This window comes from Argiope bruennichi, chromosome 9 (genome assembly GCF_947563725.1).
Source record: "Argiope bruennichi chromosome 9, qqArgBrue1.1, whole genome shotgun sequence".
Lineage (NCBI taxonomy): Eukaryota > Metazoa > Arthropoda > Arachnida > Araneae > Araneidae > Argiope > Argiope bruennichi.
In genome coordinates, this window is record NC_079159.1 from 55,972,415 (window position 1) to 56,260,772 (window position 288,358).

Sequence of the window (288,358 nt, forward strand, 5' to 3'; positions counted from 1 at the left end):
TAAGCACATGAATAATGAATGAATGAAATAATAAATTAAGTGTGATGAAATAATAATGAACGTGAAGGAAGTGATCATGTTAGGGAGGAAATGAAATAAATTTGAAATATTTATTTTCTACAAAAATATATGTGCAAGAAAAGTTTGCTATAAATCTTTAAGATAATCATGTTAATTCAATAATTTTCCATTATTTAATCCAAACATGGTTTATATGTAAAGCATATCCATTCTAAGCATATCCATACCGGAGAACTGTGCTCCCCGGCAGCTAAACCGTTAGCAATATCGGTTTATATATATATTTAATAGAAAAATTTGTCTAAGTGAAGTGAAAAGCTGTATTTTATGTAGTTTGATTCAATAAATGTTCTGATGAATTACGAATTTTAAATTTTTGTACCTTTTTCCTCTTAGATTTATATGCATAATACCAAAGATCTTGCGTCATCGTACGTTTGGAAAATCTTAAATTGCACTTATTTCTTCAAGACATAAAACCACAATTTCAGTTTCCATATTTATCGTTAAAGGAGCCGACTTGTAATGTAGCCAAATCTTAATTTATTTGTGGAAAATAGACCTTAATAAGCAAACTCTAAAGATTCTTCTGTATTTTTTTTTTCAGATCGTGGTGTTCTTTATTTCAAATATGAATAAGTAATTAACATAATTTACTTAAAGTTCCAAATTTCCCAACAGAAAGAAATAAGTAAATTCTTCGCAATCGATGACGAATATTTCTGATTTTTATTTTCACATCTAGTATGAACAAGCAGTGACACATTCATATCAGATACAGAAAAAAAATTCAGGAATAGTCATTTTTGGTTCTTAAAAACTATATTTTTTTCCCTTCCTGTTGAAAAATTCGAGATGATATAAAATTTTGTTTTAATCACTTTCACGCATTATATAGTTCAAAATATAAAGTAAAATAAGGTTTACACTCAACCAGCTACAATCTGTCCAGTAAAACCACGCATGCGCAGAAACTGTACAATAGCAAGTACTTGCTATTAACTGCTCTTTCAGCACATGCGCAATCAATGTGTGACCTACTGGAATCTTATAAGTGGCTGAGGATAAACCCACCTTAATATTCTTAATTGGTGTTATTGTGAAATAAATATAATTTTTTCAAATATTCAAAATATTCCAATGTTTTTATAAAATAAAAAATAATCATATAATACAAAAAAAATTAAATAAAATTGAAATTCGGAATATAATTAAAATATTTTAGGAAGAAAATTCCAAAATATTAAGTTACGCGATAACATTCTTAAGGTTTTCTCAAGAAAATGACACCATTTCGGTATATCTTTTCAAGTGCAGAATTTTCCTAAAAGAGTTTTCAACCACCATCTACCAGTCAGCATAATGATCTTATTAAGGAATTTTTCCACTTTCTGATGTCCCTATTTAATGGTTCCAGCTGTTTCGGAAATGACACAACCCGCTTGTCCCACTTTAAACCAGGAAAGTTCCTGTCCGGTTCCTATCTATTCATTAAAAGTTGCATTTCGGCTGGTTAAGCAGGTATTTCCATTTATTACAATTTTTTTTCGATTAAAGACTTAACTGACAGCTGCATTCAATAGAATTAATTTGTTTTTAGTGACATTCGAGGCGGATTGATAAGACATTGAACTAAATCAATGAAAAGAATTCGATTAAATAATTCTCACTGTAGAAAAAAAGGCAGTTATTTAATCCGGTATTCTGGTTTTTACTCAGTCTATTTTTAATCAGTTTTTAATCGTCTGTTCAAAGATTTTTTTTCCTTAAATGAAAAGTTCTTTATGCAGTTACAATCGAATTTCATACCAAATAAAAACTAGGTGTAAAGCTATTTCAAAAAATGCCAGAATCATTTTACGCTTGTTAATATCATCAAAGCTAATTTCTAGGAAAGGATCTAGAATTACGAAACAAAACAAAATAAAATAGTTCATGGATAGGGAGTTTTTTTTAAAAGATATTCTTTTTTAATTGCATTTAATTCGAACTTTAATAGAGATATTTACGTTATCTCTTACATATTTTTTTTAATTTTTATTTCTATGCTTGTTTCTTTTCTTATCAATTATTTTTTTTCCTTCAAAACAGCGAATTTTACTATAAATACAGTATTGTCTGCTTTTTTCCACTTTTCAAAGAACTAAAGAAAGAGTGATTTAAATAGCGGGAAAATTTAAATAACAGGAAATCGTTTATATATATATACGTTTCACAAATGCGCATTATTATTGTTATAGATCATTTTGCCCTAGAAATTTTACTTATCCATTGACTAGAAGAAGGATAGTTAAGTATTAAGGACTAGTTGCCATTGGCGACCAAATGATTCACTTAGATCACTGATAGCTAACATTTTCGATTAGACGTTTTATATAACTTGGGCTTAATAGATACAATAGTAAAATAATTTAAAGCTCTTCATTTTGATAGTCGTATGACACATATTATTTTAGAAGCCTGACTCCTTTCTATTCATTATAGCATGCATTTTCCTGACCTTCGATCATCTCGCCATAAATTTGAGCTTTAATTTGAAAAGAAAGTGATTAAATTTTAATTAATACAAAAAGTTTTTGCTGAAACCGAATGCATTTTTTTAAAAATATGACTAAAGAAGATAGAATCTTTAACATTGAAATCTTATGTGTACTACAGAATATGTTTTTACAATTTACGCAATAATTCAGATGATTCTTCAGTCAAAATTTCTCTGATTTTACATAAAATTCAGTTTACTACATAAAGAAAGATTTTTTTAATGTAACTTATTAGCTAATAATATAGCTTATCGAGAGTCTATATAAAAATTTAAAATTCGTAATTCCTCAGAACATTTATTGATTCTAACTATATAAAATATAATTCTTTACATCATGTAAACATGTTTTCCTGTGAAATATGTGCATGTATTCTATTACTTTCGATTTATAAATTAGCTATTGGATTCCGATTAGAGTGGATATCCTGTATATATGTATATTTGCTATATACTATCCTGTATATACTATATTTGTTTATGCAATACAGAATTATTGAATTAATAATGTAGTTAAAATGATTGAATTAATACTATTTTCTTTAAGATAATCAATGGAGTGGACTGATATCTAGCTTTTTTATAAGATGGTAACATTTAATTTCTCATAATTCATTTAGTTTTAGTTCGTAATCGAATGGGTCTTTCTGTTTATTTAAAATTTTAGTGTCTGAAGAATATTTTACTGAATATAACTCATAGGACAGGAAGTCCGTGTAAATACATAAAATTCATAATTCTTCATATTTTCATATTAGATGTATAAAACTAATACTATGTGTGTTTGTGTGTGTATATATATATATATAATGATATCTCTTAATCTAATCTAAATGCTAATGAATTTTCTAATTTTTATCTTAAATTAGCCCATATTAACTTCATTCTAAAATATTCTCTTATTTCCGGATCCAGTTTCCCATTTTTTATTTAATTAATTCAACACGAGCTTTATAAAACTGCTTACTTCAGTATTTTCTCACGCTCCGAGTGAAGGGATAAAAATCGTTAATCCTTACAACATTCTTTCGAAGATACCATTCAAGATTCCCTATTTGAAATCGACACGTGTGAAAGAAATCCCTATCGAAATCTCATATTAAAACTACTGAAGGGAAGAATTTTATTCTCTTTTACTCCTGTGTCGCGATGTAGACTGACGTATTTCTTACTATTTATTCTTTGTGCGTAAATTATGCCTCCAGTGGTAAAATGAATCGAAGCTTTAAAATTTAATTTTTAAATTAAAAAAAATAGCATCATTGAGAAGATTATTTCTTGAAAGTAAAGATGAAACAAAACTCATTTTTACATTGCAATAAGTTATCGCGGGGAAAATGTTAAATTTACGTTTAATTTTTATTTAATAAAAAGTTGAAAAAATTGTTTGGAGGTGCATATTTTTACTCTTCAAAATATATAAGGGCTAAGTTTGGTAACTTGTGAGTTGCGAACCTACAGATCACCAACACAAGCACATACACAAACATATATTACAATGAATAAGAGTTAAGATGAAATACATAGTTGGTCAATAAAGTTTAAAATATTTTCTGAAAATTTATTAAAAATGGAGAATTTTAAAGACAAAACAAAAGCATAATTGAAAACATATATTTTTTTTTTAAATGATGAAATGAAATTTAAGCCAATTTCTTGAAGTAATATTTTTGGAAGCCGTCGCTGAAAAAAATGAATACATTTAATTTAATTTTAAGGAATTAAATTAAATACCAACACTGTCGTCAGTGTTGGTATATAATACGTTCTGACGTAACATTAAAACCGCAAATTACATCCAAATGTCCTCCCCTCTTCCGCCTTCCGCGTTTTCCTACAAACTTCATTTTCCCTCACTGTCCTAATCGCTACATCTCATGTAGCACGCAATGCAAAATTCGACATGTCAACTTAACTCTATACACCTCAAAACATGTTTGGTCTTGAAAGTATGTCTTAAGAAGTGAATAGAGAGAAGATAAGTATTATAGCGACAAGAAGTTCGTGAAAATATTAGGGGTCTTCTCGATTGAATATTGCGGAGAGTTCTTCCGTAGTATTCTTTCCGCACAAGAAGAAAGCAAGGGAATCCTTGCTTTAATAACATTCTAGTATAATTTACTTAAATTCATTTGTTTCATATTTATTTGAATGGATTTATTCCTGTAATTGATAATTCACTCATTTCCTGATATGCTACAATTTTGAAATTCCGCACACTTATAAATTGTAATGATGATGCAATATTTTAAATATTCCTAGATCTTAATTTTCATTTAAACCATTTATTTCGTTAAATTTAAGATTCTATGCGCGCGACGTCACCTAGCAGAACTTTTTTTTAAGAAATTCCTCTCGGCAAGTTGGAAGGCAAAGATAGAGTCCTTTTCATCTAAGTTAATTTTGCATGAATCTAATTTCATGCAAAATTACGAATTGGAAGTCACTTTTCAGCTCCTGACGTCTAAGATATTGCAGGTGATCTTGATGAAACGTTTATTTGGCTAATTTGATTTATTTTTACATCTTCAATATAAAGGAAGTTATAGCAAAATGAAAATTTCAACCTCCCACCATTTCCACCTCCTATGAGCTAGATGAGCTATTTACGAACTCATTCGAGGTTCCTACATCTATAACAACATATTTTAAGCCGGTTAAAATCCAAACGAAATTTCTATTATATATATAAAGTCGTGTCATAAGAGCATTGCAATGGGTAATCTTCCTATATGAATCCACCTAATAAGGATTTTAAGGTTCCATAATGTACATATTAATAAACTATAAATAAAAAAGTAATTAAAATAATAAGTACACTTTTTGTATATTAATAAAGGCATTTTCTAAGAATAACTTTCATCAGACTTATTAATTGAGCTTCTGTGTAATTATTTAATGCATATATTATATTAATTAATCGTGGTCACAAAAGTAAATAAAAAGTATAATCTAATAAATGATCATTCGATTTTGTGGGAATCATCGAAAATGCTGAAAGAAAACTGGGGTGTAAACATTTTAGAGCTCAACTTTTGGGCTGAGAATTTTATTTTCCTACTAAGAAATAATTGGATTTTTTTAATCGAATATAGTAACAAAAAGAGCATAAAAGTGAATAAGTCAATAAGCTCAGGAAATATTTGGCTATTAAGTAATCTTAATCAATTTGATAATAATGAACCGTTTCTAGCTTGAAATTCTTTTTAATTATCTCATTGCCTATATGAATTAAAAATTCAAAGAAGTTAACATCATGAGCAAAAATTGAAACATGTAAAAGCGTAACCTTTAAATTTTTGTAATTACTTTGCAAATGTTCCTTTTTCATGTCATCTACATTCGACAAAAGATATTCTTTATTCATTATAGTATTGATGAATTAAATCAACAGTAAAACTTTTTAATTAAATTACAACTCTTAATAGTATTCATTAAATATACAATTATTACTGATTTTAAAACATAGGTTATTAAACATATCTAATTATTCACCACCCAAGACACAAAAATAATCCCTATTTTATATGGTGAAACAAATTTTTAAATATTCTTACTATAAATTATTTACTATTCATAATTGAAAATATATTATTCTTTCCCATTATTTTTAGTCGAAAGTTGAATGTTTCTTAGAATATCTGTTTAATATCACAGTCCTATAATACAATTCTTATTTCATCAAACATATCTGAAAGTCTTCATATTTGCAAAACTATTTAGAAATTAATTGATAATTCAATCATTTTGAACAAGCAGCAAATACAGAAAGGAATCAAGTATAGTAAAGCAACTATATCAGCAAGGCAAGAAAGGCAGCAAATCAAAATACTGAGATGTAAGTTCCACTTACAATTTAACATCGAAAATACAAGATACTTTTCATTGTATCTAAATATGCGCCATTCTAAGCAATCCAAATCTCTTCATTGGAAATGCCTTCATTAGGTAAATGAATTTAAAATTATGAAGTTTTGAAGGGGTTTTTTCTCAGCTTTATTTTTATTTTAATTAAAAATATGTTGACGTTTGTTTGCAAATAAATAAATAAAAATTTAAAAAGAATTGAGATGCATAATTTTCACTAGACGTCAGAAACACAACTCGTTTTTAATATTTTTCTCAAACAAATATTATCTGGAGTAATCTTTATTAATAATATACAAAATCAGTTGATAATGCCATTCACAACTTAATAAATTTAGATAAAAATTGCATAAATCTTTTACCTTGAAACAATAAACTTGAATGTATTAAAAAACAAATAAATAGTTTCCAATAATTAACATAACACAAAGAATACATAAAAAAAAGTCTTTTGAATTTTTCAATACAAATCACAAAAAACATTTTTAGAAATAAATTACTGTTTCGTTTACATTTATTATGCTATTGCAAACGATTTATTCAATTATTTATTCTCTATAAATTTGTTCAGCTACGTTGGCTTTATTATTAGTTTTACCAATGAAAAAAATTTGTGAATTCTATATTCGATAAACGTCAGAAAAGAACCATAGTAATATATTCCCTATCTTGAATATATTATTAGTACTTTATTTTAGCCTTTTTTTAATCGCATGAAGTTTATATAATTTATATCTTTTATTACGCGTGAGAATTTTTCTCAGATATTTACAATGATTGCGGATCAGATTGTAACTGAATTACTTCGACAAATTCTACATGCGGTAAGTAAAATTTTCGACATGATTTTGATGCATTTTATTTATATATAAATGTAAATTAGTCTAAAACCATACGAAGCATGTTCAATGTCAATTTTTTGAATTCGAAAGATAATAATGCAAAGTTTGAAAGTTAAAGTTAATATTTTTAGTTAATTGTTTACTTTTATTATGTTATTGCAAACGATTTATCCAGATCTTTATTTTAAGCTTTTTATTATTATTTATTTGTTTATTTGTTACTCTATGTTGACTTCATTATACATTTTATCACTATATAAAATTGCTAGTTTCATGTTCGATAAATGTCAAAAATGAAATTTAATAATTGACATCATGCACTAAATTTCTGAATAGTATTATATTTTTTAAATCATATATCATTTATATCTTTTAACTGACGAATGAGAAATTTTCAGCATATATTTATTTGGAATGGAAATCATAATAGAGTATAACTTTGACAGAGTGTATGAAAGATAAGTAAAATTTTTGACAATATATAAAATGAATCAAATTCAATTTTTAAATCCTTAGAAACAATATCCATTATCTCTCTGTTTTTGGAATCTAAAAGTAAATAAAAAAAATTATGCAAATATTTCTTAATAAATTCGTCTGTAAATATAATTATGTGTGCATATAAACAATATATTAATATCACGAAATATAAAGAATTTATATGAACACAACGCTTCAGACTATATTTGCCATCTCCCTGTCATTAATATAGAGAAGGCATATGTTGCTTACATATATGAATATGTTACCTACACTGTATTCTGTGGAATGTTAGATAAATAACAAAATCCTATATATTGTTTCTGAAACCAGCAGCCCTTTTTTCATTCTTAATACTAAACTAATAGCGATGAATAAATTATCTTTGGATAGGGTTTTACTAAATTTAATAACAGAATATTCATTTTGAGTTTAAAAAATATTGCTTATTTAAAAACTTAAATTAAAAGAAAAATTCTCAGATTCACCATCTTAATAAAAATCTGACGAAACGTAATAAAAACACTGAGGAAAATTAAATTATTCAATATTTAGGTAATAGGGGAGATGCTATAATAATAGATATCAGCACAATTTGGATAGCATCCAAGGCGTTTAGAAATCATTATATTATTTTAATTCAATATGCCTTATTATATAATTTTACGTCTGTTTTACTCGAAATTTTCTGTTATTAATTTATTTCGATATTCTATGAAAGTTCTTTAGATAATATAAAGCTATTAATTCATAAGAAGAGCTCAGTTCAATGAGTGCGTTTCTATATGTTGAATAAATGTTTTAATTAAATTTAAGTTTATAATTTTAAAGCATATTTTAATTTAGAAATTTCCTTATTTATTTGTGACAGTATGCAGAGTGCTCCAAAAAGTGGGATAAATGTTTATTTCTTTAACTTATATGTATACTTCCATTTGTAAAGTTACATGAAATAGAATATCCAAATGCATGGAAATACTTTGGCTTCTGTAGAGAATAAAAATAAAAAGTTACAAAAATTAAATTTTTATGCTGCCCCCCATAGCGAAAAAGTGTCGATGAGTGAAATGTTTTTTACACTCATCTACAAGGACACAAAGTTTCATGCTTCTGTCTGTAAAATGTTTTCTGTTATTGAAAGGTTATACCTTTGGCTTTTGTTGTAATGAGTCATTCACAGTAATTTTCAGTGAAAATATACACATTACTAAAGATTGATTATATGCAGTCTAGTTCTTCACTTGTGACATAAATACATTTTTTTAAAATTATCTACAAAAAGGTGTACTGGTAAAAGCAACTTATTTCTTAACTCAGACAAAATGTCAATGAGAATTAACTGAATATAATCATAGCCATTTATTATATTATTGTGCAAAATGTGACAAAAAACAATATTCTAAAAAGACCACACAACATATTTATAGAAAATGTCTCCTGTTGATAATAATGGAATTTTACTGTTCCAAAAGAGATCGTTTTGAAGATTAAAGTTTTCATTTCGACTAAAGAGACATTCATCTATACAATTTTCTTTCCTGAGAAAAGAAGGATGTAATTTTACCTAAAGTAGGATCTAATTGTAAAATTCTGGATTTACATTTCATGGATGCTGCCTGGATGCCAATTATTAAGTTGAAATATTCTATACTTTGTAGTTTTCGGAATGTTGAGCTCTGAACCGGCTATTCATGTTTCAGCATGAGGTAACTTGAAAAATAAGCTAAAATGTCGATTTCTGTATCATTAGTATAGTGCTTCATTTCCCGGTGCATGTCCAAAGACATAACAGTTTGCAACCATGAGAAAGTCACAAAGCTCACCACATCTCTCAAGACAATCGATCACCTACAATCATAAACAACAGTCAGCACAGATAAAGAAGCAATGGCAGTACAGAACAAGCACATCTTCACCGCTGCAGCGGTTGAAAATAGACATTGAAAGAGAGTGGAGACAAATTGTCTAAGATTTATTGTTATATAAAGAGTTTGTAAATACTGTCGTGTAAAATTCTTTTTATTAGAAGCATTGGAGGGATCATAATTGTTTTGTTGTCACGAGGATAAGGTAAAGAGAGAATTTATTGTTAATGATGAATTTAAAATTTTACTTGAATGTAATGATAATATAACTAAAAACTATTCAAAAGACATTCTTCAATATAATAATGCTTCAATGTTGGCCTCTGTCAAGTAAATTCAATACATGCTGCCAAACCTGGAGCACTTTTTTAATTCGCGAACAAATGTATCAAATTTTCAGAGGTTACAGGTCATAAATCCATGATACGCTGGAATATTTTCAATGGATTCTGAAGAGGTTTTAAAGCAGCAAATTGGAAATGTTGTACCCTGTGACTCAGAAATTATAAACATGGTGCAGATGCTGTTAATATATCATAAATTTTATGCAGAAATATCCAATTTATTGAATATTACAAAATGAAAACTCCAATTGTAAAATTAAATTCAGAGCAGAAAAGGCTTCTAATTTAAAGAAGTATATAAAAACTTATTTATTCATTGCAATTAGATACCGCTCTATAGAGGTAGCGAAATTATTATTTTGCATCAATTACCAAAAATAACAAAAACAAAACAAATATGACTGCATTTTAACATCAAATATTCTATGAAATGAGGTACTGTAAATTATGAGTATGTTCACATCAAGAATCTATATTTGTTAATTTGTGTATATACTTTGCTGAGGATTAAGTTTCAGCAATTCAACAAAAGACTAGATGATTTTGGACAAGAGGACTAAATATGATAACGTTTGGCACATATTTACTGATCTGCTTTGTTTTCATATTTTACATCCATGTACATCGGAATATTGGTATAGTTTACCCGATGTATCTACAAAAAGAGTTTTTATAGGTAAGGTTTTTAGATTAGAGTATAAGAGTTCAAAACAGACTTTTTTTTTCATAAGAGAATAAATTCTTTCACTTGTCATTTTACACATCTTACACACTTGTCATTTAAAAAAAAAGATATAACTGAATGAGTTATATCTTTTTTTTTCATATCTCGTTGAAAAGGTACCTGTAAAAAATTTTATACTTTCTCAGTCTATCTATCTTCTATCCTTCTTAATTTGCTTCTTCCATCTAATCTATTATTTATTTACCAACTTGGCGTTTCAAGTCTTAGAAAAGCATGGCTAGTCATTTTCATCCCTTCTTTTCATTAACAGTCCTCATCTCCGTGGATTTGAAATACTCCACAGTTTGATACAGGAATTGAACTTCTGTAGTGCTATCAGTAGTGTGTCCAATAAAGGAGAAATCCTAAAAATAAAACGCATCAAATTTCTCAATGTATTCAGTAAAATATGAATTTTACTTCTACAGAATTTCCAATTGTGAATTCATTAATCTGTAAAACCAACTTCGGAATATGCTCTATTCAATATAACTAATACTTTATGGTTCTCTTTGAATAATTCAAGATTTTCGAGTACCATTAGTCTGAAAGCATGTATTTTTAAGGATATACCAAACTTAAAATAGTGTCAAGAAAACTCTATACAACATCCATACATACATCATATTTTGAAGTTTGCTTAAAAATTATTTGAAATTTATAAAATTTTAGAAAAGCTATATAGCATGGAGAAGCTAGAGATATTCATTTTTCAGTCGCAAGAAACGGAAGTATTCATTCGACAACATGTCATAAGTTTATGAGCATGTAAGACCGAGTCCGTAAGAGTTTAAGACCGAGATAGAAATATTATAAACTGAGTAATTTGTAATTCATTGAAACTTCAGTATTTAAATTCCTCATGTATAAAATAGCAACACAGAAACAAGTATTTTGCGACTGATTACAAATTAGCGTTATGAGTTTAATTTTTTCTTTATGCTTATCCTGATGTTAAAATTTGTGTTCTTTGCAACATAATATCATCATTTTACCCCACGCGTATGTATTTTATGTATATATACTATAATACATATATATATATTATAATAATATATTTTTCAAACTGTTAAATTGTTTTTTTTAATTTAAAGTTGCTTTATCAAACTTAATTATTATGTACAAATAAAACTCTTAAAAACGAATTTTCGACCTTTACCAGCACGATCATTTTGTATAAAATATATTGAGTCGTTTTTCGTATTCTATATGACAAACACAATAAAAGTAATATAGTTTACACATTTATATCCTTTTTCACATTCTGCTTATAATCAATTAATAACTTTCTATAAAACAACATGTTCAAAACTCATTTTGAAAGCCGCTACAAAATGGCATCATCTTGAAACCTAGGCAAAAATGGTTGAAAGGTTAACAGAGCTGTGAGATACAGAGCAATATTATTTATTCAATCGAACTTGAAGAGATAGAAGCTACATCCCCACCCGAGTTCCATTTTCTTCTGATAGCTCGTACAATGGAAGCGTTATACCACTTTTATTTTTATACGGTTGCCAAGGTCGTGTAGAAGTCATAATAATTTTACGATACGTTTGTTGTCACATGTTCAGCACGAAATGCGTAACAGCCGCGCAATCTTAATATGCATTGTTTCATTTTACATTATGACGAAATTTTTGTGTAATTGTTAAACATTTTTAATGAAAAAGAATAAATAATAACGTCGCTTTCTTTATGTAAAAAAATACGTTGCATCATCACTGTGTCGAAGGGATATTCCATTAATGATATTTTAAATATTGATAGATTTATTTTTATTAATCGCAAGAGAAATGCTAGATTACGCAGTCATAATGCTCGTTTTAATGACTTATTTTGATGAAAATTTTGGCATACATGGCATTTTTCATTGCACATTTTCGAAATTATCTAAATTTAGAATCAGCAATTTATTGTCGATGTCATGGAGAGTTTTATTTCAGATACAATTACAGTTTTGAAAAATGAAATCCAAACTTTCAAATTCAAACTTTTATAACAATATTGTAATTTATTAATGCATGAAAGAAAAAAATGTTATTTTTATTTTTTTCGATACGCAACATATTGTCAGGAAGCTACTAAAAATGACCAATTTAACAATAAAAGAAAAACGAATTAAAGTGGTATGTTTCTAATTTGTTATTTTAATAACAGAAAAAAAATGCTTATCAGTATACAAAGGTACACTTTAATCGTTACTCATTAACCAATTTCCAAACTGTTAAAATTAGACATGTTATTGAAATTGGGAAAATTCTTAAATGACACAACAAATAATTAAGTTCTTTGAGTTAGTAAGTAATTTTCGGAAAAATTATGAAGTCTAAATTTTTATATAGATCTCCATTTCTAATAACCGTATTTAGTAATATATCCTTTCCAGATTAACATCCTAAACAAAAAGTTCCCTCTTTTCTGCGCATAAAACAGGAAACCATCAATAGCCTCTTGCAGAAATAATCATGTGAACTGAAATTAAATGAAATCTACCTAAACAGTGATATGTTTTAGTTGTGCAGAGTTTCTTTACTCGTTCAATTTTAGTCGTAGAAGAATGGAATTTTTTAATGGTAATGTGTCAAGAAAACTTTGTTAATCTTCTAGACGGTGCATCTATATGAGAGATATACTAGAGAAGAATTTTGTTTTACCTCTTTTTACAACGTATGCATATCTTTTGACTATTCCTGTAGCTTCTTTCGATGAACTTTTAGCTAAAATTTGGGATTTGTAGCATTAATAGAGATTTATGAATCTGTTATTGATATTGGTGCGACTGTTGAGGTCAGTTTTTGCTACGTCGGCGTCCTGGCATAGGGGTAGCGCGTCTCCCCCGTGACCTGGGCTTCCTGTGTTCGAGTCCCGGTTCGGGCATGGTTGTTCTTTTATCTGTGAGATGTGTGAATGTGCCCTACTGTAAAAATCGGTTGTGCAAGCGAATGTGATGCGTGAGTAGCTAAGACGTACTCTTGGCCCTAGTTGGCGCTATTAAAACAAGAGACGCTTCCTTGGCATAAAATCGCTGACTTCGTCAGCGAGCTTGTCCATGGCAAGTGCCATTATAAGCAAGAATAGTCTTTGCTGTATCATCTTTTCTTTGTTATTCTAATAAAATAATGTAAATGCAAACTCTAGCTACATTATTCATTCAACAAACAATCAGAAAGTTATTAGAAGGAAATATCTATGATTGCTAGTAAATGCTCATATGAAAGATCACATTAAGCGAAGAGCGCTTGGCTTTTTTACAAAGTCAACTAAATTGGAAAGTATTAGAAAGAAAAGCAGGCCTTGGGTTTAAATAAGTGAACAATATTAACTGTTGTAGTTAGGTAAAAAAAGATGCAAACCAGCCATATGGCAAGTTCACTAGAATCACAAGATATTGCTGTGAGAGTTTCTAGAAATTTATATATTTGAAATATTTTAGCATATTTTCTCCGATTTCGAAGATGCCATGAAGTGAATAGGAAATTGACTTTTTGCATTTTATAATTAAATTTATTTATTTTTATTTATTTATTTATTTGTTATTTTTATATTGTGCTTATATTTTTGTATGTTAATATTTCAAAACCAATGCTGGCCATTTCATTTATTTTATTTTCAAATCATTTAATCATTCCTTGATCATGTTATAATATGCTTATGTTTTAGGATTATATTGTTTCTATTCCTTTAAATAAAAAAAAATGTTTAAAACAATTGCATTTATTAATTTTTATCTAACTGCAATCTAATATTAATAATTAAATTCTTAAAATTTTTATTTCATCATAGTGTATCTGAAAAACACGCGCGATGGTTAGATGTGATTATTAATTCCATTGTATTTGTATAAAATAAAATTCCATTGTGATTATATAAAACTTTAGTTATAATTTTGTTCAGAACTACACTTAATTATCTAAATAACATGAATTATAATTTTTTTATATAGAATATTTTCTTATTTGGAAGTTTTTGCTTATGCCTAACGTTTTAGAAATTAGCCATTGAAAACCAAAATTAGTATCGCCCCTTGTATATATATAAATATTGTATATATTTTTGGCTTTATATCGATTTTAAAAAAAGGAGTTTTCAGAATTAAAATTCTGAAAATGGAATGAAATCCATTTCTGAAATAGGACAATAATTGGCCTGCTGAGATCGAATTCTAATTAAGTACTGCACATGTAAGTCATTAGAAGGTGTTATAACTTGTTAAATATGTCTGGAAAAATTCGGAAGATTTCTCTAAAATGTTGATGAAATATGAAGGGTGCTTGACATTTTTAATGTGATATAAATGCACTGAATAATGCATTTTAATGTGATAAGAAACCCTTGAATATTAATTAATTAGTTGTAATTAATTCTTCAAGGGTTCATCGAGTGTAAACCTCACTCGAATAGCAAACGAACACATTCTTACAAAGTAAATGTAAACAATGCTTTCATTAATATTTTATACGCGTTTTTATAATAACAAGATATTATTTCAAGAACTACACTAAAATAATTGAGAGTTGACATTCGAAACTGAAACTTGCGTGTTGAACTAACTAGTCGAAATCGTGTTACGTGAGTAGATGAAATGTAGGGAAAACGGTCACACTCGTACGTGCTTTACCGAATCGTTTTGACGCTAGAAATGTCTTTGACACTTTTTGTGGGATTTTTTTAAAGTTACTATCAAAAATGAAATGAGAATATAGTGTAATACCGCAATCGGAAATTTTAGAAATGCATATACTGTAGTCTAACCGCAGGAATCACGAGTGTTTCAATTTAAAACTTTATTTCATCATCTCTAAACCTCGACTGAAAAAATGAATTGTTATTTAAAAAGAACGATATAGAATTTAATGAACGGAAAACGAAACGAACTTTATTTTAAATACTCTGCAAATATAAACATTAGAAGGCCGAAAGGATAAAGCCTAATAATCGAAACTTTCTGAGCTTCGCTTTGTGACTTGTATTTGATAATTCAGAATGATTACATTTTTTAAGTGTGTTCAGACACTCTTAATAATTTTAATGCCTCCTATTTACGCGCGTTTAGATTAGACGCCAAACAGAATAGCACGTGGAATATACAGTTACTTGAGGTTATTTTCTACCAATTTTCATACTTCAAGCATACAAGGGCATTTTAGTTCTAACAAAAGGGTTTTTTTGTATTTCTTCTCTCTTTGGGTGATAACTAGAGAAAGGTTTCGCAGCAAAATTTGAATTACTCGATATTTTAAATAAAAATTATGTGTATATATATATATATATATATATATATATATATATATATATATATATATATATATATATATATATATATATATATATATATATATATATATATATATATATATATATATACATAATTTTTATATTTCTAAACAATTAGTGTAAAAATTACCTAAAATAGGGATAATTCTTGCTGCTTTTTATAGTGTACTTTATGATAACAAACTCGATGTGGGGAAGTGTTTGATTTTTTATTGATAATCTAAATTGAAATAAACAACATAAATTATATATATATATATATATATATATATATATATATATATATATATATATATATATATATATATATATATATATATATATATATATATATATATATATATATATATATATATATATATATATATATATATATATATATATATATATATATATATATATATAAATAAAATTTATGTTGTTTATTTCAATTTAGATTATCAATTTAGGACTTTAAATTATTGGTATGAACCGGATTGCATAAACTTAAGCATCCTTAGTCTTGGCATTGGAGAAATTTAACTGCCTTTAAGATGAAAAGAATGAATTTCCTAACTGAATTTGGTTTCTTTTGAAACAAATTGCTTCGAGTTATCAAAAACGGCCCCTTGTTTTCTAAAACTCTGTCTTGAAGAAAGGTATGAAGGAAAGCGTTTAGGGTCTAGAGAGAATTCCAGATACTTATGAGCTCGTAGTTTTCTTTTTTACACTCTGGATAATTTCACAGCAAGTATAAACATTGTTCCCTTTATTAATAAATATTAAAAAAGGCAAAAAAGATTTAATGGTAGCATTATGTAAAAATAATCAGCTTAAAAATTTCCAGAAGATGTGTGTGTGTGTGTGTTTTTAATTCTTTTAATATTTTAATGAACCTTTTTATATTGGAGTTTTTGTTAATTTGATGGTCCTTTTTTTATGTCTGCCACTCTACTGAGAATATATTGTTTTTAAAATATGGTAATAAAAAAGTAATATAAAAAATTTTTAAGTCAATTCCTACTTAGATCAACAAAGAAAATTTGTATTTTAGTTACTTTTTATTAAATAATTACAATTAATATAAATATGTATTTACATATGACAGAATCACAATATTAAGTGGCAAAAGAGAAAGCGAATTTCTTTGCAATTGTCCATTTTCCTTTCTATATATGGTATTGGACTATCATTTTTGTTTATAACTATTTATTCGCTTTCTATTTGCTTTCGTTTCTAATTTATGAAGCTTGTGGTGGACTATAATTTCTCATTCTATCTCTTGTAATGTTTCATTATTACAAGGAACCTTTCCAGTGTGTTTCGAGCAGTCCAGTTCTTCAATTAATAGTCTATCTAATGATTTCACACGACTCAAGGCGACATATGCTTGACCTGCTGCGAAGAGTTTTCATCCTAGATATATTACTGCATAATCTACAGTGCTACCTTGCATCTTATGTACTGTTGATGCCCATGATAGTATTAATGTAGCATTCTTGATTCAGTAGTACCGTAGCTGCGTTTGGGGGTGAATTGCTCTGAGATTAGCTCCCATATAAAACTAAAATTAATTAATTAAATTTAATTAATGAATTAATATTTGAAAAAATTGTATTAACATCAAGTGTTATCCACTACAAGTTTAAAAAAATGTATTTGAACTTGAGTGGATGAATAAAAAGTATTTTATTAACAATTGAAAATTTGAACAAGATATATAAATATATAGAGAGTGAGTATGAACTAATTGTAGGAATTGAAAAATGACAACCGCTAAGGTTTACCCAAGTATGGATACTTTTATTAACCACATTATAGCGACTAATCATTAAAAAAGATCGCAGTTTGCCAAGGACATGCTGTTTATATACAAGTGACGAAGTATGTATCATTTTTAAAATCAAGATAAATTTCCTTTTACTCCAATTAATGGTATAATAGAAATATTTAAATGCACAACTGATAAGATCTTAATTCCAATATTGTTTGAAAAAAACAGATGATTTTTTCTCACCAAAATATATGAAAAATCAAGCTATGAACATATAACTGAAAGAAGAATGATTGTAAACGATAGATAATTTCTAAAGATATGTTTAAGATGTAGAGTTCTGATATGTTTAAGATGTAGATTTTTCTGTTCTTGATGACTGATACAAATTTTTAGCACTTTTTTAGAAACTTCAAATCTTTTCAATAATATAAACTTTGTATCAAGATTAGATCTATGTATTACTTTTTATAATTTTTGTACTTTGGTATTATTTATTTTATAATAAACACTGAAAATTGTGCTATCGCAATAAAAGCATTACCTATGGTTGCTTCAATATTTAATAGTTCATTTTTATTTTATCGTATGCGAAATATAGAAGAAGCATTGTAATCGTCATAAAATTCAAACTCAATATTTTGTTGAATCTCTTCTTTTCAGAACTCCAAATATACATTTTTTTTTAAAATTTTTATTTATACCTCTCTGTCAGTCGGTGTATCTATGTACCCGGTAACTCATAAACATTTTGAGATAGGCAGATGAAATTCTGTGCGTGGTTATTACCAAAATTATAGATTTCTATCAAATTTTGACAAAATCCATTCAAAGGAATGTCTTACTGGCTGTTTGGCAAATAAACTCTTTAACTACAAAGCGCAAAGAGCTACGTAAATAAGATTTGGTATACAGATTTAACAGCTAATATATTGATTCGTATCAAGTTTGAATACAAATTTGTCAAGTGTTTACTATCTATTTTTGCATGCATATAAACACAATAACTCAAAAACTCCATGACTTAAATTGTTAAAATTCGATATAACTGTAGTTCGTGTTAAATTTTGGTGCGAATGAATCTTCAAAAAGGAGTCCAAATCGCACATTCTGAAGAAAGATTCAGTAAAGCTGTTAGATTCATGCCAAATATGTGTATTTTGTAACTATCGTTCAAAGTCTTATTCAAGGTTCACAATTTTATGCGGGGAGAGGGGGGGGAGGAATTAAATTTATAGTAATGTGAGAATGTTTCGTGGAGACCGTTCAAGCTGATTTCTTTCTAAACAATTTGGAAACAGTAACTCAGATGATAAGTAATATACTTTTGCCTTCTGGGACTTTTCTTTTTTGCTTTAATTATCCACACTCTGCATAAAAATGATTATTTACGATTTGTCTTGGAATTTCTTTCATAACCTTTAATTAAGCTGAAATATGTATAACATCATTCATTCTATTGGCTAGTAATCTAGACTCTACTGGCTTTTTTCATGTAAATTTTAAATATTATAATTAGAGTGAAATCATAAGACACAAATATTTTATCTTACGTTTTCATAAGAGAGTGACAAAACTTCATGTTCATCATTGCGCACTACAAAGCTGGGAAAAAATCAATAACTTCTAAAAAAATATGAATTTTACTTTATATTGTTAAGATTATAAAACAAACTTTGATTTCAATTTTTTCTACTTATTTCAGCAATAAATTGCTTACATTTTACTGTGTTTAATTTTAGTACAGTGTTCTCATTTGTTTGTAAATTTCAAAAAAAAGCTCGTTTCAAAAGCGTACATTCTTACCCTGCAAAGCATTATATTATTGTTATTATTAAGCTTGGTAGCTCCAAAGGCAAACGTTTTGTTCTGTAGAGCGTCAACACGCACACTTATTCATTATTTTAAGAGTAGAAACAATATAGCATTGACTGTATTTATCATTTTCGTTTGTTTATGATGAATATTAGGAAAAACATGATATTCTGTTAATATCTGTCTGTTCTGCTCTGTTTAGTGATTAGTTGGTTTGATGAAAATATTGGTTATATTTAATTTTATTGAATAGCTTAAAAGTAATTTCCTGTCGTCCATAGTTCTATCAAATTGTTAGAGAAAATTCAAGTTATTTTAATAGTCCTATATATATTTTCCGTTCATCGAATACATAATTTTATCGAATGGAGAGAGCATAGCTCTATTAAAAATGCAATTGTCCGATTAATCTTTTTTCTTACTCTCACAATATTGCAAATTTACTTTTTATTTATCTTGGAAACAATACAACTATTAAATAGAAATCTTCTTCTATAGTTTTCAACAATGTAGAAAATTCAACAATTAAATTTTTTATGAAACAATGAAAGAGTTTTGGATTTCAAGACAACAATGCAAAGTATTCTTGAAAATTGGTTAAAGAAATATTTTTAAAAATATCCCAAAAAAATCAGGAAAAATTGGAATCATTAAAAAGAAAAATTAAGAATTAATAATAATTAATATTAAAAATTAAATGAAGAATTAATTAATTGATTAAGAATTAATAAAAATTAAGAATAAAAATTAAAGATTGTTTTAAATTTTGAAACAGTATAAAAACCCTTTTTATGCAAAAATATATTTCGAAGTTATCGCGGGAAAAAACCTCAAAATTCAACTTTCTTAATTATTTAAAATTTTAATTAATATTACAAAAAAAATCCCCCCGGTATTCACTTTTCTCCTCTCTAAGGTATATATGTGTTAAATTTGGCCGCTTCGTATAAAACACTCTAGCCTGTAAAGCGCACACAGAAATACAGAAACATAAAATTGCCTTTATTATAAATAATGTACTACAAATGCATTTTCTTTAATGGGAGATGAATGCATTTGTAGCCGATATATTTATAAATACCTAGGAATTTCAAAATCACATGCATGAAATTACTTTGTATCAAGACTAATTGAAATCAAGGTAAAGTCGATTAATTTTATATCCAAATAATCAAACTCTATGGTAAAATAGTTTATAGTTAGTAATGTCCTTCTTCACGGTCAACACAAAACAGCGAGCTAATTCATTTGATGACCTTACTAGCAGTAGTGTACTTACGTAAAGGAATGCCCAAGGCAAAAATCAAACGTAAACCCTTCCCTACCTTTTTTTTTCGAACGCGATTTTTCTTATTTCTGAATTTTACAACGTAGAGTGAAATATTAAAAGCACAATTAAGCTGAAATAATATTATGCAAAATATTTTGGAATTGACAGAACTGACATGATTTATATATATTATAAATAACTTCATAATGATCATTATATATGTACAGCCTTTGAATATAAAATGTATCATAATAATCCTTCAAAAAATGCTTGGAAAAATAAATTTCACAAAATACGTTCGAAAGTTTAATGCTAAACTTACACAGTAAGTTTTCTCTTTTTCTAATTTTGCTCATTCAAGTAAATGCCAAATAAAAATATAAAAGTTGTTAGTGTGGAACTTTTAATGCATTATTGATTTATAAATTAAAAAATATTTTTAATTTTTCCATACTTTTTGAAAATATAAAATGTACAAAAATCTCTTAATCCATCGAAAAAGGAAATATATACGAATAATAATGAAAGAGTTGTGTGTATATATATATATATATATATATTTGCTCTTAGGCTTTATTATTAAAAAGTGCTTATAATTTCGTTGAAGTTAGTTTATACACAAAAAAAATGAATTTCAGTCTTTTTTTTTTTTTTTTTTTGTAACACTGTAGCGCTGAGGTATGAAAGTACATGCTTTTGCTAGCAAAAAATTATTTCGCAGTTTGCGCTTGATATTGTTTTTATCAAAAATATCAACAAAGCTGCCTCATATAATTTAAATGTAAGAAAATAAAGTTAAGATTGTGTGCATATAGGAGGGGAGGTAAAATTATTCGATTCATGTTTGGTATTACATCTTCATCATCTTAAATCATATTATTGGTTTTTATTGCTTATAATTTCTAAGAAAATTTTTTTAAATAAAAAGTATTTGTTTGGTTTATCGCATTTGAAAGCATTTATCAGACTTCAGACGATTCATCATTTAGAATATTGTTGATCTTCTTTTCTGATTAATAGAGGATTCATAAATGAAATTAAGTTTAGCTTTCGGACTTATTTATTTCCAGTTTGGCACTGCGATTTTTTCCAGTCTTTTATTAGCGCTCCTGTTAAAAAAAGAAAGCTGGAAAATTTAGTTTTATTTTGCTTCCTTTCTATTCATTATTTTATCTTGAAATATATATCTCTGTTATATTAATCATAAATACATTTTCTAATATTCATGATTCGATTTTCAGGAATACAGTTTCCGATAAGTTATTTTATTGCCCAAATATTTGAAAAACGTCTCTTTCCTGAAACTCAAATGTTACTCTTATTGAAAGATTTATACAGTCTCTTGTTATATTGTGGTCGATTGTTCGTTGATTTCGCGAGAATCTGAAAGCAAAACTACAGCAGACTCCCAAGTATCCTGCCTAATGTGGCGGAAGGGTAAGCCGGATAACAAGAAAAGCCGGATAGGCCGGAGTACTACGAACTCATTTCTTTGCCCATTAATGCTAGAAGACAAAGTTTTTATACCAATAATCACTATTATATTACAATTTTTCTCACTTATTATTGAGTACCAAGTTCTCCATTTATCTCAAGCCACGTAAAATGTGAACGTGGCCTTGGCCCGGTGAATCATAAAAGTAGTTGCCGGTAACGCATCGAGTTAAAATAGAAGGCTCGATACTGGCAGTTTATATACGTTTATATACTGTACAGCCCGTTTCATGAATTTATAATCGAAAAAGTAAGTTAATGGATATAAACTAATCATATTTTAACATGAATTCTGTACTGCCTATCTTGAATGCAGGAAATCGTAGACCCAATTACAGTAGAACTCTGCTCTTTTACTGTCACAACTTATGCTTTGTACACAACATGTAGGAGGATCGTAGAGTCGCCCGCTTCCAATAACTTTGCAATGCTGCCAATACAACGCCTTGCCTTACTCATTTAATTACAATAAAAGAAAACTGGGCCGGATAATACGGAAGAAGGAAAATCGCGTACCGGATACCGGGGAGTGTAGTAGTATATTTCTTTTCACATAAATCCAAAAGATTTAAAATCGATACGCCTTGCTCTTGGTGCAAAAAAAATTAATAATAAATATAACAAAGTTATCCAATATTAGTCTCATTATATTTTATTCTATTTGGCATTTAAAATAATTATAAGCTTTAAGCATAATCTAATAACCGTAAACATTTTATAAGTCTTTATTTCCAATGTGGAAAGCCTGTTGCCTTTGAAAACTTTTAATTTTTAAAAACAATCTTAAGAATAAATATTTATTAGAAACATAATTTTATTTCATATACAAAAAATTAATTCCTTAATTTTGACCTCCCCTAGCAATTGCGCCTAGGGTACGCATGTTGCGCCCTATCTGTCCCGTCCTAATCACACCATTGCTTATTAGCAATATGGTTTTTAAAAAAATGAATTCATATTTTAAAATATGGAGGAAAAATTAATTTAATGAATAATATTTTAAATTTTTACTTGAATTAATATTTCTAAGGTAAAATCTACACTGGATACATAGTAGTTCTCATGAAATCTTACTCTGGGACCATGCGGTTGTATTTATGTGCATGATAACAAATAGATGCTTTTCCACGTGATTCCAAACTCAAAACAACCAGCGTCGCCCCCTTAGCAAAGTGTACAATAACCATTAGACGCTCCAAACACGTGATGTCTGTAGTATTTTGAGCAGAGAGGCATTGGTGTGCGCATGACTTTAATTGCCCGGGGTATTTTGGGGCAGATCACATGCTAAAACGGTACTCTGACTTTCCTAGATATATACTTCCGATCATGAGCTATAAAGGAGTGACTATTTTCGCTCTATTCTATTTCTAATCATTAAAAATATCACGAACAAAACAACAAAGGATCATAAAATTTTCAATGCGAAATCCTTGCAGCATTTAATGCGATATTAATTCTAACATAAAAAGATTTTTTTTTCTCTTTTTCTAGCTTTTTTCAATCATTTTATTTTTGAAAGGATGATACATGCTGTGAATTAGTTTGTTTTTAGTTTGACATTGTTTAGTTTTCCAATTAATTTTTTACCACATAATATGCATTTAAATGTTATTGCATTAAATTAAAAAAAACTTAATAAACAATTATAAAAGTATATTTTTATCAATTTTGATAAAATTATATGTGAAACTGAGAAAGGAAGAGGAAATACTAAATTCATTTCCCTTAAAGACTAGAATTTTTTAATAACATTTAAGCTATTGTAAGTATTTGGAATATTATCTAAATACGTATATCCAAAATTATATTGCTATTTTCCCTACAATTATGATTGTACACAAATATGTATAATAAATGTAAATGTGGTTTGTCCATGCTTATTGCTTAACTTCCCAACCTACCCCTTCAACCTCATTGGGAGGGGGTATATGATATGATAACCTTCCATCCCTGTCCGTTTAAAAATTTCGGTTTGTGAGGGTTGGGGTTTTGTGTCAAAAGAGGGCACCGATGTATTTATTATGGAAATTCGGTGAACCAGCTGGCAATGGAGTAGTTTCGAAGTGCCCGAGACTTTCCAGAATGTTCCTGGATGTTATAGATAAACCCAGAATGTTCTTTAATATTCCAGATAGAATATTCTAAAACGCCCCAGAAACTTCGAGAATACTCAAAAAAGTTCCATAGATGAAATACTATTGTACAAAGAATATAACCTTTTGGGTTTGGCTTTACAATATCTGTATTTAAAGGTTCATTTTTTAACTAACGTTTGAAAAGAACTAGTTGACATTTTTCCAAGAGACACGAAGGTCATTCCGGTAAATTTAAAATAAATATTAGTACTGCATGATCAATTCTGTTCTTATCAGTGGAGGATTTAAGTAATTTGTGGTTCTAGGAAGTGCACATTATGAGTTTCCTCTATTAATTGATTGATTTTAGTATATTTATAAAAATGCGCTTATTTTTATTAGTTTATTATGATTTCAGTTATTATAATACGTTCACATTTCTACGCACTATTATTTAACCATGGCTCAGCGTTCATAAATACTATAAAAATGAAGCGAGTGTAATGAAATTGATAAGAACCTGCCCAAGTGTCGTTAATATTCTACCTTTGGTCCTCTTCAGCGCTTCTGCCCTAGGCATCTGACTGTCTAATCCTAAATCTGCCACTGTCTTTGTCGCTATAACCTTATCCAACTGGTGTAAAACTCTTTTAGTCTCTTGAAATGTGTGTTAGTAAAAATATTCTAAAGAATAATGAAGATACGTTCTCAATTTTATACGAGTTATAAAACTTTAAATCTATTTACCTTCTCGAAAAACAAAGTATTCAAAGAGAAAATACTGTGAACGACATAAAATTCCAAAAAAAGAATTTGGCAGATTTTCACATTCTAGACCATCTGAGTACGAAAAAGGCATTTTTGGAATTATGTCTACCTGTCTGAGAACGTGATATCACAAAAATGTTTTGAGATAGTTGGATTAAATATGGAATGTGACCTTTGAATCGAATTAGTAGATATCTATCAAATTTTGATTGAAATCTATTCAAAAGAAGCCCGTCTGTTCGGTAGTCTGAGTACCAATAAGCATGATAACTACAAAACATGAATAGCTAAAAGAATAAAATTGTATACACATTTCGTATTTAAATGTAGATTCATATCAAATTTTGCATTATATCCAACAAGAAGTTTATTATTTGTCGGTTCTGCATGCGGTTTGCAATTATAATGAGTGTAATAACTCACTCACTGACTCAAGCAGATGAAACTTGAGACACAGTTTTACAATCTATAGTATAGATTTTTATTAAATTTTGAATCAAATCTGATAAAGGTTTGACTTTTGTCAATACGCACATTCCCACGCATAAAGATAATTAAAAACGCGACGACATAGATAAATGAAACTTGTTTCTAGAATTGTAGTTATGCGTCAAATTTTTGAAGCAATACGGTAAAAACAAAAAAAAAGCACACGTGGGGTTCCTGGCTTTTCCCATTGTCGAAAATTTCGCGCAGGAGAATTATACATTTATTAGGGGTACGCGAGAAAGCCTCCAGAAGACCACACTTGCTGGATACTTTCTAGTGATCATGATATAACTCAGAATTGAGTTTAAACATCGAACTTCTAAAAGTCCTTAATGGTCAGGTAATTATGTTGCGCCTGAAAGATTGGAATATTTTGATTTTCACACTGATTCGATAGAAATTCTTTCTTGTGTATGAGCATGGTTGACATAGAAGCCAAAGTTTTTATGTTTATTTTTGCAGATCTTTCATTCTTGATGAAACATAACTTTTCTTTTCTTTAACATCAACTTTTTCAATATAATGCTGCCGGTAAAAATTTTGATTTACAGACTTTTAAAGATCAATTAGCTGGAATATTTCTTCAGACAAAAGTCATTCTTAAATGATTTTACATTTAATTGGCTGCGTTGATTTGCAGTTTAAAATCTCATTTTGAAGAGTTTGAAAGATACTTGGGTATCGGAAATGGACCTTGTAATTTTCAAAAATACTCACGCGTCTCGGACAGGAAATTCATCTTACCTCAGTTTGTTGACATTTCACTTGAAATTTAGGTGCAATAATCATACGTTAGTTTTATGTTTCAGTTTCACAAAAATAAATTATCAGCATGAGAGTATTTTGCCCGGTGGCGCGTCTAAGTAGTATATAATCGACATATATCCTAGAGCAGACGTTTCTGACTGTTGTACATCTACTCCTGTGAGTATACTGAAGTAATGTTGATAATAGCAGATGGCATAAGAGGGTAAAATAAAAAAAAGTATCCAATTTTTTTACTCAAATTTTCGTGAAAATTAAAAGCTATGCAAATCTAGAGGTTTCCAGAAAAGGGAAAACAAAGGAAGGTATAAGGCTAAATGTTAAAACAGTAAAATATTTAATACCTTTCACGAACGTAGAATTTTCTCAAAGAACGTATTCCTCTGATGCATGTGTTAATAACAAATAAAACAGTAAGTTTGAAATAGTTATGAATATTACTTTCATTCGAACCCAATTTTTATAAACGTTAGCTCCATAAAATAATTTGGACTGCATTGAAATTGTTTACCATTTCAACAATTGATTATTGTGATGAATAATTATTCTTCTCTCTCTTATCAGTGCGAAATTATTTCATTTATTGGGACGCACCTTTACAAAAAAAAAATGAAATAAAAAGTAAAATCAAAAATAAATCCAACAAGTGTTTTTCAGTTACTTCAAGTTGTTTGAAAAAAGTCGTGTTAAATTTAAATTAAACAAGACTTCAACATTATAAATAAAAACTTTCTTGCATCGAGAATGAATAAAATGGCAGAACATTTACGATATAGCATTTACGAATAAAAGGATTAATTAAGGTACGCCGATTTTAAAAAGGGAGAGAACCTTTAGCATAGAACTTGAGTCTCAAGATTCATTTTTACCGAAGATCATCGTTCTTGGGGACCTGATGCCGAATAAATGAGTCGTCATTGGTCAGGTGGCTTTGCGCTCTTGTGGTGTTTGAGTTTTAAGAGTTGGCTACCAGCTCAAGTATCGTTTTCATCATCTACCCAATTGAACGTAATCAAATCCATTCCAAAGTAACTCTCATGCAGCTTCAAAAGGTTTTTGGTAACAGATTCAGTAATTTATTTAGTGTTTCTTTTTTATTTTAATCTTGTCAAATATTTAATTCAGTACTTTGAATAACAATTGATATTTACTACAACTTTTTTAGATTTTTAATCATAAATTTTAAAAACACTGCCAATTTTTAGTTTACTTTAAATCTTAATCTTATTTTCCATTTATTCAACGTGAAAAAATTATTAAATAAAAGAATGCTCGATTTCATTTTCATCCATCATAAGCAAATCAATCAAAGGGATAAAAGTATGAAGAAAAATATGAAGTTGCATAAACAAACTGATTTGCTAAAGACTGTTATTGTTTTGGATATCAAACAAAGTTCTTCTTTCCGAAGATCTTTCAGAAAAAAACAGATTATCCAATAACATGTCAATCATTGACGCTGAATAATATGATCGATTAATAAATGAACATAAGATAATCAGAATTATTTTTCATAAACTAATTATGAATTCATGATACAAATCTGAGCAGTTTGAAATAGGAAGGTTGAGATTTTAGTAACTGAGAGAGATAAAGTAGAGCACCTGAATGGAAATCAATCAAATGCTTTTTTATTCTTATTAATGTTTTGTAATTAGATTCAGTAAATGTTCCATGCTGCCCTCATTAGATAATTCTTGGGACATTAAGGAATCTTCTCTGTGTTTGAGAAATTTCTTAAGAGCATGTCTTAGGTTGTAGTCAAATTATTCAAGAAAGAAAACTTTTACATTTGTAAGTGTATACATTTATTTTCATTGAATATTTTTCGTATATTATAGACAAAAAACAAATCGGTGAGATGCACATTATGTTCAAGCTGCGCGGCTGTGTACATGTTGACGATTGTACTTGGTGTCTACATTAGAAAAAAGGAATAGTAGCCATTGTTGCTACATCCCAACCTCATGCTTTCAAGTTTAAGGCTGCACTCCCCTTTAAAGTCATTTTAAAATTCTCTTCACCACCCACCCTATATGAACCTATATACTCCCTAAACTTTTTAACGTACTTCATATCGAATGCATTATTTAACTGCATGTCATTGGCAAACAATAATTAACAAAATAACGCCTGATGTTTGGCGAATATTTTCGACGATTCATCGCTGCGATGCAATTAATACACAGGTAAAAAAAAAACCCGAATGTGCCTATTCGACACATTTTCTCCGATCGATTTAAATCAAAATTTGACACAAAACTACAAATGCAGTTACAAAATCATATTTTCATACATTTAAATCATTAGCTTTTTGGGTTATAGTATTTGCATGCTGATAAAAGTATAGACCGATAGACGATCAACTCCTTCAGAGAATTTGGTTGAAATTTGAAACATATCTACATTTTAGATATAAAATCTATTCGCCAAATTTTATCCACTTTGCTCTTTTTTTGTTTTGTTGTTATTGTGTTGACTTGTATTACGATAGCAGAATAGACAAAACTCCTCTGAATGGATTCAATAGAAATCTATAAGTTTGTATATATACCAAATTTCATTTATCTAGCTAAATGCGGTTTTTAGTTATCGTGCTCACGGATGGGCTTAATTCCAAAAATGCCTATCATGGTGGCCTGAAATGTGAAGATTTGTTAAAAGCTTGCATTTAAATTTTTTGACACTTACAATATTTTCTCTCTGTAAACTGCATATACGAGAAAGTAAAAATCAATCTAATAAACTAATATATCTAATAAACAATCTATAAACTAATCAGTTACAGTCAGTAAGAACCAATCTAATATAGGTAAAATTATTCACCCATAAAATAACTAATTACAAACAATAATAATTAAACAAATCTAGCGATATTTGTTTCAAGCAAAATAGAAATTTAAGCAATTCATTTATAGTACGCTTAACACTGAATACAGTTAAATTTACCTATTTACAGCTCTGATAAAATTAAAAAAAAGAAATCTGACATAATTTATTTGCCTACTAATACTAATATAACTTCTTATATTAGACCTTTTTATTGGGAGATACTTCATTATTGCTGATGAAACAAAAAAAAATCACATAAAAAAGCTACAAACAACCAAAAATACATCCTCTCTTGGAATATTTCAAATTGCATATCGCCTTAGAGCGATAATAACCTCAAAGAAAGTTTTTTTCTTTTGTTCTTATAGTTTGAAAGGATTATTTTTAAGCAACATTTTAATTTTGATACCAACCATTAATCATTTTGGGACAAATGATTTTTTTACAGCTCATGATTAGGATACTGAGATATATAATACTTAAATGATGAACCCTTTGCATATTTCAGAGACCTAATTTAGAAATGAAGAATCTATTACAAGTCTGGAAGTTTAACTATTTTCGAAACATACAGAGGTGTTTTAGGTCATGCAAGAGATTTTACTTTTCTTTAAATCGACTCGCGGCGATTTTTGATTTAATATTTTTCATTTGTGTTTTATTTCAACGGAAACAAAAAATAAGAGCATTAATTAGAATTCGACCGTGATAAGGCAATATGTTACAAAAACAAATTTAAAAAATAATTCATTGTGCATTTAATGCACATTAAAAATATTTCATTATACATTCTCTATCATTAAATGCATTACATTTTTAATGATTGCGAGTGCAAATAAACGCTATCCTAGATAATGATTGCTATTTTTCTTGCAAAGCACATGAAGAATTAATTTTATGCATAATGTATTTAATGATTGCGAGTGCAAATAAATACTATCCTAGATAATGATATCTTTTTTTTTTGTGAAGTACATGAAGAATTAATTTTAAAATTTTAAATTAGAAAGTTTTTATCAGAATGTAGAAAATGTACTTTTAAGCTTTAAAAAATATGCTTTCTTCATGAAGTTGTTTAAAAACATTATTATAAGTGATTCAGGAAATAAACCACCATATTTGAAAGAGTTAATAAGCATTTGATGTAAGGATGAAAAACGCTAAAAATTTCGATATGAAATTATTTCAAACAGAAATTAAAATGAATTGTTCAGAAGTAAATTTAAATTCTGAGAGGAAATAAAAGCAATGTTATATTCAGGATTACTAACATTCACTGTAGATGAAGTTGAAAAATGTTCGCTTCAAACATGATTTCACCTTGAGAAAAATGGAACTGCTGCAGGGATGTATGATATTTGGCAGAATTATAAATTCATAATTGTTTTAGATATAAAACAATAAATTATATAAAATAGACCAATTTCTAAAAATCAAACTTTGGCGTGTATGTGTGTTTACCATAAAATCTTATAACACATTTATTTGTCTTTAAATTTTATATGATTGATATATTATAACATCATAATTGCAGAATACTCATAATTGCAGAATACTCATAATTGCAGAATGAGGGTCACACCTGAATTTACGTCTACCTGAAATATTTGTATTACCTGAACTACGACAAATACTTCAAGCTTCATCAGCTGGACTCTCGATTTAGACCCTGGACTTCCTTTTCCGAAGCTAAGAGCTTACCACTATGCTACCAGTCCACTGATCTACAATGGTAGGAGAAAGAATGGAGTACGAGATAAGTTGCCTTTTGCCATCTAAGCAATAAAATAAAATTTACATATATCTGAATAATTAGCATTTCTAAACTCGAAAATGAATCACAAATAGAAGAATTTTAAGAAATCCTAATCTGAAGATTTTTGTATTGAAGTCTTTAGATTAATGAAACTTCAAGGTGGATTTGTTGATAACTTTACTCATTGCAAATCAAAATGATATCATAAGTAAGTTGAAAAAGTAACATTCTCACATAAGCTAAGCAAGTAATTGCATATAAAATTTTTCATCTTTATTTTAAGTTAACAGTTCAGCAACGGCTCTCGTCAGTCAATATTTAATAACAGTATAGGATAGGGAAATTTCTATAATTTTCCATTAAAATATTGACACTTTTTTATAGTTTGAGATATTAATATATTATTAAAATTTCCATTATTCTAGTACCAGAATTTTTACTTCTTTAATTACTTAGACAGATACTTCAAAAATGACGGACAAAAGCGAATTATATTAGTTCCAAATTCAATCGGAAATCTTTTGAACATTAGTTTTTGTTAAATAAGAAAATTGGCCGCGGAATGAATGTTGATGAGAAAATTACGCAATTTCAATGAAGCAAATAATTAACATCACAGTGGGAAGTTCGTTATTCGTAAATCCGCAAAGGTACGTGGGAAGACAAAATTATTGTCTCGCTATTTTGCATTCTGAAGGCACACTATGTAATCCATGTTAGTGCATTAAATTGTAATAAATAGTAATTACTTTGATACATCAATTGTCTTTCCTTTTTCCATTCCAATAAAGATTAAGCTATTTAATAGTATTTTTAAAACTTAATTCTTTTGCTTATTAATTAGATTTTTGAATTGTTATATGATGTCCTTCTTTCTACAAAGCCTTATACATTAAACTTTTATTCCAACGTGTTTTTCAACAGTTTTCAATAATATTAATTTATGTCTGCTTTTTTAATTAATTTATATTTGCTTTTAAATATTTTACTCTTTTATAAAAAAATAATCATATGCAAGCGATACATAAATAAACAAGCTTTTTCTCATTTTCTAATGTGTTTTTTTTAATCTAGTTTACTAGATACTTGTGTTGAAAGCTCTAGGAAATAAAATTACTGAAAATAATTAAAATGAATTAGTATATCCAATACTGAAGAAATAAACCTAGCTTTCCTTGAATATTTAGTTGAATCGTGATAAACGTGAAATAATTCAATTTGGTCATGGTCTAAACCATAAACAGGCGTATGTCGATTAACCTTCTAAAATCTCCTGATGTGCCAGTTAGAAATAGAATTTTTTAAAACTTTTGAAAACTCTTTTCATTTAAAAAATGTTGAATAAAATTTGAGAAATTCCATTTTTGGACAATTGGGTATGAATTAAATAATTTAAAAGAAGTATTCTATGTATAAATATTTAGAAAACACAAATTAAATTGAGTAGCTTCTATTCAACCATTCAAAAATAGCAAATGAAAAAAAAAAAAAAGAAAGATTTTTCTTATGCTTCCACAAAATGATGCCACTTAAAATGCTTGGTCGAAAAGGATTTTTTAATGCTTTGCAAAACCACATGCGACGTGCATATCCGGAATCAAAAAGTATCCAGAAATATTTTTTCAGAAGATGAAATTTTATTGTTTTCTGATTTTGTATTTAGTGTTTCCCTAAAGACATTCAAAAGCTTCTATCAATAAAAAAAATTATAAAACCATTTAAAATTTCTTTTTTTTTTAAATGTTTTTTGTTTATCATAGTTTAATTCTTGTTCAAACTGTTTCATTTACATATTTTTTATACTAACCGCGATAAATAGGCATAAAATATGCATTTTACAATTTCATTAGACAGAATATCAATAAGTAAATAGCAAAAATGCATATAATATCTAAATAAGAGTGGAGTTTTTTTAAAATGTTAATATATAAAATTATTTTACTGAGAATTTACTTACATAATAGAACTGGGGACAGATATTTTGACATCATGATTTTTTCAGCATTAGATTATTAATTCTAGTAAAACAAAATAGAATTATTTATGACATTAAACCAATTTTCCAACTGGAAGTGCATGACTATGTCTGCAGGTTTGAAAATTAGCTATTTGCCTAGGATTAAAATGCACATTTTGCATATCAGCAATATTTTACTTAAAAGTAAGACATTTCATTTTCGGCGAAAATCTTTATTTTGAATTATTAGTTATTTTTTTCTTTGGATTTCTTTCATATATAGGGTGGCCATAAAATAACTTTCCCTATTTGGAGGCATCTGCAGCTAAAACGAGGAACGAAATGAAACCACATTTCATATGCAGACTGTGAAAGGCATTGAAAGATGAATTCTGCTGAAAAAAATTTGGTACTAAAAGGTGCCTATAAAAGAAATATTATCGCTGCTGTCGAGTCGAACGAGGAAATTGCATACCGTACCGGATTATGTAAAATTTCTACATAATCTACAGTAAATTTCTAGCGTAGTGCCATGCATTCCTTGTAAAAAGAGAAGGGCAAATTCGTTCTTGATTGTTTTTCGTAAATGACTGTTAATGTGTTCTTAATATGGACCCTGCCTTACCTCAGCATACTTTACTGACATAACTGTTATACACTAGATAATGTAATATCTTGGCTGCTGTAAAGCAAACCTGCATGTCTTGAAACAGAACAAAAACTGGGCTGTTATGAACGTCGAAACTAACACAGTTTACACGCAGCAGTGGAGAACATCATACACTTTATGCAATATGTTGTACACAGGGAAGGTCAGAAAATCTAGAATGATGTACGGCGTCCAGGGGATTTTAATATTGATGAATAAAAGATTATTTTCAGTGAGTTTCATGAATTCATTCATAACTATACTCCCACAGAGCCAGTAAATCCCCTATCAGCAATTTTTGGAACTGATGTTTTTTTTTTTTTAAATTTGTTTTCCTATGGCTTCTACAGTTTGTAAATGAAATATGGTCTCATTTCGTTCATTCGTTTTAGCTGCAGATGCCGCCAAACAGGGAAAGTTATTTTATAGCCACCCTGTATTATTATTATTATATGTTGGCATTCTTTGATGCACCCTACATAGATTGGCACTTACTGAATAACTCTAAATCACCTGTTTATTAACAAAATAAATCTAAAGGTCGGGCAAGATGAATCTCTTGCGACACTTCCTATTTACATTTCATGAAATCAATCCCAAAAATGTGGAAAATAATTTTAAAAAAACACCACTTTGACTCGTCACATTTGTGAAAAGAATCCTGGTGAATAGTACAGGGGACAAATTGAGTTTTAAAAGAAGTATGACAAGGAAGAAGTCTCCCCATGCGTCAACATTGTAACTTCCTTCAACTCCGGTTCCTTATCATTAATCTGGCAGGCACGGGCAATCGATCACGTCTAATCCTTCTCTCAAGTGTCCCTGAATGAAAAGGAAAGGAGTGACCACCAACTGCCCTTCTCCATTCAGGTTTGGGCTCGCACACAAATCCGCAAAGGAACTGCTAAATAACTGATAGGGACTTCATTTTAAGTTCACTAAGATGGCAATTGAGTGAAAGTTAACTTTTGAAAGGAAACCAATAGTTATTGCTATCATTTTCTTTCTAGGTTGGGTTTGTTTGTTCATTTTTCTAGCAATTTTTTCAAAGGTCTTAAAATATTTTTTGCGGTTATTGCACTTTTAATTACGTATATAGAGATTTTAAATAAAAATCATTTCTGCATGTTAAGATTTGGATTTCATTTTAAATTTTTTACACATTTTTTTTATCTACAAATTGATCAGTAAAAAAAATCTGCAGTGGTAATAGTAAAACTCCAATAGCTTTTACTTCAATGCCGAGTAAATAAGTGGGTTTACACTCGGCCAGTTCTAAGACGGCCAGTAGGCAGCGTATGTGTAGAAAGACTGTAAAATGCTGTTCGGCCCATGGCAAGTACCTGTCCCGACGGGACAACAACAGGCATTGCATTTTCTTCTTATTACGCCCGAGTTTGTAGAGTTTGATGGGGATTGGGGGTTGGAGAGGGGGCCGTGGAAAAAATTATCACTTATCATAGATTAATTAAAACATTTTTTTGCTCTTTGTTCTTTCTGATGTGTGGTTGGGAGTGTGTGTGTGTGTGTGTGTGTGTGCGCGCGCGCCCGCGCGTGTGTTGTGTTTCCATTTTATTTGCCATTTTTTTGTCTATAATTTTCCAAATTTAGGTATGTTGACTTTTTTTTACCATGTTTCTTTGTGTAAATATCCATCATTTTAGTACGATACACAGTGAAAAAAAATTCAGATAAGCCAAAACGGTAATTTATAGCTAAGCATGGAATACCTGAATCTATTTTTTGAAATTGTGCAAACATAAATCAGTCCTTTTCTGAGAATGCTTGTCTTGCTGGCCATTTTACAACTGGCGGAGTGAAACCCCACCTTATATTTTTGATGATCTTTATCTTTTGGTAAACTAGAATTTTTTTTTTCTCGTCGGATCATATAATGTCACTTGCGAAGTATAAAAAATTAATGAAAAATGGAATTTTATATCCAAAAGAAATATTTTGCAGGACCCTAACTTTTACCTTTGTAGATACTGATTATTAATGTATAGCGAACACCATATTATTGAACAAGAAAAAAAGTCATTTGTGTTTATTTAAACTTATTAATGCTTGTTTTATGTGCACAGCATTTCTTACAAAAGGTACAAACTTCATAAAATTAATCTATCGTAATTTCAATTATTATAGCATGGTACATATTCATGGACGAAATAAAAATAAATCAGTTGTCAAAACATTATTAAATAACGAATTTAATGTTAATTTTTTGGATGCAAAACATACCCTACATTTATTCCCTACACATGAAAAATTGAGCAATTTTAAGTCATTTTAATGATACACGAAGTATTCATAAACATTTTAGATTATTACTGGTTTTTGTTAGAAAAAAATTACAAATTATCTTCCTTTATGTTTAAATAAAAGGCAGAAGTAGATCAAAAATAATTTAGCATAATAAATTTTAATATGAATGTTGAAATGAATAATTTTCTTGGAAAATAAAGTTTTGTAAGAATTTTCTTTTGATAAGCAAAAATATTTTATTACAAAATTTCTAATGAAGTTCATTTCTAAATTATTACCTTTTTCATTTGATACTTACAGAGAAGATTAAAGATTATGAATTGCTTTTAAAATATTTGGAACTGTTTTGAGTTGACCTCAATTAAATTAACAATTGTAATTTTTCAATTATTCTGTTTACGAATTAAAATGCTGTTATTATATTCTCTTGAAAATAATTTTAAACTTTAAAGAACGAATACAAAAATTAAACCTATATTTATTTTCAAACTTTAAGTTCAGAATAATATTGATTTTTTTTCTATAATTATGTTGATTTTGATAAACTGTATTTAGATACAATCTTAATTTAACTCCTAACTATTTATTTTATAACTCCATTAAATACATGTTGCTGTTAAATGCTGCTTTTTTCCTACGTCAGTTTCATTCAAATCATTTTGTAGTTATTTAATTAAAAATATTTTATTATAAACTTTTGATTATGAAGCTGATTGCTTCTTAATGATATATATATATATATATATATATATATATATATATATATATATATATATATATATATATATATATATATATATATATATATATATATAAGTGTTCAAGTAATTACATATAATTATTCGGTCTTAAAAACTGATATTCACACTAGAAGCAGTGACGAATCAATATCTTCACTTGTTAAAAATTCTAAAATAACAGACATCAAAGATTTGTAAGAATAAATGTGTGTGCACATTTTTAGAGCTTTGTTCTGCTATTTTCATCTCACGTTTGTAGCATCTACATATCCTATATACGTGTCTTTATATAATAGAACCTTTCGTAATAAAAAAAATCGTTTATATAGATCATAAAGCTGTTAAAGTAAACAAAACAAAAAGGGAACAAACTCCACACCATACCACTTCATCTAAGAGTGCTATTATGGAGAGGTCGGATTCCTAGAATCTATCGTCAATGTTTAAAACCACATTCTTTGGCTGATATAAGCTGGAAGATTGAGAATCCATCCCATGCTAGATTCATCTCAGTCCATTTCCATCTTTCCACTCTGATAGGGGTCACACCGAATACGATTGTGCATGGGAGAGCATACTATGTATTCTAGCAAAATTTTCAGAAAAGTTGTAGTATATTCGTGAATGGCGGACAAACGAGTGGAGACACGTATAGGGCAAACGGACAAAAAAATAGAATGTTGTAGAGTGTCCACTATTGTGGCCTGGAGGACCGTGGAACACCATTTTCACATCCCAGCCCTCTTGGAATAGCTTTCGTAACCTAGATACAGCATTCTGTGTGGTTTCTATTTACTGGAATTCTTACCAACCAACTTTTATGGTGTGTAAACAATTTTTCTTGTGAGTCCTCCCTATAGCTACTCGTCAATGGCAATCTCAGGATTTCATACTAAAATACATCACAGAAACGAATCCTTTCATATTGTCTGATTATCCATTATTAGGGTTAAGAAAACATTAGATTTTTCTCTTATCAGTCACTTTATCTGCCAAGGGGAGGGGTTTATTTTAACTCGGAACACACATGTTACTTCAGAGGATGTACTGAGCTGAGAGATTTTAGTTCTAACGAATTCTTTTTTCTCATTATTTCAAATTTATGGATATGTTTTCGAATATACATTTAATATTGAAAAATATTATAAGAATATTCGAGTCCCAAATTTCTTTAAGAATCCTGTTTTAATTTCAATAAATAATTTAAGGCCCTTAACAAAATGGGATTTTTAAATTTTTTTTTTTTTATTGATTGAGGTTATTTTTTCTTTGCTATATTCTGCAAATTAATGATTGCATCCTTGAAATTTTAAATATAAATTCCATTTTCAATAATTTTCTGCATAATTCTATTTAAAGTCACCAAATAGATTCTGCATAGGATTCAAAACAATTCCTGACGATGTGTAGTCTTTGACCCTGCCTGTTATCATTTAATTTTGGAAAATGTTTGTTTATAGTATGGAAAAAATCTTTAATTCTCTTTTTTAAATTGTTTTTGATGACCCCTTATTCTTTTTAAATAATTATTGTTATTCTGATAACTAAAGAATGTTTGTACTGCTTAAAAAAGGTGGTCAAAAATTTTTCAGGATTTGTTAGACCTACCTAGAATTTATTTATTTTATTTTAATTCAATTGTTTTCTGTTAAAAATTATAGAAAAATATAAAAAAAATAATTCTGATATTTTTTTGAGTACTTTGAAATCAAGCACTGCGCTTCCGTATATATTGATTAGAAAGAAGGGATCGAAGGGGGAGCGTTTTCATCTCCATATTTAAGTATTCTTTATCTTTTTCAAAGGTTTTTACCTTGCTTTTTATAGCTGAAATGTTATATTTTAATCCTAAAAAATACGCGCAGCATAGTCAATAGCATAGTTTGGCGCAGCATAGTCAACCCCATGGCGCTTGTGCCATAAAATCCAACAAATCCAAATCCAAATCGAAAGAAGGAAAATAATGTAACATACACACTAGAGACTTAAATGTTTATTGTTTAATATTTAATAACTACATTAAGTTATGACATCGTATTAGTTATTTAAATTTCAAAATAAGTCCCTTTCTTGAAATCACTTTTTGAAAAATCAAATGTGATATGTATTCTAACGTTTTGAATTAATGATCCAAAAGAGACTTAATTAAAAATTAGCATCATAATTTGTTTTTTTCTGAATGATAAAAATGAGCAAAACTCCGATGTGATGTTGGTTTTGATACGCGTGTCTTTAATGTCGAGTCTTCTCGATATTGATTACTACGGCCTTCGAAAGAAACCTTTATTTTCAAGGAATGGAGTTCCAAGAATAGCCGATTTCAAGCTTTAAGAAATCGTTGTTTCCGTAATAATGATTGTGAGATCATTATGCGGAAGTTTATTCTGCTTCAAAAGATTGAGTTTTCAGTTTTCAATGCATTTGTAAAACTAAGTTTCGGGAAATTTGCAATAGGGTGTCAAGAATTTCGAATTTTAGCAAAATCTTTCTTTTGATGAAACATTTTACTTTCTTAGATTAGCTCTTCCGATTTATTTTCTTTATAATTCATAGCAATAAATGAGGAATATTTCAGAAAATTAATTTTTTAAGTAATGGAAAATGACGTTTATTTCATTTATATGTTCTCTCCACAGAATACCCTTTTTCGAATAAGAAATGGCATACTGTTCTATTTAAAATGAATAACTTATATCATTTATTGCTTTCCATCCATTTTCATGTAAAAATAATTTATAGGATTTGTAAGCCCTCCTTATAGTTATATAATTTATAACTATAATCTTATAATCTATTTTTGAATATTAGTTATCAATTTTTTAAAGATTCTTTTAGAAGTCGATCAATGCAGTGGTTCTCATGAATTATTTTCTTGAATTTATTACTTCTCCAGAACTCACAACACCCCCTCGTTCAAAAGTGTACATGGAACCAGAGAGGGTTATGATATAGGAAGGATATAAATTTTAAAAGGGATCGTAGATGAATCATTCAGCTCAAAGGAGAAAAAATGGTGGAGGTGAGGAGTAGAATATTCATTTCCTTAGAACTTTTTAAGTATTGAAAATAGAAAAATATCTAAATGGAATAAATAATTATCTCGTTATAAAAAATAAATTCCGTTTACTTTTATTTTACACTGCCGAAAATATGATAACCTTGTAGTAGTCTATACTTCGAGATTCGATTCTACGAAAGGCTCATCACGTATTCAAGTAATTGCACTCAACTTAGATAAATAGTCGTTGATAGTCGTTTCGTTGTGTACTTGTCTAAAGGATTTTTTTAACAATATAACCAAGATACACTTTTTGAATATTTAAATTACGTTTTTACGGATCTAAACTTAAATTAGGCTGCGGATCTAAACTTTGAGTCTGCTGAAGTCACCTGTGTTGTTATTGCTATGCCATTGGTTATGATCCTGCTTTGTTCGTGCGGATAACTGTGACGTCATTGATTATGATAGTTAGATCTTACTAAGGAAGTTAAAAAGAAGAGTCGTTGCGAGAATGGTTGGGGAATCCCGTGCACGTCCAGCACCATCTATTTGGTAAGCATTATGCTTAAGCATTTTTCTTGTGTGTGTGTGTGTGCTAGTAGTAGACAATAATTGTCTATGTCTGGCATTACTAATGTCTGGTGGCATTTTGGATTAAGCAATGTTTGTGCTTGTAGAAAATAATAACTGTCTATGTCTGGCATTACCAATGTCTAGTAAACATTTTCGATTAAGTATTGCTATATGATTCCGAGATATCTGTTTGGACCCCACTTCGCCTAGAAGTGTTTACAAGTGTTAAGACAACATGTAAACAGTCATGTTAAGCAAAAGAAGTATAGGTGACAGATGAAAGATCAACATTTAGGAGAACAAAGAGAACATTTAATTTTAAATATGAATGCACTGTGTTAAAGAATTATTTATAAGGGCCACATGTTATATCCTTCAAAACGCGTCTGATGCTCTACATACAATCATATTCTTTTAATCCAAACACCAAAGGCAGGATAGGATTCATATTTTAATATGTGTATTTTTATTTTTCTAGGAAAAAAAGTAGTACTGTTACATTTAAATAAGAATACAAAAAGAGTCGATTCTTGGTCAAAAGTCCGATCTTTCACAGAAAAAAAATTCTCAGGTTTAAATCTCTGCTTAAAAAAAATCTTTGGTGAATCCCCCTTGATAAAGTCTTTAACAGGGATTCATTATTTTTTTTATCTACATTTATCCATTTTTATTCACTTTTTTTTATCTACATTTATCCATTTTTATTCACTTTTTTTTATCTACATTTATCCATTTTTATTCACTTTTTTTATCTACATTTATCCATTTTTATTCACTTTTTTATCTACATTTATCCATTTTTATTCACTTTTTTTTATCTACATTTATCCATTTTTATTCAATTTTTTTTCCTATTTATTAAAGTACAGTAATTTTAAGACTTATTTAATGTTTCTATTTAAATTATTTTTAAATATTATTAATAATAATTGAGAAGCTCCTATGCAATTCTCGACCCTTCCTTTTTTTTCTTTCTTTCTGTAACACAGAAAAAAAAATATGGTTCAATATTTCATTGAAATACAACAGGAAGGTCCATTTTAAATATCTTATATAAAATTGAATATATAATATAACAGAATTCAAGTTATAATTTAAATTTATTTCTAAAACAATTTTACAAATAAATCTGAGAAAATTAAATAAAAAATAGCCTTTAGACATTTTTGCTTCATCCTTATCATTTACTGGATTCCGATTTTAGCCAATATATCAAATTTCAGATCAAAAGATTTCTACAATATTTTTCATTATGATGTATGAATAATTTATATACAGTATGACTTCTAAATTTTTTTTAGTTGAATCTCATTATAGGGTGCATAAAATGGCATGTAACCATAGAACAAGAATCTAAAAAAGTAAAAAGACATTCCAGCTCCTAATCCGAAACATCACAGAATGATAATATTTTAGGCTTGTTTCCTTTGTCTTGTCTTCGTCCAACTTCGTAGTTGCACCCTACGAGTAGCAATTTTTTTACACAGAGAAATTTACAGAAAGAATATGAATGTCAGCCTGAAAGTATTATCATGTTAATTAATACGAAAGTGGAAATTCTGATTGAAGTTAATAGAAAGCAAATTTTGTCATAATGTTTTCTATGAGTAACTCGTGACTGAAAAAACTGATGAACCAATAAAATTGATTTGAATTTAATTATAGCATTATTATGAAAAAGGAAAATAAGAATCATGTTTAAAAAATTTATTAAAGAAAAATTTCGCAGAAATAAAATTGATATTGAAAAGCTAAATTTCTTGAATTTTGGAGTCATGCAAAAAAATAGATTTTGAGTGATAATATATTCTGACGTTATTGAGGGAAAACGTTAATATTTCTATTAATTTTTAATTAATCAAACTTCGAATTAAATCTCTTACTTATCAAGAAATAACTACTTATTTGATATATCTAGGGCAAATTATTTGTTCTACGAAACATTTTTATTCATTTAATTATTTAATTTGATTTCACGCAATTCACAGAAAAGTAGCCTAGCTTAAAAACATTTTCATGTCAATATTCTGTTTTAAAGTTTTTAGAAATTTTTGGTGTTGTTTATGCTTCGGAATTTTTAGGAATTTTTGCAATTGTTTATGCTTCGGAATTTTTAGGAATTTTTGCTGTTGCTGAAATAAAAATAATAAATAATCTTAACTTCTTGTCTCTAATGATGTGTCTGACAAATGCATTGAGTTACTGAATTTTTAAATTTAAATCTGATTTTAAATAAAAATATTAATTACTTTAAAACATGATATTAAATCGAAAAAATTCAATATCTTGAGTGACCTTTCTGTTAATACAATTATTGAAATAACAATAAGTGTCCCAAATAGAATGTTCCGTTTCATTAGTAAGTTAAATAAATTCGTAACGCAGAATATTAAAATGGAGTCATCGCTTACTTCAATAAAAGAGAATAAATATGAATAAAATATTTTGTATGCAGCAGCATTCGGTTTTGCGAGAAGAAAGGCAATATATTCATGAAAGTAATACTTAAAAGAAATTAAGTGAAAAGGGAGAAGTTCATACCATTATCCTAATTTTTTATGGTAAATATGATACGATCTCCCACATAAAATTTTCTGTTGCCTATTGAGAACCAACAATAATTGCCTTCGTTTACAGATTTGTTCTGAAGCTCATTCATTTCCCAAAATAATTCTAGATTTTTCTTCTCGATAGGGTTTACTTCCATTGATATTTCTCAGCAACAAAACTTGGTAATTTTCTTGAATGACCTTCAGCCATCTTCCCCAATTTCTGTGAATTTGTATGTGTTACTTCATTTGAAAACTTATATTACAAATGCAGTTTTTATTTTGCATACTGATGCACCCAGTATTATCAAACCATTTTTAGAGAAGCTTTTCATGTATAGACTCTTATTGTTTGCCAATGGATTCTAAAACCGTACGCGCTTCTGCTCATGCGTTAGGATGGGTTTAATTCTACAAATAGGGGTGAGAGGAAATATAAAAGAGGGAATGTTTACATTCAACAGTAAAATAAATTATGGAAATGCGCACATCTTTCTGCGTCTTACCCCTTAGTGAGATAGAATCGTCGAAAAGTGTTCGTCTCAGGATACTGAAATAAACAGTAAATATTAGTAAAGAAAATTTTAAATGGAATGATTTATTTATTTGTGTTGTGATATAAGAATATATTCCATTCTGTATGATGTTTTGATCTATCTTCTTATTCGGACGAACTAAGGTATGATAGACGATACAAAATTATGAAATTTCATCTATATATACAGCGGTTTAAGAAAAAAAATACTTATTAAAAATGTGATAGAGCTGTATATTTCATTTCGTAAAATCTTTCTCACTTATTAAACTAAATCCTTGGCATAACAATTGCCAGATAATAAGGTAATTGTCTCATAACATACAAGTCCCATTTCCTTTTCAAAGTTCCGATGGACCTATCAACAGATAAAAGTAGAGAACAAATTACCAAAAGTTGCTTACAAACGCAATAGTTTTCTGACATAATTGCCGTGAATTGATTGGCATTTGTCATACCAAATGATCAGATTTCCGATCACCTCTTCGAAATCACTCTTACCATCAATAGTGTGAAATAGACTTTAACGTTCTTTAGAATCTTTTAGAATCTTCTTATTAGTCTGTAATTATTATTTTGAATCCCAGTTAATAATTAATTCAGAGAAGAATTGAAAATCCCTCGGTTCTAAATCGCGTTCTCGGCGAAAGGCGACAAATTTGCAAGATTATTGCAATAGAAAGCGAGTTGAAAGTAAATAAACGAGAAAAAAACGAAGGATACTAGAATTCCAAGCAACAAGCTGGCTGGCAAGTTTGATGAAACTGCGGCATTAAAGAATGAATGTTTAGATATTCCTGCTTCATAGTATTTCCCTAAACGAATATTCAAAGAATTTTCAAACTAATGAGGAGCTTCAAAGGAACGTTAAGACACATTTCACATCACTGGCGACAATTTCCGTCAAAGAGGGGAATGGAAAACTTGAAAATTGATATGACAATCTAAATCTTCAAAGCAATTGTGGCAAAAAGTAACTATATTTGAATATAATTGTTGGCAATAAATTCATCTTATCTATTCTTCTCTTGTCTCATGGCTCATCGGAGCTTGAAGAAAACCATCCTTGTAATATCAGTAGAAGGATATTCGGTTCTTTATAAAACAGAAACTTGTTGACGAAGTTTTCAGCTGAGACAAAAAAAAATCTTAATTAATTTATTCTTTATCAAGATACCAAACAATATCTTTTCATTGCCTTCACACTAAGCAATTAAAACAGTTTTAATTATGCCGTGTTCATAAAGTACTTTTTCGAAATGCGTTAAAATTTACGATGCATTTGATGTATAAACATTATCTTAAATAAAGGGAGCAATTTGAACAAACTCATTTCTTTTCAATATCACATTACTCAAATTTGAATGAATTACTATACAGTTTTAATTTCTTTTACTTTAGTAATTTACTTTCATTAGCCTTATAGAAATATTTACCCTTTATCAAAACTATAATCTCAATTTTTAGAAAATATGCTTGTCCAGCGTGGACTAGTAATCCTTTAACTGCTTTAATTTTTAATTTTGGATGCAATGCAAGTAATTCAGTTCTTCTAATAGCGTAACATAAAAAGTAACATCTTAAAATAAGTATTAAAACTTCTGACAACTTCTTCATGACTTTATCCTTTTAACTTGGAAACTCGAAAAAATAAAAATTTATAGATGCGATTCCAAATGATTATTCAGTGAAGTTCCTATATTAAAGTTTGTCTAAAAGTTTTGATACTTAAATTCTACTATTCTGTGAGCTGCTTTTCAAAATTGATGAGGTACATTCTTTATATGAAGACTGTTATAACAATGATGATCATAGCTTTGGGAAAATTTCTGCAGGTCCCCACCGATCACAGGCCCTAGAACTCACGATCACCCTCAACAATTTAAATGAGTATAACGCTTTGCCAATGTTATCTTATTAACACAATAACATAGACGTTGGAATAATTTTTAATGGATTTAAATTTACCAGGGATATATTGCAAGGTCAGTAAAAATCTTAGATAACTCCGTAGACGGATCATCTAGCAATGAAATGGGGGAAGTTGAAATTTTCAATTCCCTATATCTTCTTTACAATAAAAGATAGAAAAATAAATCTAATTAGGGTCTCATTTGAATGAAAAACTTTTGTATTAAAACTTTTTTTGATAGTTGCAATAATTTAAAGTTAGGATCTGAAAAGTGATTTTCAGACTCCTAATTTCAACTATTTTTAACATGATTTGTATTGCCACATTCAAATAAATAATTTTTAAAAAACTTTTTTTTTTAGAAGCTGCGTATATTTTAGTTCTTTTGAATAAAGCGCACGATTTATAATTACTGTGCAGTTAATATATCATGTGATTAAATAATTATTGCTCAATTAATAATACACGTAATTAAATAAATAAAAATTATTTGATTATAATTATTTATTTACATTTGACAATAAAGATCGTATTAACTATTTGCTGTGTAATAAATGTTCAATTATGCGATATCAAAAAATGTCATTACCTATGGTTGCTTCAATTTTCAATTCTGGTCTACGGCTCTTCGCTTTCTTTGTTTTAACCCAAGAATTAAAAGGAATTTTAAGATAAGCTTGAATGGTAAGGCATCTTTGCCTTTCAGGTTGATGAGAAGAAGTTATTTTTACGATTAAATATGTTTTGAAAATATCTTGTTTACACTTTTGATCCATACATTGTCTTAATTTCTTTATTACAAAACATTTATTGATATTTAAATCCTTGAAAGAATGTGAAAGATACTCAAGATACTTAAGCATAACTTTTTAACTTTTAAATTAGTGATTTCGACAAAATTGCCAATTGAAGTGTCAAAATTATTATAATTCGATGCACAAGACAGGCATTCTAATAGTGTACAATATTAATTTTATTGCTTCCATATCTAAGTCAGCTATGGAATTCTAAAATTTGGTCATTTATCATTATTATAAATGGATTATAATGCTATACTTACAATGAAATACAAAAAAATACTGTATTTCATTATATATATATATATATATATATATATATATATATATATATAATGAAAATACAGACAAAAATGTAAATAACACACAGGAGTTTTAATCGGTTTATCAGTTTAACATATTTCTTTTGCTGAAATTGATGTGAAGAGAGGAACTGAGACTGAGTCCGGAATTTCGTATCGGTAGCTAAAAACTGCTTTATTCACAAAAATAGCATCAAGACAGTAGCACCACATTTTGACATTGCATTTACACAATTTTTTTGTCATCAGCGATTAGGAACCACAATAGTATTTTGCAATCATTCAATGCCATTCACTCAAGAGAATAAATCAGAATAAAAACTCAATGACGCACATCAGTCAAATATATCATACAAAATACTTCGGTGATATTTACCATAAAAATATACATCATGAACTTTTATAGGTACAAGTGACAATCAAATACTACACAAAGGTAAAAAATTTACAGAAATCACAACTGTTTCAGACAATCCACTGAAACACTTCGAGGTGAAAAAATATGTGGGATGAACAAGTGCATTCAAATAAATATCAGAACAGGAATTAATAATAAGTATATGACGCCACAGGAAAAGGTTTTCTCCCAGCTTTTTTCCCCTAAATTCCGCAAATGTGTAAATAAATAGGTGTAAAAGCATTTATGTTTAATCGACGAAAATGGAATACTTTTTTTTAAAAAAAATGCATCAAGGTGGTTTCGAATGTTGCTGTTATTGTAATTAATAAAACACAAATTCTAGGTTCGACAGTTAAAACATATATTTACTTTTTAAAACATCAAATGTCTTCTTTGGTCTTTCCTCAGTATAATTAATTTGGCCATATATTGGAAAGATTAAACCATATATGCATATGGTTTAAACCTTTTTCATATATGGTTTATAAAAATCCATAAATAATTTTAATAGATTATTTTATCATTTCCCTGAATATTTGTTTCAGCTCTATCCACACAATACTGAATGAAGGACAGATTTTATAAAAACGATATTCATTAATGCATTCATTTATTTTTATAAATTCTTTATATACAAGCAAATTGCCAGAGTGGAAACTAATTTATTTTCGTAATTTTAGTGCAGTAATTTCATTAAAAAACTCTAATCCTTGACTTGTTTTTTTTACCCCCTACAATTATAATTTTTAAAATAGGTTTTCCAAAATATTAGTTAATTAGGGTGAAAGCATCAGGCTATTTAAATTCCAATAATATAAAAAAAATCGCCTGAAAAATTCTACATGCTCCCAAAAAATTCATTTACTAAGAAATATAAATCTGAATTCCAATTCCATTGCTAATAAATGAATGAATAACATAATTGAATTATTCGTTCAAGAACTCGGACATTTTTCGTTTGCAAAAAGGGGTCCAAATGTAAAAGCACTAAACAAATGAAGTAAAATAAATTCGAATATAAAACGTGTGAATAATTCTTTAAAATAAGTTCATACATTATTAAAGGAAATTTAAGTACGAGCAAAATTCTTATTTAATATGATCTTGAATATGTACAAAAGATTTTTTTTAAATCTGGGGCTGTTTCAGTATGTAATAAAATCTATGAATGAAGAAAAATTTTAAGTCAGATTATTTTTCTTTGCAATTTTTTAGCTTTATTTACTATAAAAAATGTATCCTCACATTTCTCCACCAATGATTTCTTCATTACACAAATGGAAAAAAATATCATATACAAGTTTAGCGAGTAAATGGATTGAAAGATATTTATTTCTTCCTACGTGCATGACAAAATAGCATCTTTACAGTATGCTACTGTAGAAAACTACAAACATACGAATAGCAAAATAATATACATTTAAATATATTTATGGAATGTAAATAAAAATTTAAGCAAATAAATATTCTGCCGTTAGAATTTAAAATGTAATTTTTTTTTTTAAATGGTAGCAAAAATAGCGATTTTTTTTTCAAATTATGCTTATTAATGTGATTGTAATAATTTCCATCCTATTTGTATACATACATTCTATAAAACGAATTATTTCATAAAACTATAATCCATTGAAAATGCGTTTAAAATTACATTTTGTATATCTTAAAATGAAATATAATATTTAGTATTTTAATAGATATATTAGACAATTGACAAAAGTATTTTCCATAGTTTCAAGTATCATATCAAGAAAGCAATTTTTTTTAAACAAAAATAAGCTTTTGAAAACCATTTACATAAAGTAAATGTAATATCTGAAAATGTTACAAATATGGAACTAATTTTTACATACAATTCGAAAATATTTATTCATAATATATTGAAACGCTGAGACTGAAGGAGGTTGAAAACCAGGAATAATATAATAAAATAAACTCATTTAATGAAAACTACTATTAAATTTTTTTAAATATTCTCATTTTGTATCATTTATTTATTGTTCTTATTTCGAGTTGAACATTTAAAATTTTGAACAAAATTATGTATCATAAAAAATACAATAAAATTACACTAAAAAGTAAAAAATTTCTCATAATTAAAATATGCTTAATACAAAAGCAGTTGTGTTTTGTAATTTTGAAAAAAGCACTACGACTTAAAAAATGCACATATCCAAAAAAATCTCTTTTGCAATTCAATTCAATTTACATTCAATTTATTAATGCATAAATTAGTATTTACCCCTATTTATATTTTGGAATGATGAACATCATCATAATTTTCATCGCGAACGTAGCCAAAGACTTCATGATTATCACTAAGTGCTGTACAAGCATTTCACAATTATTAAGTAAAATTAAGATTTAGCAACAAAAATACTCTCGATACTTCGATTTTGAAAGTGAAGAATATTCTTTATAAAATATATATTTATTTTCCTCGATTTAAAGAAAATAATTTAAAATCTCATAGTTACTTAACAGCGAATATATATGAAACAACTCACGGGTCTCACTGTAAACTTGTTCAAAAAAAGTCTTTGGTTTTTTTTTCTTCTTTAATTTGTTACACAATCAAATAATTCAAGTTTGATAAAAACATACATACACACGCATACACAATTGAATCATACACGAAACCAACGTATAAACGATCACAAAATATACCATAGGAATCAAATAATTGAGATTTAGATAATGCTCAGGACAAAGTACCGAGACTAAATGAAATGTAATGATTAATGTCAATGATAGGAATTACTCAGGGTACTTTACACTGGCACATACACGAAATAAAATGGCTATTCTATAATGGCGAGGTAAATATTGGCAAATATCAGAGAGAAATTCCATCAAAGAGACTGAAGGAAAATTAGAAGGAGCATCGATTCAAATACTTTACAGAGAAGCTTTCAAACCAGTACAATTTTTCGCTTCACGCTTCTCCTTTTTATTTTTTTAAAATCTCGAGCAAGGAAATAATACTGGCTTAAAGCAAATAAACTGCATTGCATGTTCACTCTCAAGCATTTTTATTTTCGGAAAAAGAGTTCGTACACTCAAAATATTTATTCTCTTTTGCAAAGAAAACTAGCTTATCTTAGGTAAATTACTTTTCTTTTTCACGGTTAGAATATATATGCAGGTGTTTTTATTCTTTCTTTCCATCCAACATTGTGAAAATGAAGAAGATGGACACTGCATACATACCAGATAGTATCATAAAATAAAGGCAGTCAACTACTATGAAATCATTAAAAGCAGACAATTTTCTAAATAACTGAAATTCGAAATGCACACGTGCTTTGCAAGTGAAGAAAAAAATTATTATTATTATTATTGGCAGGCTTTCTAACAATGGGAGCGATTCTAAATTAATTTCTCTTATGCTGGTATCGATGCCTTCAAGATCAAAATGATAAATCCACAATGATAAAAAATGAGTCTTTCTCCATATAATTCGAGCACACAAAATAGTCATCAACATTAAAAAAATAAATTAAAATAATAAATAAAAACATCACAGCCATAAAAGAGAAAGAGAGAGTTCCTTCAATTAATGTAGACTCTGTTCATGGTAGAAAGCGTCGATCGGCGTGGTCGCGGAGGACTTGGATGCCGTCCTCACCTGGATATCCTCAAATGTCTCAACCATCGCTCCTAGGGCGTCGGCATAGTCCCGAAATATGAGATAGTTGCGTAGCGCGCGTTGAGAAGCAGTACCCGTCCTGTACCTTTGATTCATGACGTCACGCAGTACGTCGGGGTCGAGTCGGACCCGCAGGAGGTAGGTGCTCATCTGGAGCTGGCACAGAACTTGAGTAAGGTGGTTCTCAGCCTCCCTACACAAAGCTAGGAAGTCACCACCATACAGGACTTCATCTGTTATCACTTGCTCCAAGGCGACACCGTAGTACTGCATGACTCTGAAGAAGTAGCGGCAAGCATCCTCCAACTGAAATGAGACAAGGGAATAGTTATCCTCTAGAAAAACACACTGAAATGTTCTTTAATTAGAAAGCCTTTCATACAGTGCTAAGTAGGTAGAATATGAAAGCCAAGTAAATATAGATCGCGGTAACTTTCTATGGCGAGTATAAATGCAGAAATAAATGTACATTTAGAAGAGCATGTAGCATTATTACGTGTGCATGACTCTCAGATTATCTGCACAGCTCACTAGGTTTATATGTGTTTGCAAATGACCATCAAAGAGGAGTTGCCAAAAAAAAACCCTACCGTTATCGAAACATTATTTATATTAGAAATAGTATTAATGCGACTTAACTGTGACTGCTAGTACTTCCTAACAAAGTTTAATTAAAAAGTCAGAATGTTTATTGTTTAAACACGCGTAGAAGTTATTTAAGCAACACGAAATATTGATTTGTAGTTAATTATGCAATCTAAATGCATTTGAATATTTTTAATGACCTTTTTTTATTATTATAGCAAGATTATAAAAAGCACAGTATGAAAAGCCTTTACAGGAAACATATTCGACCTTCTTTTTTTAACAGCTGCAAATATCAATAGCTTATTTCCAAGAAAGATTGTGTTGATCAGTTGTGTTGTGATCATGTTGATCTACTAGTGTTCACAAATGGAAGCAGTTATGCATTTGGAAACCAACACATTTTAGGGTGCCCGTTTTGAAACAATGCTATTTTTTAAAAAATATTACCGAAAAAAAGCAAATATTATTCAACGCTTTAAAGTATAATCCATGAAATTAATTCAATTTTAAGTTGTGCATTCTCAATCTAATAAATGATACTTGATTTTTGACTGAATAACTATCTCCACATTATCCTTTGTAGATATAGTTTGTAAGCATTCATCAGTTTTCATTCATTTATCTATTATGAAGTTCTTTAGGTTCAGCAAAGGGCAAATAATCTGATAAACTTCGGGGCCGTGGTGGCCCGCCGGTAAAACCTCAGCTTCGAGGATAAAAGATTCCGGATTCAAAATCTGATTTCTCCGAACCCCCCCCCCCCCACACACACACACACATACACGTAAGTTAACTTGTTGTACGTTAAATCTGTAAAGGGCCAAATGACTTCTAGGGGTATAGTGAAGAAGCTTGGAGAGAGGATTCCATCTCCGATGCCTTCATCATCTGATTGCGGTTTAAAATTACGACTTTCATCCTAAAATAGTCTTAGCGTTCCTTTCAAAATAGGATGTTGATATTACTTAACTAAAACGATATTTTGTTTTCTTCATTCACGAAATTAAAGATATGAAAAAGCAAAAAGTCTCTTTTACAATTGAACATAATGTTATAATAGAAAATAGTGGAGGGAACATTCTAAACAACAACGAAATGATAAAAAGAAATCGAAATTGCTATTAAAGGATAATGGCAAAGGAAAGAAAATAGCGCACTTTCATTCCCTTTTTCAATACATAAAATAAAAATCTTTAAGTTTTAATCTCGTGGAACTTTTCAAGAGTAGAGCGCACAAGACTAAAATATGTTTTGATTTTTCATTTCCCATCGCTATGACAAAGGTAATAGAATATCAATTTTCATTTGATCAAAAACATAATGTATCAAGTTTAATTAACGATTTGTACGAGTATTATTAGAACATTTCAGTAAATTCTAATTGTCTTTGGATGCAATTTAAGTTACTACAAGTATAATTTTATAAATAATGAGAGTACTCACTTCCATGTTTTTCAGTTCTGCCCGATTAATCTTTGGCAGCCAATTAAGGCGATGACTAGCTATCCCTTCAATGAAAGAGGCATCTTTAAATGTTTCAGCTACCTGTAAAGAAAATACAAAAGAAACTTAATAATCATTTCACTGATAACAATTGTTGAGCAACTCTTTACAAATATATAATAAATAAAAGTTAACAAAATGAAATTAAATATATATCAAAAGATTTGCAACAGTCAATTACATCAATTGCATAATATTCAAGTCTGTATGTTATATATTATTTCTTTCAGACTTTTATCAAATTTAAATTTGTTGACTAATTTATTACACAATGATGACCAGTCCACAACCATATTTTCAAACAAGATTGATTTCAGATCCAGCTATGAGATAAATCAGGCAAAAATGTTTTTCATGAATCAAAATAGATATTATTAACTTAAAATTATTTTACTATCCATTTTACTTCAAATATTTGGTATCTTTAAATTCACTTGTTTTATGATAATAAAAAAAATTATTAAAAGTTCTTAGCGATTCAAAAAACATTTAGTTACTTTGTTATGGTAACATTTGCAAAAGTCATAGAAAAATTCATTTCTTTTTTGAAATTTTATCACGAAGAGGAAACTCCAACACAAAAGTAACAACTTGGCATCTTAATTAAAGTGGAATGTTAAAATTCTTTCAGAGTAGTCAGTCACTATAAAGGCATCAAAAAAATTCTGTAAATTCAGAGTTTATGTAGCTTAAAAATCGCATTGTTATGGATGTCACGCGTAGAATTACCGCTATCCAGCAAGGAATCGGCGTTAAAGGAAAAAAGGCAATTTCCCCAAGTTCTGAAGAGTCAAAGGTCAAGTAGGTGGCAAAGATGCGACACCTCGAACGAGGTTTAGTTATCGCACATTTCTTCACCTATGAGTTACGGAAAAAGTGACAAGTAACACTGGCAAAGAACAGTTTTTTTCTTTCTCTGAAGAGGGACAGCAGGGGCTTGTTCAAATGAACTTGACGTTTCGCTTTTAGAAAGGACAATTTTAAGCTTAATAAAACTTTTGGAAGCCACAGAAACCTAAAGAATTCCTATTATACATAGATATCGCAACACCACGATAGAAAAGAAACTTTTCCATCGAGTTAAAGGATGAATTTTATAATATTTTAAACCAATCCATAAACATGAAATGTAGTTACTCATTGTAGCAACTCTGAAAGGACGGGGAAAAAAAGGCAGATGTTTCACCGAATATTTTCTTTTTATTTAATTCAGTATCATAGTAAAAATATATAGAATATACAATTTTTTTGGTTGTTTTGTTGTAAACCCTACTACTCAATGCCTCCCCCACCCCATTAAACTCGATATTGACGATCCTGATACAAAAATCCTGCATTAGATTATCCTACTTATAATAGAATGAATTTGAGTCGACTATTTCGATTTAAGTGTACCCCTACTTTTTATGTTTTGTTACAACGCAAACTGTTTATGACAGAAAAGATCGAACTTTTCTCTATAGGCTTTTCTTCTGAGTAAAAAAACACTCCATATTTTAGAGGTCAATTGTGTGTTTCATGATTTCCCGTAAAGTAGCCCGAGAAACAAAACATTCACTCGTGGAAGGAAAATGAATGACAACCTGTTCCGGCTTTCGAAACTGTGATTTATGTCGCTCCTGCGGAGAATGAGAAACTAGCATATAAAAAAAAATAAAGTGAGCAGCACTCTTCTCGTAAGTATACGCAGATAGAGACCACAAACAATGGAAAACATGAAACCCGGACGAAAATGCTCCAATGCTACAACAAGCCGGGAGAGGTTTTCCCTTCAGCAACTTACACCCACGCATTTAAAACAAATGACGCATCATCCTCAGGTAACAGACAGATCTGACTGAAGGAAGGCAAGAAAAAAAATAAAATAGGGACTGGCAGTAGTCAGACATGAACCGGTAATCTAAACCCTTAGGTGAACTCGCCGGGTCGCAGACTTCAGCACTATCGGAAGGAAAAAAGCGAGAGAGAAAAAGAGGTGTATTCATTCATATGAGGAAGGTTGAATAAAAAAATGGACAGTGAATTTTTGGGAGAGACCGGCCTCTCTGTTACATGCTGTTGACAAAACCCATCCACCCACGAGGTCACGTGTCATTTACAAGAGGCCGGTGCCTATGACGTCATGGTTCGGTGGAAACTCGGTGATTGAGTCAGTGGGTCGTTGGACATGACTCCGACTGGTCAATAGCCTTCCAAGCTGATATAGATACATAATTCGCGCTGATAAGGGTAGCAGTTCAAAGTAGAACGAAAAAGGGAGCTAAGCTATTACCTTCAGCAAATCTTCATATTCTACGCCCATGGCTAATTTCTGCAAATACAAATAAAAAGAGTGTAAATAAAGGCACTGATTCGGAGAACGTTTTTCAAGTTCTTTATATACATTTTAATAAGTGGCTGTTGCCAAATCATTTCGACACTTTTTCAAAACCATTCTCAAAGTTCGAATGTTTGGCATATACTTAATATTAGCATGTGATTATGGGCAAACAAATACAACTAAAACACAGTCGATTTTAGAAAGTAATGGGAAGAAATATTTCTAATTAAATTCTCGTCGTGATAAAATAGTTTTCAAGTTCAAATTTTATTCATCTGGACAATAGGTACTCTCCTCCTCTTTCATTTGAAAGATATATCTTTACTGATGCCAGAGAAAGAAATTAAAGAGTATCGAATTCAAGAATTTTCAAAGCACAGTATGAAAGCTTAATGCTAATAAAAAAAATGTCCACCTTAAAAGAATACATTAATAGTCTAAACCTTTTTCCGGCAATATTTTAAATTTTTTATGTTATAGTTTATTAATCTCATACATTTGGGCCTATTAATTTCATACACAGTTCTTGCTTTGAGGAAAGTAAGAAAAAATACAAAAAGACTGATAGCGATGTTTTTTTGGAATATTTCTTAAAACATTTAAGTTTTTAACCACACCAGAACATAATTTTTAAAATTTTACTATGATATGGCAAGTATTCCGAAATGGTTCAATAAAGGTTGCACCTTCACAATTATACCTTATTCTTCGATGCAAAATCTATCAATAAGCTCACTGGAATATAGTAGCTATAATTAGTTGAAACAAATCGTCTAAATTTGGTATAACGAAAAGTAGAATAATATAACATAATATGGGGAAATGGACGCGTACAACATCCAATGAGGCATAATAGCATGGATGAACTATAAATGATATAAAATAAAACTTAGTCACTCATTTCTATCCAAACTTTTTTAACGATTTATTAGAAATAAATAAAAAATTGCGCTAAATATTTTTTTTATTCGAAAAATAATGTTATTCGTAGAATGAAATAAAAGAATGTTTTATAAAATGACAAATAAAGTGACTAAAGAATTGTGAAAAAAAGAAAAGGCCAATATGCTTGTTTATTAGAGAAAATACGCCCTTGTAGAGAAAATGATAATTTCGAGTAAAATACAACATGTAATGTGAAGCCAAATATGAAGAATTAGGAATAAAATGCTTTTGCGCTCATTTTTGCTTCAGTTTCAAAGCTTTATTTATTTACCATTGCACGAGTTACGAGTTGTGTTAAACTTTCACCGGAAAGAGACTTGCGTGCTTATGGCAGCGTTTGTTCTGTGTTGATTCATGTTCTTCACAAGAGTATGGCCTTGACCTAACCACTTCAATTTTTTCAACGTTTTTGTTGTCATAAGTAGACGCAAGGTACAAGATAAAACAAGTTTCGCTTACAATTAAGGAAATTAAATTATGTTTAAAGAACAAGAAGACTACTCGGAACAATAAGACATACTGGTAAGCAAAATGACTTTTATCAATGCACTACTCTTTTGCTTTATAAAAAGTTACCTTTTCTTCTCCAGAAAAAGTTCGGTTACATCGAATCCGCCATTGGAGACCAGCTTTTTCTCTCAGAATTACTGAATTTTTAAGCTTTAGATATTAATGTGATTATTTTTTTAATTTCAATTGTTATTTGAGAAGACCGGGAAACAGTTTAATTAAGCAAGTCTATTGCAGAATATAATGCGTGCAAATTAAAAAGTTGTATGTATTATAATAAAGCGGAAGTAAGAATCCTACTTCGGAATTAATGTCCTAAGAGTGCATAGTTTGTAACGCTTAATTTTAAAGTTGGCAAAAGCACGCTATTCAATATTTTAATAGATAAGTTTGATCATTATAGCAATAAAAACATTGTTACAAATTGTGCATTAAATTAAGAAAATTATTAAAAATAAAGAAATAATTGTACAGAAATTGATATAATTAAAAAGGTAAATGTTTCAAATTTAAGATAATACGAAAATAATATTTTTGAGATAATAGTTTAGGAAGATATGTATCAATTTCGATGGGCAGGTCATAATGATCGATCGTCTATTTGGTGATGGTTAGGCCTATTTTAACTCTTGATTAAACCTTCTGTTTGACGCCTCTTTCTACCATGTTGATTTTTTTGATACCTTGATAATATTTATTCATAATGAAAGTTTTTATTCGGCTAATATATTAAAGAATACCAATATTTATAATATATATTAAAATCTACGGATGCAAATTTAATTCTTACACTCTAATTCTACCTTCCATCCATTCTACAGTTCTCTACTTCTACAGTTCTTCTAGTGACATAACACAAGGTTTTGGGTGTCATCTTTGTTCTTCTTAGAGATCCATAACCAGATTGCTGAACTGTCTTGATAAAACAATTTTAAGCATAAAACCAGCCAATTTCTTCCTCTTTTATATTGTGAAATGCATTTTAAAAGCAGGAAAGTTTATACAAAGAAAAAATATATCTAAGCAATTTCTTCTAATTCGAGAAATTCAGAAAAGAAAATTAGTTTTGTTTACAAATCCCGTTTTAAATCTGAATTCCCAAAATCAGACGATTTCACTCTATTGTTGTCTGTTCAGTCATCGTTCGCCCACGCCCCTGCTCTAGAAGAAGGGAAAGGGCAGAGAGGGAAGAGTACTCTAATGATGATAAGACGTATGAACATTATTTTAATAGCGTGCTCAAACGATCTTTTACGAAATTAAAGCAGAAGAAGAAAAAAAAAAAAAAAAACGTTTCCCACCTCTGATTTGACACCTACTCAGAACATCATTGCTCATCTCCGAAACCTACGCGCTTTTTTTACTCTGCATATGTCACTCGGTGGCTGAAAACCTTTTTCTTTTCATTTTTTTTTTACGTCCCCGTTACCCAAGATTATTGCCGATCGACTTGGTAATCAACAACCGCCCGTTAATCCGCACATTTCAAATGGAACAAAACAAACGAAATTCATTTTTAATTTCATCAGAAATTCCGCGTTGGCAAGAAAATAGCCGTTCGTTAAAAACGAATCTTACTTCTCAAGCACTATGTTTTTGTTTAATTTGCTTAATTGTTCACAATGAATGAAAATATGCAATATTTTTAAAGAATTGTGGGCAAGACTTTCAATATACAATAAAAATTTGCTTTACATCCAAAATAATATTTTTTTCCCACATTTTTTCTTGATTTTTGTTATGGAAAAATTTAACCATTTAAATAGATTTCATTAACAAACAATTTCATGCGTCACATAAATAACAACAGATAAAATAATTTCATATGTCACATAAATAATTACATTGATTGAAACAAAATTTTAATATATTAAAAAGAAAACAAAATGCAAGAAGTAACAAGAGAAACTGATGTTCTCATTTCAATTATAAATAATCATTTTATTCAACATCACGAAAATTCTAGTTTCAAAAACTTATTAAAAGGCGTCTTCGGTTCGTCACAGCCATGTCAAAGGAAGACAAACATGTCAGATTTATTTATAAATGTCGAAGTGAATCTGCAGTGGGCGGAAAATCCCAGGTAAGCGCGACAAGCACTACCTGTGCCATCCGGCCCAGCGTATACGCATCAAAAGTAATCGCCTCAAAGTGTCGGTGATAGAAGCAAAAGTTTATGTTTTCTTCCATTCCTGGTTTGGGCCATTTAATGCAAAACAAAGTTCCATAAATCTCCCGTGAACCCCACCCTTCGGCATAGAAAAAGTGGCCCACAATGGGAGCACAACTTTTGGAAATGTCGTCTCCCATCCACAAATCACAGTATCACTGTCAGTTCGTGAAACGCATCGCTTCCGAGAAGGGGAGGGAGCTCACACAACACGGGGCAGGAACTGTCCATTTAAATACTCTCAGTATTTTTTTTTTCGAATAAAAAAATATTAATTGTCAATGAAGGGGAACAACTGATGAACGAGATGATCAAACATCACGAAGCATAAAATATTTTATTATTTGATTAATACTATATGTATATTATCCTGCCTCCCCACCAATCATTTCTGGAATAATTTTCTCTATTGTTCCAATGAAAATGGAAACTATATTTTGCTGCGAATTTAATCTTTGAGAAATTTTAGAAGAATTTAGTTATTGTTGCATTTTTCTGTTTGTTTTCGCGTAAACTAAATTAAATAATAAAACACTTACGGAAGAATAGAAAAAAAAATTGATTTTTAATGCCGGAACTTAGCAGTGAAGAATCCTGAATGGACCGCAAGTGATAATGCACAGCAAACATAACGCCGTATATTTTTTAAACGATACAAATGAGAAAAAAATATCGCGATTATGCTTTCATTGTTTAAAATTCAATAATTTTTCTTATTTACAAAAAACAATAGCAACTATCTTTTTTTAAACAAAATACAACTTTTTCAAAAAAAATTTCAATACATTTATTTCAACATAAATTTATGAATAGCTTATAATGCTCAGCGTGCGAATGGAATCATTAAACAATCAGTCGAAATCAGGCATGAAAGTATCAATGTAAATAATACTAATAATATATGGAGAATGCACTATCACTTACAATTAAAAGGACAAAAGCTTATTTGAACTCCCTTTAAACTAAGCTTCTAAAAAATTTTAACACACTACCTCTAGAGTCACACATTTCATTGAGAAAAAATATCGTCCAAGTATGTTTATTCCAAAATCATATCTCAATAATCAATATACGTAAACATTTGAAAATCAACTTTCAGCTAAAAGGCAACGTCAGCTAGTAAGCTGGTACATAAATGCAATACTCAATAGGCAGTCCTTCAGGTAACGCGATTCGCACTCACGAGCGTCGCTATTTTAAAACAGAAAGAATTTCTGTTAAGTATCCCCCATTCGCACAAAGGACAATCCTCACAACCACCGAAGAGAGGGTTGAAAGGCCAAGCTGCGCGCCTAGGTGCGAGTTCACGGCTGGGCTGCTATGACACTTGTCAGGAATTTACGATCGTCTTTACATTCGTAATTTACATGCGTAATGTGGTAGTTGGAACGACTACGCAATCGGAACTAATAGCCGTCTAGGAATATAACAAAACTCCTTCGTTCCCCTCCCCATCCATTCCTTTCGGACTACTGCGTTTCTCTTTTCTTATCTTCCTTCCGAAAGTGCATTATTCATGGACGGAAACTAACTGTAACCAATTCAAACTCAAAACAGTCCTGGGATTTAATCTATTAATTACCAGCAGGTGAATAATATAGCATAGTGTGCTTCATTTTTATTTGTTTGTTTTTGTTGCTTTTTAATGAACGAGTTAGCTCATCAGAACTTTTGAGGAAAATTCAACGAATTCTCTTTTAAAGCGATAAGTATTTTATGTAATTTTTCAAGTGCTTCTACAAAATTGAGATTTTCTTAAATATATTCATACAAAATTATGTTAGTGTTTAACCGCTGTTTATCTAAAAAAGGTCCAAGGATTCTTAGTCAAAAAATCTTGACATAATATTAACAAAGTTACTTATGTAACAGATTGAGCATTCATGTACCACGGCAATCAAATATTCATTCTAGCTTTAAGTAGAAAATGCATACATTTAATTTAAAATCATGCGACAAATATCGTAAATACAGTTTCCAAGAACAAAAAAAAAATGATAATCTACAGATAATGCCACATTAAAAGAAAAATTAAAATGTTATTTGGCCAAAATTCATAATCGCATTGCACAATGAAAAAAAATGATCAAAAGTGAGAACTAACTACGTCAAATATTCATTTTTTTATTGTTATTATTTAAGCGCAACACTATTTTAAAAAAAAAAATTTTGAACTCTTTTATTTAATTTGTTTATTATTTTCATATAAGTATTTAATAGCTTTGTTTCATGTTTGTAAAGATGGAATTTTAAAATAGATTTTTTCATCATTTCCTAACATATTTGATTCTTGAAATTTTGCTTGTATATTTTTGAAGATAATAATAACTATTTCGGTATTTTCTGATCTTAACTATCATAATCAACTGATTTAATTAAGTTTATTTCGCATCAACGGCACGACCTTTTAAATAATTTGAGAAAAAAAATGATTTCTGGATTTGATAGTATTTATAATAATTAAATTTGATTATTTAAATGCAAATGATAGTTAAAATTAATTTGATTTCACACAAAAAGAACTTTTTAAACTGTATTTATTGCATACTAAATTCATGAAAAAGGTTTTTGAAAATTCCTTACTTCATAAATATAATTTGGATTTTGAGAGCCAACTGTATAAAAAAAAATCGGGAATCTTCCACGTAATTACAATTTTTTTCATTTTCGAACCATTTGAGAAATTATTAGATTATTTATTGCTTGAAACAGTACTTTACATCACCAAACTCTTTTGGTAATATTTACATTAATATTGGTCTATTTTTATTTCTTTCCAGAAATTATAGAATTTGAACTCTCAAATAAAAGAAGTTTTAATTCTAAGAATTCATTCAAAAGTCAAAGTCGATACCGCATAAAATCCATACAATTCAAACTCCACGGCAGACGTTGTCCGATATTAAATTACTCTACATTACGGTTTAAAAAAACATCAGTTTTGAATTAATTAAAAGTAGCAAATTCAAAAATGCACTCTAAAGCTTTCATTGTCATAATTCTGCTGATTATTAGATGGTGTTTATTTCACTAATTATAGAGCTCCAAGGTCAAGCACAGACGGAAAAAGGAGCAACTGCCAGTTTGTGTTGCTGTATACTTCAAGCCGAAAATTAGGATAGTGACTGCCACAATTAAACCTTTATTAATTTTAGAACATGTTTTTTTAATTAGTCAAAACTTCTTTTATTTTCCCATTGTGCTCGATGAACACTGTGAAGGAGACGACGAGCTAATAGTTCAGGTTGTAAACAATGACAGGAAGAAACTAAAACAACCGAGTGAGGCCAGTGACGTTAAAATTGCTCATAAGGATGGATTAAATCCTGCTGATGTATTGACACTGAGCAGCAAGAGGAAGTCTGCAATGCTCTTCATGAGATGACGTGACAGACTAGAAGATATCACTCTGCAGCATTTATTATATCCATTTTCTGTTTTAGAAATTTAGAAAAAAAAAACCCACTTTGTCATTATAGATACAACATAAAAATGCTTAGCTTAATCTTATTTTTAAGGTAGAACTAAAAGGTTAATGCAATTAGAAGATTAGGAATAATTAATTAAGATAGGTATTAAATATATGTATTAAATAATGTAATATGTATTAAATATGTAAATATGTATAAATATAGGTATTAAATATATTCCTTCTCCCCCCACCCTCCCTTTATTATCAAACAATTTTATTTGCACGGTATCCAAAATCTTCATGTATATTGGATAACTGAAATTGCAACTTCCTTTCAGTCGTGTTTTCTAGAATACTAACTAGATATTTTTTTCATGCAGGAAGAAAAAAATTACTCCTTTTAGGCGTGTGACGGCCGTGGTCCTCCGAGGTTTGGTATAGTTGAGGAGGAAGAGGGAAGGTCGGTGACGATTGAGTTTTGATGTGACATCACAAGACCGACTCTATTGTACTATTAAATAATAACGTTACGCTTGATGCAAGCAACACATCACCATTTCCCGGCGGTAAATACCCAAAAGTATTGGGTTTTTTTCACTTATCTCTCTTTTGTCCAATCTCCCCAATCCTAACCATGCAGTATGGAATGCATTGGATTCAAATTTTGTGCTCAAGCATTTTTCTGCCGTGAAACGAAGTATTTTGATCCCAGCTCAATACAGAGTAAATTTCGCAGAATTATTCTGAAAACTATGCCCAGATACAGAGCCTCGCTCTTTTAAAAAAACTTAAGAGTTATACTTACTTCTTACCAAATAGTTTTATTTTAGTTAACAAATAATATGGCGTATAGTAAATGAAGTTAGAGTTGCATATTACAGGAAATTAAATTTATTGATTAAAACCTTATTTCAATCGATGATCTGTTAAGACAAGTTAAATACTCGAACATTTTGTGCTCTGAATGTCGTGGCTTCCTTTTAAATATGACACTGAATACAATATAGTTGAGTCAATTCAACTTTTTATTCAACGTTTATTTTAGAATTACTAATCTAACAATGTAAAAGTTGCTGGATGAATACGTTGATATCAAAAATAGAAATGGGAAACTTATCAGAGTTGCGACTCGCTACAAACTTCAACTAAATTAAAATGAAAAATTATGACCTGTTTGCATAGCTAGATCGCCTGTCTCAAATTCAATTTCTAGGTCAAGAGCATCAATGTCCTTCAAGTCCAAAGTCATGAATTCAATAGAAAGTTCATTACGTATTATTTGTATTAAGAATTGACTTGATTGCTGTACCAAAACAAGTAATGCATGCATTTCTTTTCAATAAAAAGTACAAAATTGGGAATTAAAAGCTCGAATCTGATGGAATTCCTTGAGTTCAAATAGTCGCTTTTACGCGCAGACGTCTAGCAAAAAAAAATGATAATAAGTGGTCCACATCCTTCGAGTGCCCTCAGAAGTCCGGTCATCTGCACGCACAGACCTAAACTGTCAGCTATTTCTTTTTTCTGACAGCATGGATCGAACGCTCATTATTTTATATCATCTTTTTATTGTTATTTTTCTCCCTTTACTTTCATTCTCGAACCGAACGTAGAAGGAGGAAACATCATCTAAGTCAGGTGCATAGCTCCGGGCTAGGAATGACATCACAATTATTTCTCACATTAACCCTTAATGTACCACTATATCCATTTCGCCCCCCCCCGCCTTTATGTTCATTTTTGTCTGTGGGCTCTTTTTCTTCTTTCTTTCTCTTATACGTCATATTAAAGAAACACTACAGACACAAAAGCGGTACTCAATCATTTTAGATCTTTGCCACTGATATTTTTTAATTCATTTAAACACTTTCGCCTCTCATCACGAATGCGGAGGATTTTTATTATTGATTTATTTATTTACAGCAAATTTTCACAATGCTGGACTATTAAAACGAAACAGTAGCGGGTTTAGAATTCTGATATGAGAAAGTATAAATCTTTTGCCATTAAAACGCCAGTTATAATTATTAAAAAAATACAAAAGGTTCCTTTTTTATTTTTGTTTTCTGATGTGGTACGAAAAAAATGTAAAGAAAAATTGCTATTGTGTTTGCCCCCCCCCCCCATCACAGTCTTGCAGTTAATTCATCAACGGTCAAGTTATAAATGCAATATTCTACAGCGACGCCCTACTCAAATAGTTTTCAAAAAATATTTTTCAAGTCAGATTTTCAAAAAAAAATTAAATTATTTTTATCTTTGATAGTTGTATATTATTCTGAATTGCTGATGCATTACAATCTATCATAAAATATTTTTGAAATTTACCTAAACATTTGTCTATATAAATTTCGCCCATTGAAATTTACCTAAACATTTGTCTATATAGATTTCGTCTATTGAAATTTACCTAAACATTTGTCTATATAAATTTCGTCTATTGAAATTTACCTAAAACAATTGTTTATATGAAGAATATATTTTTAAAAAGATAGACTTCCGATTTACCAAATTTGTACTATGAATTTATAGTTTTAAAGGAGATAAAAAAAAAAAGTATTATTGCGCAGTAAGTTAACAGCTAAAACATTTATTCTTCGCCTATTTTTACAAAATTTAATACTAGCATATACATATTTATATATTATTTTAGGTATTTATTTGTTAAAAAATAAGCTTCGTTTAGAAAAAAAATGTAAATATGAAATCGTTTTCTACATTTGTAAATGAGTTCTTATTCAAGAACAACAATAACAATGGCACAATTTAAGAGGAAACGCCACGAATAAAATCAGATTCTGCATGGATAATTCCAAAGGTGATTACAAGGGGAATAAACATATTAATCAAATTTTGTATAGATATTCTCAAAACCAGTGAATAATCCTAGAACTGTTACATAAGAATGAAAGTCTAAATCAATCTCACAGAGAAGACTGAAAGAGAATTTACAGGAAAGTAAATGGTTGCTTTATTCCCATATCTTATGCTAATTCGCTTGAATAAAAAAAAAATAGGTCAACAAAATGGAAAGTTTCAGGTTTCTATTCAAAACACCTGTAAATGTTTAAAATGGTTTTCCTCGTTATTCATTGTTCAAATACAGTTAAGAAACGTTAAAATATTCTTTTCTGATGCGTTAACCCTCTGCAATATGGTATAAATAACTATTAACATAAAGGAACATTGTTTTTATATACGTTTTCCCACATTACTAACAATATGCCAATATTTTAAGTTATTTTACAAATGCACATCAACTTTATAATGTCAGACTGGCAGCCTTTTCTTAGTATGGGAGCGAATTAATGACATGTTGTACTTAACTAACTTTTTATTAATGTATTTGGCATTGTGTGGCGAAGTGCTTTATTCATCTAATTAGTCAGAAAAACCACCGTTTCAAATGGAAACAAAATATGAAGAAAAAAAATTCATTAAAGGACAGCTCCCTGGAGGATGACATCCTTATTCGAATCTAGGCTCATTCGAATGGGGATGTTATCCGTACAGCTCGGTTCCTCAGACTGCTGTTGCAAGCATCAGCACACTCTTCATCAACCCCCCTCGGATATGCGTTCCAATAAATCAATAAAATTCCAATAAATTTGTGACCATTATAAGGCATGGGACTAGTTCTTAATCAAGATCTTGTAGTAATAGCACTCATAAAGAAAGTTTTAAATGGATGGCTCGCTGCTGTGCAGAGCATTAATCGGTTCAGACGCACCCGATAAATAATGAAGGTTAGAAGAAGGAACACGATTCTTCTTGGGGAAAAATTTCAGCAAAAAAAAAAGTTTAAGTCAGATTACGTTAGTTATAGATCAGGAAATTGCAGAAGCGAAACTTTGCTTTTACAAAAATAACAGAAAACTATCAGATCATTGATGGTGCAACTAATTTGCAATTGTAATTCTGGCACCGAATAAAGCGAGCTATGCAGATTACTTAATCATACAACGTGGGGATGAAAATCGTGAAAGATTAGCTGATAAAAATGGGCGGATTTATTTTCCAGTCTGTGAGGCGTTAGAGCCAAGTATCTCAACAAGTAATATAGTATGTTGTGTATCGGCTTTCAGAAGTGGCGGAAAAGATAATTGTATTTCTCTTATAATACAAAAGACAGCTCAGACAGCATTTCAATGGACTGTTCTGAAAAGTTTTTATAAACTTATAGACCTTTTTTTTCTCATGAAATTATTCAATACATCAATTTTTAATCAATTTTTCACTAAAAAAAAGAGTTAAGGAAAGCTAAAACGAACGTTAAAATTCAACTCTAAAAATTGAACTTAAAGAGAAATATCGATCAGACAAGGGAAAACCCGATTTTAGGAAATCCTCTAAGTTGTGCGCAAAAATAATATCAATTCACTATAAGGAAAACCGACTTAAAAAGTTGAATAAAACAACAGCTTTAAGAAATTGGGCAACAGAATAACAGCAAAGGAGAAAATCAAGAACGAACCGATTCTCGTAAATGAAAAACAAGTAGAAAAACTATTAAGTTTTAATATATTTGTTAGAATAAAATATGACACTACTGCGCTCAATTAGGTAGTAAACTGAAATATAATGATCCCTCAATAAGCCTAATCAATTTGCCAAAATAGAATCATATTTTTTTAAAAAAATGTGGACATTTTGTTTTTTTGTTCATGGGACGAAGAGTAATGAGATATAAATAAAATCCCTGTTTCAGAGATTCGCATTAAAATAAAATCTGACAGAATGTATAGACAGCGTGCTGTCTGTCATAAGGGAAAAAAAGCGATATTTAACCTGAAATTTTCAAATAAAGTTCTAAGAATTCCTACTGAACAGAAGGGAGAAAAGATTTAAGCAAAATAATATTTTTAACAAATGAATTCACTTTTATTTTTCGCTATTAGTTCCTCAGTTCATTAAAATAGAAACTCCATGTGACAACATAACTGACGAAGTTTCACAAAATATATTTAAGTAATACCTTTTTAGTATAATATTTTGAAAGACTAAGCATTGAAGAATTAGCAGTTGATAATTCCTTTAGCTTACTTTTTACATTTTCTATTAGCGAATATGCTCAAACGGGATGGTGTGGACTTTTGGCTATCTTATTTCTACTGCATCGAACATAGTTGAAAATAATGGTGCGAAAAGAGAAGCGCTTCAGTTCTGACTTGGTTTTCAATTATTAATTTAAAAATTCAGCGAAGTAAAAGAAACATTTTTCTTAATTCTTATAAAATTGTGATAATAAAGGGGTTTTAAATAGATAATTAAACAATGCAGATATATATTATCTGATACAAATTTCTGGTTATAAATGAATATCAGTCTAACAAGTGTAGATTGGGTCGAATACAAAAAAAAAAAAAAAAAAAAAAAAAAAAAATGAATACAGAATAATGCTATCTTAGTTTCCACTGAAGGAGATCTTATTACATGTCTCGAATTCAAAACTGTTCACAACATTGTATATGTTTATATTTAAAGAAATTTGCTCAAAAAGTTAAAATTAAAATATCTGTATCTATCAAAACACAAGATTTTAAAAATTCTCAGTTAAAACTATACAGATTAAGAAAATGATTTTAATACTTAAAATAAACATAGCTAAGAAATTTTATTCTTAACTTTTCCAAGAAAATGAACAGCGTCAAGAAATTTTAAAGTTTTATTCAATGTTTAAAAGATATGAAGATAATTCAACAAAATACAAATCTGCAATTAGAGATTTTACAGATACAAAAACATTTAGAAATTTTGATAATTTATAAAATTATTTAAGAATTTCTTCACAAATTTTCCATTTAGGTATAGATATTTCAATGATTAAACGAAATTGGAAATAAAATATTATTCTAAAACTGATTGACGAATTGCATGCCTCACAATAAATATATATATTATTAATATGCAAGATTTAAAAAATATCAAAATATGTTTAAAATTAAAAATACAGAGCAAATAAAAGCAGCATTTATATTTTTAATCTTACATCTTCAAAAATTTAAATTGTACTTTCGATTCCTAAAAAAAATACAGATTGCAAACCATAATATTTACATAATGGCCAAAAGGAATTTTTTTTTCCATAAAAAATTTCAGACGGTATTCATAAGTGAACACAAAAGGAAGATATTCTTTATAAAGTAATTTTTTTAAGTTTATTTAATAGTAATCCTCTCAAAGACAGAAGATACAGAAAGAATTTCGACAAAACAGTGAAATATCTTCTTATGTTAAGAAATATAATGTTATTTATTCAAAAAAATATGCCAAAACATAAGGGAAGGGAAATTGCAACAGAAAGATATTGAAATATCTTGTTAACTATATCTAGTTTGTCAGGTAAAGAAAAATCCAGTATAAATATTTTCCATTAATATTATACACAACAAATTACTAGCAATCACCAAAAATTATACGTTATTTGTTGCTCAAGAGCCGGTATAAGTTTTTACACCAATTAAGTCTACAGCTTAAAAAACATTTTAACTGACAATTCAGTTAAGATTGTAAACATTGCATCAAATTTCAGTAGTAATTCTAAACTTGTATGTAAACAACCCTTAAGAAACGGGAATTCAAAATAACCGAGAACCGCCGCTATTTAAAAAAAAATAAAAAATTACAGGGAGGGGTTTAAAATTTTTTTAAGTGCAGATATTATATATTAATACAAAAAAAAAAATATTTTAAGAAAGTAATGCAAAATATATTTTAAGTTTTATACATTAAATACTTCAAAATTCATTGGAAGGGTGGAAAGATGAGTCATGGGTCTTAGAAGATTACAAATTGAGAGGTATGAGTGCCTCTAAGGATTCAAAAACCGAACGCAAGATCAGGTGTCAAAAATTACAGAATAAGCACTAAATAGATTGAGAGAGAGAGAGAGAGTACTCACGAAGGTGTTGAAGAGCTTCTGTGCTTGGTCGCGGGCCATCCTCGACCTCGTGGCCAGCCCCTTGGCGATTTCGAATGAGTCGACGAAAGGAGCACCGACCATGTCCGCCATCGGGTCGAACAAGTGTCCCGGTAAATCACAAGGATTGATCCATCTAGCCTCTGACATGTGTGTTGGCCGGCTGTCCACAGCCGCGAGGGCACTGAAGATGCAGAACACGAACAGCGACGGCACGTACGGGGAGTAGCCTTTCCCGACTCGAAACAGTCCTGCAACAAAACCACTGCAGTGAATGCGGGAAGAACGCTTGCTGGGCACGGATCTGCGATGGACATTGGTGATATAAGGCATCAGTGTTCGCGGATGATCGGAGCGAATTTCCTGCACCTGTCACTGTGTTATCTCTTTTTTTAATTAAAAGAAAAAAAAATATTTCGTGACCAAGTTCTTCGACGAAGCCACCAATCTTTCGAAAGTTTTCAGCTCATGAGGTTTCCGATATTAATTCCTATTGAATTCGAGACGAGCACAAACACGAACATGAAACAATCCTTTTTTTGTCGGCAAACCAACAAGAAAACAGAAGTAAAAATTCAAGCTATGCGATCAGCAGTCATTATAGTGGAGCGAGGCAGCAACCTGTAGAATGAATGTATCTTCCTGACAAATTGAGATTTGGCAAAAACCGCGAACCTTTTCTTTTTCGTTCACATCTGAACCGACTCAGCGCCGGTCGAGCCTGGTTTGACGACGGACGGAACTGCATGAACTACTGGGACAAGAGCGAACTACCGTATGCATCACTGGCATGGTTGCTCCGAACAACTTACTAGGCGAGGTCACTCGAGTGAGTGTGCGGTGTTTCGTTTTGTTTTCTTTTTGCTCTCGCTCTCTGAAATGATTCCCGAAAGAAAGTGACTGGCTGGGCGCGCTTTCCTGGAGATCGCTTTTCGAATGAAGAGGAGCTCGGACACGCGCCTCTTATATACTCCCATTCAAGAAAAGAGCGATTAGCGACGGAAAAAATGGGAGGAGCAAGTGGTTTCACCTTTTTGTAATTTTATTTTTCTCCCGCAGCCAATTGTTTTTCTTTTTGTGTTTGGTATTCCGGATTCGGGATAATGAAAACAGAGAAAGCACGTGGGTTTGCGAACAGAAGGGTTGCCAACTGCGCCAGACATAGGGTCCCATTGGGATCCGAAACGAGAAACCGCCAAATCGATTGCTTCGAATTTGACCATTTAAGCCTGATGTTGCAATAACTTTTAATTATATATGTGGAACTAGAAAACGCATAGCCATAAAAAAATTATTCCTTAACTCTATCCTAGCAAGAATTTTTTTTTTATTTGTAACCAATTTTTCAGAATAACTTCAATACATCAAATATCATTTCATCCATACATAAAGAAAGCAATGAAAAATTCATTTCTCACATTTCTAAATCAGGAAAAATAGTTTTAATTACATATTAATAATTTGAAAAGCCCATCCAAAATTTAAGTTCTTAAGCAAAATCTCTCTTGTTTTAAAATTCATTTCACACAAAGACAAAGACAAAAATTAAAAAGCTTTATATTTATTTATTTTCAATATTTCTTTCTTATGACATATTGTTTCTCATTACTTTTTTATTAGATTAACATTCTGCTTTCAGTACAGTACATGACATTAAGGAATTGGTCTTTTCATTGTGAAAAGAATCAAATGATTAAAGCGATGTTTGAACTGGAATAGTACATTCGCAATCCCATGTCATAACAACGCGGAGAGACTTTTTTTTGTCTGCTAATAAATATTATCAAAATAAGAAAAAACAATATCAAAATAAGAAAGAAATATGATCAAAATAAATAAGACATTATCAAAAAATGTCGTTGCAAATATGATCATCTTAGAATATTTAGAGAAATCAAAATTACTAAAATGTAACATCAAAGAAAACAGACTGCCCTTTTATGTAAATATTAATGTTTTTTAAATAAAAAATATTTTTAATAAGCATAAATTGTAACAAAACTTTCTATGTTTATTATTAGTTTTAATTTGGAATGATATTTCATTCTAAATATTTATGAAAAAAAAAATAGGAAAGAAAATGATAAAGATCTTTAAATTAAATTTTGCAGCTCCTTCATTTTTCCTCCTTTTCATTTCATTTCTTCTGGATATAAAACTCATATTTTACATTTCTTGAAATGCCATACAAAAATATTTCAGTCTATTCGACTGGATTAAATAATTATTTTATAACTCTTGGTGAATATGATTGATATAATAAGTTGAATTATTCCCAAAAGGTTCCTCACCTTCTTCCACACAAAATAATTTTGTGCCAAATCAGTCCAATAATTCTTTTAATAAATTATTTTTAGTTTTTATAATAATCAGCACATATCAGTTTCTTTCAATTAAAAAAAACATTATAAAAAAATAAAAATTTATTCTTTACTAATTTATTTTTAATCAAACACGAAAAACTGTATTGAAGAAAAATATTTTAAATATCTATTGATATTTATACACTTTAAAAAAAGTTGTAATGATTTAATAATAATAAGACTTATTCAAGATATTTTTCAGGTAGAATGTAAAAAACGACGAAGTTTATCCTCGCTGAGAGCAATAAACGCGCCAAATCTGGTAACCCATTTACACCTGAGATGTCAAGAGAACAGGTGACGTCATGATAGGAAGCAAATTTCGCTACTTGTTGATTGGCTCCTATGAATGACGTTTAAGAGCCGGCGCGTACTGAAGAAGGGTCGATAAGAAAGGCGCGCAATGTGAAGGTTCTCATTGGAGAAACTAACAGAGTTTATAGTAATGACGTCACGAGTGACCACTATCCATTCATGAACAGGCATCCCAAAAATGTAGAGTGGGTGAGCTGCCCTCTTTAAGAAAATCAACCAGCACTAAAAATTCAGAAAATTCCTTCATTAGATAAAATTTCTGATTTAAAATTCTCCATTTTTCGAGAATATTAATAAATCGGTTTTAAAAATCGTGGGCATAAAATTAATTTCTTTTTTAATACAATTTAACGACGAGTAATATAAAAGCAATGTTGTTTTTACCTTGAAGACTAACACTAATTTCTTTGGCAATATTATTTTCATGAAAATGAGGATCGATTAAAACGTTGTGCTTCAAAATATGTTCAAGATTTATTAATCTATTTTGAATTTAAATTAAACAATTATAATTATTTTAATTTGTTTATTCGATTCCGAATCCTTTCACTTCTTCATTATGCTATTTAAATGTGTATGCAGCTAATTATGCATATTTAACGAGAAAAGCCAATCTATCAAAATCGAAACAAATTCACCAAAATAATCTTAAGTTCCTAGAATACTTTTAGTTGTCGTTTTTTTTCCCTCAGCTTTTTCTCCACGGACAAGTTTAAGCTCCAATTTAATAATTTATTAAAAATGAAATAATAGTTATAAAATAGGGTTTTAATAATTGTTTTATCGAAATGATAAAAACAGTAAGAAATCCAAATCATTGGAAAATCAGAATAATTCTTCCTTTTAAAAAAATTGTTATTAACAACAGCTGACGATCCTTTGGCCTGAATAGACAAGAAACAGGGGAATAAAATATCTTTTCTGTAATAAATTAAACAGCAACACTTGCTACAAGTGTTAATAATTTTATTTTTCAGATGACTATATCCCTCCGAAAAATACCGAAATAGTTAATTAAAATAAAGATTTTCAAATAAGAGAATGTGAAGAAAGAAAGAATCTTTTGCTATTTTAAATATTTCAAGCAGTTCAAGCATACGGGAAATGGTTTGAAGAAAAGAAAGGGAGGAAAATTACAAAATATCAACGAAATGAAGTTTTAATTACATAAATCTACATATTAACTAGTAAAACTACTGGGTTATATACATACAGATAGAATACAGATGTGAGAAAAATATAATGCCTATGGTTTAAAAAGAAGTATTATTCATTTTAAAAGAATGAGAATGATAATCCTTAGTCTTATCAAAAGGTTACAAAAAGATAAGAATTAAAAAGTAAGTTTTATGTTATCTTTCATTCAGTCGAATTTTTTTATCATTTTTGTTATCATGTAGTTTTGTGTGTGCGTGCGTGCGTATGCATTGGCACTCTGTAGGAGAGACCATTTCATTTAGAACTACCAAATTTAGCACAGGTATAATTTGGAGGATGAGAATGAACATTTTGAAGCCAAAGTTGAACATTTTAATTAGAATTTAAATCCAAAATTAAGTGTTCTTCCGCATTTGCTACTTTACATATTATTGCACAAAATTTATTTTTATCCCCTCCCCCCTTTTAAAATGTAAAAAAAAAATATATATATCTTACAAGTTGTACCAATTAAACTATCGTATAAATTTTTCTTGGTTTTTTTTTAAAGACTTTTGAAAAAATATTGTTGATATATTTTTCAACATTAGATATTTTGTTGAACTCATATTCAAACCATTTTCATTGCTCCGCCAAATATTTAATCGTGTGATTTTCTTCGATTGTTAAAACCGACGGAAGAAGGATTTACGCACGGCAGCTATGTAGTTTACATGAGGAATAAAAAAATGACGTTATAACACCATAAAAATTGGATTATCTTATGTTAGAAATAATTCCATGTTACGATCTTGATAGTACTATAGTGTCATGGGACTTAACTATTAGGACAGTTTTATATATATAATAGGCAGAACAAACATGTAACTGTTAAAATACGGTTTTGATATATATTAATAGAACTTTATGCATAAGAAACCCAAATGAAAGTAAACACAATCAAATTTTCGGCATACCAGCTGAGTAGAATGAATATTTTAGCTACAAAACTATGATGTTATCAACAAAAACAATCTCACTGCAGAAAATGGAGGAACAATTGAAAGATATTAGGGATAAAATAATAAGGGTAAGTCAAAGGGGTAATTAGGATTAAAGTATTAATGCAGTATACAAAAATAAATAGATTTTGTTGGAGTTGGAAGGTAAAAGCGGTGACTGTCCTTTTTTTCTACAAAAGGAATCGAAATGAATTAAAATTGCTCAATCCTTTAACTGTTCATTAAGTTAGGTGATTCATAATTATAGAAAAATTAAAAAGGAAGCAAAAAGATACCTTTCCTTTCAATTATAAATTATTTTAGAAAGAGTCCATATACTAAGTGTCAAATTTCTTTTTGACTTTAACTAAGTGCAGAATCTTAGTTTTGAATACAAAGAAATTACAATCCCTATAAGAAAAAACAGCTAAAATAAAGTGATTAATATTAAATTTTAGTCTTAAAGTGCTGCATTTAAGAATTTTTTTTCTTGTATTAATAAACACATGGTATTGATAATTTAACCAAATACATAAAAAAATAATTTTAACTTATATTCCTAAACATAAAATTGGGAAAACAAATTTTGAAAAGAAAATCAGAAAATAATTATAATAAATAATTATAAAAAGTAATTTGGTTTTAAAAATTAATCTACGTGTTTTTTTTTGGCCGAAATTCATTAATAGGATGTATTAATGCAATCAAAAATAAATTATTTTTGATAAATTCAGGGAAAAAGTTAAATCTACGCATAATTAGCAATTTCACAACAAACTATTTTTAATATAATAATTGATTGTGATAAAATGTAGCATTAGATTATTTTCCTTCATACTTGTGAAAATAACTATAGTCCGAAGCCCGTATTTTAGAATAGATTTTGAGACGCAGAAAAACATCCAGTTGCAATAAAAAAAATGCTCCAAAGAAAAGTAACTACTTTTAACTGAGAAAGAATTGGAAATCCTTTTGTCATCCCCAATCCTTTATCGCGGTGATTGTTTCTACAATATAGGCAATGGGATTTTCACATTATGAAAGATATAACACATTGACAGAAAAAGGTGATATATCAGGCTTTTCCCCAAAACCGTCCGTTTTGATCAACTTTATTGTAACCACAAACATCAGACTGGTAACAACATGAATAAGTAACAACATTTGGTCATCAACAACCAGCATTTTCATTTTGAATGAAAACCGAAATATATTTTATGCATTTCATAACAACCACTGATCTTATTAAATTTGAATGAAAGATTATTTCAAAGCGTATGAATCATCTTGAGCATTCTCTCATTTAACGAACAACTCTGTGCAACAGAACATAAAGAACAGCAAGTGTTTCCTTATTGTATAAAGTATCACAAACTTCGTTTTTGCAAGGTCTTCCAACAGCTGCAGAACGACTACATTTGATGTGTTCTTTCCGTAGACAAAAGCTTGTGGTTTTGCGCTTGACTATGCGAAAGCTTACCGCAAACCTGCTGCTGCATTCATTCCGAAGTGTTCAGTGATGCGATACTTTCTCTTCAAAAAATCCGCTTTTGTTTGTGACATACTAGGCCAAAGTTAAAGTAAATAAACACATCATCAGAACTATATATTCTAATTATAAATTTATAAATAAATAGCACCATTAAATATCCTTGATCATTTCTGCTTTATCGATTTGAAATTCTTCGTTTCCTGTTGAAAAGTTCTTATCAATGGTCCAAATGCCGTTTCATTATATTGAGAAAATCGAAAAATTTAAGTAATATTCTTTGATTGAAATGTCCGTGTCAAGTTATGTGTAAGGTAGCAGAAATATTAAATTTATTAATTGTTAATTAAATCTGAATTTAAAAAGTGCAAATGTTTAATTATCAAAAAAAAAATCACAAACAATTCTTATGAATAATCATACATTCTGGGAAATTTTACTCATCTTTCAGAAGAAAAGAAATTTTCAAACATTGATGGAGTTGATTGATACATTTGGGATTGATGTGGTTGACACTGATACGTATTTTAATTGTTTTATACATGTCTTAAGTTATAAGTTAGCAATTCCTAACCTTTCACCAACTTGCAAATTATACATTCTGACAATATATGCGCATCGATTCTTCTCTTTTGAATGTTTGCTGTCCTTAATATATTCTGTTATTAACGTAATCACAAAATCGTAAAATTGAACCTTTGAAATTAAATTACTCCACATAAGCCATTTTCAAAAACAACAGTTTGGAATGGTATAGTTTTAATGAAAAAAATAATCACAAAATATTCTATGAAGATTTGCTTTCTAATGTCGTCGAATGAAATGATAACTGTAACAGATAAACCTGAACACCAATGTTGATAAAGATGTATAAAAAATACATCAAGACGAAATAAAATATTTGCTTTAAAATATAAAAATCTCTAAAAAATTTGTTATTTAAAAAAATTGCACATATTATTAATGTAAAGAAACACGCATTTAATATCTAACAATTTAGCAAACTGTTATACATTGCGAAATTATTTATATTTTAAAGAATCACTTGCATGACGACGATGGTCATTTAAATTACATTCCGGACTTCCAACTACTTCGGACTTTTCATTAAATATGCGTCTGAAGTCGAGACATTCGATCGTTATCTACCAAAGTTAAGGAAAAACAAGATTTGAAGATACTATATATTTAGTTCTCTTTCATTCTAATTAGCTTTACTGCCTCATTTTCAAACTGATTTGTAAGCATTCTGATAAGTAGACACTGTAACAATGAAAAAGATATCAAGTAACAGAACTCAGACGATTTGCGCAAAATGAAAGGAAAAAAAAGAAAGATTACATCAGTATTAAGCGATTTATGATTCAATTTCTATCACAGGATATAAAATGAAAAGAACCTCTCGACAAGGAGGAATTAATTACTCTTTATTACTTACAGTAATGGAATTTTCAAGCTAAAAAGTTATAAAAGAATATACATTTATTTTGTGAAAAGGCGATTAGGTTAATTGTATCAGATAATTTTGTTAGGAATTCGATTTCTTTTCAACATGCAAAATAATTATAGCAACATTTGAAAGTTAAGTTATTAGAGTGGCCATAAAAAAGAACTCGGATAACAGAGCATATAACAATGAATATATATACCCTAATATATTCAGTTTCGATCTGCCTTCTGAAAAAGTCCAATTTTAATTTTGATAAGTATAAAATAAGTGAAGATAATAAATTTTGGAAGTAATTAAAACGAATATCGGGGAACGAAGCTACAATCATGAGTAATTTTCAATCTCATTGAATTGCCCTCCGAACATTTTAATAGAAAGTAGTATTTTTAAATCGCTGGAAAGAATTCTCCGTTCATTTTAAATAAAATATAAATACTAACTTCCGTGGTTAAATCAAGCTTTTAAAATAATTCGTCATTAAAATCTCATAAAAATATGAAAAAGTACCACGGGCTAATCACTTCATAAGTATAACATCATATCAATTCATAGCAAATCCTTGGTGAGATTCGCTTCATCCTAGATACAGTTCAAGTAATAGAACTGTGACAATGAGTAATATTCACTAATATTTTTCATAGAATATATCACCGTAGCTCTTTGCTTGCAATATTCTAAAGCGCACTGGTCGAGCAAGATAATGAATCCATGCGACACGTTTATTGCTGCCAGATACAAAGAAATCTGCTCAGACGTGCGAAAGTTCTTGGAAGTTCAAATCCAATGACAGTGTCTTTGAGATAAAAATGAATTCGTTGTTCCAAAGGATGTTCCATGGGAATTCTTCGCCCAAGGTCCATCCAAACTAGGAACATATAATCACTCCAGTAGTGTAAACGCACTTCCGCATCCGCTGGGAAATTTTGGATATACCTAATCTTAAACTAGAAAAACCGTCAAGGTTTTGAGCAATAGTTTTTTACCTCCCTTTCACATTTAGTTACGACGTATATAGTTGTTGGAATATTACTCGAAAATGATCAACTTTGTTAGCAACATTATTTTCCACTAAGGTACTACGACATATCTAGCATATCTATTGTACAAAATACCAGATATAAAAATTTTCCATTTCCTGATATTAAGTATGTTCACATTTATTGTACATGTAAAAGTTTAATATTTTCGAAGTTTGAGATGTTTTTCCATAAATTAGTTAATCACAGCATCGTCCCATGAAAGTTTTATTGTGCGGAGTGTCATTTTTTTCCTAATATCATAGCTTTCTAAGTAAAATCCTGCCATAGAAGCACAGTTTAAAATAACCAATGCAATAATGTCTAGCAGATAACAAAAGTCCTACTGTGTTCTTTTACAGGTGTAGCTGGTGCGGTGCTGTAGGCTGTGATTTTCTATAGACTGAAATTTGGGTAAAGACTTTGCTAGTGCGATTATCGCACCTTCATTTTATGCAAATCACATTCGTCCAAGATTAAAAAAATAAATTTACTTTCCTTTTTCTAAATTGAAATTCCACTATCTCACAATTGGCAACACTAAATTTTACAGACAAGCCGAAAAACCATTTGCTTAACTATTCTTAAATACCTCTTTAATAATGGTCTTGCATCAAGATCATTATTAAATTATTATAGTGGGCATTATTATCACAAATACTCGTTGATCATAATAAAAGCAATTTATTGTGCACTATTAGATTTTAATAATTTGAACTTAATTCAACATAAAGAGCAGAAACTATATAATTGAGTTTATTCGGTTTCAAAAAGAGAATAAAATATCTCTACAAATAATTGTACGAATCTTGCAATTTTTAAACTGCTATGGGGTTGTATGAAAATTGTATTTTTTTTAAATGTTTTATGAAAAGTATACATGATAAAAACTACTTATTTAAACATCTGAAAGAATAAAATATATTTGATTGGATTAAAAAAATATTTGATTGGATTAAAATAAATTTTTTAAAATATCATATATTTAAAAAAAACTATATAGACAAGTCTATAAAAATAAAATGAATAATCAAAATAAAGCTCATCGAGCGATCTAAATTTTCTAAGGTTATTACTGAAATACTTCTATTTGCATTTAACATTTATGAAAGACAAAAAATTTAAAAACTTAAAATGAAATTTAAACTTAAATTAGATATTTAAAACTTCATATTAATATTTTTAAAATGCATCCTTTTCTTCGAAAAAAAAAATCACTAAACAAAAACTTACAATTGACGATTTTCAAACCAAGATTCTTGTTTAGCTCTACTCATTATATAAAAGAAAGAAATAAAATTTAATAAATAATAAGAGATACAAAAAATAATGAATTTCTATGTATAATATTAATAGCATTTTTTTTGTTAGATTTCAATATAATTTTTAGGTCATAAAAAAGTGTTCAAATATTTTTTTTTATTAGTTTTATTTAAATCAGTTCCACAAGCGTTCAGATTTTATTTTTAGATTTTGTTACTCATATTTTTTTAGACTCATGTTTTAGATTTTGTTACACTAAAGAATCGTATAACAAAATATTGTTACTTTAAAGGTTACAAATCAATTCCAATATTATTAAAGGTTATTTAATCAATTCTAATATTGCTTCTGTACAAAGGTACAGGAGCAATATTGGAAGTGATTAAAAGAATGCATTGACCTAACATTCATTGTAAAAATAGTTCCATAATATCAGTAAAGTCTAGTGTAGAGCATAATTAGTAATAATGGTTGGCTTTATGCTAGTCCTGGTGGCTCAAAGAATCAACAACAATAAAGAATAATCTCAAAAATTTGTGTTATATTTATCCTCTTAAATTGTTTCTCTGAATAAACTTTCGTGTAAAACAAAGACCGTTGGATATTTCGTGGAGTTTTTCATGTTGATCTCTGATTAATTACTGGGAAAACAATTTTCCGTGGAGGCGAGATTTAAGAAAGGAATTTCATTTACAATGCCTTTAATATCTCGCATCACGAAAAGGCAACCTAAAACAAAGTAAACCGCTTTGAATCCTAATACACGAACGATAGTCATCGATTGTCTGGATACAAAATTAAATGCTCGGTACCGCTATAGTTCTACGAATGAGATAAAATCAGAACAGATAGTTTCTCAAAAGTGAAAAGACCTTACAAGAAATAAAAAGTTACTAAAATTTAATATTTCGTTTCTCTCGCTTGAGCAAATTCAATGCTGTCAATACCTTCCGCCATCCCTGCCCACTGACGAAATCGATTACGTCAGATTAAGAAGAAAAAACAACTGCTACAGGAAAAGGATTTTCAAAAGCGAAGAAATAAGGAAATGGTCAGATGCTAAAGTAGTTACACCTTTATGGAACGTCAATTTTAAAAGCATTCCCACAAAGCCCTTTTTTTAACACCTTTACTTAGCCCCATACCTAGAATCGTGGGTATTCTCAATCAGTGGAAATGGAAAAGCATTTGATGAAAAAGTAAATCGTGTCTTATTGGGAAATTATTAGATCTACAGTTGAAGACATTAAGTTACAGAAAAACATGGGCTTGTTCTTTTATAAAACTTGTCTATATCATGAGCATATTTAATTATTTGACATTTTTGTTAGTAGACTTTTCCTCAGTAACTGAGAATCAACATGGTCAGTATTAACGTATTTGTATAACTTTGTACGTCGGCTGCTTTTTAAAGTTGTACATAATTAACTCAAATTGCAATAGAAAAAAGGCAAGCTTACTTTTGTCTCGAATTTAAAGATCGCATAGGAAGCTTATAATCAATTTTGTCCTTTTTTAGAACAGATAAACTAAATTTGATTCTTGTGCTACAAAACTCAAGAATTAATTAATCCATTCAAAACTTAGAAGTCAAAAGAAATGTTTTTAAATTTAGCTAAGTATCTAAAATAAAATAATATTTATCCAATACATTGACCATACAAATCAAATTTGCAGAAAATTAAATTTTCTCTCAATTAGAAAAATAAAATGTTTGGAAAAATGCTTTAAATGCGTTTTGATGAAGTTTGAAACAAATTATCTTATACAATGATAGAAAAAAAGGATTAAATAATTAAAAAGGTTGTATAATATTTTAAATTCTACTAAAAAGATTTATACATTCTAAAATCATAGTTATCAAAGACTGTAGCCGTCCTTTCAATAAAATTTTAAATGTCATGACATAATAAATCACAAAAAGTATGACTTTTGGTAATTATAAATTATGGATCAAACAGTCAATCATTGCTTTAATCTAAAGAATAAATGAAAGGTGTCTCTAAATTCTCTCTCAATGAGAAACTTAAATGCTCAATTCAGAGAATTTAAAAAGACTATATTTTGAAGTAGTTCTAAGATATTTTAAAGAAAATTCAGTATATCAAAGTTTTATATCAACCTAAACGTCATATTACATTTGATTTCTTGTGGAATTAGTCTTTTGCGAACTCAGAACAAAATCAATCATTTTCCATATAAAATACTGTTTAGCATGGAAAAATAACTTATAGCACAAGATCAATCTTGATGTTAAATACTTATAGGCGGATAGCATGTTTTCTGTGCACAAACTATATGTTAGAAGAAAATATTTAGACCATATAAATAACACCTAGACAAGATATTTTAATATAAAGGTTGTTTAAATATGTACAATATATGCAATACAAATAAATAATTTGATAAAATATATTATTCCTCAAAAGAGGAGTGAATTAAGAAAAAAGTTAAAAGCGGACATAAGTACATATCTCTGTTACAGAATGACCGTAAAATGACTTTCACAATTTGGAAATATCTGAAGCTAAGATATCGAATGAATTAAATTTCATATGCAGATTTTAGAAGAAATCAATAGCTTTTTAAATTCTATTTTAAACATAATTGCATCAGCAGTTTCTAATACAATATATTGGATGTATAATATACTGTAAAAGCTTTGAAAATATGGCATGTTGGTCAAGGAACTCTAATATTAATTAATTAAAGATTATTCCCTGAGAGTTTTATGCTGTATGTTATTCAATTTTGTATGTTTTGAAATGAACCATTATTATAAAGGCGGGAGTGGGAAATCAAAAAAAAAAAAATTGTTAAACTAATTTTACAAATTATAAAATAAAGCTTGTGAGGAAGCTTTCATCAAGTTAGGTGTTTTATAATTTTGCTCTGAGCCGAAACAACAATAATAATAATAAAAGAAAAAAGAAATTGAACTTCCGTAATTTCTATTTTAATTTCAAACATAAAAAAAAATGAGAGGATTCGTTGATGATAATTTTAGATCATAAATGAAATTTAAAGCAACTTGAAACATGAAATTATGGAAATGTCATAATCAACGTAAAGCGAAGTGAAAAAAGACAATTTATTGGCAAACTGAATATCACATTACTGCAGAATATCAAAGTAATAAATAAACGGCTTCGCCATTTCAAATAACCATTATCTTTGATAAAATACTTTTTTTTTATTAAACCGACCAATTTAATTAAAAAAATAAGGTGGATTGAATTCAAACTATTCAACCCGATAGCAACTGTTACATTGGCAGATTTTAATTAATATAACATAATAAAAGTAACACCTCGAAAAGCAGATGAACAAAAATGGCGCTTTTTATTGCGAAGACACTTGATTTGCAGGTGGCGATAGTGCCAAGTGGTACTTTCTTAATACATATAATCAGATATCAATCACTAAAGCGATGCCGAAAACTAAATTCCCATTCAAAAGCGACGATTCAGTCCCTACGTGAAATCACTACAAAAAGGTCTCGCGTGAACGTAATGCTAATAGAGACTCGTAAGGCAGAACAGGGATTTGTCAAAAAATTATGTAAATGTTAAGAAATAGTTATGTATGCGTTGCGAAGCGAAGACAGACGCCGCTCATAATAATGCATCAGGAGTTCGCAAGCAAAAAAGCACAATTGCTAGAAATGGCTTTTTCTAACGGATTTCGTTATTCAGTGAATGAAACGCGGCAAGAAATCAAAGAAAAGCGCGTAGTTTTACGATGAAAGCCGTGATATAAAAGTTTCTAAAAATACTTAATTAAATGTTGTCCTGATATGATATAAGGTACGTGTAACTGGATTTTAAGTACTTGTGATGAATAAATTTTCTTATATAAATAAAGATTTGGATAAAAAAATATGATTTTTAATGTGTTATTTTGAAACAAAACTGCCAGAAAAGTATAAAAAAGCAGATTTTAGTTTCTGTAGCGTTCGTTTATTAAAATTAAGTCAAATACAAAACGCAATAAAAAAAAATCCGCGCTTGAAACTAAGATAATAATCGGCGTTATCGTTTTAAATGCTGTAAAAGAAAAGTATTAAGATAAATTTATTCTACTTTAATTGCTGCTTTGCATTTTTGCAGATAATGTTTGAGAAAATTGAATTCAAAAGAATTAATGTCGAAGATGTTGTACAAGATGGTAATTTGAAAGCAATTCATAAAAAAAATCTCAGTAAAAATCTCTGCTCTGTAAAAGAATGTTTATGATGTTGTCAAGTATAAATGAGATTGGTATTTAAATATAGAAAAAAAAATTTAAAAAGAAAAATTTTAAAACAGTTTAACAACAAAAAAATATAAGATTTATAATCATTTCCCTAAAATCCTGTAAGATGGGCGCTAAACCAGCAACAAAAAGAAGTTTTAACCTCCTCTGAAGAATTCTTATCCTTCAAGACTTTTCTTATTCAGTCAAAGAGTTATATTGACACATATTTTTCTTCATTACAACAAGGACAACTTCCTGCAGATGTTTACCGGCAATACTGTTGCCGAAAATCGGAAACAGACACTTGTTTTACTTTCAAAACATGTCAAAAAGTAACTTTGGGAGAATATTTTGTAGCTCGCTAAAATTTTCAATTAATTATTTTATATAACTTGGTCTCTAAATAACTTCTCCAGCAAAATATTTATAAGCTTCAAATTTCGACAGTCCTATAACTCACTTTATTACAAAATTTATGTGCCGTTCTATTCATTATACTATGTATCTCAAATTTCCGATCGGTCCCCGTAAAATTTGTATTTTAAATTGACAAAGAAATGTTAAAATATCAATAAATATAAAAACGTTTTTGAGGAAACTAAACATGTTCTTTTTTTAAATATGACTACAGAAAATCAAATCTTTCAGCTTTGAAATCTTACGTGTATAACAGAATAATTTTATAATTTATGCATTATCTCAAAGAATCATTTTTTTTTAAATTCTCTCATAAAATTCAGCTTTTAATTTTATTTTCAAAAGGAATTAAATGATATTAGTAATATTTTATTTCATTTCAGCCGATATTTTTTTTTTTTTTTTGAAAATTTTGAAGCCTAAATTTTATTTGGTCCTTCGTTTGTATAACTCGCATTCAGTAAAATAATCTAGACAATCTATCAAACCTGATCTAGTTATAAAGTTTTGGATATTATTTTAGTAAAATCAAAAAATTCCATTAATTTTGGCCAATGTAACGTCTGGAAACTCCAGGCACTGACTGGCGTATCTTCTCCGGGACAATCAATGGAGTGGTCTAAAATTGCGCGTTTTTATAAGATGGTAATATTCTAATTTTTATAATTCACTAAGTTTTGTTGTTGTTTGTAATGGCACTTGCCATGGACAAGCTCGCTGACGAAGTCAGCGATTTCAAGCCAAAAGAGCGTCTCTTGTTTTAGTAGCGCCACTAGGGCTAAGAGTACGTCTTAGCTACTCACGCATCACATTCGCTTGCACAACCCCTTTTTACAGGGGGGGCACATTCACACATCTCACAGATAAAACAAATGAAGAACCACCATGCCCGAACCGGGACTCGAACCCACGACGCCCAGGTCACAGGGAAGACGCGCTGCCCTTATGCCAGGACACCGGCTCACTAAGTTTTAGTTAATAGCAATAGAGTGCAATTTTTTTTACTTAAAATATTAGCGCCTCAAGGATATTTCATTAAATATGACTCACAGAATAGAAGAATCTATTTACATTTATTGATTTAACATTTATTGATTCAAACTGCATAAAATATAACTATTTACTATATTTGGACGTTTTGTTTTATGTTTAGGCAACAGTTGATTAGACGGGAATATCCATTATACTTGATTTCAAACAAATATACCGGATATAACCATGATTCGGCAAAATTGCTTGACATTAAAGTCGTGATATTGTAATTGTCTTATTTAAGTTTTATTTTCTGTATGAACCTTTTTAAAGGAAACACTCTTACAATATCACTGCTCTTTCCGTTTTCAACAATGGTAGAAAATTAAGCGATTAAGTACTTAATGAAACAGTGAAAATGGTTGGATCTTCGGGGAACAATGTAATAAATCTATTGTTGAAAATCAGGCAAAAAAAAAAAAATTTGAAATTGCAGGTATTTAGGAAGAATTTGCATAATTTTTATTATTAAAAATGCAATTTTTTAGGCAATTAGATAAAATTATGTAAAAAAAAAATATTCTTTTAAAAATTGCCAAGCTTTAACAAAAATTCGTACGACTATTAAAATGATGTCTTTAAGAGACACTTTATATTTCAAAACTGTGTACAATTAAATTTACGGCAGTAATACTTTCAGAAGTTACCGCAGAAAAACACCGAAATTCAGTTTAAATTTTAATTAATTAAAATTTTAAAAACACACTCCGCGATGCACATTTCCAATTTTCAAAGTTATACATGTACGAAATTTGGAAAGTGTATAATTAATGAATGTACCTGCAGAACACCTACAGAAGACACACACTCATTCATCGTTATTATTAGTCGAGATATGCGTATTAAAGTTTAGAGAATGGCCGTTGGGTCCTAATTCTAGTGAAATTCACTATATATATTAAACTGTGTTTGTCTTAAATAAAATAGATTTTGAAAAGTCACAAACTTTTTTTTTCACATTTATTCTTTTAGAAAATATTTTCATATTTATTTCATTTCATATAGCCACATGCTGAAAATTACATTTTTCTAGGTTTAATTTGTTGTAAGAGTTAAATTAAATCGTTGAATTTTCATCAACAAGATGGCAACATATTGATGAAAGCTAATTTTTCCAATCGCCTAATTTGTTCAAGTAGATAAAGTGCAAATTTGTGCGAAATACATTGTTGGAAAATATAGTTAAAATATGTTTTAAAATTGATTAAAAATAAAAACTTATTTATAGGTTAAAAAATTCGTACCATTGAAAAGATAATTTTATCTAAAGATCCTTTTTGTACTGCTTTTCGCAAATCATTGGGGACAAACGCCATAATATCACTGGTTTTAAAATTACAACTCTGATTAAAGTTTCAAAGAAACATTCCCAGGTGCACATTTCCAATCTCCAAAAAAATACAAATACCATGTTTGATAGCTCTAGGTCAAATAGTCTGGCCTGTAGAGCGCCAATACACACATACACATGCAAACACAAGTACACATTCATCTTTATTATAAAAAGGAGTGCAAAGGAGCTGTGCCTCTGTGATATCCCTGGTATATATAAAAAGACAGTAGGAATCTTGCGATTTAAAGATTTTACCATTAATGTTTCTTCTCAAAATACTATGGACAGATAGCATAGACTGCATGAAAGCGATATCTAAATCACACAGACGATACCTTTCATTTATTTGAAAACATGCGATTAAATAGCATTGAAAATCATGTCTTCACTTTACGAATTCGTATCCTTAGGTATATTTTTATCTCTGGATTGTAGTACATTGCATGATGTTATAAACTTGCATTTTAAAAAACCAACGTATTATATCTTAAGTTGAGTATGTTATCGCTAAAGTCAATAAAAAGACTTATTCCCCAATAACATTTATAGCTGTACACTTTATATTTATTTTAAAAAAAGACATTGAAAATGAAATAACAAATAGGATAAAATAAAGCAAGTTATTATAATAAGTGAAATAAATTCATAATCTTGAGAAAGGAAAATAAATTTTAAAAAATTCAAACAAGACGAAATTACTTAAGTACATTTTTAGTTGAATTTATTAAGCATGCTTCAATAGAATTTTGTTTAAAATTTATAAGCAAGATTCATCATACATGCGATATTTGAATATGTGAACGAGACCCATTTAATTGCAGAAAAAGGTATTATAATTATTCTTTACATGTCTTAGTATTAAACTAATGAAAGAAAAATTTCGCAATTAATAAAATAATTCTTAGTAAAATCCACGGCAAATAAACATAAGATGATACCCGTCTGGATCAGCTCTATATCTGAATTAAGCCTTATAGACAATACAAATTTCTGGGTTCCTTATCCATAATTCTATTATATTGCTTTATATTATATAAATTAACGCACTTGCTATATAACCAGCTTATAATTTACAAATATTATAACAAATTGAAGTAATGCATTGTGATGAGAATCTCTCAAATTTTCGCAGTAAAAAAAACAAACAAAATTCCGAAATTTCGTAGATTTTTAAAAATAATTTTAAATAAAATATTAAAATTAATTTTTTAAGGAATCGTAAAAATTCAAATGCAAAAATGTTCAGGACCGTTCATTTACGAGCCACTTTGCAGCTGAAAAAAATTTAAATCACAATAATCTCCAAAAGAATTTTTTTAAAAATGAATACTTTTAAACATAACGCTCGAAAATTTAAGAGATACTTGATTCTAATTTGAATAGGTTCGAGCACAAACCCTTTAATAACCCCTTAATAAAAGAAAAAATTAAATAGCCTAACAAATACCACAAAAATATTTGAAAGACCTGCATAGCAGTTGCTTAGTCAGCATTCGTTATTACAATGCACAAAATACTGTTGTTCTTTACAATCATTTCTATGATTGTGGCTTAAATTGGAAATTAAATTTTTACAACTGCAATAGTAATACAAATACAATTCTTAATTTAGAGGCGCAGTATTAAATCACCTGTATATCAACTGAAGTATGACAATTTCATAACTGCTATTATACATAAAACGTAGAATTCAACAGTTTCACAAATATTGAATCAAAAATATTTCTAAATTTAGCAAAAGATTGTGTGTGTAAGATATTGTTGAATAAGCAAATTCCATTGATTGTACTAACTCCATTCATTCCTTTATTCAGATACGAAACACTCGCCAGTTTGAAATAAGAACCTTGTATCACTCAGAGTGTCAGCACCCTCCTCCCCTTCCCCTCCCGTCTCATCTGATAACATTCACACACCTTACTCCAGAAATGCTGTTTACACTCCGTATACGCTTTTCTCTCTTTCATCCGAGTAAGTGAAAAGGAGCTGCTCTTAAACGCGGCAATGATAAGACAAGAGTGATTGCCGCACAAGGACAGAGCCGACATCGCCAAACAGGAGAGGGTGGCTTCTTCTCTTTGATAAAGGTAAATCGCGGTTTTATCAGACAGCAGGATCTCAGTTCAGTATGTGTGGAATGTCTCTCTATTTTAGAACGGGTTGCCTGTTTTCCGGTTGCTACCGTAACAGAAATAAACGGACATTCCGATATCGTTACCGGAACACCTGCAGATGCCTTCTTTATTTGGGCCCCGAGGAACTTAAGACAACAATGGTACAAGACCAATCCATAGCAGACCCGTTTAAATGGCGATTATTCCGAAACGAGTTAGTGACTCATCGGTTCTTTGTTTGGAAGTCTTAGCCGATAGTGACCAGTTAAACTTCAAGCTTTTTTTTCTTTTTTTGTTTGCGCACAATACTTTCAGATTCAAGTTGTGAAATTGAATAAGTTAATTTAACACTATTAATGAGCATATCTTCTGAAAATGGCATGAAAATTCTAAATGTTATGCAATCTCAAAATGTCATTCCATAGCCTTTTGCTATATTTAGGAGGCGGGATAAACATCTGAAACGTCTCCTTTTATATCAAAGGCAGGTTAAAAATCGAGCTTTCTAAATAGTACATTAAAAAGAAATTAATCTTTTAATAATATTCAATGCTACGTGATGAATCAGTAAATGCAAAAGAATTAAAGTGTAATAGCCCAAAAGCGAGTGTATAAAATAAGAGCTAAACATATATTGAAAAAACTACTCCTCTTACTTTTATTACATCCTGTTGAATTGAAAGGACAAAAAGATGATCTATTATTTATTTTATTTTTTAGTTTCAAAGTATGTTCAACAGATTAAAGAAACTAATACTGAACTGAAAACGAAATAAAATGCAAAGGTGTCTGGTAATTTCTTCTTTTTTTGTGGATCTAAAGATAAAATAATGCACCAAGTATTTTAAGTACCTGACGTACTCTAGCGGGCTGTTCAATAACTACGCAATTAACCAACGATTTCTTAATACAGTAAATTGTTCCTTTACACTTATCGAAAGAAATTAGCCACCCACTTGCCGAGTCTGATAGATAGTCATCTCACAAAAGGGGAGAAAAGGGAAAATTTACCCAACCATTTAATATCCAAGTGAGAGTCTGAGTCGGCACGAGTCAAAATCAATTCTGAGTGTGTGTCATTACAATAAATTTATTCATGCTAGTTGTTCCCAAAACCTATACATGATCTTATCTGCCTGAACTATTTCACGCCTGCGTGCATACTGAAAGATGTCAGTGTCTCCAGTCACATCAGAGCGAGAATAGCTATATTATTTTGGCTTGCCTAGTGAAAGGGTTACGCACGAAGCAGCACGTAACGATGGCTGATAATCTAGCTCAACCCCTTAGGCACTACTGGGATGAAACAGTAGTGTTGAGAAATCTCCATTATTGACCACCACTAGTTATTTATAACAAGGAAACCATGTATTCTTCTTTTAAATAAAAATTCTTTAAAATTATAATGTTTTCACTAGCATTATCTTATATTCCTTATTGGGTTTCGAAGAAGATCTATATCTTTATTGCAGTTTTATTTTTATAACTCGAGTTAAAAATTATAGAGTGGAAAAATACATGGGTAATTCCTTAAAATTTACAATTATATGAAAATTCACAGAACTTGATCCAGATTTTCTATTCTATATCCATATGTTACGAATAAAATAAAAGCGAGATATTTTTTTACTGATAAATACTACTTCATAAAGTCTATTTCAACAAATAATGAAAGGAAATGTGTGATAAAAAAGATTTTATTAGTGAAATTTGGAAATATATTTTAGAAGAATAACATTTTTCAAATAGGGTAATTGGATTTGTGAATCAATCGAGTTATATTGGCAGAAACCAAATTATTAATCGTCATTCAATAAAGCAATTTTTTATAGAAACAAGATATAATAAAAGTGTTAACGTTACACTAATGATTATTATCAACTTCATAAATATTACTAAAATAATTTTAGAGTAAGTTTTCTTCTATATCTTGAGGGCCAATAGACTAATAAATGAAATAATATTTCCAAAAGATGTTAAGAAATTAAATGGATAATATCTGAATAAGTTATATCATAAAAAATAATCAGTTGCATTGTTTTCAGAGACATTTGTTTCACTAAAATTAGTGTACACAATTTATTCACATAATTTTATTTCTTTAATTTGCTTCTTCTTGGCCAAAAATGGCGAAATATTCGAAGCGATGCAGGTGGCTAGTTATGAAAAAGGAGAATCTCACTACGTTACTGATTGTTATCAACAATCATGTGACGTCATGACAAAACATGAAAACTTCACCACTGTTTTACACTTGGCATTTCTTACGTCATCTATTTTCTCTAACTAAAGTATTCAGAATGTTTGTTTTTTTAAAAAGTGGTAACGTTCGGAAAAGAAAGAAATCTAAAAACCTCTCAATCTAGGGTTGCAGTGAATTTGAAAGGATTATTTTGTTAAAAATTTATTAATAAATCTTATTTCTTTCATAATGAACTTTATTGTATAATAAACTAAGCGTCAACATCGAAATATAGCAGATCAGATTATCTGTTAAACGAGCAAAAATTGTTTAAACGGAGTCGATCTGTACGCTTACAAAAACGAGTTTGATAATTAAATTCAAAACACTGATCGATTTGAGCAGAGTTTGCTGAACTATTTATAAGTCAGAAATAACTATCAATTGAAATTTCATCTTTTCTGTATTGGAAAAAGCTTCTATGATAGAATTTTGAACATCATCTCTAGAATTACGTATGTCCTCAAATAGGACTATTCTTAATAGTTCTGCTTGTTTTTATTTATTAAATTGTCACATCTTATTATATTTATTTGTGTTGTATATTAAAAACAAACACTTTCAGGGGCAATTACAATTTTTAGAGACGATTACATAATTATGGTCAAGTGTTGGCTACAAATCCTCGGCTGACATCAATGTTCCACAAACCCCGATCAGTTTAACAAGCACATTGCATGAAGTTTTCTTGAAACGTGGAATGCAATCCCAAAAGGAGCCGCTTATTATAATATTTGAGTAGCAAAACCTTTCACACTGCGTCTTTCATTCTTTATTCGACTGGAAAATTATCTGCATACAAAGCTAACGACAAATAGGTATAGTCGGCTAGATAACGACGAATAAATTGCATTCCCTGATAAGCGATCTCTTTGAAAAGATTGGAATTCTTCAAATGTCTTGATTTTCAACAGTTCTCTGGGTACTCTAATAAGCATTCGTAACAGCAACAAATGTGCAAACAAAGAAAAGACATAGAAAACAAGAGACAAAAATGCAAGAAGCATGCATCTTAATAGATAATAAATTTATTTCATTTTTAGGATCTTTAGAAACGAAACATTTTTCTCTTTTCAAATGTGTTCTCGGGCCAAAATATATCTAAAATATTAACATACACTACATTTGTATCAGCAGGCCATAATTGTTTTAAAATGCCACCTGTCCGTTAGTTCATTGTATAATTTAAATTCAAATAACAGATCAGAATAAAGTATAGAAGGCTATACTATATTTATCCATGCGTGTGCATAAAATTATAACTATTTGTGATATTTCTTTATATAAAATAAAGGATGTTCACTACTATTCCAGCCTTTATCAAAATACGAAATTAAAATACATAACAGAATTTTCCTTGCTATTCAGTTGTTGGACTGGCTATGCAAAACGTACCATTACAGCATGCAGCCAGATTTCAAACCGGTGTTGAAATTTATATAAGCATATTTTGGTTGGAGCCGAATGCAGGTTCGAAGACCTTGCAGAGACATTTTACATTTTTAAATTGATTTTAATATCCATTCCGCGAAAGCATAATTATTTACAAGCAGAGACGCGGACAAGGCACGTCCGCCACAGCGCGTAACAAAAGCAGAAGTAAGGAAGGAAGGGCCCGAAACAAATGATTACTAGTTTTATATAACATAGGATTTTCGGCCACGTGGCGATTGAATACACGTGTTGACCTTTGAAAAGGACAACGGAGGGATCATTTTCACTTGATACGTAGAATTGATTGCACAGTAATTTTTACAAGCTCCAGTTAAATTAAAAGTGGAATGAGATCAGAAAATAAGAGAATGACTTTTACATGAGCTAAATTAGGCTAAAAATTTAGGAAATTAGTTAGGATTAAATTAGATATTAAAATATCATTACACACACACATACATATCATATATACTTTTGAGAAAGAGGTTAGCAATCTGAGAGGAAAGGTTTGATGTAGATACTTATAGGTATTAACTTATAAAATGAGTCATCAAATGTTCATATAACTTAGTTGGGCCAGGAGCAAAATTAAATATGTACATAAATTCGATATATTTTTTTTAATTTCGGGAAAGATTTGAAATTTGTTTAAAATGAGTTTTATGCAGAAGATAACATCTGGTAAAAATATATATCAATGAATGCAATTTTTTTTATTCGATCGTATTTATGGGGCAAAGAAAAAAATACTCGTATCCTAAAAATATTATTTTGTAATTTCGAATTGCTATGCGTAATGTTATTAAGAAAAGAAATGTGGAAATTAAATTTGAAATAATTTTTTTTCTGAATTATGTTTGAATGCGATTTCACCCGAGAACATCGAAAGCGAGGCATCTGAAATTGTAGAATAACGCATTTATAGTAAAACTGTTTTTCGTCCCGCTAATTTGGACAAAGTAAAAGTTTTATACTCATTTTTTGATATCCCTTTATTTTTTTACCGACAAAATCGAATTTTTTTAAGAAAAAAAAAAACATTGATTGAATTTTTTTATAGGGTATTCTCTCTTGTATAAAGTATACTTCGATTTTTCAATCTGTAAATTTCACCTTTTCTCTACTTGTATTAATTAAATTTCTTCGACAAATTAGCAATCATTTGAACTTAGAAAAATTGATATTTCATTTTTTTTTATCTCCCATCTAACCTACTCATATTGGTCATATGTTGGGTTTGAATAAATAACTGCCAATTTTTAAACATTTTCGCTTTACGATTAAATCGAATAATTTGATTAAAATGTTTCCAATATCCGATTTTTTTTCTTTATGAGCTATTCTCTTTTTGATTATTATTTATCTTTGTTTAAATTATCTACAATGAATAGAGAGTAATCGCAATTAAATTAAAGCGAAATCCTTTTTCATGGCATTGTAATTCCTTAAAGAGTTTTTCTTTCCATTAATGAATTTTGTTCCAAAGGTGAAAACATAATTACTAATCTAATTATTTAAAAAATATTAAGATCTGTTTTTTGTTTCGATTTTTATCAATTTCAGATAAAATCAAGAATAATTTTCACAAAAAGACGCTTTTATTGGTATAGACTTACATATGTGGCAAAAATAAAACGCTTGCGTACCTAGAATCAACAATGAATATTCCCGTTTTATATTTCTTTTACAGTGATCGAGGCTATGATTTTCCACTATATAGAATGCATAGTTGAACAATATTTTGGTGTTTTGAAATTTCTCTGAAAAGACAGAGGTAGTAGCGAAGAAATCACTGACGACATATCTAGGGGCATGAACTGTCATAGAAAATAATAATTATCGACATAAGACCAATGGTTGGGACTGGAGTGGGGGAGGGGATTGGTTCGTTACTTTGACCAATTATTTTAAGTATATAGATAACGGGTGAGAAGATAGAAATTCAAGACTGTTTATAAACTATTATTTCTAATTATATGTATATAAGCTAAATAGATGAAATTAAGTTTTTATGTTAATTTGTGATGAAATAAAGTGAAAACTATCACAGTAATAGAAACAGTAGTAACTGTCATGAACTTCGATTCAATGTAGATTTTAAAAACGCTGCTTAGAATCAAGTAATTTGAAGAAATCTTATGATTATTGAAGGAGTTAACATTTAAAAATTGGAAAATTTAACACAAAACAAACTTGAGATTATTTTCCCCCTTGCGTCATAAAAACCAATATTTTAGCGAAACTGATGTGATTACTTTGGTAACAAGAAGGAGAAAGAAAAAACAAAAGCCGAAATTGCAAAGAAAATCCAATTTTTTTTTCTGTTGTTTTGTCCCATTCACCAAGAAGGAAGGAGCGAGCGACGCGGAGGACTCGGTGATTCGCGTAGGCTATTACCATCGAAAAATTGTATTTCCTCGAAATCTTCACCTGAGCATTTTCATCGGAACCTTTTTCCGAGAAGTTCACAAATGAGGGCGTTGGTCCGCAGAACTTATACCTAAAAGTCGGTTTGAACCAACACTTCCTTTCCTTCGGAGGAATGTTTCCGATCTACGGAGAATCCAAGCCCACGACAATTATTGTTGTCAGACAGGCTTAAAATGTGGGTAAATGGTGCGACCTTCTCGCATCTGCATAATTGGATACGTTCGTGGAAAACAATAGGTCAAATTGTTGTCGGTTGTAGATTATGTTCAAGGAACGTACGTGTAAACTGCGGCGCGACATAATCACTACGGACTGCTTAAGAACTTCTGCTTTAATGCCTCCTTTTTTTAATATACTTTTTTTTATTCACAGTAGAAGGGAAAAAATTGATTTCTAGAAATAACCGGAGCTGTTAGAATGATTTGCTCGAAAAAAAAATCTTTTCGGATTTTAATTATAGAAATTGAAACACTCACATCTATTATTATCGTTGTTTTATAGAATGGACTTACATAATTACAAAATGTTTTTGAATTTTCAAAGTGCATTAACAAAATATACCAAGAAAGAAATCCCTTTGATAATCACCAGAAGGATCGATGATGGTTAAGACTTTTAAATTTAACAAGCACAAAAGTTTTTTTTTTTTTTTTAATTACTAAATGGAGTGATTGCGCCAAGATATACTGTAATGCGGCAATTTCAATTCGGATTTTGATTTCAACTCACAAAATATAATATTTTTTATTTTAAAGAAAATCATTGAATAAGAGGAGTTATACAACTTGCAGAGTGATATATGATAAAAATTAAAATTGTCATAACACAATGCTATGAGAAATGAATGACCCCTAACTACTTTACATGCATCCCAATGGCGACGAATTGAATGGTTTATTGAAGAAGATATCCGGCATATCACGCACATTTGTTATAGCAACGATGTTCATTAAAATGATTTCCAAAGTGAATGCAGCCGAGATGTGTGCATCGTAATTGGATGTCATTTATTTAAACTATTCTTCTCAAAATGCATTACATTCATCATTGTCAAAAAGCATTAAATACTTACACAATAAATGTTTAACCATTTCTGAAATGTACTTTTTAAATCAGAAGAAAAAGACTCCAAACACATATTTTAGAATCAATGAAAAATTTTAAGGAAACGGAAAGGAATGTTTTTGTTGAAAATTCTTATTAACAAAGTATTTTTTGTCTTGATTTGTAATAGATTGTTGCAGAAATGTTTCCTGATAATAATATTAATAGATTGAGCCAATTATATCCTATAAAAATGTTTCATTATAATATGTAATTAATACTTACAATCAAAAGATAACAAGACGTGAAAATAACAAATTTCATTTGACATTTTATCAAAACGGAACTTTTTTTTTAATTCAATAAATGGGACTTCTCATGAAATTATTCACTTTTATAACATTTTGACAGCGTACTGATAATTACAGAAACGAAAAAAAATTAAAGTAACTGCTATGAAAGAAAGTAAATTATAGGTTTTGAGCTTTTCTTACTGCAAAAAGAGCATCGGACACAAAAGAAAAAGTAAAAGAATGATTCGGAGATAAAGGCTTAAAAATAATTGCAGGGAAGCACAATTAAAAAAAATAACGGGAAGAAAATAAAAGGAACATTTCATTCCGAAACTGAATAGATAAGAAATTAACCAAATCTTCAAGATGGGAATTCATTATCTAAAGAAATGAGAAACACATGTAGCAGCGAAACCAAGTAACGATTATTTGGTTTAAAGTAGTCGAGGATTTTGCAAGAGGAAAAACAATCCAATAAGAAACAAATAAAAGAATCCGACATCCGTCTTTCCTCTCCAAAGAGGAAAGCCCTGGAAGATGAAATAAGAGATGTGTTCAGGGAGTGAATTTAGAAAACTAAGAGCACGGTGAATAACTGTTGAATGTAAAACATTGCATGACAGGCTGTCAAACAGCTTGTTTGTTCAAGTATACTTTGTAAGTAAAAGAAGCAGCATAGGTAGGAGTTTTGCTTTTTGTTATCCCCTCACGTTGCTTTTTTTTTTTTAATCCTCTTTTGAAAGGCAAAGATTATTTCCGTCGGCCTTTTATGAAAAGAATGAACAAAAACAAAATTTGTGCATTTTAATCGTAGAACATTATTATTTTGAGAGAGCGAATTCATTCTGATTGGGTACTTAAAATCCTTGTAGTTTTTCAATAATGAATAAGAAAAAAATGAATCTTATCAGCAGCCTAAATTAGAATGAAATATTTCATAAACAGTAAATTCAATAAATTAAGATTGTTTCATCTGTCCTTTTGATTTTATTGACGTTTTAATGGATATATCTTCCCACAAGTAGATTCTTCACACAACCTTTGCTTCTTCCATTTTACTATTTTCATTTGAACACATGTCATGATTATACATTTTCCAATAAACATCTCTTCCCACTCTGTGGCAGTCATTACCTTTGAACTTCTATTCCACTGACCATGATGCAGTATTAATGGTTTATTATTGATAAATACAGATAAAAGCTAACTAGGACAGCTTCCTTCCGATATGATGGGTTGATAGCAGCCTCACAGAAGTCCTACATCTACGTCACAATTGATCCGATAATCTTAACCGGCTCGGCCCTCTCAACAAATACACGATAGATCATTTCCAGTTTCATCAAGACAGCTATGAAATGTCAGTTCTTCATCCACACAGTGTAATTAGGCCTAATGGGGTGGAAGAGTAGAAAAACAGATCTTTTAGTTAGTGACAGGACAGAAAAGAATATCAACATCGTAGGTAGGATTCCGCCATTAGTACTTCCGGTTTTTCTAGAAGGTTACTGGCGCTGAGATTAGGCGTAGGTAGACAGTATGTATTTTTTTCCCCACAAATGCATTTTTATTCGCTGTCCACTCAGATAAATATTGGGCAAATACTGGGGATCTTTTAGTTAGATATCTTTTATCAACAAACCTTCAATGTCAAGTTCATTAACTGGGATTTTCTTAGCTTCGTTAAATTTTGTACGTGAACTGTAATATCACATAAAAAAATATTTAATTATTCAATGTAATCAAAAAAATCTGAGAAGATAAATTGAAAATTTAAATTACATAACTTTCCTGGCCATATGCTTTAGAAAAGTAAGCGCCAAAAACCACAAGTATGCGGTGTCTATAAAAAGGGAAGTTTTCATGGTTCGCTATCTATGGCCATTCGTTTAGCAGATCCCTAAGTAAGAAATTCCGTATATTGTCATAAGCTTGATGATAATTAAGATTATTGTATAACGCGTGATAACTTTTAGAAGCTTATATTTAGATACAAAAGGCCAGCAAATATAGGCAATAAAAAATAAAAGTCCTCATATATCACTATAACAAAAGGTATATTTCGCTGTGGGAGGGCCATACCTATGTAATAAATTTTCATAGATAAATCTTATTCAATAACAATCAAATCCCATCCTTTATTGCAAGTGCTTTTTCTTGGTCTAGTTAAGATAACAGAATTCTTATTGGGAACAAAGCCCATGCTTCATATGTCGCTCCGATCCTTTTAAACACGTTATAAACTTTTGTAAGGTAGATAGCATAATCCTTCAGACGTTACAGAATTCTCCCCCCCCCCCCCCCCGAATGGTTACTATTCTATTAAAAGGACAATTGGGCCGAACTGTTTACACAAACACAAAAGGAGGAGCAGAATATGTAGTTTTACAAGGGGGAAGTGAATGGAAAAAGCAGGGACAAACGGAACTCCACAATTATAGGGAATGGAGGATAGAGGGCGACCACATAGCAGGCAGTAGAGTATAATAAGGAAAGCGAACCAATTTTTCAGTAGAAATGGGAATTTTCAACTGCGTTAAAAGTTACCCTAATTGGAGGATAGATGATAATTTAGTTCTTTGCAAACAACTTACTTAAACTACTGGTGTGGGAATGTTAACGGTTAAGGACAAACACATTATCAGAGAAAAAAAATTGAATATCGTATAAAATTTTAAATTCATTGGAAAATAAATCTGACATTTAGAAAAATTTCAACATTTTCTTAACATATTTTGAAAAATATTTGAAAAACTTAGAAAATTAAAAAGAAAACAAACACGAAATTAAAAAAATAACATTAGGTTCGCAATTTACATTTGCAATGCTATGGCCAGAACATAAGTCAAAAATAAAGAACATCATTTTCACTTTTTTTCTACATCGAATGTAACAAATGCGACAGACTTTCGAAACTGCAAATACATGAAGAAAAAAAAAAATTATTCAATTTATGATATGTCATGATATCGGAAATTTTTATAGCAATTTATTAATCGAAATACGGAAGCTCCATGCCCTTTTGTTGATTTCAAAAGAGTCTAGAAACAATAGCTTACCACAGGCAATCTTTCTATCGCTAACTTGTACGATATATTAACTAATTTCGGATAATATAAATATATAATAATAAAAGATATATAATGATATAAAAAAAGAAAAAATATATAATGATTAATGAGATTAGGATTCATTAGATTTTAATAGGTAAAACATATTCAAAAACCTTATTTGTGAAATGAATTGTTGAAATATTCAGAGCGCTCAAACAAATATATTGAAAAAAAAAACGAAAAGAATATTTACATTAAGTCATTATATAGGTTTCAATTGAATCATCCCCTAGTCCAGAATCTGAATGAAAAAAAAAACTGTGTATGTTGGGAAAAAAATGTATTAAATAATGTGTATAGTATAATAATTTATAACATTAGCAACATTATTAATATTTAATAATGTTGGAAATAATGTGTCTCAATTTAATAGCAAATTTGAAATTTCAATCCCTTCTCTCCCCTCCTCTTGTAGTAGTATATATGAATTGCCAGAGTATTGTTCATAAAATCATTCCTTTAAGAATTACTATCGTAGAAAAAAGAAGATTTTTAAATATGATTTTATGTAAATACCTTTAATCTATTACATTAAGCAGAAATGTTGAAATGCAAACCATGAACAATATGATGTTAGATCACATTAGGATGTATATAAATATTTGTTTTCCCACGGCCTTTGTTAAAAGACAAACCATTTGGAAATTATATTTGCTTTTACCAACTCTTATCATTTTTATTTTATAAAATTATATTAATAAAGCTTTTCATTTTAATATTGTGAGATTATGCATTTTTACCTTACTTTTGAAAAGCAATATTAGAGCGGAGGATATCAAATTAAATAATTTCTTAGTACAAGGCTTTAAAATTTTCGAGAGCGGCAATTTCTTTCAAAGTAAGAGATAAATTTAAAACAAATAAACAAACATATGATTTATTACAGGCAGCTATTTTTAACCCTTTACTTTAGTTAAAACAGTAGAATTTTGAAAAACACTTGTTATAATTCTTAAATGAAATTTTCATTAATAATCATTGCATTATTTATCTAGTTTGAGCTCAAATTAAATCACTGCTGGAGATCTGTTATCAGAAACTGTGAATCCACGGGGGCGGGTATGGATAGTTTTATTCACCTATAGAATTTTTATAAATGGTATAAAGCCGTTGAAGAGTTTTGCCCTGTGCGAAGGAAAACTGTGCTGAAGATACGAGTTTCTCGGATCTAATCCGTTTTTAGGATGAAATCTAAAAAACGGTTGTTTAACTAATTGCTGTGTTTTAACGCTATTTCAGTTAATCTAAAACATCCAAATCAATTGCGAGGAGAAACGATAATCTTTTCCCCGTCTGAAGAACATTTACTAGCAGTCACCACCCCAATCGGTGAAAAAAAAAACGATTCTACGATTGGAATTAACGAATGGATAATTTATCGGCTCGTAGGACAATCGGTATTGCGTACAAAATACGCCCTGCGGTAGCAGTGCTGATACCAGGCCACCCAAACGATTGGAAAGGAACAGGAAAAAGAATAAATAAATAAATAATCCAATAAAGGGCAAGAGGGCAGCTTTCTTTTTCGGCGCGGCTCAAATAGACCGTTTGAAAAATGACACGAAGATGTGCAACATAATTCACAAGAGGTAGACAGGAGATGGGGGGACTGAAAATTTAGGGGTTTCGCCACCTACCTGATATTTGGAAAGGAACGCCCATTCAAACGCCGATATTCTAGCGATTGCGAGCCAAGATAATCACTAACTTTAAGAGGAAAAAAAAGACCTTTCTTATGAACAAAGAAAGGATGGGAAATGAGTTTCGTCAAATAGAACAGAAACATTGTTTCCGTTTAAAATGTTAAGCATTATTAAACGATTAAAGGATATATTTTTTTCGTTGAATTTATATATTTTAAGATTTAAAACATTGAGAAAATTTGTTTAAAGTAACTTAACAAAAATTTCGGAATGTCATATTTTCAATATGCTAGATTTATTGAATTACTTCTCTCATTATTTTTAATCTCCTCTTCATTCCCATATACATTCCTCCTTTCACTGATGGACAATATAATCAATAGATAGAAACTCTATTGCTAGTTATACAAGTAGTATGAAAGGAACTTAAATACAAAAAAATTTCTTTAATAGTCCTCTGCCACTTCAACAAGGAATAAAGGAAAACGATATTCGCACAAGCAATAAAGAGGAAGGAGGCAGTAGCCTCTGTCAACCAACATCTTGACACTCGAGTGCCGAAACCTACTTCAAGACAAAGTGATGCAATGTGTTAGAAGAATTGAAGTAGTCAAAATGAAATTAGCGGTTTTTCTCAGTTATTCCGTGAGGAAAGAGGTAAACTCGTTTCCCTGTAAGAGGTCAAGTTCTATTACAGCTCGTGCAAGAGAAAACGAACGCAATAACTCATGGATGCAAATCACACGATGGTCACGTCAGTGAAAGAAGCGTTTTATCAGACAATTCTCATTCAAGAAATTGCCGTTACTGTTTTTTTTTCCTCCTCTCTCTCTTATTTCTTATCGATATGGTTTAATAAACAAAATTATGCTGGATCTGCGATAAATACTTCCAGTGATAATGAAATATTTGAGAAATAAATGAATAACAAAATGACTTTTTTTTTAACAAACTTCATTAATAAAAGATATGAAATCATAGTATATTTTGTTTCGTACAATACTGAAATCTTGGAAACGTTTATAACTTAATAATCAATCATGCTTGAGATTTTTCATTTAACAACGAAAATAATTCACAAGTATTTATTAAAAAATATTATCTAAGAAACTGAATCACCAGTTTTGCATCAAAATTAATTCTAGTTTCGTATTAAAAAAGTAATGATTTTTCAGAAATGTTTTAGTATTAAGATTTTATAGTTTAAAATACTTCAATATGCTTTTAAAGAAAAGCAAAATGGAATAAAAGGAAAAGAATTTACAAAATTTTAAAGTTTTAGAACTTAGAGTGATTCCCTTGATCATATTTTATTGTTTTTATTTTAAAATGAAACATACAAAAATCAATTTCTATAACATCTGTCTGTTTTAATGTTGAAAATTTTTTTGGTTACTCATAAATTTCATATCGCAAATTAATTATCAAATTTTTTTAAAATACCATTTTTATAAGCATTCTATTTTTTTATATGGACAGATTTTTTCCAAATTTTTGAAGTTAGTTCATAGACATCCTATTTTGAAATTATATGAGGGATTTTTTGGGGCTTTCATTTACACATGATCACGCGATTAGATGATTAACATCGCAATGATACACGTTTCACTCTCTAAACTTTTACGTCCTTCTGACGTGAGAACGCTTGATACATAACAAAAGGTATAAGGTGCACCAGTTATATCAGGCTCATGTAGCTGGCGAATTTACGATGAAATTGAATCTTGAGTCAAAATTCCCCCATTTTGACACCAAGAATAATATCAGATAGCAACATTTCCAAATCAGTATAACTATTAAATAAGGATTCCTAACCGTATTTTGCATAGGTCAATGAAACTATTCATAGAAATGATTTTAAAGATAGGACAGAATTTATAGAAAGCTTTGAAGATAAACTTATCACATTTTAAAAACAGCGGTTGTCGCGAGGCTCAGTGAGCATCATATTCTCTTAATTGATTTGTATTCAATAACTCATAACTACATTAGATAATAAAATGTAACTTAGATGTAGGATGAATTAATTAATCAATGAGTTAATTAATCTACTCAATTAACCATTAAAAATACATCCGGTTTCTTTCCCATGAAGTAGTTACTTCTTCCTTATAAGATTCTATTGCAGCTATAATTTTTTTAGCACAGTTACTCCTTGTTATGAGTCGACTATTCACTTATTTTGAATTATCCTTTTATTTTAGCAGTTAGGGAATTACAGAGAAAAGAAAATCTCATTACTCCACAATTACCACTACTTTTGAGCTGGGTGGTTTATCTGAGAGCTATCCTTTCCCTTTCTTACCGAATATTCCTCACATTTCCAAACCAAAACTTCTCATATTACCTTGTTAATATGGATAAAGTTTTATATGGCTTTTGGGTGAACGGTGGCTTTGGTTTCTGAAAATCAAAATTAGTAAAGATAGGCAAATTTTCCAAAAATCGTATAATGAGAACCATTACAATAGTTAATAATCCTATAAGGATTCTAAAAATAATTTATGTATTTTTTTAAGCTTAAAATTCAAAGCAGTTAAAAATTAGATAAAAACGTATATTTAATATCTTAACATGCTATTTTTAATAGTTTATAGTTCTTAAAAGAAATCTTTTGATTCCAAGGAATTAGAAAGACCACACAAATAAACACACTTTTTTGTGCTCATTTAATATCATTGTATTTATTTGTTACATTATAGATTTACAAATGCAGCTATCTTTTCCCCAAATCAAAAATCATTTTGGATATGTCTGTATATATATAACTGTAGTTATTCATTGTCCTTTTTCCTGCTTCTTCAAGGTCATCGATTATGTTTCTTTTGGAGAGTTAAAAAAAACAAGAAAAAAAAATGCTCTAAACGCTTTTACTCCAGCACAGAGGGAAGACAGGCCCTAAATGGCATGGCTGTTTTAAGAATGTAGGAAAACAGAAAAAAGAAATGAAAAAAAAACCAACAATTTTATATCTAATATTTTCATGTTTTTTACAACACCATAGTAAATAACTCCTCGCCGTACTTTGTGAATTGATAAATAATGACGTTGGAGAACCAGAGGGATTGAAGACATTTTTAAGCGGTGAAATACAGTATATTTTACAGCCTAAACAATGGGAAGGTCGGTTACAAGAACAATTATCTCCTCACAGTGAAGCGAAACGATTTTCACATGGCAGATTCGGAAGAAAGATTTCTTAAGAACAACAATCACTTGAAGAAAGTATTTTTACCTATTTATCGTATATGCTTCGAACCAGCTACAGAGGAAATTAAATTGAACGAATCTGACTTAATATTTAGGTGCATGGTTGAAATGTTATTTTCATCCGAACAGAATTTTAACATCTGATCAAAAGAATAACCGTTTCCTTAATTGAAAACAGACAAATTTTGTTTCTACCTACAGCAATTATTGAATTACCTAAACGCAAGCTTATTGAATTAAGTGTAATGACTACGGAATTTTGTCCCTTTTTATGAATGCTTTTTCAGAAGCTTTCATAAAACCTTACAGATGGGACAAGCAGAAACTTCCAACCTTCCAAAAGCTTAGTTAATAAAATAAATTTCTTTTAGAAATTATACCGAATTGGAATGGTTCTCATGACGTTCGTTATGGAAAATTTCTGTACATCTCCGATCATGGTCTATAATCCCAAACCAATCTTCATTCAAAAGTTTACTATACAAACATGCGAGTAATGGCCTTGTCCTAGCTATCTTGTTGCTACGATAGCTAATTGATTTCGGACCCGAACTGGAGAGGATGGAAGGGTGAAAGTCTCAGACGACTTCATTGATAAATCATTCAGCTTAACAACGGGAAGAGAATAGTGGAAGGTCGAATTTTCCATTCCTTTATACCTCCTTCAGTATTGAAAGAAGAAAGATTATTCGAATACGATGAAGAATTTCCTATCTCAATGAACACTTTCCGTGTTAAAAGTTTTCCTATATCAACAATTTATAAAGTAAGAGTCATTAACTTTATTCTTAAATAAAAACAATGCGTTGTACGTTTAAGTTTTGTTGTTTTACTTCAATGAAAGTTCGGTGGCTCTGTGGATGAATCGCTGCTTCGAGACCGAAAGGTTACGGGCTCGAGAATCGATTTCCAAAAATGGTCAAACAGTCATATATACGAGTAGTATACCAGCATTTAACAAAAATAAAAATTAATCTGTCTTCCATTTTGCTGACAAGAATTTTTTTAAACATTCAATAAAGAAATATTTTAAAAATAATCAGAAATACCATTCATGAACCAGATTATAATATCACATAATCCCCACGAAAAAATTGTAGTTACAGTTTGCATAAAAATAACTCCAATGGTGAAACAAAAAATGTAAGCTCTTACAATTAAAATGTTTCACACCGATGGATTCAATGCGCACCAGATCTTACTGTACGTAGGTCTTTCGTTGTGTTGGTCTCGAACTCGCGACCTGATGTGGTTCCGAAACCGAGACATTAGAATTAAATCACTTCATTTCATTTCATTCTACAAGGGGGAAGCTAATGCAATTGTTAGTCATCCTCGAGAACTACAAATATGACTTTAAATTAAGGGACATTTCACAACCTACAGATAGCAGTTTTATTCATTTAAGAAAACATTAGAACGTGATAGTAGAAGGAATTATAGAATAACTTTACATAGGAAATCATCGGATATCGCTGTCTCTTCCGTTATCTGGAAGACACCTAATTATAGATGGTCGCCGGGAATATTAGTTATATTTCATTTAAATTAAATCGTTTTAAATAAAATTTCATGACAAGCATTAAGTAATAAAATCCATGACAAGCATTAAGACCGCGTTATTTTATTTGTTTTAAATGTTCTTTTCATTGCGTACATGAACCTTTCTAATGGAGATCAATCACATGAAATAACAAAGAGCTATTAAAACATTTATGTCCAATTCAATTTCTTTTAAATTTCATAGCATTACAACTTCACTTTTTATTCGTCTTCTAAAGTAAGCAGATATTACAAAATCCTATTTCTTTACCTTACAACAATGAAAGAAACTCACGCAATTAAATTTTTGATGAAACAATGAAAACGATTTGAATTTCGGGGCAGCAATGTAATTATTTATTGTTGGAAACCAAGCAACAAATATATTTAAAAAACTTGCCAAATTGGAAAGATTATTAAATCGGTGACATTGGAAAAACGCAGTTATTAAGCTTTCAAAGTTGTAAATTTTGGGGCAATAATGTTTTCAGAAGTTATTTCGGGAAAACGCCGAATATTAGTTTAATTTTTAATTAAAATTCTAATCATAATTTCAAAAAATATCACCAAAATTTTTTATCATTTTATTTGGGAACTTCAAAAAATTCTTACTTTTTCCGTGCGTTTTAACATTTTCATCAAAGACTACCGTCTAGCACCAAAAGGTTTCGACTTAGCAAGTTAAAATAAAAAAAAACAATAGCTTTCGTACAGTTTACTACCTCTTACAGTTCATGTCATCTTCTCTTAAATGTACTATATACAGAATCAGTGATACATATTGCTTCAATTTTTTCTACGAATTATATTTATGAATGAATGTAAAATGGTTTGCGTACTTAATCTATCCTTTCAAAACTAATAAAATAAATTTCAAAACATACCGACAAAAGAAATTTTTTTTAACTTACTGTATACAATCAGTTTCGACTTAACTTAATAATATAATTTGTTAAAAGCTATATAATATCAAATATTTCATACTTCAATTTCATCCATTTCTAAGTAAATTTTTATTTCTAAAGATTGTAAAACTTCAAGTGACATTAAACATATTTTCAGGATCTAGAACTTCATAGTTTAGATTATATAGTACAAATAGAAAGAAATGGAAGCTATTCGCAGTTTTAAAATACTACCAACAGTCATCATATATTAATAGCATTTTTTAGAATTCTGTCATATAAATAACAATTATACTAACATATTTACTTACCTACCAAATTTTGAATCATCTTTTGTCCATTGTTCTTACTTCAAAGATTTAAAAGATTAAAAATAAATTCTAAAATTATTTCGATTCCTTTCATTAAATTAATATAATAGCAGTAATTTATTTATAAATTTTACTTTCGATAGTGAATAAACAGATTCTCTGAGAATAGGAATAAAGTGAATATAAAAGGCATCCGAAAGAGCTCTTCCAATTTATTTGATTTTAAAACAATTTCTAATAAAAAATATTTTTTATGAGTGATTTCTGACTTAATGTTTTGAAAGAAAACTTTCACTAAAACAAATGAACACAATTCAGTTTAGTAAATGTGTTCATTATGCTTCCTGAAACGATTTTAGAGTGGAATTGTTATACATCTATCATTCGAATATGATGTACGAAATTTACGTCAGTCGCACATTTTCTTAAAGTACTTTGAGTTTGGACTTCAAGATATGAACTAAAAAAAAGGAATAATTAACGAAGTCTTCTGTGGGAAAATAACTGCGATTGCATTTGCCTCATTATCGATCTCAATTGTCAGGCGATTTTTTTTTACCGAATTTTTTATGAAATTTTTTGTAGATGTAACTGTCGCATTAGTTGCAAGAGACACCAAAGACTGTATTTAAGAAAAGAAAGGAATAGTAATCAGATTTCGTCATATTTTTTTGAATAATATTCAAGTATTGGAATTAAAAAAAAATGGATATGTCAGTATTCTAGGAATAACGACATATCCCAAGTATATTTTGTTTCGTAATATTAGTTCGTAAAATTCACTGCGATTATGCTCCTACCCTCCTACCCACGCATTCTGATCTGCAATCTAAATTTGCTTCATCACTTAAAGTTTCATACATGAAATGCTAAAAGGCTGTAAGTATATGGCATGGAACTGGGGTGATGGGGTGTCCTGTCAATAGAAACTTGGTCACATTCCTTATTTTAACCATTTTTCTGCTTATCGTAGTCACATATGAGAATAAAATCGAATTATAAGTAATACGTACTGAAAAAGGTTGTAAAGAAACTCTTCAATTATGTTTTATTGACACTTCCAAGATTATTATATTTCATACATAACAATTGAACTCTTGATCCTTAGCTACTTTAGTTATTAACCGAAAAACCTATAAACAAGGATGCCAGTCCGTGCAATCGTAGAGTATAATACATTTTCCCACCTTAAATGCACGCGTTAATAAATGCCTCTTATGAAAAAAAATATAAATAAAATAAATAAATAAAAGAAAAAAAGATGAATTCATTTTGATAGAAATATCTTTGCTGACGCAAATTTCTTCCGGCTTTCAGCAATCAGAAATAAGAAAGGTAGAAACGCAATTCACCTGACGCTATAGAAAGTGACAACATACCGATAAGAACGCATTTTTCCTGCTCGAATGAATCTTTGTGAAACGGAAACCAAAACGGATCTATTTCATATTAGATATTGACAACACAGATACCGGAATAGATAGTAATCAGTTCGGATATTTATATCCGAGTTGAAAAACATGATGTATCGAGAATCAAAAATACAATCGCTGCGAGTCATCAGAATGAATGTTTCAAAGACTTTAGTTTAATATCAATGGTTAATAAATACTATGCTCCATTTCCAATACGTTGGTTTTTTAAATTCCAATTAAAGAGTAAAAGTATCAATGCACTGAGTTAGTTTCATTATTTTATTAAAAAATTTTGATTTAGCAAATGATGGTTTAAAATTTCCAAATGGTTTCAGACGGTCTACGAGAATTTATCATATAACTTTAATGTGAATTCTCAGAGCAATGGTAAATTTATAATTATTAGGGGGAAACGCTTCATTTTAATTCCTTGTAGATGCCGAATTCAAAAACTTTAAACCATTTAAAGATATTAAAATTACGCGCAAATTGTATTACTCAAAAATCAGGTAAATTTTAAATTTTACTCACTGAAATATGCAAAATTACGAATATAATCGACACAATCGGCTCTTTTATTCTCCTTTCAGACGTAACCATTAATCATTTAAGTGTGTGCAAATGTGGCGTTTTATAAACCAACACGTTTTTCCTACAACTACCAAATTTCATTGGTATATTCCTTAAGGATAAAAAAGTGCATTTTAGAACGATTTTTTTTTTTTTTTTTGAAATTTTGATTTAAAAGTAAACTAGATTTTTGCATTATTTTCGCTATAACTTCTGAAAATATTATTACGCAAAAATGAATTTCACACCATCCCAAAATTTAAAGAATTATGATTTAATGTTACTAATTTCAAAGTCGCCCAAATTCTTCCCAAATGTTGGCAATTTTTTTAAAAATATTTTTATTTAAAATTTTCAACAAATTTTATCTTCTTTCATTATTGGAAACAAAATAAAGATTGTCCTTAGTATCTGTATAATTTACAAAATGAATAAAAAGGTAAAGTTGTAATATCGCGAAAGTTAGAAGATAATTCGGACATTTTCGTTTTCAATACCGAAATGATGCCATAAGATTGGTATGCATTAGAAAAGCTCATTTAACAAATCATGTATATATACTGAATAAATCATATATAAGATAATTAAAACACGGCTTTTATTTCTGACAATATGACAAAATCATGGACATGGTTATATCTAAACTGAAACGAAATATAACCAATTACCTCGACGAACTAACTGATCGACAGTGGTCATCAATATAGATAATAAATCTGAAAACAAACATGCATGAAAAAGGTCTTATGATAAAGAAACTGTAGTTAAAATAAAGAAAAGCAAGATTTTTTCCAATGAATTGATTATAAAAATTTCTTCTGTAGTTTTAGCTTAATTAAAATTAATAACCCATTTACTTTCGATAAAAATTATGTAAAGTCTCCTTAGATTATTTCAATTGCTCATTCGAAAATCACGCCTATCACAAATTAAAAACTTTTAATTTATTTAAAATAATAAAAGTTTAAATATTTTGATTTACTTTAATATTGAAATTCGTACGAGTTTTTCTTTAGATAATAATTAGAATATGTGAGTTACTAACAACTTAAAAAACTACTTGTAATAAAAGTAAAATTTTAATTCCATATTATTCATATAGCAAAATTACATAGGTAAATATTCATAGAAAATGGTGCTTTACTACATTTGAAGCGAAAACATCATTTTGAATACTTAGAATAAGAAAAATATTTTTCTTTTGAATGACTAGAGATTTAGAAACAGAGTAAATATACTTTCAGAAATTTACAATAATTTTAATTTCTGTTCTTTGTTGGAAGTATTCTTGAAAAGATGCTTATTAACAGATTACAACAAAAATTCTTTAGAAGTTATTAAATTCATACCAATCACTGAACATTCAATGAAATCAGTACACTACACTCATTAGTTCCTATTCCACCTTCCTTATTATTTTGGGAAATAAAAAAATATAGAATTTCCCTGATATTTTTGCTAATAATCTAAAAAGACATTTTTACTAAGTAACATTATATAAAATTTTACTCCCCAAAACGTTTTTCTTTTACTATTTCTAAAAAAGTTCCTTATTGCCATCATTCGATAGCTGTATTTTTTATTCAAAGCAGCAGCTTTTATGATAAAATATTTTTATGATTAGGAGTCAGCAGATTTTAATTTTGCATCATTGTAGAATATTTTTGCGATATTTTCAATATAAAGTAAAAAAAATTTAAAGAATTTGAGAATGTAAGGATTAATATTGTATTGAATCTTGGAAATCTATAACAATTTATATATAACCAAGAAAATTAAAAACCTATACATGATACATGTTCATTGAAAATCCGAGACGTTTCATAAAAACATCCTACATTCATTGATTTCATACGTTAAAAATCAGAACAGAAAAAAATCTTTGAAAATTTAGTGAAAAAAATTTAAGCAGAAAATTAGTTTTTTCTTTTTTTAAATCTATATTAAGCATTGGGTACTTCATAGTAAAGTTAACTTCTTTAATCAATGCACAGAAGCTTCAATGGCTATTTATTATATGCATTTTATATAAAATGTGGTCTTTCGAAAACAGGATCCATAATGAGCAGAATAATTGAATAAGTATTTAACATTCTTGTAAAACAAATTTCACTTTACCATTATCGCATTAATCTACAGCACAAAATGCTTCAATATCATATGAGGAGCTTTCTTCTCTTAACATAAATTTTGTATTAAATTGTATATTATGAACATGGTTCTTCACTTTGCATTTATATCTCTTCAAAACTGAAATCAGATACATAAGATTTTTAAAAAGTTATAACTAACAGATTTTAAATTTTCAACGCACGCAACACAGAGGTTTGAAAACAGGAACGCAAGAGGCGGAATTATTTTCTGAACGTTTCTGACAAAGCATAGTCAAAATATTAATTCAAATCAAAATGACTTGAAGCCTTTAACCATGTAAACTGAAAATAAATATTTGTAACTAGAACTCAGACTTCCATTCACCGTGAACTGTCCAAAAAATTATTTCGTATGTGAAACAACAACCAGTGGTATCAGATTAACATTCGAGGATGAATTACAGAATAAGTGAAATTTTTTCCTTTGAATAAAATTGCTGTAAATAAGGCGAAAAGTAGTACAAGTAGCAGCATTGCATAATATTATAATTGTAATTATGTCATTTTCAATTAAATACTTTTATTTTAAATAATTTTTATTTATCACGTCAAAATTATTTTGAAATTCAAGTAAGAAAGTGAGAACTTTATTAAAGCGTGAATATTTTTATGACAATATTTTCCATACAGATATTTAATTTTTCGAAGTTAATTAAAACTTAAATTTTACAAGAAAAGGAATTCCAAAATAAGATTTAACTGTATCGTTGATTTGCATAATAAACTTTTTGATATATTATTTTTTTAAAATAAAAACGGAATAATTACTAAAAAATAGCTATTGAATAAAATTTCTGATTAAAAGGCTATTATAAAAAATAAAATTAAAGCTTAGAAAAGTTCATACACAAATGGAATTCTTCAATGCTGTTTGTAAAGGTAAATTTTAATTTTCAAAATTTTATTTTTCGGCATAAAGAAAATAAAAACAACATGCATACACTTCGAAACGGTATCCAATAAATCAAGGTTACAGAAAGCAGTATAGGTTTTTGACACAATTCCCATGGCTAGGAAGCTCTTTGATGTTCATTCACAATTGACAACCAGTTCATTGCATCAACCACAAGAAAAAGCCGGACCTCCTCTCCATTCATTTTTACGATAATCAAGCCGCCCGATACGGAACTATCAGAACAGGAAGGGTCTGCCCAACTCTGTTGGGAGGTATGAAGAAAAAAATTCCTTTCCCCTTCATTCAGCCCCCAAAAGAAAGTAAATAAAAAACGCTCACATCCCCACCCATGCCTTAAACCAATTGCAGTGCGTAGCGGCCTGTAATTTGCTCGGAATTTCTCGTCCTCAAACTAACGAAGATGTCTACACGTCAACGATAATCACCAGCACTATCATTTAGAGATACCTTTTAAGACTGCCGACTAGTCCAGACATTATCCCGCCCTCCTAAACAAGTGCAGAACAAATAAGAGCGTGTTCAGGTTATTCCACTACAAAGGCCTCCTCCTCAATCTGTAATGGGTCTTCAATTGTTTCACCCACATTCAAGGCTTCTCTACTAATGCCACACACGAGAACATAGATTTTACGTTGCGAAAGCATATAATGGCGATGTATCTACCTGCCCAAAATCTACACTATTCATATTGTAAAGCATTGTATTATATTGTTATGACATTTATGGGAACATACTTTTAGCAAATCCGCTGAAGATCCTCCGAGCACATCTTTTTTAATTATTTTTATTTCCATACCTCATTCTATCACTGATATCATGTTTCAACACTTTGAAGAAATTCGGTTGGAAATTGTAAACATTATGTTTCGGAACAATTCAAAATTATCAGCTACATCGATGACATAATATTTGAAAAGTGTCAAAATGCAAATATACGATGCTCCCCATTTCATTTTGAATACAATATATTTTCATTTTTCTGTATGCTCTTTCTAGTCATTCAAGTGAACTTGAAAGTCACCGTTTTTATTTTCGTATATACGAAGAAAACAAAGAAGAAAAAATATTGTAATTGTCTAAAAATTCGAACTCGAGACTTTGATGGCTCTTTATAGTTCCAGACCTCACTAAATTCGAAAGCACAATTTTGGAATTACGTCCGTCTCTGTCTTTGAACAAGGCAACAAAAAAAGGCTTTGAACTAGACAGATGGTATTTGGTATGGAATACAACCCATTCATAGGAAGTCTGTCCGAGTATGTGAACAGAATAATTGCAAAACGTAAAGAGTTAGATAATTAACATTTGACATATAGCTTTAGCAATAAAAATGCAAATCCGTATCAAATTTGGAAGTAAATCACAAGGGGTTCACCGTCTGTCAGTTTTTATTTTCGCACGCATTTAAATGCAATATCTTTAAAGATGGCTTAAATAAATGAAATTTGGTATGCAATTTTGTGACTACAATTGTAGTTTATGTCAAAATTTTGTTTCCATCAGTTGGTAAAAAACGTCCAAAATGTACATATATTAATAGTATTATTCCTCGTATTATTTAGACTTTATCTCTGTGTGTTTGCCTACATATATTTGCATATATAATTTATGCTTTTGTATTTGTATTTTGAATATTTTATTTGATCATGTTTCTTCAATTGTTTTATATCATTTACTGTACGTTTCTGTTAATATGTGAGCAATTTTGTTTTATTTTTTGTTTGTATTTGTGTATTTTCTTGTTTCCCCCATTTTTTCTTTGCATTTAAGCTTTTGTTCTTATATTTGAAATTTATTCTGGCATCAATTGTGTATTGATTTACATATGTAAGCCTGGTGGTATACTTATTAGCACACAATGAGTTTATAAATCGAAAATTATATAAAAAAATGCATATTTTATTTCTGGGTACTTGCGTAGTATCGCCAAAAACAGCACACTAAATTCACGCTAAAGATCGGTTATTGTACGTAATTAATACACTATAAAATAATAATGCTATGAAATTAATACACACGAAGATTTTTTTTTCTTCGCTACACTATACACCACTCAAATTCTATGCGTAGGACTGAACATTAGTCTGAGCACTCTTGGCATTCACGGCTTTGTCCAGGTCCTACAATTTTACGCGGAGAAAAAAAAGGAGATATTACTTTTATTATAATGTATATTAGGAAATATTTTGGAGGTATCACTTCCACTTGTTTAAGTCATAAATTTTAAACCTATGAAATAGATATTAGAAAGGAAGATAATGAAAATAAATAGCCCTCTACTTTCTCGCATGCTTCATCAATGGTGCCTTTTGTGCTTAGTTTCATCATATATTGAAGAGAATCGAGAACTTACTTCTCGTTCGCACGCACAAGAATAGACACAGACTTCGCTTTGGCAGATTTCCAACAAAATTTCATAACCACCCACAGTTTTGAAATAATAATCACATTAAAAGTGCTTCATAATTTGTAATGTTTCTGAATCATCCCATTCACACAAATACGGATAATCAGGCTCACAGAAAATCAATGATTAGGTCGAAAGCGACGCCAAAAAATTTGGATTAGGTCGACAATTTGATAGAGGCTTGCTATTCTGATAATGGAATTTTAGATTTCATTTACCTGGCATTTTGCGTTTTTGCATTATAGCAAACGGTTGAAAAGCCAGATTAACCATTAATGGATTTTAACCAAAATTTGACAGAAATCTACAATTTTACATATAAAATTTTATTCGTACGGATTGTTCTTTTTTTATTTCTTTGTTCCCAGTTGTCGGATTCGTAAACAAACCTTAAAGCTGACAAATAAAATAATAAAAAAAACGCAGATGTTCATTAAAATTTCGAGGTCAAATTTTGACAATTACATTTTTTTTTCTTTATATATTTCTATACACTATAAAAAAATCTAAGAACTATTAGTAAAACAAACGTGCGAACATGTCTGGAATGTGAACATAAATCCGAAGTATCATTGTAAATTGTATCTTGTAATATTAATCTACTATTGATACAGTATCCCATAAAGATAAAATGCGCAATATCATTCGACAAAAATTTCGTTTTAGCTTACCAACATTGAAAGAACAGAATAAAAATTCCTTAATTTAATATTTCGTTTTCCAAAAAATTCACTTTGGATATATGCTATCAATTTATGACCTCCGTAATTCATACTTAAAATCTGTAAGTAAATCTCTAGTACACAAAAATTCATATACCAAATTGCAAAACAAAATACATTCTTTGGATATATTTTTATAAAATTTTTTTAGTATAATAAACCAGAATGTCACACCTATGTAGATATAAAGTGAAAAGGCTCTATGTCTTAAAAAATTCTGTTGAACAATAAAGTATTATAATACAAATATTTTGCCAGGACTGTTACTATATTGCATATCCACAAGTTTTTCAGATTTTTTTTTAAAATTTAAGAACAGATTCGGCAGTTTGATAATTATTTTTAATAAAGTAAATTAAAGTAATTGCAACGTGAATTTATATGAATGAATTGTGATGTTATTGAAATATAAGTATAGGATACTCAGATGCTTAATTAAAAAATACTTAAGGGATGATCATTTTTGTGAAAAAAATATAGTTTATATTTAGACCTTGGTATGGTTTTATAACTTCAAGAAATTAAAATACACAAAAATTTTATAAATAATAAAAATTTCTAAAATTTGGACTTTTAATGAAGTTATTTTTATCTCCTGTAGCCCATAACTTTTAGTATTCAAAATCACACACAAATACATTATATATAGGTTAAAATAAAGATAAACGTATCGTATTATTGAAGAACTTTAAAAGATGTCGTTATTTGCTATTAATTATTCCAAATGACTAATCACTTATCACTGGACTAAAATAAGCCTATCAAGTATCACGTAGAAGGGAAAAAAGGCAAGAAAGGTGTACAAACACAAACAAGTGTTGTGTTTTATGAAGACAATAATATATTACACAGAAAGGGTCATTACAGGAAATGTGAGTAACCGTCATTCGGGCCTTGAAAGTAAACTAATGTCTGAGACCTATTACGAGTGGAAGTTAGCACTATTCAAACTGTACGATAAATCTAGCGTTGTCTTTTGTCTATTATAACGTTCCAATAACTTGTCATTTTAACTCTTAAAGAGTAGAAAATTAATAGACATCGCTTCATTGGCGATGCATGCAACTGTTAACAGAATCCCGTCTTCGCCTCAACATCGAATTTGATTCTTCTCAAGTTACTCATTTGGAACCAAGTTGATATTTTATCTATTGATATTAAATCATTAGCCCACGATTATAACGATTATAATCTATTAGAAAGTTTTTACGCGTTTGCCGAATAGAATACTTATTGCACTAGCGGGGAGGAGAGAAGGAAATGTTGAATTGCGTGGTTATAAGTGTTAAATTTTTACCAGAAGATGATATCTTCTACATAGCAAAGATAATTCAGTTGGAATCCAATGGTAGATCTAATAATGGCTAAGGCTAATGGCTAGATTCTAATAAAAATAGCGTATATTGTTTTCTTTCCCTCTATGAGTGTGGGCATATGTTATATCTGCGAGCATCACAAGGCAGGCCAGCGAAGTAAAAGCTGCCAAATTTAGCAGACGAAGATGTTCATCAAGGGAAGATTTTTTTTTTCACATTTAATTAAAAACACTTTTTAGCTAAGCAAAAGTTTACAGTAAATTTCAAAGAGTTTTCTTTTCAATTATACAAATTTCATTTTTATACATTAAAGTAACGAATAATAGAAAAGCAAATGTATCGTCTGTCATCTGATGGTTAACAGTCTGTTGTTAAAACAAAGTGCCGCTTTTATCGACAAACTTATTAATGGGAATACTAATTGCAGTCAATCTTAGGTCTTATAATTTGATATATTTGATTTAGGTGTATAATTTGAAATTCATGATTCCCTTAATATTTTTAAACTTTAAATAGTAACAGACATTTAAATGGATGGAATTCATGGAACAGACATTTATATGGATTAAACAAAAACTTTCTTAAAACCACTAAAAGATAGCTACTAATATAATATATCGTGTTGCTTAATTTTTACTAACTAAGAAAATATTTAAAAGCAATATTTTTAATGCTGCCTACTTTAGCCTGAATTCTAAGTCGAACTATAGATTTCTCTCTAAGTAATGCTACAAACCACTGAACATGCGAAAGTATTGCACTTTCATATGTAATAATCAGACCAAATTTGCCAAAACTCTGACTTTGTGACTTATTGATAATCATGACGAAAGCTAGTCTCACTGACAATTGCGAGCTTTTCAACATAAATGACAAATCTTCGTCATTTTTTTTTTGAATCAATAGCAATACACGATATATTAAAAATGTTGCCTTTGTTATGACCAATCAGTACCTCAAAATGTAAAATGTAGTTCACAGTCTTTCTGACCGCCAACCGAGAAACATTACTGGACGCTCTATTACGTAAACGAAAAATTTTTTGTTACTCGAAAAACATAAATCAAAAACCTATTCTTTAGTGTTACCACAAACTGTACGCCTAAAAGTATAATTAATAAATATTGTCTTCAACTCATTTGTTACTAATTAAAGCTTTACTTTTCCTTCAATGTCACCATATCACCATCAAGTGTAATATAAATACTACGACTTTTTTTTTTAAATATCTCAAACAATATTCAAATGTCTTGGATCAAGTTCGCTATGTACCAATCATAAAAAGAATAAAACACAATGTTTGCATAATTTTTTTTTACATAATAAAGAGAAATAAAATTACATGTTGATTATTCTTGCAACAATAAGAAGTAAAGAAGCAATTTATGCATAAAATATTTTTATAAATTAAAAAGAAATTTCAAAAAATTGGACCACAACTAAACAGATATCGCAGAAAAAAAATTTCTTGAATATAAATAATGAAAAAATATGGACCAAATAATTTCTTGAATTATCTTAATTTTTTGAAAGAAATAGAGAACATTAATTTTAAAATTATGTTTAAAAAATTTTAAAAGCATCAAAACTTTGCTTACTTTTTAGTTAAATGTTTCAAAAAATTCTATTCAAATTGAAAATTTCCACCTGGGAAAATATATTTATGCCGTATTCATTAATTTTAGATTAAACTGTCTTGTAGAGTGTCAATAGATATAAAAACAATCACTTAAAAAATATTAAGGGTTAAAAACATTTATTGGAATTCATTCAAAAATATTTAAGGAAATTTTAAATATTATTTGTCATTTATATAAATAAAAGCATTATAACTGATAAAAATATTTCTTAGGAAATAAATATAAATCTAATAATAAAAGAGAATAAACGTCGTTAAAAATAAAACTGAATTTTGGTATTTTTAATGGTTAAAAATATTAAGGTACAAGAGTATCTTTTTTTTTTCTTTTTTTTTTTACATATTTTAGAATTTGAAACCTATCCATTTAATAATAAAACTTTAGTACTTACGCTCCTAATTTTCACTTCCTTTTTTACTTAATTTTAGGAAAAATTTAAAAATATTTTCTTAGAATTCACAAAAATGTTTTTCTTTATAATAAGAAAATTCAAACAAATTTTATAAAATTACTTAATCATGTTAATTGTTTTGTTCAGTTTTTTAATAACTGAAGTAATTTTTAATAGAAGTCGAACTCCTATTACATTAACTTAAACAATACATTGTCATTTTTCAGCAATCAGATTTTAAAATTGATATTTAGGTTTTTTTCAGGTCAAGTTCACTAATTAAATAGATTTTTATTTTGGTTGACAGACTTTGAACAAGTATATTATTTTTATCATACTAGCTTCAATTTGTCATTTTTTTATTATGTAACTGAAGAACAGTTGCTTTTGGATTTACTTTTTAATTACACATTTTTAGCCTTTCATTTACCCAATTAATATAACTCAAGTTTTGCTTTCTATTAGCTATCATAATAGAAAAAGCAAGAAAAATTATTTACACATTTTTAAAGACTTTAAATATTCACTTATTATTTTTAATGTATAATATTTTTATTATTTACCCTTTTTTTTTGTTATTTTTCTAAACTTTTACTCTATTAATTCGATAATGCGCAAATGTACTGTTATACTTAAAAGGTTGAGGAGTTTATTTTATCCCAAAAGTTAATTATATGGTGTTCCTACGAAATAAGTACTATGTGCAACTATGTATCTTTTACCATAGTTCGTACAAATATATAAACGCAGATTACTAGTCTATGAGAAATCTGAGACGGCATCTTATCGAAAGCCTTTCCGTATCAACGAAATGGAAAGTTTATAATGCGTGCGCGATACTGAATAATGTATTGAAAATAAAACATTTTATTCATTTTAAATACGTTTATGATACTTTTACTTTTTTTTCTTACATAATATCCTCTACTTGTTCTATGGGAAATTGCATAATACATTTATAAAATATTAAAAAATTCCGAAGCTTTTTGAGCATAATAACATTTTAAGCAATTATTAGTAATAATTCTGAAAATACGTTTAGAAATAAATGAATAATATTTTACATACTTCAATTAAATTATTAAATTATAATTTTCAATTATATTTATATTTTAAATTTATATTTTTCAATTTTTTAAAATAATAACAAAGAAGTTTAAATTATATTAAGAATTATTAAAAGTTTAGTAATCAGGAAAGATAATATTTCAAGCAAACAAGCTAATTACGATATTCAATAAAACAGATTTAAAATATTAAAAAAGATATACTATCATAGCTTAACAGCACAATAGAATGTTATTGCGAGTTTTTACTTCATAATTTTAAATAGACCATTCGTGCATTGTAAAAGAACTATTAATCATAAAATTTTCGATTGAAATTCAAATTTGTTAGATTTTAAACCTTGAATCTTTGTAAAAAATAAAGCTTCATGATATGAGATTATTTAACATCTGTTGATGAATGTCTTACTTGAAAATGTCTCAGAAAATGCTATATTTTAAAGCTAAGAAAATCTTGTTAGTACTCAAACTTTAAGAAACAAATATATAAAATAATTTTATGATTAATATACTGGACATTAAGCTAAGACAATTTCAGAAAGTATGCAAGATTTGTGATAAGAGCGGAAAAAGCTCCAGATTTTCCCCCAAATCAATAGCTTCAATGGAACATCCGAAAAATCACAGAATGCCTTATTTACTTCAGCTTCTTCTCATCGGTCGATGCATCTGACACACAGAGCAGTGGACCTCAAAGCAAGAGTGTACAATTACTTTTGCTTTTCTTTAAGGCTTAATGACCTTTAACAACCTCTTTGGGACAAACAGAGAGCACACGATAGCCAACCGGAAACGACTGCACTATCTTGCGATTGGGAGAGCAGATTTTCGTCGTCAGCGAAATTTCATTGAACTTATAATCCTCACAAATCGCTTTTCCTTTCGCTGATTACCGTCAGAAGGCGCCCTGCAAGTACAGAATCCCGGGTTCATTCGAAAAGGGCTCGTCTTACTCCTGCGTGACGCTTGGAACAAACTGAAAATGTAGAACATCATGTCGAGTTAGAAAAATGTCGTCTCGTACTGCTTGTTCCGATGCCTCAGAAGGAGAAAAGAAAAGGAGTTCACAAGTTTCACTCTTTGGCTTATCAGTCATTAGGTCTCTCATTCTATTCAGGATGAAGATGCCACTCCGAGTATCGGAAGGAAGATCTTGCACGCATTTAATGAATCTGAAGATAGAAATGCCACGATTCTGAAGGTCGTTGCCTTGCGAGAGCTCACAGCCTTGTTTATTTGCGTTTAAACAGTCATTTTTTTTTTTTTAGTCTGGACAAATATACCTACTAAATCTATTTCAATAAAAAAGGAATTTATCCCATCTTTTAGGTCACTGCGCAGAAATAAACCCATAACATTTCAAAACTTCTAATTCATTAATTCTGGATTATAATGCCTTCAAAGTAGAAACAAAATTTCATATTAATAAGCTTTTAGTTATTTCGATAGCGAAATGTAATGTATGTTGCATTATTTATTTGCTTAAAAATTAGATAGCAATATATTTATATGAAAATAAAACTTCTTTCTTCTAAAGATATAAATCTTTTAATCGTTCTCTAAAGATTTTTAGTTCGTTTCTTTGGCAAACAGCAATAAAAACACACATTTCATGATCTGCATACAACATTGCGTGCTTCAATGATTGTATAAAGTTTAATTTTTCAATGCTTTGCCGATGTTCTGAAATGCTTCCTTCTAGGATGCATTTATACCACTGGCAAAACCAGCTCAGTTTTTCTTTTCTTTTTTTCCAAAATATATGACAACATCAAATTGGAAGAATAAAATCTATTTATTTGAAAGCAGAATAATGTTACAAATGGAATTGATAAGAGATTGTTTGTTTTGATTAGTGTTAACCAATGAAAAAAAATTGCACTAAGTAAAATCACGTTTCTACATGCACTTCATGGTAATAAATCCAATCGCGCAAATGGGAAAAATTCTTAGCAAAACAGAAAATGAGTTTTTTTTATAAAAAAAATCTCTTGTACTGCACTAATGCATGTAATGTAAAAAGAAAGTGGACTTTAGATATATCTAGCCATAATACATATGATTTATTTTCATTGTATTACATAATTTTAATTAATTTTTGATTTAGCTTGAAACCCTGATAATTCTAAATGTTAAGAAATAATCAATTATTTCAATTTCACGATGAGCTGGTATATTTCTATACAAATTAACATTAAAACTGCTTTACATTCGTGCTTTAAAAACTACTTTACATAATATCTATCAGAAGTTATAAGAAAATCAGGAGGTATTCGCAGAGAAGCGAAATAAAATTCGGTGATGTTTTTATGCCTTAAACAGAATTTGATTTAAAATCCCCCAAAATTCTGCAAAGTCTATATCTCTAGCTTAAGAAATTAATAACTTCGGCGCAAATTAATTATTTTAAATAATTATATTTATTTTAAATAATTTAATTAGCCCTCACAATTATATAAAACAAAATAAGTAAGAGCTAAAAAAATTAGGTAATTGCATTAGCCGTTACCAACGGGAAACTGTAGAGTTTTAAGAAGTTGGAAATTCAATTTTAGCTAGATTGCAAATGTCCATGCTATAAAGTAGGGTCATTCTTAAAAATGTGCCTATGTTTCGGAATATCCATCAAGTTAATTAGTTTTTAAGTACAAAATTAGTTTTTATCCGTGTATATTTGGGTTCATATTTATAGTTTTTACTCACTAAAAATGCAGACTTAATTTTATTTAAAATACTTTTTATCAAAAAAAAATTTATAACTATAGAATTTATGCACAGTGAATTTCTAAGGAATAATTCATGTATTCTCGGAACTTTACCGTAAGTGGAAAAAAAAGACAGCTTTGTCCCCGAGACCGAAAAATTTATTTTAAAAAAACAATTTAATCGTTAAATCTTAATAAAATGCAGAAAGTGAACGATGAATTTGCTTTGAATTATAAAGTTAACTTCATTTTTTTATAGTTCTGAATACAACTTCGAAAAAAAAACAATGAAAAAACTTTAGAAAGAAAAATCTCAAAAAAAGCTAGGCCATTTCTATAAAAAAAACAGTGTAATAAAGGTGGGGGAGAGAGGAAAGTGCGGCCTACGAGGGTAGGGACGGCCAGAATATTTCAAGGATTCTCGACTACCCACCTCCCTCCCTCCCCGTAATCTTCTCTTAGTTTTGTCTTTCTAATAATCCGTTTGTGTGCGTGGGAAAAGGCTATTCAAAGGAAGCGACGCGCACAAGCCGATCATTCGATACTTATCAACACCAAATGAGACCTGATTTAGGATTTATCAAATGAAGGAAGAAAAAAAAATAGGATGATAAAAAAAATACGGGTTGATTGTTTTTCTGTCTTCAAATAGAAGATTTTGTTGGCTGGGTTATCGCTCGTTGGCTCAGAAACCTTATTTTTCTTTAATAAATGTTTTTGATTGGATGTATTTATTATTCGCACACTTTTCAATTCGAATGAAAGCTCTTAAACAAATAAATTTTAAAAAAATGTTAAACATGAGCTTTTTATTAGCGTTTTTAAATTTTAATAACATTTTATAAAATATATATTTAAAAAATTTTTGCTGACAATGTAATTTTTCTGGTGGATAATTAATATAAAGAATACAAAATTTAGGATATATATATTATGCATAATAAAAATGGCAGAATCATCACAAAATCGAACGTTTTTGTATTATCCTTTAACGTTCCTTAATTATCCAAAAACTAATCAGATACATTTTGTTGGTTCATATTCACTGCTTAAATTCATTAAAAAACATCACATTTACTATGATTACTAACCACAATTAGTTATCAGGATCTCAGGAATTTAATTTAAATTAAAACTCTCAAAATTGGTAATTAGGCCTCCATTCAATGAACTTCTACTTAACGCTTTTTCCACCGTAGATTTTGAATGATATTCATATATTAATTATTCCATTTATTAAAAAAAATAATTTCTAAAACGAAAAATTTCTAACGAAAATTTTCAGACTGTTGTTTTAAACATTCTTACTGTAAAATACACTCATGTCCAAAATTAAAGTCAGAAACATTAAATATTAGAACTGATGAACTATTCACTATGTTGCCAAGAAATTTGATACAGAGATATATTACAATGGAAGAAAAAATATAGCTACATAATACGGAAACGATTGTAATTGTGAATTAATAAACAGGGTATATCAAAAAATGTTAAATCATGAATCAGAGATAAAACATTTATCTGAGAAGTCTGTTTAACATGGAGTGTGACCATCGCGCATTGCTATGCAAGCCTCACAACAAGCTTTCTTATTGTTTATGAGGTGTCAATAAATGTTTGTAGAAACAAAGCCCATTCTTCGAAAAGAGCGGCTTTTAACTCCTTGGAGGTCTTGAAAGGGGGTGGGGGGGTACGCTATGCAATGGCTCTTCCTAGACCAACCCATACAAATTAATAGGATTATGATCCGGAGACCTCGAGGGCCAATCCATACGTTGAATATGTCGTCATGCGCTTCTTCAAGAAAATCATCAGCAATCTATGCTCTGTGTGGCAGTGCATTATCGTCCATAAAAATTATATCTAGAACAATAGTATACCAGAAAAACTTCACATAGGCTTCAAGGACTTCATCTTTATAGATGAATAACGACGATAGAGCCCGCATTGAAGACGTGCAATGATGTATTACTGCCCAACATTATGCCGCCTCAAACAAGAATTCCTTTGCTACCAAATACGTCGATTTCTTTTACGTAGAAGGGATGACTGCGAGTTCTTCGTTCCCTCTAGATGAAGATTCGATGAGAATCACTTTGTTTGGTGAATTTGGGCTCATCACTGAAAAGAACATTCCCTCATTCTTGTTGTGTCCAAGACTGATGTTTTCGGCCCTACAACAACCTGGATTTTTTGTTGGATGCAGTCAAAGGGTCAGACGCAAGTGGACGCCGGCCCTCTCTGCGAGACGTCTATATAGCGTTTGTTATTCTTATTCCAGATGATCACACGAGCACATCACGAGCAAGGTGAGGAGCCGTTGTTAGCCTATATCATCGTGCGTTTAATGCCAAGTAGCGATCCTGTGCAGATGCCATTGCTCTGTGGGGCCATGATCAGGCATCCTAATAATAGTGCCACTTGTTTGAAGTTGATTCCACAACCTGCATACAAATTTTGGTGCCACTTGTAACCATCAAGGCACCTCCCCTCGAGATTGACCAGATCAAGCCTGCCAACGACTTTCCATCTCATTTAAATGATTATGAGAACTCATTTTCACTGCAAACTGGTAACTTGTTTGTCTTGATGCAATATTCACAAAACTGTAGACAAAAATCTTAGGTGCTTAAAGATCTAATTTCTGTAGTTCTACAAGAACTAACGATACACAACTTTTTTTATTTTCTAAACCGAAGGTTGAAATTCTGTTACCCGTTCTTCAAAACAAATGAAATACAAATTCTATCAATTTTACTGGTAGAAATTCAGAATTATTTTGAAAAATATGTTTGTGGCTTTAATTTTCAATATAATAGACATCATTGAAAAGATTTTTTGAAGATATTTTTTGTTGAAATTTAAAATGATGTAAAAATTTGAGCTATACTATTTTCAAAAGTTGTAGCGGAAAATGCAAAAATTTCGCTAATTTTAATGAAATAAAATTTCAAAAAACCCGAGCCGAAATGTATGTTCTCGTCTTCCAAATTATATATGCATAAAGTTTGAAAGTTTTGTGCCAAACTGTCTAGCTGTCACATATATACATGTAGATATATCCACATTCATCTTTATTATAAACAATGCTTAAAATAGCTACAAGCATATTTTTTATCTTAAATTTCCGCATTTATTATTCTTTTTATACTCGTTTTTTTTTTGTTTGTTTGTTTCATTTGCTCGTTAAATATATCTTTATAACGCTTTCATTACATAAAAAAATTCTTTTTCGGGCCCATAAATTTTATTCCGTGTGATTAAGATTAAAGCATCAAAAGAAAATTTTTAATTGTTTACTGCCTTTTTAGACGAAATTGTTCTTAGACAGTACACTATAAATTGTTTATGAATAAATTTTAATATTTTTTCTTTGGAATTTGCTTTATTTGCTAAGATTCTTATTTATCCTATTTTTTTAATACTTTCGTAATTTTCTTTGTCGTCTCTTGATTGCCAAATATCCCAGTTAAAAGCTTAAAATCCGTGGTTGGAAGCCTTTTACAAGGGTAGTAAATTTTGATCTCCGTCGATTTAAATTACAGCATCAAAAGTAAATCAATTAAGCTTAATCATAATTGCTTCATTTTTTTTTACAGTATGCAGCAAATCTGGAAAGATTGACTAACAATCGCATAAGGGATAGGCAAGCATTAGTTGACAGAAGGCAGAACCCCTAGCTGCTATAACTTCAATTCGAATTATGCATTATCGAAATAAAAATAAATAATATTTATTAAAGTAGTATTTGTCAGAATATTTTATTTACAAACTGAAAATTAATATATGAAGTATTAGCATATGATTAATATATTAAAAAATATATAAGAAATTAGTATATGTAATTTTATGTCAAAATACGGTGCGTTATTTTTAAGAGGCATAATTTAAACTGAAATTAATCTAGTTTTATAAAGTACCAATTAATTTCACTCACAATTCTTGATAAAATTTAAGCTCATTTTAAATTCAAAATGTAAAAAATATTAGAAAAAAGAAATGTAAAAGACTGAACACATTTGCCGTATTTCTCATACTAAATTTTGGTTTAAAAGTATTCTCTGTAAACTTCGTTTTTATATATTTTTAATATCAATCTCATTATTTTAATGCAAATCCGTCTTTTTTATAAGACGTTTGTCAAACTGACTATTAGCATACTTAATCATTCGTTATTGAGAGAATTTCATTCATTTATATAAGTACGGACACATGATAGTTATAATTTAAAATATATATTAAATTCGTTATAAAGGGGTTTTTAAAAATTCATCTACTTTTTTTTATTATAATAACATAATGTAATTTTTTGTATTGCATAGAAAGGTTTGAATGATAAATAAGGAGATAATTTTATAATCTTTTATATGAAGAACTCTTCATTATAAAAAATAACATTATGATCTAAAAATGAAAAAGTTGTCTACTTTCTCCATTCAAAAAAGGCAACCATTTCAATCAGCGAGAGATATTTCGCCAAGCTCACTCTCCCTGAATGTCGTTTTTCATTTCCAAGTGTGCCAAAACTTACAAAACTGACAAATAGCGCATAAAGTCATTTTCTGAGGCTACATTCAATTACATGTAGACATAGGCAAACATCGGGATTAAGGGTTGTAGTAGCATACAATAGAAATAAGGTCGAAAATTGTTTTTTTTAGGGATGCAGATACTTATCGCTAGTTTTAGCGACAAGATGAAATTACAAGATTCGACTGAGATTGAACAAATTTATTCTGTGCTGCGGCGGCAAGGTTACAGACTGCATCGAGAACTCTCCCTCCGTCTTTTCTCTTTTTTTTTATTGTCTTTATTTTTTCCCCTTTTCTTCTTACTTTTAGGTTCTTTTCTTTTTTAATGTCTTTCATCTTGCGGCGGAAGTTTGGCTTTAGAATTTCGCGAGAAGAATTTTAATCAGACTTATTTCGTTCATAGTAGTGCGTTTCAAAATGGCAGTGGGACAAGGAACCGAAACTACCATTCAACTGCTTGTTAGTACAAATTTTTCATTAGAGTAAAAAGTGGACACGGAAGCATTAAATAGGGATAAATAATATCAGCTCTTAAATCTTAAAAGAAAAAAAAATACGCCTTACAAAATTCTAGATTACTAGATTTTTAAAGGCATATAAAAAATTATGGTATATTACAGCTGGTATACACAATGCTCAAAATGGAAAGTTCCCCTGAAGTTTCTGTCGACTCTCACTATTAAAATATATTAGTTATAGACCGATAAAATAATTAATAAATATATTGCCACCATCATTGTTATAAATAAACTGTTTTCTAGAGATAATTTTGCTTACAAATGAGTATGATACTATTATTTAATTAAGAATAAAAAAAATCTAATGTTAAAAATTTTATCAACAATATATTTTTTTTAAAAAATATACAGAAAAATTAAATTTTATATTAATTTTTGAACTTACAACAGTTATTATATTATAAATACTATATACTAGCAGCAGCTATAGATTCTTTTTTTCTCTTATACACTTTTATCATAAATAGAAATCAATTGTTTCGAAATAGAAAAATAAAATTTTCTCAACAACGTTGATAATACAACGAATTTTTCTTTATAAATATAAAAATATTTAAACGCCACAGAACTTAAAAAAAGTTTTCTGGAAACTAACATAATTTACATAAATCCGTGAAATACACTGTTGCGTGCAAAAGAAATCCTGAGAAATCAACTTTTACAAGTTTCAAAGAGCTTGACCTTGTTTACTTTCTAACATAAAAAATATTTAAATCAGAATATTTAATCCGTAATTAACGAAAATTATTTACAAAATTTTCGCTATTTCTTAAATATTTAATAATTTATAATATTATTAAATAATATTAATAAATAATATAATATATTTACTAATTTTTAAGCTGGATAAGTTGAAATTGATTAGTACTATTGAAAATAGATTTATAATATGCTTTTTATTTATATACTTAATGAGCATTCGTGTTTTCTGTTCTCTTCATTCAAGCTCGGTTATATCAATTTGTTATAAAATTAATTTAATTCATACGCTCGTCTTAATTCCATGTCAACTCTTTCAAACCACACCACTGCTATGATGAGAGAAAAAAAACGAAGCAGTTGCAGAAGAGTAAGCAATATTTATTACTTAAATAAGTACTTCACTAATAGGCATTTTTAACATCGGATTCTTCTTTAATTATGCCATACAGATATTGCATACGTTTTAGAAATAGATTCAAGTTCAAGGCAAAATATTTTTCGTTTTAACCGCAAACAAAAAATATTATTTTTGCATGCGGTTACTGCCTTGATTACCCTTTATCCAAAAATAAATAATAAACAAAATCCCGTATTTCTATCTTTAACGCGAGGACTGCTAGAATAATTTGCGATCCTAGCAACATGAAAAAGTCTCGAAAAAATTATTCTAAGAAACACCAACCTTTTCTAGAGGTAAATTTTATAAAAACGTGGAAAGTGCGGAAATAAAATCAAAAGATTAAAAAAAAAAAATATTCTTATAATTTTTGTTAATTTGCAAACACCCATTGCATTTACCGATTTGAAAACATTGTTAAAATTTAATTGAATTAAAATTATCCTTCAAATCTTCAAAACCCTATTTTCAGCTCGAAATTGCAAATGAGCAAATCAAAATAAATAATGTGTAAGAAAGGGTTAAATATGAAAATAATATAAATGTTTTATATAAAAGTAAATAGAAAAATTTCCCAAATTTTTGAACTCCTAAAATAAATATAAATTTGTACCTTGCAAATAAATTAAAAAGCATCGAAAAATAATTAATAGATTACAGAAAAAAAAAAATTTGAACACACTTAAAATACATAATCCGAAATGGCTGTGCTTCTGCAAATTATTTCTCTGTTTTAGATATCTGAAAACATTGAATTTTTCTGTGAAATCTTTGACTAATTATTGATGAAATGCTATGTATCTACTATTTCTATTACTTCAAAAATTAAACTCATCTGATTCCATTATAAAATATGCTAAACGGCCTTAAAGGTGCAAATTTTTTCGAAATTTATCTTACGTAATAAAAGGCGGAAATGTAATAAAGTACTAAAACAAATCATTCAGTCATTTTGCGGCTGTCGGAAAACGATCTTTTGACCTGTCATAGAGTTGTTATAATAATAAACTTGGATTTTTTTACAATTTTTTATTCTCATATTAACTATCATTTGCACCGTGTTGACGAAACAATTTTCTATACATTAATGTCAAAAAAAAAAAAATAGGAGGGGGATATTAATTCTACTTTCAAAAGTGCGCGTACAGTCGGCCACACACGTATTGCGGATCCTGCGCGACACCATTGACATGGCCACAATCCACCCACGACAACGGGCGAAAAGGGTCGTCCCATTAGCAACATTTTAACTCCGAAGTGAACAATGAAGAAACTCATTTAAGTGATTAAAAGCACGCACGCACATCGCTCTTGCGGTCGCTCGTAGTAGAAAACGTAATCCAGTGTGAAGGTGTGGTGGTCGGCTACGTCACAAAGTGGGTCGTCACTTATTCCATTGAGACGCCGAATGCTCCTGATCTGGTTCCACGAACGTTGTCCTTCAGGTGGCGTCACTCAAATGAAATATTGGTTGACATTGGATGGAGTAACGGGACAATAAGTTTTGCGGTTTCTGGACCGTCTTTCGCATTTACAACTATAAAACACATGGAAAAGAAAAGGAGAAAACAATCGAATTCGATGTATAATTCTGTACAACAAAATATATTCTTATTTATATTCTTTAATAGCTATAAATATATTGTGGTCGTCAGAAAATTTATATGATGTATTGGGAATTCAGTTATCTCAAGACCGTTAGTTTCGAAGTAAAGAATAAATATTTCTGTTAGTATTTAAAAAATACTATAAAACATTTCTCACAAATATTGTAATTTAATACATCGGATTTTTTTTTTTTTTTAATTTCGGTTGTAGAGAGAAATTTGAAAACTCATTTTAAATAGCTCAAACGAGTATGCAAAGTTGCAAAATTTAAAGAAAATTTTCACATAATTAAGATATAAAATTTATCATTTTGTCATATCATTTTATCATATCATTTATCAAAAACCTAAACTCAATTAGCATATGAACAATCCAAATTATTATGAAATATCAGGCTTAAGAATTATTTCCGTTATCATCTTTAACTCACAGAGAATCAATGAATCATTTTAATGAGTCAATTTTACTGAAACTATAATATTTCAGGTGACAGAAACATCCGAATAAAACTTTTAAAAAAAATAATAACTGTTGCAAGTTGTGAACATCGAACAAATTTCAATATTTTCAGGTAGGTAAATTTGCTAAAATAAACAATATGATAAATTTTATTAAAGAAAGAGGATGCATATTTTTAGAAATGAATAGATTCCAATAACTCAAATGAATTTAAAAAGGAATTATTTAGAAAACTTGTTTATTTAACTACACATCATAAAGGGAATAATTTTTACTGTGTTTCTAGAAATTTATCGCAATTACAAACATAAAATTTGACTCTCAGCGTTCTAAAAGTGATTCAATGCACGTTGCAGCCTTAATTTTAAAATCTAATACAAAAAAATTTAACAATTTGGGCTGTCCTGGATATTTATTGGTTCGCATTTGCTCATCTGTTCGTCAATGAAGAAGAAAAAAATTAAAGTGTGAATTATATATACCTTGAAAAGTGATAATGAATGGCAATATAAATAAAAATTAGAAGAAATGGAATTTTTTCTGCAATAGCTTCCGCAAAAAATTACAGTACAAAGGCTTTTACATCATCTTGAAATTCAAAAAGTAATCTTTTCAATGACACAATTTCTTACAATTTAATTGTTACAATTCTTAATTTTTTAAACATAAGCGTATTTTATAACAATGTATTTTTCTTCCAAAGTGAATCTGTAATCGTTTTCATTTTTATAACTCATTTCATCCTGATTTTTACTTTATCATAAAAGGTATAAGAAAATATTGCAATCGCCAAAAAATTTGAACCCGATATTTTGACGAATCTCGGCGTTTTCGACAATTCCCATTTTTAAAAACCTATTTTTGGCATTATGTCTCACTATCTGTGACAAAGACAAATCATAATTGCTTTGAGTTACATTGATGAAATTTGGTATATGGAGTTTGCACGAAATTTGTATATATTTGATCAGATTTTAAACGAAATCCTTCTAGAAAAAATGTCTGTCCAGTTGCGCAAACATAAATTAACACGAGAACTACAAAACGAAGAGAGTTAGATAAGTAAAATTGTCTACAAATTTTACATCTAAAGTGCAACCACCTATTAAATTTGGGTTCAAGGGACTTCACTTTCTGTTGTACTTTCACTAGCAAGTAATGTGATAACTCAAAAAACACAATGACTTTATTATATGAAATTTGATTGAGATTTGCAATTACAATTGTAGTTCTGGGACGAATTTTGATTTTCAACTGGTAGGAAACAAAGCGTTTTTCAAGTACTTATTGCTAAATACCAAGGATTAATCGCCAAAAACATTACAAGTAATGATGCGATAAATTCGACAAAAATGATAAATTCATGCCAAAAAAAATCAGTATTGAGTGTAATTATTGTTCTCCAATGCCTTCCCAAGGTTCACAATTTTATGCGGTGGGAGGGAAGAGGATAACACCTTTATTAGAGAGCATGTGAGAAAGTTTGGCGTAGACCTTCCCCATTAGGTTTATTTTATTTATTTGCATCGTTTTACATTTGCATAAAGTTGACAGATTCGATTTTTTTAATTTATTTTTTTATATTGAAAAGGTTTCTGTATAAAATATGCTTTTTTTTTTTCTTTTCAAAATTGAGATTTTGTTGTACTTGTAATTAAGATTTAACTTCAGGATCAAACAACACTATTTTTACGTATCGTTGATCTTATAACTGAACGGATACAAAAAAAAAAATGGTGCAATACATAAAACGGTGCAGGCCTCTAAAATAGTATAAACGATATCAAATTTTGAAATTTAATATTTTTTCTGAGGAAACCATTAAGGTCGCACTAACTCTTTTTTAAATTTTTAATAACTAATAATCCTTTTGATGAAAATGGTTGTCAAAAGTGACAAATTTTAAAATAAGAACAATTGAAAGATATATTTATTTTATTATCGAATAACTTTATAGGAATACATTTTCAAATTTAACTAATTCTTTTGATAAAGAGTTCAAAATTTTTTGATGCAGTTCTCTGAAAGCGGGGGGATTTTTTTTTCACATGCAAAATCACTAAATACTAAATTTTCCTGAAAAAGTAGCGTGGAATAGAAGGGAAAAATGCTTAAGTACATATAAACTAATATTGTGAACAGCTCGTTTCTTCTTTGAGTATTACCGAGCATAACGATACTAAATATAGATATCTATAGTTACGAAACATTCGTTGTACGAAGAGAAACAGTAAACATTTTTTCCATGATAAACTATACACTTAAAGAATATAGTTGACTGCCATTTGCAAGATTTTTAAGCTCATATGCTTAATGTTATTAAAAATTGACAAACGGAACCGGAAAAGAAATAAAATATATTCCTTTTACGTAATGTGACCTCCAAAGATTAAAAATGATCAATATAGAAATTTCAGCTGTTTTTCCCAGTTTATCTAGAATGTATACAAACTTCATAGAAATCGTGTTTATTTTTAAAGTCTCTTGATCCGCCCGAAATCATTTAAAACTTCATCAGCTTTCCTCGTTTAACTATTCTGGTTATAAAAGTTATTCTTATAACTCTTCAAGATAATTTTTTAGACAGCGATTAAAACAAAACCATTCAGTAGAACAAATTATAACCATTTTTAGGATGATTTGAATTAAAAATAAATAATATCTAGAGTATTAATTATTTTAAAAAATACGGGAAGATTTTTAAAAACTTTGATTCAGCTGAACTTCATTTTATTTCTACTGGTCGTCCCAAATATCCTGAAAATTATTTTAACATAATTTAAATTCTAATTTCATCGTTTGCAGCATGAAATTTAATTTTATTATCTTTTTTCTTAACTATCTACATTTTCAATAGTTTCGATTTACAACAATGCTCGGTATCATTGTTGTGAAAAAAAATAAGCAGGCTTTCTTTTGGTGGGGTTTAGCCACGGTTTATTTTTTTAGTTCTGATTGTTTTGATACGTTTGATATTCTGTAAGTAACTTACAATGTTTCTTCATTGAATTCTAATGAAAAATAAACAATGCAATTCAAAACATGCTTACTGATGTAATGATTTAGCTGTATACGTTTTATGATACAAAATGTTTCACTCTGAATTTTTTTTCTGATCATTCAACAGCACTAAAAGTGCTCAGAATTATTCTTCATAGAACCTATAAAATGAAAGAAATGCGAACTTTGTATTTATTTCAAAAACAGAAAAGCAAAGGGTTTCCTTTGAGTCATCTCTCCAAAATTAGTCATTTATGTTTCGTGAGGATTGTCTTTTCTCAACTATGCATAAATCATGTTGTTTTTATCTAAATTTCAAGGAATTTTCTTAGCAACAACTTTAACAAATTGTTTAAGATCCTAAGAATCATAAAGATATGTTGGAGTAACCGAAATATATATTTTAGAGACAAAAACATTTGAGTTATTTCTGACAGCTTGTTACTCATTTTATATCGTATTTCTTGGCATCGTTAGTCATTCTTAGTGTTATTTGAAACGTCATTTCTTGCGACTTTCACAGAAACTGGTAAATTTATGATTTCCGCGGTTCTTATCGGTCTTGATAGTAGTAAAGGTGTTTTCTTTTTTCTTCTTTTTTTGCCACAGACGGAAAAGAAATTTCTGCGACTTTTATCCGGAAGCGTTACAATCACTTCCGCACGGTTATTTTGGCTGAGGTATAAAAAATAATTCGAAATTAGGAGAAAAAAAAAGGAGAATGAATGTTTGCACACAAAAATTTTGTTTTCTTTTTAAAATGTAGGCAAAATGCGTTCTAAAAGAGTTCTCACAATGTAGAAAGGCTTATCTGAAATTCAGTAAAACAGATAACATAATCAAACCTAGCTTAACTAGCACCTTGTATGTATAACGAATGATTCGCCTACCGAGCAAAACAAAATGTAAAAATGTGATTCGCTTATTTCGCAGAACGAGTGGAGAAGAAATATACTGGATTGGCTTGTATCAAGTTTGTTTGAAGAGATTCCCTATGTCTAACATAGAAAATGTTTCAGCCGTATAACATTGTCAAACGTGATTTCGAGGTGTTTCGAAAGTGACCATGTATACGTGACAGATGTTGAACCAAGCTAAATGCCAAAGCTGAAAATCGACACTTTCTTGCTTTGCTGGGCACCGTAACGGGTAGTAGTAAGTATTATAAGAGAATTTTTATTTTAAAACGAGCTGCATCGAATAATAAGATAATCCGTAAGGTTTTATAATTCTCTGTTAAAATGTTAGTAATAAAAAATATTTATAATGCAAATTACTTGTTTATTATGGTTATATGTTACATATTGAATAAATTCAGAAAATTTAAAAATTATTCTGGCATTAATCTCTATTTCTGTTCAGCCACTTGTGACCACTTCGTTATAACCATAATGCCAACTAAAGCCCCCGTTGAAGCTGCAGAGAATCTGCGAGATCAAGTTGTATGTGCAGCGAATCAGCATAAAGGGTGAAGTTACACTTTTGAAAAGTAAACATCTGGTTATAACGTGGAATATACCTAAATTTTCAGAATACATAGAGGCAGAATATGTTAATTATACCTATCTATTTGACTTTTTCCCCCTCAATCTTTTGCCATACTAAAAGTTGGTCACTTCGACCAAAAGAAACTAATTACTTTCGGATTCTTAATTTGGGTCCGTTATGAGCACCATGTACATGTTATAGGTACATAGGCCTGAGAGTACTAAATGCTCAAAAACATTTTATAAAGTATAAGACGATCGCTAAAATCGAAATTGTCAAGAAAATTACGCAGATGATTTTTCTTCTGTTATTAAGTACATCCTAAAAGTAATCTAGAGTTCACATATGAAATAAAAGCCTGAGAAGGAGAAAACTGGAAAATTGTTTAACATCTTGTATTATTAAGACCATGGATTTAAAATTTACAATCTAATTGCAGGAACAAGTTACGAATCACCGTCATGAAATTTGTCAATACAATTCTCAATATTAATCATTCATTTTATTCTGTTGTTTGACAGAATAAACAGAATAAAATGTTAAAGTCAATATTAGAAATTCGAAAGAAAGAAACCATAAGTAATTCCCAATGTATCTTATTCAAATTTTCTGGCTACATATAAATAAATTAAAATACTTAATTATTATCACTGGGATTTCATTAATGTCAGTGATATTTTATTAATTAATTCATCTTCATTAATTCATCCACATGTTTCTTATGAACTTATTGATTCCGAAAATTGTTTAAAAGAAAAAAAAATAAAGTGTAAAATAATTTAAAATTCAAATAGAAAAAAAATCTAAACTATGATGAATCTCACTATTTTTGTTATAAAAATGCTTAATTTGATAATATGTTTGTTTTAAGAAAAGTAATAAATCACAATTTCAGATCTGAATTTAAAGCACAGTTCCATAAATTTAGATTTAAAAAAAAAACTATTATCCTATTTGAAATATATTGCATGCCAGACCCCATCCCCTCCAAAAAACAAAACAAAAAAAAAAACTAATAGAATATTATTTTGCCTCATTTATTTGCACAATATCATATCAAGAAATAAATTTACTTTTTTTTCTGTTTGGATTAAACAGAAATTTCTATTTGAAAACAATACATATTGAAAAGGACTATATAATTTATGCAGATGGGGAAAAAATTAACTAAACTGAATCAAATAATTTTTCTGCAAATATTCTCAAACAATCTTAGCCATTAAAACAAATTATATTGAATAAAAATGCTCTACATTTAATAAATTTAATTATTTAATGAATATTGATATAATTTGCGCTGCAAATCTTCAATACACATTCGTAACTCAAATGGCACATGCAATTGGCTTTAATTTTTTTAACTTTATTCACATTTTAACTTGCATGTAGTTAACGCACATCTGTTTTTTTTTTTTTTTTTTTTACAATTTAATTGCTTTTAGAGAATTTTTTTAAATACTGTGTATATGCTTTCAGAATTTATTTGTTTGAAGTAATTTAGTAAAATTACAAAAGAACTGGAAATAAAGATGAGAATTTAGTTTTTTATTTTACCATATGTAGAAATAAAATATTACAACAATAAAAAAATTTGACCATGATAAAGTGATAAATAAAATAAATGTCAGATTCCTTCACCCAGACTGAAAAATAAAATTACTAAAATAGAGCTCACGCATACGCAATGAATCTTAATTTATTTTCTATTCATACATATTGAATGATAATACTATGTACCCTTAATTATTATATCCAGTCTAATTCAAAAAGCTCCATTTCCCTTGAAGTTATCAAAATAACAATGTAAACATTCTTTAATTTCTGAAGAATATAATTAACTTTAAAAAAATTTTATTACTTCCTTCTTAATAAATTATTAGCCTTCTTCTTTAACAAAATAGTCTTATGTTCAACAATATGTTTGAAACATATTATACAGTAACCACAGTACCCAAGGCTTCGTCTGCGTTTATTTGTTCTATTTGTTTGCAAAGAAAGCAAAAAAAGAAAAAAAAATCCTTATGTCTAACAGTTCCTTAACACTTACATGAATTCTTATATACAATCTCTTAAGAGTTTTTAAGGTCCCCTTAAGGTTAAGGTTTCTAAGAGTTTAGCCCTTTATTAATAATAATTCATTATTATTCTGAAGAATTTAGAGACAAATAACAATTTTAATTCTTCTATTTGGCACATGGTAATGCAGTGAAAACTAATAAATTTATGAAGAAAAAATAATTTTATTCAGCGAATTCGAGCTAAAAAAAATAGCAAAAAGACGACATGTCAACTGAACATATTAAAATTGCCCGAAATATGAAACAAAATTAAGTCAGAAGTTAAAAAATTTGCAACAATTTTAAAATACAGTTCTTAGTTACTGTGTTGTTTGCAAAAATTTTGTTTTTACTTTACGTCTTAACGGTAAAAATTAAAATATCTGTAGAAAGCAACTTAACACTGACATGAATAGATATATGTGGATGATATATGTGATTAAACTGTAAAATATTTTAAACATTTCGACAAAAAAAATGGAACTAATAAAAATTGTTTATATTAATGTTGAAAAAATCATTAAAACCAGAGAAATATCGTAAAATTGACGTCACTGTAGAGTTTTATTATTTTTTAGGATAGTGTCACGTTATTTCTTAATCAGTGGTTTACGCAGAAGTTTTGGTGGATAAATGTAAAATCTTTCAACCCTCATTTTGAAACCTTTTAGAAAAATGTAAAAACTTCATATTATATCAGTTAAGCCTTCCAAGCGCTAAGTAACGCGTGTGTAAAATTTTGTTTGAATCTGAAGACGTGTAGAAGAATTATATGATATTGAAATGAATAGACTTCTAATATGTTTCTAATGAATAGACTTCTTTTATATGTTTAAATAAAAATCTGCTAAATGATGCTAACTTTATAAAATGTAAATCAATTAAATACTATAAGCAGACAAAAATATATTTCTTTATGCACGGTAGCGTTTCCTCTGAAATAAAAAATATATATATAAACGTGAAGTTAAAAGTAGAGCAATTGAATATCTTAATATATATAAATTATGTGTCACGTTGTTTGTCCGCGATGGTTTCCTAAACTACTTAACCGATTTTAATCAAATTTGCACACCGCGTGCAGTTTGATCTAACTTAAAAGATAGGATAGTCCTTTTTTGAATTTTTAATTAGAATTTTAATTATTAATTAAAAACTAACTTTCCCGCCAAAAAATCTTCTTTTTCCCCACCGCCAAATGAGTAAGGCTTCAGTTTTTTTTCCCCAGCAGTCATGAGCCTAGGCTTAAAATTTTTCGGCTGATTGTTTGAAACGATTCTATTTATTTTCTTAATGTTTGATGCATTTAAAATTAAACATTGTTAATTAACCAATCTTTCAGATTCATTCTTAAGTACTTTTGAGTTAAAATAAAACAGAATAAAGGAAATTAAAAATTTCTAATCTGCATAGCGTTACCCCAACTGGCGTAGAAAAACTCACGCATTTGCGTTCCGTAACTGGCTTTGAAAATTCACGCATGCGCATTGTGTTTTGATTGTTGACATGACAACCATTATCAACGGATGATTTAAATTATTTTTAGGTTAGTTGCATGTTTTTGTAATTAAATTGTATTTATGTTAGTTATATATTTTTTGTATGAGCTTATAGTTTTAAGTATATCGTTTTTTAAGTAGTTTTTTTTAACCTGTTTTCAACCGATTATTTTAAACGATTCGTTTTATTTTCTTAGTGTTTGATGCATTTAAAATTAAACATTGTTCATTAATCGTTCTGGTCATGATGAATCTGAGAATATTTTGTTGACAAATTCTTGAAATATTACATAAATTAGGAAAGATATTCTTTAGTGCCCATAAAGTTTAAACGCTCAGTGTCTGTTTTTAGTAATCATATTACAAAAAAATACTTTGTTTCAGTAAAAAATATTATTACATTAATTGCAGATTAATCCTTTCCACTTTAATTTATAGTATAAATTCTACGGGAACTAACAGAAAATTAGAGAGATACGTTTATAATATTAGGAGTGAATTATATATCAAAATTTGAAGTTTTAAAATATTTTGATGAAGAAGCTATTAAAGTAGGAATTGCATAAAAAACTTAATTATTAAAATTTTAACGAACATTAAGATTGGCGAACCGGCTGGTCACCAAAGGCGGCTAGTAGTACTATAAAATACAAGAAAATATACTTGACATGACTTGAGGATGAATTAAAAAACATTCAATAATATACTTCAGATTCGTTCGGAAGTGTATCGAAGCATGCTGGAAATTCATTCAAAATTTCCATTGAAAATGTTAATCGAATACTGGCTTCAGTGCATATATGAGAATCATCCAGAGTTTGGTTCTTCAAAGAAAATACTTTTACTTGCAAAGAATCCGGATTTAAATCCGACTTATTGTCTGACGGTTGCTGGCAGTATTTATTAGGGCAGTAAATCATTTGATGCATATGACTAATTGAAGAATGAAAGCAGTAATATTTAAATTTATTTTAATATAAACTACTTTAAATGAATTTGTTTTGTTGATAAAAATTAGAACATAAAATTCATTCACGATAAAGGTTCTCGTACTAATTATTAGTATCACTGTCACGGTTTCACCCACAGAATACAGCCCAATAAGAAGAAAATATTTATTTCATTTGTTTATATTTATACATAATAAAATTTAAAAAAATCCATGCATAATTTTTAAGAAGTTTCTACTACATTTCTACTTTTCTCTTCAGACTTAGGAACGATCAATCTGTCAATTCATACTATAGAATAATTTTCCAAAGGCAAGTACTCCAACTTCAGATCTAAATTTTTTAAAATTTTATTTTCGATTTTTGTTAATAGTCATAAAATAGAACTTGTATTCTTCAGTTGAACTTATAGACACCTGAAGTATCAAAAGACCTTTCGGAATCATATCGGTATATCTTTTAATTATAGGTTACCAGAAACTAATTAAATTCAAACTTATACAAAACTTGTCATCTCTTCGTCTAAAATAGATTAAAGCATTTAAATAAGTAAGTTTTAGGAGGAGATTTTTCGTATTTAAAAGGAAAAAAAATTAACTTTTTAATTTTTGCAATAAGCTTTTAATAACTGCAATAATTTCTCTTTGTATATATTTCGTATTCGATAAAATAAAAAAGATAAGAGATTTGGATCTTCAGTCTGGAACATCATGACATTACTCAACTACATCTGTATTATTTTTTAATTCTATTTTAATTAATAACGTGAAAAAAAAATTAATTTTAATATTCCCAAAATACATATGCATAAAATCGATGTACAAAACAATGAAACAATGAATAAATCAAATGCTTAAAAATATTTGGAGCAATTTATTAAAATTGCAAAGGAATATAAAACATTACATTAAAATAATATCTGTACCGCTGAAAACTTTATTTAAAATAATTTTAAAGTGGCATGAAAATGTATTTTGTGTGAAAATATCGATCAAAGTTATTGTTGTAGCAAATAAAAATTCCGATTGTTTTTACATTAGGAATCTAGTTAAAGTTTAAAAAAATTTTTTTTTTAGTGAGCATCTATTTTTGGAGTAATAACTACATGACCAAATTTCGTTGTTTTAAGTCCAATGTTTTACCTGTAAACGACTTTAGCATTAAACATGTAAAATTTATATATATTCAACCAATAAACATCACGTCCATTTTTTTTTTTTTTACATAATTTCCCGAGGTATCTGCAGCAAACAATTTTTGAATTTGTGAAAAAACGATGCTTTATTATAAAAGCCTACTCTAAATCTCTGAATTATTACTGTCACAATTTTGGAATCGTTTTTATAAAAATTGATATTTAAAATCTAAAATCTTGTTAATTTATCCTCTCAGAGTAATTTGTAAAATTTAAAACGGCAGTCCTTCAATTGTTTTATCAAAACAGCAATGAGTGTAATTTTTTTTTCTTGCCATATCGATTATGTGCGTACTTCCATTTATTCAACAGCTAAATAATTAGCAATATTTGATAATTAAATATTTGACAAATAATTAGCTCGTTGAACGTTAAGAAAAATTATATATGTCTGTATATTAAGAATTATATATGTCTGTTCATTATATTTAGCAACTATCCTAAAGAAACAGCATCACTTTTTCAGCTCATTTTCATTCTTAAAAAAAAAACGTAAAAACTCTGATATTAAAAAAACAAAAATGAAACAGTTAAAATCTTCTCAGTTTGAGTTAAACAAAGTACGAATAAATATGTTCACATTATGCAATAATCGTGTTGTAATTTTTCTAAATTGTTTTGTAGATCTTTTGAAAAGAAGGTACTTACATTCTAAAGATATAAAATTATATTAATCATAGCGTAGGTGAAAAATATTACAATTCAATAAAATCATCTTTGGAAGAGGATAACCCGTCTTTAAAGACTGAAAAAATACAATATTCAGAATTTGACAAAAAATAAGTCCTTTAGAGAAATAAGATAATTTCTTACATTAATTGTGGCCATATCAATAAAATAAATCATTCAATACAGCACATTGATAAATTTTAAAAAAATGCAGGAAATTATCTGTGAAATGTCCAAGTGAAAAAATAGTATCATTTCACCAAATAAAATTTCGCGTTGATAATGAATTGTAAATTATTCAGCTTTAAGAAACTAATATTTCAATCTTGAAGCATTTTTTTTTCACGGAATTTAAAATGCACTTATAAATATCCAAAAATGGTCTTTAATTTAATAAAAAATAATAATAAATTTGTTAAAAATAATAATAAATCTGAATTGCATATATGCATTTTTTATCTCACAATCATTCGTTATTAAAAATTGTCAGTCAAAGAATTAAAAGTACAGTTTTTATGACGATAAAGCATCGAAACGATTTCGGATTAATTAAAAAAGTTTAGTGAAAATATTTCATAGAATTCTCAAGAAAGACAAAAACGTTTTCGAAATTTCTTAAGAAAATGAAAAGAACAGACAAAAGTAAATCTTTGTCTTTGAGAAGAAAATCGTCAATTTGCTCAACTTCATTATTACAATAATGACCGGCACTTCATGGGTTCACGTCTATACGGAAGTAAAGGAGAGTACTGCAGATCCTTTGTAACATACACTTCAAACCATGTGACGTCACATCCACTTAATAGATCCCTTAGATGCGAAATCTCTGGGCAGAGACGTTATCTAGAGCACTCTGTAGTCCCACAAAGCGTTATTATGCCCAGTTCCTTCAATAAATTAATTATGTGATTATGACATGTTCTGTGATGTCTCACGGTGACGTCGGTGTCTTTGTTTTTTGTTATTTTTGGTGGCAACCGATTTCGATTTGATATCTTTTATAAATCAGATTGTTGCCTTTAGTAAAATTAGTCTCACATTAACGTCACGCAAGATACAGTATTGTCCTAGAAAGTTTTTCACCCCAATTTCTTTAGAATCCGAAGAGGAAAATACAAACAAGATATTGATACGAATTGTTGGTCTAAGATGACAAATGAAAACTACAGAAACAAAATTTAACAAATAAAAGTTAATCAAAGTGGAATTTGAATTTAAAACAAAAAATATTAGGACAAAATTAGTATCAATAAAAAGTAAAATATTAGTACTACACTATATATACTATTAAAATAAATTAGATACCACCTGATTTATCTAAAAAATTTTAATGCAAAAAATAACGTTAATAATAAAATAAATCTTTCATACGCAAATTTTATTATTTCAAAATAAGTATTCTTAACTAAATGTAATTAGAATTTCAAAATATTATAATATTCGATAAATCAAATATTTGAAGTAGTAATAATTTTGGAATTTAGATTTTTATTACATATTCCGAAAATTTCCACAATACGGTAAGGATCTGCAAAAAAATTTAAGCTTTAAAAGTTTGTAAAAGCAAATTTTATCCATATGAACCATTTCCATGCGCATAAAAGTAGCCATTTTTTCAATTTATCCATTTACTTGAGCTTTTAAGAAATGGTTCGAAAATCTCATCAAAATATAGTAAATGGAGAAATAATACAATTACATTCAAATGGATTTGAATATTTTCTATTAGCTTATATTTTCCAAAATATAAAATTTTTAGAATAACAAGGATTTGAATTTCGAAACAAACTTTTGTAGACCATCTAAAGCAATTTGAAAATAGTTTTAACACAAACAAGTTATAAATTTTACTACTTTAATTAAATTTTCTGATCGAGTTTGTTGTTTTTTTAACTTCAATACTGCTATCCATTACATGGAAACAATCTGCTTTGATCACAAACAGGCCGGATTTCTATTATCTGGTTATGCCAATTTATGGTTTAATTGTTTATTTGTGATAAACTTCCGAATCTTAATCATATCAAAGTATGAATAAGTTTTGAAAGTTATGCCTGCTAAATGCAAAATAAATTGGATAGTAAAGTGTCGTTTATACGTTTCTCATTTTTACGTCGTTTCATAACAATTGCAATTTATTCATAACCATTGTAATGATTAAGTACTTAGATCATATTATGCAAAGGAAGCAAAGCTCCAATTATACGTCATTTTCTCCCTTTCTAAAATTTTCTATCTCATGACAGTCATTGTTTTCACCTTCCTCTTAAAAGGATTACAAATTCATATTATCTTCATGATTTCGGTATCAGTTATTCCGCTTTCGTTAAAAAACATAATGTATTGCATAAAAAATTTTGGATATATTTTGTTTGTGAAAACATTCGTGAAAAGATACTTCGTGAATTTAATCCGAATCATTATGCAGGAATTAATACTGCAGAAAATGGTTATCACATACAGAAATTAAGTTTTTATATTAAGCATTTACAGATAAAATAAATATATATTCAATAGTTAAATAGGAAAGAATTAAAATACGTGCTTCTCACTTTTATGATAAATCATTGAAACTTTGATTCAACTATGTCATGATATAACCACTTTTTAAAAAAAGCTTTTCAAATTATTATCTTTTAATTATAGTATTTTGCATAAATCGTAATAAATTTGCTGTAATCAAAGTTGTTTACTGAAGTTTTGATTACAAATCTTTTCAATTAAGTGTCATTTTACATCAGTCACTTTAAAATATGTAAATAGAACTTCACTGTATACATTTTATTATTTTTACAAATTATATTCTTCAGTATGTTTTCCGACTGAATATTTTGAACATTGATATATCAAAAAAAAAGCATAGAATATAAAAATTACTTTTATGTCAGTGTTTTCGATTAAAAAGAGAAAGAATCAAAATCATTTAAATAATGTTAGTGATATATTAACGCTTCATTGTCAAATTTTGAGTTATATGCATGTTTAAAGATGACAATTTTATATGATTTTCATAAATTAATTTCAAACTTATAAATTTTAAATGAATTCTGAAGTAAATTTTCTCTATGAGTAAAACATTATCTGTTCAATAGAGAGACGTCGAAAAATGTCAATATAGCTTCTCATCAAATGCAACTTGTAGTTCTGAAAATGTGTTTAAGATGAAATTTAGGAAAAAAGTATTTTTAACAGGAAAATAATTTTGAGAGTAAAAATATTAGACTATTTAACAAAAAATAAATTAACAAATATCTTAAGCTGGGAGGCAATTGACTTTTAATCAGTTGATTACATAGAAATCTGATCTACAGCATTATTTTAATAATCAGTTTGGTATTCTAATCGAATGGGTAAAACTAGAACACCGCGACTGAAATATTTAGAAAGATGTATTCGTATATGATTATGAGCAAAAAAGATTTTATACTTTTTTTTTTTTTGCCAAAGAAATAAAATTAACAGAAGCATTTTTGATTATATCAAATATGATTGAGTACAATAAGTAATTTAGGATTATAATAATTATCAATTACTTTTCAAGTGCAATCCTGCATTTATATAAAATATTAAGAAATGTGAAGCTTGTATTTCAATTGCATGAAAACAACGTTATCAGCAAGATCATTTAACCTACTAAATTGTGTTCATATTAGCGGTCGGACACGTGTTTTTTCTAGGTTATTTTCTACTTCATCCGTGTCACATTGCTTATTTGCTAATCGTGGTGATTGTAATTTAAATTTAAGGAAAAGAGGTTAAATAATTTGATAATTATTTTACTTTTTATAAAAAATTTATTTTCTATTAGTCAGAATAATTAAATCATGGATTTCAATTCATTTATCAGTTAGGGAGCAAATCACTAATTAACCAATCATTATATTTTCATTATTGAAAAATGATTTAAAATTAAAGTATTAAAATTTATTTCACTCCTCGGTTAATCACCAACTTCAAGGTTAAATTGTTAATGTATGCTTGTTTAAATATTACGCATTTCCACACCCCTTGATGGATCCGAATTTTCATGTATTATGCTATGTTTATTGATAAATATTAGCAGCATTTGTTAAGCTATTAGTAAGTTACTATGTACTTTTAAAGAGGATAAAATTCTTTACCCAATAAAATTCATGTAACTACCATTACACTTAACACATCACACCGCCCTTTCTAGAGCTCATGGGACCCTTTTTCTGATTTGGTATAGATGTAGATGGATATTTTTTTAAAAATTACGCAGCAATCCGTCTGAAAGAAGCAAACAAATGACAAAATACGAATACGTATAATATAGCAAGAAATGATAGAAACTAGAATGAAAAATATCTGGTGTACAATAAAACTGGATGAATGAACATGATAACATACAGAAAATATAGAGGAATTATAAAAATTAGTTACTTAAGGGGGCTTATTAGGGATATATTATGAATAGAATGCGAGGTGTATTAAATGATACCCTAAAAATTGATAGGGCTAATCTAATTGGAACAATTCTCCATGATCAATTAGGAATCTAATTATATGTTCATGATTCTTTTTTGGAAGATGAATTATTAAGGAGTCTTTTGTACCAAAGACATTCTAGCGAAAATGAAGATTTTTGGAGGTGCCATGAAAGCGAAAAAAGGGTAGGATGTCGCAAAGTGAATGAGATCGCCGAATTCCCCACAAGAGCGATAGTCATCATCTAATAAATGGAAATAGTGAAGAAAAGAAGGGAATGCATCGCATCCTGTGACAAAGAGGATTTCTTCGCGAGTCCAGGAGAGTGGCTGAAATTTTACAATTTTGAGGATTTTATAAAGAGAACGGTCAGTGTTTTCACTATACCAAAGATTTTGTCATTTTCTTATAAATATTTCCTGGAGATGCTGTTTAAGATGGCACCAGGGTTTTGGAGCTTCCATTGAAACACATTCGGAAAACCATTACAAATAATAGTAAAAGAGACAAGGTTCACATTCTCCGTACTTTTCTTATCCCAAGCAATATGATATTTCATTTCAAGTCCTTAGATTGCTAGTACGTTTTGTCTTTGTAATAACGATTAATAAATGGAAAAATCCTTTAAGATTACAATGTCAACTTAAAAACTCCAGTCTTTTCCCATAGCCAATAAAATTATATGTTGCCTGTGCAACAGTTGAAAAACATTTGGTTGCACCAAATTACGGGACTAAAAATTTCGTTTTTTCGAAAACTATAAAGCAATAATTGATTAAGTCTCATTAATTAGGCTTGAAGTTTCTAGAATCATTTAAGATAAAGAAGGTAAGAACTCGAAGATTGTGCATCTGTTTTGATTTTTCTTTTATACATAAAAAACATATAAATGCAAACGGAGCTGCGACTGCAATGGCTAATTATCTTATCGCCGAGAACAAATCTTATATTACAGTTAGCAACATTTAAAATGAAGTCGATAATTAATACAGCATTTATTTTATGTATTAGCAATAAATAGAACATTGCGAAACAATATTTAAATTTTTTTTTCCAAACGAATATGGATTTCCAAAATAATTTAAGAAAACATAAATAAATGAAATGGCGGACAGAAAATCGTCAAAAGCAACAGGCCCAAAAGTATTAGTATCTTCATTTAATGTACCGCAATATTTTAAAAAATATTCCAACAAAGTCCTAAAGTAAACATTAACTGCATGCATTTCATAAAACCTTTTTCCAACAAAAAATTAAAACATATTTCTAAAATTTTTTGGAATCTTATTCGAAAAAGAAATAAATAATGTACGTTTTTCAAATCTTTTTCTATTACATCATTTGTTTAAAATGATGAAACTAGCTACTGATGCATACTTTATACTCGATTTAATTCTACACAATATGTTTCTAATAAAAAAAATCATTAAATATTTAAATATATTCTTATTTAATCAAATATATAAGAAAGCAAATGTTTGTATTTTTAATGTGTGCATAAATTGCATATTATTGCTTTCTGCTTGAATGATTCATAATAATCAACTTCATAAGAAATGAGAAATATAGAAGAATATAATAAAAATGTCGAAAATATTGTTGAATAATCAACGTTATAATTCGTTTGGTAGAAGAAAACTGAAATTTAGTGAAAATCAAAAAGAATTATTCATGATTATCAGCTAAAATAATAAAAAATAATTGCATCGAAATTTAACGTTGGAAAGATTTTGTTAAAAATAAACATTAAAAAAAATCAAAACTTACTCTTTTTTCCCCTCTCTTTCTTTTCAATGAACACAAGTTCTAGTTTTATTCTTCAAACTTTTCACCTTTTCACCCATTTTAGCCTATTCTTAAATAAATGCATTTACACTTCGCTTCAATTAGAATATTTTTAATTTCAATTCTTTTGAAAATAAATTGTATCGTTTGGCGTAATTGAAATGAGAATTCAGGGGAAAAAAAAACAAATCAGTCTTAGCGAATTTAAACATTAATTATATTCTATTAAAAATATTTTATATATTTAATCAATATTTAATTACAATAATTTAAATAATTACAATATTCTATATTATAATATCATTAGAATTATATTAATATCATTTTTTAGAAAAATTATAAAACTTCATTTTTAAAAATGGCAATCTCTTTTCATTTTATGTCGAATTCTTTTTTAAATAATTTAAGAAATAGAAAAACTCTTTGTCGGGAAAAATGGAACTTTTGGTATGTATTATAAAAAATTACATTACTCAATTATTTAAAGCTTATAAATTGGCTTTCGTGCTAATAATATACTGTTTATAAAAAAATTCCTATATATACAGTGGTGGCCAAAATTATGGACACTTTTGAAAATGTTTATGTTTTCTTTGTATACTTATAGAAAATAATGTTTTACAAAATTGAAACTCTTACATATCATTTTAAAGAGAATTTAATGTTGATTTCAATACAAAAAGCAAAATTCAAATATTTGCAATACAAAAAAATTAAGAAGCAATAATTATCGAGATATATTGGATGCTGATGACTGCAGTGAGTTATCAGTATATAATAGGATAGCCTTTATTTTTTTATTACAGCTTCACATCGATGTTTCATTGGGTTGCCGAAAGTTATACGCTCTTCTTTCGTTGTTACGTGATGCCAGGTAACAATTATAGCCTCAATTAGTTCACTTTTATTTGATAAACGCCTCATTCGTACAAGAGTTTTCAAACGGTGTCATAAATTCTCAATAGGATTGAGGTCATGAGTGTTCCTTGGCCATGATTGAGTTATATAACTCAATGCTATTTATACTAAACCACTCTTTGCTGCCTGGTAAGGAGACGAATCCTGATGAAAAATAAATGATGTGTTGTTGGGAAAGAGATCGCAGATGGAAGGGTATAAGGTTTGGTTTCAAACTAGTGTTTTTTCTTGCATTTAGTATTCTATCGATAACATGAAGGCGACTAATACCGTTTGCAGACATGCATGACCAAATCATAACATTAAATGAAAACTTAATAGTTCCTGAAGGCAGTCAGGATATAGTTATTTGCCTATTCTATGTTTTACATATTTTTGCCAGTCACCATCGAATAACAATATCTTTGTTTCATCACTCCATATAACTTGTGTCCATTGAACATCTGTTCAATTAATGAATTAATGTATTCCTTTGCCCACTGTAATCTTTTTATGAGTTTCTACAAATGGAGATAAGACTTCTTTAGAGGAATTATACCTCATAGTCCAACATTTAATGAACTTCTCCTGATTGTTATGAAACTGACAGAAACGCCAGCATCATTCAATCGATTTCTGATGGCCGCTGATGTCATTCTTCTATCTTGGTGACAGTCTTTTTATTCTTCTGTCATCAACATATGTGGTGCATCCTTTTCGGCCTTTTTCTGTTTCGTTTTTTTTATTGAATTTGTCTTATGATATCATAAACAAAATTTTCTGACTCCATGTGTAGTCATTGAACCACCCACCTCTCTTGCAATTTCAGCACAGGAGATACCACATTCTTGTAACATAATAATCTTAGTTCTCTTTCTAGGTGTCTAGTTTATTCTTTTATTTGATTGCATCGTTTCTTGACTAAATATTAGAAATATTTACAAAAATTCCTACTAAATATTAAAAAATGTAACAAAATTTCTTGCTTGTAATTTGATTACATAAAAAAACAGTCTTCCTTCTACAGAAAAAAGCGTAATAATGACTTGTTATAATTTTAAATAAGATGTCAGTTTCTGCTGGCAGTTATTAACATTTGATTGGTTTCCAGAACAAGAACAGTGATTGGTCAGGAAAGTTAGAAATTAAAATCCACTTCATCACTGTATTTGTTTTTCAGATTAAAGTAAGAATAACTTTTTTATATTACAAATATTTGAATTTTGCTTTTTGTATTGAAATCAGCATTATATTCTCTTTAAAATGATATGTAACACTTTGCATTTTGTGAAACGTAACATTGTAAATAAGCATAGAAAGTTAGAAAACAAAGAGTTTCAAAAGTGTCCATAATTTTGGCCATCGCTGTATAAATATTATATATTGCAAATTCAATATGGACATTATTATAAAGGAATAAATCTCGATTTCTATTTTAGATATAGAAATAAAAAAGCAGTGGGTGTGATACAATATATTATACAATATCACCGCATATATACTTTACATTTTGACTGAATTTCAAACTATTAAAGAATTAATTAAAAGAATTTTGACTAAAGAACTTTTTGAAATTTAAAAAAAATGTATATGTTTGATGATTTAGAAGTACAGCAAATACCAAAAATTATAAGATATTTAAAAAATTTATTATAAAGTGCTTTATAGTTGGAATCTAATTTGAAACAAAGCTTGAAAACTTTCCCGTAATCTAATCTTGATTTTGAATAAAAACTAACGTACCTTTATAAAACAGTTTTAAATTTCAGAAAATTCAGAAAAAGTACACTCCACAAAAATGTTTGGAATTTAATATATTTCTGGATATATTGATCAATAAAATAATATATTTTACTTTTACATTGTAATTGTGTGAATAATCTTACAGTAATTATAGTTCAGAATAGAGTGACTTTTACTTTTTTCTTTTATCTAGCAAGAATATTTTATTTACCTACTTAAAAATAGACCATAAGCATAGAGCAGTGCAATAAGTTCGAAAATGATTATTTTTCATTACAAAAATAGTAAATCCATTTCAATCATTACAATTAATTGAGTATAACTGTTTCATTTAAGGTTTATAATTTTATTAAAACGGCAAAAGTGAGGCGATAACAAGATATTCATCTCGTAAAGATGATTTGACATGATCTGAAATTTTACTTGAAAGAATTTGAGAATTCTCTTTTAAATTGCAGTAAAACTTACAAGAGAATTTAATAATAAAGTACCTTATTTCAATTTCACCAGACATTAAAACGACAATGATTGAAATCAACTGACTTTCATGAGAATTCCTAGGGGGAAAAGGACTTTATGAGTGATAAGAAAAGGCTCACACTTTAATTTCTATCTCTACTAATAATAAAGTGTGTGTATGTGTGCGTCCAATTGTCTGCCTATGTCTCTTTGTTGGCACTCTACAGACCACACTATTTGGTTTTGAGCTACGAAATTTGGTAGATATATACTTTGGAAGGTATAAATGTGCATCTCGAGGCGGATTTTTTTTTTGAAATTTTAATTAGAATTTTAGTTAATTAAACATTAAGCAATATTTTGGCGTTTTCTGGATAGCTTCGGAAGATATTATTGCTAAAAAAGTGAAATTTACCCTAATTCAAAATTTAAATATCTTTTTCATAATTTTAATTTTTTCAGTTTTTTTAATGTTTTATAAAACTGTTTCCTAATTTCCAACAATAGATTACACTATTCTCCTAAAATTCAAACCGTTTTCATTGTTTCATCAAATATTTTATCGCATAATTTCCTTCTATTATTGAAAACTAACAAAGAAGGCTTCTGTTTAATATGTGAAATTTAGAAAAGGTGTAAAAAAAAGAAAATTACAAATTTTAGATAAATGAGATATTTACATTTTTAGGATCGCTATGATGCTATGCTTTTATTAGAAATGTTCATATGCACAGTAAAAAAACAAGCAAACTTAACACCATTAAAATGATGTTAATAGCAGACAATTTGGCGGAATCATGGGGGTGAAGTTATATCTGAACGATTTATCTGAAATCATGTATAATCAATGTTTCCAGCGAATCAGTTGTTGGTCATCTCAGGTGGCTATTTAATAATAAAAACGAAACGAACATGTACTATATGTTTGCTCTCTCCACGGCAGACCGTTAAACCAAATGCTGTCAAATTTGGTGCAGACGTTCTTTGGATGGAGCAAATGTGCACCTTGAAATTTTAATTAGAATTTTACACTAAAATTTAAAATTATAAGAAATTTCGGCATTTTTTAACATAATTTTCGAAATTTTGTTTCCACAGAATCCTAAAATTAAATATATATATTTATATATGTTTTTAATGTTAATTATTTATAGTGCTATAAATTACTCTATTTTTTTAAATTAAACAAAAATTTACGTATAATTTGCAGCAATATCTTCGTTGTTAAAATGAAATCCAAATTTTTTATATTCTTTCCGATAATATTTAAATTACGTGTTTTTCATCTATTACTAAAAGCTAAGAAATGAGTTTTTGTATAGTCTATAAACAAAGCCCACTCATATATTAAGTACGTAAAAATATATCAAATACGCTAATTATTATACAATAAAACCTATTTATAAGGACATTGTAAGGACCTAGAAAATGTTGTAGATAAATAACTGTTGCAAACAATTTGAATATTTGCGCATGCAATGTTTATATATTTGTTAATATGCCGATTAATTTTATCATATTCATGCATTAATCTAATAAGTATTCACTGATATAAAATTTGCTTATTATAAACTTAAAATTATTTAAGATTTTATCAAAGAATTTTTTTTTAAAGTTTTAAAATTTAGCTAAGGTTTTTATCAACGATAAAAGTATGCAGATGAAGATCGTTGTAAAGAATTAAATCATCATTAATGGTCTTAGCAAATATGTGATTTTCATAATTTTTCAAAAATAAATTGGTTTGCTAACAGCCAAATTCTGCACTCTCTGCAGTGGAATCATTAGTCAACAATGTCGTTTATAGCATATACAAATCATTTTCAACTGCTGTTCACTTTATTTCTTAAATAACTTCAATATTTTTTTTTCCTTTTGCCCTTCAACTACCACTAATAAACTATTATGGACTAAAAAACCCCATACTTTTTTAGCAGCATCAATTTGCTTTAGTCCTTGAACAATTTCTGAAATAATTTGTAGTTTTTATTCAAATACAAATATTTTACAAAATAGATTCGAAACTTTAACACATCGAAATGAACTTCAGGGAGTAAATGGCCGTCTTTATAGGTAATTTTAAATAATAAATTCGGCAGGGGCTCGGTGACAGACACAACAAAATCTGTACACCCTTCAGTTTTTAACTACTTTTCCGCCATTTCTATTTGTTATTATCTGACATTCTCAATTATATGGGATATTGTTTTCAAAGAAAAAAAAATCGGACTATACCAGTTGTGTGAATAGCAAAATTATCATTAAATACAGATGCATCAAGAAAGTGGTTATCACTTTAGGCAGATTCAAAATATAAGGAACTCACGGGAAATATTCTTCCGTTAGAGGTGGCATCGTTAAATACAGATTTTACACTATTTTCTATTCTTTTATTTTTGATAAATAGTATATTCCGATACAACTAACCTATTGTTGGATATGTTCATAGAAATTGTGCTGTCTTAACCCTTATCGTAGCAAGATTGCTTTTTTGAAGAAAAGCAAAAAAATTTATTATTTATTTTTTATTATTATTAATTATATAAAAATTAGTATATTTTTATAAAGTTGTATGTATGGTATACTATACAAAATGAACATAAGGGTTAATTTATTAAATTGTATATTTTGTATGATGATTAAGAAACCAAAATTAGAAATTAGATTAAGTGGAAATTTTTTTTTCGGCATCGTAGGGATATTTATAATGGTAAAATGGAAGCAAAGCTACTAAAATAATGATACTTAAACTCCTATTTGAGTTTAAATTTTACAATACACTTTGTTGTACGAATTATGAATAATAACTAATGCATAAGAGATCTCATTGAAATTGAAAACAAATAATATTCCCAGTAGGATTACAAAGTCGACAAAGGTAGCAAGGGATAAATAAACCCATATCATATTGAAACAATGTCCTGTTTTCAAAAGAGAGCAAATTTTATACTTTTGGGTCAATTATTTTATATTGCAAGAGAAAGAATTGAGATCAATCGTAAAAATTTAGTACATTGAGTAATTATAGTGACGAACTATTCGGCGAAGAGTGTATTTCGATGTCATCATTAAAAATTTGGTATCTATCGATGGCAGAATTAATAATTTAAGAAATTATGTTTAGTTTAGGAAATTATTATTAAAATTATAAAATAAAAAACTATATAACTCAGATATTACAGTTATTATAATTATTGAATCTTCAGAATCGACTTAAAATTAGTTTGAAATTTAAATACCATAAAAAAATTTGATTCATATCAATAAAGATCCATAAAACATGGTTCCCAATAGTCCCCTGTGCTATTTCTGTAATTGATCAAAGATTCTAAAATCCCCATCCCATTTTATATACTTAAGCCGGATTGAAAGCACGTAAAGAAATGATTGCAATAAACAAAGTCCAACACTAAATAAATGAATTAATATCAAAGAAGCCCTAGATGAGAAGAAAAAGTAACTACTTCATTTAATTATATTTTGTAAAAAACCAGAGTTACACTTTTTATTCTCGCTTGCTATCACATAAAAATTCTATTAATATACTTTTGTTGCACATTCATTAATAGTTAAATGTGGTTGCAAATATTTATAGAGTTAAATTGCATACTCTATAAATATTTGCAACAGCATTTTAAGACTTTAAATAGACACCGTGAAGAAAACCGAATATTGTTGGGATAAAACATAGATTACATAAATAAATAGAAATATTTAAAAAGTCTTTTTTCATTTCTAGATGCAAAATTCATCCCCAAAAATCATTCAAAAGCTAAATTTAAATTTTAATAATTAATCTAATTTATGAATAAATATATTAGAAACTAAAAGAATGTATAATATCTTAATATCATTTTAATATTATTGTGATACAGTTATATAAATTAATATTTTGATAAATGTCACTGAAATCAATATTTAATTTTTTCCCCATACAACCAAGAAGTTTTTTATCACGCAATGTTATATATTTATAAAAATAATTTTGGCAATGAAAATATTTATTTAATGAATTGATGAAACAAAATTAATTTAATTTAAAAAAGAAAGCACTTATTTGTCTCAAAATGTAATAATCACAGGAACGATTCACAGATTTATTAACTTTATACCTTTGAAAAAAGGAATTAAATTTAATTATTTCCGACAAATTTAAATTTACTCTATATTTAAAATCTGTTGATACATATTATTATACGTTTCAGTATTGGATAGTAACATTTAAAAAAGAAATTAAGAAATGTTTTTAGACATTTTAAAAATGCGCCTATCAGTACATAATACAGAAATTTGCAGAGTAATATTATATAAGCATTCGTCAAAGTTATATAGCCATTTTATCCTTAGAACGTTTCGTCTAAAAAAATACGAGAAGAACGAGAAAAAGAAATTAGGTAAACTTCATTGTGATAGCTCTCTAAGCTACTTAATCACTCGTTGTTTTTAAAACTAAAAATGCTTTCATTGTATTACGCTTTGTATCAGTTAACGTTTTTCTCTCAGAGCAAATTTTTCTTCGTCCAATGATCGCAATATCAATTAACAGGTTGCGCAAAGACATTTAATACATATCAGTACCCTCCCCAATGAATAAAAAAATACGCATTTTACAAAAAATATTAGATGGTAGCTAAAAAGAAAGAAATCTGCCCATTTTATTGGAAAATACTCATTTCATGTGACAGCAACTCATGGCTAAAATATTTTGTTACAGTTACAGATCTGGTTTTGGAGCTTCCTCCTTCAGTTTAATAAGCTTGTTTTAGTTCTACAATTAAGCGACATAAACCATGCGTGTTCTACATTTATATCATAAAGACGGATACACCGTTTTAAGTATTAAAAGACGTAATTACGCTGTTACGAAATATCAAGTTATTACTGAGAGACAGAAATAGGAAAAGAGTTCAACAAAGGACGATGTGTAATATATTATTACATAAAAACATTTTATTGCGCAATCAAAGTCTGGCTCCTAATAGGATCAGACTAGTTAAAGAGGTCATTTTGGTTCATCTGACGAAGACCCTTCGAGTAAAGTGTTGACTAAGCATAAGAAGGAAATCGTTAATGTTGTACACTTTTCATTCGATCTTACCTTTGTTTTTTCATCCAAACTCTTTATTATAAACTTAAACACTCTGCTAATTACAGATGCTATTATAGTGTAAAAATCATTTTAAATTCACAACAAATAATCTTTATTTATGAGATTTCATATTATTCTTTTTACATTGATTTTCGAGATATATTTGTTATTTTTAAAATAATAAAAACTATTTTGCACATTGTTTATAGGCTCTAACAAGTCTGTTTTATTTTGGATAACGTAATTGAGCTCCTAATTTCATAATGAAAACATGTTTTTCTAGTTTAATCAAAACTGATAGCGGGGCAGTTCACGCAATTTTGAAATCTCGACAAAGGATCCATAATTCAATCACATGTTATATGAAAAATAATTTTTTCAATATTCTAATTTTAGCAAAGGTCTGGAAGGAATATGGAATAAAACAGTATAGAAATAGCCCAATGTTATTTCGTTTTCTCATATTATAATTATTTAATATTAATACATATTTCTAACCGCAATTTAAACAAAGAACATTTATCACTATTTCAATCATATTTTAATAATAAATAAATAAATTAGTTTTGCTTAATTTCAAATTTAATTATCATTCGAATGAAATCGAATGAATATAACATGCAGCTGAATGAATGCCCCAGACAATTATTTTTCTACGGTGTTATTCGGTCCAGCAATGACCAATATTTATTAATATTTTATCTGCGAAAACACAAAAAACTAGATAGCCGCATTAAGGCTCATTTACCGCAAATGAAAACAAGATCGCATCTAATCTAAATGCAGCAGTAGCGTTTATCAAAGTCACCTACTATATATAATTAATATGATAAAAGGGAGTTTTGAGACTATGAATAAAATTACCTGAACTCCTACGCGTTTGATAACGGTTGCGGGGGAGTCTGTCATGACGTCAAATCGGTCAAATGAACATACTCGGGGCTGGTGAAAGCTGTAAAGAATTAGGAAAGACGGGCGCGATCGAAAATTTGCAGCGCTCTCATAGAATCTGTTTACAGGTTTCCATTGGATGCCTCGCTATCACGTGACCCTGCGTCGCATTATGAAGGTGGGCAGCGAATAGTGATGCATTATTATATTTTTTTCTGGAAGGGATTACGATTTTTTCCAGCACCCACTATTGGATACGGGGAGATAAGCGGATATTCGGGAGCTCTCACGAAGATTATTTGGTCATTCCGGGAGATGATGAAGACTCGATAAATGTCCAGATAGAGCCTATGATGAAGAGCCCCTGTGTCAGCACGATTTAATAATATCAGATACCTTTAACCTGAAGGTCTCTGTTTAGATCCTGGAGAAAGTGATAGGCGAAGGAAAACCATATAATCTGCTTTGTTTTTGAAAATGTCTACTTCCTTCCCACTCCGAAGAAAAAATTTCTACTCTATTACATAATGAAAATAAAGATTTTAGCAGATATAAAAAATGAGAAGTTTTTTTAATAAGGTTAAATATTTTTTGCTCTTAAATTGTAATCATTTGATAGTTAGAATTGTCATTATTGTATTAAAGAAAAAGAATTTCCTGTCTGTAAACTAGAAGGCGAATATAAATTCCTTCTCATGCATGTTGTATACAGGACGAGTCTTTTAAAAAATCCGGTCTCAAACCCTTAATTCTCGGTCTCGAAACCAAGTCTCTATTATAAGGTCACAATGTCCTTGATGAATTATGAGAAATAAAATTTAAGCTTATATTGAGATGTTTTCATCCACGACTAAGATCGTCTAGTAATTTCGAAGGAGTGACAACTATTAAATAAACTTTTTATATAGTTCATTATTATGGGGAAATGTTTCGGCTAATTTGAATGATTTTCATATCTCCAATAATTAAAGGGTAATAGGAAAATGAAAATTTCAATCCCGCGCCATTTTATCCGCTTTGAATTAGATGACCCATCAACGAACTTGGTCGAAATTTTCATCCTTCTTTCGATATATGCTTCACCAATTCAAAGTCAATAAAAATTATTTTAATTATAGTGTTCACAAATTGTACAGACAAAGTATTATCTTCGTACAATAGCTAAGTAAAGACTTTTAATTCTAGGGATCATGATCGAACGAGGTTTGCAGAAACTTTGTCGAAGAACTAATGCAATAGATACACTTCTGAAAAGGAATCTAAAATATCTATATAAAATTTAGCCTCTCATTAATCCTATTTTCATATGGTTTTCTACTCAATGTTGCAGTTATTATTCTGAAAAAAAACTTTAGAATAATTAATTGGGGTAGTTCTTTCAAAATTAAAAAACTGATGCCAACAACGATAAAAATTAATTACTGCATATTCACAGATCTTAATATTGCTATTAAGAGGATTCGCCCTGGCAATAAACAACTTTACTAACTTATTTATAGTCTCGTTGTTTTACTTGCTTTCAACCCATTTATTTAAAAAATAAAATGATAAATGTAATGTGTATACGAAATGTTAAAGGATAAAAACTGATAAATGGAGTTCATTCAAATAACCTCCGCGTCATAAGACAAACGTGCATTATCTCACTGCATGTTGTCTAATCCTATGATGTGGCATTCAGTCTTTCTTTCCTGTTGCGAATTAAAATTCCAAATTTGCATTGGCTCAAACCATCTCACCTGCATCATGTAAACATGAGTTGATTCCATTGGATGCAACATGCATCGTAAATTTAATTACTTCAACAAATGCCTTATAAGCATAATAACTTTATTTTGTGTTGACAATTTACAAATTAAAATTATGTCATATTTCAGATGTTAATAATTCTTTCAAAAATGACATGGAATCTAAAGCATTTTTTTTTAATTGAACCAATTCGACAATTAAATTCCGAACCAAAATTCTCATCTGTTTAAAGAGTAGAGACAACTAAACAGTTGAAGTGCTAATTAAATATACAGTCTCCAGAGATATAAAACAAAGAACGATTGTTGTAATACTTCTGATTAGATATAGAGTAGCTTTGAATATCAAGAAAGTAATATATCATCATTTCAGCTTTCATTCCGAGTTCGAACGCTTTGCGGCAAGAAGCAAGAAACGGAGAAATAATAAATTGCGACAAAAACATAATAGGGAAGGGAGACGAATATTTTATTCAAGGCGGTGGTTATTGACCTTAAAGGAAAATGGCAATGGATGTCATCCCTTTAGGAGAGTCTCATTGAAAATTATTGCTGATTAAACGGTTGAATGACTGAAAATATTCATAAAAATTCATCTCAAGTTATTCGGCTTCTCATGTAATTCATAACATTTTATCTACAATACTCTGAAGATACATATATTACTTGAAAAATTGAATGGGGAAATGATTATTTAATATCTATTTAGCATTAGTTGACAAGATAAAGTCAATTCTTGCGTAATAATATTTTCTACAATAATTCGCTTATAAAATAGTTATGCTTTATGATAAAATTAATGATAATTCTACTTCTAAAACAAAATACATTCTTAAAAATAAATGAATGAATTTTAGGACAATCAATCTATTTAACACTAATTTTTAGACAGATTTTATTTTTCTTGTTAAATTTTTAATGTCGAACAATTTTGCAAATTCTGTAACTTTATGCATGACAGATACAACGTCTAAAGTTCACTATACAATTTTATAAAAAAAAAAAAAACGATGAAATTTTTTTATTCCATGTCCCAGTTATATCAAAATTATACAAAGACAAGATATCAATAATTTTGTGATAATTGATAATAGATGTGTTAATTTCCAAAGCATTAAGAAAAAATATGTAAATACTAAAATTATCAATTCCAAAAAAAATATTTAAGAAATATTTAAGAAATATTCATTATGTTATCACAACAATAAACGAAACCATTATCAAAATTGAAATGAATGAATTTGAAATATTCATTCATTCAAAATCATGATCCGATTCGAAATACAGAAAAAGCTTTGGAACATTACGCAAAAAAAGCAAGATTTAAGCGAAGTTTATTAATTATAAATATACTTCTTGTGTAATAGTAATGTTTCATACTATAACACAAGATATACTTCTTGTGTAATAGTAATGATACGGCTGAGTATTAATATAGAAATAAGTTGGAATCACAATGCTCATAAACAGTTATAATTTATAAACATAGCTTTAAAAAAATTAGATCTCAATTTTATTTATTAACAACTAATGTTAAATTACATGAAATATTTCAAGAAACGATTTCAATATTTTACAATGTTCGATAGTTATGTTCACAAATTATCGACAAATATTTTTAAAAAATATCATTCTTATTTAAGACAGTTTATCCTTTAATATTATGAATTTTATTACTATCCCAAAACATCTTTTAAATGAAGACTATTCTGTCATAAATAAAGAAAAACATAAGCAAATATTCTTGGAAAAAAACTCACTTCAAATAAAGCCAGAATTTTTTTAAAGATCTGCATATACAAAAAAAATCAAATCAAACATACCTACTTGTTACTATCTCGGAGTATGGAGATGTAATAGCAATCATCTGCTTGAAAACACGCTCCAGAATTCTGCCCGATTTCCTCGAGTTGTCGTTTTTTCTTTCACTTCTGCTTCCGTCTGCATTCAAACTGGATTACAGTATCGCTTTTGTTATCAAATTCTTATTGCAGCGTTCTATATCTTATTCATTGATATATATTTTCCCTCAATAAAAAATAAAAAAAAAGGTTCGTGGCATATCGTAAGACTCGGTCGCCTCAGAATGTTAGCAAATAGTGATTTCATTCCTTGGTATCGTCGGTGGAAAGGAAAACTTGTTTGCTTTGCAGATCCGTAAACATCCTTACAACACAAAAGACTACGAAAAATGAAAGCATGAAAAACAGGCAATTTTTCACAGTTCATTTGCTGTTTCTCTCAAACTATAATGATTAATTATATATACTTTTGTTACGAAAAAAAAATCAAATGTATCCTTTATCTAGAAGGTGATAAATTTTCTTAAGTGAGGTTATTTATCTTACTAGTTCTTCCACTCTGCTTTGTAAATATTTTAACCTCTCTTTCAAATTGACAAGATCCAGTCTTTTTTTATAATTGAACTTAAACAGTTCTGTACCTAGCTTTGATTAAGTACAATACTATTTTTTTTATGTAAAACAGTATAGTTTTACATGCTCATGATTCAGATACATTTTGTTCTTATTCATAGAGGGAGAGGAGTCGAAATTATGCATTTCATTCATAGTTAGTTCCTTTCATTTCCTTTTATGCAAAAATCGTTGTCTTGTTTGAACTCTAGTAACCTCGCGTTGATGCAGTAAACTCGTCAAATATGTTAGACAATATTTCTTCTTAATCTATTTACCATTTAATTTTTGAAATGTCATCTTTCATAGTGATTTTTAAATATTCATTGTTTACTTTCAATGTGCTTAAAATGTTTACTATGCGATATTAGAATCTTACAGTGTTATTAAAAGAAAATATCTACATGGTACCAGTCGTGCTTAACCTATGGAATCCAAGTATTGAAAGATATCATCAATGTATCCAAAAAAAGATTGACCTTCATCTGAAAGTCTCAAGAAACACAATTAAGAGGACACTCAATGAAGATCTTAAGATCAAGGTTCTGCATCGATGATGTCGGCATTTGTCATCTGCCGGCGTAAAAGAAAGAGATAACAGAAAAATGCCAATCCTTCATTAGGAAGTACTTAGGTAAGAAAACAATTCATTGTTTTATCATATCATAAAATTTAAAAGTAAAAGGCTTCTAGATGCAACTACTAGAATAATTGAATATATATACAGTGAAATATTTGGATTCCAACAAGAAAAAAAATTCATACTTCCAATATCAGCATCAACGGAAGAGAAAGTAAAATCTTAAATACGGATCCGATAGAAAAAAGACATCGTTTTTATGTTCATTAATTATAGATGTTCATTAATTTATATTTGTATGCATTTGGAAGATATTTTTAGATCTGTTAAGTGCAAGACTTGTTCGATTCAGATAATTTCAAGGCATTCGTTTCAATGGCTTCCTTGTGGAAGACAATTTATAATGAGTCTCCTCGATTTTCTGCTTGTCAATTTACAGCGGGCCTTTGAGGCTTTCACCAACTGACTTAAAATAAGGAAATTCAAAATTTCATAACTCGGTCGATTTTAGCCGAGGAAGAATGGAAACTTTTTTAAATCTAAAATGTTAGTATGAAAGACTTTCCAATATTATATATATTGAATCATTATAATTCAAGCCGCATAGGGGTAGCATGTTTTCCCCATGATCTGAGCGTACCGGATTCGAATCCCGGTTCGGGCATGGTTGTTCTTCATCTGTGTTCTATCTGTAAGGTGTGTGAATATGCCGCCCCCGTAAAAAGGGGTAGTGCAAGCGAATGTGTTTCATGAGCTAGAAGTCAGACTTCTGCCCTCGGGTGCTCAGGGATCTTTACCCTCAGAAGCTGCTGCAACCCCTTTCCGCGGTAACACGAACACGACATCATCATCATTATTATAATTCAAACAACAATAGCGTACAACATAATTTTTAGATCATTTAAAGAATTATTCCAACTGAAAGCGTAGGTACTATAAAATAACTTTCTATGTTGGGAATATGCAGCTAAACTAACGAATGAAAGAAATCAAATTTTATATACAGGCTATGGAAAGCTTAAAAATATAAATTTTGCAAAAAAAAAAAAAAAAATTCGCTGACAAGTTAGTATCTTATACATAAAAAATATATTTTTATCTTAAAAATTATGTATTGAAAATACAAACTTACTGTTAATTAATAAAATAATATTTGCTTTCAGTTTCATATACTCCATGCTATTCATTTCTGTGCGCGCATATTATTATTATTATTATTTTTATTTTTATCCTTCGGAAATAAACAAAATTTTGCGCTTGTCGCAATTATTTAAATTTTTTTAGCTTTACAGCTCCGAAAACATGTTAACTTCTGTCGTTGATTTTGTTAATATTTTTTTCTTGCTATTTTTTTCCCCAAAAAAAGGGCTTTTCAGAATTGATTTCCCTACATCTCAGACAGTCTGCTAATTTGGTTTCTTTTTGTTCTATTTTAGATACAGATGCATTCAAAGAGGGAAAGTTATTTTATGGCCACCTTGTATATGCTTATCTTTAACCTATTTCTTGGGTAATTGAAGTGAATGTCCCCTATATTAGGAGATTAATCTTTGTAGGATATTATGAATTAAAATTGTGCAGATTTTGCTAGCGTAATATTTTTGGTGCAGTTTAAAGGAGGAAACTTTAATATAATTAAGTTTAAACAAGAATTTCTGTTATGTTGAACTAGAGGAAACGGCGGTATGAAAAAAATGCGATAGAATGAAGATCAGGTTTTATGATTCCAGGTACAAGCTTCACGTGAAAGATAAAAACTGAAATCACATTATTTATCTTAATGATTAATACATACGACGTGAGAATCACTCAAAGCAAACTCGTAAATATATGGAATACAAAGTTTAAAATCCTAAATGGCTACAATATAAAAAAATTTTATAATTTTTTTTGAAAAAAAATGTAAATTTTATCTAGTCAAATATTATAAAAAAAACCGCACAAAGATTTAGAAACAAGGTTAGTGATCAATTACGCTAAAGTGTCCCCAAATAACATTTCTGTTACTTTTTTTTGTGGTGTTTAGGATGGAAATTAGCAGCGAGAATAAATGGAGTTGGTAAAATGTCGCAATTCATTTTTATCCTCATCCTTTAACCTGGATTTATAGATTGAACAAGGACAGGATTTAAGCTTACACAACCGAATAAGGTAGAAAACTTCTTGTGAACAAAATTCTGAAAGTGTACAAAAACTAAAGGCGACAGATTTCCACAAAATTGATTCCAATATCTATTATGAATCTTTCTTAAAGAAACAGAGCTCAGAAAGCTTGAAAATAATCTGTTATGATGCATTTCATTTATTTTTTTAAAATATAATTAAAACTGGATTCTGGTAATCTTTCAGTTAGTATAATTTATGTGCCTCGAATGACATAAACATGTGCAACTCCTAAAACTTAAATACCAAGTCACTGGGCTTGAGTGTTAACATTTCTTCTCCCTTCAGGAAAAGAAATTTTTACTGAGTTTTAATTCTTTCACTGGCAAGAAAGGTAGAAGCTAATTAAAATATAGTAGCATTTAAGTGCATTTTTCTTATGCGATAAGTAAAGAGCTGGAACTACTTACTTAAACAAAACTGGCGTAAATAGGAGCTTTGCTGTTAAAAGTTGAAAACTACCAATTACTCTGGCATTATAAGTATCACAGAGGTTGGAATATGTTACATTTATTGTGGAGATGTTTACAGGCAAAAAAAGTGAATTTCATGACGCTATTCTCCACATTTTCTTATAAGATTTCACATTTTAATTTTGTAATTTGTCATTCCCCTTAAATGAAATTCTCCGTATGATATTTATATTTGTTCCAAATTCTCTTGTATGAAAAAATTTTTATTCCAAGAACCTTTCATACTATGAAAACTGATTTTTCTGATCAAGTCACAAAAACATGGGAATCCTTGTTACCTTGAAATTGTAATATGCTACAACTTTTTCTAACAAAAAAAGGTGTCAATACCTAATTAGTTGACGATGTTTTCTTCACTACGAAAATATATCAAAAGTCTTTCTTCTCGCTTCCTCTAATCTTTGCGGTTCACATTTAAAACATTCAGATATTTTTGATCCGATTTCTGAAAAAAAAAAAAAAACCCTCGAGGCGGGGGGGGGGGGCGAGCAACTCAAAAAGAAAAAGAATAAATAGAAGGTGGATGAAAGAATAAGAAATCAAATGAGATCATTTGAGCATTTAGGGAGAGCGAAACTCGTTTTAACTGTCTCTTAAAGAAGATGAAAAGAATAATTGATTTCATCATCATCAAAAAAAAAAGAAAGAAAGAAAGAAAAAAAAGAAAAAGGTTAAAAATATATAACATCCCAGATAAGTGACATATTCTATGCCATTTAAATATTTAGCATAAAGAAATCCAATGAACCAGTCGCACAGCCGCAACCAATGGCCCCGATTTCGCCAATTTTTGTTTCATATGAATGCTAATGATTTCTAGATAGATCATCAAGGATCACCTGGTCACCTTCCGCTTCCATTTTTTTAAAGAAATTGAAAAAGCTATGCTTCATTATACATCAATTATTGGGAAATAAGAGTCATGTTCTATTTCCTGTTTGCCTGCACAGAATTTCCCTCTCACAAAAGCATCGTTCCGATTTCAAAAATTTTGGGTTCATATAAATGCTCATGACCTCCACTTACATCATCAATGGTCGTCTATCTCTTCTCTCCATTTCAAGAAATATTACAAAATAAAACTATGATAGATCTCTGAACCTCCAAAAACGGATCGATTTCGCCACTTTACGTCGCCAACAGGACATCTTAATTTTTTTTTTCTGTTGCTCGCTTTTTCCTTCTGTTCTTATTATCAGTTATCTGTCAGAAAGCTTTATTATAAATATTCAAATATAACTAAAAATAATATCCGTTTTCTTCTGCCTATATTAATGTACTTGTACTTTTGTTGTGATTAGATATAGTGCATTCAAATTTCATTGACATGACGGAATGATTCTTATTAATACAACCTACCTTCGGTGATCACACTAATGCTATTAATATAGACTTATCAAAAATTTTGATGAGATACTTTTGATGAGTACCAAAACCAAAGAGAAGAATTTCAATTTATGAATGTTTGATAATTGATAGAACATTTTGATTGATTCCTTATGCTTGAAAAGTGGCGAAATGATAGGCCGAAATCGTTCTAATTATTAATATTGATGCTAGAGCCGCTGTTTATTTTGCAGTATTTCTGTAAAAGAGAAAGCATGAGAACCCTTGATGACCTAATTATAGATCATAATCTTTTATATAAATTAAAAATTTTCAAAAGAATTCATTGAATTTAATTGGTATGACTAGGACTTCGTAAAAAATGTAGAAGACCATTGACGTTACCTAGGTATCATTAACTTACATATAAAATAAAAATTGGCGAAATTGGTTCATTGGTTGAGGCTGGGGAGCTGGTTCTTTGGAATTTCCAATTATTTTATTATAGATGTTTGGATGAATAGACGGTCGCCGAAAGCGAATAGGAATTTTTTTTTAAAAAATACATCTTTATTAGTAAATGTGAATTTATGAATACAGAGAATAACGCAAAGAAAAAAAAACTCCTTTCTAGGTGTTCACTATATCTTCATTTATATTTGAACTTCATAATATCGTACCTTTGAGGAAAAAAAAATGCCTCAATAAGGAAGATTGGAATTTTACAGAATAAGCGTTTGGAATTTGGCTATTTAAGTCTATTTTCAGTTAGTGCCAAACTGACTTTTAAATCCTCGTGCATTCGTTCAAATATATTAAAATAAAAAATACTCCAATGAATATTATTCCGCGCCATTATTCTGCATTCAGCATAAATATTCCTCTGTGAAATACTGATTATAAGAAGGATATAGTTATGGCTATATGTGTGTACATATTATGCGAGACAATCATCAATGAATGTCAGATTTACTCATCATCTCCAAATCACAAAGCTTAGACGTGAGATTTAAAAACAGTTAAGGCCTTGAATAGAGGATGCTTACTAAGGTGAAATGACAAGTTTTGATTATTCATTGAAAAACTAATCCAAATTGAAACGTTTCTGTGCAATGCAATCCGAGTATTTTATCATAATAGACTTGATTTTATACTGTCTTACAACTACAAAATTAACATCAGAACACCATAAATTTGCTTTCAATTTTTGTTCAATGTTAATAAATTTTTCAAAATTAATTTTAAACACATTTATTTCTAAAATCCTTTTTTTATTGTTCTTGGGAAATTCAAACCAATTCCGTTGTGTTGCCAAGTATTTCAAACATTTTTTTTTTTCAAATTTAAAATTGTATTCATCACACAAATTACCCGTTCATGATGACAAGAAATAAATATTTAGAACGTATTTGCATCTACCTTATTAAGTGTTAATAAAGGAATGATTTTTGGGAAATTCATTTTCTAACTGCTAAAATCATTCCCTGCATATTAAATGTTGGCATCATCTTCATCGCCCCATTTTTACTAATAATAAAAGATGTATGTGTGTGTGAGTGTATTCATACAATTAATATCTCACTTGGCATGATAAGTGTAATTTTATAATTTTAGAAAGCTTATTTGCTACAAAATATACATTTTTTTCCCTCAATTTGAGCAAATTTCCATGACCATAGGAAAATTTTTCTAAATACCTTGTTAAATATTTGTTAATCTAACAGACCATCAATTTTTATCCTTATTAATTCGACTTTAATATATTTGAAAATTTCAAGAAAAGAAGTGATCATCCATCAATTAGGATTCCAGACAAAGGGATAATTGTGGCCAACAGAAAATGCGAGAATGCTAATAAATTCAGTCCGATTCAATCATTGTTACATACACAAAAGGCATTGAAAAAGTGAGCTCTTTTATCATATTGTTGAAAAAATGAAAACAACTAAAGTGTTAGCGTTATTGTCAATAGCTCATGCCATTTATTGATGCCATTATAAAGTTAAATTATACCATTATAAAGTTAAAAATTTTGATTCTGTTTTTTTTTTTTTTTTTTTTTTTTTTTTTTTTTTGTAGATAAAGCTTGGTTTTATCAATGCGTATATATTAATAATCAAAACATAAAAAAAACGGAGAGAAGAAAATTCGAATGTATTTCGTAGCAGGTCTGCATATTCATCAAAAATTGCGTTTGTTATGCTACGTCATGGAAAAAAAATTATCAAACTCCTCACCCCCATTTTAACAAGCGTTAGACAAGTACAGACAGATATGCAACTGTGTGCACACATATCAAAATGCAATTCCTTCGATTACTTTAAAATAATATGTACTATTTTGCTGGGTTCAGCAATATGGAGTAACTTGACATACTTTTAATGAAATGCTGTATAACCTCACATCTTTCTTTCCTTAAAATGGGTGTTCTTAAGAAAATTCTTTAAAAAATTATTAAATTTGAAAAATAATTACATTTGAAATTGAATTTTAGCAATGTGGAGCAATTTGGTAGAAATTCTAAGAAAATATTGTAAAATCTCGCATCTTTCTTTTTTAGAATAAATGATCTTAGGAAAAATTTTAAAAAAATTATTAAATTTGGATAAGATCATTATGATTTCTCATAAGACTCCTTTTACGATTTCGACAATGTTTCGTTTATTTGAACATATTTTGAAATATAGTCTGCTCAGTTAGCACGATACTTCGATTATCTTTTCAAAAGAGGAATTTCAATAATTCACAATTTGAAGAGAAATATTTTACATTTGAAATTTATCTATAATTACTTAAAGATCTTAATATAAGCATTAATAAGCTTAAAATGCTAAATATCCTAATATAAGCATTAATAAGCTTAAAATGCTAAAGATCCTAATATAAGCATTAATAAGCTTAAAATGCTAAAGATCCTAATATAAGCCTTAAAATTACTAAGGATATTTATTATGATTTATCAGTTATTTTTATTAAACGTATTGTCAATGAAAAATTCTTTAAGGTTATTATCAGTTATCAAAACAATATGCGGAAAACCACAATTTCTTCTTTATCGAATCAGATCTTTGCATAAATCTAAAATAATTGATAGTTGCACATCTTGAAATCGGATCAATTACATTAGAGTTTGTCCATTCGATCTGAGAGAAAAGAAAGGACGCGGATTTTGGAAATGTATAGCATATCGAAAAACAATCTGTCACTTCGTCCCACAATGTAAGTTTCAGAATGCCAAACATGTTTTGACTTCTTCTCTCCAAATTAGAATGTGAAAGACAAATTATGATCATTCGGACTAACGGATTCCTCTCCTATATCATTAAGGTGTCATTTCATCTTTTTTTGCAATTGACGCCTACTCGATTTCATTTTTTTTCCAGTAATCCGAGACCTTATTCTAGGAAAATAATTCTAGTCGACATTAGGCGTGAGTTTTTCAAAACAACGATGCATACATCGAAAGGATTGTACGGGGTCATTTCACAACGATATAACCTCTTAATAAATCATGTTACTTGTAATGCATCACGCAATCATTATTTATCATGGTAAATTTGCATCTAGAATCTAAACTAATTAGACCTGAGTAGGCAAGTATAATACAGGCAATTTCAAAATAGCAGAAACTTTGAACTTCCCATTTTCGAAGGCAAACATCCAAATAATCCAACTTTTAATAACGCCATACAAATATTTCATTGAAATTCTATCTTTTGAAGATTTTATGTCTGTATAACTCTTCTAGAGAGCATCATTCATTCCCACATTTTTAAACTAATATGGATATTCTTAGTGAATAAAACTAATCAATTATTTTATGAATCACTTAAAAATTTTATCATTTAATTATTAGTACTTAATTATCTAATTATTTCATTTGATTATTAGCACTTAATCATTTAATTATTTCATTTGATTATTAGCACTTAATCATTTAATTATTTTATTTAATTACTAGAATTAAACATTTAATTATTTCGCTAATAACATTTTAAGCCTAATTCAGAGGAAGGAACAAAAATAATCTTTAACCATATTGTCATTAAATTAGATTACATCTACTGTAAACGGTTACTCATTACATTTAGAAAAGTAAATTAGTTTTTTTAGTTCGATATCACTGCGATCCAAGTATTTTTCTTTGCATATTAATCAGAGGACTTTTATTGTTATATTTTTCAAGCATTCCGTCAATATTCCCTTAAACAACTTAGTTGCTTGTGGAAAATGAAATCTTTAAAAATCTATTTCCTAGATGGATGACGGAAAATACCAGAACTATGAAATAAATTATGCAAAATGATTTCCTAATATAAAATTTTAACTTTTTAATACAATTTATTCTACATAGTAACGTTCTTTCAGACATCGACTTTATTTTAAATCTATCTTACCTTCAAAATACTTCATTTTTTTTTCTAATTCCCTTTTCTAATATTCAATCTGCTACTTATTTCGCTTCAATTATTATCTAGAAATAACGTGCTCTTTGAAGTTCTAATTCATTAAAAAAAGATTTCGTCCTTCAGAGATGTCTCCACTTAATGATTCCATTTACACAAAATTTCAAAACTTTTTTTTCGTGTGTATATGCAAAGAGAATCATTTTTATACTCTTTATTTTATCTTTCTTTCAATGAACTGACTGAACGCAAATTATGAAAATGTACGAGTCAAAAATGGCAGAAAATGAATAACGGTTTTATTCATTTTGTAAGATGTTAATAACTCGATTCTGCTCGTTCATGGCAGATTATACGAAGTTTAAATAGAAATTGAATATTTGCATGTCAGATAAGGCTATTCTATTCAATATTTACAAATGCATCTCATCAATCAATTCAATCGAATCTGTTCTTTGGTCTTTTTCCACTGCATACCATTTACCAATGCTTATTCTGAAATCTATTTTAAATGCATTTGTTGCTTAAGAAATTATTCTCTTTTTTGAAATTCATTTCAGTTAAAGTTACAGTTAAGTATTTTCAGCGTGGATTTCAAAAAAAAAGAAAAATCACCTGCATCTTAATTTTCCCGATCTGACTTTTGAATGATTAAAACTTTAAATCCCTTTAAAAACAGTTCTATCTACTATTTGTCCATGTAAAAGTAGGATTTATTTATCCAATAAGAAATGAACTGCGATCCCTTGGATGTATATTCCCATAAGAACTGAAAAGATTGATGTTCCACTTGCTCAATTCAAAACAGTCTTTTATAATTCAAATTGGTAATCTTGTGGGTAAACATAAGTGCCAATTACAATTGGTAATCAAATGGAATAGGCACCTACATTTGCATATTGGGCTACTTAGTGGACAAGAACTGAACCTTGCAAATACTTTAATCAGAGATGAACAAGTTACCAAAGTTTATTTAAGTCTCCAGCTGCTTATCCCGCGATTTCCGCGGGTTGGCAATCAGTCCATTTTCTATTGCATCCTGCGTTTTTCGCAGTTTAGAATGTTTATTTTTACGATTACAGATTTTTTTTATATCATGTTATCGTGTAACATATAGTACCAGTTCATTTTGTTTGAAAAATATTTGAACCTACTTGCAAACAATGTATCGTTAATCAAGTTATTAAAGATTTCACAAATTATCAGTTACATTTAAGTTACATTTTTGTTGATTTATTTTGAGATGCATATTATATAAATTTATTAAATTTGATAAGATTAAATTGAGAAAAATATTTCAGCCCCCCAAAAAATTAAATATTAAAATTAAATAACTGAAATAAAACTTTATATTTTAAAAAAAGTAGTTTCTTTTATTAAAACTATCTAACTTTAATTCATTATATAGCTTATTTACCTTTTCCATTACATTTTAAACTTGTATATTATTTGGCCTGTCTTTTAAAAATTACATAATATTTTATACTTGTATCTTCTAAAATTTCGTTAAACTTTAGAAGATACAAGTTACTTATTTTGATTTCGGATTAAATATTCTGATTTTACAGACGTATAAAATTACCTATTTCTATCAATATAATCAAATTTATGTACACATTTCAATCCATGTAAAGCAGACTGCATTGCATTTTGAAAATGATATATCCGATGATGCATGAAAGGGTTACATGAAAAAACTATATTCTTTTTAACAAAATATTATAATACTTTTATCGTCTATAATCCTGTCTACTTCAAGTTCTAAAATAACAAAATATTTTTATTTTCTGAAATTTTTAATGAAAATTTAAATACCACTTGAAGCAGACTATTTTAAACACCGCCGATAGCTGATTTTCTTCTAAAGTCCGAAATAATTGCCATATTAGCCCGAAAAATTTGTCTTCAAATACCGAAATACAAGAACGGTTTAAGGATCATATATATTCATATAGGATCATATATATTTGTTCACGAAATTTTTGCTTTCCTTGGCGCTGCTGAATTTGAGTAATGCAAGTATATTTTCTTTTTGTCATTATTTAATCCTACGCAAAAAAAGCAAAAAACATTTATTAACATTATGTAGTGACATAAAAGAGAAATTTAAAAAAAAATAGCGATAGAGATGTTTAAAGTCTAAAAGGATTACTAATAATTTTTTTTATTTCAAAACAATGTGCGCTGATTTTTTAAAAAATAAATATCGCTATAAAAAGAAAATTGATATCATTGAAAAGATAAAATTTTAAATTTTAAGATAATGTAAAATTATATTTTCTGGATTAATTTTCCCCAAATTTATTACGGAATACTTGCAAAATTGATTCTTTCTCATAGCCTAAAGCCATTGCTGCCGTTGAATATCGATTTCTCGCAAAAGTTTTATATTTCTTGACTCCGCCTAAGCGCACACGATTAGCGATTGACCTACTTTTGCTCTTGGACAATGTTAAATCATTATTTTAATGTCATTAAAAATGATGCCAACAGATAATATGTAAAAAAGAAAAATTATAAAAATAGATGTAAAGTAATTCAAAGTCTTAAGAGGACGGTGAATTCTGTTAGGTGAATTATTTACTTAGAGTTATGATTTTTTTATGTGGGGATTAAAATAGAAGTGCGTCAAATTTCTTGTAAAAAAAACTTTTTAAAATGAAATATTTTTAAAAAACTCAAAGATATAATTTTATAAGATTTCAAAATATTCCAGGCGATTCAATTTTTCTTTTTTCTTTTCTAAATCCAATATAGTATCCTATATAGGATTCAATTAGTATCCAATATATTTTTTAGAAAATTTTTATGCACACTTATTGAATTTTTATACGAATTTTATGCTTTTTAGAACTAAAATTGACTTCTGACTTCTCACTATCTAAAAAAATCTTGAAATATAAAATGTATACCCTATTTTCTTTTGATGTTTAACCCAAATTTTTATTATCAATTCTATTTAATTTCTTCAAAAATTAAAACACCTGAAACATCTGAAAGATATTTAAATTTAATTATATTATAATTTTGAGAAAAGAAAAATGTGCTTTTTTTCTCTATGACTTTGAAATATTCATTTTATTGAATAATATATTTTATAACATTATTTTAGTTGAATATAAATATATATTTAGGTGAGGAAACGATGAAAATAAAATTTCCCCTTTCTGTCCAGTTTTGCTTATTTCAAAGTCCACTGTCCCTTTAACGTTGCCCAATAAGGGAATACCTACAAATCTTATTTCAAGATCATCTGTGTTAAATTTTAAAACTAATAATTGGAAGAAAAAATGTAAAATGAAATGAAATGAAATTGATATCGTTAAAAAGGTAAAATTTATAATTCCATATGGAGCAATTTTTTTCTAAATAATTTCTGTTAAAAAAAAGCACAATGTTGGTAAATTTCTCATAGCCTGAAACGGATGTTGTCGACGTACATATGTTTCATTTGCTCGCAAGGTCCTTACTTTTCTTGTCTTTGTATAACTTACGGCAAATTTTAGACATTACGACTATTTTGAAGCAATCTGGGGGGGGAGGGGGAGGGATTATACATTAAAATAAAACAGAATTTTAAAACATAGTGGTAAAATAGTTCAAAGTTAACATTAATGTTAACGCTTTTAAATTAATAATTGAAAGAAAAATTGCTCACAAATGGAATTGATATCATTGAAATAGTAAAATTTTGAATTGAAAAAGTATTGAAATATTTTTGGTAAAATTATTTGCCTCAAAGATACTGCCGAAAAATGGCAAAATTTTGGTTAGTTTGTAATTAAGTGAATATTTAATGAGCTTCTGCACTTCAAAATTTTGTCTGTAATCTTTCTCTTATCTTAACAAATAAGTGTGAAAATTTTGGTTAAAATTGGCCCTGTTGTTTAAGAGGAGATATGGAATATGCATACATAACCACAGTGGCATTTATATTATGATGAATAATGATAACATTATTGCGAGATTCTAACAAAATTATTGTTCGTTCGATCACAAGGTAATAAAATTATAAAGTAAGTTAATTCGTCATATTTTAATGCATAATTTTATTACCTTATTTTATAATGCATAATTATGATTCATTATCTTATTTATCATTATGGCAACCTTTTCTTTATCCATCGCATATTTCCTCAAGCATTTTTAGTTATTTGTCAATGCTTACTCTATTTTCAAAAAATTCAAAATGTTTTTTCTTCATAAAGCATGTTAATTTAGAGTCTTTTACTGCATTTTCAAATATTGCAGCAAGAAAAATATCAGAATGAACTAATTATTTATAACTAAATTTGTTTTAGTATCAAAATATTCGACATTTTTTAATAAAGTTTCTAAATGCGCATACATTTAAATTTTTCAAAACTAATCTTACAAAGGTCATGATAAGAAGACGTGTTTAATAAGGGTAGATTATGATTGAGGAAATTCAGTTCATTGTTATACTCGTTATTTTAATGATAAATTGGGATATTTACTCTTATATATAATAAAAGATAATCAGCCCCCAACCTCAACCACTGGTCCGACTTCATCTCTTTGGTTTAAACGAAAGCTCGTGATCTCTAAGTATGTCATAAATGGCCACCCACTTTTCGTCACCATCCAATGTCGATAAAAGTTTCTATTTCAACGTACCCTCTCTGCGATTTAAAAAAAAAAAACACGAAAACGTTCCACACTTATTGCCCGATTTCGAAAATTATTTCATTTGAAAGTTCTCAATTTAATCAATGGCCGCATGCCCTTTGCCACAGCTCCTGCACCCCCCCCCCTTAAAAAAGAAGACTTTTTCGTGGCAATAGGTGCATTTTCCCCAATTTTATTTGTCAGTATGGTATATATTTACAATAATTGGGAAATTCGAAGTACCAGTTTCCCTCCTAACCACTGGTCTGATTTCGTCAATTTTTATTTCACATGAAAGTTCATGACATTTGGATAAAACTTGCCACCAGGTGATGAAAATTCGATCGCTTAAGATTTAAGATAATTTCAAATCAAATTTAAAATGCACAAATATTTTCATTAAAATACTGATCATTCTTATGGACAGAATAACCACTCATTCATAAATGATTCATTGTCAAAATTTAATTTTTTAACAGATAATTTATTTTAAAAATAAATTCAATGGAGATTCATAATTATAGTTACTTTCACCCTGAAATATCTTGTCTAAATGTTTTAATTCGCGTTTTTTTTTAATTTCCTCATTTATTTTTAATTATATATTAAGGAACAATTATAATTTATATAAAAATATTGGAAACTAAAATATTAAGATAGACTATACAATCAATAAATAGGGATTATGTGTGTTCACAAGCCCATCGTTTTTTTTTAAATATCTGTTAGGAAATTGCTTCAAATTTTGGACCACTTGCTTATGTATTTATGTTCCATGTTTAGGTCCAACTGATTTTGTAAATTAAAAACAAAATTTTATAATTAGATTAATACAAAAATTTAAAAAATTGACAATAGTAATCACAGTTATTATTGATAACCCACTTTCATTTTTTGGAGACAGTCTCATCCCGAACTCAATTTTCCAACCGGTAGCTTAAGCCTTGTAAGAATTATTCTGACCCAACCTTACCCAATCAAAACAACTGATCAAATCAACAAGTCACACATTTGACCTTGTTTTTATGTTGGTTTTCATAAGTGATTCACAAGTACCATCGACCCTTCCCCTTTATCGATTGTCAGAAATTGCCGGGTTAATCGGCATCCCTTAAATCCAGGGAATAGTCGCAGGATTATTATGTAGCATATGATGAAAAAATGCAGAAAATATAGAAATAAAAAAAAAAGAATAGTGTAGCTCAGATTTGCTGTTTCATTCATTTAAAAGTCAGTGTACTTATTCAAAGATATCTTTACATTTCAATGTTGTATTACGCATAGCCATGAGAAATACTTTTCAACACATCGTTGGTATAATTTTTTATCAAAATAGGATACTGTAAGATTTTTATCAAAATTGGATATTATATACAAATCTTATATTAAAGCAATGTGCTCTACTATTATTTCATTTTCACAGCTAGAATATCAATTACCATGTGGTATCGTGAGAAATATAGAAATCATACATTCTTCATTGTAATTATTGTTCTCATGAAATATTGTACATGATTACATTTTACAAAAAAATTTAATAAAAAAAGATCGTTTAGCTGTCTTGCTAGTTATTAAGATATTTTTTGGAAAATTTATTTTACAGTATTTCTCTGAAGTAAATGAGAAAACAAGTATTAAAAACAAAAGTTTTTAAATGAATTATTATTATGCGAAGTAAATAATCTATAAATGAAAAACGACACATCCTTGCATAACTGATGAAGGTTCAGAAAGACTATTTGGAAGTTTAAAAAAGGGGGGGGGGAATTTATCGGGAAGTGATATTAACAGAAATTATAAATATTAGGAAATATATATATTTATAAATATTAGGAAATGATATTTGCGTTAATTTATGAAGAATACGTATTTTACATATTATTAATGTCTGCAATACGTCACACAGAAATGGTAAAAGAAGAATGTCGACATCAATATAAAATGAACCTTGTTATCCCGAAGACAATAATGCCTTGTTTATTCAACTTTTCATACCTATAATAAAACGATCAAAACAGGCAGACTCAATTCAACTTTTTACTTCTTTAACTACTGACAGCTAATTTGATTTCCACCGACACGAACTGGAACAATCCTACTAGCGTTTCCCGTCCCTTTCTTTTTTTATTTTTATTATTATTTAATGTATCGTTAAAACGACCTTTTTCATTATTCTCTTTTTCTCCGCGCCCTTCTCATTGAGTCGGTATGCAACCTTGACCGCCGCTGACTCACAGCGCTGCGTGGTCAGCACACGTGACCCACCTGGTTACTGTGTCCGCTGGTGTTCTCCCTCGCCTCGTAACAGCATTCATACGTCTCGAATTAAATTGGTCATTGCCCACCGCGCACAAAAACACGTGGAATTGTAGACGATATTAAAGGGGTGACATCGTCCCGAAAAAGACTCATCCTCTCTCATTACTCGAAATATAGCATCTAGACTTTAAGATTTACAGACAAGGGTTAACATATAGATTTTGTATTAAAAGACGGAGTTCCATATATTTTTCTTACGACATAGAATTTGAGACGTAAGGTAGCTAATTATATTGCATCCGTATAACAGAAATAAGAATTAATGAGGTCATGTTCCTTCAAGCACATGGGACTTGGTTAGGTCTCATATTAAAGTAAAAATAGAAATTCAGTGTCCATAAGTATGAAGATTTCATGTGCAAAATTTTTCATGCTCAGGGATCTCGTATTTCTCTTTCCCCAACCTAAATGGAGATCGTACTTTCTGTATTATAATGATCCAAACCGCGTATAGCACTTCTTTCGCTGAATAAATCAATTTTTAATTAGACATATCATTCTTTTGAGAACCGTATCTTATTTTATGCGATGCTGAATTTAAAAATAAATATTTTGTTTTCTCAGATGTTCAATTTCAAACTGATTAATGGCTATTTTGGCTTCGAAATTCAATACCTGTAAGATGAATATGAAACGTGAATAGTATCTCACGTTACAGTTTTTTTATACCACACTAAAGCGTGGATCCCTAGTTTCGGATTTAATGTGCATAATATACTTTGCGAACTTTTCATGCAATCGGGTCTTGAATTAGATACTGTAACTACAATAACAGCAAAGGACAGGAAAAAATATTTTTTTTCAACAGCTCACGTGTTTTATTATGAAAGATTTCTGCATATATGACTGTCAAATGTTCATTGCCTTTCTCAAATTGATTTTTACTTTTAACCATATACGTGGGGCAATTTAGCCAAATACGGCTCAACGCCAAACTCAAATTATGAAAAAAAGTTCGAAATTCAAGTCTGACGATTTAGTTTTCGCGAACTTCGGTCCAGTCTTTCATTTAATATTTGATTTTTCAGCAAATTTTACTTTTCCATTTTTTAATAGATCATGTTTAATTAAACATATTTTATACAGTCATATTTCCAGATCGGTTTGATTTATTAGAATTAAGTCCCATTTTGAAGCTTTTAAACACTTTCAAAGCAAGACAGACATATTTAAAGATATGAGATCCATAGACAAGATGTATTTTCAGGAAGCGAATCTCAATTCTGAACATCAGATTTAAAAGTAGAATCGGCCACCACCAAATCACCGAGACCTTGTCAAATTTCTAGAACTTGAAGTGCAGTTTTTCGCAATTCTGCTTTTACTCAAAAGAATGGTATTTTAAAGAATTCACAAATTCCCATCAAAACAGCTTTCAAGAAAAAGATGCAGATGAAATTGTTTAAAAAAGGAGAAGACTTAATTTACGACTGAATTTTCGACGTTTGATTTCTGCTTAAAGAAATAGCGAAGTAGCAAAAATAAGAAACGACAATACTTATAATAGAATAATGTAAATGAAAAGAGCAAGAATTATCTCTGATTTATAGTTTACACAGTGGCTTTGAACATAAACTGAACAAACAAGTGAATGGCGCTGGATATGCTCATCGCATTGAATTCATCATTAGATAATGTTTCCACATCCTGGTTTGCTTTTAGAAAATATAATACGTGAATAAAATAATCGACATCAAAAGCACGCCGATGTCACGGAGCTATAATTGAAAACCAAACTGAGATGTGAACGATTAGGATTTAACTCAGCAGACCGGAACTGGCAACTTTTTCGTAATTCATGAAGATCTTCTCTTCGAATTAGTTATTTACTTTCAATCCAATTTTTTTAATAATATGCTTGGGCTCATAGAATTCTAAGCTGAAAATTACATATTTTGTCTCAGCGAATTCAATTATTTTTGATTAAAGTTCTGTAGAAACGCAGTCGTTACACAAAAATAGGCATTATCTGTTTGCTTCAGTAGCGCAAGTGCTAATTTGTGGTCAGGACAAGCTTCTTTTATTATTTTGCGTTAATCTGTAAAAACAATTCATTAAAGTGCTTTATTTGGATGCATTTCTAATAGTTAATGTGGATTGAAAATAATTGGGTTTCGGCATTTGAAACAATCTTTTGTCAAACATTGTATCTGTTTCCATCTATTTCATTGTAAGCCATATTACAAGAGACGACACGCCGAATGGAGCAACATATTCGCAACAACATTAACATTATTTCATTTTTTTTTTTTTTTTGTCCCTTCACACATTTTTCGGTTTTTTTTTTTTTAAACTTGATAACAATTATAGACTCACACACTCTTTGCACATAGCATAAACTGATATTCTTCAATAAAAATTATGCAAAACACTTTAAAGGGCAGACTGCGGAAAGTATAATAGAATCAAGAAGCAATTTAAGATGAATTAATAAAAACATCGCATATTGCTTAAAGTAATTAAATTTCTATGCGATATTAGTTGTTTTTAATGAAAGTTATTAAAAAATAATTTCCAATTGAAGTAAATGTATCAATAAATCGATTTTTTTAATATTAGACTATTTAATAATACAAGTCATTCTTGTAAAACCTAAGTAAAATGCCAAAGAAAATTTTAAGTGATTTCCAACGGATTTCAAAGGACAACATTTCTATGGAATATATAGATTGAATATCAACCTGAAGGGGGAAAAAAGCGAGAAAACTTCCAGGTTGATCAGCTAGAAACCACATTCTGCTATATAAAATGTCGATTTTTAATGAAAGTGAACATGTACTCAATCAGCCATCAATTGGCTGCATTCTTAAGAGCTTAGTTTATGATATGAGAAGAATTATTTTCCTATATAGACGGTATCAGTACACAATACTCGACAATTCTGAATGAAGCTTTTGATCTTTCATAACATTTCATTTCCCTTTGTCGTATAAATCCATGATCGGTGGTTGACTTCAGTTACTTATACTTTAGCAGCTCCTCCTTCCAATCTCATCCACGCTTCATTCTCAGGAGAACACATTATTTAGTAACCTGCTAGTGAAGAAAGAAAATTTCCTCTCTCTTCCAAAGAGCTGTAACAAAAATTTTCGAACACATCAGGAAAATCATTAAAAAAAATCAATCTAAAAGGGTGTTTCACTGTTTCTTGTTTAAAATTAAGGGGAAGTTTCAAATAATGATCTCAAAAAAATTTCAAAAATATGATGAAAATAGTATACCAAATGTAGGAAGTTCAGTGTTACGTTTTAAAAATTTTCGGTAATTATCTATTTCCTTTAAAAATTGTGCAAATTTCCATAAATTGCTTTAGATTTTCAAAACAAATTTGATTAGAATGATAATAGTTTGGTATATTCGATGATACGCCAATATTTTTCTATTATACTTCCGATAAATATGGGCTTATACGTGCGAAAAAGTGACAAGACAACTAGAATAAATCGTAAGGTATTGCCGCCAAAATCAAAATTTTCTCCGGCGATGTCTCACCAAATGAAGTAGCCCAATTAATCGTGCCAAAAAGACGCTTAACAATTTTTTAAAGTTTGGCCCAAGTTTGGTGAAAATTTGGCTTCATATACTTAAGTCCAAAAACAACTGAAAATACTATATAAAAATTTTTCAGCATTAAATTTTAAACTTCTGGCTTAGAGGTGCACTGAACCAATATTACCACATTCTGTCTGTTAAATTCCATAGCTTGATAAATATAGATAAGCAAACATTCTTAACAGGAAAGAAAATTAAAAACATTTAAACATCAAAACATTAAAACATAATTAAGATTACCCTAAAATATTCTTAATCTAAGCCGTTTAATTATTTGAGTCTCCAGTAAGATAAACTACATGACTACTTGATTACCACATATTTATCTGGTTTGACGCTTACAAATAACCAAATAACTAACCCCTCGAGACAATGAGAATAACAGATTTATCAATGTATGATTTTTAAAAAAAGAATCAGAATGTATGACAGCTACGCTGTAATACTCGTTAGAGAAATTATACTCTATTACTTCCTGTATTTATAACAAAATTGGAAGGTAATATTATATATATAAATTAAAACGCATACCTTTTTAAAGTAATCCGTAAAATCATAAAAATACCAAATGCGATTTCTTAGATTTCTTCTGCTTAATCATTTTAAGCATTTCTTTTTAAATTCAAAATAATATTTGTTTTAAACATTAAACTCAAAAGCGTAGAAATCTCACAGCTTATTTTTCGCAATTTCTGCTACAATTATGCGCGCCATATAATATCACAAGGTATATCCATCTTAAAGAGCATTAGATCCACACTCTGCGCAGATTTCCCTCACCATTTCGAAATAACTGCGCAGATGTTCATACAGCTCACGAAATGTGTGGTGAAACTTATTAAAATCGCACGACTACATACATTATATGCAAATATCTAAATGATAGGACAACCCTTCTGATTATTCCACGTCCAGTTTATAACGAATAAATTATTAAGATTCTCAAGAAAGAAAGGAAGGAAGGAAAATGAAATTAAAGGAAAACAACTTACTGAGCAAAAAAATTCCTTCCAAGAAGATGAATGCACGAAATTCCATCACATGTCCCTTCGTAATACATAAACAAAACGGAAAGAATTCAAGCCAGTCACTACCGTTTTGTTACGAGAAACGGCAGAAAAAAAGAAATCAAAACAAACCGTGCGCGGCAAGCGGAAGCTCTACGAGAGAGCATGCGCAGCCGAAAAGTTTCACTCACTTCAAAGAAGAGGGTAAAAGTTTTAGGGAGCGCCCGGCATGCGAACAAAATCGATAATCTTAATGGGACGAGTCATACTATCGACCAATTTTTTCTTGGAAAAAACCCTTACCCTATTCTGCGAATTAACAGCAGGGACTGATGACTTCTTGGCCTCAAAACGATCATTGTGAGGAATCAACAAAACGAATTCCTCCAGGATTCTGCTGTGAATCAAACTTCCGAACTTTCCTCATCGTTCCCGTCAATGCACGCATAACTTAGCACTGTCGATGCATCGGCATTTCGCTCTCACACTCAAACACTGATTCTCTCGTCGAACCTATGAGCCACCAACAATGCGAGTTTTGCACTAATTTTTTGTGTATAAATGCAAATCTGAAGGAAAAATTCTCAGTGATTCAGGTTCTGTTTATTAAAGGAAGAGTTGCGTAAAACTATATTGAAATACTTTCACTAAAAGTCCATAAAAGTTAATCTGCTATAGCATATGCGCCATTAATACTGAATAACACCGAAAATAATTAAGTTTTGAAAGTATTTTATTGTTAGCTTTTCTTTAAAACTATGAATAGTATTGTAAAAATATGAGATGCGATTGAAAAGTAAAACTTTAATAAACAGATAATAAACACTTCTCGCTTATTACAAATATTACTCCTAATATAGTTACTATCACTGCTATTACTATTATTGGCGATTTCATCTGAAATTTTATTTTAGGTTAAAATTGTAATAGAAAATTTATCTTTTCTTTTTTAGAAGCCTAATATTTGTGTAGTTATCTGGGCCAGTGAAATCTGATACTTGCTTAACTTCGTTAATTGATTTGCTTTTCTTATTACCTAATTAGATGAGACCTTTCGTTAACGAAAAGTGCTTTAGTTATTGATTCTGTTAAGAATTCATAGACCACTTGAATTACATATAATATTTACATCGAATTATAGAGTCTGAATGATTTAATTTCATTTTATAAATTTAGAAGAGTATAATTCGATGCCTGTAGCATGATCACGATGTTTAAGGGTTTAAAAGAGTAAATGAAAACTCTACCAAACGAAAAATGAGAAAGGTAATGAATACTCTAATAGAAATATAAAGAGAATGAATTATTTAATTCCGCAGTTGTAAATGTACCATCGAATATATATGATAATTGACTGATTCTTACGCTTAACTTCGGTAAATCGAATTAAAAATGCTCAAATAGGGAGAAAATTGGAACAGTCAAACTGATATCACTGGATTATTTTTAGAAATTCAAAACAGTGTTCTCGTATTACAAAGTAGTTCAATTATATTTCGAGAAGGTTCATGAAAATATATATATATATATATATATATATAACGTTCATCACAAGGCAGAGAAAATATTTAGCTTTTTAATTTCTTTTCCTTCTGCCTGTAAATTTAAACACAACGGTTGCATCCGCGTATTGCATATAAAAAATTTTTAAAAATGCATTGTCTTATAACTGAAACACAAAAATATAGCAAAAAAATCCGTATTTCATGTGAAGTTTTGTAAAGTAAGCATACATCGGGCTCACTTTCCTTAGAGTCATCCCAAATAGTAAGCATTCTTTCATTCTGAATCTCATGCTGATTTGAACAGAGATCCGGCGTTTCATGTTTTTTTTTTTAAAGTGATCATCAAATAAATGTGAGAATCAACTATTTTACAATATTTTTAATTTGTTTTAAATAATTTAATACATTGGCTTAATTAAATTTGGATTTCACATGAGTGGCGCTATCTGGCAATGAATTCGAGATTAAATTGATTTCAAGATTCTATAATATTTATGAAATTGAATTATAAATGAAAGACTAAAAATAAAAGAATAAAATTTCTACTTTTCAATATAGTAATAAAAATTGTATATTATATATATATATATATATATATATATATATATATATATATATATATATATATATATATATATATATTTGATATTAAATTATATTTACATATTTTATTCAAGCAGCTTATACGAGACTTCTTCACATTCAGTGAGAAGCTAAAATATTCATTTTACTGTTGTTTCCGTCTACTATTAGCAGGAAGAAGATTCTCCAAAGGTTTTGTTTTAATTAAACTGGCTGGAATTTCGGGTTATTCGGGCTGAAAGAATGCCGGAAAAAAAAATTTCAATAATTTTCAAATCACTACTACCTTGATAGTAATGATAATAAAGAGGAAATATTTCAAAAAAAAATATTTTACTGAATTCGATTACTCTTACGCAAATAAAAAAAAAAAGAAAAGAAAAAGATGCATTTCATTCATGAAACTACTTAGGTACCAAAGAATTCTGAAATCACATTATTTACCCTCTCCACGGTACACCTCATAACCGTTGTAAGATTGATACGTGGTCAAAGCACGATAGTGAGAAGAAAGAAAAAAAAAATGGACAACGTCCAAGTTAGCCGAAGCGAAGGCCGTCTCATGTTGACCTAGAAATTTATTTGGTGGCCTTGACTGTGGAGTGTACAGTGTTTCAGTGGTATTCGTTCATTTCCCTGTCAGACTTTGGCAGCAAGTCAGAAAAATCGTCCGCGTGCGTGTCTGTGCGATATGAACTAAAATCTCTTCCCTCCCACTTCCAATCTTTTTGTTCTCTTTCGAAGTATTGAACTGAAAGTACTTCGACAATTCACATAAATTATAACAAGAAATAGTGAAGGAAATAAAAAAAATGTTATGCTAGTGAAGGAAATAAAAAAGATATGCTAGTTCTAACCCTCTTTTGCACTTTTCAAGGGACCGAAGGAGTAGTGCTATAAACAGCAAAAAGCGCAAATCGTGGGAAACCACTGGCATTACTAAAATACTTAAGGGAGAAAGAAAAAAAAATGTCGCGCAAATGTACAATATTAATTTTATTAAATTTTCATTCCAACTCCTAATACAATATAAATTAAGTGTTGATACCATTCTGCCTTTGTAATTCCATTTACAATTAGGAAAGAATATTTTATATATTGCATAATATGTCTTTCTATTTTAGTTATTTTTCATAATGTGAATATGGAATTATTTAAGATGCAATAATTGCTCTTTTTCCTTATGAAATATTTAAATTTTAATAACTGGCATTGTATTTTCAATATTAAACATTTATTTCAGATGATAAAGACATTTTGTACATTCAACTGAAACATGCAAACAAAATATATTTGCATTCCTTAATCCCATATTGGTCTATTATATTCCCGAAGATTACTGAAGTTATTTCCACTCCAATTTTGCATTTGATGTCATAGTTTCTTGGAGCTTTTCTGGCTAATTATGGAGTTATTTTATCTCCCCTCCCCGGAACTGATTGACGTAGCGCGAGAAAAAAATTCATAAATTTAAACTTCAAGATTTAAATACATTTATGATCATAAAAATTCTGGAAATTACAAAAAATAAAACGTTATAAACAACTGGAAAACATTCAAAACCGGAATGCAAGAGTGAAGAAATACATTTTTTTTTTCATAGATACATTTTTTTTCCAGAGATATTCAAAAAGAAAGGCTGACTATTAAAAGTTTTTAACTGATGTATATGTATAGATATTAAGAGGTTTTAAGTAGGTAAAAGTTCTCTTAATATCGCGAATTTCTTTCTGAATATCTTTAAAAAAACCACATTGCTATACTTTTATATTCCGATTTTAAATATTTCCCTGCTGTTTGCAACAGTTTTTTGTTGGAACCCATACTCACCCACCCCAGAATTCTTATGATTATAATTTTTTTCAAATCCTGAAGTATACACATATAAAATTTCGTTTCGCAATTAAACTCTAAAAGTGTGTGCAAGGTTAATGTTATTGAAAAGCGGCAGGAATTCAAATTAGATTCTTTCGCAAATTATTTCCTATCTTATTTTCTAAAAATTTAGCGTCTTGATTTTGCCATTCAGATATGTCTATGAATTTTAATTTCCAATTTTATTACTTTATTATTTGAAACCCCTTCCTTTAGTTGAATCCCGAATTTGGGATTTTGCTTTCAAAAAGGTGTTCTATTTTAAATAGCGATCACAGTTTCCCACTGGCAAAAGTAGTAAAAAATTTATTAGTCTTGGTTTTTAATTTATTTATTTTGATGCATGTCTTCAACTCCTTGTCAACATTCCACATTTGATTTTTTTTAAATCAAGATATCAAATTTTTGATACAAAAAAATTTAATAAATTCGAAAATTTCACAAATTTTAACAGCTTTTTCTTCAAAGAAAGTCCTCCAGAAATACCATCCAACCAATTAATTTTATTCTTAGATATTATAACATTAGAAATTTAATCATTATTGAATCCATTTCCCTTAAATTCAAAAAAAGGAAAAAGGTAGGTTTCAAAGCCAAATGCTGAAATTTCATCAACTAAAATTTGATTTATTTTTTTTTTTGAAATTTTTAAATAAATTGCCGGATAAGAAGGAAATTTTATTTCTTCTTTCGGTCATTCGTTTCCTCCACAAATTACAAATTCTTCTATAAATTATATGTATATAATCTCGTGATTTTATTAAAAAGGAATCATTTGAGAAAAATTAATTCCGGAGTATTGGGTATTTTGCTGAAATTCTGAAAACATAAGATAATGTTTTGTAAAATCGTTATTTTTACAAAAGGTACGATAATATTTCGAGATTATTATGAGCAATGTGTTTCTAACGTTTATATCAAACTGTTAAAAATCTTGAAAATCAAGAAGCTAAAACTACCAAAGGAAAAAGGATATTTATAAATCGTATCGGTATGCATAAATTTGACATTGAATATGGGAGCACATGGTAAAATTTAATAATCACATATTCATTTCTTTACTAGAAAACTATCTCGTTTTAAAAGTTAATCAAGAATCAATCTAGACATGACGCAATTTTAAGAAAGACACAATCTTCAGGAGAATATATTTGCGTAACAAATTAATTCTGATGAAAAAAATGGATGTCCTTGAAACGCATTCAAAGATCATATAATTTTTCAAAAAAAAAATAGTTTGGATTAATCAAAAATTTCATTATATCATTTTCCAAAGAGTAATAGAACCGCATACATTTCAATGGCACTAAAATATCGATCTACATCAAATAATAATAACTTTCATTAAATATTCATTTTAGTAATTCTAAAATGATTAAATTGATGTCATAGTTGACTGCCATAATCAGATTTCATTTCTTAAATTTCTCTACACAGATCACTAATGTCAATATTGATTTTATGCAGCGTGACTCCACTGTTGCCCCTCCGAAAAGTTAACAAATCACAAAATACTTTAAAAGGTTTTTTTTTTTTTTTTTTTGCTCAATTATTTAATATCAGATATTTTTTTTATCAGATTAGTTCTAACTGGAATTATTAAATAAAGAAAACAAGTTTTATATTATGGCTTTCAGTTGAGAGACCATTTTAATCATTTGAAAATTACAGAAGGATTGATTCAATTGAAATATTCTATTATTAGCCGTGTAAAAAAAATATTTTTGAATAGAATGTGCATTTTTCCTCTTATCTGTTGCAAGACTATCTAATTCATTGTTTTTAACAAAGTATCATATACAAACAAATAAAATTCTCGAATGACAGCATGCATAACTTATTATCCAGTGACCTCTCACGTCAAACATTCATTTTTGTTATTCAAAGCAGAACTTTCTTCCACTGTCTTCCTTTTCCATGAAACTTAATTCAAAACATGGCTGTTTGCGTCAGCGAGAAAGACATGCTCGCGTAACTTCTGTTTACAAGAGCTGGCCGTGAGGTTTCTTATAACATGCATTAGGAGACGGTGACAGAAAACGCCGGAGTCCGGCACCCAGAATTCACGGTCAAAAGCAAATAATTCCAGTGAAGCGATGACTTTTTCGAATACAGGTTTATCATCCTTCAATACTAATCCGCTGACATTGAAAACGACAACCTTTAACGCGCGTAATGCTAACTGGGCCAAGGTCATTCTCTCCAGCAAAAGAAATTGAGCGAAATCAAATGAAGCGAAGCTTCAGAATTACATAAGTGAACGGCCACAGAAATCAATTATTCAGCAAGGAAGGGGTGATATACAAAAACATCCATTATCGCAGTCCTTGCAGAAGGTCAAGTGACTCACGGCTCGTATTTTGCATCATTAAAAAAAAACGCCATGCAAATCGAAAGGGGGATAAATAAATAACTTACACTTTTCTCTCTCCCCGATACGCTAAATAAGCATATCTAGTGGTGATGCAACAGCGAACGCTGATCAAATATTAAAAAGTGGAAGAAGAAACCTAGAAATGAAAATCGGTAGAGGAAAGCGAGAAAAATCATTGCTTTTTTTAATCAATATTAATACTAGCGTGAGTTATATCTTTTTTCCTCTGTCTGGTGGGCGAACTCCTTTCAGGTTCAAGCAAAAAGTCAGCAGTAGTGGTCTCCGCAAAACTTTCTTGTACACTCTCTAATGAAGGTATTATCCCATAGAACACCTTGCTTTACTTTACATTAGCAAATAGTAGTTAAGAAATATTATTCTTTGAAGTGAATTTAGCATCTTTATGGAATGAATCTATCGTGGTGTCCTTGGCGATGAATCCTTGATATGCAAAATAATATTTGAAAATAGATTTTGTTTTAGACGCGTTTATACTAAGCGATTGAAATAAAAATGACACAAAACTACATTTGTAGTCATAAATTCCCAAATTTCCTATTTAAATCATTGCGTTTTCAAATGATCACGTTTATATATTTCTGAGAGCACAGAATGACATACAGTCTACCCCTTGTTGGATTTGGCTCAAAATTTGGTAAGTTTCTACACTGTAGATATTGAATCTACACCGAATTTTATCCATCTTGCTATCTTCGTTTTGTGGTTCTGGTGTTAACTTTTATTCGGACAGCCGGACATGGACTACTTACGCTGAATGGAATTTACTCAAAATTTTGTGGATATCTACAAATTTGGTGATAAGAATGTATACCAACTGGAATTTGTCTAGCTCAAAGCTTTTTGAATTATCTTAGACGGACGGACGGCCATTTCTAAAAATATGTTTTTTCGAACTCAGGAAGGTCTAAAACGAGGAAGTTCATCATTCGAATTTTTTTACAATTACAATACTTTTTCTATACTATGTATTCGAGAAAGTAAAAATGAATGTTCATGTTGTAAATAGTTCTAGCAAGCCGTCATAACCATAAAGAAAATCTACAAAAAAGTATTTTCAACACTTAATTAAATCCGTTTCAGATCCAAAGTTTATTTCCGCCTCTCAAGAAATAGGAATTAATTTTTTCTATCTGCAAGAATTCGAAATGTATATTTTTAACTATCGAAAGAGTGTTTAATTCTTTATAATGCCCGGAATTTTAATACAATAATGAAAAATGTAAGTGGAATAAATAAAATAGACATTTCATATTCTTCATAAGCATTCTATGTAATGTCTGAATATCGTAGATTATCGTAACAAATGGATTTCATTAAAAGTAAAATGATTTTAGAAAAAAAAAATCACTTCTCCTGAAAAGCAACCAAATCATGATAGGTTTGACCTTTACTCGCATGTAGTTAATCAGAGATCCACTCTTTCACGAGACATGCTTTTATTGACTTAAATTATACCTTTTATGTTTTTTCCTGAATTCCTTTCCTTCATTGGCGAAACTATTAAACAAACAAAGCGTGACGATAAAACAAGACGCGTCTGCTTCCAGCCGATTATGCGATTGTCTTTTCTACAAATGTGTATTCAACGCTTTCCGAAGATTATTCATTTTATTATTTTTTTTATCCAATAGCTTTCGCTTGTTCGAAGAATAGAGCACATCATTTAGGAAGCAAACTGGCTGTCACGCAATTTGCGACGACACATGCCAAAAGGTTGTTCTTTTTCGTTCCGAGAATGTTTCGTGTGCGAGTGAAATTCTGCAAAGTTTTCACTTCTTTTTCGGATTTTGTCCGTGCTGAACTATTACAATATCAATTAGGAAATGGTTGGAGATGTATTCAATGAAATCGGGCTGAAATGGTTTCTTAAAAATGTTTACATTTCCTACTTTATTAGTTAAAAAATATTAACAAAATACATTATATTCGGCATTAATAAAAGAAAATAATTAAGTTATTTATTTAGCAATCAAAGAATCAAGATGAATTTTCAATTGCCTTTAATTTAAAAATGCTTGTAGGTTGACATAATATTTGCGTCATGTATAATGAAAAAATGTGCACACTCTGTATGTGATAGCTCTACGCCAACAGTTTGTTCTGTGCTCTACAGAGCATTTTAACGACGCTGTAAACTATTGGCCCGGGGTTACCTTTTGGTAATAGATGCTAAGGAAGAATTTTTCACAGCTTTAATTACATTCTAAAATAAAAATCAAAATTTCAACATTTTCCTCAATTTCAGAAATGATTGCAAATTTACACTTCTTAAAATGCCTTATAATTGTATTTCGGTACAATTTTGTCCTTAAATTTTTTATAAATTTAATATATTTTTAAGAATATTTGACTATAATACTTTACATTGTTTTAATTACTGAATTTTTATTCACTCCAGTGCGACTATTAAAAAAAAACATTTTCTTTTTGTATGCACGCTATGAGTGCTTTAATTAAGAGTAAATTTTCAAAATAAAATAAAAAAAACAGATTAATCAAGTCTAAAATATATTCATATTACCATATTTCTAGGTAGAAGTTCGAATCTCCTTTATTTTATTTTGGATTTGCTATTCTTATAATTTTTTACTAATTATTACTTCATTTATTAGAAAGCTTGTTTGTAAATTTTTTTATCCCCTTTAGGTAAATTTATATTACCTAAAAGTTAATTGATTATCAATTAATTACCACAAGATCAATCTAGCAAATTCGAAAAACAACTTGAGTCCGCGCTCTATTTTCCAAATTTTCAAGGCTGACTCAATTTAACAGTTCGCCGGTTTCTCACTCATAACAGTTTCAAGCTTACAATGAAACTTCTATGAAATTGATAAAACAATTTTCAAATATTTATAAACGGAGGCAACAATTTGTTCCCTAACTAGGAAGGATATCCTTACTTATTTTGACAAAACTACAGATCTGCATTATTATTTTTAAAATCTAATAAAATAGTAATTTTCTTAGAAATTTAAAAAATCGTCATACTTGAATAAAGTTATGAAAATGTATGAAGTTGTTTCATTTTTGATTATTCGTTTGAATATTTATTTTTTAATGTAAATAAAATCGGATAAAATAAAAATCGAATTACTTTTCATGGTATGCAATTAATTCATTACTTCCCTTTAAAGGGTGGGGTGGGGAGCATACACTTCAAAAGCAAGGAATTATGATTAGTAAACAAAAAGGGCTCTGAGTTGATTGTTGGAATTTCAGAACACAAAACTCAAATCTGGTTAAACAAATTATTAAAAGATTAAGATAAGCTTATAAAAATAAAAAAAGGTAAAAGGTAAATTAAAGGTATAAAAATAATAGGTTACAAAAATTTATAATGCATCATTTGCAATAAAGTATACAGCAACTTTTTTTAAAGAAAAATGAATAGAAACCTTTATCATATATAAAACAATTGATTTTAACAATTATAATATTAAAAAAAGAAATTTACTTCTTGTTATTTGAAATAAATTTCACTGAAAAATGTATCAGAACTTGCTTTAATTGAGACTAGATGATAACATCTCTAGATACTGCACACATAAAACATACAATAAACTTCATATATTTTCCTTTAAATAAAGTTAAACCAAAAACCCATTAAAGTCTTGGAAGTGATAATCTGTTGAGAAAGAAAGACCCAGAGACATCACAGCCCAAATTTTTATCCACACAAGAATTCGAAATTCATTTTAGAAAGTATATTTACAGCTTTAATTAAATACTTGTAGAAATTAAGTCCGTATAATTTTCACAAATCGAAAAAGTAAACTCTGAAACTGAAATTCATTTTTTTTTTCAGTTTCAACATAAATCGTTTTACTGATAGAAGATACTAATTTTAAGCAGCGATATTTTAAAAGTAAACTTATTATATATTACTCAGCAAATGATTTTTGAAGCATTATGCTGTGATAAATCAGGTTGAGTATTGATTATCGATTACGATGTGATTGATTACTCAAGAGGAAGGAAGATGCAATCAAAAGACAGAATACAAATAAGGTAACAGGACTAATAAATAAAATTCTAGAATTATTATGCGAATAATTATATTTCTGTGCATTAATGTAGTACCACAGCATGGAAGTGGAAAAGTTTCAATCCATAATCATTCATAAATGGACTGAATTATTTATATTTGATAGGAGCAATAGATATTGAGAAGCTCATTTGATTTCGCATTTCCATAATCAAAAATGCTTGCTTTGAAATCTATAATATTATGCAAATTTTTTTGTAATATTTATGAAAGTACAAGGGTTAAGTTTATAGTTGTTGTTCCGACATTTGAGAATAATTTATAAAGAGATGGCATTGCATAACAAATTTAGAATATTAAAATCCTACTGTATTATTAAATAAATTCAAGGCAAGCTTATTTCTACTTCCATTATCGATTCGCTACATCAAGAAGCTAAAGTGAAAAATGTTTACACAATTTATAATTCCAAAATAATTCACGTCTTTTTACATCATTAAGATGTATAAATATCTTGAAAAATAAATTATTGATCGGACGATTTTAAAAATTTGGTGATGAAAGTTCAACCTTAGAGGGAAAAATATGTCTAAACAGATTCATAAATTAATTTCCGAATAAAGAAAGAAATTTAATCCGGTTTTTTCTTTTCGAGTACGCATACCTCGTTTATCTAAATCATAAGCATATCATTTTTCAAGATGAGATCGTTTTCAAACAATAAATAATTATTCAAAAATCTGAATAAAAAAACACTTACCCCCAACTCTCCTGCTGCTGCTTTGCCGCCGAGGAATTTTACGATGAGTCATAGATACAGCAAGCGCTTCACGAACGCGAATACCAATCCATGAAACTTTTATTGCGTATCTTGAGACACAAATGGAATTATATGAGAGGCTATTTCTGCATTTTATTTCATCATAATTCATGCGTAATGAGCTATTAATGATTTAGAAGGAATTAAAAAAAATTTTGCTTCATGGTAGATTCAAATGCCGCACAGATTTATCTAACTACAATTAATGGGTATTTGCGGATAATGCTTCTTCGTTGCCAAAATAAAATATTGATGGACGGTAATTTTATAATGTTTTTGCTTCATTTAAAGGACTTCACGTGTTTTTCTTTTACTATATTTTAAATTACATCAGACTAGAGGCAAGCGCAGGATGGTTACCGATGTTTCCCCAAAAATAATAGTGAAAAAAAAAATTAGTGAAGACGGCAATGGCATTTGAGCAGAAGTCACATGGAATTTTCCAATTATCATTGAAGATAATTAACGGTATTTACTTAAAAAAAACATTTTTCCAAATTAATTTTTTGTCTTTTGGTAATTATTTATTGCTCTGAATAAAAATAACTGAGATGACTTGTATTTTGATTAATACAAAAATAGTCTAATATTATGTAAGATTGAAAGAGTTTAGATTGAAATTTAGTTTAATATGGCTTTTTAAAGGATGTCAATTGGTCGCTATTTCAAAGAACAAAGTGAGTGGTCAAAGTAAACTGTGCAGTAAAATATTTACGGTTAAATATTAACCAATTTTCACTTTCGCTACAGAATTTAAATATATAGTCGTTAAATTTTTAATATTTGCTAATTCGATTGCTGTACCTTCCAAACTTCTTTTTGAACCTTTAAGGGTTACAATTACTCTGGCTTGTTTGAATTTTGAAAACAACTTTTGACCTGCCTTTTCGCAATGGAGAATTATAATTAAGTTTGTGGTGCCTCCGGCATCTCAGGTGGACGATGAATAACAATTTTTTTTCCTCATTTTTATTATATTTTTCATAAGAATTTATCGAAATTAAGGATTTTGAAGAAATTAGTAAAGAAAAATTAGAAGCCACCATCAATTTCCTCGCTATTTTTTTAATTTTATTTATAAGCAATCAATATCAAGGGAATCTTAAAATCGTCCAAAAAGAAACAAAGAAGCGTTTGGAATTCTTCAAAATGTTGAAATACAGATTTATGTTTAAAAAAAATTGTGAAATTGAGAGGAATATTTCCAAAAACTTGAAAGCAGGCTATTTTTTTTTTTTTTTTGTAAAAATAATATATTCAATAATTATTTTATTATAAATGAAAAAGAAAAAATTAATAATGCTTTCAAAATTCGTTTTTTAAATAGCACTAAATTATTTTTATTCAAAAATTTTATTTAAATAAATCAGTTTAATTCAAGTTTTAATTTTTAAATCCATAATCATTTGTTAATTGTTTGTCTTTTTTCTTTTATATTAAAATTGTTTGAGTATCTAGTATAATTCAACAACAAAGAAAAACCATAATCATTTTTAAATCCATAATTATTTGTTAATGTTTGTATTTTTCTTTTATCTTAATATTGCTTGAGTATCTAGTATAATTCAAGAATAAAGAGAACTAGTTGAATGGTCGCTAACTAATAACTCCGCTTGATTGCTTGAGTCAAAAATTGGCGACAAATTCAAGGATCACATTAAAGTAGATTTCAAACTCATTTTTTAAGAATAAAATATTACTGCTTCAGAAAAATATTTAAATGTAGCGCATCTGAAAATTTTATTATTTTTTTCCTTTATTTTTTTAAAATAATCTTATTTTTTGGGTGAGGGAGGAAGAGGCCGTAGGAATTCTTATGCTTTTCTCATTTGCAACCGAAAAATGATGGAATGACGTAAATTCATCACAAATTTTAATAATATTGTTTAGAATCTGTAATTTTGCTTTTCAGCTATGCTAGTATCATTACTGAAAAGAGAGATTTTCAAATATTTTTATTGAATGTTGAATGTATCACAGAGCGGATGTCTTGGCATAAGGGTAGCACGTCTTCCTCGTGATATGGGCATCACGGGTTCAAGCCCCGGTTCGGGCATGGTTGTTCTTCATCTATGTTCTACCTGTGGAGTGTGCGAATGCCCCCTCCCCCGTAAAGAGAGTTTGTACAAGCGAATGTGCCGTATGAAGTAGCAAAGTCGTACTCTTGACCCTAGTTGGCGCTACTGAAAAAACAAGAGACGCTCACTTGGCTTAAATCGTTGAGACATAACCGTCAGAGGGCTTGCAAAATGTCATAAGTCACAACAACACATGTATTACAGATCTTGGCGACAAACTTGCAGGCGAATTTTGCAACTATGGCGACAAAAATTCAAATTCTGACAATATAAGAACTTAGACCATATCTCTATTATGAGCTGAGATCCAAATATCCTTTAAACTTCTGTATCTGTATTTTGTTGGGAATGTATGAAAAACGAAGTGCTCACAAGAAGAGTTCTCTCATTGGATCAGAGATGCTACATTTTAGGTATGTGAGGGATCAAGACTCCATCTAGCTGCTAACTAGCTAGCTGGAGCTCTCCAGCTGCATTTTGAACACTTTTATTATGTTTAATCAACTTGTGTTGAGAATTTTTTTTAAATGTTGTTCTTGTGTAGACTCGACTGTTCTACCTATGCTCCAAATTTTCCAGTAATTAAATCATTATTTTTCATTGTCCGGCATAATGGACTTCCTTCATTTTACATCCAATAGGCGATTTCCATAACATTATATATGTTAATTAATTAATCGAACAAAAGAGATTTCAACAAAATAGATACTAATACAACATTAAAAATATTGTTGTTATTGCATAGGAGATTAAAAACAAATTTCAATCCGCTTTTAAAAGTTCCTAACTAAAGTTAAGGCAATTTTTGTTTGACTCTTCTTATTATCGATATCGCTTGACAAGAATTTCTTTGCATTTATTATAATCTGCTAACTGCATGCATTTTATTTATTTATTTAATTTTTATTTTTTTACATTTTTTTGGTTCGAGGTGGCTGAATAATTGATTACACTAAAGTTCAATTTAAAACTACAAGTGAGATTTTGGGGAAGATGTATAAGTGAGATTTGGGAACCTTCTAACTTTTAACAATGATCAAATGACTAGAACTAATTACTCACTCCCTATACTACAGCGCTACATTATGTTTGATCCTTGATCGCAGAAAATTTCTATACAAAATATAAGCACACATTTGAACAAACTTAAAGAGTATGACAAATCTTCGTGGAACTTAGTCTTACATCCATGGTCCTCTGATCTTATAGCCGATATTTTGACGCCAAGCTACCACCGTTTGCGAAGTAGTTCTATAACGTCAAAACTATGAGACTTTCATTTTGTCTTCAGATAAAAAAAAACTAAGAAATTTTTCATTTAAAGGTTCCCCACAATGCAAAAGACTTTGCACTGGGAGTAAAAAGGAATCAATACTTTCCTTTGGTTGATACTACTAATTATCATTCTTCATAAAGTCTGCTGATGCTAAATCACCAATGCAAAATAAACAAGGTGGAATTGGAGGCTTGACATTCGTTGAGAAGATTAAGGGTACCAAGTAGTGGATTCAATTAAATATCACTAAGTGATGATATGAGAATGTTATCTTTAGTATACAACGGAGAAAAGCAAGATCAGCTGAAATTCTGGTATAAAATGAGACCTAGGACCATGTCGAAATCAAAAACGTTCTTCAATGACTATACTTTCGAGACAAAATCTTATGTTGGAGTCATATAACATTTTATTTATGGGCTTACAATTAAAATATGAAGTAATTTAAAAGAAACAAATAAAGCGTTAAAGACGAATTGAAGCAAATATTTATAACTGAACGCATGATTTCGTAACAGTACTTAAAGGACACGCTTGAAAAAGACGACATTTTTTGCTAGATTTTAGATATTGATTATAAAATTCAAAAAGGTGATATAAATTAATTTTTATTTTTATCTACAATGTCTTTTATGGAACCACACTCGGAATCGGTACGAAGCATGATTAAACCACCTCATCCGATTTTAAAGTCCATTTTATGATATTAATTAAAATTAATTCTAGTGAATTTCATTCTTTTCTATTCATTTTTCAGTTAGACATATTTTTAAAATTACATTAAATTTTTTTTATTTAGTAGAAACAGTAGAATTCCAAATTTTATACTGTTTATGAGACACTAATTAGAGGGATTTAAGCTAAACTTTTCAGATCAATTTTAAAATATCACTATTCCAAAGCTAAAAGTTTCTACAATTCCTTTTTTTAAGCTTTGGATTAGACAATTGAAGTGATATACAATTTCTTCTTCATTATTTTTATTATTTCATGATATTAATGGTATTTTTCTCTAAAAATTACAATTTTATTAACAAAACCTTCTTTTGAAAAGGAAGAAATTTTTTAAAAAATTGGTTATTTTTGTAAACTTTTGTTTAAAATGAATACTTGAATCTCAGAGCACAAATTAAAATCGCAACATAAGGAATTAAAAATTAAATATTGCCATTGTTTCAACAAATAGAATTGAAATAATTTCTCAAAGGAAGGGGGGGGGAGGAATTTTTTTTCACTTCGTTTCTTACAGTTAAAAACAGTTATTCGAAAATTTATTCGTTACACTTCTTTTCAAATGAGGTTATGATTATTAAATCAATATTCACAAATGTTTTTGCCAATTTACCATAATAGTCCATGGTATTGTATAAAAAATATGCGAAAACGACTGCTTTATATTTTTGTAAATAGAAAATGGAAAAAAAAGTGTATTTTGTTTCACTACAGAATAATTTGAGATTCAGTTTCGGTTCAATAACATCAACATCTTCACATTAATCGATTTGAAACAACTCAGACAAATACCTACAATATTTTCAACGAATGAATTGCTGTTTACTGATTGCGTGTTTAATTAAAGCGTCCACCTACGCAGTTTTAAAAACCTGTATTGTTTGGCTGTTTACATTATTATCAAGAGTTCAAACTGATTTGTGAGTTGTTGGTATTCAGACATAAACGAACTCCGTGAGCGCTCATAAATGTGACAAGACTCGTAAACAAGAGAATGAGAACAACGGCATACTTAAAAGAATCACCAGTTTAGGTTGCAGTGCATTCTGATGCAAATTCGGAAGCATTAACACCAGTAAAAGTCTGTAAAATCACTCTTTCTTCTGTTCTTTCTTCTTTCTTCCTATTAGCACTCTAGCCATTATGCTGAATAGTTGTTCGCTTTACACGATGACCTCTCTACACCATATTCACGGTCATTATCAGCCCACGTGGTATGACTATTCTTGGTACTACTACTACACGCGCCTCTAGGCCTTATTTACCCACGATATTACATGATTTTCTCACGAGGTCTTTCTTTTTCTTCTTTTTTTTTCTTTTCATTTAATCGATGGCATGAAGAGCGTTTAATTGTCATCCTTTCGAGGTGATAAAAAAAGCTGAATGAAATTCGGTGCCAAGCCGCGAGACTGCTTGCCGCCTGAGATGGCGTTCGTGAATCGTGTCACGTCCGAGCTGGCATACAGGTAACACAGGTGTGGTTTTGACCCCGCTGAATACTTTTCTAGCCTAATAACAGGCTACCTGGAACCTCCAATCTGTTTTCTTTGCGCAATTCACCGGCGACAGAAATGTGAAAGGGTTAGAGGAGGATCTGGATGAAATGACGACTTCTGGAATGGTCTGAGGAAATAACAAACGCCGACGAAAACTAAAGGAGAATGTAATTAGCATTTATTAATTACCTAATAAAATTGTATTTTATTTTTCTTAGCACCGTATTTATCAAATAACTATTAAATAATAAAGAACTCTTTGCAAGAAATCTTGAAGATATTTGTATAGGAAATGTGTTTTGCATCAACTGATGCGTCATCAATAGGTACGTTAATTCAAGTGGCTTTTTTACCCTTCTCTTGTTTAAAATTCGTAATTTTTTTGTAGATGACTCAACGAGAGGTTATGAAATATGTGTATTGTAATTGAGCGAATACAGTAAACAACTGCCTTTTCCTTAAAAGACTTAAGAAATATTACTACTTGCATAACTTATTGCTCAAAGTGAAGAGGCTATACTTCTTTCTACAAATCACTAAAACTAGCAAATCTCAACCATTCTCTTCATTTAAGGAACTCCCTAAAGGAGATGAACAAAATATCATCTTCTTTATCTAGGATCTTGGAAATTTTTAAAAGTATCTATTAAAAAAACATTCTTCTGGAAAGGGAACAAATAGAAACATTTTATTGTAAAATTATTTAAGTTTAATCAATTATTTAAGTTTATAGTTTAATCAATTAAATTATTATCCGTTCATTAAGTCATTAATTAATTAAACAATTAAACTGAATTAATTATACGTATCATTACATATACGTTTTATGATATATATATAAAAAGTATACATTCTTGAGGCAATATAAATATTTTAAAAGAATAATTTGCTAAAATCAAATGACATAAAACTGTCAAACAAAATAGTAAAAGGTAATTTAAAGTTTTGAATGTACTGTATTGTAAGAAAGAAAATCAAAGCCATTTTATTGTTTTAAAATATTTTTTGAAACCTACATTATCAGTATTGAAAATCCCTTTACTTAAAATTATTTAATGAATTGCCAAGACACTTAATCCCAATTTTAAATAAGATGGCTATACTGAAAAAAAAAACTTGATGGATCTGCATAGTCCCAGCTTACTAGATTTTTCTTTCATAAAAATTTAAATCTGGATTCAAAATAGTCAGATAGATGCCAGAGAGAAATATGATAATTATGAGATGAAAGCCTAGTAATCCTTTTTGTTTCTAATCCAGAACTTCATGTGAATTAATACATTTCCTTAAATAATTCACCTTTCAGCGAATAATCGAAAAACTGAAATCACAAAATTTCTCTTTAAGGTATCTATCTATCTTTGAAAAAAACAGCAAAAAAAAAATCAATTTGCCTCATATACTTTTGAACTTTACTTGCAATAATCTGTAATTATTGCAAATCAAGCTCAAACACATTTACTTACATTAATGAGTTTGGTTCACAATTCAGTTATTTTTCTTTCAGCACTGATTATTTGTCGCCAAATATTGACTAGAATTGCCAACGTAGTAGCCAAATATACGCGTTAGTTCTGGTGCCATGCTAACGAAAAGGGTATAGTTTTTATCTTAATCTTTTCATCATCCGGCGCATCTGGTCTAATAGGTATACTTCCCGTGTTTTATTACCAAGACTAGAATTACTACGAAACTCGATTGAAGGTTAAAGAAATTGTTTCTTTTTTTTTATGTCGTCCAAATTCATTTGTAATCTTTCTTCGAATTCTTTTGCTTATTTAAATATTTCGAATTTTATAGATATCTTTGCCATTTTTTTTCTAATTCATTTAATTTATCTATACAATCTTCATTATTTAGCCGTTATTACAATCTTGAATTACTGTTTCAAGCTTATGCTTTAATAATACTTTTTAGTTACACATTGCTGATTTTTAATACAGTCATAAGCGGCTATGGACTTGAAAATTACCATCGTGTAATGAAAGATGTGTTCAACATCTTATATCTTTGTTTTAGTATTTTCATTTCATTTTATTGAATTGTATTTTAAATGGTAAATTTATTGTATCTCTTTCACTAACAGAAAACTTTTTCTTTGTAAACATTAAGAAAAAGTATTGCGCCACTGACAGATCATTATTATGGTAGTATATCGCAGGCATCAGGAACAACAAAATATTGTATTTGGAACACACAAAAAAACACAGCTTTAAAGAAAAAAATGTGAAATGTATTCATTTAATATAATTAATAAAAAATAACATATTTTTAATTATGTTACCTGTGAAAAAAAGGAAAATGCTTAAAAGTATGTGAGATTTGTGGATGTTGTATAGTTTTATTATGAGCAATTTAAAAATAGTTTAAATCCTTTCAGTTCAAAATTTTTTAAATAAATACTTCTCTTCAGGCAATCGGTCAGTGAGGAAATAAATATTGAAAGGAATGATATGATTACTAATCTGGTACGAAATTCAAAAAAATTATCTTTGTCTTGATATAAATTTTTGCTGCACATTTTTTCCAGTTTTTAAAAACTATTTTTCAGCTTAATTTACAATTGTATGTTTCATTATTGAAAGGAAATTCAGAGCTTTTCCCCTGTTTTCACTGATATTAAATCCATTTTTTTTCTTTTCTAAATATCAAAATTTGAAGATTTGGTTCATTTTTATATGTTCAGAAGGTTTAGGATAAACTTTCCATAATTTTTTTTTTGAAATTTTATTTTAATTATAAGCAAAGAAGTAAGCAATTTTGATAATTTTTTTACAGTTCTCATATTTTCAGATATTGCTGTTCTTTTCCCTTGATATAATTAGATACATGAGAATATAAATAGAAAATTACGGAAATGCATTGGATGAACAGAATGATTGAAGATTCTAAATTAGTACGAGTTATATGTCTATCAAAATTAGAAGCTTAAAAATATTTTGCTGATAAAATTATTAAGACATAGTCATTAAAAATATTTAATTGAAAAACCTTCAGCAATAACTATGAATCCTAGTGAACCAGTGGTCGCCAAAGGCGGCTAGTATGAAATAAAAATTAACGAAATCGGACCAGTGAATCGGGTTCGGAGATTGGTTATTTTAATTTTCCTAATTATTTCAAATATATAGACGGATCAAATTCCTATTTAGAAGCCTAGGCTTTTTGTATCTTTAATACAGGAAATTAAAATTATATTAATTACTACCAAATTATCCTTAAACAATTTGAGGCTGTGTGTATGATGAGAATAAAACAATATTCTTGCTACATAAAGCAGCTTGAAAGAAATTTTTTCCCCTCTATTATCAGCAAACAAATAATATTAAAACAAGCAAATACAAGAGGAAAAAAAAACCGGCTGGAATTCATTAATAGAACAGGCATTATTTAAAAGAATTTCGATGTAGGAAAACAAAAATGCCACTGAAAATGAGTATTGTTTGCCGATATGCAACTAAATTTGATTTTTAGAAAACCGAATTATCGAAATTCAGATGAATTCGTAAAAAGGGAATAAGAAAACATGCATGAGAGTTTAGAAAAATACTCACTACGTTAATCGAAATTGTTAAAAAAAAATAATAACAAAATAATTTTTTTTTCTGTACGAACATTACAAAAATAAAAGAAATCTATGCTGTGAAAATTAATAAAAAAGGTGGATTAGATTCTTTTCTACGAAGTATTCTTGCGACAAGTTGAAATAAAAGCAAAAAGCTTTAGTTGATAATTTCTGATTTTAAGCAGAAATTTCAATTCCATTTCCAGATTTTGACTTATTTTTGAAGAATTAAAAAATGAAATGGAACTTTGATTTCCGCATTTGATTCACTTTTAATAAAGTGGAATTCCTCAAGTCACAAAATTATATTTGAGAAGGAATTTACTAACAACCGTCAAAAACCCGGACGCAATAATAATTGATTTCCTATATAATGCCTTATCAATCAAAATCTTTATATTTCCAAGTAGAATTGAAAATATTAAAGGGTATTTAAGGATTTTTTTTCATTATTGTGCTAGAAGATGTTTTAAAAATAGCAAAGATTATATGTTTGTTTATATAGTTCTAAATATTTTATATAACCTTTTAAAACTTCTGGATATTGACCCACAACGACAAACGACTCACAAATTTTTTTTTAAAATCGAGCATTTTAATGATGCAAGAGCTCATCTACGCATTAAACTGCTTAGAATATGAAGCTTACATTTCGATTTGTTTACAGTTTTTCATTTATAAATTGAAAAAGGATATGATGCATGTTTTCTGATTGCACTATCAGTTTGAAAGAAATAAAGTGTGAAAAGCAATAGCAGCAAAATAAAACCCTCGCAGAATTTCAATTTTGGTGAATAACTTGGAATTATAAACCCAGATTTAAAATATCTCCTTAAAATATATATATATGATTAGTATTTATAACGTTTAGTTACTGTATATTAAATAACTTACCAACTGAGAAGCCCGTGATAAATAGATATTATTACCATTATAATAATTATGAAAGATGTCTGAATATGCCTTATTAAAAATTAGCATTTCATCATGTTTAAAAGCCGCCATTCCATTCGTAAATTGCATAGCAATAGGATTTAACTCTACCAAATTTGGAACATAGTTATTTCTTGCTTTGTAGATGCTCAACGTAAAAGACGTTTTCTTTTTTTTTACAAGATTTTTAATTAAAAAATTAAACAAGATTTTGGCATTTTTTCTCAATAACTTCAAGGCAAATAATTGCAGAAAAATAATTTTTATATCAATTTAAAATTTGAAAAATAGATTTTTCACTAAGAATAATTTTTTGCATTTAAATTTGTTCGCTTATTTTAATACATTTTTAAAAATATTTTTTAATATATTATACAACAATAAGTTTCGTAGTAATAGTTGCTGATCAATACTCGTTCACATCAGAGTTTTACTATAAGAGTAAATTTTAAAACTAAAATAAAATTAGCTTGGAACGTCATTATGCTAGGTTAATGGAATCTATATTAAATTTGTATTTCCCACAATGAAATTCAACAACATACAAATGAGAATAATCATAGAATTAGATCTTTTAAGACATTGAGTTTTAAATACAAGTTGTGCTCAAATGAAAAGGTACGAAACGGCACTGTGGGTATAAATGAAGACTTTATTCAAAGTTTACACCATAGGCCTGAGCACAACGATCCCATTGATTAACGAGCCGAAGGATTCCTTGTTCACAGAATTCTTGTGGTCGTGACGAGACCCAGTCCTTCACAGTGTCCTTGAGTTCGCCGTCAGATGTTTTTTTCAGGGGACCAAACACATGAAAATAGCAAGGCGACATGTCTCGGCTGTAGGGCTGATGGTCGAACTGCCCGCACTTGAATTTGGCCAGTTCCTCGTGTGTGATCCTGAAGACGTGTAAACGCGCGTTATCATGGAGCAGAACCACACCCTCCGTGAGTAGCCCCGGTCTTTTGTTCTTGATGGACCTGCGTAGTCTTCGGGGCGTCTCACAGTACACATCCGAGTTAATGGTTCTTCTGTGCTCGAGAAATTCAACAAGTAGCGGACCTTGGACGTCAAAAAAGATGGTGAACAACACCTTGCCTGCTGACGCCACGGCTTTGAACTTTTTAAGGAGAGGTGACGACGTATGCTTCGACTACATGCTGTTCCTTTTTGTTTCTGGCTCGTAGTGGTGGCACCAGCTCTCCTCACCTGTCGCGATCCACTTCAGGAAAGCGGGTAGCACTTTATGATACCGAAACAGATGTTGAAGTTCCCATACGCAGTTCCTTTGCTGGTCGGTCAGCTGCCTCGGAACCACTGCGCGCACACCTTCTGAGAACGCAACTTGTCGTGAACAATTGTCCACACTGTTCCAACGCTGACATCCACCTTCACCGCCAATATTCGCAATGTGACACGCCGATCACTTCTCACTAGGTCGTTCACCTAGTTGATGAGATCGGCAGTGATGGCTGTGTTTGCCTGGCCTGGTCTCAGATCATCAACCAAACGACATGCACGAAAACGGGCACCCCATTTTCTCATTGACTTGTCTGACGTACAGTCTTCCCCGCGTACGATGAATATCCGCGGTGAATAGCGGCCGATGTAACACCTTCCACTATCAGAAATCGGATAACGCCGCGCTGCTCCGCAATAGTCAAATTTTGTAATGTGAACGCCATCCTGTCTTCACATGCACTGCCACGTCAGTTGTACGGTCCTCTTTATAAGAGCCTCTGCTCTCTCCTGCGCATGCGGGCCCCCGCCCGCGCTTGCTCCGATATACGCCGGTGACTTCAATAGCATCCCTAGATGTCTCGCTACTTTCTCTCATAGTGACATAGGCAAATATGCTAACGGTTACGTTGTTCGTTCCTTTTCATTTGAACACCCCTTGTATATAGTATATAAAAATGAAACAGGAATTAATTTTCTTTAATTATAATTTTAGCAAACCATTTTAAGTTAATGATCACTTTAAATTATTTATTAAGATACTAATTTCGTCTTTCTTAGAATTTATTATAAATATCATCCCTTCGTTACATGCAAGCCGATGTAAAACTAGAGTTTTTCAAAAATAAAAAGTAATAATTTCAAAACAATGTCATAAGACTACTTTACAACTCATTAAATTCAAAAAGCTTAAAATGGTTACAGAATGGGAAATGTTCAGTTTTGTTGAAATATGATACATAGTATTTTAAAAAATTCTATATAATTATACTGTCATCATCACACATTGCCAATAAGACACACACACACAAAAAAAAAACTTTTTTTTTTCTTCTGGAAAACGCATTTGTCTAGTATCTTTACCATTTTACTTACAAGCCGCCTTTGGCGACTAGCTGGTTCGCTGGAATTAATGGTGGCATATATTCTCAATAATTTAATTTTATGCAGCTTGCTCTAAATAGTTTTCTGAGCAAAGTATTTTTAAATTTCAAATTTGGTGTATATACATGGGAATCTAATATATTTTAAAAGCCTTTCATCATTCCTCTCCTTGTACACCTTTCTTATCTTCTGTTATCTCACCTAAAATGTGGACTTCAATTTGAAAAATGGATTTATTTTAACTTGAAATAATGCAAAAAAAGTCTAGATAAAACTAAACCTTTTTATTTATTATAGTTGAACAGAAAATGGGTTCATTCAGTATTAAAGTTTTATGCGTACAGTATTAAAGTTGTGCTTTAACATTTTTCGTAGCTTGTGTTATAATTCGGAAAATTATTGAATAAAAATGTTATGATTCAACGAGAATTCAATGCACTAAAATCAGAAAATTCTTTTAAAGCCACAAGAAAAATAATATATTTTTAAGCACTCGATTATATTTCATTAAAAAGTAACAGTACTTTTAAAAACGGACGCACATTAAAAAAAAATTTCGTCATTGTTTACTTGAGAAGTTAAATCTTACTTATAAGTACGACAAATTTTAAAAATGCACTTTAAACAGAAACCTAATCATTATGGAATAGTGAGTAGGGTGAAATATAAATAACAGCAATGTTAATGATTTGAGTTTCATTTCAACGATAATATATATTGTTGTAATATATATTTAAATAATTTTTTAGATTAAATAAAAATAGGAGGAAAATATATAGGATAAAATGGTATTATTGCAAAGATAATATTTAGAATTTTAAGACGCCGGGAAATAATTTTTGTGTTTTAACATTTTTCGGAAATCAATGTGGAAGAACGTCAACCTTTCACCTAAGCTTTAATTAGTCAAAATTCTAATAAAATTTTTTAATAAACTACTTAAAAATTCACATTCTCACCTTCTAAACGAATATGAGCAAAGTTTGATAGCTGTAGGTCAAACGGTTTGACCTGTAGAGCGCCAACAAATGTACACACACATTCAGCTTTATTATTTCTGGAAATAAACCGATTTTTAAGAAAAAAATCAAAATCTAAGTAATTTAAAAATAATTCATTTTTTGTTAATGATAAAATAAAATGGCATTTAGATGGAAGTTTATTTATTTCTTCAGTTAGAATACTGAGTATTGAAAAATGAACTTTCAATATCCTGTTGCCAATGATCGAGTGTTAAATACTTGAAAGTTCTTAAGAACTAGATTCTTAAGGTTTCAACAACAAGATTGTTTTCATCTGTGAGGTCAGATTCATTTTTTTTTGTCTCAATAACCGTGACTGGGATGTTATCGCAGCATCTGACTTACTAAACTCGTCTTTGAATTTTCCATGCAATTATATCCGAAATGAAACGAATTATTTAAAGGTATTAGTTTTATAACTAAAAAAGTCGAGGTTTCACAATCAAAATAGTTATTGAGATAAGTTTAAGTTCATCTACAAACTCATAAAGTATCTCATTTTAAATTTATGCTACAGAAAGGAAATGTTTTTTTAATTATTTTGGCAATATTTCTTAATTCCCTCAGGAGTTGGGAGAAATCGAATCGCAGAATGTCCGTCTTGGTTGTTAGAAAGAAATCATTTCACGCAAAATACACCTTTCTAAACTATCCATATAGTGAGTACACTTCTCAAATCGGAAAAAGAATTAAGACGAGTTGCTGATTAGGATGTGCTCTATTTCCTTACATCATGAGAATCTAGTATTAGCACCTACACAGGTTTTTAATCAGCTGCCGGTAATACCAAAGACTTTTCATCTCTTTAGTAGTACTTACATCTACGTCCCGTTTTCAATTAAAGCAATTGTTGCCAAAGTATCTTACAGTCATACACTTCAGGAGGTTCAGAAAGATTAAATGGCACGATAACTTAGCCGACGCCTTCTATAAATAAAGCTCCAGTTGACAAAGAAGCCATTATTTGATGAAATTTGTGCTATTTCAGGCTTTTCTTCTCAATTTGGAATAAAGTCTGCAATTAATAAAATTAAAAACAACTCGAAAAGACGGAACTACTTTAAACATGGCCCTGAAACCTAGTACAGTAACTTATTGTTCGGTATATTCATTGTTAATCATCAAAGTATTAATATAATTTTATATAATTTAATAACTCTTAACACCATACCACATCTCCGTTTCTCGGGCTCATGTGAACCCTTTCCGGTTTGGTATATATGTATATGGACTTGATTTTTTTAAAAATTACACAACAATCAATTTGAAAAAAAATGAAAAGATACGAATACATATAGCATAACAAGAAATGATAAATACTAGAACGAAAAATACCTGGATTACAGTAAAATTGCATGAATGAACATTATTATGTACAGTATGAGTGAAAATATAAAAACCAGTTACTTGAGGGGGCTTAAGGATATATCATTAATAAAATTCGAGGTGTATTAAGTGATGCCCTAAAAAGATTGATCTAACAGTTCTCCATGATAAATTAGAAATCTAATCGTATTTATGATTCTTTTTTTGGAAGGTGGATTGTTAAGGACCCTTCTGTACCAAACACTTTCTACCGAAGATGAAGGTTTTCGAAGGTATCATGAAAAAATTAAAGGACAGGATGTCGCAAATTGAATGCGATCGCCGACTTCTCCACAAGCGCAATACTCACCTTTAAATTATGATTTAATAAACAGAACATAAATTTTATTGAAGAAGAGGCAAATAAGTGAATAAAAAATAGGAAAATGTACACAGAGATTGTTTCTTATGAATCGCTGAATTCATCAGAAATAATAGCGATCCGGATTCAGAAACATACAAACAAACAAACAAGAAGAAAAAAAGAAATCGCGTGATCTATAATCATTCCTAATTTGTTTTTAGTCATTCGGTAAATCCTATAAATCTTTTTCCACCTTTGCTTCTCAATTTTCCCTGTCATATCATCATCTCGTACTGGTATCACAACATCATTTCTCTCTGAGGGATTATAGAGTTTATAGGTTTAAAAATTATATGCCTTCGGTATTTTCCATTTTACCATCTGCCATCTTTTATCTGCATCGTGTTTTCATGTGTAATTTAAAAAAAAAAACCTAATAAACAAAAAAAGGCTGAAGATTTCGAAATTGAAAACAACAGATGAAAGGTATACACACACAGCTGAGAGAAGAGTGACGTTTATAAATGCGTGATATCTTTTACAACAGGTAGCGAGATTTGAGCAATTTATATCCCTAAATTACAAAATTTTAACTACTTGTTTTTCTTTATTATTTCGTAATGATTGTGTTCCTTCCCTTGGTCTTAATAACATATACAACGGCGTATTTCTATTTTTATTCATCGGCTTTGGAATGAATGGCTAGAGACGTGTAAGGCTATAACTATTTGTAATAGTCAAAGCCTTGAAATATGTAATAACTATTACAATAAAAACGATTACAGTAAAAATAAGTGGAAGTGGAATTTGTTTTTGAACATTATTTTCGAAATTTCGTTAGTTTCGAATTTTCAGATAATTTTTTTTTCATTTGTACAACTATAAATTTCTCAAATGGCACACAATGGCATACAGTTAAATATCTACATAACATATAAATGAGATGTAGGTGTAAAAAACAAATATTCATGTACATAACAAAATCAAATTTAAATTTAATGGAATATTTAGACAATAAAATTATACAGTTATTCTTTCATGTTGTGAAAAGGAAATCACAAAATAAAAACTATTTTGGAATTGAATTCTTTAAGTTTTTCCACATTCTTTTTAAAAAGAAAATTACGATTAGTAAATTGCAATGCTTGAAGTTTAATCGAATTGCAAAATAAGCTTAAATTGAAATAATATGGATGAAACTGTTTTTTGCATACGTTTTCATGCTCTTCGGTTTTCGTAGCTAATTCAAATTTTTGATTTATTTAGTGAAACGTCTGAATACCAGTTCAAATTTCAAATAAAATAACATTATAATAAGCTCTCTAAAATGCAAGAAAGCTGCAGAGAAATTTTAAACGAATATATTTTTAAATAAAGAAAGCTAAAACTACATTTTAATCTCCTTAATATGCTGTATTTCTGAATCATTCGTTTAATGCATTATGTTTCAAGCAAAGATCTTGAGGCATATTAAAGATTTTTTTTTTCAAATGTAGATATAAAATCCTGAAATCAATGCAATTAATATTGCTTTAGCAGCAAACGCATTTGTTAAGACATCTTATCATTAAAAAAATGTTTCATTTAATTAATTTAAAAACTGCTGATTATTTTTTTAACTTAAAACAACAAACCTTTAGCTTTAAAAAAACGAGCTTTCTGGGACTGGAATTTAGAATGAAAGGGCAATTTGCAAAAGATTCCAATTATTGTTCTATTCAGAATACTAAAGGTTCCGAAGACGTTGGCACAACAAAAGGTTCCTTTTCTGAACAAAATGTTTTTAAACAGTAATATAGCAATAATAATACGATAATATAGTCTGTTTTAAAATTTAAAAATAATTTCATCACATGTATAGAAATTACCATAGAGTTATTTTTAAAATTTATGTAGTAAAAATATCTAATGAAGGCTTCTGTCACTTTACAAGAACGTACAAAATTTAGGATACAAAAAGTTGCGAAGATACTGAAACAATCAGATGCTCCCTTTTTGAGCAAAATGTTTATAAACAATAATATAACAACAATAATAAGAGCATATAGTCTATTTTAAAGTTTAAAAATAATTTCACTACATTATATAACAGAGTTATTTCAAAAATTTCTGTAGTAAAAATATCATAATGAAAACTTCTGAAACTTTACAAGAAAGTACAAATTTTAGGATATAAAATTTTACGAAGATACTGTAACAATAAGACTAACTTTCTAAACAAAATTTTTTAATCAAATAGCCATATAAACGGATATAGTCTATTTTAAAATTCAAAAATAGTTTCATCACTTGTATAAAAACTACCATATAGTTACTTCGAAAATTTGTGTAGTAAAAATATCGTGTCGGATGAAGGCTTTTGTCGGTTTACAAGAATGTACAATATTCAGGATACAAAACATTGCGACGATACATACTTGACCAATAAGAAACTCCCTTTCTGAACAAAATTTTTTAAACAATAGCCATACAAGTCCAACAGTTTGTTTTAAAATTTAAATTTCAAAAATTGTTTCGTCACCATAAAAAGCACCATACAGTTATTTCGAAAATTTCTGTTGTAAAAATATCATAATAAAAGCTTCTGTCGCTTTACAAGAACGTACAATTTGCATATAAAAGAAGGGTTGAACCCTGTTAAATTTCTCATCCTCACGACTGTAACCACAGACAACGTCTGCAATGATTTCTTATTAATTGAAATAAAAAAACGAAAGAAATGATGCTAAGTAATGGATCCCAGCTCTTTGAAAAAAAAACACGAGCCCCTCCGGAAGAACTTGTTTTTATATAGATCAAGTTTCTTTACAGACGACGCCCTAAGCGCGGGGTTATTCGATTAGATTCATTTCAATTTTTGTCTCGCGATACTTATCTTAAATAGATGTATAATTTGCCTAAGTAATGGAAGTGATGGTGTGAGGTGTAAATCACTGGGACACACCTTTGAGTGATCTCTGCTGGGGAATTCAAGGAGACCAGCAATAGGAAGAGGCATGCTCAGGACATTACATCATCTTCACAATTATGAGAGCTGACCCTGGCATCTGTTCCAGCGGAGGCAGCGAAGGATGTAATCGTTGTTTTAAGGAGGCATTGGAGTATTTCCGTTGCATGCTCAACAAGAGGGAGGAAAAACGCGTGGTGAAATGTTTGCCAAGTTAGGAAATTGGGGGAGGAAGGTGAATGGTATCGAACATTTATTTTTAAAGTGATTGTGGTTGGGTTATGATTAATTTCCTGAAATTCAACCTGTCGCCACAGCTTGTTGTTGTGTGAAGAAAGATCAAATTTCTATTTCCCAAACACAAGTAAAAAAATATTGTAAAATAATTATATTTTTCGCTGTTTAGAAGAACGTAAGAGCATTTATTCATGTTGCATCATTGTCTATAAAATATCAAGATTTATTTATTTATATAATTCAGACTTATTCCTCTGAGCAACAAAAATTTCATAAGAAATTAGAAAAAAATATAGTATTTTTAATAATCAAGTATTTAATCTTGATAAATATCTGATATATCCTTTCAATCAAAGATCAACCTTTCAATTAATACTTGAAGTATTTCTAAAGGTGATTATTATCATGAGATGGCACATTACCCTATCTTTATAACATGACTACATTTTTATGAAATGGAATTAGAATTAGAAGTGTTAATGCGAATAACCTCACGTTCGTGCAACTTTGAGCATTATTAGACGCTGTTAAATGTAGACAATAATGAGCGTAATACAATAATAAATGTAGACAATAATGAGCGTAATACAATAATAAATGTAGACAATAATGAGCGTAATACAATAATAAATGTAGACAATAATGAGCGTAATACAATAATAAATGTAGACAATAATGAGCGTAATACAATAATAAATGTAGACAATAATGAGCGTAATACAATAATAAATGTAGACAATAATGAGCGTAATACAATAATAAATGTAGACAATAATGAGCGTAATACAATAATAAATGTAGACAATAAGGAGCGTAATACAATAATAAATGTAGACAATAATGAGCGTAATACAATAATAAATGTAGACAATAATGAGCGTAATACAATAATAAATGTAGACAATAATGAGCGTAATACAATAATAAATGTAGACAATAAGGAGCGTAATACAATAATAAATGTAGACAATAAGGAGCGTAATACAATAATAAATGTAGACAATAATGAGCGTAATACAATAATAAATGTAGACAATAATGAGCGTAATACAATAATAAATGTAGACAATAATGAGCGTAATACAATAATAAATGTAGACAATAATGAGCGTAATACAATAATAAATGTAGACAATAATGAGCGTAATACAATAATAAATGTAGACAATAAGGAGCGTAATACAATAATAAATGTAGACAATAATGAGCGTAATACAATAATAAATGTAGACAATAATGAGCGTAATACAATAATAAATGTAGACAATAATGAGCGTAATACAATAATAAATGTAGACAATAAGGAGCGTAATACAATAATGTAGACACAGCGCTACAGATATCAGGAACTCTGAATTCGATCATTCGCAGAATATTTCATGAAATAAGCATATTGAAATAATGAAATGAAACCAAACTACTGCAAGATTCTGCAGCAAATTACCCCCAGGTAATAACATCACGTAAATGACTTTACCTTGAAAAATATATGAAATATCGTATTCACTTGGCAGATTCAAAAATAAGATTATAATTTTAATCAGTTAATGGACCAATTAATAGGTTAATTTTTATAAGAATAAAGATTATAATCAGTATTCTATTCTTATTTTAAAATTTTTAATGATTTTAGTATCGATTGCTGAGTTATTTTCTTAAATTTAATTCATTAAAAAACAAATCTTCGAATATTTGAAGTATATTTTTTTCTAAGACAATACATCTCAAAGATTCTTTTGAAAGTTTACTCCAATCAAATATTCGACTCAATATTAAAATAAAAAAATAATTCTAAATCAATATTTAGTTTAAATTTAGTTTTAATAACTGCTAATTTTAATTTGATAAAATGAATTATGTTATTCATTTTTAAAATATATTCTTGAATTTGAATTTTTTATTCTTCGATACCATTTATAAAATTGAGATCTATTATCTTTCGTACTTTATTATGAAAGGTTTTCTTAGTTACGGTTTTGACAAATTTCTATTTATACTATGTAACAAATTTCAATTCTATTATTATTATTTATCTGTAACAACAAATTTCTGTATCACGCACTTTAACGTTTTATAAAAATAAATAACATGAAAAATCTAATCTTAAAATATAAATTACTTGATGCTTAATATTATAAAGGGAAAGTGAATCTAACATACTTAATCTATAATATCACTTACCGCCTTTTCAGCGCATAAAAATATGATAAAATTCTGGATTTAAAAAACTATCTGAGAAACCATAATCGTTTTCATCAGAAGAAAAATAAATTATTTGAAGGTTTTATGGAGCAAATATGTTGATTTGATATAAATTTCAATAAATGAAATTACTGATGCAAAACATACCTGGAACTAGTTTTTTAAAAATTTGTTAAAATTGGAAGAAAATTGTATAACTAAATATACCATTGAAAAGATTAGTGTTTGAATTTTAAGCTAGCGTAAAATTTTTTGAAGGTTTAATTATCTCTGTGTGATATATCACTAAAAGCCTCAAAATTTCGATTAATGAGAATTAATTCAAGCGTTGAAAAATTGCTTAGAGATGCACATCTCTATCCTTTAAAATATAACTTGATAAGTTTAATAAACATAAATTCAAATAATTTGACCTGTAATGCTCCAATGGATATACAAATAAGAGATATATTTCCGCTTGTAGTATTAATATATATAATTGTATAATGGACATTAAATACTAACGGTTCTTCCATCTAAAAGGCACCCTAAGGATACATCATAAAAATGTTTTTTAAAAATTTTAAAATCGTTTCGAAAAATTTTAATTGAATTTTCTAACCTTGAGCTTGAAGCTTTTGATGTATTAATAATTTAATCTGCAAAAAACATTTAAAAAAGAAATTTGAACAGTTGTTTGTGTGAAAATTTTGATACATTAGAAAAACATAAAATCAACATTAGCTACAGCAGGGTCAGAAAAAGCTTGCTTATAGTAATATATACTTTAGAGACCCTTTCTGTAATAATCACATAGAATGTACATTTTGATTTGCCAGCCATTACAAGTTAAAATATAAGTACAAATGTCTTTACACGTTATAATCATATTTTTAATAATATATAATGTTTTATTTATAATGATTTAGGCTTCAACTCTCAGTCTGGTACGATATATTTTGGTGAGGGATATGAGGATTGCAATTTAAAAATTTAGAATGGGGCGATATTTTGTTCATTTGCCCTGAGTGCCATTTTATGTAGATTAGCCTCTGCCTGAAATGCTATCTTTTTCAAATACTTACGAGCTAACTAGTTATAAAAATGCAACAATATACTAGGTGGAATATCAGCATGTACAAAAGAGCAAATGGTAGTTAAGCAATGCATATTGCCCAATAGTTGTCAATAATTAACTATTTCATACTTCACATACAATGATATGTAATATTAGTTACTTAATACATATTTCATCATCCAACCATCATATACAAATAAACCTCTCCTTCTCACATGATTAATTTTGAAAACCAAGACAATACGAGAAGATGTATCTCAAAGCTTTTGTACGGATACATTCAGATATATGGGTTACAGAAATGGTGATTACTGATGCTTGTTGATGCTGTTTAATGATGTTTCATTTGATTCAGTTTAATTCAATTAACTAATTCATATCAAATATAACTACATATCACCTCTATTGGCAGGTAAATTTAGACACTTTACAATTAAACAACGATTTTGTAAAATTAAAAAAAAATAATAATTAAGTTCTAAAGTAACACATAGACACAAACTGTATTTTAAATTTAAGATACGACACTTTATATTTATAAATTATTAAAAAATAAGACGTAACATTTTGTTATCGGAAATAAAATAACTTAAATTGGTTTATAATAAATTGCTGCGTTATGTAGGAGTACCATTTGTTCCAAATGCTATTTTTAATAAACCCTATCACAAATAAAAAATCAGCTGCAATAGGAAACAATTCTAGCAGTATGAGTTTTGATTTTAATATGCATATTATTTATCATCATAGTTCTAACTCGTTGATAGAAAATACTCGTTGATAGAAAAAAATAAATATTAGCAAGAAATTCCTGTGATTTTCATAAAAACTACATTAAATATAGATTTCTAAAACTGCGTAAAAATATAGAAAAACAACTTAAATTAAAATATTATTTAAAATTCTATCAATATTTTTCTTTCTGCTTTGAAGTTAATTTTTTTTTCTAAAAGAAATACAATTTTTATGTGATATTTTTATATAGATAATTCTTTTTATTTAAATTTCACAGATGTGTAGAATGTTATTATGTCAATTAAAGTGGTACTTTAAAATGAAATCAGAATACAGCCTATTAAAATTTTGAATCATGACTACTTATACATCTGCTTATATTAAAGTGGTATGTGTGCATGCATAAGAGCCTGTGTTAGCGCTCTGCATGCCACATCGTGTGACCTACATCTGCCAGATTTGGCACATATATACTTTGGAGGGAGAAAAAGTGCACCTAAGATAGATTTTTAAAAATTTAATTAGAATTTTAATTAATTAAAAAACGAGTTCATATTTTTTCCAAGATATTTTTGGAAAATATTAATGCTTTAAAGTAAGATGTACACAGTCTCGAAATTTTAAAAAATTGTTCTTTTAATAATACTAATTGAATAATCATGTATTTTTTCTGAATTTTAGCAATTTTTTAAAAAAAAATTGCTTTATTTCCAACAATAGCTGACATTATTTCCTTGAAATTAAAAAACTTTTCATTATTTCATCAAAATTTTTAACAGCGTGATTTTTTTCCATTTTTGAAAGCCAAAGAAGAAGGGTTCTGCTTGAAATCTATGTAGCTTATAAGACGAATAGAAAAATGATGATATGGGTATTAATTTGGCCCAAATTTATTTTTAAAAAAGTGAAGAAGCTAAAAAATTGAAATTACAATACCGTGAATTATAGATGAACCACACATTTACGTTTTTAATTGCACTATGATGTCATGGGACTCGTCTCCATTAAAGTGGTTTAAAAGCATAATGAAGAAACATATGTAAGACAATTAAAATAACACGGTTTTGTTGCCAGACAGTATGGTGAAATCAAGAACATGAAAACATATCTTAACTATTTAACTCGGATTAAATATAACCAATATCTTCGGCGAACCAGTTGGTCACCAATCAACTTTAATTATACTTTGGACATTAATCAATCAAATACTCGAGAGTTGACTATACTTTTTTGCTATTTTATTACCTAGTGGAACTGGATTTAAATAAATAGTAGAGCGAAATGCAAGGGGTCCACACACTTCTGTCTTATTTTCCCATAATTTCCATACTTCTCATATTAACATGCATAGGTAATCAATAAAATATGCAAAAATCACGATCTTATTTAAATCATTTAAAGACAAATCTGCATTTTCTTTTTTTCAATTCAAAGTTATTCTTATATATAAATATTTCCTATTTTGACAATACAGGAAAAATGAATCAATAAATTCGATCAATAGTATTTATATAACTACGCTTAAAATCTAATCAAAAGACCACCAAAGAAGCTCGTTGTCCTTTCTTCCTGTAAGTAGTTTACAATGATTCCGTAACATTTACGTATATTCATGTTAATTTATCACTTAGTGTGCATATATGTATCTATTTCATTTCATACTCGTTTATACAATATTAATTTTTTACGATCATACTTTTTTTTCAGCCAAAACCTGCATAGCATGATAAGTAAAAATTTACATAAAAAATTGTAAACAGAAATAGTATCAGCACTCCTTGTAAAAAATATATTTAGTACATTCTCAAGCAGAAATGATTCGCGTGTGAACGGATGAAAAGCTTCCTGCGTAGTAATTAATTCATCCTCAAAAGAAAACATTTGTTCGTCATTCTGTTTTAATTGTGCGCAGAGATACATCAAGCTCTAATGAATCTTCCTTATTGCTTCATTAGTAGTCGATAAACATCTTTTTTCATTGACGTGAAAGGCCAGAGTGGTGAATCAGTGATACTCTTGCTGTCCAAACATTAAAAAACAGTTAATTTTTCATGAAAGTTTTTCGCCTCGAGCAAGCCAGGTGTTCTTTTTCAGAGGCTGGGTTTCAAGCCTTTGTGCTGCTATTCATTTCCATAATCGCAACGATATGGATGGTTTTATACCTCCATAAATCATAGACTTGACTGGAGATTGGCGTTTTTGGCGCAATCACCATTTACTGCAGTAATTAAAACCGGTTGGTTACTAATTTATTTTATCAATTTTCTTAAATAATTGCTTCTTGAAGGGCTCAAATGAAATGGACCTCCAGTAGCTCTAGACTTCGTCATTTCCATTTCATTCCACGTGAATAAGTCACGTTTATAGAACAGATGTGTGAGGTTTATTCTCTTGAGTTTTAAAGTTAGAAGTAGAGAGCGAAGGAAAATAAAATTTAGAAAATTTTACACTGATTTGGCAAGACCTTTCTAGATGTAAATTCAAATTACTGTTATTGATTATTTTCTATACTCATAAAAAAGTATTTATGAGTTTATATAAAATGGTGCGTATTTGCAGTGTCTAAACAAATCTATCGTTCTTATAGTCATGAAATTCGATATGTAGGTAGATTAGATACTTATAAATACATAAATATATTGATTTGCAATAATAACTCAATGCTCCTCGAAACCTATATTTTAAAATTTAATAAATTATATTTTAGAATTTAAGAAATTTTAAAATTAAATTTTATTTGATGTTTTATATTGCATTTGATAATTTTTTGACACACATTTGCACGTAATATCATTTGTAATGAATGTAGAAAAAAAATTGTATACTATCAAGGTTCGGTTTGGTCTGGTTTGGTGGTGTTTATGGGCGCAAAAGCCATATATGGCCATACTGCTCCATAGATATGTTTAAAATAGAGACAGGGATGAAGTCTCAAACTATTAATCTTTGGGAAAGTAAAAAAAAAAAAAGAAATAGAGCAAACTAGAAAATGATAGCAATATGAAAAAATAAACTAAATGGAAATTTTTTCCCCCACAAGGTCCAAATTCTAGATCTCTTACGGGAACACCAAAAGAAAGATTTTAAAATTTCTGCTGGGTTCCAAGTCATGCTGGCATTACCGGAATGAGCTGGCGGACATTGCTGCTGAAACAGCATCCACTGCTCTGCAAAGGGATCTTCCATATTATGATGCAAAAGTGTATTTCGACCAACATGTGTGTTCAATGTGTCAGGAATCTTGGAATCAGAAAGCACTTAAAAATTACATTCGATTAAGCCATCCATTGCAGTTTGGCCTGATATTCCATTTGCGTAGTCTCGACATCAAGTTGGTAAGACTCCGCAATTTCTATACACGTTTTACACCTAAACACCTTTTATTTGGAGAACATTGTCCTTCCTGTTCAACATGCCATATTACTTTAAGTGCTTTAGTTGTTTTAAATGAATGCTCAGTTTTTAATTACCATTGCATACATTTCTTTCATTCATCAATTTTAAATATACATGACCTTGTATATTATCAAAGAGAACAGGTCAATAGAAAGATTTTTTTTTTTTGCCTGTCTGATAGAATTTATTGAATTTTGAAAATATTTTTAAATTTTTTTCCTGAAAACTAAGAATTGAAATAAAAAAATCTTGTATCATCTGCAATCTTGCACTTCTACTTCCGTAATCATTTTCCGAATTTCGAAAGTGATTATTCGAACATTTCTTTCTAATTTCAAACAAAAATGATCAAAATAGCTTTTTTTCATTCATTTTTAATTCATTGTTTTCCAAATGTGTTCAAAGATTTTATTTGCTAATCCGTGACATAAACGTAGATAGGCGAAAGAAATTTTGCTTCTCCGCTGATCTTGCAAAACACCAAACTAGAAATCGAGAATCGTAAAAATTATTTTTATGTAATTTCAATAGCATCATGCGCAACTAGCTTTCTAATTTTATTGTCTTTCTCTCCTTCTTTTTAGAGTTTTTTTTCGTGTTCAGCTATTTGTATCGATGTTGATTGCTTGTAATTAACCAAGCGTTGCCACTGCCACGAAAGAAAATAAACATGTAAAAATCAGCATTATTTTTTATTTCGTTTTCTTAGCTTTATGTCATGTTATCATGGTTTCGTTTCGATGACATTTATCTTATCATGGTCAACGTTGTACATAACATAAAGTAAGGTCCTGCAAGTAACAAAATATGTAAACACTTGAATTTTGCTGTTGACTAATTAAAAAAATGCTGAATTAACAAAAAGTTGGAATGAAAAAAAATATATGAATAAAGCATGGTAAGTACTCAATAGATTTAAAAGTAATAGTCATAATTTTCAATGAAGAATTTTAGCTTGCTTTTGTGAAAATTGGCATTATGATAGGAATTGTCACTGAAACCAATGTTATATTTCTAACATTAAATGCAGTACAAAGTTAGAAAATAATACAAGAGTAAAAAGAACTTCTTTATCAAGAAATACTCAAAAAAAAACACAACTTTTACCAAAATTACTCAATTCTTATTTTGTTTTATATTGTAACTTATTTTAAGAAAAATTATATGGGGGCTTTTTTTTTCTTTACTTTATAAAGCTAGCTTGAAATCTTTTCCCCTTTAGACTATCAAAATCTGGATAAAATCAACAGGAGTGATCTCACCGAAACTTTCTCGCCTTCTGTCTATTAAAGATGTTATCCTCTTCCCCCACATAAAAGTGTGAACACTGGGTAAGGCCACAAACGCCTTGCATGGCATTGCCGAACAATAAATATTGATCTTTGGCGACAATTTAGTATTTTTATTGAATGTATCGTGTGATCCGTGGCGATTTTGTTGTCGTTTAATCCCTTATTTATATTAATAGGCATCGGAAATCGAATTTGTGTTTTAGATGCGTTGTTTCCAATCAACTGAAAACAAAATTTCACACCGAGCTACAATTGTAGTCACAAAATCATGTACCAAATTTAATATTTTTAAATCAATGAGTTTTTGAGTTATCGTGTTTGCATGCTCGTTAGTTGTGTGTCTGGCAGAAACTCAACCCTTTGATTGATTTTATTCCAAATTTGTTTGAATAAAACAAATATATTAAATATGTTTACCAAACTTTTATCCATCTAGCTCTTTTCGTTTTGTAGTTATCGTGTTAACTTATGTTCGGACAGCAGAACTCATAAATTTCCTCTAGAGAATTTTACTCAAAATTTTACAGAAATTTGGTGTAAAGACTGTATAAATTTCATCTGTCTAGCTGAAAGCGCCCAAACTCAAGGACGTCTAAAATATAGAGCTTCATCAAAATCTCGAGTTAGCATTTTTTCACGATTACGATAATTTCTTTATACTTCCAGAAAGTAAAAATCGATTAATGAACTATTTATTCGCACTTCTGCTTTCATAACCATACCGTACGACACTCATTTTTTCATTTGAAGAAATGAGTTTGATAAGATTTAAAAGAACATTTTCCATTTTTTATTGTGTTGCTTCAAACATATGGTATATGCATACGCATGGTTCCATAAGAAGGCATATGGTTCTGTCTTAAAAAGTTGATTTAAAATCTTTTCTTATGTATTAAAATAATCCATTTGTTTAATCTGCAAAAAAAATGTATAGACCCTAAAGAAATTTCAATTAAACAGAAATGCCGGCTGTTAATAATCCTTCAGTGCATGGTCAGGAAATTCCAGAAATAGGCGTATTAACGATTTCGTTTAAAATTTTATCGGAGAATAAAATAATAATAATTAAAATACTGTTATATTATTCTTCGGGGAACTCGCATTTAAACAAAAATGTATTGAGAGATGTAAAATGTTATTTGCCGCTTGTTCGTTAAAAGTGCAAGGTGCTTTCGTCAGGGTGTTTTAATTTAAAAAATCTCCAAGGAAGTTAAACGAAAATGAGAGCTTTTTTATTTTAGTAGAATAAATAAGACAAGAGAATCAACCTTCATTTTTTTATTCAATAAAATTTAATTTTGAGATAATGCTACATTCTATTATTTAATTATGTTTTATGCATTAAATTAATGCTTTCTTTGGGTCTTTTCTAATAAGATGCTACCTTAATTTCAGTTTCAGCTATTGCAAAATTTTATTTAAAAGAAATTACTCGTGTTGAGCTATGATTAGTACTCAGTAAGATTAGGTTCTCAGATTTCATCCAGAAAATGAAATACCAATACTAATACCCACGTGCTGAATGCAGCGTATGTATTAAAATGACCACAAACCTATATATCGGTCAAAGGCATTTTAAGACATAAGATGATTTCTTGCAGCAGATGTAATCCTTTTGTCATCATGGAGTGGATGTAATGATATTAAGAATTCATGTGGGCAAGTCATGGATCGAATTTACTGCTCTTGAAATATATTTACGAATTACGGTTTGCCCTTTTCTATTGCAAAAATGCTCTTTGTTATTATAAAAGCTTTAATTTCGCTTTTGATTTCAGAAGTTTCGTCAAAAATAAAATAAAATGGTTTAATAATGGTTTTCATTATAAAGTTATGTTTTAACTAAATAAATGTGTAAATTACTATTTACATATATATGTTTAATACTACATAATTCCACTGCTTTTTAATTATATACAAAGATAAGTGCTGGGTGTTATAAATTTGAGTTCAGTGCTACATTAATATTTGTGATTTTTCCTAATTAGAAAAATACTTGGGAAGCAAAGACAAAGTTACTATGTACCACTGGTTGAATGAGGAGCTTGCAACACCATGGTAGAATAAAATAATTTTAAAGTAGCTTTCAAAAAGACAAAATACTTTCCTAATAAAATATCAATGGCAATCATCCATATTATAAAAATATTCTATTTTTTGTTCTGCAAACATTACTTTCTTCGAATTTTATTTCATAATTATTCATAAAAATTCTGGTAGCATCAGAAATTGCAGCTTTAAAAGAAAATTCGTTCATTTGAACTGTAAGCGGTTAATCCTTAACTATTACCACTTTATTGCATCGTTTATCTTAGCAGCCCACTTACTTTTCGGCATTGGCGATTTAGCACCCGTTGGCGAGAAAGAAAGGTACCAATTAGATAATTTCAACCAAATTAAATTTTTGATATATAACCTTTTGCACTTTCAGTGAATACATATATGGTATTAATAATCAAAGTTGGATGATTAATTATGTTTCAAGAAAACTAAAAGAAGAAACCGATAGTTCGCGAATTAGTCTTCAATACACTATTACTATCATGTGACTAATAAGTTAGGGAATATTTTCATCACTCGTAAGTACCGTAAGGGAACTTTTTTTTTTCTATCAGTGCAATGTTTTTGTATTCATAGCATAATGTGAGGTAAAAATAAAATTTGATTTATGGTTTCAGAACACTTCCTTGAGCTTGTTAAAAATCGGAACCTATAATCGCGAAGACATGTTTTCCTACGCTCAGTCTTAACGACATTTAAAAATGTGGCATAATGAAAAAGCACCTCAACTCCTCCTTAGTTGAACAATCTGTTGGGCAGAGAATCGGGCGCAAGCTTCATTTAAATATCATTTGTTTCTGATAATGGGTCTGACTATTGCAACCGTGCGACAGCGAAGACAGGTGTTTGGGAGGAAGCGTCTCGTTGGAGGAAAATCGGAAAAAAAAGTGCAACGTTCTGCGAAATGTACGTGGTTAAAAAAGCTCATTAATATTACTTAAAACAAAAGTAAATGATTTATTCATTCACTTAGGAAAATAAATCAAAGAAAAAAAATTAGAAGGTTTCTTAACTTGCTTGTTTTAAGAAAATAAAATGCCGTTGGAGTTCAGTCCGCCCAAGGTAACAAACAAAGGTAAACAGATAAAATTAATTCTGAGTTAGAAGAACGCATCTTTCCTATCTTTACGTATTACATAAATGTATATATTAAGGTCAGTACAGTGAACCAATAAGTAATTCTTGTAAACTCTTAAAATCGGACACAATTAGAATATCATTAATCATTTTCATTTCAATTCGAAAGGGAAAATAAAGGGCGCATAAATCTAAAAGTTTCCCAAAAACTGTTGTGGGTTAATATTCTTCCACTGGAAATCTTCCATTCATAGCTTTATGCCCAAAAAGATTGTAGTAAATAGAAAGGAATCAAGTGGATCGAGTTTTAGATGTCGCCTGGTATCCTTCTATCTTTAAAATAAAAAAGAATAAAAGAACAACTAAATCAATACAGGAAATTCAAAAGAAGAAATATAACTTGATTAGTAAATCAAGTAACTTATAACTTGGTCATAAGTAATTTCTTTTGTAGATAATTTAGATTTTCTAATGATATTAGTGTATATGATGTTAAAAGTAGATAATCTAAATTAATCTAGATTTGCCAATTTCTTTCTTATTGTAGATAATTTTAGGTTAATTAATTTATCTAAGCAAAAATTCTATTAAGTCGATTTTTCCCATTTAAATTTTAGGAATCTTAAACACCTTAAATGTTTGATACTCTTACTGATTATAATCGATATTCCCAAATGATAAAGGGCATTAGTAAAAAATGTTAAAATGCTTTCTGAATGAGTGGTTTTGAAATCGCAATTTTGGATGGGATTCTCATATCAAAATTTTGGAGGCTTTAAAACTTTATCAACCATCTTAACTTCTTCGCCTCACTTAATGACTAAATATTGAATTGAAGCATCTCATTCAGATATTTAAAACAATAATTTATCCATATATAATATGGCATTAATTATTTTCCTTTATCAAGAGATAATATCATATTTCTGTATTCAATTTTATTAAGTATATATGCACTTAGTTAGTCGTGGAACCTTAGTTAGATGAAAAGAGATTTTAAACTGAGCAATTTAAAAAAAAACCCATCCTGGATGAGTTCCAGGCCTCTCATCTTAATTCATACAAAGCAAAAGAACATTTCTCTAATTTCATTTTCAACGAAATAGACAAATTCTAGGAATTTCTCTCGCGTTATTTCCATTTGTTCCTAATCATCTTTCTAAGAAGATAATGAAACAGTGTTTCAGCAGAAAAGAAACTCGTTCGATAGCTTTCTCATGGTAAGAAAAGGCGATAGCTCTCTCTTGTTTATTGAATTTAGTGGAGTACTTTAGCAAAAATATTTATCCGAAAAGGATAATTATATTTATCTCTATTGATTGCTGGTTACAAATCTTCGATTCTTACAAGTGGTGAATGAATTGTTTGTTTCCGAAACGTCTGTAAGATTATGTGCATATGCATTTTAATCAAGTATTGGAAATGATTAATACAAGATTTCTTTTTTCTTAAAGAGGAATTTTTCTATAAAAAATGATTTTATTAAAATTAAATACTTTAATATCAGAATACAGTGAAATGCATATATATTAAACTGAATGCGGAATTTGCTATTATGTAGTTTTTTGAATTGTTTAGGAATAACTCGAACTATTTAAAATAGCATTCTATAAAATATAATCATGGGCGGAAAGTTTTGCTATAATATTCGAACTTTAAGATTTATACAAAACAGTAAATATATCTAATATTAATTATCTTAAATTTGATATTTTTAACCACTTAACTGTTTTATTTTCTTTACTATCTAATAAGATGATACCTTCTATTTTGGAAATATTTTCCTATTTCGATTCAAATAGAAATCTATTGAATACTTGACTTATCTATGTATTCGAAGTAATTTTAATATTGAATTATAATCGTTATGAATGGTTTATTTTTTGCTTACAACTACCATAATTCGATAAACCGATGCACGTATGGCATACAGACAAAACAGTTAAGCGGTTAAGCTAATACAAATAAATACAAAATTTATTTAAAAAGTGTAATAAAAAATTTAAAAATACATTTTAAGATATTTAGTAAAGATATCCCCCAAAAACTCAAGAAACGTCTTGAAAGGCTTTATAACATATTTACACTTTTGATATTTCTTCACATTATTTTCTTTTAAATTTTTATTGATATTTAAATAAATCTTAAAATTAGACATAATATGTATCTTTGATTTTTACAACTTCCTTGACAACATGAATTTAAAGTTATCTTCGGAAAGAAATGATAAAAAAATGCAACAATTTAGAAATTGTACAGACTTTATCAACCATGAGCACATTGTTATCGAAAATTTATGGCACATTTGACCGGATGAAGGTGATGAGCTATAAAATTATTTTTTAAATGTCAAACCGTCTGCAGTACAGAAATAAAGAACATTTTTTTTTTATGAAACATTAAATTTATACATGGAGCTTCTGTAAAGATATGATTTACTGTTAACCTTTTGTGAAACAACACGAAGGTAATTTGCAGTTACATTAAAAATCTATCTACTGTAGGGCTATTTGACATGGATGGTTAGTTTTAACGTTAGGCTAAATTTAGAATAATGCGCAATAATTTACATAAAACAAGTAAAATTTGTCTGTCCTCCACGAATTGACATTGAAATTCTAAATATACTTACCTTAGAACTCTTATTTTTCTAATAGACATTTTATACAATAAAAAATATTAATATCAGACGATAAATTAATTTTACATTTTTTTATTGGGAAAATATTGTTTATAAATTTCTCAAAACCCCATAAATTATACTTTTATTCGAAACCAATGCAACAATGCATTGCAGCTTGACTGTTTCTACTTAAAAAAAAAACTCATTATGAAACGCTCATACGATCATAGAACATGTGATTAAAATTAAAATTAAATGTTTTTATACTTCAAAAATAAAGGCTGATTTGAAAAAAATCGATACGTATGTTTTCTCCCATAAAAATTCATGAATTGTTGAATAAATAAAAGATATTATGATTTTCAGTTAAAGTTGACAAATTTTCTACTTACAGATCAAAAAGTTCATATTAAGAAAGTTCACATTCGGACCAGAATAAAAAACTTTGTTACTACGCGCGTGCAGCAGTAGAAATATTTATTTTCTGTACGCCCCCCCCCACGAAGGCACATTATTTTTGTTATAATATATATATATATATATATATATATATATATATATATATATATATATATATATATATATATATATATATATATATATATATATATATATATATATATATATATATATATATATATATATATATATATATATATATATATATATATATATATATTATAACAAATTATATATATTTAAATATTGAAAGCTTTGAAGGGAATACATCAAACAGATTATTCATGGATTTAAATATCGCATGCAAAAATTAAATAAATTAGCGATTATATGTATGTACTCGGACATAACATTACCTATTCAAAGCTATCCCAGCTTAATTGTGTAATGTTTAAAATACAAACTCTGCAATCTTTATTTTTCAAAAGTATAAATTAAGCAAACAATTAAATGCTATTCCAAGTTTCAGCGTCTCGTATTTTTCAGAAGATTTTCATCCAAATGAGAGAGTATGGAAGAATTTCTTAAATCCTTTGTTCAGTACCCTTTCTACATATTTTCCTAATTTTACATTTAGTATCAATTACAAACAGGTTGAATTTCAACATTTTCTTTTCTTTGGACTAGATCAATCGAGCTTCCGATATTTCAAATTTAGGTAAAAATAAATAATAATAATTTTTCATCTTTTTATCACGTAAAAACATGATATTGTTTTGGTTTGGGGTTTTTGAAGCCTCAAAATGCGCGGGCAGAAAATTGGCGATTTATCGCTTTTGAAGCATCATTCTTTCTCTTTTAGTAGAAAATGATAAAAAAGCCACATTTGGCGACTTATCGCCAACAAAAAGTTATAACTTGGCGAGAATGACCGCCATGTACTCGATTTTCCTGTCTGGCCAATAAAGGACAGGGTCGTAAGGAGTGAAAAATATTTTGAAGTTCGAACAATTTTGATATTTTAATAAAAAAAACCACCTATTACTTTTCTAAAAGTTGACGATTGCGTATTACAATAGTCACGTAATCATTCCAAACCAGTTTAAACAAAAACGATTTTCGAAAAAAAATCGTTTTCTAAATATCGTTGGTGCATGATGAGATAGTCACGTATTTGGTTAAAACTGGTTTAAACTGATGTTTCACGAAAAAAAATTCTGGCCTCCAGAAAAAATTTTTAGAACTCAATTGATTTTGAGATGGTCAAAAACCATCGCTTTTCTAAACGTTGGTTACTGCGAAATATGAATGATGTGAGAACATGATGTTTTTCTTACTTTAAAAAAATAATAATATTCTCACATGATAACTTGAAATTTGTGATAGCAGATTTCAATTTTTTTTTTCTTTTTTCTTTATTTATTTCTCCAATTAAGAAATAAATATTATTAATCCGACCTTTTTTTTTATTATTTTTTTTATTTCTACTGCCTGTTCTCCAGTCATACTGCTTGGTGCGCATCTCCAAGGTCATCGGGAAACTATTTACCCCTGATGACTTATTGATTTCTCTAAATTCCTTTCACATCCGAATTCCCAAGATGGGAGTATCCGGCACTGGTGGGAAAATCCCCTCCCTCCGCGTCTTTCCGAATTTCGTGGTGGGAAGCATTTCCAATCTGTCAGCAGTAAAGTACCGCAATTATTTCCACCGAAAGCTGAGTGAAAACAGGGGTCAATGGTTAACGTGAAGTGAGGAATTACTTTTTAATAGAACTTCGCTTGGCGGCTCGCTTCAAAGCAAATGCTATTTGTCTATTTCGATGTGGTACCGTTTGTTTGGTTTTTAGTTTTTCTTCCTGCTTTCTTTCATGCTTTGTGGAGACATTTTAATTTTTATGATGCGCCGCATTTTTCACAGAAACAATTTCTTCCTAGAATGATATTTTTCTGTCTAACTCTAGGAACATATAAATATTGTGCTATATCATATAACTATTGATACTTTGAAAAACTATTTATTAATGAAATGGTGTAATAGCATGCGTAACAATAGCAGTTGCTAAAATGATATAAAAAATCTGAGATCAGAGTTTTTTTTGTTGTTGTTGTTGCTATTTCTAATACATTTGTAAATGTTTAAAAGGTGATTGAATATCATAAGTAATTTTGTAACTTGTTTACTCATGTAAAATATTTTAAATGTTGTTTTGTGCCGTCTTGAATTCGAAAAATTACTCAGAAATAAAATTTTAAATTAATGATTTTTAGTAAAGCACAAATGATTTATAATATTTTTGCTGTGGGAGCACAGAAATTTGTTCAAGAATTCATTCCTTTCTGGATTTATCTTTCCCAATAGCTTATCTGAGAACAAAATTTTAAGTGATAAGATGAAATAAATTCAAAATTGAAAGTACTTAAAAAAACTATTTTCAAAATATTGAAAAAAGAAAGAGAAGTATATCTATTAAAAATATAATTAAAGAGAAAATAAAAATTTCTCCTTTATTTATTTTTGAAAATTCGGATATTTTCATGAGGTTCATTTTCTCGAATGAGTGTGTTTTGTAATAAATCCATAAAGAAATGAAAATAAAAATAAAACATTACCGGATAGAGATTTTTAAAAACAATTATTATATCGGACAAACATGAGATAGATAAATAATAATTTTCTGTTATTATGAAATCTAAATTAATTTGATTTCTAATATTTTCTGGAGATTGATTACATTTAGAATTCATCCTCAAAAGTAGATATATCTGATGTTTCAAGGTATTTAGATAATGTTCTTCTAAAATAACGAATTAATAAAATAAATTTGATCAATAAAAAAAACGAACTAACAATCAATTGAAAATTTACAACGTGGTTTGTATTTTTATTGTCTTGTGATGCTGAGAATATAACAGTTTTCTTTTATTTATATCATTTTATGCCATATTAAAACGCTTTTCCCTTCGGAAAATATTAGACTTAAAATGTTTCGGATTCAGGAATTGTATTCCCGCCTTAGTTTCTATTATTAAATTTCTAAACCATTATAAACTTTTCTATATATTTAGAAAAATACATTGCTGCAAATTAAACAAATAAACAAAAGGAACCTATCCACAGCTTAAATAACATGTATATAAGACATATTTCGCAAAGAAAAGGATATGACAGGTTTTGTCAAGTTTCAACGCCGATTGAAAGCTTAGATAACGTCTACGAAAAAAGAAGAAAAACTTTAACCAATTCGCTGAGAGTAAAAAAAAAATTTTAAAAAATAGGAAAAGAAGAGAAAAAAACTTCCATAAAACGTCGTCGAGGTTTGGTATGCCCCCTTCCACGCAGTAGCGGCAGAGGCTTTCAGCGATCCAACAATAGGCGAAAAAACACCAAGTGATGAAGCGAATCGTTGTAAAATAACGGATGCCGTTTCACGCTTTGCGGATTCTTCGCCGTTTCCGCCTGTCAATTTCAACCTCACCTTTTCTCTCCTCTAAAGACGTTTTGACATCATGACGTGCACGCTACTGGTGTCCCTCCGCACGTGGAACCGATGACGCACGTACACTCCTCGAAATAAACTCACATCATGGCATCAGTGTGATGTCCCTTACGGAAAACTCTTTCAGAGATCAAATTAATAACCAAGGAACGAGATAAAGTTTCACTGAAGGGTGAGCGTAAATGAATGAGAGGGTTTTAAAAATTTATATTTTCAAAACTATTACATTTAATATAAACAATGATACATGAAAATAAAAATAAAATAAACGCAGTGCAAATTTTGTTTTTAATGTCGCACAACACCTGGAAATTGTTTGAAACAATTCTGTGAGGATAGTTCGAATTTTATTTGCAACAGGATGGGGTTTGGATGTTCACGCACGTGTACCTAAAATTGATTTACCGTTCGTCGCATAACCACCAAAAACTTGGGATCTTAATGTGATTTCTTTTGAGGGGGTTACGCCAAAATCTTTATTTATAAAATCCCATTTCTAATAGCAATCAATAGCCTTAAGAACGCATCAATGCTACATTAAATACTTCTGATAGTATAAAACTTCAAAATGCGTAGAACGAACTTGATTACAAATTCGATGTAATCATGCTCAAAAAGTTCAGACATCAAACATTGATAACTGAAAAAAATAATAATTGGAAATATTCTTTTTATTTTCATTTATCATTGATAATATTATTTGCAATAGTTTCGAAAATATAAATATTTAATATCCGGCCATTCATTTATGTTAATCCTGAATATAATTTTATGTAAATGTTGGAAAGTTCGGATATTGTGATAGTTCAACATTATTAATCCTTTTAAATTTGATTTTTCCTTAGAATGAAAAAATAACTTTATTTTTCCTTAAAATGAAATAATAATTTTTTTTATGATTCGTGGCACTGGTACATTTGAAATAATATCTACTTTTTTTAAGCATTATAAATTTATGTTACCATATTTTAAAAATAATTTATGAAAAAAATTATATACCATTTTAAAGTTGAAAAAAAAATATTTTGAATTATTTTTGTATATTTTTAAATCTTATTTTAAAGTCAAAAAATCGAATTTCTAATACGAAACATTCCAGCATCATAATATTAGTTTGATTACATAGATCTGATACTGTTTGTACGAAAATAATGCATGTATTATCAGTAATAAAATAATGTATGTATAAATCCAGTAATAAAAACTATAGTAGTAAAATATCCTTAGAAGGATTTTCATAAATTATTAAAATTAAAGAAAACACTGTGAAGAAATAAAACTGGCATCTTTTCAATGAAAATTGCTTTTTTTTTAATTTTAAAGAAGTAAAAAATGTTAAAATTGCAATTACTTTTTAATTAAAAAGTAAATTAAAATAAAACTTGTCGTTGAAATTTTAAAAACTTTCATAGTAAAAATCTACTTTTATAAAAATAATTACTGGCCGAATCTAATTGCTCTAGATCCAACAGTCTGCTCTGTAGAGCGTTTTCCTCCTTTTTGTCATATTAGTCGCATGGCGCGGTTTACAGTTATTTTTTCACCTTATAAATATTATATGTTCACTAAGAACCTTTTGATTGCTTAACCTCTTATAAAATAAATGTAATTGTACCACCTCTTACATACTTCCCCTATTAATATAATGGGGGGGGGGGATTTCTAATTAATTTAATTCAAAATTTTGGTGTGTCGAAGCAACGCTCCGTATATATATATATATATTATAGAAATTGATGAAATAGAATATATTTTAAAAATTTATAGAAATTATACTCTGGATGACCATTACGAAATTTCTGTACGAAATTAAATAATTTATAATCATGACAGTAAAAGACATATTTTCAATAAAAAATAAAAAATTTCATTGAACCTTTAAATAACTAGATAAATGGTAAAAACAAACAAAATATGAAATCTCTGATAAAATTAACGATTTTTTTTTACAAACTAAAGAATGCCAGTGTCGGAAGAAACTATCTCATTTATAGGATACATACAAAATATTTTATAATAAAATGATTAATAAATGTATAACATCCAATTTCTTACAATAATTTTGAAGCATCGTTAATCAGTATAACTCTGGAGGTGAACCAAAGAACAAAATAATGGCTTTTTTTGCTATTTCAAATTATTGTTGAAATTTCTGTGGAAATGTAATAATTCCTCTGGAAATGCAATTGATTCTCAAATTTAATTTTTTTCTCTTATTTTCTCTTAAACTTTATCTTATTTTTCGAGACTGTTTTCTACCATTTTTCAATAATAGGTAGATTATCAGTTTTAGGGTAATATTGATGCACAAAAGAACATGGCATGCAATGCAATCAAGGCTTAAAGGCTTCCTTAAAAATTTCATAAGATACACTTCTGTAACTTTGCATTGTAAAAGTTTAAAATATTCAAATGATAATCGGTTACCGCTTTTGCATTGTAGCAACGAAAATTTGAAGAATGAACCTTTTATTTATTTATTATTTTTTTATATAAGAGATTTAAAGCTCGAATTCAAAATATCGCAGTCTTCTAATATTTTAATCTCTATTCATCTATCTTTATTTTGTTTTTAAAATGAATTGTTGATTATATTAATGATAATGAACTATCATTGCTTTCATTAACTTCGATAATATACGTAACTTTACATCGCAAAGCGCTTGCACTTAAGTGCAGTTACTAAAAGAATGATCAGTAGTGTTATACTTAAAAGTATTGTGAAAAATTTATTAAAATATGAGAATGAAATTATACGAGCATGAATTAAAGTTTCGATTAATTTTTACTTAAAAATCTAATTAATTATTTTAAAGGCATTTTTTTAGTGGCCACGCTCTATCCAAGAAATAACTATGTGTCAAATTTGGTAATAAAGTAAGCTTTAAGTTCAACAATGTGCCTTTTAGAATTTTTTTTTCTTTTACACAATTTTTCAATATGCATGCCACATCACGCTCGTTACAGTTTAGAAATAGGACATCAACTTATAAACATTGTCAAGTTAAAATTTCTAAAAAACGCAAGTATAGTGTTAGATGAAAAGTATATGGTTTTTGTTATGTTGTGCTACGTGCGATGTGAAATGATCAATTAGATTTGTCAGGAAGCAATCGCGTATAAACTAACTTCATTTTATGGAAATAATAATCTCCTCTCTAGTCCCTCCGGCATAATGATGTGAAGTTTACAGTTTGGTAGCTGATTTTCGCCTTTCTAGTGATTATAGTAACGGTATGAGGTTGAGTTATTTTCTGCCGATGAGAGGATGTGCATCCTACAGGAGAAGTTGTAATGTGACTGGTGATGGCCATAAGGACTCAACGACTTGTTGTCGTGGCAACCTGATTATTCTTTTTAACTGTATGGCTTCGGATAGGTCGGGATAGATAGTTCAACTATTCCTTCTCCTTTCTAATCATAAAACAGAAAAAGAAAAAGAAATGTTTATAATTTTTATTTAAGTTAAATAAGGAATAAGGACATTTAAGTTATTTCTTTAAATTTTGAAGGTTTCGAATAACTGCTTGATGATCATTTCAAATTTAAATATATATTTTGAATGAAGGATATTAAATTCCTGATAGTTACACGATGCAAATTATTTTCTCTGCGTACTACTAATAAAAGAATGCTATCCGAATAGTCCTCATAGATACTGAACGGTATTTTCTGAGCATTTTTAGATTGTTACCAAGCGGTATGGAGAAGAAATAAACCAGATTTCATTATTTCATGTGATTTTCCAGAAGAGAGAAACCACCAGCTAACTCAACAAAGGCTTTACATTACTACGTTCGCGTTGTTCTGAAAAATGATATAGATATTAAAAAAACAAAATTTGAATGTTCCCTTTCCAACTGAGTCATTTAATTATTTCCTCCCTCAATTTAAAACAGATCTAAATAAAAATTTATCTTGATAAAATTTAGTTGTATTTTAATGACAGATTTATTTCGATTAAAAATTGCAAACAGGAAAATAATCAAATAATCAATTCCTTAAAACCATACTTTGCATTTTACATTCAGTTATATAAATATGAGAGATAGTAATAGCAATCCTTATTTCATTTAACCCTCAACAAGATCTGTAAAAATTATGATACGAACTCAAATAGTCGTTAATTTCTTTCATTTTAAGTCTTTTAAAAAATCCTCATCAAAAAAAATTATTGTAAAATTGAAAAAAAATTATTGTAAAATTGTCTTTCTTTTTCATTCTTCTTTATACAATAGTATAAAGAAGCTGAAAAGAGATTTATATTTTTATTTAAAGAATTTTTATAAAATATGAGCTAAATTTTTTAACGATTTTATGTACATTATATAAATTTTATTTTCTAAATGATTTTGATCTGTATAAAATGTAAAACTCTAGCTGGAGAAATATTTGATTCATTCAGTTTATGCGTTTAACACAATGTTCATTAAATTATATTTCTTCGATAACATTAATGAAAATTGATGTGACAATGTCCCTGAGATTAAATAAAAATACCTATCCTGTCGATTTAATAAAATAAATAATAAGAATATTTCAACCTTCTTCATTCTCCTGTAGTCATGAAATGTGGAATTCGTTTTGTTCAGTAGCATTCTGGCAACAAAATATTAAATAATTCTAAAAATACAATAATTTAGTCATTTTAAAAACACAATAACATATCACTCAGGAGATAAACAAGAAAAGGAAAGATAAGAATCATAAAGACCTCATTTAAATTATTTTAAACTAGCACCCTTTAGCTACCAGCTTATTTGCTGGAGATATTGGCTATATTTAATTTCTGTTAAAGTGTTTAGATCATGTCCGATCATGTCATGATTCTGTCAAATTATCAAACGTTAGATTCGTTTTATTTTAATAATTTTACCTATGTTCTGTTCATTATGAATGTAAACACTTCCAATGGAGACCAGTTCCATGACATCATAGCACTATTATATACGGTAAATTTATATTCTTTTGTGGCGCTGTGACTTCATTATTTCATTCTCTTGTAAATTATGTGAAGATTAAACAGAATTCTTCTTTAACTTTCAGCAGTGGAAAATAACCATGCGGTTAAATATTTAATGAAACAATGAAAAAATAGTTTGAATTTCAGGGCAAATGTTAAAAACAAAACAAAGAAATATTTTTAAAAAATTTCCAAAAGTGAAGAAAATTTTGCACTATTATCAAATAAAGATCCGCAAAATACATAATTTTAACAAATGTTGAAACGGTGTAAAATTTATTTTTGTCCAATAATATTTTTAGAAATTATCACGGAAAATGGCAAAATTCAGCTTAATTTTATTGAATTTTTTTTTAAGTTGCTTCGAGGCGCGCATTTCTACTCTTCAAGATATATCTGTGCCAAATTTTGTAGTTGTAGGACAAACGATATGCTCTGCAGACCGCCAACTTGCACAGAAGACACAGTCCTATAATATCATAGCACTATCAAAAACGTAAATATCCGTACATATGGCATATTCTTGTAATGCATATTTTGTAAAAACTTTTTTCGTTAATGATCCTCTAACTATTCATCCTCGATTGTAACTATTCATCCTCGATTGTAACTATTCATCCTCGAACATAATCTCCTTTCAAAATGTCTTCAGAAACACGGACAGCTCTTGTATAGGGACACTAGTTCTGCAATCCCAACTTTTTTCAGTGTGTAATCGTTATTTGATTTGATTGGGCATGCATCATTTAAACTCTTCAACAATCTAATGAAATTTTCCTTTAAACCCTTTCGATCTGTAAAAAAACCTAGAGAGATATAAAATTGAACTCTTCAGAATCTTTTTTTCCAATTCAAAGAGTCAACCCATAATTACATGCCTCTCTTTGTAGAAGGAAAAAAATATCTTGAAGGATTGCAATATCCTTAAACTACACTGTTTTCTGCTGCTCGCGCACAAGGAAGTACTTTGAAAAAGTATAATAACAAAATTGTTGGACATAGAGTAACAAAGTTTCTACTGGGGAAAAAAAAGTGTTAAATTTAAGAATAAATAAGAAAACTATTGATAATAGATTTTAAAAATTAACTTAAAATAGTTTTTAATATTGTTAAATTAAAAAGAAAAACGTTTTTCCATAATCTATATATATATTTTTCTTTTACTTATTTTTTTTACAAATGATGAAGAATCTGAAAAAAAAACATGTTTTCAAAATTTTGAAGACATGTTACTTTTTTCTCCTCATTAGTCATATGAACAACTAGTTAAATATTTTTTTATCTTTTCACAGTCACTTCATTTAGGGCAGTGACTCATGATTTAAGGGGACTTGTTGACTTATTATGAAACTCAAAGTACAAAGAGGGCAGCTTCTTAAAGAATGCCTATAATTGTTCTTCCATTTAAAATAATCGCAGAATACGTATAAGAAAGTGTAAAAGAATCAATCAGCAATTTTCTTCATCTTGGTAATTTCTGTAAGTGTTTCCATGGGTGCTGAATTTCATCATTTTAAAGAATGAAATATTTTCAGATGCGTACTATGAATCAGAAGTTACTTACAACTGCACGCTTTCAGTGGATAAAACTTTTTTTTCCTTCACTAGTCAGGTGAATAACTAGGTAAACCATTATAATGTTTTCACTGGTAACCAAGCCAGAAAGGATGATTTTTAACTATTCATTAATAATACTAATAAATAGCATTCAATTATGTTAATTTTTATTTCAGTTATACCATAAAATATTTCTTTGCAAATATATATGAAAATATTCCTTGCACATACATACTTGTTTAGTCCTTTTTGGGCTACACTATATTATCATTTCATTGTTAAGCTGCAGTTATTAGAAGTTTATGCAATAACAATACAAGAAAATAAAAGATAGATATAATTTCAAGCTTAAATTATTAATTCAAATCAATAAGTTAAAATATTTATTACTGCAAGTTAAAAAATGTAATAAGATGGTTATTTTAATAACTATTAAACTATTCAAAAATTTTTAAAAACCAGAAAAATGCAAGCAGTGTCTATGCGCAGGGAAAGATGTAAAGTTACAGCACTTTTATGATTACATCATTTGAAGTGCTTCTGGTCTGAAATTACTTCGACACTTTAGTGACAAATTACTTATGACATTACTTCGACTACTAAGGTTACTCTGTCATATTCAATGAGATAAAAACATTGTAACTCACAAAGTAACCTGTTCCTTAGTCTGCAAGATCACATAACAATCAGATTACTAGATTTGCATATTTCTTTTAAGAACGCATACAAAGTGTGATCAATGAAAGTCCCAAGGATGAAAATCTTGTGGCCAGACTGTCAGGTGCTGTTGGAATTGTGTCACGCGACTCTTTTGTATCGGTAATGGTGAGCGAATTTTCAAGCATAAATTGTAAAAAGTTGAATCGCCAGGATTCTTCTCTTGGCGATTAATATTTTAATAATAGTATTTTATCTATTTTTATTATTTTTTGTTATGTTTTTAATACAATCTTTAAATGTGAGAAATTACGCATGCCGTTTACATAAAAACACATTTTATTATAAAATATTGGGAGCAAAAGAGGGGATTCCTCTGTACCTGCCTTTACATTTTTGATACATATCCAGTCATAAAATAAGTTTCACGGAAAAAAATAAATAAATTGAAATCTTCCATAGTAAATTTCATATTATCATGTAAGAACATTCTTATTTTTTTGGGTCACGCAGTATCATCTCCAGACCAGAATTTTTTTTCATGAAAAACCTGTTTAAACCGCTATAAAACAATCACGTGATAATCAGATTACGAATGCGTCAATATTTAGAAAACGAGGGTTATGTTTTCTTCTCAAAATCATCCAAGTTAAAAAACATTTTCTCAAACCAGATTTATTGTTTTCCCCGAAAACCCGGTTTAAACTGGTTTGGAAAGATCACGTGACTACTGTATTGCGCAATCGTCAACTTTTAAAAAGGCGATTATATATATATATATAAATATCGAACTAGAAAACTTTTTTCTTCAGTCATATTATATATATATATAACTTTCAGTACCTCTCCTCGCTGTTTCGCGTTGATTCCCATTTTTTTTATGCTTCTTCGGGCAATAACTTCTTAGGATCTTTTACGCCTTTTATTTTCTGCCCGTGTTTTAAAACCCCAAACCAAAACAACATCATGTTCTCACATGATAAAAAAAAAAAAGTAATCAGAAAATTTTGCTTGTTGGAAGATAAAAAAAATTCCATTATAAGCACAACGAAGTTCCATCTCTTATTAGCCATGGTAATTAATTACACTGAATTGAACTCCTTTGCGAAATTTCCCATGTAACCTGAGTTTAAAAAGATTTGTTGTTATTTTATTTATTGCAAAACACTTTTAGTTCCTTTTAGAAAATCAAAGAAGCCGTGAAGCCCATCCACTTGAAACGCCACTACCTTGGTCGTAAGAGTCATCCTTTTTGTAAACATACGTAATACTAGTTATCATAGCCCCGTTCGAAGTTTACTTCCCTAATGTGGAATCAAATGAGAGTTTCTGCTTCGGCTAGCGTTTTGATTATTATTTATCCATTCACATGTTTCTAGAGTTTTTGCCGTGTTGTTCTAACTCGAAGTTTTCTCGATTACGCTTTGCTGGTTTCGTTTTAAGAGCGGAAATCGTTTGCTAAAATGCAGAGGCCGAGAAAGAAGTGGTTATGGTAGAAAAGAGCTCACAGCACAGACACTTGAATTCATCGCCAATTTCTATCTTATTGCCTTTAGGTCGTCTTGTAGTATTAAAGAACTGTTATAAATAATTAATTTACGGTCATTTTATAAGTTAAAGATTTTGCTTTATTAAAAAAAAATTTTTGAATAGAAGTAAAAACTTCATAGTAACTCAAATTTTGACCTAATTTGTACAATTTAAAAAGAAATTCTTGTTTCTGAAGACAGAGTATGAGAATAATAATAATAAATAGGATTTAATAATAAATTTAATTAAAATAGAAAGACAAATTTGTCTAGCATTACAGATATTTTCCCAATTTGTACAATTTTAAAAAAATTCGTGTTTATCTGAAGAGAGAGTTTGAAAATAATAATAATAAGTAAGACATAAGAATAAGCTGAATTCAAATAGAAAGATTTTACTACTACAGATATTTTTCTAATATAGCATCAAATCAAAAATTCTAAAAAACAAATTAAAAATGAATATAAAAAAAGTCTGGTTAATGATAGAATAAAAACACGACTTTTGATTTAATACAGGTGTAATAAATAAATAAATAATACAAATTAAATTAAAAACTTGATTTGTGTGTGACAATGTCTTTAATGTAGCTAAAAAGCTCGTGGCATATGGCCAGATATAAATTCCCAGCCTCTGCAAAAAAAAATTGTTTAAGTAAAAATTTGCTGTTAAATTAAGGTGAAGTGAATTTAGTATAAGTGAATTTTAATATAATTTTAGTAAATAAAAGTGTATTTTTTAGAGAACCAATTTTTCTTGTGAAAAGAATAATATATACTTTAGAAATTTCTGCCTCAAAATTAATCTGGTAAAAAAATATTCTTTCTACAAAAATCTTTTACAAAGATAATTTTTAGGAAATCCTTATCTTCCTTCCGATAAATAAGAGTTCAAATGGATTGAGAATTAAATCTTCCATTCAATAGTTTATATGTATATCCTCTCCTTCAAGAAGCTATCTCTGTTTTATTGATGTTTACGATATATCAACTTTTAAATTCATTTTTATTTGTGGCATAAACATTTGATCACATCTTTGACTATCCTTGATTTGCAAATCTTCGTATTTGGAGAAACAATTGAAAACAATTAGCTTAATGATTTAAAAATAGATAATAAAGAGTCTATGTGCGTTTGTGTGAATGTGTGTGTGTGTGTGCGTGCGTGCTCAAAAATTATCTTTTCACTGACATCGATTTGTTGTATAATTTTTTTCTTCCTCTAATTAATTAAAAAATATTTTAATATATTTTACAACAGCATATTTCATTGTTGAAGCGAAACTCAAATCGTTTTCATTACTAATTTTTCGTTCCTACTTTTTTTTCTACTGTTGAGGATCAAGATATGAAGACTTGGTTTATTTTTTCACGTTGAGTAAGTTTCACTACAAAGAATTTTTTTATTAAAAATTTTGATGTTTTTTTCATTTAAAATTTATGTTCTAAACAAAGGTGGAAAATTTTGTGCTGCTTCTTCCTGTGATATAATAGTATGCAAAAAAGATATAGACAGAAAATTAAGAAAATCCCTGAACAGAATGCTACAGGGATTTCAAAATTCTATAAATTGCATATCTATTAAAATTTGAAAAAAAAATCTTTGCTGAGGAAATCTTTCAAATTAAGTTATACAAAACATGTAATTAAAATTTTTAGAAATGTTTAATCCCTGCTAAGCAAATTAAGTAGTACAATGAAATACTTCCTAATATAAAAACTAATTGTATATGTTTATGTATGAAGTTAAAACCTTGTGCCTTGGCTCATAGTATCACATTAAATAATATTATAATTGTATATATTATATTCTATTATATTGTATATATTATATTGTATATATTATATTCTATTATATTGTATATATTATATTCTATTATAAATTGTATATTCGTTCCAACCACTCTGTAAGTGTATAAACAAGTGTTTAAATTAATATTCACTTCCTCATACCTTACTTTAATTCTTCCGTCATTAATAATATACAACTATTCTTATCGTATTCATGAAAGGGAGAGGTTATATATAAACGAGACTTTTAAAACATTATTTTCTGAAATATTACTTACCAAATAACGCTGATGCTATTTTTCTACATATACTGTATATTCTTCCTGTATATTCTCCTTTACTCCTGTATATTCTCCTTGATACTCCTGCATATTCTCCTTGATAACAAATCTATCAAGTGTATTGGAGATTTTATTTCTCTACGATAAAAAGAAGTAGGATGGGTAGGAGCAACAGTACTCACAAATTTTCTATTTCTTCATCCGATTAAAATCTTTCTTTTCTTAACGCTTTTTCGAAGTATCCAAATAAACAAATAGTCCGACGCCTGAAACATAGAGAGGATGTTCGAGTATTGTCCAATGAACTTCATTAAATTTTCTTTTGATGCATTGTCCTGGAGAAGGATAATATTGAGAATTGGAATGCAGGCCTATTTGAATTGATATACTAAATAATTACTTTAAAAGCTTAGTTTAATGTGCTATAAGTAGCTTCGTTCTTGGAGAAAATCGACAGCACAATACTCAGTGAATCTCAAATACACACAGACACAAGTGAAAATATTTCAAAATGAAAGCAGAGTTTTTGCTTTTAGTGGGTCATTTTCTCTTCTTGAACACTATTTCAGACCGTATTCCAATATTTTTTCGCAGAGGTATGGAGAAGCTCCCAATTATGATCACAAGTTAATATTCAAATCAGAAATGTCGATCCTTCTGCATCATAAAAACTCAAATGTCTCTGAAAAATTTCTGTTTTTACAAAAAATTTATTAGTTTTCACAATTGAAGCATCACTTTGCTGTGATTTTGCGAAACTGCAACTAAAATGAATTGCAAACTTCTATAAATTATGCTTACTTTTTCACTTATTTCCTAAATTGTTATTCGTCTATCATCAAGAAATAAGGTCACAAATTTGTTGAATTTTCATTCTTGTTACGTTTGTTCTCGGGCGACTATATAGGTCAAATTTTCTTCTACTTCAGGGTCATTTTTAAGCATTTTGTGCCATTTATGTACTTGACACCTTGATAAGATGTTCATTACCGAACTCGATATTTAGTCTGGGCCAAATTTCAACAGGTTTGTGTTTTTCATTCGTTATGGATTGTTGTGCAACTTTATTATGTTGTAATGTTTTGCTGTTAAACTGCATTAAATTCCTTGTGTGCTCATTCATTGTATTTGCTAGTAAACAAGTCAACACAGTAAGAATAAAAATATACAGAATGATTATTTTTGTATTTAAATTAATTAGAAGAATCAAAATACCAGTCTCCCAGATCAAACTAATAGTCTGATTTCACTAATTTTTATTTTACATTAAAGTTCTTGGCCTCTCTAGAAGAAGAATCAAAGGTCTGTGCCAGTACCACTTCCATTCTCAAAAGAATTTTAGAAATTCTGTTTTACATTCTGTATAGGAAAAAAAATCTTGAAAGAATCCTTCACACAACCTCTGTACTAATTTTACGATTTTTTTTTCATGCGAAAACTCATGCCCCATTGTTGAAGATCGCTTACTTCCCTATTATTCTCCACTTCAGAGAGATACAGTAAAATAAACGGGGCTCGCCTCAATAAAGAGTGGATTTACTCGGCAGTCAGAGCAATTCGATCAGAATAAGAGTGACCAAAATCGGCGCAAATATTCCTTGGACGATGGAAAATACGCTTCTCGGAGTGCCTTTTTGTAAAAATATTAATAAGAATTTTTATAAAAATAATAAATTAAAAGTTAATCCCATTTTTTTTTATTTTTCACTTTAACTTACGCAATTAAATTAATTCACAAAATAATTTTTATACCTGTTTGGACCCAAAATTTTTTCTTTTCAATGATAAAAATTTAATTGTTTCACAGGTGTTTTTTTTCTTGGATTTTGAAAATTTTTTAGAAATACTTCTTAAAGTAATGTTTAATAATACTTAGATTGCTGCAATGAAATTCAAACCATTTTCATTGTTCCATCAAGCATTTAATAGAGTTATTTCTTTTAATTATTTTCTGCTAAGAGAGAAAGATTATGTTTATTATTGGTTCAATTTGCATAAGGAGTTAGAAAGCAAAGTTACAATCCAGCGAAAAACAAAGTATTGTTTGAAGATATATTACGAGAGCATATATTTAGTTTTGGTAATAACATTGTGATATCATAGGACTAGCTTTTATAGAAAAAAATTTAAAAAAAAAACAATTTATTAAATAAATAAAACAGATGCTATCTATTAACACGGTTATAATTTTTATTAAATTTGATGCTTAAAAGTATTTTATTAAGAAAATATCATTAGCATTAAATTATTCATAACAGATTATGAATAAAATATATATTAAAAAGGCGATATTCCCGACAAAACAGCTAGTTGCCAAACCATGGTCCTTTTGCATTCAAACTGAGAATTGCTATAGATAAATTGTGGATAAGAATACTGATTATATCTGATAAGAAATTGCAAGAGAATATTTTATGAAATATATATTAATTAAGAGAATTAGTTCCCAAAATATTATAAAAATTCTTGATTTTAAATATCTTTCTATTTTGAATAAATGAACCATTATTATATTACAGCAAACTTTTTTACGAAATAACTTGTCACAAAGAGCATATAAGAATCTGCAAAATAAAATGCTTGTTATGGTGTAAACAACTAATCATAAAAAAATGAAGGTTTTTTTTAAATGAAATCTTCAATAAGGACTACCTCAAAAAAGTATAAGAATGAAAAATAAAACTTAATAATCTTTTTATAAGTCCTGCTTAGTATATTGTGGATTGCATAATATTTAGTTATTACCTCAGAGAATGACAAACAGTAACCACACTCTCTACAAATTATATAGATGGCGTAATGTTACTGACGTTTTAACCTTTTCTAAACTAGTTTGTATAATCAGAGTTCGAAAAAAGACGATTATCTGCGCTTTCCGTCAGTCTACAAGTAAAAGAAGGAATATAAAACGTATCCCAAGTGTGAAATCTTGTAAAAATTCGATAAATTAGCGCCATCTTTTATTTACATAAGCAGTCACTTTCTCTAATTTTTTGATTACAGAAACATGTAGTTCTCATAAAAAGTTGTGACTGGTAAAAACAAAAACATTTGTTTGAATGAAAGAAAACCGAAACAGAAAATTTAAATGGAAGGAAAATAAAATCCTCCCTAGTTAGAACAAAGCAAACAGATAATTTTCTCCTTTGCTGAACTTCCTGTTGTCACGGCCTCACGGAGATAGAACAGAAAAAAAAAAGGGACTTCAATCTCCAATTCCTTCTTCTTTCTTCATTTTATTTTATCACATTTCGGTGCCGACCAAATTACAGGAGGGGCGAAAAAAGGAGCAACAAAAAAATTCACCTTTAGAAAAGTACGCATATCGTGTCCACTACCTCGTTTCTCACAGCCGTTCCCTGTACTCATACCTTTTTTCCATTGGCTATCTTATTACATGCGCATTTGTGTGAAAAGGCAATACAACAAATACAATAATAAAAAGACGTACACATACATCGTGCTGGTAAATAAAGAGCAAAATATTCTCTAACCTTTTTACTGAAATAGAAGGAAAGAAACCTTTTCTTTTTTCGGCACTTGTGCTTTTAACTGTTTCGGTCTTTCAAGTTTTGCCGCATCTCATCTGAAAGAGAAAGAGAGAGAGAAAAAAAATTTCAGACTGGCTTGAGTTGTGCGAAGAAGGGTTCCATCCAAACCCTTTTGCCCTCTTTGTATCCTTCCACAGAGGCGTAAACAGAACATTAGCTGTCACATAATTACACAAATGGAAGGTTGTTTGGGTGAGATATTTACTGGCTTTTCTTGTACCGTCCAACTTCATCTGCATAATAATAGGGCGCCCGATTCACTCTCTTGGTTAGATTATTCAACCTGAACTGGAAATAAAAGGTTTTAAAATGTAATTGAGTAACAGTGCAAAAAACGCGGGGCCTTCCTAAAGAAAACTGCATTTATAGGATTCACTGCCACAAAACATTTTGTGCTAATATTAGAAGAGCGCATTACCTTAGTTAACTTTGTTTGATCTTTTTCTAAGCATATGCAAATCATCTATAAATTAGAAGAATCATTATCATCGTTTGACATAACGATGATCTATGATTTTTAGTTGTTAAACTCCCTCACGTCTGTATTAATCTCACTGCTAGAGTGTTTCAAAGAAATTCACTTAATCTATAAACCTGCAAATAGTAAATAAAATTACAGAGCTATTAAGAATGAATAAAATTAATTTTTAGTTCCATAAAAATTACACGATTTGAATGGGAATGTATTACCTGGGAACCACTTTTAAATTTTGTGTAACATTTTTGTCTAAAAGCTTTTTCAAAATTTTAAATTATTTTTGAGAATTTAAAAATAATAGCAGCAGAAAGTAGCAAGTGTTTTGAGAAAAATAAATACATACATATTTTAAAACGATATTTCTTATTAATTATTAATAACAAAAGCTTATAAGTTATACTTTTCTGTAATTACATGTTGTATATTTAGTCATCACAAGGTTAAAATCCTTTCATTTTTACACTGTGGTCTTCAAGCATGCATGCAAGCTTCTCGGAGGAATAGATTGCTCAAAGATGAATAAGAATCAGTTGGAAGTGTAAGATCAGAAACATTGCTATAATCACAACGCTATGGAGGGCATTGTTGAAACAAGTGATGATCCCGTAGGAAAATCGTCATTCTGTAATCCTCAACACAGATTGTAGGTTAAAAGCTCCAAAAATGCGGTGTTTTTAAAAAAAAAACGAACTATTGTGCATCAATATCGATAAAACTAAAAGATGTGGCATATTCAAATCCACATCATGCTTGTATGGCTGTATCGAAATTTAATTAAAATGGCCTCCTTAGAGAGACTTTAGAGTAACAACACAGATCGCTGAACTTGAAGAAATGTAACTTCGCTATATAGAAGACAGTTATGGAGAAATTCTCATCGGCATGGTTTTCTTTGAATCACCGCTGAAATTCCGGTCTGAATTCGAACTAATTTCACTCATACTGATTATTACAAGTTAATGATTATTAATATGAGATTGTTTAGTGGCTACCTATAGAATATAGGCTCTTTCTTCCATTTTCAGTCTTTTCATAAATGAGATATTTACCAAGGGTAAGTGTTAACAAGAAATTGTTGCAAATTCATTTCGGCAAGAATCTTATCCGAAATGTTAAATGGTCAACAGATCTATCGAATGCTGTGTTATAGTATATAATGGTCTAGCATGAAAGGAGCACATTTCATCTATATACTTATAATAAAGCTCAATGTGTGTGTGTGTGTGTGTGTGTGTTGGCGCTCTGCAGGCCAGGTCATTTGACATACAGCTACCAAATTTGGTACATGTATACCTTAGAGGTCGGGAATGTGCACCTGGGGTTCCTTTTTTCGAATTTTTAATTAGAATTTTAATTATTAATTAAAAACTAACTTTCCCGCCAAAAAAATCTTCCATTTTCCACACCGCCAACTTTTCCGCCAAAAAAATCTTCCATTTTCCCCAACGCCAAATGAGAAAGGCTTTAGCTTTTTTTTCTCCCAACAGTAATGAGGCTAGGATTAAAATTTTTCGGCAGATTATTACAATCGATTCTGTTTATTTTCTTAATGTTTGATGCATTTAAAATTAAACATTGTTAATTAATCGATCTTTCAGATTCATTCTGAAGTACTTTTGAATTAAAATAAAACAGAATAAAGGAAATTAAAAAATTCTAATCCGCATAGCGTTACCCCAACTGGCGTAGAAAAAAAATCACGTATTTGCGTTACGTAACTGGCGAAGAAAATTTACGCATGCGCATTCTGTTCTGATTGTTGCCATGACAACCGTTATCAATGGATGATTTAAATTATTTTTGGGTTAGTTGCATGCTTTTGTAAGTAAATTGTATTTATGTTAGTTATATATTTTTTTATATACTTATAGTTTAAGTACATCGTTTTTTAATTAGTTTTTTTTAAACATGTTTTCAACCGTTTATTTTAAATGATTCGTTTTATTTTCTTAGTGTTTGATGCATTTAAATTTAAACAATGTTAATGAATCGATCTACTCATAATGAATCTAAGAAAATTTTGTTGACAAACTCTTGAGATATTACATAAATTAAAAAAGATATTCTTTAGTGCCCATAAAGTTTAAACGCTCAGTGACTCTGTTATCAGTAATCATATTATTAATAAAAATGCTTTGTTTCAGTAAAAAATATTATTATATTAATTGCAGATTAATCATTTACACTTTAATTTAAAACATAAATTCTACGAGAGGTAACAGAAAATTATAGAGATACATATTACTTTATGACTGAAGGCCTTTATAATATTATGAGTGAATTATATGACTACCAAAATTTGAAGTTTTAAAATATTTTGATGAAGAATCTATTAAAGTTGGAATTGCATAAAATATTTAATGGTACGACCTGAGTTTAATCCCCTGCGTGGCGAAATTTTTAAAAATCGCCAACAACGGTCTTGCGAAATGTTGAAAAGCAAAGGAGCAGATATTCAATTATAGTGCATAATAAAGATTGACAGCTTTGGCGCGTTATCGCAACTGGGCGAAGAAGGGGATTAAACTCCGGTTCAACCTATTTAATTATTAAAATTTAAATGAACATTAAGATTGGCGAACCGGCTGGTCGCCAAAGGCGGCTAGTAGATAATGTGAGGGAATGCATATATGTGACATATGGTAAGTAATAGACTGGTGGAGATAGACTCTTTTGCTAGCCTGCAATGAGTATCCTTAGATTATCCGAATTGTTAAATGATCAAAAGATCTATAAAATGCTGTATTATGTTATAATGGTTCAGTATGAAAGGACTATTCCTTTCAGACATGATGTGTGGGAATACTTATATGTGTGGGACTCATTTGCTAATCTGCCTTGACTGTTCTTGGATTTTTTTTCTGCAGTCTCATCAAAAGTTTAATAAACAATCCACCCCAAGGCGTTAAAAAGTATCATATTGCATCAACCCGGGTAGGTCAGAATGATAACATATATATTTTAAAATTTTCGTGCGCCAATGTCAGGCCTGTGTTGCAACTAATAACCGATATTTCGAATATTTGCCATTGAATGTTTCAATTGTTTTATTTTAATAAATAAAATAACATTATTCTCTCATGTTTAGTTATTTCCTTTCTTATGTTCTCTCCATACTTGGGCGTGACGATGGTGTCTCCACATCTGTGATGTTGATTTGATCCCGATTCGCCTAGAATCTGATGCCATCATCATTTGTAAATCATTTTGTGCATCAAGCAGACTTAATATCATTTCGCCTTTTAATTATCTCGTTTAATTCAAGCATTGTACATTTTTATTTAAATAAATGCTTTTAATAAACAAGCAGTTGCAATGATATCTTAATTATTAAGGTAAATCAAAATAAAATGAGGAAATGAGTTTCAAAATGAACAAAATTTATCTCCTTTAAGCGTTCATATTAATTAGAGTTCTAATTTGTTCAAGTAACAGATTTTAATTTATTCCGTCAAAATATTTTAGCAGTATTTGGAAATGGTAAGAATTGTCTGATAATAATCTGTACTAACAATAAAGATATGTGCATGTGTATTGACGCTGTACAGGCCGTTTGACCTGCAGCTACAACCAGCAATTTGGCACATGCATATTTTGGAGGACAGGTATGTGCATTTCGAAGCGATTTTTTTGAATTTTTAATTAGAATTACTATTAATTAAAAATGAAGCGATTTTTGACATTTTTCCATAATAACTTTCAAAAATATTATCCCATTATAATGAATTTTGCATGATTTCTAAATTTAAAAAGTTATCTTTTTAATGATATCAATTTAATAGTTATGTAAATTTTTGCTGAATTTCGGAAATTTTTAAAAATATTTTTTGATTAATTTCTCGTTTTAAATATTGCTTTAAAGTTCAAGCAGTTTTCATTTTTCAACAACTATCTAGTCGCGTGAATTTCTTCCATTGTTGAAAGTTAAAGAAGAAAGGCTTTGTCTAATATCTTTGCTGCTTACGAGAAGTATAAAAAAGTGAAGCTACAATACCGCGAAATTTATAAGATAGATTGATCACATATTTACCTTTTTAGTAACGCCATGATGTAATGGGAATTAATCTCCATTAGTATGTTTCATGTATACAATGAGCGGAATATATAATGTAAAACTATTAAAATAGCACATATTTAATGTCTGGTAATTTCACGGCATCATGGATATGACGTTATGTCTAAACGATTTAACTGAAATAAATGATAACCAATATTTTCGGAGAAGCAGCTGATCGCCAACGGTAATTAGTTTGGAATTTAAAAAAACTAATTTTCACAGTCTTTGTGTTCAGTATATGAACGATCGCCAAACAAAGAAACCCCCTTCATTTAAAAATTGAGATGCATTAATAAAGTGTAATCAAAATTCTATGAGAATGACGGAAATCAAATGACAGTCAACTTTTCAGTTATCGCTAAAATTACCAAATCTAATTCTAGATTAGATGTTACACTATTATTGAAATTAAGAGTAAAAACTTATTGAAATACTTTTATGAACAAAGCCAAAAAGCTTGTAAATATGAAAAAAATATGCATTACAAAACAAAATGCTTTAAATTCTAGTTTAATAAGACTCTAACATCATCAATTGCAAGTTTCAGAAAGGAAAATTAAACATGATAGAAGATTCCTTAAGTTAAGAAATATTTTATATGAAATAATTGAATATATAATAAGAAATAATTTATATCATAATAAGAATATAATAATATCATCTATACTTATAATAAAGCTCAATGTGTGTGTGTTGGCGCTCTACAGGCCAGGTCATTTGACATACAGCTATCAAATTTGGTACATGTATACCTTAGAGGTCGGGAATGTGCACCTGGGGTCCCTTTTTTTGAAATTTTAATTAGAATTTTAATTATTAATTAAAAACTAACTTTCCCGCCAAAAAAATCTTCCATTTTTCCCACCGCCAAATGAGTAAGAGTTCAGTTTTTTCTTCTCCCAACAGAAATGAGACTAGGGTTAACGTTTTTCGGCGGATTATTTCAAACGATTCTGTTTATTTTCTTAATGTTTTATGCATTTAAAATTAAAGATTGTTAATTAATCCATGTTTCAAATTCATTCTGAAGTACTTTTGAATTAAAATAACACAGAATAAAGGAAATTAAAAATGTATAATCTGCATAACGTTACCCCAACTGGCGTAGAAAAATTCACGCATTTGCGTTACCGTAATTGGCGAAGAAAATTCAAGCATGCGTATTCTGTTCCGATTGTTGCCATGACAACCATTATCAACGGACGATTTAAATTATTTTTAGGTTAGTTGCATGCTTTTGTAAGTAAATTGTATTTATGTTAGTTATATATATATTTTGTATATGCTTATAGTTTTAAGTACATCGTTTTTTAAGTAGTTTTTTTTTAACCTGTTTTCAATGATTTAAATTATTTTTAGGTTAGTTGCATGCTTTTGTAATTAAATTGTATTTATGTTAGTTATATATATTTTTTGTATATGCTTATAGTTTTAAGTACATCGTTTTTTAAGTAGTTTTTTTAAACCTGTTTTCGACCGATTATTTTAAACAATTCATTTTATTTTCTTAGTGTTTGATGCATTTAAAATTAAACATTGTTAATGAATCGATCTGTTCATGATGAATCTGAGAAAATTTTTTTGACAAATTCTTGAGATAATACATAAATGAAGAAAGATATTCTTTAGTGCCCATAAAGTTTAAACGCTCAGTGACTCTATTATCAGTAATCATATTATTAAAAAAAAATGCTTTGTTTCAGTAAAAAATATTATTATATTAATTGCAGATTAATCATTTACACTTTAATTTAATGTAAAGCATAAATTCTAAGGGAGCTAACAGAAAATGAGAGAGATACAGATTACGTTATGACTGAAGGTCTTTATAATATTATGAGTGAATTGAAATTTGAAATTGAATTGAAATTTGAAATTTTGAAATATTTTAATGAAGAAGCTATTAAAGTAGGAATCACATAAAATATTTAACTATTAAAATTTTAACGAGCATTAAGATTTGCTAACCGGCTGGTCGCCAAAGGCGGCTAGTTTATAATAAGAATATAAGAATATCATTTATAATAAGAATTTAAGTTAAATTTATAATAAGAAATATTTTATATCATATTAAGAATATAAGTTGAATTTATAATAAGAAATATTTTATATCATAATAAGAATATAATATCATTTATAATAAGAATGTAAGTTGAATTTATAATACGAAATATTTTATATCAAAATAAAAATATAATGATATCATTTATAATAAGAATATAAGTTGAATTTTTAATAAGAAATATTTTATAACATTTCTGCTCCTATTATTGGCTTTCTATTAAATTTCTAATATCATTTTAACTACGAGACCACGTCTGATGAGAAAATTTCTTTCGGTCTCTCTAGGTTTAAATATAATTCGCGATAACATTAAAAGACATTTTTTTGATATTTCAAATCAATAATGGTAGTATATACTAAAATGCTTCGCCAACATTAATTTTATTGTCTCTATGAGATGTCAGTTAATCTTTTAAATTTCCATCATAATTACAAATTTAAATTCTAGATTAGCAAATGTCATTTTACTGCTATTTTAAACCCCTTTTTTTTTCTTACTGAAATTTCTATTAGTAAAATTAAATTATTCTCAAATGATGCATATGAATTAAAACCCACAGATTTAATTAACATGATAGCATCTCAAGGCTGATATTCTATATAATATCTTAACATCGCGATATTAATGAGAAAAAGTTGTTTTCCAGAATAGATATTTTGACAATAGATATTTGAGCTACCAAATTTGACACGCATTTACTTCTTCGATAAGAAAGAATTTTTCATAGTTTTTAATAAAAATTTCAATTGAAAAATAATGAGAATCTTGAGGATTTTTCCTTCAATAATTTAGAAACGTATTATTGCAAAATAAATAAATACACTTTTCAAAAATTAAAAAAAAGAAGCTTTTCATGGATATCAGTTTTATTTACATTCGATTTTGTTCTCTAATTTTAATAAAACTTCCAGTATATTTTTTAAATATTTAACAGCAATACATTTTATTGTTTTTACTTACTTGATTTATACTCATAAGAACAACAGTAAATAATTTTTCTGTTCATGTTATAGCAAAATTATTGACATTTTTATTATTTATGTTAAAATTAATCAAATCAATAAGTAAATCTTAATTATTTTTTGGGGGGGTTATAACATAATTTACGAAATTCTATTTCGTGAATTTTTTGCGGGCAGAGTTTTTAAATGATATATTTTTAATTCTTTTAATAAAAATTCGAATGAAATTTCTTCCTCTAAACGTTCTGAAAAAAATATGTGCAATTTTTTAAAAAATCAGTGTTTACCTCGAGTGCCATTAAAAATAATTATGAAGTAAATTGGGTAATAACATTTGAAAATAGTAGCATTTCAGTTTCATAATACGATTTAGAAAATTCTGTTAATGCTACAACATACACATTGTCAAAAATTAGAAAAAAATATATGCTCAAGTTTATCTGTTATGTGAATAACCTCAAAATTACTTCTTATATAAATAACTAGTTTTAGACACTTTATGCCCTTGTATTATTTAAAATTTATTTTTATACCTAAAAATGACAAGAGTGGCAATCCAATCGACCACCCCTCATAAATTTCCCATTCATGAAGTTGCGTATCATTTGAGTGTCATTGAATTCTTACCTTTCACTGAACTAATTTATTGATAAAATAAACATTAATATTCACCTGATTTTGAATTTGAAACATGATAATAAACCCACATTTAGAACGTTACTGATCAATTGATTCATCATATTTTGATCAGATTTTTTTGCTGATATAATCAGTTATGTAGGAAGACACAACTGACAGCTCACGCCTAGAGTTTTTTTATACGCCTTCTTTAATTGCACGATTTTTTTTATTTTATTTAATGTTCAAAGAAAACAGTTTATGATCATAAAACAAATTATAATTTAAAATTGATTTTTGTCAAAATTTATTTTAAACAAAATTTTAAAAGAAAAATTTACAGAAACTTTAGAACTGTTGCAGAAGAGGCAAATGAGTTGATGGCACAATACCTATACTATAAAAATATCAAGATTGAAACAAAATTATACTTTAAGATATTAATGATGGTAGGATATAAAAAGTATACAGACTACCCACAGAGTTTTCAGGTAATTAATGATACGTCAATTCGATTTGAAATGATAATTTTTTTATAGTTGATATCTTTTGTAAGCTAGGATAATAAGCAAAGGGGATATTAAAATAATAGTCCAATTCAGGCATATGAGTGATATGATTGTAATAAATAATGCAAATGAATTTTTAAATACTGTTAATGATTAACATAACATTGTGACATAAATTACATTCTGATATTGATAATAATAATTTGCATGGACAAAAATAGCCTCTGGGGTAAAGATTCTCATCTTAAATTCATAGGAACAGATATTCGAGCATTTTAATTAATTCTACAATATTTACATTTATAAAGTATGATTTGCCTTCGAGCAAATATTCAAGGATTTATCATTTACATTTTATTTATTTATGTATTTATTGAGAAAAGAAAGGAGGGATCCTATCCTATCCTGAACGAATCCTATAATAATAGTTATAATTTTTTTAGGCTGAAATGTACCTTCGATATTAAGCAATTGTAAACGGTGTTGTAAATACGATTTTTATTGTTGTGTATTTATTAAACATTTTATCTCTATTATATAATCCACAAATCTTTGTAATTTATTTCTAGTTTATTACTATTGTATTTTTGTAATAATTCGAATTTTGTTTCAAAGTTATTCTAGAACGCTTGCGTGTTCTACAATTTTAATTTTAATTTATTTCGGTATTTTTGCTTTAAGGAAAGAAATTCAATGTTTCAAAATGCTGATTTCGGCTTTAATTTCATATTGATTCAAATCGTGTATAATAATTTACCAAAATATGTAAACAAATAAATAATTTCGTAAAATCAATTTAAATTTTGGAAAATAATTTTTTAAGCAATATAATAATTAAGTTTTTATCACATACAAGAATTTTAAATGTATAGGAAGTTTCCAATTTTGCTTAATGTGAAAGTCATAATGTAATGTACAAAATTTCATAGTCATTCATTATATAAAAAGTCATAATGTAATGCATATACTTGCAGTATATAAATACTGCATATTTATTGTATTTGTTCATGATTATAAACCGAAGTTTTTTTTTTTTTCTGGAGGCCTCCGTACATTATTTATTTACGCTGGTTTACAAAAGTTCAATAATAAAATGAAATTCAAAAACTACGCAAACAAACTAGACAAGCATGGTAATAATAGTTATTATGCCACAAGTAACCCTAAAACATAAAAAAACACTACATTGGTATTTGCATCAACAGGAACATAAAATGTACTAAACTCGGGCATACAAAACTACACATTAAATACTAAATTGACATACTAAATCGAATATTAAATGCAAAGAAATTTCTCTGTAGTGAATATAATTATCCTGAACAGCAATTCAATCTTCCGGCAATGTCCATGCTCTTTTCGATGTTGTCAAAGGTTGGACCTGTAGACAGACACACACACACATACACACATTCATCTTTATTAGTAGTAGAGATATATTTAAATGTCAAAATTTCAAAATTCTTTCAACCGATTTATTGCAATTTTCCAATTTGTAGCTTAACTTTTGAAACCAAGAATTATTCATTCATAAAAATACAATCATAACATATATGCAATATACAACCATAATATAAATACAACAGTAATTATATATACTATACATTAAATATTAGAGATTTCATACAGTAAATGAACAATGTTATTTTCCCTTTGTATTAAAAATGCCAATATTAAATTACAAATCCTTGCAATAACACGAAGTGCACACAACAATTCCAGATCTGATATCAGCATCGCTCCAAACTAATCTTCATTTGCTGTATTACATTTCGGGGTCAAACACCATCAAACATTTCTCTGCTATCCTTTTCGCTTCGTTCATTAACACTTTTCTAATGACTTTTCTATCAAAAGGTACCAAATGCCGTTGTGTAGTTTGTCTTTGTTGACGGCGCCAGATTTCGGGCGCCACGGCTCACTGGCATCAAAGGGACTGGACCCAAAAAACGGGGTGGTCTGCACACTAATGGAAAGGACTGCCTGTGTATTGTTTGGCGTTTACGCCAGTGATTCATCCAAGTGTCATTTGCGTCTCATTGCTCCGCAGGAGTTTCTCTGCATTTAAGCACAAAAGAAATTGCAGGCTTCTTTTCGGAATCTTCCCGACGAAGCCTTTTGTTTAGAAACCTCAGTGCTTGTTTTACACAGAAAAGAGCACTTTTTTCTGTACTGTTTGTTACAAATGCAACATTTTTTCCCCGTCAAAAGTAAAATCGCCTGTAATAAAATTTTAAATCTGCTTTCTTTTAAATTTAGATCAAAAGTTAAATTTTTCAAAAATTACCGAAAACATGGTAAAAATAAGTGTGTTGAAGATAAATTGGTTCTCTTTTTACTGCAGCATAATTTCACAAAAACTGTCATAAAAATAGTTATCTTTAAAAATTATAGCTTTAGTTCGCTTTATATTATTTATTGTAAATATAATAGTCTTATTCCCTAAAATGGGGAATTTGAATTTTGAATTATAAAAGAAAAGCAAAATAAAGTAATTTCTTAATATTCCTAGATTTTTAAAAATTATTCGTTTCTACCAATTGTATCACTTGAATTGAAAATCAAAAATCTTTATCCGACAATCCTTATTTCAGAGAAGAAGAGCATACTTATTCATACAATTTCAATTCCTTTTTAAAGCATATCGCTAAAAAAAGAAATTTTTTCTCTTGGAATTATTAGTCCTGAGATGTTCTATATATTTATTCATAATAGCAGATTATAATTCAAAGAAATTACTTCATAATTTTAAATAATAAAGTACCATTTCCGTTTTAAGACAGATAAATTATGACTGTACATCCCCAGAAAGTGTTTTCGGCGTCAGTGGTCGAGACCTGTTAGCTGTTATACTGAATATTCCAAATCTTGCATGTGAAGCAGACAGCGTTTTTCTTCAAAGAATTAGTTTGTTCGGATCAAAGATGCTCCCGCCATACCGCAAACGATATACCTGCAAATGCTATTAGAAAAGTTACTCGGCTTAGAAGAAATGCTGTGTGGCGAGCCACACACTTCGGTTGTCAATTTGAGATATCCGTGCGGTTTTCAGTTACTAATTGTCACATCAAATATAATTACGGTGGCGACAAGGGTCGTCACGGTGCACCGCAAAACGATGTCTGTTTAGGAAGCAAGTATCGTTGGCGAAAAGAATAACTTGTATCATTTGCTTTTTTTCTTTATTTTTAAAGGTTAAAGTGGCTGCGGCAATGTGGTTAGGTTTCTTTATCTTCCAGGAAGTTGTTTTTTGGTAATAGTTTGTAAAGTGTGCTTGCAGCTTCCGATAACTAGGATGGGAAATAAAATGCTAGTAGGATAAGCAATTTTTTTTACTAAAATGTAATTACTTGCTCGTTTCCTGGGTTGACCGTCCCGACGGCACCTATTGCCCGATCTTATACTCTGAAGTATGAGGTGTGTCGGTAATGTGGCTAACATTTTAATCACGGGCTGTTACAGAGAAACTTCACTTGGTTCTGTCGTTTCTACCAAAAATAACAATTGAAAATAAAATTAATTAAAGTCAAGTCTGCTTAAGTAAGTAACCTCGTTAATTCAATAGCTTAGTTAAATTTTTAAAATATGCAAATCGTTAATTTGAAATTTCAAAAGAGATAGGCCTCGCATTTGAAGTTTATCCAATAAAATTTGTCGTTCTCCAAGCTTTTCAGTATGCCTGCCTTATCACGGAAATTCAAAAAATGAAATATTATCATTGTGTCACATTACCATATTTCTAAATTATTTGGCCCATCTGAGATAACCCTCGTGCAGACTCGAACAATTTCTTTGCAGCTTTGAGTAAAACGTTAACCTAAAGCAATAAATCTCTCATAAAACTGAATACAGATGTTTTTGATAATAGACATCTATTTAAGATTTTTTTAATTGTTTGGGAATCTTTAATCATGGTAATCTATCTTTCATGTAAAAAAAGGAATTGAAGAATGTTCTCTAACAAAATAACTACATAAAATTTTAAAATGAAAAAAAATTAGACAAAAGTAACATAAAATACCAAAAAACATCAAAATTCTAATTTTTAAATAAAGCTCTACGTTACATTTTTTAAAAATTTATTAATTTGCAAAAAACTTTTTTGTACATATCTGTGATTGGAAATTTCACAAACACAAAATAGTGCGAGGTACAATGACTTTCTTGAGTCTCAAAGCGAAGAATTCCTTCATCTTACAACTCAGGAAATGTTAGTTTTACTCAAGGATATAAAAACTCCTTCAGAGCCATTTTTGCTTTCTCGAAAAAGCTTCTACATATGTCACTAAATCCTCCCATTATATTATTTCAATCCGTAATTCATTGTTAGCATAATTTTATTCATTTTCGTTACTCCAAAACTAGAAATGCATTACCTATCTCTACTAATAATAAATGTGTGTGTGTGTGTGTATGTGTGTGTGTGTGTGTGTGTGTGTGTGTGTGTGTGTGTGTGTGTGTGTGTGTGTGTGTGTGTGTGATTATGCAAACAAAGCATACGGACAATCCCCATTCCCTATCTATGAATTTTAAAATCCAAAAGCGTGAGTCAAGATTTATTGCTGACAACGTCGTTTATCGCGAAACTATTTTTGTTTTCAGTTCACATCGAAATGGCAATTCCAAAATAGCAAACATTTTGTATTATTGAATTGATTAAAAACAAATTGGTTAAGACTGTTCAACGTGTGTTTTATTAAAATTACGGAACTCGCTTTCCCGATCTTTGAATATAATAAGCTAATTCAATTGATTTAGGAAAAAGGGCCTCTTATGGAAAGTCAAAAGTTTTGTTTGACTATATGTGTTTGAAAAGAACGTGCAACTGATTTAAAAAACATTTGCTCACAGTCAGAAAAAAAAAGACGTGCGTGCGTCCAATCTCGATGAAATTTATCCTGGACATTCTTCAAAACAAATGATAAAACTTACTTGCATAGTCTCTAATAAAGATGTTATTCCAGTTACCTACTCCTTGCATGGCAGTTTTATCTGGCGTACAATAGTTACGAAATATTAACCTGTGGCGGGAATTTAACATTTTTACTGAATCTGTCCGAAATTTTACTGAATCCGAAATTTTTTGTCGATTAATCACAGGCAATCGGTCAAAAGTATCCAAAAGTCCAGTTTGAGTTTCAGACGCGTTCTTCCCAATCAATTCAGATAAAAGTTTCTCATATAACTACACTTAACGACACAAAATTACGTACCACATTTGATATATTTAAGTCATTACGTTTTTGAGTTTTTGTATTTACATATTTCTGAAAGTACAGACCTGCAGATGGCTAACCTCTGTTGGATGTTGCTCAAAATTTGGCAGACACTTATACTAAAGATGTTAAATCTGTATGCCGAATTCTCTTTGTCCAGCTCTCTTAGCTTTGTAGTTATCGTGATATTTTTAATTCGAACAGACAGACAGATTTCTTCTAAAAGGATTTTGCTCAAAATTTGATAGAAATCTGCACATTTTATTTTAGGCCTGTACGTCAAATTTCATCCGTTTAGCCCAAAGCGTTTTTTAATTATCTTTGTCACAGACAGACTGAAAGACATTTTTCAAAAATATTTTTTTCGAACTCAATGAGATCTGAAGCATGTAGATTCGTCAAAATCTCGAGTATGAATTTTTCGACGATTACTATACTTTCTGTATATTTTGTATACAAGAAAAGTGAAAAAAAAAATAATCATCAGATTTTCAAAGTGCGAAAATTAATGAAAATATCAGAGAATTTAAAGAAACTTATCGACTTTTATAATGATGAAAGAAAAGTTTGTAAGCGAAATGAAAGTAAATAATGAAGTAATGAAAGCTAAATTCGTAGGAAGAATGAAAAAAAGCCTCCGAGAAAGGATATAAAGATGACCAATGTGCGAAAGAAGTGATCAAAGAAGTAAGGGATGAGAGCCAAGAAGAAGCAAAGATCTCAGCGAAGATCGAACAAAGATAAGCATCATCAAAAAAGGACATAGTAATCTAGAGGACAAATCAAAGTGCAATAAGGAAGGGCACCTACAGAGAAAGTGCCAAGCCATTACAGGAAAACCAACTTACGGCCGTCCCGCGAAAAAACGGAGGTAGTTTCCTCTGAATAAAGTCCCTGATGAAGGACTGAAAATTTCCACATTCAGCCGCGGGAAAAAAAATGGATTATTCTTGAAAGAATCTGTAGCGTTCCGTGTTCGGTGATAGTATATACTGGTGTTAATGTGATTCTGCGGCCTGCAGACTTTGAGCAGAAAGAGAGACAGTATATTTGGTACTAGGCATTTCCTTGCGGACTTATACTGAAAAAGAAAAGCTCGGATAGATTGATTTTTCAATTGGATGCAGATCTAGTAGATTCCAATTTAAAGCCTACTTGGTTGAAATAAACAATCCCTATGTCCTCGTCTTGTATTTTCTTCAAAAATTCAGCTTTACTGGGGAGCTAAAGAGGAACGTGGTGTAGTCGGGTCACGAGATAAATCTTTTATATACAGGAAATGTACAATATTGTAAGGGAATCTCTTATGTAAATGCAGTTCTCTCTTTAAAACACATTGCACTGTGAGTTGCGGACAAGCGCAATTGCCGAGAAAGATCTCGGAAGGGTCGAAGATAATTCTGCGAAAGATTGAGACGACGGCGATGAATTTCTGGTCTTCAACTGAAATTCAGAAGGCAATGTTTGTAGACCCTGATATTAAACTATTCTTGGGAATGAAATTAAATGTGACCGATCGACCGTCTTGAGAAGAAGGCATCGTTGAAAGCACTGTCATAAAACGATGTTTGGCTCCTTAAAACCCCTTATATTTTAAGAAGCATTTTTAAATTTGGATATACAACCCGAAGTGACAAAGAGTTTTAATACCGAAGCTGCAACAGAATTGGAAAGGATCATTGTACTATAAAACAAGAAACAGAACGATAGCATATACTGAATTCGAAGATTACCCAACACCAAGACTAAAGTTATTCGCATTGGTCGACTATCCCCATACCGCACTACTGATCATAGTTTTCATCCGATGAAACTGCCGGAGAGTAGTCTTTGAAAAGGAGAGAAATATTTCAAATTTGCCATGTTGTTTCTTTATTCAGAAAGTTCTGTATTACGGAGGATAGTTTTACAAATATATTTAATGGATGCCGGATCAATGATCAGGTCATAGTCACCTTTTGTTGACTTGGGAGACAAAAATGAAGGAATTAGATTATATGAGAATCATAACGATAGTTTCGTTAGGAATCGATTGTTCAAGAAACTTCTTTGCCCTGCCATTGCGCTTACAAAAGTAGAACCGCACAAACAGTAGTTAATCATGTAGAGTAATCAGTCAATCAAAAGGATAAGCAGTCGAGTCGAAAGACATGAATAGTTGAGGAAGTAGTTCTGTGAGTTTTCTCTGGGGGATTTGTATTGTTCCGTTTTATGACCGTTTTGCTGCTTGTGTTCTGTTGTTTATTGCAAGTGCTTTTCTTGTGTACACTTTGTTTGTGTTTTACAACTGTGAATTTATGCTTTCATATAGAATAAGGCATCATTATTTGTTACTAAGTTGTTAAATTTTGTTACCATGCACCCATACCCGTATTTTTGAATACTTCCGAAATTAACGAAAAGCGAGCATCCCAAGTTTCCATGCGCATGATAAATATAGCATATCTCCAATAGCTTGTATTTTCAGTAATGAGAAGTGTGTTGGTTTCTCAGATACAATTTGAAATTAATTTATCAACAAATTAAAAATAAATCTCAATTTAATAATATGACGCTAATACGGAGACAATTTTCCTGAATGACTGAATAAAGTGCTAGGATTACTTCAAGGATATTTACGAAAAATGACATTAAATATAAATATTTTGCTGTTTACCATTACCTAATTTTGCCTTCTACATAGTGTAATGTTACGATCTGGGATATCTTCTCAGCTCGCAACGTAACAAGTCCATACTTAATACAGAATGAGAAAGAGAATGTTATTACCAATAAACAAAATTCTACGAGCATATGGGGAAAAACCGAAGGTATATATATACTCATATATAGAGAGAGATGTTTTTTGCCTACTTTCCTTATTTCTTCTTTTTGCAATATTTGCTGTCTAGTGAGAGGAATGTCGAGGAAAAAGTACTGTACAAAAATCTGGCAAATTGCGTTTAACTACAGTAACCAAATAATTTTTGAAAGAATTTGAAACAACATTCATCTAGGATATACTGAGAGCAGAAAATATGAATGTTGCTTACAGCTAAGGGTTCATATTTCTAAAATTTATGTAGCTTGTATCATGGATAATTGTGTGCTTATGTTAGGTTCTTTCACAAAATAAATAATTTCAGTTATGGATCATAATAAGATAATGTTCTTCGAATATTTTTGTACAGACTTTGTTAGCTCTCAAATAACTCTTCCAATTGAAATGTTCAAATCATATATTATTCGTATTTAACATTAAACAGGATGTTTTACTTTTCTAGCTAGAGAAACTTGCCAAGTACATTTTCCTTCGGTTACTTTGGGGGAATAAAGAGTAATAAAACAAATCCTTTCAATAGATTTGGAAGCATATATTTATTTACATTAAAATAACAAAAACAGTCGCGCTTCTCTTTTTCTCTCTTTAAGATTTACCATCACTTTCCTTTTCAAGACAATTGCCATCATTTTCAATTCTGCAGGACTCACCTTCGTTTGCTAACTCACTGAAAAAAACCTCGATACACGCCTTCTTCACAAATCTGTCTGTTCTCAAAAGACTCTCATTCTCTCCTCTTTTTTACTTCTTGCTCACAGTTTCTTGTATTCCGGTAATCGCTGCCTACCTAATAGCCGAAGAAAGTACACGCACGGAAAAGCGAGATTCTCGCACCCAATAAATCACTGGGGATTCCTGTTTGTATAGAAATGAGATGGTTTTCGAACACCAAGAGGGGGAAGGGCGCTAAACGGCCGCAGGGTGCCTGGACTCATGCAGCACCATTGACCACAACGGGCCGTCCCGAAAGGTAAAGGTGATATTCCGAAGGTCAGTAGCCCCAGTTGTGTTTCACAGACTACAAAGCGTGGGCGACCACTGGCAGACAGCTAGCTGTCTTTCTTCTTTGTTACCGTCGTTGTTTTATTTGCACGAGCCAGAGTAATAAATCAGACGAAGTGAGAATGTCGTAATCGTGAAAAGTTCTTTTTTGTGTGCGTTTTGTTGTTTTTGTTCGACAGTTAGCGGGATTTCTGTTTCTAGCACCTGCCTCTGCAATCCACTGGAAGCGGAACTAGAGAATTCTTGTCGAGCCTGATGTAGTCGCTGTATGCTAAGTCAGATTCATCGCTTTTTTACTTATAACAACATGAATTCTCGATTTAAAGAAATTAATGCCCAAAACTGACAGTTTGAATTATTTCAAAACATTTATTTTTCTTTTATGATCTATTGCTATCATTTTAAGCATGAATTATGTTTTGGTGACAGCTATTAGGTGAAATTCCTTTCTGAAATTACGTCAGCAGACAGCATTACATAATACGTAGTAAATAATTCTTTATTCTTATTATTTGGTCTATTGTGTCACCTTCTATTTGATTTCAGGTCAAATATATATAAATTTTAAGATTTAAATCTGGGAATTATATATTTTATCTTTTAAACTACTTTGAGATCACTTGTTATAAGTATTCATGGAATAAATTTTTCAATAAACCAAATTCTTATATTTTAAAATTACCTAATCGAAATTAAGCTGTGTAAATTCTCAAGGTATAATATTAATCCTTATTTTTTTAAAAATATGATTAACTCCCAATTATACCCATAGAAGGCTAGTGAGGTAATCACGAATAAGTGATTTCATTGGTCAATCCCTAAATGGCCGAAATAATGACTCAAATTAACATGTAAATATTTTTGAACAATTTTTATTTATTAATATATATACAGGGTGATGAAGAAATAACAAGAGGTGTTCGGAGGCCTGTACCGTGTTATGTACTGGACGAAACATAACAAAATTTGGCCACCATACACATTAAAGTATGCGGGTTCAATTTATCATGGAAAAAAATTAGTACCAAAAAAGGTCGATAGGGGAAATCCTGGCCTCTGCGATCGAAAACTTTATTATGTAATTTGGTTATATGGGTACTTTGTGACATGACATCGAAGATAAAAGGAAGGGTTTCGGGAATTTATATCATTCTGCAAGAATTCGCCCGTCGATTGCTTGTCATTACGTGAACGCGCCTTTTTAGTCAAGCTGTTTTAACAGCGAGATGAAAATGCCAGTGCTGCTCTTCGTGAATACCAGCGGTTAAAACAGTTACGTAGAGGACAGATGATAGCTAACTTACGAAGAATGGTTGAAAGATTTGAAACAACAGGAATTCTTGGTGTGCAACCAGGCCGAGGACATAAAGTTATCAAGCAGGAACAAGTTGAAGAAGTTGCAATGGCCGTTATAGATCAGGCAATAGCTAATTAGCAGGTTAACAACAGTGCACGTTCAATATCACGACAGATACCTCGTTCTCGACGATGCAGAAGATATTGCTTAAAATCCTGAAATTTTATCTATATAAGATAACACTCATTAACTGATGACACTGATCTGAATCTTGGCAATTTCTGGTTCACTTGAAAAGGACATCAAGGACATGTTCCTGACAGTCCTACTTTAAAGATCAAACATTACATGTCAGACGAATAAATGCCGATATGCTGCGAGCCACCGTCGAAAACCTCGTGTACCGCATACAATTATTGGAACATCAGGTTGGTGGTCACCTTGAGCGAAATTTGTAAGTTGCTACAGTAAACGTTTTTCATTGGTATTTGGTGTGTTGCTATTTACTGTTTCCATTGGACGTTATGTGTTCTTTTTTCCACAAATTATTCGCTTGCAGCGCCAGGATTTTTCCTATCGGCGTTTTACGGTACTAATTTTTTTTTCTTAATAAATTAAAACCGCTTACTTTAATGTGTATGGTGGCCAAATTATGTTATATTTCGTCCAGTACATAACAGGCTACAGAGCTCCGAACACCTCCTGTTATTTCTTGATCACCTTGTGTACATATATATATACGTTTATTTTTGACTTGAAAAAAATTAGATCATATTGATTTGCTTTTTATGTTAAAATGTCTTCCTTTGTTTTTATTATATACGATTGAAATATTTTAACTAAATTTTGACTCCATAAGAGGAATTTCTATACCATTTCGAATTTGGAATGCAATTGGTTTTTTTTCAAATGGCATCCTTTCAAGAGTCAGTTATATGTACCAACAAAGTAACTGACATTTTATTCATATTCTAAAAGTACAAAAAAAAAAAAAAAAAAAAAGGCTCGTAATTCTAAAGAAAAATAATTCAAAACAAATGAAATTTTTTTAATGGATGCAAGAATTGTTTTATAATCATCTCGTTAAAATTTTTTTTTTCAAATCAGATCTTCCTAATACCTGTTATAAGCTCATTTGAATCACTCAGTTTGAATTCTAAATTTTTTACATGCATATTTTTTTAATATAATTTTAATCAATAATTAAAATACTCATCAATTATAAATAGCAATATTTTCACATTCAAGATAAATATTAAAAATTTAATTTAATTTAAAATTGAATAAATATTTACATCCTCAATGATACACCGTAACTAAGAAAGGGAAAGAAAAAGTACCTAAGTAAAAAAAAAAGTTCATATTTCTTAAGACTGTATTAAATTTGGCACGCCATTTCGAATTGTTCTGGAAGCTTTAAATTACTGTTTGAAAAAATAAATTATAATGATTTTTAAAAAAATCTCTTTTTTTAAAAAATTTGATTCATTGAGCTACGTGATAAATGAAGGTTTGCAATTAACAGATGAAAAACTTATTATTTTCTTATATACGAAGTATACAAAGAGAAAGTATTGTAATCATCAAACAATTCTATCATGAGATTTTGACTAAGTCTATCTGTGAATCCGATGACTCAAAAACGCTTTATGTTAGATAGATAAAATATAGTATATATTTAATACCAAACTTGCTAATATCTCTCACACTTTGTACGAAATCAAGCAGAGGAAATCTGCCTTTCCGGATTCCCGTATACCCGTTAACACAACAAAACGGAAGTTTTTGTTTTATCATCTAAAGTGTAGATTCTCATCGAATTTTGAGCCAAATCTATCAAAGGATTGACCATCGTTGGTCTATACTTTCGCATGTATGTAAACGCAATAACTCAAAAATGTAAATTTGCAAATAAAATTTAATATGTGATCGTCTGATGACAATTGTAATTCAATCTCAAATTTTGGTTTCAATTAATCAAGAAAAAGGAATTCAAAATACATATTTGAATTTCTAGTATGAACATCAAGCCAGTGGTTAATCACCCTAAATCCCGAGAGATCTATATCCCAAAACAATTGTATTTTTATATTAATGTATTGTACTATTTCATATTGTAACTAAGTTGGTACATACTATATTTATAAAACTACGAAGCACACAGTTTTCATGAGTGACATTCCAAAAATAAGTAATCACATGTGGTGGTGTTCGTGTCCCTTCCTAAAACCCATTACTTTATAAGGGAAAAAGTGGATAACATCTTATTTAGAGAATATGCGAGAAAGATTTTGTGATATCTCGCCAGCTAGTAATGTAATCTTTTCCTTTTTTTCCACACACAAAAAAATATTATCGAATCCTAACGATGATTCTTAAGTTCTGTAGGATAAAAATAGCTTTTTTTTTACTTTTTTTTTCGTACTATAAACTTTAGTTCTCTCGCGGCGTACATTTAAACTTGATTCGAAAATAATTGACTGAAAGTTGAACTAATCTGTCTCAAATTAGCCTATTAAAAAAACTGAAACTTATCCATACAACTTCTTCCTGAACTAGACGAAGTATTAAGGTTGCTTATTTTGATCTCTAGAGTCTGAGCCAGGTCGGATATACCATATTGCAATATATGTTATTGTAGTACTCAGAGAAGTAAAATTAAAGTTTTTTTCTTTCTTTTTAAGATTGCTGGATATCTTATTGCTTTGCACATGGAAATCTATTCCAAGTGTTCATGTGACATCTTTCTATAATATCATATTAATATGTTAGTAGACGAAAATAATTTGATCAAGTTCTACCGAAAAAAATTGAGCAGAAAAAAAATATAGGTAAGTTATACTTTTTTTTCTTGTGTGATTTTTGTCTTTATTGAGTTGCATGTGAAAGATATTACTGTGCCTATTCCAATAAATGCTTGTCATATACAGTGTGGCCATATTTTTCGAGTGCTCACAAATTTATCGAAGAATCAATAATGATATACTTACTTACTTAATAATTACTTATCTCTTATTACCTTTTGTTAAATTTTTCTCACACATAGATTTGATATTAGTAGCCAGCATTTTATATCCTTACACTTTGCATAGTTTAGCTGAATTTACTACCCACTTTAAAATTCCATGGGGGTTTCTTTGGAATAGACTTCATTATTTTGATCAATGATCCAACGGGAGGTAATAGATGAATAGGCGCTCCACTTTTCAATCTTACATTTCCGTACTCTTTCACAAAACATCCAAAGTCAGTACTTTATTGTATTGATATATAAAGATAATTTCACCGAATTTCTAGGATGAAATGAATTTTCTTGAATCCGAATAGAGATCAACCCTAGTTAATGCAGATTCCCGAAATTGCATTGTGCACACAATGAGTCGAAGAATTTTAAGGCTAGGTTTATTAAATTAAATAATAATAGTTAATTATATTTTTTTCAAGATTTTTTATAAAGTATAATAAAGAGAAGTCGCAGGCTACTAAATAAAATGAATACGGCATGTATTTTAACACACAAACCTTATTTTTTGCCAAAACTCATCACACCTTTAGTGAGTTGTGACTGGTGTGTTATCATGCAGCAAACATCAACTGTTCATATCCAGGCATTCTGAGCGAATTAACCAAATTTTGGCTATCAAACGCTTCAGAACACTTAAATAATACTCGCCATTAGTAGTTTGTAAAGTTGGAACAAATACTTTGTGACATTGCAATTAAAGAATGTGATAAGTGTTGCTTTGATTTTTGAAGGAGCTTGCTTTTTTTCTTTTTGAGGGGGGGGGGGCTGAGTTTTTGTGAATACCACTTAGCACTTTATCGGCTTCTTATTTTATTATACTGAAAGCACCATGATTTATCACTAGTAACACTACATTTCAAGAAGTTTGGATCATTTTCAATGGTTGAAATGATTTTTCTACAATGTGTATTTTTCCATGACTTCTGTTCATTGGTTTAAGTGTGAAGAACAAAATTAATATACTTTTGCTTTGCCCAAATCTTTCTGATAGACGATTAAATTTTTTTTTAATATTCAAAAGCACTTTTAACATTCACAATGATGCAAAACAATGATTTGCATGAAATCATTCACTTTCTCAATAATAATATGAAATGTTGATGATTGGTCTTCCAGTATGCTTCCTGTATTCTGAAGAGCTTCTTCCATCCAAAATGAGTCCGTGCCTTAAAAAAAACATTAGATCTAATTAAATAAAACTCGCCGCTGCTTGTCTAATCAAATTAGCTACCTGCTTGTTCTTCCAGATTATTGACTTTTTAAGTTGTTAAATATTAATTTGGAGTGCATATTTTTTATAAAAAACTTCACCTTGTTATTTAATAAGATCGAAACGTATGAATTTAATAGAATAAGTTGCATCAAATTATAACGCGTGCAATCTAAAATGTGTATATAGAACAAAATTAAAAATTAATTAATGTCTAAAGAAAATATTTTTTATCTTAATTTTAAATTTTCGAAAGCACGCGACTGAATAATTTTATGAATGAGTTTAAGTTTCATAATTTTAATATTTAATTGTTACAAATTGTATTGCATATAAAAAATTTATTAAAAGTAAAGAAAACATTCTAAAGAGATAAAATAGATATCACTAAAAAAAGTGTATCATTTTTAAGTTTTAGTTTTAGAATAATGCAAAAACATTTTTGTGAGTTAATAGTTTTGTTAGTATGGTCATCAATTTTCATGAATAAGTCATAAAGTTATCCACTGGCAATGATCAAGCCTATTTTCGAGCTCGATAAGGCTGTGTATAAGACCCTTTTTTTATTATTATTTTTTTTGCATCTAAATAAGTAGAATTTTTAGTGAGTTCTAACTAGAGCATTTTTAATAATATTTTACAGCTTCATTAATTAACAAAGCATTAATCTAATATAGCTGTAAAAACCTTCAGTAAAATATTCTGAAATGTTCATATAATGATTTGTTTACATTTGACTGTTGCCATTCGACAATAATTAATAAGAAGTTTCGGCAATGCATCGGCTGATAATTGAAAAGTATCACGCAAGTGCAATAACACAGATAGCGCCTCAGTAAATTGAGATCTAAAACTAGTTTTAAATATTCTTTGGCCCACTGTATATTTAAGTAATGCTAATTATTCCAGCCAGAAAATCATGTCTGAAAGAGTCAGACACTGTATCAATAAATGGAACATGATTACTTTTAACCAAATCCAATCCAGGTTAAGAAAACAAGAATTCGGTTTAAAGATAATACATAACACGAACTTTTAATGTTCCAATTTTTTTTTTTTATTTATTTAAAGAAAGGAAAAGAAAGGAAAAACCAGACTCATAAAACATCGAAACATGAATTTTTAAAAAAAATTATTATCGTTCTACTCTGAATATGTCATAATTTATCTTTCTCAGACGATTCAATAAATAATAAGTTTCTAATATGGTTTTGCTTCAGACAGAGAGCCTCCGTTTACAGGAAGATTAAATAATAGCAATTAATTAATAATTAAACAGATTCAGGACTAAAAGCTATAGACAATTAGATAAGAACTTTTCTCTAGTTCTGTTCCCAATTAAATTACTTTCCTTTCATGCTTTTTTTTTGGTTCGAATATATATCTCTAATACACTCTAAAAAAAACTTGAGATTGAAACATGATATATGTTGAGTCCGCGCCGCAGTTACGAAATGAAAAAGTTTACCGACACCGAATCTCTTAAAAAAGAGTAAAATACAGTCGCTTCATATCTATTTCTGTTCACACAGAGAAAAGCAAAATTTCAAATCAAAACGAGCATAAGTGGTATCCCTGAAACTTTCTCATATATTCTCTAATAAAGGTGTTATTTCCTCGTTTTCGCATAAAATTGTGAACCTTGTGTAAAACCATCAATGCCACTAATGCTCAATTAAAAAAAATGTATCCCACACTTGAGAGATGCATGCTTGCAGGTATATAGTAAAGAAAACCAGTACTTGTGTATGAACCGCACGCCACTACCAAACAATATTTACTAAAACTATTTTTCGCGATTTTTTTCCTTGCCAATCAATAAGTGGAATTCCAGTTAATATACAAGTATCAGAAAAACGAATATGTATTTTGGTCACCTTTTTTACAACTGTTTGGAATAAAAACTTATATAATAATGGAATAAACATAATTACAATCGCATACGAAATTTCATTTATTTAAGTCATTGTATTTTTGAGTTATCGCATTTACATATGCAAAAGCACGGACTTATAGATGGTCATTCTCTTGTGAGATTTGGTTCCAAATTCGATATGAATCTACATTTTAGAAGCTAAAATTGTGTACCAAATTTTATCTGTTTAGCTCTTTACATTTTATTTGTACTCGGAAAGCCAAACGGATAGATTTCCTCAGAATAGATTTCGTTCAAAATATGACAGAAATCAACAAATTCGTTGTAAAAGCCATATACTAAATTTCCTCCGCTAACTCACTGCGTTATTAAGTATCGTGCTCACAGATAAACAGAGATGTTTCGAAATATGCGTTTTTCGGATTCAGAAAGATCTGAAATGTGAAGATTTGACAAAATCTCTACTAAGAATTTTTTTGGTAACTATAATAATTTTCTTTGTGCATTTTGAAAACGAGAACGTAAAGCAGTTTAAATTTATAAAAAAATTTTATCCCTAAATGCACTAGGAATCACTTGATGAATACCATGTTTAAAATGTTGGTATCTTCGCTAAAAAATAAAAATTCCCCTTTTTTCTAAAAGAATACACCATATCCTATGCTATTACCTAACAACCATATCCATTCTCTCCTACAGGAGGAGTTGTATCATGGCTCTTAGGACTCAAAAATATTATAAAACACTGATTTAAAACTAAAATATTTATTCTTTCATGAGTTGCATAATTTTTCCTTCATTAGTTTTAATTATAACATTTAAATATGACACAACTTCTTACTTTTCCGACAGAAAACAAGATAAAGGAATATTGAATTTATTTACATTACTACAGAATTATGATTGCCAACTGAAAAATTACTATAGCAATAATAATATCATAAAATTAATATAATGAAGGAGGAAAAATTAAAGTTTGTTTTTGTATTTCCGTTTTGCTTGGATTCCTTACATTTAAACTTAAGTTTCTTTAGAAGTTTTTACCTTTGGAGTTCATTATCTTTTTTTTTCTATGCAATTGCACAAAATTATCAGGTAACGAAATATCTTCGTTGCGCATAATTTGCTAGAAATGCTTAATATATTTTATTAATCGAATCATTTTTATTAGATGATATTTACGTTTAACAACAAGCAAATTGTAATTGTTTTCAAAAAGGAATTTAAAGTATTTTTATTTATTCCTTATTGTTGACGAAAGAGAGTCTTTACATAAAATTGTAAGAAATATTTTATTTAAAAACATGAAGCGTTGGAAATTGGCATATTCAGTAACAAATATTTTACAAGAGAGTGACAAATACTTTTTATCTGTGCAACAACATCTAGCGGGAAGCCTCGAAAGTAGGCATGAGAAGCTTTCTGGCACGGTAAGTCGCTTGTGTCCCGCCCTGTGTGTACAAAAACGGTGTGGAGTGACTACCCCTTACGGAAGGCGTTGTATCATAGCCGGTAATGTAACTTAGGATCATCAGCAACCTATAGCCTCTTCCGTTCCTCTTACCTTTTCCCTAAAGTTCCCACCTATACTGTCGCGGCTTTCTGGTCATTCAGATTTTTTCCTGTGTACCTACGGGTGGGTCGGGATAGTTCGGCTATGATTATCTGTATAACTGTCATTGTTAAAAAAAAATAACCACAGAATAAAATTTTTAACATAAAAGCTACAAAAAAAATTCTATAAAAGTAGTAAGAATATGCAGAATTTATGAAAAAAAAATAGCGGTTATTCTTACATCACTTGTTAAAGGCAAAAATGAACTTTTTTATTTTTCTTAAATTTTCCCAATTTTTATTTTTATTGTAGTTTTTCAAGACCAGCTGGTTGGCCGGGTATATTGATTATATTTCATTTCAATTTTATAATTTACATATAGTCATGATTTCATGGCCATGATTTACTTTAAATTGTTAATCATTAAAGTCGTGTTATTTTAATTGTCTTCCATATTGATTACATGGACCTTTTTAATGGAAACCAGTCACATGACAACACAGCGCTATTAAAAACGCAAATGTCCGATTCATCTGTATTCTAACTATTGAGGTACTGTAACTTCACTTTTTTATTCGCTTTGAAAATTATACAAATATTAAACAGAATCCTTCTTCTTTAGCTTTCAACAATCGAAGAAAATTATGCAATTTGATATTTGAAATTTCGGGGTATGTTGTGGGAAATTAGGAATATATATACATATTCAAAAATTATCAACATTCAGAAAAAATTTGCATAACTATCCAATTGGTATCGTTAAAAAAACAATTTTTTAAATTTTAAAATGGTGAAAACGGTGAAAATTTGGAAAAAACACCAAAATTCAACAAAAATTTTAATTAATCAAAATTCTAATTAAATTTTTTAAAAATTGCTCTGAGGTGCGCATTTTGACCTTCCAAAGCCTATATACGTATGTGCTAAGTTTCAAAGTTCTAGATCAACAAATCTAGTCTATAGAGCGTCAACATATACATCTTCATAATTAATAAAGATTCATTTTTATAAAAATTGACGATTTTATAGTAGTTGAAATATATATAATTTTCTACTTTTTGATTTTAGAAACGAAAATACTAATTATCTGTATAAGAAAAGGAAATGATTTACTGCTTGAAAAAAATCTCTTAATGTGGGAAAATATCAGTATTTCTAGTAATTTGCTGCTTTAAAAATTCTTACAATGCGAAGCAACAGTTTAAAGATATCGTCAAATAAAAATAATAAAAACTTAAAAATCAAACCAATTCAAAACGGACATATCATATTCATTATTTACATACTACCTCACTATTACTCACATAAAAACAAAATTCCTCCAACTTTAAATAGCAGAAAAAAACATTAGCAAAACAAGAAGAAATAGTATCTGTCGTAATTTGATTCATCCTGTTCCAGATCCTTTCGGGCTTACAATTCAACTCAATTCATTCGCGAGTGGGACGATTTATCTAATCGCGTGAAATTCCAAACAAACGTGAAATGCCTTGCACACGTTTGGACGAGGTCCCCCTCCCTCCTCCCTCACTCTGTCTACCGCGACTTTGATATCACTGCAAGAGAGAGGGGGAGGGGTGACGAGAGAAAAAGAAACGATGAGACAGCTTATGAACACGGAATTCCTTGTCTCCTTCTATCAGGAAATTCAATTAAAAACTCACAGGTGGTCCTCAAGTCATGAAGGTGTCAAGATTTTTGTTATCTCTATTTCCGTTTCTCACATTTAGTAATAAATTAAGTGTCGAGTTTTCTCATGTCTCTCCCTCCCCGCACCACCCTAGCCGTTTATTATGACGTACTGTTTCCGCGCAAAAAAGTGCTCTTGATAGCGCGCGAAAAGTCGAAATTGACGACATGATTCATCTGCTCAAAAAACTGCTCACGTAAAAAGCAGCGGTAGTTTTCTCGGTTAGCTATCGTGTGCAGACAAAAAAATAAAGCTAAGCTTTTCGCGCTTCTTCTTGACAGATTAATGAGATACTTAAAATTGATTTTGGGAGAGTTACTTTTGATTTTAATAGTGAGAGCAGATATATCGACCTGATAAAATGTTAAATGATGACTTTATGTTTGTATCGCAACTACATATTATAAATTATTCTTTAGTTTCATTATGAAAGAAAATGAATCAAAAATATGTGGAACGATAAAATGTTTCTCATGGTTGAAGGTAATCACATTTGTAACAAATCATAGTGACAAAATGATGCTTTAAAATTTGATAAATATCCATGTTCATAAATTAGGGATATTGACAGTTCTTACAAATTAAACGGAAAAGGCACATAAAAAATTGCCACAAATATAGAGCTAGTTCGATAAAAAGAAGAAACAAAGCAAAATATACAGAACTTTAGTCAATGCATGTATATTCATGTATTCAATATACATTGACTAAACCTGTCATGAACTGTACTGGACCTGTCATGAATTGTACAGGAAGTAAAAGAAACATATATATATATATATATATATATATATATATATATATATATATATATATATATATATCATTTAAAAGAAAACTAACACAATATGATTTTTACCATGATATATGGGATGTATGCTTAATGTACTCACGTAAGTCTGTACACAACATTCAGGGGCAGTACACGCCAGTCTCAACTCTAAATTGCACCTCTGCTCTTGCAATATGCCTGCTCACTCTTTAATCAATGTTATCCAAACTTCTGGAATAGAATTAAAGCAATAGTTTGCAATACATCATTCATTCAGTATGGGTGACGTGCAATTTGCTGTCGGACTGTTCTCACAATCGGAAGGCAAAACCGTATTCCTTCGTTTGATATTCTCTCTTTAAAGGTATGTTTTCGCAATAATTACATAAAAAGAATGAGCGTTGACTCCCATGAAAAATGCACTCATTGCACCTTTGAAAGATGAATATCACGATTTATCTGGGTTGTCATGTTCACTACTCGATACATGAATCTTCTCTGGAACCCAAGATAATTCCATCAGTTCAGTGCTGCCACGACAATGGTGATTACGAATAGTTTCTCAGTTGCAGCAGGTCTGAAATGCTTCCAGTATAAATATACAACGGGAATCAGATTTCATGGAAAACCTAGATTCGCACTAAAACAATATACAAATCTCCTATTCTGGTATACATTTGACAAATTCTCTGCACCAGGTTTACGGCAGGGGATTGCTGTGATTGGAACATATCTGAAGGAATTTTTGGTCATATGAATTATACTTTCTTTAGCTCAAACCTGTAACATCCATGGGCGCCAAAAGTTGTTGGGACAGATTTGCTGTAATACTTTGTTTCTTTTAGCGATTCTAGAGGAATCTGGAGTAAGAATCTATTTAATAATAATCGTCTTGAGGTTCTATAACCTAAGGATGATCTATGCTGAAGCACTTTCCTGCATTTCCATCTTTTTGAAACCATTGCCAGATATGAGACTCTGTGAGATGTTTAGTTCCTGAGATACTTCTGTCTGCGTCTTGCACATTCCATTCAGTAGATTATTTTGTCATTAAAAATAACGTTCATGTGGGTTTTCTGATTCATAGCTTCTCATTTACAGAAAGCCCAGGTTTATATACTAGGCGTGAACTGCAAGACCTCATAGAAACGATTCCTTCTATTCTCTTCCTCTACTTATGTGTCCCTTACGAAGTATTTTTCTGTGCCATATAGTGGCTTGTTTCAGCTTGAAATAAATTGCTAAAACACATCATTGTTATTTCGAAAGATGTGCATCGTTTTTTTCTCCAGAAATTTCTGTTCTATTGCATTTTCTTTTCCATGAGATTTCCCAGCATCCTTTATTTATATATGTGAATGTAAATAATATTTAAACACTAACGCACATACAAAAAATCATAAATTAACTGATAATTCTATACATATAGTGAACATAAATTAACTGATAATTTCGAATATAGTGAAGTTTAATCTAGCCGAAAACTATTTAGCTCTCACGTGATCAGTTATTCTTACATTTTTCACAAAAAAATCATCAAGTAGACTCTACAAGCTCTGTATTCACGTGATATGGCAGCGTGTGATTGTTCCTTTTACATAATTAAAATTGCCTCTTCATGGTTACTGTTTTGAGTCCATTAGTCAGAAAAAAGAAAATTCGCTAAGAACTCTGAAAGAGTATGAAAAAGCTACTTTAAGGCATATTTTGATAACCAGAAAAAAAAACTTCAACAGAGGGGAATTGCAATCGAAGGTGATTACTTCGCACGAGATGTAATAAGTTTTGACCAATAATTTGATACCTTTTGTTTTATGTCTCTATTCCGTGTACTCTTTGATCATAGTACTTTTAACAGAAATTAGACAACTTACGGTTATTGTATGCCTTAAATGTAAAGAAAATTCAACAAATAAAGGCAATCGCGAGCAAAATAAAAACGCGAACGTGACCTGGCAGTAGCTCTGTCTTCATTATTAATAAAGGTAAAGAGCGTGTATGTTTGCGTGCCCAATCTTTCTGAAATTTTCTCAAACAACAATAACTTTTTTTTATTTTAGTTTACGTGATTATAAAGTAGTGTTCTGTCTTCCAGATATTATATTTGATTTTTTATTTCACAAATAAATGACAGTATCTCGTATATGATGACCAAATACGCTTCTTCTATTCATTTGATTAAATTTGATGAATAATTTCGCTCAATCACATAACTACTATACAGCAAAGAAGAGCATATTATTTTTAATAAGTGTCGTTTTGATATTAAAAACACAAACGATACTTTTTTTTCAATTTTCTTTTTACATGAAAGTTTACATGTACTTTAATTTTCTTTTCAACATAATTCCTACCTAAATGAAAATATTTGTCGCATCTTACTTTTTGAAATTCATCCTCATAGAAATCTAATGGAATTCTATTCTCACAAAAATCTGCAGCGTGCTTTCATAGCTACAGAAACTAGGGCATTTTGAGGTCATCATTTAACCACAAGAATGTGTTTTCTAATGGCAAAAAACAAGTGGTAGTTACTAGCATTAGATCGGGATTGCACAGAGGATGATCGAGTTGTTTCCAGCCAAATGATGCAATGAGATTTTGAGTACGAGCCACATGTGCATTGTCATGAATTAAAACATTCCCTTTACTGAGGATAGTTTGCCATTTTGAAATGCATAGCATCTTTTAATTACAGTCTCACAATAATTCTCAAAATTTATGCCTTCAGAACAAAACAGGAAATATGCACAAGCAACAACCACTACCTATCCTAAAACATGCATTTTAGGCTGAAATTACTCGCTTGAGGTTTACTTTCTTGGATGATGTTGAGTACCATCATTCCATGGATTGTTGTTTCAATTATTGTGCAATTTGAACCACCCATGTTTCGTCGTTTGTGACAATTTATCTTAAAATATCATCACTGAAATCTCTGTATTGTTCAACGAAAGTCAGTACGTGGTGTTTGGTCTCTTGCACCTCAATCTACATTTTCGATACTCAGCATTAACGCAATATGCAGTATGGAATATTTTCTCACAATTCCATAAAGAGAATTTCTTGGAGCTTGAGGAAATTCGTTAGATAAAGATGAAATCGTAATTCAGTAATCAAAGAACATCTCTTCTAACGTCTCCCCTTTTCCCTCATAATTAAGTGCATACGGACAACCAGAGGTCGATCCTTTTCACTAGTAGAGTCATTGTGTCTGGTCATTTGTTACTATCCAGCTGTTTCAAAACAGATGTGTAATCCGCCGCTTCAAATAGATCCACCATGTCTTCAAGGGAAATGAAATATCCAGAGGCTAAATTTTTTCCCTTATGAAGAGACTCCTGAAGTCATCATGAAACGATTAGTCACCAGCAACCGTTGTCATTAGATGTCGAACCCAGGTGCGCTTCAGCCGGTGTTTGTTGCGGCCGCTCACAAAGATGTATCCTTAACAAACACTCCCTTGATCGAGTGGAGACCCTTGAGGAAGTATTGCTGAGCAGCTATTGGGTGATATGGAACTCAAGTTTACCAATGGGAAAACCGGAGGCGTATATCTAATGGAAATAAAATGCGGTATTTTTTTCCAGAGGAGAGGAGAGGCTTCAAATTGGAATTCGGAGATACATCGGAGTGCGAGAAGTTGTTTCTGATTTTTTGAGAAGCTCCATGTGATTCAGGTTTTTGGGTTAGGGTCTACCCGATTAAGATCGGTGGATTTCTGGAGCTGCCTTGGAGTAGCCGTTTAGAGCTATCAGCCTGTTAGCGGTTTTTTTTTTGGTGATTTATTCTACGATTTGATAGAGGAACTATTTAATAATTGAACTGTTATTTGATTTTTATAAATAATATTAACCTAGATGAGAACAAATTGTTTTTGTACATATGCAAGATTGTAAATAAAAAAAAAATTGGTTTGTTACGCTACTCTCTTATTTATTATCACCATATTACACGCTCTTCGATTCTCGTCCTGAATATTTATGTGGCCTTCTTTATCCTAACCCATTTTCTTCCCTTTCCATCACTCATGATGATTTCTTTCATACATTTCACCTATCAATCAATGAATTTCGCCCATTTTCACATCGTTTTCCTTCAGAACACCAATGATAGAACATATTGCACAATCAGTAGTATTTTCATTTAATTCAGACATTTTAAATACTCACAAATAAACGTAAACAAGATCGAATTCTTCCACAATGGCATCTGTGGCTAGTCAATAGATGCAGTTACTCAACACGCAAACGCCGTTTTGAAATACAGCTGCAGCGCTGCCGTATTTCAAAACGATCGTCACTTAAAAAAAAAAAAAAAAAAAAAAAAAACCTTTATATAAAATAATTAACAAAGGTATAGTTAAAGTCATAGTAATTTTAAATTAACAAACAACAATTGAAATATTAAATACTTAAAATTTATATGTAAACCTTAATGCACATTTACCAATAAAAGAAAAGCTTCTTTTTAGTTGCCTGAAATATTTCGTAAAGTTAATTACAAAACAGTACTTACGAAAGTACCCCATATAAAATAATTAACAAATAAAGGCATAGTATTTTTAAATAACAACTGAAATATTAAGAACTTGAAATTTATATGTAATCTTAACGCAATTTTATCAATAAATGAAAAGCTTCTCCTTTAGTTGTCTGAAATATTTCGTAAGGTTAATTAGTGCGGTAACTATGTTTTTATTGTCTAATTAGTCACTTATATAATACCGATGCCATAATTTAGCAATAAATACATTGATCTATAGTAATAAACACATTAAAAATTCATTATAATTGTAACTATTATCTAATATATTGCCCAACTGTACATCTTAGTGTTTTGAAAGTAATTATTGGCTTTATTTCCGTTTTAATGATTTGATAAATAGAAACGACTATCCGTCGATTCAGCTTTCCATTAGTAGTTTTAAGAGTATAGATAACATCGACTAGGTAAAATAAAACCCAATTTATGGCGTAATAGAAATCAGTTGAGTATGAGCTTAAGTTTCAAAATTAGTTACCCTTAAACTTTTTTTAACTGTGACCTTCTTTCATTGTATGAAATCTGAAACAAGCATCTATCAGATTATCATCATAGTTAAAAGAACACGGTTATCAATACGGAAGATCGTCCTTCAGGTTCTTATAAAAGATATTTTCCTTGGATAATTTCGTATAGGTTAGAAAATATGTATATATAGTATCAACTTTGAAATGAATAATAACAGAATAAATTTGTAATGTTAAATATATTCATATACCGAAGATTTTCCAATGGACAAATGAATAATTGTTATTATTAGTTGATTTAGAATCCATTTAGTCTAATTAAATTTTGATATATTCTAATAATTAAAATGCATTTAAAATAAAAATATACAGTTAACGTGGAATCTAAAGAATAATTATATGTAAATTTGCACACATATTTTTCATGAAACTGATTTTTAGATATTACATTATAAACTCGTTTTTAAAATTATTTTATCTATGAAAAGAATTTTAAAAAGTTTATCCAAGTAATTGCAGTTGTTTCCTTTAAAAACAAAATTTGCCGCTTTGGATGACCAGCTTGTTCGTCGCGAAAACTGACCTTTCTGGCTGTTAAACTATTAATACGGAATACATTTATTCAAATTTCACTTATTATTGAAACATATGAATTATATAAAAATAACAAATTATTGCTCTAGCAAATTAAAGTATGTATATATAATACCGTTAAAGTGCATAATTCAGTTATTTTATAGAAGTGTTAGTTATTTCATGAAATTACTTATCATAATTTATCAATTATTTTATTAAATTTTTTTCTAGAATTTAGAAATGTGAGTGGTTATTTCAGGAAATATCATATTGTATAAAATAACGATTTTACGCTTTAACGGGGCAAGTCATAACAATTGCCTGTTTGATTAAGGCAAATTTCGCTCTGGATTAAATAATGTTTGACGCAAAAATCTTAATTTAATTTTTTTTTTTTGCTTCTGACTTTTGGTGGCAGGGTGAACCTTTTAACGGGCATATCTAATAATATTTGCTGCTCTATTAATTAACTAAGCGAAACGTTGAATCAAATGTTGCTATAATAGCGTTCAATGAAATAGTTTGAAACTTTCATACAGTGGATTGCTCACATTTGACTGTTGCCATTCAACAATAGTAAGCCTTACACCTTATTAGTTGATTTTTAAGAAGCTTGTAAAAATTTGTGTACAATTTAATCTGAGAAAGATGAAATTTACTATAAAATAAATATATTTGCTGTTGAAGATTTTTAAATTACTGAATAGTGAAATTAGTAATTAGCTCATTTGGTGCCTACAAGTTAAAATATTTATTCAATCATTAGTTAGCATTCTGTCTTACGGAAAATAAGCGTAAAAAAGGTGACTAGATTCTTTTTTAATTTTTTTTCCCTCTTGCTGTATTTTCATTTTTGTCATAAAATATGCATGAATTTCAATTCCAAATGTACTTTTGGGCATAAATATAGATTAACTAAGTGAGTTTTGAACTTAATATTCTTTCACAGGTGTACTGTATTTTTAACTTCATAGCCAATATACAGAAAAACGAATTCTAATGCTATATATGATACAAATAATCAATATTTTCACATGAATTGAAAATCAATTTAACCGTGTAGAATTTAGGCATATCATCCTAAAACTATATTCGTTTTGCAACCCAAATAAATTACAGATGTTACTTAAAATTTACGATCTTAAAAGTAAAAACAATTTAAAAGAGCAATTCATCCTTACCATCCACCCATTTTTAAAAAATTATGAAATCTATCCGAAGATAGGTCTTACGTTGCTACAAAAGTGAGAGTAATATGAGCTTAACTAATCAATTCTATCTCATATATCAGTGAGATTTTTATTTATGTTTTGTTATTATTTTTCATGATGAGTATTGAAATTGATAGTTTTCTTTTAATAATAATTTAAATAATCAATAATGCCTTATGTGTGTACGCGCTCGTGTGTGTGTGTGTGATCATGCAATCCCCATTCTCTATCTATGAATTTTAAAATCCAAAAGCGTGAGGCAAGATTTATTGCTGACATCGTCTTTCATTGCGAAACTATTTTTTTTTTTTCAATTCACATTGAAGTGGCAATTCCAAAATAGCAAACATTTTGTATTATTGAATTGGTTAAAAACAAATAGGTCAAGACTGTTCAACGTGTGTTTTGTTGAAATTACGGAACTCGCTTTCACGATCTTTGAATATAATAAGCTAGTTCAATTGATTTAGGGAAAAAGAGCCTCTTTTGGAAAGTCAAAAGTTTTGTTTGACTATATGTGTTTGAAAAGAATGTGCAATTGATTTTAAAAACTTTTGCTCACAGTCAGGAAAAAAAAAACTCAATTAGGAGCAAACAAGTGGAAATTCTTTAATGTCTGTGTAAAAATCATTGCTTTCTTAATCATATAGGAGTCAGGTTTTCTAATCATATAGGTCTGGAACAAGTTCTACTTAGTTACACCGCGTAAGCTGCAAAGTATATGATGCAAGATTCGCACCGACCAAACTATTAAACTGAAGTAAGTAGTGTTGTTTGACATTAAATAAACATGTCGTTAATGCATATACCGTTGAAAATCTGTTTAGGGTGGATACATTTAACATTTATCAGGTTATGATAATTGTAATTTTAAAAGGAGTTTTTAAACAAAATTTTGAATTCTTTTATTTTCCAAAAATATAGTTTTTCACATAAGGATATTCTTTCGTAATCCTTCTACATATTTGCAAACGCATAAGAATCTTTTTTTTCATATCATCTTTGGCATATTCTCTTTTAATATATACGATTTTTTTTTTTAATTTTTCAAGTGCTAGAAGATGGAAACGCTGCATCCTGCAATGATGAGAATGAAATATAAAAAATATAAATATTGTTGTCGACATGTTTGCAGATATGGCCTAATCAGAATAGTCCACCACGAATTTTCCCAAGTATTTCTGTTGTGTATATGATTCCTAAATTATGAGTATATGCGATACGACTGTATGTGCATGGTGTGCCATTTTGCAATTCCTAGTACAGGATTGAATTGGGTACTCACAATCCATTTTCGTTTCCTTCGGTGACCAGCATATGCAGGACAAAATTCAAGTCGAGGATAGTCTTTTACAAAACCGCATTGCAAATTCTATTAGTGGTCTATAATGTGCAGACGACAAGTCCCGTAAACTCTGAGCATGATTACAGATCATGCAATGAGCTTTCTGTCACACAGTGCATGACAAATCACCTGCAAATCACAAATGTGCTCTTTTCGCGGATATTTTGGTATAATAGCTGATTTTACTTCACATTTGGCATACATCTTGTTGGAAAACGATCTTTATACAATCTTTGTGCATCCCTTGTAGTATCATACAAATTCGCATTTTTAATATTTATCAACCATTCTTTTATTTATGTATGCATCGATTTATAGATTCACAGTAAAAATGATGACAGGTTGATTCTGAAAGATAACTTGTTGCTTATATTGTTTGCTAGAAAGCATCCATTGGTTGACTTACGAGGATACATGATACAGTGATTTGTACTTTTTTGTATAATCTTCAGCAGATGCACCACGAATTTAGAAACACTCTGTATGAATTATATTTACATAATGACCTATATATAAGCTATTGTTTTCATACCAAAATCGAATTCTCTGATTATATCCATTTACCTTTCCTTTTAAAAACGATTTTACATAATAGAAGAAAAAAACGAAATAAAAATGATGGCAATTACTTAAACAAAGATCATTTTATCGTTTTGAACTAGTGGGTTTTTTAATTGATTATAATATTTTATTTTAGCATTTTCCAAGTTATTGAGAATCTCTCATAAAAGGTTACTAGACATTATAGAATATGTAATATAAATTATCTATTTAGATTGGATGTTGTCAGCAACAAAATAAATTCTCAACTAAATTTTTTAAACTAGATGTGTAAATATTTTTCATTCTTCTTTGAAGACATTTTATAATCCCATGTTTAATTAATAGAAGGAAATTATTTAAAGTACTAAAAATTTTCTCATCCTATTAAAAATAAATAAAATGTAGAAAACATATAGGTCATTTGATCGAATGATTATCGTATAGCAATATTTTCCTTGCTTATTATGCATGCGTAAATATCGTCGTTTATTTTTACAATAAAACTTTGAGCTCATTTCTCCATAAAAGATACGATGGTGATAAAGCGATCGTTGAGAAACATCTGTATAACAATATAATCATAATCAGAAACTATTCTAAAAGTATAAAACTGCATATACGATAGTTCGATGTACCATCATCAAATGACATTATATTGGTAAATTAAATGACATTTGAGAACTGTGTACTAGTGAACTTTGATACATTTGAATATTTGTCTTATGAATTGTACGTTTTTTGATTTATAACTATTCTAAACGTCTTTACAGAAGTATTTAGTTATATGCTTCGAAATGAAAGTCATTTTAAATGAATTCTGTAAAGAAAGAGAGAAAGAGACAACGGATAATTAATTTCAAAAATCTATTCGCAAGAATTTACACTTTAAAAATGTACGATGAAACACTCGAATATTTTAAATTTTTATACAATTACAATTCTGCTCATTAATTACACTAATAAAGTTGTCTTTCAAATGTAAAGTAAAATCGCTTTCTACAAAATTCAATTTACTGAAGTTTTCTTATTTAATAATATTTTCTAGAGAATATTAAATTTGAAACTAATATTTACAAGTTATAACTAAAAGTAATTTCTATATAACTATAGTGTGTTATTTTTTAATATTTCGGGGATCTAATTTTTCGCAGCTTTTTGTTTGTTAAAGTTGATATTAGTTAAAGATTTGTTAAAAAGTCAACCAAATCTATTGCAGTGAAAAATAGTAACATCTAAAATAAAACATGCCTTTAATGCACAGAGTAGTCTAATTTTCTTTAGGTTCATGAAAGCATTGTGGTAGCTAAATTTTCTATGAAGAAAGGCATACTGAAAAGTGTTCCTGTAAATATAATGAAGACTAATTACTTTGATTATAATAATGGAGATAATGTCATAGAAATATTAAAAAAATTTTTAAAAGAAGGAGTGTAAACTACATTTGATAACAATATGAAGGAGATAACGATTTTTAGAAAATTTCATGTGTACGAAAATGAGAAAATTTCTCTTTACGAAAATGAGAAAATTGACATGAAAAATTGTTCTTTATTATGAACTTGCACAAAGCAAGATTACAGACAGTTACAACTTAAAACATGTGTGAAAGTAAATAAATATAAGCAAGGGTAAGTAAATTTCAATTTGTTTTCCCCTAATTTTTATAAATTAATTTACAAATTTCTATTTAACTCATTTCCTTTGTTGCGAAGTTTTTGATTGGGAAAATAAGATTTCTTTAAATAGAGGATCAACTGCAGTATGATAAAAGAAGATGTGTAGTCATCTTCGGAATTTTAACTCCAATAATACAGGTTCGTCGTTTTCATATATTTCTAGGTGACAAAGGTCTATCTAACACAAGAAAAACTACTAACTAGACATATATTTGAAAAGCCTGTAGTACGTGTCTAGGATTTTTATTGCATCTATCTATTAAAAAAGTATCTTTCTTCTTTTAGCTGAAGAATGCTTTAAAGAAAAAGCTTTTTTGAAAAATCCACTTAATAGCTTACATGAAATATATTTTCTCACTTTACTATCGCATTTCTCTTAGTAACTCATACCACCTGTTACTAGGATGTTGAAACTTTGATCATGTCTGTTTTTCCTCCTTTTAAATTTCCCTATTGCGTTAAGTGATTGTTACGGTTGTTAGTGATTGTTACCGCAGTAAAAAAAAAGTAGCCATATGACCCTGAACCTTATTTTTGGTAGTAAAATAAAGTCCAAATATCATTTCAAAAGTTTAAAATAGAATAATCATGGACACAGAATTAAAGAATTTTGTATAATAAATTTATGAAATATAATCTCATAGCTTTTTCTCAAGTTTGCTTTCGCATTTTTTAGTATTATTTCGAAAATAGTCTTCTTTCACTTCGGAAATCAGTTTAATATTTATATTTCTCTTTTTTAAATATGCTTTCTGTTCTTTTGATCTCTTCTCTAAGGAATACACTTCACTTCTCATTATTTTAAACATATCATTCCACCATATTGTATTTTTGATATTTTTAGGATGTTAATATTTCTGGTTGTTTTGCAAATTATTGTCAATACTTCATTGAAATTCTTTATGATAATCTCAAAATTGTCTTTTGTAATATGAAGTTTATTAAAAGTTTTTATTAAACTGATCAAGTTTTTTCCAAAATCGAAAATTTTAATTTGATTGAATCTTCATATTTTGCAAATGAATGTTTTCATTCTTTGTTTTGACTTTAACGAAGTAAATTATTAGTTTGGCGTCATTATGCGCTTTCTCTGCGTTCACTTTCCAATTGGAGATGCTCTATTTTTTAATGTTTCAAAAATATGATATCAATCCACCCGTCATTTAATCATATGTTGGGGAAAATCTGCATTATTAACTATTTTTAAGTATTTTCTATATATTGTTTCTATCAGTTATACTCTTCTATTATCTGAGTCTCTTGATTTTTATGTTGTATCTTTAAAATTAAAAACTCGATTAATTAAAAATAAATCCCTATATTTTTTATTAAATTTTCTATTTCTGATAGTTTGAATCTTAATTATTCACTTGAGGAACAATAGGTTGATAAAAATAGAATGTTTTATTAATCAAATTCTAAATTTATTAAAACAATATCCTTATTAATTTTAAAGGCAACATAATAATTATTTATTTTAGTAGGCAATGATTTTTAATTTAAACCTCATCTATTTTTATTCTTTTTAAAATAATAGCTGTTTTCGGATTTCCCAGGCAGAAAATTTTAATAAATTCCTCATGAATTCCTAAAGCAAGGTTTTAAAATTATATATAGTTCCAACATTACAGAAATATCCATTTTTTTGATGATAAGGTAACAGCCCGAATTTTTGTTTGCGATTCAGATGAAGAACTCCCAGCACAATGCAATTTCATTTGGATTATTGAATTTTGCAATGTTGATCTCCATAGTTAATTGTCTTCTTTATATATTCCACTTATCTTAAATAGGCATCATAATTTGTCTTTCAATTATTGCAACAGTCTTAGCTTTAAATGTTTCATTATGTGAAGACATTTGATACAATACAATTCCTAAATGCAATCGTCACCTTTATGACTCTTACTCTACATTCAATATGAATCAATTTGTTTTATTTACACAATATTTTGAAGTATGCCGCATCTATAACAAACAAGGCACTGTTTTGGTTTTATATATATTCTTTCATTTATATTCTTTTCTTATATAAATTTTTAAACGTATTTAATAAGTAATTTATAAAATATTTTTGATTATTACAATGACATTCAAATTGTTTTCATATTTTTTATAAAAATTTAAATGCGTGATTTTCAATCATTGCTAAAAACTAAAGAATTAAGGTTGCAGTTATTGTTATATGTTATTTTCCTTTCTTTTACTAGTAAATCAATACGAAACCTTTACACATTCATTCTTTTTATATTTATTATTTTTTGTGAATTTTTGTTTTCCATTTATAATAATTGATAAAAAAAATGTTGTTGAATTTAGAGACTCTCTAAAAGAAGATACTTAAGTTACCTCATTTATATATATTTGTTTCGTAAAGTAGAAACAAGAAATTTAAGCATTCATAGTAATTATCATATTTACAACAATGACAAAGAGGGACTCTTTCATTAATATCAGTACTTATCAATACTTATTTTCAAAATGTCATAAAGAGACAGCATGAAATACATAACTGCCACGCTCTATTCATGCTGCCAAAAATCTCGTTCTAGAAACGCTCGACTAAATAACATTGAGAAATTATATTCTAGCTTATCTATATGCTCTCATATTTTTTATTTGGATTATCTGTTCACCACAATGCCTTTGACGCTTGGATCTTTTTAACTAAATTTCTATACAAATAATCTGTTTGGCAAATTGAGTATGCTGTTGTTTAAATCTGTGACAAATCCTATCCATTGATACTTTCTTCATTGTTTAGTCTTTGCATTAGTACAGAAAAGGTATTGTTGATAAAATAAATAATATAAAAATTCTTTTGCAACGTCATCTATACTTATAATAAAGCTCAATGTGTGTGTGTGTGTGTGTGTGTGTGTGTGTGTGTGTGTGTGTGTGTGTGTGTGTGTGTGTGTGTTTGTGTGTGTGTGTGTGTGTGTGTGTGTGTGTGTTTGTGTGTGTGTGTGTGTGTGTGTGTGTGTGTGTGTGTGTTGGCGCTCTACAGGCAAGGCCATTTGACATACAGCTATCAAATTTGGTACATGTATACCTTAGAGGTCGGGAATGTGCACCTGGGGTCCCTTTTTTTGAAATTTTAATTAGAATTTTAATTATTAATTAAAAACTAACTTTCCGCCAAAAAAATCTTCCATTTTCCCCACCGCCAACTTTTCCGCCAAAAAAATCTTCCATTTTTCCAACCGCCAAATGAGTAAGGCTTCAGTATTTTTTTTCTCCCAACAGTAATGAGGCTAGGGTTAACGTTTTTCGACGGATTATTTCAAACGATTCTGTTTTTTTTTCTTAATGTTTTATGCATTTAAAATTAAACATTGTTAATTAATCCATGTTTCAGATTCATTCTGAAGTACTTTTGAATTAAAATAACACAGAATAAAGGAAATTAAAAATGTATAATCTGCATAGCGTTACCCCAACTGGCGTAGAAAAATTCACGCATTTGCGTTACCGTAATTGGCGAAGAAAATTCACGCATGCTCATTGTGTTCCGATTGTTGCCATGACAACCATTATCAAAGGACGATTTAAATTATTTTTAGGTTAGTTGCATGCTTTTGTAAGTAAATTGTATTTATGTTAGTTATATATATTTTTTTGAATATGCTTATAGTTTTAAGTACATCGTTTTTTAAGTAGTTTTTTTAAACCTGTTTTCGACTGATTATTTTAAACGATTCATTTTATTTTCTTAGTGTTTGATGCATTTAAAATTAAACATTGTCAATGAATCGATCTGTTCATGATGAATCTGAGAAAATTTTGTTGACAAATTCTTGAGATATTACATAAATTAAGAAAGATATTCTTTAGTGCCCATAAAGTTTAAACGCTCAGTGTCTCTATTATCAGTAATCATATTATTAAAAAAAAATGCTTTGTTTCAGTAAATAATATTATTATATTAATTGCAGATTAATCATTTACACTTTAATTTAAAGCATAAATTCTACGAGGGGTAACAGAAAATTAGAGAGATTCATATGACGTTATGACTGAAGGCCTTTATAATATTATGAGTGAATTATATGACTATCAAAATTTGAAGTTTTAAAATATTTTGCTGAAGAATCTATTAAAGTTGGAATTGCATAAAATATTTAATTATTAAAATTTTAACGAACATTAAGATTGGAGAAGAGGCTGGTCGCCAAAGGCGGCTAGTAAGAAATATATTTTCCTTTTTCTTATCTAATCAGTTTTTGTAATATATGTAAACAATTACCTCTAAATATATTAATTATGCCAAGAAATGTATTAAGTAAGCTGAAGAGTTTTGATTCTTTAATTTTCTTTATCTGCATGATTTAATTCAACTAATATGCTGTTAACAAAAATTCGCCACTTCATTTTAATTTTGGAATCAAATTCATGTTTGAGAAATTAAACATCTACGTTAAATTCAATAGTAAATTTAACATAGGCTTAGATAGATTTAGATATTAAATGGCGCAGACAGTTATTTGAGTTATTTAAGAATAGGCAATTACCATATTCAACTCTACTAAAAAACCCCGAGTTACATATATGTTCTACTTTGAAATTTATTTTTACAAAAAAATCATGAACATTAGTTATATATTTAGATATTTAGATGACATTAAACACAACCTGTGCTCATGGTGAATAAGATGGTTCAAGGTGAATAATGCATTTAGTTATTTAATAAATTCAAATAATTAGAATTAAGAAATAAATATGTATTTTGAAGTAATAATTATTTACCAAAAAAATCTAATCAAGATGAAATACACCTTCTTTATATATATATATATATATATATATATATATATATATATATATATATATATATATATATATATATATATATATATATATATATATATATATATATATATATATATATATATATATATATATATATATATATATATATATATATATATATATATATTTGTATTACAAGCAAAGATTACAGAAATCCAATTACTTCAGATTCAATTCTTTGAAAAAAATTCTTTTCCTTCGTTTGGTTGTACGAAGTACATTTTCCCTGCCTACGATTTCTTTTTTCTAATTTTATTTAGCCTTTATTCAAAATGATACTATATTAAAACAGAAAAAAAAAATGTAAGCCATGCAAAGATCTTTTCCACTGTAGCATTAATGCTAAATGTTGCAAAAGATGTTTTAGTTTAATTTTTTTAGTTTTAAACTTTCTTCAACCCATTATTTATATCGTTAAGTTAATAAATCATCTTATCCGTGACACTATCTCGAATGTATTTTCTCTCTCCTAATTCTGTTCATTATTCTTTTTAAAGTTAGTTAAAAGAAAGTGCATTCATTTGCTCAAATGACTTTGATTGGCACCTAAGTATTCTAAAGAAAACTATTATGTCAAGTATAATCATTTAAGTTAAAGTGAGTAATAGTTAAAAAATGATAACTGTATATATCATTAAAATAAATTATTCGAATTGTACAAAGAAGACGAAACCAAACTTGTCACCTCCTGCTGTCAGAATAACTTAAAACGTTTAGCCTATCATGCTAAATGCTTGCAGAATTTTCTTCTTTACATCCAAATTTAAATCTTCTGATGATAATTAAATTCCCACTGTGGTGGAATGAGCTTAAGTATTTGCTTACAAGCTATTTTCGGTGACCAGCTGTTTCTTCCTTCATCTTAATAACATTAATAACACGGATTTAGGTATAATTTTAATTTAGCCATGATAGCCAACTTTTGAAATTATGTAATTTATTTCATTTTGGTTTGAAATAATTATGAAGTTGTGCTGGAATTAGCATAGAACGAAATCAATGAGTTAGGCTTTATATACAAATGCTACAAAAGTGATATATTGAATAAAACTTTGAACATTCAGTGACGATGGGTTTTTTTCTTTTATTTTCTACGTGAATAATTCTAACTTAAATTATTACAATAGTAAATTAATTTTAAGATGTTTACAAAGTACATATTTATGCTATTTAATTTAAATAATAATCCGTGGTTATATATAATGAATTAATTTAATAATAATTAGCAATACATTAATAAATAACAAATTAATTGATATAGAAGATTTTACAGGAAAATTCAACATAATTCCTATTTTTTTAAATGAATAATTCGATGTTTTTAGAAAATATAAACATCGTAGCATTCACAATGCATAGCATATCAAATACAATCGCAAAATATATATTATCATCGTTCACTTAACATTATCCGGAAGAAGCAAATCAGTAATATCAATAAACCCAAGAAACTACATGAAGCAAAAAAAAAAAAAATATTATTGCGATAACTTTTAATATTGGTGGAATATATTATTCCAATTGTTATTATTATAAACTATAGCTTATTTGATAAAAAAAATTAAGCTGATTATAATATATAAAA

The 288,358-nt window shown here is 29.1% G+C and overlaps 1 protein-coding gene across 2 annotated transcripts; it reads right to left on the bottom strand.

Annotated features, from left to right (window-relative positions):
• Positions 1–48,550: 48,550 nt before the first annotated feature.
• On the bottom strand, positions 48,551–191,636 carry LOC129985120 (uncharacterized). Of its 2 annotated transcripts, XM_056095038.1 has the most exons (5): positions 191,417–191,636; positions 68,655–68,923; positions 54,669–54,707; positions 52,337–52,438; positions 48,551–50,611 (listed from the first exon to the last, which is right to left on the bottom strand). In XM_056095038.1, the coding sequence occupies exons 1-5, from the start codon at positions 191,586–191,588 to the stop codon at positions 50,213–50,215; spliced, it is 981 nt and encodes a 326-aa protein (XP_055951013.1). In that variant the 5' UTR covers positions 191,589–191,636; the 3' UTR covers positions 48,551–50,212. The 2 variants fall into 2 exon arrangements, with proteins under 2 accessions (XP_055951013.1, XP_055951014.1); XM_056095039.1 differs by lacking the exon at positions 54,669–54,707.
• Positions 191,637–288,358: the final 96,722 nt, after the last annotated feature.

Coding starts and splice junctions, on each gene's coding strand:
- LOC129985120 (XM_056095038.1), bottom strand. CDS start 191,588: ATGAATTATGATGAAATAAAATGCAGAAATAGCCTCTCATATAATTCC. Junction 68,924..191,416: donor CAGCAGCAGGAGAGTTGGGG/GTAAGTGTTTTT, acceptor GTTTTGTTGCAG/GACTGTTTCGAGTCGGGAAA. Junction 50,612..52,336: donor CAGAACTGAAAAACATGGAA/GTGAGTACTCTC, acceptor GTCTCATTTCAG/TTGGAGGATGCTTGCCGCTA.